This window comes from Pan paniscus, chromosome 9, assembly GCF_029289425.2.
Source record: "Pan paniscus chromosome 9, NHGRI_mPanPan1-v2.0_pri, whole genome shotgun sequence".
In the NCBI taxonomy this organism is placed as follows: Eukaryota; Metazoa; Chordata; class Mammalia; order Primates; family Hominidae; genus Pan; species Pan paniscus.
In genome coordinates, this window is record NC_073258.2 from 61,980,116 (window position 1) to 62,262,503 (window position 282,388).

General features: G+C 49.7%; 8 protein-coding genes, 3 long non-coding RNA genes and 1 other non-coding gene across 23 annotated transcripts; 6 read left to right on the forward strand and 6 right to left on the reverse strand.

Annotated features, from left to right (window-relative positions):
• The first annotated feature begins 31,055 nt into the window (after positions 1–31,055).
• CCDC86 (coiled-coil domain containing 86) lies at positions 31,056–40,282 on the forward strand. Its single transcript, XM_003826330.4, has 4 exons — positions 31,056–32,085; positions 37,127–37,256; positions 39,143–39,217; positions 39,409–40,282. Exons 1-4 carry the CDS (start codon positions 31,328–31,330, stop codon positions 39,526–39,528), a joined length of 1,083 nt encoding a protein of 360 aa, XP_003826378.3. The 5' UTR covers positions 31,056–31,327; the 3' UTR covers positions 39,529–40,282.
• Positions 40,283–40,435: 153 nt separating this feature from the next.
• PTGDR2 (prostaglandin D2 receptor 2) lies at positions 40,436–79,748 on the reverse strand. 2 transcript variants are annotated; one of them, XM_034932708.3, is made up of 3 exons: positions 78,700–79,748; positions 77,544–77,609; positions 40,436–42,916 (listed from the first exon to the last, which is right to left on the reverse strand). In XM_034932708.3, exon 3 carries the CDS (start codon positions 42,908–42,910, stop codon positions 41,720–41,722), a length of 1,191 nt encoding a protein of 396 aa, XP_034788599.1. In that variant the 5' UTR covers positions 42,911–42,916; positions 77,544–77,609; positions 78,700–79,748; the 3' UTR covers positions 40,436–41,719. The 2 variants fall into 2 exon arrangements, with proteins under 2 accessions (XP_034788599.1, XP_008950013.1); XM_008951765.4 differs by lacking the exons at positions 77,544–77,609; positions 78,700–79,748 and adding an exon at positions 45,055–51,983.
• Positions 56,593–65,359, forward strand: ZP1 (zona pellucida glycoprotein 1). Its single transcript, XM_003826328.4, has 12 exons — positions 56,593–56,933; positions 58,322–58,443; positions 58,714–59,077; positions 59,494–59,637; positions 60,119–60,306; positions 60,379–60,476; positions 62,325–62,452; positions 62,538–62,727; positions 62,797–62,938; positions 64,138–64,219; positions 64,334–64,453; positions 64,719–65,359. Exons 1-12 carry the CDS (start codon positions 56,738–56,740, stop codon positions 64,859–64,861), a joined length of 1,917 nt encoding a protein of 638 aa, XP_003826376.3. The 5' UTR covers positions 56,593–56,737; the 3' UTR covers positions 64,862–65,359.
• A 166-nt stretch (positions 79,749–79,914) lies between the features above and the next one.
• Positions 79,915–95,818, reverse strand: PRPF19 (pre-mRNA processing factor 19). Of its 3 annotated transcripts, XM_034932706.3 has the most exons (17): positions 95,556–95,763; positions 94,558–94,645; positions 92,900–93,049; positions 92,647–92,723; positions 91,928–92,069; positions 91,771–91,844; positions 91,591–91,653; positions 90,687–90,728; positions 90,483–90,557; positions 90,042–90,117; positions 89,770–89,879; positions 88,336–88,491; positions 88,049–88,118; positions 87,728–87,813; positions 87,292–87,462; positions 87,037–87,142; positions 79,915–80,449 (listed from the first exon to the last, which is right to left on the reverse strand). In XM_034932706.3, the coding sequence occupies exons 5-17, from the start codon at positions 92,058–92,060 to the stop codon at positions 80,352–80,354; spliced, it is 1,260 nt and encodes a 419-aa protein (XP_034788597.1). In that variant the 5' UTR covers positions 92,061–92,069; positions 92,647–92,723; positions 92,900–93,049; positions 94,558–94,645; positions 95,556–95,763; the 3' UTR covers positions 79,915–80,351. The 3 variants fall into 3 exon arrangements, with proteins under 3 accessions (XP_034788597.1, XP_003826373.1, XP_034788598.1); XM_003826325.5 differs by lacking the exon at positions 94,558–94,645 and having other exon boundaries at positions 95,556–95,818; XM_034932707.3 differs by lacking the exons at positions 94,558–94,645; positions 95,556–95,763 and adding an exon at positions 94,361–94,494.
• A 6,526-nt stretch (positions 95,819–102,344) lies between these two features.
• LOC117974929 (uncharacterized) lies at positions 102,345–114,646 on the reverse strand. Its single transcript, XR_004665102.3, has 3 exons — positions 114,367–114,646; positions 103,067–108,312; positions 102,345–102,649 (listed from the first exon to the last, which is right to left on the reverse strand). It is a non-coding gene; the product is annotated as an uncharacterized LOC117974929 (long non-coding RNA).
• On the forward strand, positions 103,069–112,594 carry TMEM109 (transmembrane protein 109). The gene is made up of 4 exons (XM_003826326.5): positions 103,069–103,440; positions 108,839–109,083; positions 110,038–110,140; positions 110,926–112,594. The coding sequence occupies exons 2-4, from the start codon at positions 108,847–108,849 to the stop codon at positions 111,315–111,317; spliced, it is 732 nt and encodes a 243-aa protein (XP_003826374.1). The 5' UTR covers positions 103,069–103,440; positions 108,839–108,846; the 3' UTR covers positions 111,318–112,594.
• On the forward strand, positions 113,610–126,297 carry TMEM132A (transmembrane protein 132A). 4 transcript variants are annotated; one of them, XM_034932709.3, is made up of 13 exons: positions 113,622–113,881; positions 115,076–115,225; positions 115,720–115,862; positions 116,345–116,559; positions 116,782–117,000; positions 117,770–118,101; positions 119,647–119,796; positions 120,823–121,021; positions 121,121–121,264; positions 122,680–122,882; positions 123,626–123,902; positions 124,390–124,581; positions 125,002–126,297. In XM_034932709.3, exons 2-13 carry the CDS (start codon positions 115,137–115,139, stop codon positions 126,043–126,045), a joined length of 3,207 nt encoding a protein of 1,068 aa, XP_034788600.3. In that variant the 5' UTR covers positions 113,622–113,881; positions 115,076–115,136; the 3' UTR covers positions 126,046–126,297. The 4 variants fall into 4 exon arrangements, with proteins under 4 accessions (XP_034788602.3, XP_034788603.3, XP_034788600.3 ...); XM_034932710.3 differs by having other exon boundaries at positions 120,826–121,021; XM_034932711.4 differs by lacking the exons at positions 115,076–115,225; positions 115,720–115,862 and having other exon boundaries at positions 113,610–113,881.
• SLC15A3 (solute carrier family 15 member 3) lies at positions 126,222–141,400 on the reverse strand. Its single transcript, XM_014346823.5, has 8 exons — positions 140,052–141,400; positions 135,638–135,927; positions 132,801–132,948; positions 131,173–131,283; positions 130,260–130,428; positions 128,618–128,776; positions 127,008–127,163; positions 126,222–126,511 (listed from the first exon to the last, which is right to left on the reverse strand). Exons 1-8 carry the CDS (start codon positions 140,607–140,609, stop codon positions 126,357–126,359), a joined length of 1,746 nt encoding a protein of 581 aa, XP_014202309.3. The 5' UTR covers positions 140,610–141,400; the 3' UTR covers positions 126,222–126,356.
• A 19,333-nt stretch (positions 141,401–160,733) lies between these two features.
• CD6 (CD6 molecule) lies at positions 160,734–209,469 on the forward strand. 6 transcript variants are annotated; one of them, XM_063608490.1, is made up of 13 exons: positions 160,734–160,969; positions 195,683–195,751; positions 196,669–197,019; positions 197,642–197,953; positions 198,680–198,982; positions 200,176–200,241; positions 202,519–202,659; positions 203,021–203,116; positions 204,806–204,928; positions 206,573–206,644; positions 206,853–207,107; positions 207,383–207,487; positions 208,347–209,469. In XM_063608490.1, the coding sequence occupies exons 1-13, from the start codon at positions 160,921–160,923 to the stop codon at positions 208,409–208,411; spliced, it is 2,007 nt and encodes a 668-aa protein (XP_063464560.1). In that variant the 5' UTR covers positions 160,734–160,920; the 3' UTR covers positions 208,412–209,469. The 6 variants fall into 6 exon arrangements, with proteins under 6 accessions (XP_063464560.1, XP_063464561.1, XP_034788608.3 ...); XM_063608491.1 differs by having other exon boundaries at positions 160,747–160,969; positions 207,386–207,487; positions 208,347–209,466; XM_034932717.4 differs by lacking the exon at positions 160,734–160,969 and having other exon boundaries at positions 195,526–195,751; positions 208,347–209,458.
• LOC112441229 (U6 spliceosomal RNA) lies at positions 174,185–174,291 on the reverse strand. Its single transcript, XR_003029176.2, has one exon. It is a non-coding gene; the product is annotated as a U6 spliceosomal RNA (small nuclear RNA).
• LOC129393366 (uncharacterized) lies at positions 194,037–195,642 on the reverse strand. The gene is made up of 3 exons (XR_008620186.1): positions 195,520–195,642; positions 194,915–195,033; positions 194,037–194,054 (listed from the first exon to the last, which is right to left on the reverse strand). It is a non-coding gene; the product is annotated as an uncharacterized LOC129393366 (long non-coding RNA).
• A 34,528-nt stretch (positions 209,470–243,997) lies between the features above and the next one.
• Positions 243,998–256,680, forward strand: LOC134731165 (uncharacterized). Its single transcript, XR_010113300.1, has 4 exons — positions 243,998–244,591; positions 244,764–244,872; positions 250,790–250,954; positions 256,514–256,680. It is a non-coding gene; the product is annotated as an uncharacterized LOC134731165 (long non-coding RNA).
• Positions 256,681–282,388: the final 25,708 nt, after the last annotated feature.

The following is a 282,388-nucleotide window of genomic DNA, read 5'->3' on the forward strand; positions in this document are numbered from 1 at the left end:
CCTTGAAGATCTCTTAAATTTCCCAAATAGTTTAATAACACAACACAGACCAACTGCGGGAACACCACATTCCCTCTCCCACATAGACTCACTCCGGGCATCAGCTCACGGAGAGGAAGCTGGTGGGAATGCCCTAGCTATTTAAACCTTACTTTTTTCTACCCCAACCTCTTGGGCAGGGCAGGAGGTAAGGGGGACAGAGCGTGACGGTTGAACCTCCTCAGAGGTTCCACATCTTGTCTGGGGTCTGCTTGAAATTGACGTGACTGGGTTGCTGGGCAAGGCAGAGACTAGTAGGGATGCAGCAGCAGTGGGGCCAGCTCAGAGGTCCCACGTGGATCAGAACCATCTGGGAAGCCTTTAAAATCCCCAGCCCCCTCCCAACCTGCCCCTACCTCCAACAGCTCCCATTTATTTAGTCTAGAGCAGTGGTTCTAATTGGCAACGTCTGGAGACATTTTTCGCTGTAATGACGGGGATGGGGATGCTACTGGCATCTTGGGTAGAGGGCGAGGTCGCTGCTAGACATCCTATATGCTAAGGGCAGCCCTACAACAGAGAAGCAGCCAGCCCCAAATGCCAGTACTGCTGAGGCTGGGGAACCCTGTGCTAGGATGAGGCCCCAGAGTCCAGATTGTGCTGTAGGCCATAGGGAGCCATTGGTTTGTGTCCTGGGAAGAGCTGTCTAGGACCACAGTATAGAAAGTCTGGATAATTTCCCACCTGGATGGGAGCCAGCAATTGCCCCACTGGTTCATCAGCTCCAGTGCAAACCACTGTGCAAACCACACTCCAGGCTCCAGTATTTGAGGAACTTCTTGCCCGTTTAATCCTGCCCTTCACCTTTCCCACAGTGAGTCCCCTGCCCTGCTCTGGCCAGCAGTTCTCGCCCTCAGAGAGGTCAAGTGCCTTGCCTAAGGTGGCACAGCAGGTGAGTGGTAGAGCTGGGTCAGGGCTGTAAGGGACTTGCCCAGGTGAGGGGGCTCACACAGGGCCACACAAAGGACCTGTCTGCATGAAGCCTCCCTGGCCATCAAAGCCAAGCCAGTCCACACGAGGTGAGGAGCCAGCCCGGCTACAAAAGGATGCAGGAAGGTGAGGGACGGAGGGCAGAGAGGGCCGAGAAAAAACTAGTGACAGAGGGAGGTGTGGTCATGGGAAGCAAGAGAAGCCATGGGGGTGAGGATGATTCCAAGATGAGAGAAGACAGCCCAAGAGTGTGTGCGAGTGTCTGTGCCTGTACACATGAGTGGCGTGTGCATGGGTGTGTGCCTGTGTATGCGTGGGAGGTGTGTGTGTCCCGCTGCATCATCACCCTCTTTATTCAGAGCAATGTTGTCAGGCACCTATCAAATAAAGTAACTTCCCCGCCTTCTCAGGATGATTTCACACGGAAACCATGGGCTGAGGCACGTGACGCTCCACCATGGAATTAAAAGGGCACCACAGGCAAATAAAACCTTCCATGTCTCTACCTTTCTTAACTGAGCGAAACCTGGCTGTGAACCCCACCCGCCTGCTTTTCTCAGTCATTGTTGCGTTCTGCCCGGCTCCAATGGGTTCTACGGAAACTCCAGGGCTTTGTCCTTATAATAGTGGGGAGGAGGAAGGACCACATCCATGGTGGGCTCTGTTGCCCTTTTGGCTACACAGTGCTGCTGACCACCCTGGGTATGCCCCTCACACCCTCGGGGTGGGGTGGGCTGGGCCTGCCAGTGAGCCCCTCCCCACTGCCCTGGAGTCCGGTTGCAGAGTGATCCATCCCTGCGCGCCACCATTTGTGAACCCGCACCCACCACCCCTCAGGTTTCCAGGCCCCCCACCTCCCCTAGAAAGGGCCAGTCTGTATTTCCTAGCCAAGCTCCCATCTGTCTTCTCTTCTCCCTCAGCCCCCTTCAGACAACTCCATTTTATTTTTTTGATGGGCCAAATCTTCCCCAGAATACCTACCTTGGAAACATAAGTAGGGCAGCCCTTGAGACTCAAAGATGACATTACCTCCCCAGTTGTCTCCCCACTCACTCAGACAAGAAAAACCTAGACCTCAGACCTTGACAGATTTCTCTGTTCTCTCCAGGAAGGGGAGGCAGTGAGCCTAGAGGCTGGAGCACAAAGGTGAAAAAAAGCACAGCTGATTTTTCTCCTGGCCTCTGCCCCTCCAACGAGCAGGAAAGGCGGATGTTTCTTTGCCGCAGAGACTTCCTGGCACCTGCTCCTGACTCCAGGGCAATGCTCGGGGAAACTCCCTTTGCGAAGGGGGCAGGCCCTGTCTGTGAGCTGATTATGGCCTGTTACTTTTGTGCTAGAGGAGGAAACAAATGCCTGAGCCCAAGGGGGCTGTGCGAGGTCTCTGGCCCATGGGTGCGGCAGGGCAACACCGTCCTCCCACTCCCAACCCCACATGCTCTGCCCCTCGGTGAGCCACAGCCTCTGCCTGCCTGCCCCCACCACCCACCAGGCCTTCCCAGGACACGGCTTCCTTGGATATCCACGTGGCTGCCTCCACTCACTTTCTTCCCCAGGCCCTCATTGCCACCAAAAATCCTGCAAGACTCCACCAAGAGGAGCTCCCAGAGAACAACAGATCCCCTACCCCCCATCTGTGGGAGAATGTGGCTTCAGGGGCTCTGAAGAGAGGAAGGGAAGGAAGAAGGGAGCCAGGGCTCCTCGGCAGCCTCATTTATCTCGGAGTCTGACTCCCCTGTGAGTCCAGAGAGCCGTACGCGATGCAGCCAACCCACCTGCCCCAGAGGCATGGCTGCTTTCTGGGTGGGGCAAAGAGAAAAGCCTGGAAGAGCATGTGTAGTATCCATGTGTACCTTCAGTAGTGGCCTCTGCAGCCAGTAGAGAACCCCACCAGCCTCCTCTCCTTTTCAGAAATCTCTTGCTCCAGCCACACCCAAAACCTGGCATCCACCCCGCACCGCCACCTCCAAATGTCCTGGGTCTCCACTCCCCTCTGTCTGGTTCTTCTGCTTGGAAATCTCGAAGCCCCCATCCCACCCCATCCCCCTCCTCATCCTTCCTTCTTATCCCCAATACACACCTTGTTGTGTGTGTGGTGCCTTGTTGTGGCCTGGCTGTCATGTGTGCTGTCCAGGTTTTTGTTGTTAGTTTGTTTTGAGATGGAGTCTCACTCTGTCCCCCAGGCTGGAGTGCAATGGCGCAATCTCGGCTCACTGCAACTTCCACCTCCTAGGTCAAGTGATTCTCCCTCCTCAGTCTCCCGAGTAGCTGAGATTACAGGCATGAGCCACCACGCCCAGCTTTTTTACCATCCAGTTTTAAGGCTTTTACACTCACAGCCCTTCAGGGCTCAGGTTAGTGGCATAAATGAGTTATAAAGTGGGTGCAAGACAACAGTGAGTGGCCATCAACTAGAAAGGGCTTGTCCCTTAGTTCCAAAAAATAAAAAAATAAATGGGCAAGACCCCCAGGCTGGAGTGCAGTGGCATGATCTAGGCTCGCTACAACCTCCACCTCCCAGCCTCCTGCCTTGGCCTCCCAAAATGCCGAGATTGCAGCCTCTGCCCGGCCGCCACCCCGTCTGGGAAGTGAGGAGCATCTCTGCCTGGCCGCCCATCTTCTGGGATGTGAGGAGCCCCTCTGCCTGGCTGCCCAGTCTGGAAAGTGAGGAGTGTCTCTACCCGGCCGCCATCCCATCTAGGAAGTGAGGAGCGCCTCTTCCCTGCCGCCATCCCATCTAGGAAGTGAGGAGCGCCTCTGCCTGGCCGCCCATCATCTGAGATGTGGGGAGCGCCTCTGCCCCGCCGCCCCATCTGGGATGTGAGGAGCGCCTCTGCCCGGCCGCGACCCCGTCTGGGAGGTGAGGAGCGCCTCTGCCCGGCCGCGACCCTGTCTGGGAGGTGAGGAGCGTCTCTGCCCGGCCGCCCCGTCTGAGACGTGAGGAGACCCTCTGCCTGGCAACCGCCCCATCTGAGAAGTGAGGAGCCCCTCCGCCCGGCAGCCACCCCGTCTGGGAAGTGAGGAGCGTCTCCGCCCGGCAGCCACCCCGTCCGGGAGAGAGGTGGGGGGTCAGCCCCCCACCCGGCCAGCCGCCCCATCCGGGAGGGAGGTGGGGGGGGTCAGACCCCCACCTGGCCAGCCGCCCCGTCCGGGAGGTGAGGGGCGCCTCTGCCCGGCCACCCCTACTGGGAAGTGAGGAGCCCCTCTGCCCGGCCAGCCGCCCTGTCCGGGAGGGAGGTGGGGGGGTCGGCCCCCCGCCTGGCCAGCCACCCCGTCCGGGAGGTGAGGGGCACCTCTGCCCGACGGCCCCTACTGGGAAGTGGGGAGCCCCTCTGCCCGGCCACCACCCCGTCTGGGAGGTGTGCCCAACAGCTCGTTGAGAACAGGCCATGATGACAATGGCGGTTTTGTGGAATGGAAAGGGGGGAAAGGTGGGGGAAAGATTGAGAAATCGGATGGTTGCTGTGTCTGTGTAGAAAGAAGTAGACATGGGAGACTTTTCATTTTGTTCTGTACTAAGAAAAATTCTTCTGCCTTGGGATCCTGTTGATCTGTGACCTTACCCCCAACCCTGTGCTCTCTGAAACATGTGCTGTGTCCACTCAGGGTTAAATGGATTAAGGGCGGTGCAAGATGTGCTTTGTTAAACAGATGCTTGAAGGCAGCATGCTCGTTGAGAGTCATCACCACTCCCTAATCTCAAGTACCCAGGGACACAAACACTGTGGAAGGCCGCAGGGTCCTCTGCCTAGGAAAACCAGAGACCTTGGTTCACTTGTTTGTCTGCTGACCTTCCCTCCACTATTGTCCTATGGCTCTGCCAAATCCCCCTCTGCGAGAAACACCCAAGAATGATCAATAAAAAAATAATAATAATAAATAAATAAATAAATAAATAAATAAATGGGCAAGACCCAAGAAGCAGAAAGGTCAAATTCCAAGGACCACAGACAATTGCCCTTTGGTGTATGCATATCTTCCCTACTGAACCACAAGCTCCTTCAGCACAGTGACATCTTCTATTGTCTTTTATAATAAAACACAAATTAAGGGCTTGGCCAGTTAAACTGAATTCAGATTTTCTCCACCACGCCTTTGCACATAATCTTGGAGAAACAACATGTTGGGTGGAACTGGCAATGGCCACAGCTCTCACCAAATCTCTGTCATGGTCTGGGTATGAATTAGAATCCCTAAAGAATGGCAAAGTATTGTTGACCACGTAACTGAATTTCCAAATTAACATCTTAATTCTCCTTGAAACTCTCTCCTTCCTGGCTTCCTCCATACCAGTGCTCTTGGAACACTCCAGCCATCTCGCTGGCCTCTCTGGTCACTGGGCATCCCCATCTGAGCATGCACCAAGACATGGGGTAGAGATTTACCCTTCTCTATTTTTACTGTAGCATGGGCCAGGGGGGTGCCTTTAGTTAGGGGGTGCATAGAATTGATAGAAATTAAGAAGGTAGGGGCCAGATGTGGTGGAGCACACCTATAGTGCCAGCTATTCTGGAGGCTGAGGTGAGAGGACTGCTTGAGCCCAGGAGGTGGAGGCTGCAGTGCACTATGATCACACCTGTGAATAGCCACTGCACTCCAGCTAGGCAACATAATGAGACCCTGGCTGAAAAAAAAGGGGAGGGGAGGATGATGCAATTTATATGCATCATCCACCTCCAGTCCTGGGCATAGGGAGGATGGAGAAGTAGGGAGAGTGATCCTGGAGGGACACCTGGAGAATGTGCAGCACAGACCCTAACATGGTGACTGTAATAGTCTGTTCTCACGCTGTTAATAAAGACATATGAGAGACTGGGTAATTTATAAAGAAAAAGAGGTTTAATATAAAGAAAAAGACTCACAGTTCCACATGGTTGGAGAGGCCTCACAATTGTGGTGGAAGGCAAAGGAGGAGCAAAGGCACGTCTTACATGGTGGCAGGCAAGAGTGAAGTCCATTACAAAAGGGGGAAAAGCCCCTTATAAAACCATCAGATCTCATGAGAACTCACTATCACGAGAATAGGAAGAGGGAAACCTCCCCCACCCCATGATTCAATTATCTCCAACTGCTCCCTCCCATGACACATGAGGATTATGGGAACTACAATTCAATATGAGATATGGGTGGGGACACCCATATCTCATAACAGTGACCCAACCATAACATAACCCAAACCATAACAGTGACCTAGATGGCAGTACACTAGCTGCTCAAATCACCTGCAAATTCTTCCCTCTGCCTCTGTGAAGACCAGCCTCTCCATTCATGCTCCATCTAGCTGTCTCCTATCATCAGCTACCTTCACAGCATTAACACCACCCTGTGCATCAATGCCCTGAGCTCCAACTTAAAGAGTCCTAGACTGTCCCAGCCAGCAGGTACTTCAGGCATCAGCTGAAGTTACTGTAGTCTACTTCCTCTTTATGCAACCAAGGAAGCTGAGGCTGATGGAAATGACCAGCCTGAGAATTAGAAGGTGACTAAAAGGAAGAACTGGAACTATCCCTCAGGCTGCATGCATGTCACCCCAAGCATCTGTGGGTACACAGTGACCAAGAAGCACTGCAGCTGTGTCAGCACCTGGAAAGGCAGAAAAATTAGGCAAGAGTCTTTAATGTTTAGCGGCAAAACTTTTTTTTTTTTCCTGAGATGGAGTCTTGCTCTGTCACCCAGGCTGGAGTGCAGTGGCATGATCTTGGCTCACTGCAACCTCTGCCTCCCAGGTTCAAGCAATTCTCCTGCCTCAGCCTCCCGAGTAGCTGGGATTACAGGTGCCCACCACCTCGCCCAGATAATTTTTGTAGTGGCAGAACTTTTTAAAAGCAAAATCTTACGGTAGATAATGCAAGTAATGGTGGTATTTTATTACATATTTTGCAATTCAACTTAATAGCATTTATCTGTTACAAAGAAAATCAATGAGAGCAATGAGGCAGTTTCAATTAGCACAAAATTTGAAACCAAGGAGTGTAGTAACTGCATCCACTCATCCTCTTCTGAATTTGATCTGATTGCATAGTGTCAACAAAGGCCTAAATCAAAAAGACAAGTAGTTGCAAATGATAATAGTTTTTATGTCTGACAATCTTGCAGTGCTATTCCATAAAACATAGTTGGCAGGAGAAATTTTAAGTCAAAGACAGCAGATATGGGATGAACAAACATCCCAAGTAAACACATTAATGGATTCCAATAGTCAAATCCAGAACACAATGTACCTTTGAGTATGCTTGATTTCAATAGTTTGTTCAAATAGTCAAAATCTATATTTTAAAAGTGGAATTCTCATCAAATATTGTCCAAAAAAATAAATGAGTAGAAGCGAGACGGCCAGTCAAGTGTTTTGCCCTGCCGTTTGCCCACTGTGTGTGGCCTTGGGGATGGAGGGGGAGATGTTCGGGAGGTACAATGGGAAGGGAAACTTCTCCTCTCTGGCTATAAGTTCCCACATCTACAAAATGAATAAGCTGAAAGAAAATGAAAATATAACATATACAAATCTGTGGGATGCAGCTAAAGCAGTTCTTTGAGGGACATTGATAGTCTTAGATGTTTTTATTTGAAAACATGAGTAGTCTCAAATCAATAAAATAACTTTCCAACTCCTTCCCTTAGAAGACCAGAACAGTCACAGCATCATACAAGCATAACTCCTAACAGGTGGATGCAATCTACCAGTCATTCTAGCCCATCACTCTCATTTTACAGATGGAGAAACTGAGACCTGGGGAAGGCAGCAACTGGCCTGATATCACACAAGATGTTAGTGGCAGAGCCAGGACTTGAACCTCAGACCTGTTATTGTTTCTCTTGGAGGTCAAAGACTGGGGCTTATCTCCCTGCGTTTATTCCTAGGATGGCACAGGTAGGAGATCCCAAAAACTTGTTATTCTTTGTGAAGCTTGGTCAATGAAGAACCTTTAGGTCCCCCCAAACACTCGTCCATGTCCTTACACTGAACATGCGGCACTCACATGGCAGTTTCTCCTGGCAGTGCTCAGCTGTGTCCTGACACCCTTCTGGATCCTCCATCCCATTGATTAATCATCTTTGGGGACTAATTTCCTTAGACTATGTCCTTGGTTAGCCAACCTTTTCCTTTCGAAGCTGAATGGGGTCAGTTTCTGTTATTTGTGTTAATTATGCTAGACTGGGAGACTAGTGTGGATTTTTCTAACTTTGTAATCCTGGCACGTAATATGTGTTGGAATAAAACATCTATATGGGCGTGGTGGTGCACACCTGTAGTCCCAGTTACCCAGGAGGCTGTGGCGGGAGGATTCCTTCCTTGAGCCTAGGAGTTCAAGTCCAGCCTGGGCAACATAACAAGACTCACCTCTTAAAAAAAAAAATCTGCTAACTTTGCCCTCCTCTCGGCTTATGTCTGGGGAGGACCCTTAAGGAAAGAGCAGCCACATGGCTGGGGCTGGGCTCAGGCTCCTGCTCCCCAACTTGAATGGGCAGAAAGGAAACAGCAGGAATTTATCCAGCACCTACAGTGGACTGGCCATGACAATACCACCCCCTTTACACAGAAGAGGAAGCTGAGGATCAGAAAGTCGAACAGCTTGTCATAAGGAAGCACACTTACTGGAATTCCAGTGCAGCTGTCGTGCAGCACAATCCGTGGGTAACTCAAGTGAGACCCCGAGCCTTGCTGAACATGTGGATTATATGGTAATATTGGCAGAGCCTACGCAGGACCTCAGAAGTATTAGACACAGAAGTCAAACATGTTTGGACAATGGATGCTATTTTTCTGTTTAAATTTTTTAAAATTATAGTAGAAATGTATAGTTGATCCCAACCATGAGACTAAGAATGTCAGAATCAGAAATGACTTTGGGGATCATGATCGGGTCTAATGCTTCCATTTCACAAATGAGGAAGTGGGGGCCCGAGATAGGAAAGGACTTGCCAAGGTCACACAGTACCGTTAATAGAAGCAGCCGGGTCTCCTCCATCTCCAGACAGTCCTCCATCTACTGGCAGTCTCCTGCCAACTCCTGCTGAATGGTCGGGAATGTTCCCAGTTCCTTCTGCCAACTCTAACACCTGTAGGGGTCTCTATCCCCACAATAGCATCACCCACCAGCTTTTCCTGATGGTTGCTCTACCCCACTGTCATGGCCCAAACAGGTGACAGAGAAGTCTAGAAAAATAACTCCTCCAAAAATATCCAGAAAGAGTTAAGGGAGTAGTGAGAAAGTGGCAACAGGGCTGACCTGCCAGGAGGAGCAGGGCTTTTGCAATGGGCTCCATGAAGCCACGAGCCTGAGGCTCGGGGTGCCTTCCCAGCATGCCAGCCCCACCAATCCCCTGCTGAGGTTCAGACATGGCCCTGGACAGATGTCAGGATTGGCAGATACCCACTTATAAAAGAAACACAAAGGCCTTTCAGAGAGGTGTACCCATATTTCCACAGAGGACAGGTGGGCATCTCAGACGGCCTCATCTCGAGGAGTCATCTCAAGCCGTTTGAGACAGGTCTATAGGACCCAAGGGGTTAGCACAGTTTTAAGCCTCAAGAGGGCCCTAGTCCATTATTCCTGCAGCTGATTTGTGTCTGGCAGGAAAGAAAAAGCTAACATGGATGCAGCCACCTCCGCGCGCTGGGAACTGCACGGGCACTTTGCATGTAGTATCCCATTTAATCTCACAAGATCCCATGGAATAGGGATTCCTCTGCCCCCTTTTTGAGATGAGCAAATGAAAGCTCAGGGAGGTTAACAAACCTGCTTGGGTGTGGGGTTGCATCATCAGCACAGAGGGCTACGCAGCCAGGAGACCTCACAGGCACCACTGAAACCCACCAGGGCCTGAAGGATGGGAGGGTTTGGATGGGCCAGTATCCTGCAAACTGGCCTGATCGAAAGGGTCACCTGGGGTGTTTTAAAGGTGAATATTCCCAGGCCCCTGCCCTAGAGAGTCTGATTCAGAAGGCCGAACATGAGGCCCAAGTAACTGTATTTTCAGCAAGTGCTCAGGTGATTCTTATGATCAAGCAAGATTGGGAAACACCAGGTAGAGAAAGAAGGAAAAGGAATGGGTTGCAGGGCATAGACACGCCTTGTGCAAAGGCTCAGCAATGGCCTCAGTGAAGCATGTTTGGAGGGCAGTGAGAGGCACAGGTTGAGGCAGAGAAGGAGTGACATCAGGAGAGGTGAAGATGTGTCCAGGCTGCTGGACAGAGAGCCCCATGACCAGGTGAAGGCCAAGAGCTTCAGGCCTTAGGAGGAGGCCTTAGGATCCCAGGGACCCAGCTCTCTGTTCCTGGGTTCGCTTGGAATTGGAGGCATGTTTTCGGTTTTTTGTTTTTGTGTTGCTTTTTATTTTTCTTTTAATATCTCTCACTTTTGCTTAGGGAGGCAGTGGGATGAACACTGGACAGGAGTCAGAAGCCATGGGTTCCAATATAGGCCCTACTATTTACAGCCTGTCTGACCTGAGCCAACTGGAGGGTTGCTCCCGGGCCTCGTCACACAGGAGGCTTAGTAATTAAGCACAGGACCATGTGTGAAGACTCTAGGTAAGTGGTAACAAGCCATACAGACAGGTGTAGGCTGTGGAGTTGGTGGTGTTATTAACTAGCCTGGCGGACTGGAAGGGAATGGCCTGGGAGATAAGTGGGGATGTATCGTAAAGCAGGAAAAAAACCCAGGTTTTCTAGCCAGCTGTCTTGGATTTAGATCCCAGCTCCACTATTTATTAACCGTGTGATCCAAGCAAGTTACTTAACCTCTCTGGTCCTCAGTTTGCATAAGAGTGAAATGGAGATTGGGCTTACCACATTATAAATGCATGCTGGTAAGCATGAGGTTGTAGTGGTTGTCACCAGGTCCAAACTTCTTCCCTTACCTCTGTCTCATTAACTCCCTTTTACCTCCATTCCCCACAGCCTTCCAGCCCCAGGTAACAACTTCAGCACGTTTTAATGCATGTTGTGTTACAGGATATTAGTGTACACATATTTAACTTCTGTGTACGGTATTGTTTTGTCTCATTTTGGTTCTTTTTTTCCCCCTCTCAGCCCTGTGTCTAAGAGTCATCACGTTGCTCTCTGTGGACATCCTGACCTTTGCTTTTAGCTGCTAAGAATTACACACAATTCATGTTTTACCAATCACTCCTCCTGGTGACGTAGCTTCACTTTTCAGATGGGAAAACTGAGACCCAGGAAATGGGGATCTGCCTGTGAATGTTCTTCCTCATCCTGGGACCCCGGTTGTGTGTGCTGCAGGTGTCTGAAATGTCAAAAGCAAGACCCAGGCTCCAGCTCCCTCCAGGAGACATGAGGCAGCCCAGCCCACAGCCCACCTGCCTTCTGAAGCCAGCTGACAGGGCAGCAGCAATCAGTGAGGCTCCCTCCTTCTGAAACCTCAGGGGTGCCATGGCAGAGCCCAGAGGAGCCATCCTGGCAGGCTGAGACCCGGGGCAATGCCCACCCCAGCAGAGAGAAGCTCTTTTTCCGGGGACAGCCAACCATCTTGGGAGTAAGTGGACCACCCAGTCTCCACAGACCTGTGCCTTTCCCAGGGCAGATCCCAAACAGCCACTGCCAATCCCAACAGTGATGCAGTCAGTAGAATTTATGGGGCCAAGGGTACATACCAGTGGAGGGATTGTGGAGCAGCAGGGAGGCAAGACAGGTCTGCTGGGGTTTTCCTTCCTGGCCTCCAGCCCTGAAAATTAGCAGCAAAGGGCTGGGGCTGCCACTGCCCTGGAAAGTACTACTTGAATCCAGGATACGAGAACAAACCTATGTCCCCCTTGCCAGGCCCCAGGAGCTGGGTACCATCCCTCTAAGGCCACTCTGGGGTGAACCGGGAGCTTTCCTTTTCTGATGCCGCACCCCTGCACCAAGGCTCTCCTCATTGTAGCTGAGCGGGTCTTGGTCAGTGGTGAGACCAGCACGTGTGGGCAGAAGTCTGTGCCTGTCTCCCGCTGATGTCAATGTGGGCAGCTGAGCAGAGAGTATGGGCCCAGCCAGGCACTGGAATCCTAGATCCTCCGTTCTCTGCATGTGTGGCTCTGGGTCCCAGTTTCGAAAATGAGGTCTCTTTTACCTTGCCATTGAGCACGAAACGATGGGAGGAGCGGAGCTTGCTGGGAGAAGCTAGTCCTCTTGGGTGACAGAGAGGTGGAGTGTTGAGGGTGAGGTCAAAGTGCTGCTCTCAGGATCAGAGAAGCCTATTTGAGACGAATGATCGCAAACTTCTGGGCTTCAGCCTAGGCTGAGTCAACCCTGTGCCCTGGAAGGACAGGCTTGCATGTGCGGTATGGAGGCTTAGGGAACATAGGCAGAGGCAGGCTCTGATCCCACTCTGAGACCCCAGCTTCGTCCCTAGAATGCCATGAGCAGGGTGCTGCTCCATGCATGGGTGTGGTGAGAGCTAAATGACTCGGTGCACAGAGCAAGCTCGGTGCACTCAGGGCCAGCACCTTGGAGGTAACCAATGTGTTGGGCTTGATGCCTGAGATGGCCCTCACCCAAGCTTTCTAGGGTTCTGCAATCCTGCGGTGCCCCTGGGATGAGGAGGCCTGGTTCTGCGCCTGCGCCTCACTGGCTGGGGAAGTTGGCAAGGTTCTTATTCTCTCCAGGCCTCTGTTTTCTTGGCTGCCAAGGAAGGAGGTGGATGGGGAGTTTGTCTTGGATCCTTTTTGGCAGAGACATGTGCACAGAGATCTGCCCAGCCACTCAAGTCCTGGGAGACACAGCCCCGCCCTGGAAGCTCAAGGCTTTAGATCTGCGCCCTCCCACCTCCACCCCCAGTCCCTGTAGATCATTATCAGCTGCTGGCGGCTGGCGGCTGGCAGGTGGGGGGGGGGCGGGCCACATCCTGGCTGCCTCCTCGAGCTCCACCGAGTTCCCCACCACTTACTTGTACCCGCTGGCAGGAGGAGTGCTCCTGAGGACCCTGGAGATCCCACTTGGTGGTGGTCCAGAGACAGGGAGGGCTGCAAAGACCAGGACTGCAGATCCTCCCTGCACCCTTGGGAGGGAGTTTGAGTCTGTGAAGTGGGAGTGAAGCTGCAGGGTGTGGAACTGTTCTGAGCTCCAGGGGACGTTCCAGGCCCACCCCACATGGGATTGGATGGCCCAGGGGAGGCACTGGGCTGTTGAGGCGGCCAGCTAAAGAGCTGAAGCTGGCTCACAGCGTGTGGAGGGGGGAGTCGTGGCAAAGGGCCTCTGCCCCAATATATGCAGCCGAGGAAGGAGAAAGGTGGTGTCCCTGGGGACTTACCCCGAGGGTAACACTCAAGTCAAGGCGCTCAGCCACTACAATGAAACAAAAGCCCCTGGGACTTGATTTCTAGATCCAGATCTATCACTTAGCAGCCCTGTGACTTAGGCAGGTTGCCTCCTTCTCTCAGCCTTAGTTTCTCCATCTTCAAAATGAGAGACTGGTCCCTCCCACCTCCAAGCATGGGCCAGAGACCAGCATCTTTGGCATCACCTGGGAGCTTATTAGAAATGCAGAGTCTCAGGCCAGCTCCAGTGGCTCAAGCCTGCAATCCCAGAGCTTTGGGAGGCTGAGAGGAGGATCTCTTGAGGCAAGGAGTTTGAGAACACCTGAGCAACATAGCACGACCTCGTCTCTACTAAAAATAAAAAATGTTGATATGCAACAAGATATAAAAAAGGAAAAAAAATTCAAAAAGGAAAACTAGCTGGGTATGGTGGTGCGTACCTGCAGTCCCAGCTACTCAGGAGGCTGAGGCAGGAGGTTCACTTGAGCCCAGGAGTTGGAGGCTGCAGTGAGCTATGATGGTGCCACTGCATTCCAGCCTGGGCCAGAGAGCAAGACCCTGTCTCTTAAAAAAAATAAATGCAGGCCAGGCACGGTGACTCACGCCTGTAATCCCAGAACTTTGGGAGGCCGAGGCGGGCAGGATCACGAGGTCAAGAGATCAAGACCATCCTGGCCAACATGGAGAAACTCCATCTCTACTAAAAATACAAAAATTAGCTGGGCATGGTGACACAGACCTGCAGTCTCAGCTACTTAGGAGGCTGAGGCAGGAGAATCGCTTGAACCTGGGAGGCAGAGGTTGCAATGAGACGAGATTGTGCCACTGCACTCCAGCCTGGTGAAAGAGCAAGAGCGAGACTCCATCTCAAAAAAAAAATTAAAAATAAAAATAAATAAATAAATAAATAAATGCAGAATTTGAGCCCCACCGTACACGGGCTGAGTCGGTCTGCAGCTTAACAAGATCCCTAGGCTGCTCATGTCCTCTGTCAAGTTTGAAAAGTACTGGACCAGGTACCTAGGAATCTTTCGGGCATTCCCGGCTAATTTTTGTATTTTTAGTAGAGACGGGGTTTCACCACGTTGGCCAGGCTGGTCTTAAACTCCTGACCTCAGGTGATCTGCCTGCCTTGGCCTCCCAACGTGCTGGGATTACAGGCATGAGCCACCATGCCCGACAGGTACCTAGGAATCTTTAGTGGTCCCCTTCTAAAATCCTATCTCACCAACCTATGCAGAGCCCAGTGGGGAGGACTAGATGCCTGTCTCTGTTCCCATAAGCCCCATTACTCCCTGTTGTCAGGCCTCTGAGCCCAAGCTAAGCCATCATTTTCCCTGTGACCTGCATGTATACATCCAGATGGCCTGAAGCAACTGAAGATCCACAAAAGAAGTGAAAATAGCCTTAACTGATGACATTCCACCATTGTGATTTGTTCCTGCCCCACCCTAACTGATACAATATATTCTCCCCTGCCCTTAAGAAGGTACTTTGTTCACCTATCCCAAACCTGTAAGAACTAATGATAATTCCACCACCCTTTACTGACTCCTTTTTCAGACTCAGCCCGCCTGCACCTGGGTGAAATAAACAGCTTTGTTGATCACACAAAGCCTGTTTGATGGACTCTCTTCACACGGACGCGCGTGACACTTGGTACATGGCCCACTGTGCCAAGCCATAAATGCTCATGGCAAACCTTCCCTGCATGAGGGTTTCCAGGAGGCAGGTGCCTCTGGGCTCCCTGAGACCATCAATCTCCCTGCCTCTCTGTGCAGTTCTTAGTTTCAGGAGCAACCACCCTGGTCATCTCAGCAAACTGCACAGTTCCCCAGGTGAGTTGCATAGACATTTCTTCTGCCTCTGGGCACAGCTTATCCTGGAAGACCTTATATGAAAGCGGATGCTTGTGGGGCCTTTCCACAGGATGGTGGGCGAGTAGGGAGTGGGCCTTTGTCCGCAATCCTACTCACTGGCAGGTCTGAGCTCCTGACCATCCTCCTGTCCTATAGAAGGTTCCTGTATCTAATTTGAGTCTGTTTCTAGTCTCCTCTCCTTTACCACAGCTCCTCCGTGCCTTTAATACAGCCTGGACCTCAGCAAGTCGCCCCTAATCGGATAGGTTGGATGCAGACCCAAATGGCATTAAACTTGCCGGACCTCCTGGTTCGACCTCCAGAAAGGGGACTCCATCCCCACCAGAGCCATCTGTTTTGAACCTAGGAAACTAGAATCCTAGGGCTGCTGTAACCAATTACCACACACCAGGTAGCTTAAAACAACAGAAACATGGCCGGGCCTGGTAGCTCATGCCTGTAATCCCAGCACTTTGGGAGGCCAAGGCAGGCGGATCACTTGAGGTCAGGAGTTCGAGACCAGCCTGGCCAACGTGGTGAAACCCCGCCTCTACTAAAAATACAAAAATTAGCCAGGCGTGGTGGCAGTTGCCTGTAATCCCAGCTACTCGGGAGACTGAGGCAGGAAAATTGCTTGAGCCAGGAGGCAGAGGTTGCAGTAAGCTTAGATCGTGCCACTGCACTCCAGCCTGGGCAAGAGTGAGACTCCATCTCAAGGAAAAAAAAAAAAAAAAAAGAAAGAAAACAGAAACCTGTAGTCTATGATTCTGGAGGCTGGAAGCCCAAGGTCAAGGTGCTGGCAGGATCGAGTTCTCTCTGAAGGCTCTTGGGGATAATGCTTTCTGGCCTTGTCCCAGCTTCCAGTGGTTGCTGGCAACTCTTGGTGTTCCTTGGCTCGTAGACACATCCTGCCAGTCTCTGCCTCTGTCATCAGGGGCTGTTCTCCCTGTGTCCCTTCCCTTCTTCTAAGGACACCAGTCATAATCCATTATGACCTCATCTTAACTCGATTACATCTGCAAAGACCCTGTTTCCAAATAGATCCTGTTCACAGGTACCAGGGTTAAGACTTCAACGTATCTTTTGGGGGGATACAATTCAACCCACAAAAGATGGCAAATAGCTTTTCTATCGATGCGGCCCTGGTGGGTTCTGAGGATTGATGGATGTTGTCTGCCATGGACTTTGCAGGAAGAAGTGGCCACACATGTTGCTGTCTGTGCCCCTGCAACAAATCCATCTCCTGGCTATTAAGGCTGACATAGCCTCTGTGGCCCATGGGCTCCAGCAGGTGGAGCAGAGATGCTGTCACCTTGGTCACTGGTTCCTGGCTCCTAGGGCAAGTCAGTGGTTCCTCCAGGATCAAAAGCCTGCAAAGGAAGCCCGCAACACAGAGGGCATGTGAGCCAGCACTCTCCCCTTCCCGCTGGGTAGTAACTCGGGCTCCGGTCTCCTTAGCAGGTGAAGGTCAGCACAGGGCCAAACCTGGTCAGCTCACTGTGTGCCAGCCTCGGGGTGTGTGCCTTCGTGGTTGAGCTGGCTGCCAGCAACAACTATACCCAGATCAGTGTCTCAGGCCCAGAGAATCAGCATCCACTCTTTGGGCACCATTTAATCCTAGAAACCACCACCAAGAGATATTTTCTTATCCTCTATTGTCAAAGTTAAAATGGGGAGTGGGATTTTTTTTTTCTTTAAATACAGACAGAGCCTCGCTAACTTGCTCATGCTGTCCTCAAACTCCTGGGCTCCAGCCATCCTCCTGCCTAAGCCTCCTGAGTGGCTGGGACTCCAGGCAGGTACCATGACACCCAGCTTTTGGGAGTAGGGTTTAAGTGTTTAGCAATTAGCTCCAGAGCCCCTGAGGCAGAACTCCACCAGGATCTGACGGCCCCAGGTACTTCCCTCTGGACTAGTTTTTCCTGTGTTAATGCTGATGTGGTGGCTCTTTAGGAGGCCAAGGTGGGAGGATCGCTTGAACCCAGGAGTTTGAGACTAGCCTGAGAAACATGGTGAGGCCCACTCTCAACCAAAAATATTTTTTTAAAAAAAATTAGCCAGGTATGTTGGTGCAGGCCTGCAATCCCAGCTACTTGGGAGGCTGAAGTGGGAGGATTGCTTGAGCCCATGAGTTCAAGGCTGCAGTGAGTTATAATCATGCCACTGCACTCCAGCCTGGGTAACAGAGTGAGCCCCTGTTTCTTAAAAAAAATAATAATAATTTGCTTGGAGGAAGATATTCCAGCTGCTTGCCTCCTACCAAGGACGTTCCCCTCTAAGAGCATAGAGGTCAAGGGGGCATTAGGAGGACTGCCAACATAATAATACCTAAGATTTATCAGTGAGTCCTGCCTTCTGGCTGTGGCCATTGAGGTCACATCTTTTCAAAGACATGTGATTATGTCATGAGATTGCTACCGATGCTGCGGGAAGGAAGGGCAGTGGTGAGGCTTCTGGATCCTGGCTGACAACTATAGCCTTACATGCGCTGGGAGACGGTGGTTTCAGCAGCTCCCTCCATCAAGGGGCTTCCACAAGCTCCTTCCCCCGACCCTCATGACAGGCCTGAGGGGGCAGGGAAGAGACTGACCACGTGTCACAGATGAGGAAACTGAGGCCCAGAGAACTAAGGTGACCTGGCTGAGATCACATCCATCCCCAGAATCCAGGTACGACTCCTGGGCAACCTTCTCCCCAGGGAAGACCAGAGCTACAAGAAGGACTCAGCCCAAAGCACAAGGTCTGGGGGCTCAGGCTACTGCCATGTAGTCTGTGGAGGGCTGTGGGCAGAGAGGAAAGCCTGGATCACCAGAGAAAGCACAGAAGGAAAACCTAAAAGGATCACAGGGTCACACGGGCTTCTTCTGGGCTGACTAAAGGCGAGTGGCCTTGGCCCTTCCTTCTTCTCCCGACTCCAGTATCTGAACCCAGCTCAGGAACTTCCCACGGCCACAGCAGCCACTCCCAGGATCCACCCACCAGGCCCCACAGCCCCCAGCCACAGCATGCACTCAAGGCATCTGCTGATCCTGGGAGCTGAGCTCCTCCCAGCATCTGACCTCTGGGGCTCTGCGATCTTCCCCTTCTCCTGGCTGCAGGGCTGGCCCTCCCTTTGTAACACCCAGCCCCAGAGGTCACTACCCCCATCCTCATACACACCCCAGCATGGAGATGGGTCTGCTCTTTCTAAGAAACATCCCTCAATGTCGCCATTTTGCTATCAACAAAAAGTTGACATGTGGCTTGGGTCACATCCACCAGGATTTAGTGACTAAAGTTGCATATCTTGTCCGTGTGTGTGCACAGCAGGGACCCTAGGTGTCTCACGTCTGTATGTGTGGATGGACAAGTGGGCAAGAGTATCCACCTGTTCCCCCACTTAATGGATTTGTTACTTGAAACCCTGCTGCTAAATGAGAAGCTGTTAAATAAAAATATTTTCATGAATGCAGCCAGGCACAGTGGCTCACGCTTGTAATCCCAGCACTTTGGGAGACCGAGGCAGGCAGATCACTTAAAGTCAGGAATTCGAGACCAGCCTGGCCTACATGGTGAAACCTCGTCTCTACTAAAAATACACAAGTTAGCCAGGCATGGTGGCGCACGCCTGTAATTCCAGCTACTCAGAAGGCTGAGGCACGTGAATTGCTTGAACCTGGGAGGCAGAGGTTGCAGTGAGCCAAGATCGCGCCACTGCATTCCAGCCTAGGTGATAAAGTGAGACTTTGTCTAAAAAAGAAATATATTTTCATGAATGCAAATGGGAAAAATGTATTCCATCCCAACCCAAGGTACCCAAGCAATTCTCGGAAAAATTTTCAATGCAGACAAGTATACAGGTAGTAAGCAATCTGAATGTATTCGGGAGTCCCCCCTGACATGAGGTTCCACTTTCTGTGATTTCAGTTATCCGTGGTCCACCACAATCCAGAAATAGCTGGCCGGATGCAGTGGCTCATGCCTGTAATCCCAGCACTTTGGGAGGCCAAGGCAGGTGGATCACCTGAGGTCAGGAATTCAAGACCAGCCTGGCTAATATGGCGAAACACCATCTTTACTAAAAATACAAAAATTAGCCAGGCATGGTGGCACATGCCTGTAATCCCAGTTACTTGGGAGGTTGAGGCATGAGAATCGCTTGAACCTGGGAGGCAGAGGCTACAGTGAGCCGAGATCATGCCACTGCACTCCAGCCTGGGCAACAGAGCGAGATTCTGTCTCCAAAAAAAAAAAAAAAATGTTGAGTACACTGTATTTGGAGCGACCACATTTATATAACTTTTTTTTTTTTTTTTGAGATAGAGTCTCCCTCTGTCGCCCAGGCTAGAGTGCGGTGGTGTGATCTCAGCTTACTGCAACCTCCGCTTCCCAGGTTCAGGTGATTCTCCTAACTCAGACTCCCAAGGAGCTGGAATTACAGGCTCGTGCCACCACGCCTGGCTTTTTAAATTATTTTTAGTAGAGATGGGGTTTTGCTACGTTGGCCAGGTTGGTCTCAAACTCCTGAACTCAAGTGATCCGCCCACCTCGGCCTCCCAAAGTGATATAACTTTTATTATAGTATATTTTAATTCCATTATTTTTCATCTCTTACTGAGCCTAACTTATAAATTAAACTTTATCATAAGTATGTACATGTTGGAAAGAACATAGTCTATGTATAGATGAGAAAACTGAGTCCCAGAAGATATGATGGCCAAGAGTGCCAACTCAGGGGCCAGAGAGTCTGGGTTTGACTCTCGGCTCTTTCCTTCCCTAGCTGTGTGATATTAGGCAAGTTACTTAACCTCTCTGGACCTCCACTTCCTCAAATGTAAAATGGGGCTAATGCTAATTCCCACCTCATAGGGTTGTGGTGAAGACTCTATGAGTTAATATATGTAATATGTAAAGCTCTACCTTAGAATAGAGACTGCTTCTAGAAGACACCTGAAAGTGCTGCCTTATTGAATACCTTGCCCAAGGCCTCACATTAGCAAATCGTATAGCACTGATTCAGAAGGAAATGACACAACCCAGACACCTCGCCCTGGAGGAGCAAGAGGACTATCGAGCCACTGACAAACATTCAGAGCAGCGCTCCCTGGTTCCCACCTCTGTCACATGACAGCCTATGGCAGAATGCATATCCCAGTAACTGGGAGACTCCAAAACAGTCACCATATGTCCCCGTGGCATAGACCTAGTTTGCAACCAGTGTCGCATCTAAACAGATGTTCCTGTTTGGAGGATAAATTACATCCCTGTAAACCCTGGGAGAGTGGCTCTCTACACGCAGGCAGCTCCAGAGACTTGCAACATACGGCCACCAGGTGGCGGCGTAGCATCGAGCACTGAACTTGAGCACCTGCTCTGGGCAAAGAATTCATGAATGCCCTGGCCAGGCAGATACCAGTCTCAGATATTTGCGGGCACCTGCTGAGGCTACTGGTACCAGCAGGATCAGCTCCACTCAAGGCTGCATTCAGAAAGATATTTATCTGCAGAATGGAACAGAATTGGTCAAGGAGGGAACAGCCAGGAATGTCATGGTTCAGAGACACTAAGCTGGTACCTTTGGGCTTCCGTTGACACCCGCTCCTCCAGTTGTGGTTACCCTGAGCTATCCTCACTCCAGGTGCTAATCATGGCCTTTGGGGCATTTTGAGATTATTCCACATGAATTCTTAGTCTTATATCACCAACAGGATTGTGTGGCCTGGCACAAGTCCTGCTTAGAGGACGGATCAGAAACACTTGGATGCCTGGGGCAGGCTAAAAATTTGGCAGTCTTCCAAATTGGTAGTCAAATATGTCTCATTTCAACTGAGTGAGGATGGCGAGAAGCCATTTTCACATTAATACAAATCGTAACCCCCTTTCTTCATGTTCAAAGTGGAGATGTATTACACGCACCAACAGGACTCTAACTGATTTTGGAATTGTCTTTCCTGATTCTTCCCTGACTCAAAACTGGAAAGCATTGCTCACCCACTCTCCCTCATTTGTAAATAGCAGAAATTACTGCAGAAGCAATAACAAGTCTTATTCTAGATATATTTGTTGCTTGTTTTCAGGCGCTTGTGGTTACAGCGACGGTGTTTCACTTGGTTGCCCAGGCTGGTATGCAGTGATGCGATCATAGCTCACCACAGCCTCAAACTCATAGCCTCAAGCAATCCTCCAGTCTCAGCCTCCTGAGTAGCTGGGACTACAAGTGGACAACTTTTTAGGAGATATTTTTTAAGGCTTGCAGATACCTTCTTGGTAAACAGTCCTTTGCAGCGCATTAATTGGTTTCAGAATTCAGGCTGCCCAGCCATGCCCACTGCAGAGGCTGCCAGCTGGCTGATCTCAGAGACAGACTGGCCAGTGGATGCAGCAACTTGCAATGCACATTGCAGAAATACCCCCACAGAGGTAGGCTGGTGCTGGGGAGGAGTAGCTTTTCTTTCTACTTAGGGGCATTGTCTATTTTGGCAAAAGGGACACCAATTTCATTTCCACCAGCTATGTGAGAAGCTGCAGGTGGAAACCTGAGTTAACAGGCAGCAGATTTCTGATGGATCCCTGTGGTTTCAGTGTTCCTCTGATTAGTGGATCAGGAACTGTCCACCTGCCCAACCCATAATCCCCTTTAACTTGCCTCCTCCAGGAAGTCTTCTTTGACATTCTCTCACCCTTGGGGACCTCAGCTGGTGAAACCCTATCAGTTTCACCACTGGACCTAGCTTGCCTTACTGGGCTATCTGTATATAGATTCCAATCTTATGTCTCCCCAGCTAGACTCAACACAGTTTGAGGACAGCATCTACATCTTACAGTTTTTGTGGTCCCTATGATACCCAGCATATGCCAGGCAACAAAGGAAGGTTTGCTTGAATCACTTCTTCCTTGTTGACTGATACCAAATCCTTTTAGAGAGTGTCCAGGAACCAATTCCTTGAACAAGCTCCTGAGTATGGACCTGACGTGTCCCTAACACTCATACCTTTCCTAATGATTCTTTTGTGTTCTTTATTTCAAGAAAAAGTGGGAACGTTTAACTATTATTCTCCAGAAATTACCACCACAATGTGAACTTGTCCTTATCCAGAAAGTAATTTTACATTATCATAACAACTAGAACATGGTAATGTTAGCAAAATTCTCTCCAGGAATCAGTATCAAAATTTTGCCCACTTGATGTTTGTTTCATAACCATTCATCTGACAATTTTTTATTGCGACAATTATTTATTGAGCAACTACCAAGCACAGATGGTCCTCAACTTAAGATGGTTCAACTTAGGATTTTTCAACTTTATGGCGGGTTTATTGGGAGGTAACCCCATCATAAGGTGAGGAGCACCTGTACTAGTTTGGGTTTGGGGGATATAGGAACAAACAAAATAGGGGAAAAAACCTATCATAGGGAACTGATATTCTAGTCAGTGGGAAATGGACAAGTAAGATATATTAACATATTGTGACTAAAGAACACGGAAGGGCTCATTGATCCAAATGGCCTCTGATGAAGCAATGGTGCTATGATGGGCATTGTCCCTACCAATCATATTTGCCCCAGAAAAGGGTACAAAGATAACCAGAAGACTTTCCCCCTTGAGAGAGATGCCTGCTTGTTAGCAAATAATTTCTGTACCAGTTGCTATGTCACAAACCACCCCAAAACTTTCTGGTGTAAAACAGTCATGCTACCATGCTCATAGATTTTATAGCCCAGAACTTGGACAAAGCAGAGTAGGGAGAGGCGATCTCTGCTCTATGATTTCTGGAGCCTCTGCTGGGAAGAATCCAAGTTGAGAGTGGGAGCTAGAATCATCTGGAAGCATCTTCACTCATACCTGGCAGATGATACAGGCTGTCAGCCAGGACCTCAGCTGGGCTGTGAGCTAGAGCACCTTCACAGGCCTCTCCACGTGGGATGATTTGGACTTCCTCACGACATGGCAGCTGAGTTCCAAGAGTTAGCATCCTGTCCATGAAAGCCAGGTGGAAGCTCATAGCATTCTTACAATCTAGCCTCAGATGTCACACAGCAGGCTGGGTGTGCAGTGGCTCATGCCTGTAATCTTGGCACTTTGGGAGGCTGAGGCAGGAGGATGGCTTGAGGCCAGGAGTTCAAGACCAGCTTGGGTAACATAGCAGGACCATAGCAGGACCTCTGCAAAATAATAATAATTATTATTATTATTATCCAAGTGTAGCAGTGTCCACCTGTAGTCCCAGTTACTCAGGAGGCTAAGGCAGGAGGATCGCTTGAGCCCAGGATTTTGAGGCTACAGTGAGCTATGTTCACACCAGGCTGGGCAACAGAGTAAGACTCTGTCTCTGAAAATAATGTGAAGAAGTCACATGGCAACAGCCTGCCATACTTGGCTAGGGCAATTACAAAGATCCATGCAGGTTTGAAGTGCGGGGGGGATGTAGACCCCACTACTGGAGGGAAGGGGGCATCTAGGTCACATGGTAAGAAAAACATACGGGTAGGAGATACTTTTGAGGCCAACTTGGGAAAACGCAATGTCCTACACCACCTGTGTCTAATTTCCGAACAAGTGGGATATCTCGATCTACCCAGAGTCATCTTGAAAGCAGAGAGCAAAAACCACTCAAGCAAAAGATAATATCTGAGTGTTGTATAATCTTTGGTTTGGAGCAGAGAACAAAAAAGCAGCAGAATAACACTTCAATTGATCAGCCCCTGCCCTGTATAGAAGGTACTCATAATGATCTGAAATTTCTGGCTTATTTTCAAAGAATAGAAAAATTAGGCCTGGGCTAGAGAGGAGACTCATTCTTGATTTAGTCAAGTGCCTAAGACACAGAGGCAAAGCGGTATGAGTGAAACTGTACACACTTTGGAAGCAGAGTGCTAGATTTAAACCCTCACTGTGCCACTTACCAGCTGCCTGTCCCTGGGCAAGTTTCTCCACCTCTGAAAAATAGGGCAGCAATATTAATTTCCTCATGGGGTTACTGTGAGAATTAAATGGGGTAATATCTGCCAAAGCCTTCGTAGCTACTCTGGAAAGAATCTCAATCATTTAAACTGCCAGTGGAACTGATCCATTTTATGATGTTTAATTAACTGCAATAAAATGTGTTCTCATCAAGACTGCTGACCATTCTTATGTCCTGAAAGCTTACCCTAAGTGACGTACTTTTCAATTGGTAAACACGGGAATGGGCCTTTTTGGGGAAATGATCTGCTTGTTTCTATAACTGCCCTTTGAAAGGATGCACCATGGCATCGGAGATCCAGAAGAATGAGCCTTGTTGATCCAGTGGGGTCCAGGAGTTGCTCCGTCCTTGGGGGGCTCACGTTCTGTTTGCTCCATGAGAACAGAGAAGGGAGACTGTTGACTCAGGGGAGGGCTCATCTCACCAACCTGGCATTGTATGAGCCCGCTGAATCAGATTTGGGGCCGGTTTTGGTCACCACTAGAGTGTCAGAGAAACTCAGCGGTAGAGAAAGCAGAGATTTTCCCTATCACATGGCCAACAGGAACCAAGGAATCAAGAAACCAGGAACCAAGCTGATCTCATAATTTGCTCCTGGTATGCTCCTCCTTGGTCACCAAGGCAGGGTTTCCAGGGGTTGCCATTGAGATGAAGCCACCATATTGATTGGAAGGGATGACCATCACTTAGGCAGATCTCACACTGTGCAAGGCTTAGAGCTTTAGAGGAAATGAGAGAATAGGGAGAAGTGAATAGAGAGGAAGCCAAATATTAGAGGAAATGAGAGAATAGGGATAAGTGAACAAAGAGGAAGGGAGGGGAAGTGACTCACTATGAAACTGTGATTTTTCAGGTCTTAGGAACTGAGAGTCCATATGTATGGGATGTAAACATGTGTGCCTACCCATCTGTCTGTCTAAGCTCTTCTTCCATACACAGGGATGAAGCCCGCAGCTTTCACCCACTGGCAACATATGCACAGGGTCTATAGCTCTTCCATCTAAATGCAGCCCCATGAAGCTGAGATGGCTCATAGCCAGGGAATAGGGGCCAGATTCTGAGTTGAGAAGTCCTGAGTTCAAGTCCTGTGACTTAACATGTGGGTAACATTCAGCAAGTCAGGTAACCTCTCTGAGATGCCATCTCCTCACCTGTAAAATGGGGGAATTAATTCTTGCTCAGCCTTCCTCAAAGGATAATTTTCAGATTCAGGTGTTTATTATCTGTGCCCCCAAGATGCCATAAGATCCACTGAGGCAGGGACCATGATTGCCCTCTTCCCTGTTGTACCTCTTCATGACACCTGTCATAAACATTCAAAAAAGATTTGGTGTACAAACGAATGATAGTATGATGAACTCAGCCCCTGCCCTAGACAGAAGGCAAAGAAAGAAAGCTCTTCTTGCATTGCTCGTTCCTTCCCACCAGATACTGCTCCTTAAAGTGTGGTCTGTGGACCAGTAGCAGCAGCATCACCTGAGAGCTTGTCAGAAGTGCGAATTCAGTCTGGGCATGGTGGCTCACGCCTGTAATCCCAGCACTTTGGGAGGCCGAGGCAGGCGGATCACCTGAGGTCAGGAATTTGAACCCAGCCTGGCCAACACGGCGAAACCCCGTCTCTACCAAAATTACAAAAATTACCTGGCATGGTGGCACATGCCTGGAGTGCCAGCTACTTGGGAGGCTAAGGCAGGAGAATCGCTTGAACCCGGGAGGCAGAGGTTGCAGTGAGCCGAGATCACATCACTGCACTCCAGCCTGGGTGACAGAGTGAGACTCCATCTCAAAAAAAAAAAAAAAAAGAAAGAAAGAAATGCAAATTCATGAATCTTAATTTGAGGGGTCAGAGCCCAGTAATCTGTGTTTTAACACACCCTCCATGATTCCAACACTGACGTTTGAAAAGCATTGCTGTTGGACACACTGGGGTGAGGTTGGAATGGGGTATGAGATGCCATGCCCCCTTCTTGAGTTAACGATTTCTACCTGGTTCAGGTGTTCATTACCCAACCCACCCCACCTCTTCTTGGCCTGCCTTGGAGCAGGAGAAATGCTATGGAGGCTGGCAGGGGCCTGAGGAGGGAGAAGTCTTGTCTCCTCCTCCCCCTCCCCATGGTGACCTGGGGGTAGCAGGTCTGGCCCCTTCCTGTTTCAGCAGAACCTGCAGATACCGTGAGAGGATCAGGAGATAAACTCTGCTCTCCCCAGCCCTGAGCAGGGGCAGATACATGAGAGCTTTGCAAAGTGGGCCTCTCCCAGCCAGGCAGCTTCTCTGCACCCTGGCAATGCCCCGTAGGGGCAGCTGGGAGGTCTCAAGCTGGGATTTCAAGTACCACTCCATCCTCCCCCATCCCTTGACCCCTCTCCTGAGGTCTCTTCCCACCTCCTCTCAAGGGTCTGAAACTGATAATGAGCTGTTGGAAGCACGCAGCATAGATGAGCCTCTGAGATAAGCATGCACGGTAAGAACTCACACGATCACCCTGGTAGTGTTCCACGTTCTCAGTGGCACCTGATTCAAAGTACCTAGAAGCAGCTCTTCACACGTGCAAAAGAGAAAGTGGGGGTAACTACTGAAAGAGGAGAGTTGGGCTCCCAGAGAGGTAAAAACAAAATGCAACAGGGACAGAGGAAGAATCCTGCACTATCTGAAAAAGCCAACGGTTCATGTCCAAGATCAGAGCAAGGGGATGTAGGGAGCAGGAGAGCCTGACAGCCACAGGAACCAGACTGAGGGTTTCAATCAGATGTCCATGGGGTGGCTTGAATGCGATCTTGACCACACTGATACAGATCATGGAGTAGGGAGGTGACAAATCCACTCAGCCGTCCATGGGGCAGTCAACCTTAGTGCCACAAGGAGCTCTGGGCCCCACATTCTGGAAGCATTGTAGAGAACTGGTGTCTTTCCCAAAGACTTATCATGTTATGGGAGGAACAGGAGATGCTTAACCTGGATAAAAGACAATTCTGGAAAAGCTACAAGAAAACTGACTTCATATACTTGAGAGAGCTTTGAGCAAAAGACAGAGCAGCTTGGATCTTTGCGGCACAATGAAGATTAGCTGAGGCCCAGTTGCACCTCTGCCCATCTGGGTCCTGCCTTCACTCCTGCCATGCTCAGCAACATCGTCGTTGCCAATGACACCCCAGACTGAGTCAGCCCCATGTCCCAGTCCTAGGCCTGGTGGAGGTGGAGGTTTAGGGCTTAGAGTCAAGAAGCCCTGAGCTCCAGACCTCACCCTGCACCCTTTTTGTGTCACCCTGGCCCCGAAGCGCAGCCTCTCTGGGAGTGGGATTTCCTGGTCAGTAAAATGAGGATGATCACCCCAGCCCTGTAAGGTCGTAATGAGGATCCATTCATTCAACAAATACATATCAAGTACCGTGCTCCTGCTGAAAATCACTCTCCCGAACCGGAGCTCTGGGGAGCACAGGAGCACCCAGAAGAGGTCTGGCGCGTGGTAAGTGCTCAGTTAATGCTGCTGATGACCGCCAGGGGCCCTTTCCCTGCCCTTCTCTCAGAGTTGGCTTCTGGAGAAACACAGCCTGAAACACTGGGGCAAGCAGTGATTGGTCCAGGCATTGTTTCAAGCACTCTGCAAGTACACCACCACACCAGTCTCTTCTGAAAATTTCAGGAGTCTCCTCTGGGCCTCTGCACACCATGTATAATAACAATGACAAACTGAGCTCAGGTGGGAGTAGGGGGTTCTGGGCCAGAGCCCACCTGATGCTGAGGTTGACAAAGTGCCTCCAAGTGTTTGGGGGCCACCCAAAGGCCTCCTCTAAAACACATCTCCCTCTCTCTGGTGAAAACCTGAGATCACCCTCTGAAGTATTTCAGGCAAGGCTAGGTGTTGAACAGAAAGCCATGGGGACCCAGGTCCCTGAAATCTGGGGACTGTCAGACCCTCTCAACTGTAGCACCCCTTAGCTGGGGGGAGGTCAATGACTCAGAGGAGAACACCTGATCCCTATCTTCCATCCATCTGCCAGCGCTTGGTTTCCGTCAGTCAGCAGATCTCAGGTTACATAAATAAGCTGGTATTGCTGATTCGGCACATTCTGCACGATGGTGTGTGCCAGGTGGTACCCAGCACCTCCCAGCACACAGACCAGAATCAGTGTGATGAATAGGTGAGCAAGGCCCATGTGGGGGCAGCTGCAAGGCAGCTAAGCATGCCACCTCTGGAACCACAATCCTGGCTCCTGAATGTGCCACTGTCTGATTTTGGGCAAGCACCTTAGCCTTCCCATGCCTGATTCCTTGCCTGGAAAACAGGCAGATTTACTGTTAAGAGTTGTGGCTCTGGAATCAGACAGTCTAGGTGTGGGTCTTGCCTCTACCACTTATTTGCTGTGTGACCTTTACAAGTGTCTCAGCCTCTCTGTGCCTCAGTCTTTTTTTTTTTTTTTTTTTTTGAGACAGAGTCTTGCTCTGTCACCCAGGTTGGTGTGCAGTGGCACGATCTTGGTTCACTGCAACCTCTACCTCCCAGGTTCAAGCAATTCCCCTGCCTCAGCCTCCTGAGTAGCTGGGACTAGAGGCACCTGCCACCACACCCAGCTAATTTTTGTACTTTTACTAGAGATGGGGTTTCATCATGTTGGCCAGGCTGGTCTTGAACTCCTGGCCTCCAGTGATCCGCCCACCTTGGCCTCCCAAAGTACTGGGATTACTACAGGTGTGAGCCAGCGCACCCAGCCTCTCAGTTTCTTTATCTGTAAACTGGGAGTAATAACAACTGCACCTGCCTCACAGGATTGTTGGGAGAAGCATTAAGAAATGGATTTGTACTTGGAGAGTACTTGAAACAATGCCTGGACCAATCATTGCTGGCACCAATGTTTCAGGCTAGGTTTCTGCAGAAGCCAACTCTGAGAAGAGGATTAAGTACAATATTTGTCTGCTCTGAGAATGACCTCAGCAAGCATCTATAAGAAAGTGGGGAAGTGAGACAGGGATGAAGCCAAAAGAGGGTGCATGAGCAGATTACCTTTGTGGGCAATGCAAGTTCAATCCTGTTGGTGGCCTCTGGGGGCTGCAGAGAAGCCCCTCAGTATCCTACCACCTAAAGGCAAGAAAGCTGGGATGTAGAAAGCTACAATAAAAACAAAGGAGCGGCCAGGCACAGTGGCTCACGCCTGTAATCCCAACACTTCAGGAGGCCGAGGCAGGAGGATCACTTGAGCCCAGGAGTTCAAGACCATCCTGAGCAACACAGGGAGACTCCGTTTCTACAAAAAAAAAAAAAAAAAAATAGCCAGGCATGGTGGCATGAGCCTGTGGTGCCAGCTACTCAGGTGGGAGGATCCCTGGGGCCTGGGAGGTCAAGGCTGCAGTGAGCTGTGATTGTGCCACTGCACTCCAGCCTGGACAACAGAGCAAGACCCTGTCTCAAAAATAATAATAATTTTTAAAAGAAAGCAAAGGAGTGTAAGGGGACAGGGTCCCAACAGCAATCGCCACACCAGGCTCTTCTGAAAATTTCAGGAGTCTCCTCTGGGCCTCTGCACACCATGTATAATGACAATGACAAACTGAGCTCAGGTGGGAGTAGGGGGTTCTGGGCCAGAGCCCACCTGATGCTGAGGTTGACAAAGTGCCTCCAAATGTCTGGGGGCCACCCAAAGGCCTCCTCTAAAACACATCTCCCTCTCTCTGGTGAAAACCTGAGATCACCCTCTGAAGTATTTCAGGCTAGACTAGGATATGATCCAATCGGCACTGGAGAGTGATCCCTCCAGCTGGGGACAAGAGCTTAGGAGGCAGGGCAAGCCAAGGGGGACTGGAGCAGGGCAGAGGGGCATACAGTCTCCTCCAGCACTCTGGCAACACCTGCCGGGCTTGGTTCTGAGTGTCAGATCATTGGGGTCTCCAGGCAGGGGCAGGGCATTTAAGGAACTGAATGGAACTCACTCCTCTGACAGTTGGGGGGTGGAAGAGCTGGGCAAGGAGGTGTCCCGGCTGCTTCTGCTGTGGACAGCTGCATGGCAGGGGAGGAGCAGTGAGGCAGGCAAAGCCCCCCTGCAGGGGTCTCCTTGACTCAGGAACATGAGGAAGATGAGGACACTCTGACCCCCGATATTCTTGGACAATTTCCCAGGCCCTCTCACAAGCCCGCAGCTGGAGAAACAATGGTTTCTAAAAGAAACCACTGGAATGTCAGACGGGGCCCTGGGACCTTTAATGGCCAACCCCAGGCAGTTCCAAGAATTACACAACTGGGCCACTTCCAAGATGTTCTTCCTAAGAAGCATGCTGTAAGTAAATCAAAGCCCCACTCCTAGGTCTCACACGAAAGTCTCCACAGTACCACATTCCCCAACCCCACATCCCGAGAGTCTTCTCTAGGCCTTGGGAGGTCCAGAAGTCAACACCCGCTCACTGGTGAGGTCCCAAAGTGCTTAGTAAGCAAAGTACATTTACAGGTGAATAGCAAGGGAAGGGAGGGGAGGCGAAGCAGGTTCACACACGAGCAAAAACCACTGTCTGGGCTGAAAGGAAGATCGGAGATGATCCAACCCGTCTCTAGAACTGGGGCAAAAGAAGAGGGACGTGGGAGGATATGCAGCTGGTCGAGGGCCCAGGTGAGCCACAGGACAAAGGTGGCGCATCTTATTGGTACCTCAACTTCACTCACAAACGTTGAAAACGCTGAAAAGGGAGGGAGAGCCATGGATTATATACGGAAGCACAGGACGGGAGAATCAAGAGTGTGAACAATTAACACAGAAAAGACCGATCTTCCACCTCCAGGACCCCCAGGTAGCAGTCCCTCAGGTAGGTGGGAGGAGGACTCTGACAGGATCATTTGGGATGCACGAAGCTAGTGCAAAATGACCCCTATTACAAATGAGAAAACAGGCCCAAGGAGGGCAGGACTCTCCCCAACTGCACCGGAGTTGGCTGCCAAACATCCATCGGGCCTTGCCTATGGGCTCCTCGGACCTTTTTTCGACTCTGTTCTCTCCCTGAAATGGGTCCTCCCACTTTCCCTTTTCTACTTGCGCACTCTTCTTTCCCCAGGAAACTTTGCAAGAAAGGCAAAAGCGAATCCCAGGAAAAAGACTAGCTCATCAGTCACATGTTAACTGCGCCCGCGCGAATTGCGCATGCGCATGCTGAGCCCCACTCGTCCCAACCCCGGTCCCGCCTCTCCACACCTCACCAACATGGCCGCCTCAGCAACAGCCCCATCCTGTGCGTCACGGACGCGGCGACTCCTGACGTCATAGGAAGGCGCCGGTTTCGGCGGGGGCTGCACGTGCGCAGGGGTGTGGAAACTTACCGGCTGAGCCATGGATACACCGTTAAGGCGCAGCCGACGGCTGGGAGGCCTAAGGCCCGAATCCCCCGAGAGCCTCACCTCAGTTTCGCGGACGAGACGGGCCCTTGTGGAGTTCGAGTCGAACCCAGAAGAAACGAGGGAGCCCGGGTCTCCTCCGAGTGTGCAGCGGGCTGGCCTGGGGTCCCCCGAAAGGCCGCCGAAGACAAGCCCAGGATCACCCCGTCTGCAGCAGGATGCAGGCTTGGAGTCCCCCCAAGGGCAGCCAGAGCCAGGCGCAGCGTCCCCCCAGCGTCAGCAAGACCTACACCTGGAGTCGCCTCAAAGACAGCCGGAGTACAGTCCTGAATCCCCACGATGTCAGCCGAAGCCAAGTGAGGAGGCACCAAAGTGTTCTCAGGACCAGGGAGTACTGGCCTCGGAGTTGGCCCAGAGTAAGGAGGAGCTGACCCTGGGGGCCCCCCAGCATCAGCTACCGCCGGTCCCGGGATCACCAGAGCCTTACCCCGGTCAGCAAGCTCCCGGTCCGGAGCCCTCTCAGCCACTACTGGAGCTGACACCCAGGGCACCTGGCTCCCCCCGGGGTCAGCATGAGCCGAGCAAACCACCTCCAGCTGGGGAGACGGTGACAGGCGGCTTCGGGGCAAAGAAGCGAAAAGGTTCTTCATCCCAGGCCCTAGCGTCCAAGACGTTGAATAAAGAGGAGCTTCCTGTAATCCCAAAGGGGAAGCCCAAATCGGGACGAGTGTGGAAGGACCGCTCCAAGAAAAGGTGAAGTGGGGGACAGCATGGACAGGGGTGGCGTTCTCTATGGTGTTGGGACCCCGCCTTTGCCCTGCTGCAGCCTGGAGAATAGCCCCAGGGTTAGAGAGAGCTCACGTTAGTGGGGATGTTAGCAAACAGGTAATTACAATCAGAATGTGGTAAAATGCCCTGGGATCCCGGAGAGGGTGGGGCCAGGCCCTCAAAGATCAATTTCTCTGATGCCTTTCCTCCTCAGGGTCCCTATGGGCCTCTCCTGTAGCACCTCAGGTCTGTATTCGTTCAACAGACATTTACCGTTGTCTGCCCTCTCTAGTAAGGGAGGCAGAAGCAAGTAAACCAGCCATTACTTGATCAAAGCAGTGAGGTCTTCATCCAATATAGTCTATTACAGTTATTTGCCTTTAAGATAAAAAGTATTACTGAGCACTGATTATATAAGGATTTACCAGTCAACAGCCTTAATAAGGATTTACCAGTCAACAGCCTTTCAAACATGGAACAGCATGTGTCATCACGCTTAATCTGCACGTCAGCCCTGTGAAGCAGGTGGTGTTATTATTCCTGTTTTTTGTGTGAGGAAACCAAGGCTAAATGAGTGGTAGGCACAGGACCTGAGCACAGATCTGATTCCGAAGCCTGTGTGCAAAAAACCCCTTTACCCAATCCCTGTAGATCCACCTTGAATTGGATTGCGACTTTCTTAAGGGGCAGGCACGAGATCTTTCTTGTCTTTCTGTGCCAAGGGCATAGTAAATGCTCAATGAATGCTTATTTAATGAAGGAACGAAGTAGCTCATCTGAAGAAGGAAGAGTGTAGGCTGCCATGAAGGAGAGGTGTGGGGTTCAGTTCCAATTCGAGCTAATGGGAACCACAGGGGGGAGTCAGGGATGTATGCCTGTGAGGGACCATGAGGAAGGAGGGTGGTTTTAAGGAAGAAGCTGACTCTGTGCCAGGCTTCGTGCTAGGCCCTTTTCTTGTATCCTTAAAACCCTAGGCTGTGGATATTATCCCCCCACCCCTGATGAAACAGAAGAAACTGAGGCTTACAGAGTAATTTACTGCAAGTCTCCCATGGGAGAGACTTTGAGGCTAGAGTGACTGTAACTGTTGGAGAAGTGGATGATGGCACTACCCCTCTGCCCTGTCCCAGGGGGTCACAGGAGAATGGCAGGGCCGTTGATGGCCATGTGGAACTGGAGGAGGCTGGTTCAGGTGGGAAGAGGGTGATGAGCAAGTTGAGCGGGTGAAGCTTGGGGTCCTGGTACTCACGCTGCAGGTGGGGAGATGGGCTTGCTGAGCTAGAGGGGGCTGGGCCCATGCAGAGGTGGGGAGAAGGGAGGGGCCCACACAAGACACAGGATCAGCAGCTGGAGCAGAGTAGGAGGCCACAGATCACTTGACCAAGAAATCTGGAGAGAGGGTGTGTGGTTCCAGCTCCCTGCCCAACTGCAGACCCGTCCTGACTCACTGTTGCTCACTCAGAGCATGCACTCCAGCCTCCTTAATGAGGCCGGCAGGCCCACCCTCCTCTCCCCTCCATCACTAGAGCTTCCACACTGTTGTCCCCTCCATGTTCCTCCCATGTGTGACGCTCCCTCCTTCCTCAGCGCCTTCACACGTGCTGTTCCCACTGTTGGAAAGGCTCTTTCCCTGGCCAGTCCCCCACTCATGTTTCAGGGCTCAGTTCAAATGTCACCTCCTCTGAAAAGCCTCTCTGGCTTATCCAGCTAGGGTTAAGTCCCCATGCTTTATATTATCATTGTGTGCTGTACTTCTCTTTTGTAACACCTCCATTTGCACAAATGCTTATTTATTTGTGATTCTTATTGACTGCCTGTTTTCCTTTAAACCGGAGGCTCCGTGAGAGTGTAAGAGTGGGGACTTACCTATCATGACTAGATGCCCCAGAGCCCAGTGCAGGGTAGGGCACTAAGCTGAACAAGTGGATGAATTGAGGACAGAAGGTAGTTCATTCATTCATCAACCAGTTGCTCAGATCTTGGGTAAACATGGCTGTGAACAAAAAGTCTCTGCTCTCCTGAAGCAAACATTCTAAATGTGGGAAACAGATAAAGAACAAGTACACACATGATATGTCAGTAATAAAGACTTTAAAGAAAAATAAACCAGGATGGGGACCAGAGAATAACAGGGAGGGCAGGGTATTGCCACAGTGCTCAGAGATGGCCTTGCAGATAAACAGGTCTGAGCAGAGGGAGCCGGGCAGAGATCTGGGGAAACAGTATCCAGGCAACAGGAAAGGGATGTTCAGAGGTATTGAGGCGGGAGCAAGCTCCCGTTTGAGAGGCTTTCCAGAGGTCTCGCTGCTGGAATGAGGGGGAGAAGGGGAACAGTAGGAGATGAGGTCAGAGAGACAGCAGGGCCTGGTGACCCTTACAGGGACTCCCGGCTTTCCTGAGTGAGCTTGGGAGCCATGGAAGGGTGTCAAGCAAAGGAATGAAATGACCTGACTTGTGAGATCAGCCTGGCTACTGAACACAGACATAGGCGGGCAGGGGTGAAGGCAGGAAAACCCACAAGGAGGCTGTCTCAAGAGAACTAAAACAGCTTCCGAAGCTGCAGGCAGGTCGGTGGCGAGGGGCCCAGCAGGGCCACTGAATGGATGTTTGGGATCTTTGAGGGAGCAGCTTCAGTGGGTAGTAAGTGAGCCTGGAGATGGGTGGGAAGCAGCTCCTGCTGCAGGGAGGAAGACAGCCGCAGCTGGGAAAGTGTATGTGGTGAGGGAGACCTGGCTGCAGCCCTGTCTTCGTGCTCATGCCAAACGCCACTTTCTCCATAGTGCCATTGGGCATGCTGTCTGCCTTCTCTGAGGAGTAGCATTTATGGAGCACCTATTACGTGTGTGTGTCGATTAAATCTCCCACCACCCTTTGGGTTAGGAATGATTCTCATCTCCACTGGACAGGATGCTGAGACTTAGAGAGGCTACCTTGCTCCAGGTCACCCAGGTTGGACTTGGAACCCAGGCCTGAGTTTCCTCAATACCCAGGTAGAACCAATGGTCTGGAACTGCCCTGCCTCAGTACCTTAGCTGCCAGCCACATGTGGCTATGTACATTTAAATTAATTAAAATTAAATAAAATTTAAGATTCAGTTTCTCTATCAACACCAACCACATTTCTAGCGCTCAGCAGCCACCCATGACTAGTGGCTACCTTATTGGACAGTGTCAATGTGGAATGTTTCCACCATCTTAGAAAGTTCTGTTTGACAGCCCTGCTCTACAGAGATGCAGCACTGTGTCTTGTGGTTCTGTGTGTCTCTAGGCTCCCAACACCTTGTCCCTTCAGGGTTCTCGTACCCCAGCTTGGAAAGCCCAGCTTTACAGTTATGGGGGAAGTCCATGTGGCACCCCATTCTTAGTGCTTAGGAGGCCAGGCCTTCAGTGGCAAGGCCTTGGGAAGGGAGAAGGAAATCAGGGAGCTGCGGCCAGAAGTCGGCAGGGCCAAGGGACACCAAAATAGGCCTTGAATCTTTAAAAGAGAAAGACCTAATTTCAGCATGTGGAGGCCACCGAGAGACTTCTTTGCATTTTGTTTTTACTTTTTTTGAATGGAAATTTTCAAGCATACAAAGAAAGAGCAAAGCTCTCAAGTCCCCATTATCAGCATCAACACAGCTCAGCATTTTCCTAGTCTAGCTTCATCTTTGATACTTGGCTTTTTTTTCTTTTTTTCTTTTTTTTTGTTTTGAGATGGAGTTTCATTCTTGTTGCCCAGGCCGGAGTGCAATGGAGCAATCTCGGCTCACCGCAACCTCCGCCTCCTGGGTTCAAACGATTCTCCTGCCTCAGCCTCCCCAGTAGCTGGGATTACAGGTGTGTGCCACCACACCCAGCTAATTTTGTATTTTTAGTAGAGACAGGGTTTCTCCATGTTGGTCAAGCTGGTCTCGAACTCCCGACCTTAGGTGATCGGCCCACCTCAGCCTCCCAAAGTGCTGGGATTACAGGCGTGAGCCACTGCGCCCGGCTGATCTTTGGCATTTTTTTTTCCCTGAAATATTTTAAAGTACATCCTAGACATATCATCCCATTCATAAATCCTTGTAGTATGCATTTTTACAGAGATGAGCTCAGTTCTCCTGTAACTCTAAAATCATCGTTGCTCTTTTCAGATTTCCCTGAGAGCCCTGATGCCCACTTCATCTCCAGCTGGGGGAAGAGATTCTTTTTCTTTTTTCTTTTTTTTTTTTTTTTTTTTTTGAGACAGAGTCTTGCTCTGTCACCCAGGCTGGAGTGCAGTGGCGCGATCTCGGCTCACTGCAACCTCCACCTCCCAGGTTGAAGCAGTTGTACCTCAGCCTCCCAAGTAGCTGGGACTATAGGCATACACCATCACACCCAGCTAATTTTTGTATTTTTAGTAGAAACTTTAGTAGGTTTTAGTAGGCTTAGTAGGTTTTGCCATGTTTGCCTGGCTGGTCTCCAACTCCTGGACTCATGTGGTCTGCCCACCTTGGCCTCCCAAAGTGCTGGGATTACAAGCATGACCACTGCATCCGGTCTTGGCGGGGAAGATCCTGAATCATTACCCAGAACTTTAACCACTCACACTGTTCTGAAATGGAATGGGCCACCTCCCTAGGGGGTGAGCGCCCCGCCTCCAGAGGCATTCACACCCGGGCCAAATGCGCTTGGCGGAAGCAACAGAACTTTACAGCAGGGGCCGCATAGCCTGGACTCTGCAGTCGCTGACAGGATTCAAGTCCTGACTGCCACAAGGTATCTTTAGGCAGCTATTTAACCTCTCCGCGCCTTGGCCTGCTCCTCTGTAAGTGGAGAGGATAGGAGTACCCACCTCAGAGGCATGTAGCCAAGGCTTGAGAAATGGCAGCCAGCACAATCAGGGTTCCCTCCCGCCCCAAGTTTCTGCAGCCCTGGAAGGCCGCCTGTCAGGCCAGCAAGGAGGTGGTTCTGCCTGGGCTCTGGGGAAGAAGGTCCAGAGCCTCCGGCCGAGAGGAGACAGGGCATGGGTGGCGCTTGCCCCACAGACCCTGTATGCACCCACTTCTCCCCCTTTCAGATTCTCCCAGATGCTTCAGGACAAGCCCCTGCGCACATCGTGGCAGCGGAAGATGAAGGAACGGCAGGAGAGGAAGCTGGCCAAGGACTTTGCCCGTCACCTGGAGGAGGAGAAGGAGAGGCGCCGCCAGGTGAGGGGCCAGCCAGGCTGAGGCTGGGGCTCAGAGGACTAAGCTAGTGTCTGCTGGTACAGACCTGAGGCGAGGGCCTCCACGGGTGCCTGGGGGAGGCCGACTTGGTTAAAAAACGTTCTTGAATCTGAAGGCCCGAGGGAGGAAGGGCACCTGGCCAGAAGCAGATGTGCAGTCTGGGACTACAGGGCAGGGAGGCCCAGGGGACCATACAGTTTAGCCTGGGCTGCCAAAAGAGCCTCGGGGACGGGGACGGAGGGGGAGGACCAGAAGCGGGCCTTGGGGAGAAGCCCGGGAGGAAGTCCTGGGTGGTAGGGCAGTCAGTGAGATGGGGTCGAGGGCCCTTTGCTGGGACCTACTCAGTTGGGAAGGGCTTGCAGATTGGAAATCCATGTCCCCGGTATGGCTGCTGTCATTCTCCAAGAAGCAGCCCACACACCAGCAACGTGGATGGCCCCCGCACCTTTCCTCCACTTCTGTCCCCTGTCACCCATCCCAGAGCCAGGAAGCCCCTGTAAAGGGTCACAGCCTCACCCACATCTGCCAGGGACTTTTAAGCAGGGGGAAGAGGGCACTCAGCAGGCAGCATGCAGAGAAAGCGGAGTGGCATTGGTCAGCCCCTGCCCCCCAGGGCAGGGCAGTCAGTGGGAGATTCCTCCTCCACTCCTCTAATGACCCAGGCGTGTAGGAGGAGTGCCGAACGGGATTCAGACAACTCATCCATAGTCCGTGGTCCCAGGCTGGCCACTGAGAAACGGGGTGGGCCAGTCACTCAGTCATCTGTCCCCTGCTCTAAGTCACCCCAGCTCAGCTTACAGCTGACATCTGAGGAATAGTGTGTCTGCCACCATATGCTGAGGCCTTATCTCTTTTCCTGTGTGGCCCTGGCTCTCTCTTGGGCAAGACAGAGCTGCTGTCTCACTTCTCACTGTCCACTGCGGAGGTGCTCCTGCCCAGCCCCCAGCCTGGGCCTGCCCTGACCACAGGAGGCCAAGGCTCACTTCTCCTTCCTCCCCAGGGGCCTGGGCCACCCCTGCTACCCCAAGTCACCAAAGCCAGCAGAGACTCCTAACCATGCAGCAGCCTTGGAGCTGACGTCCCCACCCTGGCCTTGCTGAGGGACACAGTCAGCATGGCTAGAGAGCACTGGGCTTCCCCTCCCAAGACAGTCTCCATCTAGAGTCTCAGTGTGCCCAAGGAGCTAGGGGCTGCTCCAAGCCCTGCACGTGCATTCCCTCATTGATTTCCCAAAACTATCTTACGAGGTAGATACTGTGGTCACTGTCACTTTAAAGATGAAGAAGCTGAGGCACAGACTTAGCTAAGGTCTCCTGTTTAGGAAATAACAGGATCCAGATTGAAACCCAGCCCAGATAGCTCCAGAGCCTTTTCTGTGCAGTGCAGCCCCTGCCCAGCCCCACACCTGCGAAAATCTCAGGGACCCAGCCCTCACCCCTAGCCTGGCATTCTGCAGCAGCGGGACTCCAGGGGAAGAGGGGGAGACTGTCCAAGAGGGTGGGAATGGGGGAAGGGCCAGCACCCCTTTCTCCCTTGGCAGTTGATGAGGGTGGCACGAGGGGTCACTGTCTGCATGTGCGTGAATCTCCAGGTGGGCACCCCCCGTGTCTCAGCCCCTGTCCTCAGTTGCCTGTCCCATACCCACCTCTCAACATGCTGTCAGGAGCTTCCACCACAGCAGGCCCCTGGCACTAGACCGTGGCACAGGATTGCTGGCCCTCCACCCACACATCACCAACCTGGAGCCTGGCAGAGAGGGCCTTTCCCCTTCCTCCTGGGAATTCTGCCCACTCGCACTCTTCTGCGGCCTGAGAGACCAGGGCTGCCTGTGCTGCCTGACTCAAATCCCCTTCTCCCACACGTTCCAGGAGAAGAAACAGCGCCGGGCTGAGAACCTGAAACGCCGCCTGGAGAATGAGCGGAAGGCAGAGGTCGTCCAAGTGGTGAGTGTCTCGTTTTCCCCCTCTGCCCTTCTGCCCCACTTGGGGGTGCAAACCAGGGCCTCGACCCCTGCCTCATGTACCCCCACTCTCATGCTACGATCTCAGGCCCTTGTGGGGCAGCCTTCCTCTCCCCTGGGAATTTGGACCGAGGCTGCAGCCGCACTAATGTCCTCCCCTCATACCACCCCCAGATCCGAAACCCCGCCAAGCTCAAGCGGGCAAAGAAGAAGCAGCTGCGCTCCATTGAGAAGCGGGACACCCTGGCCCTGCTGCAGAAGCAGCCGCCCCAGCAGCCGGCAGCCAAGATCTGAGCTCAGGACAGCCCGAGGCCTTCCATGGCCAACAACCATGTCAGACAGCACCTCAGGCCGCTGCTCAGATGCCTCTGCTGGAGCCGGCACTCCAAACCCATGGCTCCAGAACAGGGACCCCCACCCCGACCGGGGCTCCTCGGCCTTTGAAGGCTTCCAGGCAGGTCTGTGTGGGACAGAAGCCCAGAGGGGGCCTGGGACCTGGCAGAGATGGGGGCAGGAAGAGATTCAGCTCCCATCCCTCCTTCCTCTCCTTCTCCAAGTGCCTTCAAACCAAGAACTGTACATTCTTCTGGTTCCTCAGTGAGCTGGTGACTGGCAGGTGACTCCCTCAGCAGTGTATGCCCTTTCTCAGCATCCTAGGTCCATCCCAGGCCTGGAGGCTGACAGTTGGGAATCCAGCTTCCCCCACACCTTCCCAAAGGCTGCTCTGAGCACCTCCACACCCCACTGCCTCTGTCCCCAGCAAACTGAATCCGGTTCCTCTCCACTTTTCAATACTGAAAGATTAAAATGGGGAGGTTGCAGGGAGCAGAGCTTTTCCCTAGCACCCCCTTTCCCAAACCAGTCTCTGCAGAAGCCCCAGAGAATCTAACTCATGCCTATCCAGTCTACAGCAAAAATATTTATTGAGTGCCTGTTGCATACAGGCGCAATCCTAGGCACCGGCAAATACAGACAATAGACCAAAGTCCCTGCCCTCGAGGAGCTTTCATTCTGATGGAGAGAAAACATAATAAACAAGCAAAATGTACCACGTGTCCAATGGGGGAAGTGCTATGAGTAAAGGGGGAAGGGATGGGAGGGAGCAGGGGTGAGGTGTCAACACAGGGTGGCTCTGCAGCTAGCTGGGCACCTCACTGTTCCCTTTGCTTAGCACCTGCTGTGGGCCAGGCCTTCAGCGACCCTGGCCTTTGGTGGCAGAAAAAACACAGGACCAAGATCTCAAGAGTTTCTCATCTGCTTCTTCCACTGACATTTCATCCACCAAGCAAAATTCATTGACACCGACTTTTCAGTCCCTGGGCTGCAGAGCTCAAACACAGCAGTCTCTGACCCCAAGTCCATAGCAGGTGGAGGAATGAGACGCGGTGCAGTGGAAGTGATAGGTCAGAGGTGCAAGTTACCCCTCCCATCCGCAAAAGGGAAATGGTAGCTGCCCAGCCCCATGTGGCCTGGAGGCGGGGCTGCACAGATCTTGGGATTACCAGTGCCCAGAGGGATCCCACAGAACACCAGGCCGACAGGGAGGCTGGTCCGCTTAGCTAAGAAATGACGTGTGCTGTGCCCATTCAAGTTCTAACGACCAAAGACTTTTAGTCATTTCCCCCGTTGGATTTGATTAGCCCCAGGTTTCCCAAGTGCTTGACCACGCCATCCCCTGCTGCTTCTGCCTTGGAAGCACTTTGGGCAGTGCTGGGTCACAAGGTAGCATCTTAAGTCCCTCGAGTAGGTCAGAGAATGTCCTTGCTCACCAGAGAGTCATTGAGCATGTGATGCCTAGGGTTAGAGTGCAGACCCTGTGGTCGTTAGCCCTGAAACTGGGCAAGTCACTTAACCTCCCTGAGCCAGAATGTGCTCAGCTGTAAAGACTGGCTAATAGAAGCTGCCCCTTAAGATTGTGGTATGAAGCGTCTAGCGCAGTAAGCATTGGCTAAATGAAGAGGGCAGGCTGGAAGAGTGCTTCTCAAACCTTTCCTCTCTCTTCTCCAAAAATACATGGATGGTTTAACATAAAACTTCCTCCCCCCTCCCCCATCATCTGGTAAAACTGAACTCCGGGGAGACGCACCCCGTGTGCCCTTCCGACTCCACTGCCCTAGAGTGGGAAGTCTATTATGAGTTTCACTTTGTGTTACTCCAGGCCTCGCCTGTGAACCTGCCGCACTGGCTTCTCGGCCTGGGAGCTTGTTAAGTGCAGACTCTTAAGTACCCGGCCCCGGCCTCCTGGATCAGACTGCACTTAACAAGACCCCTAGGTGATTCACAGGCACATCAAGGTTTGAGAAGCACTGCTTTAACTCACTGTTTCTGAAAAAGATTCAGAGTCTCCCGGGGCGCTTTAAAATGCAGGTGCCTGGGTCCCGCCCCTCGGACTTTGATCACTGCGGCTGGAGTGCGGATATCGAATTGAACCGCGGCACCCTGGTGATACTTTCGCGTGTGAGTGCCGCCCTACGTGGGCCGGGTTCTAACTCGAGGTGCTGCTCAGCGCCCGGTTCAGGGGGCCCGTCTGCGGGGACGCTGCGCAGCTGCCCAGCAGCCAGCCGAGGAGACGCGCGGGGCCCCGCGGTTCCTCCGGGCGGCTGCGGAGAGCTAAAGGGGAGGCCGAGCGGGCAGTGGAGGAGGTGCGGCGGCGGCGGCTGCTTCCCGCGCCACCCAGCTCGCTGTCGTCCACCAGCACGCTCTCCAGCACCGTGCGCAGCGAGCGCCGCAGCTTGCGCAGCATGTCGGGGCAGGTGAGCACGTAGAGCACCGGGTTGGCCACGCTGTTGAAGAAGGCCAGGCTGGTGACGAAGGGCAGCCCGCGCCACACGAGCGGCCGCAGCCCCGGGTTAGCGTGCGCCCGCGCCTCCAGCAGGCTGAACACGTGGTAGGGCCCCCAGCAGAGCGCGAAGGCGGCCACGACGGCCGCCACCAGGCGCACGAAGCGGCCTGGCCGCCGGCGGCCGCGGTGCTGCAACCGCAGGCTCACGGCCGCGTGGCTCGAGGCGATGATCGCCAGCGGCACCAGGAAGGCCAGCAGGAACTTGCTGACGGCCAGGGCCGCCTGGCGCGAGTTGCACGTGGCATCGCGGTCAGGCCCCGGGTTCAGGAGCAGCACATTGTAGTAGCACATAATGCGCCCGTCCAGCCGCGAGATGGTGTCCCGGAACACGAAATAGGGCACCGTGTTGAGCACCGCTAGTGCCCAAAGCACCAGGCAGACTTTGTGCGCCGCGGCCACGGTGCGGTGGTTCTGCGCCCACACCGGCCGCACCACCTGCAGGCAGCGGTCCAGGCTGATGGCGCTAAGCAGGAAGCCGCTGGCGAACATGTTGAGAAAGAAGATGGAGGAGTGCAGTTTGCAGAAGGTGGTGCCCAGCTCCCACGAGTGGCCCACAGCCAAGAAGTAGGTGAAGAAGGGCAGGGAAGCAGAGGCCAACAGGTCGGACAGCGCCAGGTGCAGCACCCAGGTGGTGACCACGGTCTGGCGCATGCGGCAGCCCACCACGAAGAGGATGACTCCATTCTCCACCAGGCCCAGCAGCGAGGCCAGCCCGTGCAGCAGCACGGCCGCGTGGTCGATGTAGCGGATGCTGGTGTTGCTGTGGCTCTGGAGACGGCTCATCTGCTCCAGGATGGGGCAGAGTGGCTTCAGTGTGGCGTTGGCCGACATCATGGGGCTCTGCAGTGGAGGGAAGGAGGCGCCTAAGTTGGAAGTGCAGAGGCCACGGGGGAATCAAGAGAGAGGCCCGGAGTGGGACCCTGCCCAGGAGATGCCAATGTGACCCACGAATATACTGGGCGGTGGGGGTGGGGGGAATAATATCCCAGCATTGCTGTGCTTGGGCAAGTCATTTAACCTTCCCGAGCCTTTTTCTGCCTCTGAAACTTGGATGTCAGTCATAACCGCACCTAGCTCATAGAGTTATTGGGAGAATTAAGTGAGTTTAATATATAAAAGCATTTAGAACATGGCCTGGCACAGAGCAAGCACTTTATCAGTGTCACTGTGATGATTATGGAGCAAATGGTCTAAGATCACACAGAGAAAAAGGAACAAGGTCAGGCCACACAGGACTCCTTTTTCCCATCCCCAGAGCACTGGCGGGTGAAGGAGGCCCCACAATTAGGGCAAGAGGATTCTGCTGGCCCGGGCGATGGAGATGCTGCCCCTTCCCACAGCATCCACACCGCCCCCAGATGTTGCCTCTCTACAGATCCTCCATGCAGCTCCCCGCACTCAGTGGTGGCTGGTTAGATGTGCCGACCATAAACAGTGGAACCAGCCCCTCCTCTGATGGTTGGAGAGGAAATAAGATAAGAGCCAGGAGAGCTGGGAAGGAGGAACTCCCACATGGGGCTCTGGAGGCCCAATGGGGCCAAAAGATCTCTCCCTTCTCAGGAGCAGCCACAGCAGCTCTCTCCGCCCCAGGAAACCCACCCCTGTTCATTCACTTACTCCATCATGCACTCATCCAACAAATAAGACGTGCATGCTTACATCTTCATTGAAAGCCCGAAAGACCATCTGATGTGAGGCTGGTCAAGACCAGTGAGGGCTGAGGAAATTCCATGAGGCTCCATGCAGGAGGTAGGAGGCAAGTAGCAGGGGACAGGGACTCAGGGTGTCCTGGGCACCAATGACACTCCAGGTACTATGGTAGGTCCTTCACATAGGTGCTTTCTGGCTCTAGAAAAATGGTGCTAGTACTCCATCCTATTTTACAGATGAGAAAACTGAGCCTCAAGTGGTTAAATAACTGGCCCAGAGCCACCCAGACAGCACAAACATGTGGAGGAGAAAGTTTCATGCTCAGCCTGTGCTCTTTCCTCTACCCCTACTCCAAGGAAGAGAGGATGGAGGAGGAAGAAGAAAAGCGGGAGAGGGGAGCAATGGTCTTCAGTACTCATCTTTCTAGGGAAAACACTGTTGGCCAGGATGAGAAAACCCACTCCCTTCCAGAGACCACAGTCCTTTATAGAGTGGGGTTCTGGGATATCAAACTAGAATTCTGCTGGCGGAGGAGCCCCTTGGAGCTAGAGACCTGCAGGTAGATGGAAGAGGAGCGTGTGCTTCCTGAGAATGGTCATACTTCCTAGGCTTTAGAATGTGCAGAGCAGTCACTCTTGCAATGAACCCATGAGACCCCATTTTTCAGAAGAAGAAACAACAACTTGCCCAGCGTTCCTCAGCTGCAGCAGTGGGGCTGGGACTTCACTCCCAGCAGATAGCCAAGTACCATCCCCTGTCTGCCCTGAAACATTCCCTGCAGACCAGCTGCTGCTTATCCAAGTCCTATGGGGATGATCAGAGAGCACAGTCCTGCCACACCCTTGGGCACCGCCAGATCAGTCCTTCTGACTCTATAGAGACAGCCCCCAGCCTCCCAGGATTCTCAGGAGCCCAGCAGCTAAGGTCTGGCTTTGGCAGGTTAAGAAAAAAAAAAAAAAAAAAAAAGGGACAGAGAGTGCAAGCTGTGGGAGTCCAAGACCTGGGTTTGAATCCCAGCTCCTCAGCTTCCTGGCTGCGTGACCTTGGGCCAGTTACTCTAAGCCTGCTGGTGTCATCTTCCCACCCAGACTGCTTGTGAATATTGACAGACAGTTGAGTGGTTTCCCCTCGTACCTGACATCTAGTTAATGCCTAAGAGAAGCTAGTCCTTCCCTCCTCTGAGCACCAAGTCCCCTCCATTCTTTGGTAAACTCAATCTTCTGCCATCCTAGCTGGTAACAGCCCTCTCACCTGGTAAAACTTTGCCTTCTTCTGTGGGTCTAGAGAGGGCACTAGGCTGCCCAACCCCTGGGCCACTGCCTCCTTACCTGGGCACAGAGGGAGCACAGGATTCCAGCCCTGGAGGCAGTCAGCTCCTGACAGCAGCTAGACAAGAGGCAGCGGGCAGACAGAGGTGGGAGAGGGAGGCTGAGAGAGGAAATAGCTGTCAGCCCCAGTGCATGTGTGTTTAGGGGTGGGGTTGGGGGAGGCGGGGACAGCTGGAGAGTGAGTTGCCACACAGATGTTCAAATATCATCAATTTCCATCAATGCCGGCAGCCCCTGCTCCACCCATCCCCGCTTCATGAAGGAGACTGCAGAAGTCCAGAGGGCAGTGCAAGTGCACGTGAAAAAATCAATGTGTGCAAGAGAGTGTGAGCCCAAGTGTGACTAGGGGTGTGCTTTTGAGAGTGACCAGTGTGTAGGATAAGTGCGTGAGAAGGAGAATGTCTCATCCATCTGTTCACTGTTCCTGGGCTTCCATCTCCCGACACCAGAATCCTCAGAGAAGAAACCCCTCCAGCTGTTCTGAGTTTCCCAGGCAGTGTGGGGGCCTGTCCATGAGGGACCCGAGGGCTCTAAGGCCAGGAAAGTACAGTGGGGTAGTGGGGGCAGTGGCAAGAACGCAGTCCAAGAGGTCAGTCACTTCTGTTTGCTGAGCCCTGGGGTTGTCATCTGTGAACGGGAGCAGTAACATCGGCCTTACAGGCTGTGGTAAGGGTTGAATGAGATGGATTGCACAAAGCTCGTGGCACACAGTAAGTGCTTATAAAAATCAGCTTCCTTCTCCTCTGAGGGAAAAATGAATATAGGCTCTAAGGCAAAGGTCATATAGCTTTTATTTAAAACAGGCTCAATTTTGGGAGGCCGAGGCGGATGGATCACTTGAGGTCAGGAGTTCAAGACCAGACTGGCCAATGTGGCAAAACCCCTGTCTGTACTAAAAATACAAAACTCAGCCGGGCGTGGTGGCACATGCCTGTAACCCCAGCTACTTGGGAGGCTGAGGCATGAGAATCGCTTAAACCCAGGAGGTGGAGGTTGCATTGAGCCGAGATCACACCACTGCACTCCAACCTGGGTGACAGAGTAAAAACTCCATCTCAAAAAAAAAAAATGGAAATTTAAACTAAAAAACAAAAACAAACAAACAAAAAAAACACACAGGCTCAAAGCCCTAGGATAAGAGAAGTTTGCATTTCATTGTTCCCTAACTCCTTACTCTCATTTGCTGACCAAGCTTCCTGGGGTCAGGACCATCCCTTCAACCTCAGCATCTCAGCACCTAATGGATACTCATTAAAACATTTTAAGAACTCAATATCCCTGTATCGACGCAAAGGCACCTCCCATGAGATGGACAGCACAAGCATCTTCCATTTAGGCCTAGTCTTAACGCAGAGACTAATGCATAATACGCTCTTGCTGAGAGGCTACCATCATGAGTGGAAAATGAGTAAAATGCTATGCCCTTGTGATGGGGATAATACATCTCACTGTAGCCCAATATGGCAGATCAGTAAGAGCCTTGGTGATCCAAATCATTAACAATTGGAAAATGTCCCCTCTCCTCCAGGTCAGGGAAGGCTTGATTTCCAAAGACAAATGCCTGCAGCCCTCCAGAGAACATAGGTGGATGATTCCATTCTGCATGGGGAAAGTGCCCTCTTTTCCACCCACCCCGGACGCCCAAGCCACTGAACCACAGACAAGGCCACGTGTGCCTTGTCTGCGCACAGAGAGTGTCAGGCTGTGGTTAAGCCCAGGGACTCTGGGGCCAGACCACCAGTGTCTGGATCTGGCACTGCCACTCCTCAGCTATGTGATCTTGGGCAAGTAACTTCACAGCAGTAAAATATGAACTTTAAATGGTGTTCCTTCTGCACAGTCCCACCCTCAAAGGACAGGGGTTGGAGCCCAGATTTATCTTTGGACTAAGAAAAAGAATCACCCCTTCCCCACCACCCCACCCCACAGACACATCTCAGCACCAGGGCATCAGGCTTGAGATAAGGCACAGCCCTTCCTCTGGATCTCAGCCCACCCTTGACCCTTCCACTGGTATCCTTGTACAGTGAACATCCTGCACAACCTCTCCTGGCCACCCTGCTGAGGTGCTTCTTTTCTGGCTAAAAAACCCTTACTCATCTGCCCCTTCTCAGTCCTTGTTTCCAGTCCTGTAATCACTGTAGTGACTCATGTCCAGCCCCAGTGCAAGTGTGTTTCTCTCTAAAGAAAACCCAGTGTGTGTGTTCTCTCTAAAGAAAATGTATTACTAAGTAAACAAAAAAAGCTACTAAGCTTAAAGTTACCAAAACAAGTTCCAGATGAGCAGGGCCCAGAGGCATTTTCTGAAGAAGAGCTGTGCCCTGCCTTATCCCATGGCTTGTGTCCCCCAGGACTGGGAGAAAGATGCAGCTGCACTCAGGCTCAGGCCCTAGTCCCTAAATTACAACCTCCTCCAAGGCTTGGAACTTAACATCAGAGGCAGTAAGAGCGGAAGTCGGGTCCCTCGCTGCCTCAGCATCACCTTCTGCCGTGGAGGAGATGAATCTGAGCCTGTCGCTTCCTGGCACACGGGACCTCTGCTGCGTCTCTGCTGCCCATGGGAGCTGTCCAGATTCCCAACCTAGCATTCAAGGCCTCTCAGGATCCAGTGCACCAACCACCAGTCCCTGCACCCCCTTCCTCATGTCCACAGCTACCGCATCCTTTCTTTCCCCACCTCCATGCCTAGGCACGTGCTGCTGGGAATGCCACTTCCCCTCCACGACTCATCCTGCAGGACCTCTTTCTGAGACCACCAATGTCACTAGATCCTCAGAGGATACTTACAGCATCAATGTTTAACAAATACAGCCAAGGGAGCAAAGGAATGAAGGAGGGGCAGATGGAGCCCCCAGGCATAGGCCCAGCCCAGATGGGCTTTCTTCTCCCTCTAGGTGGGTTTTTAATGTTCCTTTCTGGCCACTTTAAAGAAGTCAGTCAAACAGGAAGTGAGATGCAGGGCAGGAAGCAGGGTGAGGCCTGACCTGGGATCCTCCAGCCCCTTGCTCGGAGGCCCTCGAGCTACCCACACCCAGTAGAGGAGCAGCATGGCAGGGCCCCAAATGATACCTTGGGGAGGCCCAGGTTGAGTTCCCTGGTGCCACCATCACCCACAGGACTCCTCGCATGGCCAACAAGCCCCTCGGTGATCCAGTCCCACCCAAGCCTCCCCTGGCATTGCTGCCACTCCCTAGTGGCATCCTGTCATCAGCCAGCACTCACCACTGTCCCCTCCTGTCCTGTGCACACCAGGCTTTTTCTGTACACACCAGGCTGTTTCTGTGCACACCAGGCTGTTTCTGTGCCCTGGCTTATGCTGTTTGTGCTCTGCTCTGGAATGCCTTTTCTTCCCTTGGCCTCTCAGTGAACTCCTATTCATCCTTCAAAACCCTGGTTAGAGGTTGCCTCCTCTGGGAAGCCTTTGCTGATTCTCTCAGACAGACCCACTTGCTGTCCCTCCCTCCCACATCTCCACTTCACTTGACCTGCAGCCCCCCTTGTCTTCCCTGGTAACTCTTGTTCACACAACTGTTCACCACCCTCATGAGCCACCTGAAGACAAGAGACTTATTCCTGTTTTATCTTCTCACCTCCAAAGGCAAGCAGAGGGCCTGACACATGAGAGGGGTCCCAACAAATATTTGCTGAACAGAATGAATCTCTAAAATTGGCTTCCCTGTGCATACCTCAAAGGACCCCAGTCCCTTGTGGTGACCCATTCTGGGACCTTTTTTTTTTTTTTTTTTTTTTGAGACTGAGTCTCGCTCTGTCACACAGGCTGGAGTGCAGTGGCCCTATCTTGGCTCACTGCAACCTCCGCCTCCCGGGTTGAAGCGACTCTCTTGCCTCAGCCTCCCAAGTAGCTGGGACTGCAGGCGTGCACCACCGCACCCGGCTAATTTTTGTATTTTTAGTAGGAAGGGGTTTCACCATGTTAGCCTGCCTGGTCTCAAACTCCTGACATCAGGTGATCTGCCTGCCTCAGCCTCCCAAAGTCCTGGGATTACAGGCCTGAGCCACTGTGTCCGGCCCCATTCTGGAACCTTTCTTACCCATGGTCTGGTGCAATTCTCCATGGCTCTGTCTTCACCTGCAGTGGGTACAACCTTGGGGACTGATCGCTTTATAGTAGGAAGGAAGACAAGAAGGCAGAGCAGGCAGAGGCAGCCGTGGCCTGGGCTCAGGCCCACACATGTGCCAGGCAATCGTCGCAGAAACAACAGTGGTGTATTTGTTTCCTCGGGCTGTCAGAACAAACTACCACAAACGTGGCAGCTTTAAACAACAGAGACTTACTCTCTTACAGTCTGGAAGCCAGAGTCTGTAATCAGATGTCAGCACTTCCTCCGAAAGCTCTAGAAAAGGAGACTTTCTTGGCCCCTCCAGCTTCTGGTGGCTCCAGGCGTCCCTTGGCTTGGGGCTGCATCACTGCAGTCTCTACCTCCTCTTTACCCGGCCTTCCCCCTCCCTCTTTTCATGTGTCTCTCATAGAGTACTGGTCACTGGACTTAGGGCTCATCTGGATCATCCAGGGTGCTCTCATCTTGAGATTCTTAAATCGATTACATCTGCAAAGTCCTCTTATCCAAATAAGGCCACATTCACAGGTTCCAGGGGTTAGGTTGTGGACATGTCTTTTGAGGGCCACCATTCAACACATTGAAAGCAACAATAGCTTCTGGGTACGCTGGCTCATGCCTGCAATCCCAGCACTTTGGGAGGATGAGGCAGACAGATCACTTGAGATCAGGAGTTCGAGACCAGCCTAGCCAACAGGCAAAACCCCATCTCTACTAAAAATACAAAAATTAGCCAGGTGTGATGGTGCACGCCTGTAATACCAGCTATTCGGGAGGCTGAGGCAGGAGAATCGCTTGAACCCAGGAGGCGGAGGTTATGGTGAGCCGAGATCCTGCCACTCCACTCCAGCCTGGGTGACAGAGCGAGAAGCCATCTCAAAAAAAAAAAAAAAAAATGAAAACAGTAATAGCTAACACTTATGGGGCACTCACTATGTGCCAACGTAAGGCTGAACCTTGCTCATGGATGAGCTCACCAAATATTCACGCACACCCTCTGAGTTAGGTACCACTATCATCGTCATTCACCAAGGGGAAAACTGAGGCTCAGAGAGCTTAAGCAACCCTACCAAGCCTGCTCAGCTGGGGAGCAGAGGAGCTGGAGTTCAGAGCCACGTGGTCCAGCAGTAGAGCCCAGCTCTTCGCAGCTGATGAGATTCTCTGAGGTTCTTTGTTCCCTCAGGGGAAGCAGGGCTGCCTGTCTTCAGTTAAATGCGCTCCCACTGGCCTTCTGGGAGCATCTCTGTGGTGAGCATGATCCATACACACACACACAGCTGGCACTGCTCTTGGGTTACTCTGCAGGCCCCGGAGTGAGGCAGCCTGCTTCCTGCTGGTTTCCTGGCATGCATGGATCCCCTGAAAGGGGATTTTGTCTTTCCAGCCTAGAGAGGCTCCATCCTCCTCCAGTGCCTTCCCTAGGCTCTATTCACAGAGGAGACAGGGCAAGCAACTGATACTTACACGGCGCCCCACTTAGGTGGACTGTATTCTTAGTTCCATTTTATAGATTAAGAAACTCAAGTTCCAACTGGGTGCAGTGGCTCATGCCTGTAATCCCAGCACTTTGGGAGGCTGAGGCGGGCGGATCGCAAGGTCAGGAGATCGAGACCATCCTGGCTAACACGGTGAAACCCTGTCTCTACTAAAAATATAAAAAATTAGCCGGGCATGGTGGCCGGCGCCTGTAGTCCCAGCTACTCGGGAGGCTGAGGCTGGAGAATGGCGTGAACCAGGAGGCAGAGCTTGCAGTGAGCCGAGATCGCGCCACTGCACTCCAGCCTGGGCGATAGAGTGAGACTCTGTCTCAAAACAAAACAAAACAAAAAAAAAGAAAGAAAGAAAAGAAACTGAAGTTCCATTAAAAAAAAAAATTCATAGGTTAAAAACAGAAAGAAAGAAATGAACAAACAGGTTTACAAAGAGGCCAAGTGGCCAGGTGTGGAGGCTCATGCCTGTAATCCCAGCACTTTGGGAGACAGAGGCGGGCAGATTGCTTGAGCCCAGGAGTTTGAGACCAGCCTGGGCAATATAGCAAGACCCCATCTCTAAAAAAAAACCCAAAAACCAGAAGCCAAGTGGATAAAGCCAAGATTCCAAGTCAAGTCACCTCCATCTGACCCTCTCTCCTTATCAATAAAAATAATCGGGGTTGTAATGGCTATTGTGTTCAAATGATGACCATGTGCAGACCCTGTTCTGCCTGCTTCACATGGATTATCTCATTTAATCCTCAGAGCAACCCTACAATTTAGGTGCTATTATAACCCCATTTTATAGATGAGGAAAGCAAGTCACAGAGCAGGGAAGGGACTTTTCCAAGGTCTCCAGTGGGTGAGCAGAGGAGCTGGGATCCTCCCAGGCTGATGAGTCTTAGTGTCCATGAGTCTTTGCAAGAACGTAGAGTCGTAACCGAGGGCTCAGGGCGCTCGTGCTCGCTCACTCTCTCTCTCTCGGATACTCTGGTACCCTTTTCCCAAAGGTGTTCTGCCCTTGGCCCTGAGGAAGCCCCCCTTCTCTTTCCCTGCCCATTTCCAGCACCTTGGGAGACGCACTTTCCCCATGGGTCCATGACCAGTGGGGAAACACCTCTCCGTGTCTTATCTAATTGCATCCCCACCATAATCATTCTCATCCTTACTCTCCAGATAGAGGAAAAAAGCCGGTAAGTGACTTCCAAGGGCCCTTGTGCTCATAAACAGTGAGCACCAGGCAAAATCCAGGCCTCTCAAAGACTCCAGCTGATTCTCTCTCTGGCCCCTAAAAGCCCCCATTAGGAAAAGTTCTCTCTTATGATAGCAAATAAATGCAGAAGGAAGGATAGAGTTAGAGAACCACCACCCACTTGGCAACCACCACACTAGCCAGTGAACATTTGAAGAGGAGCAGGATTGATTACATAGTCTCAAAGTATCTCCCTGTAAGATACTCATGAATTACAAAGAGAAACATCATTACTTTATGGTGGAGAAACCTGGCAGACACCACCTTATCCAAGTGATCAAAGTCACATCAGCAATAACAGGACAAGCCAGCGGGGTATGCCTCGAGATACTGAGAAGGACACAACATCACTTCTGTACAAGCTGAATTGTATCCCCCCAAAATTCATATGCGAAATCCCTAACCCTCCACCCCCATCCCTCAGAATGTGACTGTATTTGGAGATAGAGCCTTTAAAGATGTGATTTAAGATTGAGCCCCTTAAGGTGGCCCTAATCCAATCTGACTGGTGTCCTTAGAAGAAGAGGAAATTTGTTTTTGTTTTTTGGGATGGAGTTTCACTCTGTCTTCCAGACTGGAGTGCAGTGGTGCCATCTTGGCTCCCTGCAACCTCCACCTCCCAGGTTCAAGTGATTCTCCCACCTCAGCCTCCTGAGGAGCTGGGATTGCAGGTGTGCACCACCACACCCAACTAATTATTTTGTATTTTTAGTAGAGATGGGGTTTCACCATGTTGGCCAGGCTGGTCTCAAACTCCTGACCTCAAGTGATCTGCCCACCTCGGCCTCCCAAAGTGCTAGGATTACAGGCGTGAGCCACCGTGCCAGCCAGAAGAAGAGGGAATTTGACCATTCAAAGAGACATCAAGGACGCACCAGCACAGGGGAAAGACCACGTGAGGACTCAGTGAGAAGACGGTTGTCTGCAGGCCAAAGATAGAGGCCTCAGGAGCAACCAGACCTGCCGCCACTTTGACCTAGCACATCCAGGCTCCAGAGCTGTGAGAAAAAGACTGTTATTTAAGCCACTCAGTCTGTATTTTGTTACAGCAGCCAAACAGACTAATACAAGGCCAAGATGCATCAACTACATCTAAGGTAACCAGGAGAAAACACCAGACAAACCCAAACTGAGGGCCATTCTGCAAAATCATCTGGCTGTACTCAAAAATGTCAAGGGTATGAAAGACAAAAGAAGATAGAAGGGCGGTCCCAGATCAGAGGAGGCCAAGAGGCACGCCAGCGAGACTCTGAGCCTGGATTGGACCCTGCGGACTCCCAAAACCACTGTACTCCTTTGCCATGAAAGTCACGGTTAGGACAGTCGGCAGATGTTGAGTAATTGTCAGAGCAGGAGCACCGTCATCTCGGACAAATACTGCCACTTTAAGCTCCAGCTCCCTTTCTAGCCTCATGCATTTCAAGGAAATCACTTCTCTTCTAACTACAACAGCCAGAAAGAGCAGACAGTAAAATACAGATAAGACAGCTCTGGCACAGAGCGGGGTGGAGGGAAGGTCTCTTTGGTAACTGCCAAACTTCACCCTCACACAATGAGCCCCAGTAAAACAGTGGGCCTTAATAAGCACATTCCTTTTCCTTCAGGGGCACTAAGATAGGGAAGCTAAAAGCAGACTCGGGGGATAGGCCTGTAGCTGCAGAAAGATATATGGGAACAGACACACAACTCTCCCTCCCAGATACGCACAGCAAAGAGAGACAGAAGCAGTCCAAGCCTCTGATAAACTCCCCCGCCCTGAATCCTTAAAAACTCTTAATCTGTAAGAGAGTGGGGCTCTGATCTAACTCGGCCAGCCGCCCCTCTCAGGTTTACTCAACATAAACCTGTCCCTGTTGCCTGTTGAACCGCCCTTTCATGTTTCTTTCCTCTTTATTTCTTACAATAATGTCTGCAGATTAGATCGTTGTGTTTATACCACTGTTGGTTTCCTGATTTTGATCATTTGACTGTAGGGGTGATTTGTTTTTTTAGGAAATGTATACTGAAGCAATTAGAGGTAAAGGGGAATCTGTCATTTCTGCAACTGACTCTTGAATGATATGGAAGAATGTGTGCGTGTGCATGCGTGCGTGTCTGCACACACGCACAGAGAGAAAGCGGGAGCTACAGCAAATGTAAAAAGTGAACAGTGAACATCTGAGGAATCTGGAGGAGGCTATATGGAAATTCTGCAAATCTGAAATAATTTCGAAATTAAAAGTTTAAAACTTCCACATCGTCCCTCAGGGAAAATCCACCCCACTCCCCGCTCCTGCCTGGCTCCTCTCCTTCCCCTCCTAGTCCTTCCCTCGCCAGCACCCTCAGCCTGCCTGGAGTCCTTGTCCTGGACCTTTGTGTGACCTGCTTCCTCCCTCCTCCTCCAGCTCTGCTCTCCCCAGATCCCCATTGCACCATCCCTGTCCTCCCCGCCTCCTCCCACCTCTGCTCAGGACCCCTTTCCTCCAAAAACACTTCCATGTCGCCCACCCTCGATGCTGTGTTGGGTGCCTCTTCCCACTGTGCTCCCAGAGGGACTCCCACCCCGCCCCACCAAGCTTTCCCAGCTGAGCTTTAATCACAGTAGAAGTGAATTATTGCCAAGCATTAAATCATTACTGCACCTGGTACCCATGACTTGTCTCTTTGTGTCTTCCTATCCACCATGTGGGCAAGGAAAGCATTATCACCCCCAGTTTACAAACAGGAAACCTGAGGCTCAGAATAGATAATGCATCTGAGTCACAGCTAAGAAAGTGGTTGGGGCACCATTAGAACCAACTTTTTTTGTTTAAACTTTTATTTTAGGTTCAGGGTTACTTATGCAGGTTTGTTATATAGGTAAATGCATGTCCAGAGGGATTGTTGTACAGATTGTTTCATCACCCAGATACTAAGCCTAGCACCCAATAGTTATTATTTCCACCCTTCTCCTTCCTCTTACCCTCTACCCTTCAATAGGCCCCAGTGTGTGCCATTCCCCTCTATGTGTCCATATGTTCTCATCATTTAGCCTTCAGTTATAAGTGAGAACATGTGGTATTGGTTTCTGTTCCTGCATTTGTTTGCTAAGGATAATATCCTCCAGCTCCATCCATGTTCTTGCAAGAGACGTGATCTCATTCTTTTTTATGGCTGCATAGTATTCCATGGTGTATGTGTACCACATTTTCCTTTTTTTTCTTTTTCTTTTTTTTTTTTTGAGACAGAGTCTCGCTCTGTCGGCCAGGCTGGAGTGCAACAGCACAATCTCGGCTCACTGCAACCTCCGTCTCCTGGGTTCAAGCGATTCTCCTGCCTCAGCCTCCTGAGTAGCTGGGACTACAGGTGCGTGCCACCACACCCAGCTAATTTTTGTATTTTTAGTAGAGACAGGGTTTCACCGTGTTAGCCAGGATGGTCTCGATCTCCTGACCTCGTGATCCGCCCGCCTCGGCCTCCCAAAGTGCTGGGATTACAGGCGTGAGCCACCGTGCTCAGCATGTACCAGATTTTCTTTATTGAGTCTACCATTGATGGGCATTTGATTCCATGTCTTGGCTATTGTGAATCATGCTGCACTGAACATATGCACGCAGGTTCAGTGTCTTTATGATAGAACAATTTATATTCCTTTGGATATATACCCAGTAATGCGATTTCTGCATCAAATGATAGTTCTGTTTTCAGCTCTTTGAGGAATCACCACACTCCCACAGTGGTCGAACCAATTTACACTCCCACCAAGAGCGTATAAGCATTCCTTTTTCTCTGCAACCTCACCAGAACCGGGCTCTTAGCTATCAAGCCTCTTGCTCTCCCCTTCCAGCAGCTGCTAATTATAATAGCTGCATTTTCTAATGTTTGCTGAGCTCAAACGCTGCTGGGCCCTAGGCTAATCACTTGCAGGAATCAGTGCCAGGACGTGGGGCTGGTGATAGTCCCTTCCTCAGAGGATGGTCAGGCGGTATAAGGAGCTAACACAAGCAAGGCCTGGCACTGTAATCATGGCAGACCACAGGCCATTCTTGTTGTTTCCAGCCACTTTTATGTCTTAGAACTGTTCTAGATTTACAGAACTGAGAAGATAGTACAGACAGTTCCCATACACCACAGGCCCAGTTTACCCCATAACTGATCTTGAGTATGATACATTTATTACAACTAATGAACAAACAAATGTGGACACATTATTATTAACTAAAATCCACTTTCTTCACTTTTACTGCCTTTTTCTGTTCCATGATCCCATCCAGATGCCACATTACATTTAGTTGTCCTTGTTATTTTTTATTAGTCATAGTCATCATCATACTGACCGGCTGAATCCTCAGGAGAGCCCTTGGAGGTGCTACTGGTCTGTTTACTCACCTGCAGTCCCCATTCCGCTGCCAGCTCTGAGGGCTGTGTCTTCCTGGTCTTGCTCTAACACCCCTAAAGCCCTGCCTGAGGAGCTGTGACTGCACTAACCAGGCCGGCAGCTCCCAGTGGTCCTGAGGCCTCAAGGCAGGAAGGAGGACCTGGAGAGCCTGTTGGGGCAGGAAGGGAATGCAGAAAGGCTGGGGTGAGAGGGAGACGGTGGAGGGCCTGAGGTCTGCAGTGCCACCTCCTAGCCCTGGATCCCTTCCCACAGCCCATCTGCAACCTCAGGTTTCTGGAAAGCTCCCTCCTCCCTTCCAAAGCCACAGCTGTGAGACAGAAAGCCAGGGTGAGGGGCCACGTGCAGCTTTCTGCCTCCCGCTGCCTTTGGAGCAGGAGTTTCACCACAGCCCCTGGTGGCCAGGTGGGTGCTCCTCCAGGTGGGCCCCCTTTGCCCTTACAGGCACCCACTTGCCACCTCCTCCATAAAAGGCCTGGGCCCAGCTCTGGTGGCGAGGGAGTAGGGGGTGTGTCTGTGGCGTTTCATGGCAGGAGGCTCAGCCACAACCTGGGGTTACCGTGTGGCCCTGCTACTGCTGGTCGCCACCCTGGGGCTGGGTAGGCGGCTCCAGCCCGACCCTGGCCTCCCAGGCCTCCGGCACAGCTACGACTGTGGGATCAAGGGAATGCAGCTGCTGGTGTTCCCCAGGCCAGGCCAGACTCTCCGCTTCAAGGTGGTGGGTGAGTGCTGGCAGAGTCCTGGCCCCTGCCTCCCTGGCCACAGGCTGCTGCCAGAAGGGAGCTGGGACCCTTCCCCTGAAGGAGCAAGAACAGAGGCCTCCCTCCAGCCTGGGGGTGTCCAGCCCCCCACCCCCTCACCACAGAAAAGGGCAAGGAGGAGAATCATCACCCAGGGCAGCTTCTCCCACGTTAGTGTGCATGGGAAACACCTGGCCACCTTGTTGAGGTACAGGTTCTGATTCAGTGGACCTGGGGCAGGGCCAAGCCTCTGCATTTCTTTTTTTTTTTTTTTTTTTTTTCTGAGGCAGTCTCACTTCTTTCAATCTGTTCTCCAGGCTTGAGTGCAGTTGGCACGATCTCAGCTCACTGCAACCTCCACCACCCAGGTTCAAGCAATTCTCCTGCCTCAGCCTCTTAGTAGCTGGGACTACAGGTGTGTGCCACCACGCCCAGCTACTTTTTGTATTTTTAGTAGAGATGGGGTTTCACGATATTGGTCAGGCTGGTCTCGAACTCCTGACCTCAGGTGATCCACCTGCCTCAGCCTCCCAAAGTGCTGGGGTTATAGGCGTGAGCCACTGCACCCAGCCTAGGCTCTGCATCTCTAACCACACTCAGTCAAAACTGAGGCTGAGGGTCCATAAACCACTTCCAGCAGCAGGACCTAGTAGGCGTGGCCTGGTGTGGGTTTAGAACTGGGGTTTGGATCTGCAGCTTCTAAACGGGATGATTTTGGACAACTGACCTGACTCATAAGCCTCTGTTTCCTCATCTGCAAGGTGGGGAAGATGAACCTGGCCGTGCTCATGGAACAAGGGCATGGGGACATGCCCACACCCAGGGAATGCCCAGGCTGTTCTGGGGCAACAAGCAGGATGGACACCTAGGGGGTGTCTCCAAGCAACTGCAGCAGCCACAGTTAACCTGGGAAATGGGTTCAGATCTTTCTACAAAGCCCAGGATTCAAATCCTCATTCTGCCCCTCATTGTGTGCACCTGAGAAAGCTCACGCACCCTCCCTTCCTCAGCTGCCTCAGCCACAGGATGTGGATAACTAAGCTTAAAAGAAGTGATGTGAAATACTCAGGCCAGTGCCTGAGACCCTGTGTATCCCTTCTCCACCTCATCTTCGTGCCTGCCTGCTGCCGTGTGCTGTGAGCAGGGAACCCTAGCTAGAAAGATCCTAAGACCCTCCCATCCCCTTACAGCTGTGGAAACTGAGAGCAGAGAGGGGAGGGGGCTTGCCCAAGACCACACAACAAACTAATAGCAAAGCTAAGGCAAGAACCCAGGTCTCCTGGCTGCTGAGTGGGAACTCCTTCCGAGACCCCAGCAACCTCTCCCTGCACCCTTCAACATCCCTGGCCCCTCCCCTTCCCCCACTGCAGATGAATTTGGGAACCGATTTGATGTCAACAACTGCTCCATCTGCTACCACTGGGTCACCTCCAGGCCGCAGGAGCCTGCAGTCTTCTCAGCCGATTACAGAGGCTGCCACGTGCTGGAGAAGGTAGGGGTTGTTCATGCTCTGGCACAGGGGCAAGCTTGTCCTAGTGTCATGTCAGGCTGAAGAGGCCCCTCATGAACCAGAAAGGAGCCAAAGCCGAAGATCTGTTGAGCTGGTGGGTGAGGGAAACTAAGTTCTGGAAGGTACTTTCTGGAATCCACCATGAATCCAGCTCCCTGCCTAACGGCCTGCTCAGCTCTCGTGGGCCCGTCCCCTGCCTGGGTATGCTAGGGGGCCTCACCTTGCTGCTCTATGATGGCCTCTCACCTGCAGGATGGGCGTTTCCACCTGAGGGTGTTCATGGAGGCTGTGCTGCCCAATGGTCGTGTGGATGTGGCACAAGACGCTACTCTGATCTGTCCCAAACCTGACCCCTCCCGGACTCCGGACTCCCAGCTGGCACCACCCGCCATGTTCTCTGTCTCAACCCCACAAACCCTTTCCTTCCTCCCCACCTCTGGCCATACCTCCCAAGGCTCTGGCCATGCCTTTCCCAGCCCACTGGACCCAGGGCACAGCTCTGTCCACCCAACCCCTGCTTTACCATCCCCTGGACCTGGACCTACCCTCGCCACCCTGGCTCAACCCCACTGGGGCACCTTGGAACACTGGGATGTGAACAAACGAGATTACATAGGTACGCAGGACATCTGAGTGTACTTACCCTCTGTCTGGGGACTTCTGGAGTACAGGGTGGCCTAACAGCCTTTTACTGGGCTCTAAGCCATTTCTTTTTTTGTTTTTTTCTTTTTTTAGAAAAAGATTATTCTTTTATTCCTTTGTAGTATTTGGAAAACAGCTTTAAACATGTATAGGTATACTAAAGCTAGAAGAGGTCTTGTAAATTTGTTTCCTAACTTTAGGCAGAAACTCATTGAAACCATTGCCAGCAACACCTGATTCTCAGAAAATATTCTCTAGAAATTTCAGTAATATTCAGTTTTGAGGGAGGACATTTACTGTGTGCTCTGGAGCAGGTTCCCAAGATTCAATTCCAGGGCCATGATTTGCAAACTGTGTGCCTTCAGCCTCATCACTCTGTCCCAACCCTAGGTACCCACCTGAGCCAGGAACGGTGCCAGGTGGCCTCAGGGCACCTCCCCTGCATCGTGAGAAGAACTTCAAAAGAAGCCTGTCAGCAGGCTGGCTGCTGCTATGACAACACCAGAGAGGTTCCCTGTTACTATGGCAACACAGGTACAACCTCCCACCCCAGCAAGATCCTGGTCCCTTGGATTCTGAAGCGGAAGGAGAGCTGTCTCCTCCAGCTGGTGGAAACTGCTTCCTATCCTCCTCCTGGAGAGCCCAACTCCCAGAGCAGATGGCAGAGGAGACCTTTAGATGGGGCGGTCACATGTCCCAGCTGGCCTTATAACAACTGTCCCAGGGAACTATTAATAGATCTACCTTACACACATCTGGACTTTCAGATCTGAAACACCCTGGTTTGGATGACAGATTATATGGTGAACCTACTTTTAGAGTGTAGTTCAACTCATTTGTCACATGGATGAGAAAATCAGTCCATAAAGGGTTTGCTGGGGCCAACACCAGCCTAAGTGGAGAGTAAGCGTCCATTCTCCCAGACCGGCACTTAAAGCCTGGCTGTCACCCAGCCATCCCGTCTCTGTGCTGGATGGACACCAAACCCCAAGGCCCTCATCTGCCTTTGTCCCAGCTACTGTCCAGTGCTTCAGAGATGGCTACTTCGTCCTCGTGGTGTCCCAAGAAATGGCCTTGACACACAGGATCACACTGGCCAACATCCACCTGGCCTATGCCCCCACCAGCTGCTCCCCAACACAGCACATGGAAGCTTTCGTGGTCTTCTACTTCCCTCTCACCCACTGTGGAACCACAATGCAGGTAGGAGCCGGGACCACAGGCTGGGGCCTGGTCCCCCACCAGAAAGCCTCACCCAGCTGTCTCTTCCCACAGGTGGCTGGCGACCAGCTCATCTATGAGAACTGGCTAGTGTCTGGCATCCACATCCAAAAGGGGCCACAGGGTTCCATCACGCGGGACAGCACCTTCCAGTAAGGGCAGCCCTCCTCCTACAGGCATGGCTGTGTGCTAGGGTGTCAGGGGGCACAGGCGAGCTCAGTACAGGCTTCGGAGCCATCTCAGCTCAAACCCAGGCTCTGCTGTTACCTGGCTATGTGATCTTAGGCAAGGGGCCCACCTCTTCCCAGCCTCCCCTGCTGGGCAGGGGAAATGTCCCTCTCTCAGGGCAGACGTGAGTGTTAAGTGGAGCCCTTCCATGCCTGGCCTGCAGGGCTTGGCTAGAAGCCCAGGGCCAGTCCTGAGAGAGCTGGAGTCCTGAGAGAGCCCTGTCTTGGTCTCTCCAAGAACCAAGCTCAAAGCAACTGAAAGCGTCCCCTTCCAGGTCCCAGGAGGAGGCTGAGGCTACGGCTGTTGCCCCTCCTAATGTCAGGTTAAGAAGCCACAGATGAAGCTGAAGATACCTCTCTGAGGATGCGGTGGGAGAGGAACTGGGTGGGGGAGGAACCCCTCATTGTTAGGGGCCTCCTGGACCTGCTGACTCAAGAGGCAAAACCAACCCAGGTGCCCAGGATACCAGTGGGGGTGACCCGAGGGAATCTGTCTGTCACGCCTGGCTCTGAACCTGTGTGACCAGGGGCAAAGCACCTAACCTTCACCCTGTGGGACGGAGCCAATGGGTTGTAGAAATCTTGTGCTTGACACTGCGTGGTTGCTGGGCATCTCCTTCCCCTTCCCGCCCTGCCGTGAGGGTTGGGGAGCAGGGGACTGTGTCACAGTTCAAATGTATTTGGCTTTAAAGCTCTAAGTAGCACAGAGGTGGTAGCTCATGCCTATGATACCAGCGCTTTGGGAGGCCTAGGTGGGAGAACTGCTGGAAGTTCAAGACTAGCCTGGGCAACACAGCGAGATCCCATTTCTATTTTTTATTTTAATTTTAAAAAACCCATAAGTTCTTATGGCCAAGTGGTGGAGGACAAGTCTGTGTCATGCCTTTAGACTCTCTGATGTAAGAGCTCTGGGAGTCAGCCAGAGGTCAACAGAGTGCCTAGGGATTCTCGGAGGGAGGCAGAAGTCAGGGGGAATCAGCTGTAGCCGGCAGGACTAGGCCAGAGAGCTCCTCAGACACAAGGCCTTCAGAACAGGGGTGAGCCACTTATACCTACTCAGCATCTCCTTGGTGCCAGGCCTCTGGGGTGCTAGGAGGGTGTTGGCCCCACCAGAGTGTGGAGGAGTGGCCACCATGGCCCTTAGGCTAGTGAGGAAGATGCTAGACACTGTGGCCTTTAGGCTGTGGCAAACCAGCTGCAACTACAAGGACAATGAAGACACAGGTGCATTATCTTGTGATCTCACTCAGTCTCAGTGCCCTCAAAGGGAGGCAGTCACAGCCATTTTACAAATGAGGACACTGAGGCTTAGGTTAGAAGACTTGCTTGTGGTCCCAAAGCCTGTAAATGCTAAGAAGACTCAAACCCAGGTCTGTCGGGAGGCAGAGCACCTAGGCTCATTCACCAGCCTCAACTGTCAGGCTCCAGGGGCCTCGAACGGCACAGCAGGCAGCTGTGGGTAGCCAGGGCAGACCCAACAAGGTGCCAGCCCCCCGAGGGCCCATCTCTATCCTGCTGTATTCTCCCACCAGGTGCAGGGCCTGGCATAACAGGCTTGAGCCATCCCAGGGAGACCAGGTGGGCAGAGGATGGGGCAGGGTGAGCTTCCTGAGCCTGCCTTGGAAATGCTGAGTATTGCTTAAGTAGCATCCATCTGCCCTGCTGGACAGTACCCTATTTGTTGCACCCACAGAGTTGGTGCCTAGTTTATTACGTAAACAGGATGCTCTGATTCTGTGTCTTCTCCCCCACCCTCTTGCACGTGGACTTCAGGCTTCATGTGCGCTGTGTCTTCAACGCCAGTGACTTCCTGCCCATTCAGGCATCCATTTTCCCACCCCCATCGCCTGCTCCTATGACCCAGCCCGGCCCCCTGCGGCTTGAGCTGCGGATTGCCAAAGGTATGCTATGCTATCCCTGCTCTCTTCTGGCCCCCACTTCCCTGATGCACAGCCCGCCCTGGCTCATGAGTCACTCTGCCTGCAGACGAGACCTTCAGCTCGTACTATGGGGAGGATGACTATCCCATCGTGAGGCTGCTCCGAGAACCAGTCCATGTGGAGGTCCGGCTTCTGCAGAGGACAGACCCCAACCTGGTCCTGCTGCTGCACCAGTGCTGGGGCGCTCCCAGTGCCAACCCCTTCCAGCAGCCCCAGTGGCCCATCCTGTCAGACGGGTGAGTGCCCCCACACTCCCCCCACCTGCTCTGCCTCCTGTAAACAGCCTCTCTGACTTCTCTTCTCAGATGCCCTTTCAAGGGCGACAGCTACAGAACCCAAATGGTAGCCTTGGACGGGGCCACACCTTTCCAGTCGCACTACCAGCGATTCACTGTTGCTACCTTCGCCCTCCTGGACTCAGGCTCCCAGAGAGCCCTCAGAGGACTGGTAAGAAGCCCCAGCTGCCGCATGCCTGGTCCCATCTGTTAAGTGGGAGGAGCTGGTTGCCAAATCCCTCTGGCACCCTGTGAACTTATATGGACAAAGTTCTGGGATGGGGCTTGGCGTCTACCAGGTGTCATGGAAAGCAGCGGGCTTCGGGTCAGCAAGAAGGTAACCCATAACCACCACCAGGAGGAAGGAAAATGATGCCTGTGCTGCAATCAGCCCTAAATCTGAACTCTAGTCATGGTGTTCTAGGGTGGCCTCGCCTCACTTCTGATTCCAGAAATGATAATGTGTTCCATGTAATTCTTTGAATTTTCTTTAACTCAGCAACTTCTCCAGAAGGTAAAGGTAGATAAACTCAGGGTATATTTAGGTTTCCTATGTAATATACAGATGGCCTCAGAGGTGACAGATGCACTTGTCCCATTGAACAACGTATCTTTCACATCACATACCCAAATCTCTAGATTCTTAAATCACTGCCTGTTATTATGTCAGATGTAGACTGATTTCACTTGGAAGCACTGGTTAGTGTGGCTTCGTTCTCATCTCTGCTGTGTGCTGCCTCCTGATCCAAGAGACACTGACCTGCCTAGATGAGGGGTGCCCATGAGTGGGGCCTCCAGGGTGCTGGGTTGGGTCAGCTCCTCCTGCTTCTGGTCCCGTAGGGCACTGCCCCTGCCCTTCTGTATCTGGAAGCGGTGGTAATCTGCCCTCCTCTCTGCCCCCAGTCACTGGTCTCCAGGGGTCACAAAGGGAGGGCAAACATCTATTATCCGGCTGCCTGGCCAAGTCCCACCTCCTTGGAATTTGCTGTCTCCCTCAGTAGGGCAGGTGGAAGGGAGAGAGCCAGCCCTCCCAGGGGCTGTGCAGCCAGAGGCAGCATTGGTGAAGCAGGCCCGCCAAGGACTGGGGCATTACGAAGTGCGGTGGTCCCCGCCTGCAGGGCACTCCACTGCAGACTTGGACCTTGGGGAGCGAGGAAGGTGTGGATTTCAAATCTGGAAGGAACACATTCAGCTCTGCACTCCCTCAGCATGGGCAGCAGTCGTCATCTTGGTCAAGCAGCTCAGATTTCTCCCTGCCTGGCCAGCAGCAGCCTTGACTTGGCCCAGCTCGGGGATCCCATGTCCTTCCCTTTGTGCTTCCTGCCCGGTGGCACTGAGCCAGCCACTTTGATGTTCTTCTCCTTCCACCAGGTTTACTTGTTCTGCAGCACCTCTGCCTGCCACACCTCAGGGCTGGAGACTTGCTCCACTGCATGCAGCACTGGCACTACAAGTGAGTCTGGGTTGCGAGTGGTATTTGTTCCTTCATACATCTTCAGGCCTGTGCCTGGCCTCTGGGCCACAGGGGCAGGAGACCAGCCCAAGATTTCATTCTTCCCCTGGGCAGGACAGCGACGATCCTCAGGTCACCGTAATGACACTGCCAGGCCCCAGGACATCGTGAGCTCTCCGGGGCCAGTGGGCTTTGAGGATTCTTATGGGCAGGAGCCCACACTTGGGCCCACAGGTAGGAGGGCTTCTGGGTGGGCCCCTCAGGCCTTACCCACTCTCAGCCCCCAAGATTGTGCTGACAAAACAGGGATGCTCCAGCCATAGCTGAGGGCAAGAGATGGTGTCACTGCAGTCAGTGGGGAACTAAGTGAAGACAGACACAGTCCACCTCATCTGCAGAAAGGCAGCTTCAGCTCTGCCCAGTGTGATACAAAGTTCTGGGGTGGAGGGGAGGGTTGGAGGGGCCTCACCCAGCCCTGCCAATCCCGTCTCTCTGACAGACTCCAATGGGAACTCCAGCCTGAGACCTCTCCTTTGGGTGGTCCTTTCGCTGCCAGCTGTTGCCCTGGTCCTTGGGTTTGGTGTCTTTGTGGGCCTGAGACAGACCTGGGCCCAGAAGCTCTGGGAAAGCAACAGACAGTGAATGGGCCCAATAAACAATCATTTCAAACCTACTGAAACCAGGTGTGGAGAAGTTATTTGTGACGACTAGAACAGAACCATTTCTTATGTGAGAAACTTCCTCCAAGTCAGCTCTGTCCTTCCAGAACTGTGACGTTGATTACAAATACTTCATATATGCCACACCCTGCACAGAGGCCAATGTCCCCCAAGGCTCAACTCGGGAGCCTCTGCCTCTCCACAAGGAACGGTGGCATTTCAGGCAGAGCAAACAGGACAAAGATACTGGAGGTTAAGACATTGACAGTCAAAGAACAGCAACAGCTGGGAACTGGGCCCCTGGCAGGAATGAATGGCTTGTGAAGGCTTGTCACCTCCTCACAGACACAGGAGTTCTGACAAGGGCATCCTCAAAGCACCCTGAGCAGCTGCTGTCATGGATAAGGGTTACTCTAAGACTGAGTTGAAGGAGCACTTCACAGACCCCCTGAGCCTGCCAGCCTACCGCTAAAGGCTGCATTTCTGACCACAGCCTCCCATCCCTTCCCCTGGCCTCCCAAGACTATCCATGTGGGAAGGGCTGGCACAGGAGGAATGGCAGCCTGCTGGCCCTGACACTGGTTGCGATGGTGGGCATGGCCACCAGACAGGTCTGTGCCAGTGCTGGCTATGCCGCTGAGCCCAGTTTGCCCATGTATGGCATGGGCCTTCATCTCTCACTTGGCAGCAAAGCCCTTTCCAGACATGTCAATCCTCTAGGTGGAGAAGGGGACAGGATGCTAGGGTTTGGCCTCAATGGGACAGGGAGAAGAATCTGGTAGGGAAGCCTGAACTTGGTTTCAGACACCTTTCCGGACTTCAGGTAGAGCACGAGCTTAGAGAGCTGTTACAAGGGGAGCTGAGGTACTCAAGTCATGCCTGTGGCCTTAATACTGCATGTACCCCCTACTCACCCAGCTCTGGCCTACTCAGCCTTTCCTGTCTTCAGAATACTGGACAAGAATGTGGACCCCAGAGCTGGCTTCTTACTAGCTGTGTGATATTCAGTAAGTTACTCAACTTCCCTGGGCCTCAGATTTCTCATCTGTAAAATGAGGTTAATGTCTATTCCCATAGAAGTATTGGGTAAAATGAGTTAACAGATAAGAATGCTTAGAATAGTACATAACGGCCAACAGTAACTGGGTGCTATTAACTACTGACTAGAATTGCATTTCCTCTTGCCCCAAGCCTAATGCTTACTTAGTTTTTGCTGTCAATGTTTTGGTTTGGTTTTGTATGTATAAGTTTACAGGCCAATACAAAGAGGGGCTAGGGGAAACTGCTGTCTTTTGACTCTTCTAGCTAGAGGGAGAACATAAAAGGCAGGAAGGTCCAAACATTTGCCATGGAAGCTAAGTGACTTCCCTTCTCTGGGCCTGTCTTCCCATCTATGGCTAGCAATGGCCAGTCTTGCCCTGCCCAACTTCCTGGCTTGTACAGGGAGACACAGGATATGTCCTGCAGGGTCAGCGTGATATAGGTGAGGATTCTTAGCTTGGCTGGTTGGAGAAGCCAGGTTGACTTGGTCTTAGGGGCCTGGGTTCTGGTTCCTTCCAGCATTAACTCCTCCTCCTTCCCCTCCCTCCATCATACAAGCTCATGTAAGGATTTCAAACTTCCAGAAGCACCAATTGGAATAATGCTGTGTAACTGAATTTGCTTTAACACAAGGGTAGATGTCTTGTGTCATTTCCTATCATTTCAAATAGAGGTAGTCTCTAAACTGCGGTTGAACTATGATATTTGATCTGTTGATAGAGACCAAGTGGGTTAAGGATGACGAGTGTTGAACACAATTACTTAAGCATATAGTTCTTTGTATACTATTTTCTTGAAAGACAGTCTTAGAACTGCTGGGTCAAGACCACACCTCTTAAGACTGTGGGGCTCGGGACTGTCTGAGTGTCTCCCCACCCAATCCCACTGTGCAGGCTTGCCACCACAGGCCAGTAACACTCTAAATCTTTGCCTATCTGAGCATCATAAGGCAAATGGCATTGGCCGTTTTGAAGGGGCTCTTTTTGATTAGAAGTCAAGCATCTTTCTAGCCATTGGTATCGCATAAGTTACCCTTCATGTCTTTTATCTACTCTCCACTATTTCTCTCCTCATCTGTAAAGAGCTTTCACAAATCAAGGGGCCAGTATCCTCATTTTATAAATTTTCCATCTAATTGGCCATTGGCTTTTCTCTGCCGGGTTCTTTTATCTTAGAAAGGATTATGTAACAATGAATTTTTCCCTCTCATATTTGTATTTTTGAGTATGGCAAAGACTTTCCCCTATCCTATATAATCATCCAAGTATCCACTTGCTTTATTGTGATATTCCAGTAACAATGCAATTGTGTATCTCCTACTTCCAAGTGTATATAGGTACATGATTTTGGCAACTGATAAATTGTGCATAGATTTTGTCAACAATTCCATGTCAAAGGAGTCTGTTTACTGAAACAAATATACAAACTATATGAACAATGAAGTTCACTGCAGTGCTAGCTTTCTCTCGGGGGAAGCAATCTAAACTTTGGCTTTCCTAAATAACAAAATTTAGTCTAAATTTTGCCCAATTTAAAGCTTTCTTCCTCCCTTCTTACTGCCTCCTGATGTGAGCAGGCCCCTGCTGGACCTTGAGAACAATTCATCAGACCCGATGGGGACAATAACCACTGTCTCTGACCTGTGGCAGGAAGCAGAGCTGCTCAGGGCCCGTCAGGTTTTGTCTCTTCCTGCCCCTTTGGGGAGGTGGGGATGGGGATGGGGGCAGAGGCTGTGGCTATATCTATATAAGACCTAAGGGAATCCCCTGTCTTTCCATTCCCCAGGCCCCCACCAGCTTCCATATACTTACATTATACATTGAGAGCAAATTAACTTCATGGTGCTTTGTTTTTAATAAAGGGGACAGAATACTTCACCGCCTGTTAGTTCAGCTGAATTCAACTCCCTGTCTGGACACTTATGTGAGAACATTTCATGGAAAAGTGCCACTTCTGTTCCAGCAGTAGGAACACTAGATACTCGGATCAACCTAAAGTAAACAACTAAAATACCAGATTATAAATATTTTAAAATATTCTTAGACTAGTGTTGAATTAACATGGGGAATGAGGCATGCAGATAGGCCAAAAATAAAAATTAAACACTCTGGGAAGTAAAATCAGCTTCTATTCTGGGAAGTTCTACAGGACTCTGGAGACCTCGGCCTTCTGCTTTGATGAGTCCAGGGAACTGTAGATCAAGCCCGGAGCCTACAAAGGCAACAAGTCCAGATGCAGGGCCTCCTCTAAAGCTGGAACTTCAGAGGTCCCAGTCCTCAGTGCAAGAGTGAAGGAGAAACAAGCCTCTGGCAAGAGTGGGCAGCAAGGAATCCTGCCTATTTTTATCATGGGGCTAGATGTATTGAAAAAAAAAATCACCTTGAGAATGAAAAGTGTAATTCCCTCTTCTCTGGTGTGTGCAGTCAAATCCTCAGACTGAAGGAGAGAAGAGAAAGAACCCCTCAGGTTCAATCTAGGAACAAACCTCAAGGGCTGAATTTAATTTAAAGTGATCCCCAGGCTTCAGGAAGAAGCAAATGCAGGTCCTGTCTGAAAGATGATTTCAGCCAAAGCCTCAGAGAATTATGACAGATCAAGTTGCAAACAAGATGAACACCTCACAGCAAGTCACAAGATAACAATACACAGTGAAAAGTCAGGGCACAAAGTGAGAAGATAGTTGCAATACATTCTTGACAAAGGATTACTACCCAAAAATATGTTTAAAACTGCTACAAATCAAGAAAAAGGTAACACAAATAGAAAAATAGGCAAACGACACTAAGGCATTTCACAAGAGGAAAAACTCAAATGGTCTGTAAGTGGCTGAAAAGATGCTCAACTTCAACAGTAATCATGAATGTGAAAAATTAAACTTCAAGATAATATTATACACCCACCAGAGTGGCAAAAATTAAAAAGCCAGAAAATAAGCATTGGTGAGGGTATGAGGACAGGAACATTCTACCAATGTTAATTAGAATATAAACTGGTATACCTATGTTGAAAAATTGTCATTCCCTAATATATAAGTCCTCTCCTAACTATCCCAGAAAAAACCTTGCACCAGAATGTTCACAGAAACACTATAATAGCAAAATAAAAATAAAAAACTAGAAACAACCCATATGTCCATCATGAACACTAGAACATATAAATACACTCCGGTATATTCCTACAATCAAATTCTACGATGAATGAGAGGTAAGAGTTAACCTGTTTGTCCCTGGCAGACTGGCCTCCCAGGAAAGGAGTTGGCCCCTTACAAGGTTCCATGGAATCTGGCCATTGCTAAGTGCCTAAGACACTGATCAATTACAAGGTTTGGACCCCAGCCCTTTAATCATATCAGAGGAAGGGCTGATGCTTCTCCAGCCATGAACACACTGCAGTAAATCCTGCTGCTGGCTGACCACATCAAATAACTGCAACAGCAAAACTAAGACCCTAGAGCCTTGATCACAGCAGGAAGAGGAGCTGTGCTTCCTAATCATGCAGCTTAAAAGCCCCATAGCCCAATGGCCAGGATCCCTCTCCCAGCGTGCACTGTCCTAGAATGAATGGGCCACACAGGACCGGCACATCTGCTGCTGCTCCTACCTTCAATAAATGCTGTCACAGTACCTGCTGTGAGTTCTGTTTGGCCATTTTCCTTTGTTTTCCCAGTAGTGAATGAACTAGGGCCATGTGTGTAAATACAGGTAAATCTCAAGGACGATGCTGAGAAGATGAAATCAAAGAAACTAGATTGAATGACTTCATTTATATAAAGCTCAAAAATCAGTCCCCAAAACCCCAATGTAGTAGTAAAATTGTATAGAAAAACAAACGAATGATCAGCACCAATTTCAGGGTAGTGGTTTTCTCTGCAGGGGCAGGGAGCGATGCATTCATTGAGGAACACACTGATGGCCCCTAATGCTTTCTTCAGCTGGCTGGTGGACACAAAGATGTTTACTATTCTTTAAACTGTACAGGTACATTTTTAGACACTTTGGGTGAATATTTCAGAAAACTTTTAACCTCCTGGCCTGCCTTACTACAATCTGCTGGGCCTGTCTCCAACCACAGTGCTGCTCCTCCTTCCCCAGCTGCCTGTTCCCTCAAACCTGCTTTCTCACTCCTTCTCCCGGCAGTGGGGCTGCCAGTGCCTTTGCTCACACCAGACACCCCTACTCTGTTCCTCTGTCCTATGTCCACCTAAGGAACTTCCACTTCAAAACGCGGCTGTGCCACCTCCCCTAGGTCCACCTGACATCCTTAACAGTTGCACATCCTGTCCTCTGTGCTGGCAGCTCTATCAGAACTCTAGCATCATGTCTGTATTGCTCTGTTGACTCCTGTCTCCGTGCCTGGATTATGTTCCAGCCGCTTTGTATCAACAGAGCCTTAGGTTTACTAATGCAGCAGAGAAGGCAGTCAGACCATGCCTTTATTCGATAGGTGTCAAGTGTCAGGGACCACCATGACCTTGGCGACATGTGTCAATACAGTTAAATCTCAAGGACAATGCCAGTGCAGGCAGAGCACGGAAGATGCACGGTAGTCAACATTTACTGAGTGCCTCATCTCTACATGAAACAGTTCACTTAATTCTCAAGAGCCCTGGAACAAAAGGCAACAGAAACTTCTGCAGACTTAAACGTCCCTGTCTGACAGCTTTGAAGAGAGTAGTGGTTCTCCCAGCACGGAGTTTGAGATATGAGAACGGACAGACTGCCTCCTCAAGTGGGTCCCTGACCCCCGAGTAGCCTAACTGGGAGACACCTCCCAGTAGGGGCCAACTGACACCTCATACGACCGGGTGCCCCTCTGAGACGAAGCTTCCAGAGGAAGGATCAGGCAGCAACATTTGCCATTCTGCAATATTTGCTGTTCTGCAGCCTCTGCTGTGATACCCAGGCAAACAGGGTCTGGAGTGGACCTCCAGCAAACTCCAACAGACCTGCAGCTGAGAGTCCTGACTGTTAGAAGGAAAACTAACAAACAGAAAGGACATCCACACCAAAACTCCATCTGTACGTCACCATCATCAAAGACCAAAGGTAGATAAAACCACAAAGATGGGGATAAACCAGAGCAGAAAAGCTGAAAATTATAAAAATCAGAGCTCCTCTTCCCCTCCCAAGGAACGCAGCTCCTCGCCAGCAACGGAACAAAGCTGGATAGAGAATGACTTTGACGAGTTGAGAGAAGGCGGCTTCAGACGATCGGTAATAACAAACTTCTCCGAGCTAAAGGAGGATGTTCGAGCCCATCGCAAAGAAGCTAAAACCTTGAGAAAAGATTAGACGAATGGCTAACTAGAATAAATAGTGTAGAGAAGTCCTTAAATGACCTGATGGAGCTAAAAACCATGGCACAAGAACTACATGACGCATGCACAAGCTTCAGTAGCTGATTTGATCAAGTGAAAGAAAGGGTATCAGTGATGGAAGATCAAATGAATGAAATGAAGCAAGAAGAGAAGTTTAGAGAAAAAAGAGTAAAAAGAAACAAACAAAGCCTCCAAGAAATATAGGACTATATGAAAAGACCAAATCTACGTCTGATTGGTGTACCTGAAAATGACGGGGAGAATGGAACCAAGTTGGAAAACACTCTTCAGGATATTATCCAGGAGAACTTCCCCAGCCTAGCAAGGCAGGCCAACACTCAAATTCAGGAAATACAGAGAACACCACAAAGATACTCCTCAAGAAGAGCAACTCCAAGACACATAATTGTCAGATTCACCAAAGTTGAAATGAAGGAGAAAATATTAAGGGCAGCCAGAGAGAAAGGTCGGTTTACCCACAAAGGGAAGCCCATCAGACTAAGAGCAGGTCTCTCGGCAGAAACTCTACAAGCCAGAAGAGAGTGGGGGCCAATATTCAACATTCTTAAAGAAAAGAATTTACAACCCAGAATTTCATATCCAGCCAAACTAAGCTTCATAAGTGAAGGAGAAATAAAATCCTTTACAGACAAACAAATGCTGAGAGATTTTGTCACCACCAGGCCTGCCTTACAAGAGCTCCTGAAGGAAGCAATAAACATGGAAAGGAACAACCGGTACAAGCCACTGCAAAAACATGTCAAATTGTAAAGACCATTGATGCTAGGAAGAAACTGCATCAACTAACGAGCAAAATAACCAGCTAAGATCATAATGACAGGATCAAATTCACACATAAAAATATTAACCTTAAATGTAAATGGGCTAAATGCTCCCATTAAAAGACACAGACTGGCAAATTGGATAAAGAGTCAAGACCCATCAGTGTGCTGTATTCAGGAAACCCATCTCACGTGCAGAGACACACATAGGCTCAACATAAAGGGATGGAGGAAGATCTACCAAGCAAATGGAAAGCAAAAAAAAAGCAGGAGTTGCAATCCTAGTTTCTGATAAAACAGACTTTAAACCAACAAAGATCAAAAGAGACAAAGAAGGCCATTACATAATGGTAAAGGGATCAATTCAACAAGAAGAGCTAACTATCCTAAATATATATGCACCCAATACAGGAGCATCCAGATTCATAAAGCAAGCCCTTAGAGATCTACAAAGAGATTTAGACTCCCACACAATAATAATGGGAGACTTTAACACCCCACTGTCAACATTAGACAGATCAATGAGACAGAAAGTTAACAAGGATATCCAGGACTTGAACTCAGCTCTGCACCAAGCAGACCTAATAGACATCTACCAAACTCTCCACCCCAAATCAACAGAACACACATTCTTCTCAGCACCACATCGCACTTATTCCAAAATTGACCACATAGTTGGAAGTAAAGCACTCCTCAGCAAATGTAAAAGAACAGAAATTGTAACAAACTGTCTCTCAGACCACAGTGCAATCAAACTAGAACTCAGGATTAAGAAACTCACTCAAAATCGCTCAGCTACATGGAAACTGAACAACCTGCTCCTGAATGACTACTGGGTACATAACAAAATGAAGGCAGAAAGAAAGATGTTCTTTGAAACCAATGAGAACAAAGACACAACATACCAGAATCTCTGGGACACATTTAAAGCAGTACATAGAAGGAAATTTATAGCACTAAATGCCCACAAGAGAAAGCAGGAAAGATCTAAAATTGACACCCTAACATCACAATTAAAAGAACTAGAGAAGCAAGAGCAAACACATTCAAAAGCTAGCAGAAGGCAAGAAATAACTAAGATCAGAGCAGAACTGAAGGAGAGAGAAACACGAAAAACCCTTCAAAAAATCAATGAATCCAGGAATTGATAGACTGCTAGCAAGACTAATAAAGAAGAAAAGATAGAAGAATCAAATAGATGCAATAAAAAATGATAAATGGGATATCAACACCGATCCCACAGAAATACAAACTACCATCAGAGAACACTATAAACACCTCCACGCAAATAAACTAGAAAATCTAGAAGAAATGGATAAACTCCTCAACACATACACCCTCCCAAGACTAAACCAGGAAGAAGTTGAATCCCTGAATAGACCAACAATAGGCTCTGAAATTGAGGCAACAATAGCCTACCATCCAGAAAAAGTCCAGGACCAGACGGATTCACAGCCGAATTCTATCAGAGGTACAAAGAGGAGCTGGTACCATTCCTTCTGAAACTATTCCAATCAATAGAAAAAGAGGGACTCCTCCCTAACTCATTTTATGAGGCCAGCGTCATCCTGATACCAAAGCCTGGCAGAAATACAACAAAAAAGGAGAATTTTAGACCAATATCCCCAATGAACATCGATGCAAAAATCCTCAATAAAATACTGGCAAACTGAATCCAGCAGCACATCAAAAAGCTTATCCACCACAATCAAGTTGGCTTCATCACTGGGATGCAAGGCTGGTTCAACATATGCAAATCAATAAACATAATCCATCACATAAACAGAACCAATGACAAAAACCACATGATAAATCTCAATAGATGCAGAAAAGGCCTTCGACAAAATTCAACAGCCCTTCATGCTAAAAACTTTCAATCGACTAGGTATTTCTTTTGTTTTGTTTTGTTTTGTTTTGTTTTTTTGAGAAGGAGTCTTGCTCTGTCGCCCAGGCTGGAGTGCAGTGGCACGATTTCTGCTCACTGCAAGCTCTGCCTCCCGGGTTCATGCCATTCTCCTGCCTCAGCCTCCCGAGTAGCTGGGACTACAGGCGCCCGCCACCACGCCCAGCTAATTTTTTGTATTTTTAGTAGAGATGGGGTTTCACTGTGTTAGCCAGGATGGTCTCGATGTCCTAACCTTGTGATCCGCCTGCCTCAGCCTCCCAAAGTGCTGGGATTACAGGCGTAAGCCACCGCGCCCAGCCCTAGACTAGGTATTGATGGGATGTATCTCAAAATAATAAGAGTTATTTATGACAAACCCACAGCCAATATCATACTGAATGGGCAAAAACTGGAAGCATTCCCTTTGAAAACTGGCACAAGACAGGGATGCCCTCTCTTACCACTCCTATTCAACACAGTGTTGGAAGTTCTGGCCAGGACAATCAGGCAAGAGAAAGAAATATAGCGTATTCAATTAGGAAAAGAGGAAGTCAAATTGTCCCTGTTTGCAGATGACATGATTGTATATTTAGAAAACCCCATCGTCTCTGCCCAAAATCTCCTTAAGCTGATAAGCAACTTCAGCAAAGTCTCAGGATACAAAATCAATGTGCAAAAATCACAAGCATTCCTATATACCAGTAACAGGCCAAATCATGAGTGAACTCCCATTCAGAATTGCTTCAAAGAGAATAAAATACCTAGGAATCCAACTTACAAGGGATGTGAAGGACCTCTTCAAGAACTACAAACCACTGCTCAACAAAATAAAAGAGGACACAAACAAATGGAAGAACATTCTATGCTCATGGATAGGAAGAATCAATATCATGAAAATGGCCATACTGCCCAAGGTAATTTATAGATTCAATGCCATCCCCATCAAGCTACCAATGACTTTCTTCACAGAACTGGAAAAAACTACTTTAAAGTTCATATGGAACCAAAAAAGAGCCCACATTGCCAAGACAATCCTAAGCCAAAAGAACAAAGCTGGAGGCATCATGCTACCTGACTTCAAACTACACTACAAGGCGACAGTAACCAAAACAGCATGGTACTGGTACCAAAACAGAGATATGGACCAATGGAACAGAACAGAGCCCTCAGAAATAATACCACACATCTACAACCATCTGATCTTTGACAAACCTGATAAAAACAAGAAATGGGGAAAGGATTACCTATTTAATAAATGGTGCTGGGAAAACTAGCTAGCCATATGTAGAAAGCTGAAACTGGATCCCTTCCTTAAACCTTATACAAAAATTAATTCAAGATGGATTAAAGACTTAAATGTTAGACCTAAAACCATAAAAACCCTAGAAGAAAACCTAGGCAATACCATTCAGGACCTAGGCATGGGCAAGGACTTCATGACTAAAACACCAAAAGCAATGGCAACAAAAGCCAAAATTGACAAATGAGATCTAAATAAACTAAAGAGCTTCAGCACAGCAACAGAAACTACCATCAGAGTGAACAGGCAACCTACAGAATGGGAGAAAATTTTTACAATCTACCCATCTGACAAAGGGCTAATATTCAGAATCTACAAAGAACTTAAACAAATTTATAAGAAAAAAATCAAACGACCCCATCAGAAAGTGGGCAAAGGATATGAACAGACACTTCTCAAAAGAAGATATTTATGCAGCCAACAGACATGAAAAAATGCTCATCACTGGCCATCAGAGAAATGAAAATCAAAACCACAGTGAGATACCATCTCACACCGGTTAGAATGGCGATCATTAAAAAGTCAGGAAACAACAGGTGCTGGAGAGGATGTGGAGAAATAGGAACACTTTTACACTGTTGGTGGGACTGTAAACTAGTTCAACCATTGTGGAAGACAGTGTGGTGATTCCTCAAGGATCTACAGCTAGAAATACCATTTGACCCAGCCATCCCATTACTGGGTATATACCCAAAGTATTATAAATCATGCTTCTATAAAGACACATGCACACATATGTTTATTGTGGCACTATTCACAATAGCAAAGACTTGGAACCAACCCAAATGTCCATCAGTGATAGACTGGATTAAGAAAATGTGGCACATATACACCATGGAATACTACACAGCCATAAAAAAGAATGAGTTCATGTCCTTTATAGGGACATGGATGAAGCTGGAAACCATCATTCTGAGCAAACTATCGCATGGACAGAAAACCAAACACCGCATGTTCTCACTTACAGGTAGGAATTGAACAATGAGAACACTTAGACACAGGGTGGGGAACATCACACACCAGGGCCTGTCCTGGGGTGGGCGGAGGTGGGAGGCATAGCATGAGGAGATATACCTAATGTAAATGACGAAGTAACGGGTGCGGCACACCAACATGGCACATGCATACATATGTAACAAACCTGCACATTGTGCACATGTACCCTAGAAGTTAAAGTATAATAATTTAAAAAAACACTAAGAAATTTAACACACACACAAAAAAAATGCCACACAGAAGACCTGTCAGACCAATCAATGTTTAGATTCTATTAGAAATGCTATTTAAAAAAATAAATAAATAAAACTAAAAATAAAAATTCTCAAGAGCCCTACGAAGTAGGCACCAGGAACTGACTTTTCAGATGAAGAAACTGAGACATAAAGATGCACATCACAGAAAGGTGCAGAGCTGGGATTCAAACCTGGGCTGCTGGCTCCAGAGCCTGCATTTAACTATGATATTACCTCCTGCAAAGCTGAGCAGTGGGTCATTAGCTGCCCATGCCTATCTTAATCAGCTTGGTCTCTGAAGCCACAAGGCTTAAAAACCCTAGCTGCGTTATTTACTGGGTGGCCTAAACAAGGCACTTCTCTGAGCTTGTCTTCTCATCATAGACTGGGGACACCACCACCTGTCTGGCAGGGTCATTCTGTGGTACTCACTGTGAGGAGCTCCATCACAGTACCAACGTTACTGGGGAGACTGCTGTGACTACACTGCCCCCAGGTGACCTCCTTGGTTAGTGCTCCAAGCTCAGGAACAATATAGATGCTTCCTCACTTTCAATAGCGGAGGCTAAGCAGGGTTTGATCACCAAAGGCTCAAGTGCACAAAAGATGCAGTAATCACTGATAATATCACCGAACAATTTCCCTATGGACACCTGGGACTACTGACTGCTGCTGGGTCCTAAATACAAAACTCACTAGCTAGACAATAGGGGTGAGTCCTTTAGAATCCACCAACCCCCAACCAAGATCTACTTCCAGAAGGTTCACCTACAAGGCAGCTGGGCCAACATCTGGTGAGCTGTGGCAGGAGGTGATAGCTCTTCATTCATTTTGGCTGATATAACTAACATTCTGTCAAGCCCTCTGTGCTTACTTATCAAAGAAAGAGACAGACGTTGCCTGGGCATTGGACTGAGCCCCAAGGTTGAATCTCTCAATCTGCCACTTGGCAGCAGTGTGACATGAGCTGAAGAGATGAATGATAGCAACGGATACCCGGTTCTGCTCTTAACATTCTAAGTAGGAAAGACAAATGCGCAAACACCTTCGAGGTAACACAGAGCTATGCTAAAGGCATGAACCATGGGCTCCAAGAAAGCTCACTCACCTGGCAGGGCAGCAATGGGCTCCAGAGGCTTCCTGAAGGACTTGGTCTATCTCTGGGGAGGGCAGACTCCAGGGAGAGGGAGCAGGAGAGTGGTAATAGTTAATAGTAGCAGCATTTATGATGTGCAGTTCCTATTCTAAGCACTTGTCACATTCACTTAATCCTTACTATATCTCTAGTAAGTACACTATCCCCATCTTTTGGATGAAGAAACTCAAACAGAAAAAAGTTAAATAATCTGTCCAAGGTCTTGCAGCTACTAAGTGCCAGAACTGGGATTCAAAGCCAGAGAGTCCAGTGCCAGGACTATGCTCCCACCTTCTGCTCCGTTCTGCAAAGGAAGAGCGGTATGAAGTCCTATGCAGGGACCAAGAATCTGCTGAGTTGCTGGACAGCAAAGAGCAAGGTTGTTTTCTTTTTTCTGAGACAGAGTCTCGCTCTGTCACTAGGCTGGAGTGCAGTGGCGCAGTCTCGGCTCACCGCAACCTCTGCCTCCCGGGTTCAAGCGATTCTTCTGCCTCAGCCTCCCAAGCAGCTGGGACTACAGGCATGCACCATCACACCCAGCTAATTTTTTGTATCTTTAGTAGAGATGGGGTTTCACCATGTTGGCCAGGATGGTCTCCATCTCCTGACCTCAGGCAATCCACCCACCTCGGCCTCCCAAAGTGCTGGGATTACAGGCGTGAGCCACCACACCCAGCCAAGGGCAAGGTTGTTTTAAGAATTAAATGAGTGGCTGGGCATGGTGGCTCACGCCTATAATCTCAGGACTTTCGGAGGCTGAGGCTGGCGGATGACCTGAGGTCGGGAGTTCGACCTCAACCCTCTCCCACTCGAGTGACCCATTCTACCATCTGCAAACCATAGCTGTTGTTAGCCCACCTTTTAACTAGGCAGTTGTCCTAACTTTTTTTTAAAGTATGTCCTGCCTTGGGAGAACTGTATGATTGGTCTTTTTTTTTTTTCTTCCCCAAGACGGAGTCTTGCTCTGTCCCCCAGGCTGGAGTGCAGTGGCACAATCCCAGCTCACTGCAACCTCCACCTCCTGGGTTCAAGCAATTCTCCTGTCTCAGCCTCCCGAGTAGCTGGGATTACAGGAATCTGCCACCATGCTCAGCTAATTTTTGTATTCTTAGTAGAGATGGGGTTTCACCTTCTCGGCCAGGCCGGTCTCGAACTCTTGATCTCATGATCCGCCCGCCTTGTCCTCTGGAAGTGCTGAGATTACAGGCGTGAGCCACCGCACCTGGCCCAGGTCTTTTCTTAATAATAAACACTGGTGTAAGTTAAATGGTTTATATTCAACTTGTATAAGTTAAGTGGTTTCTTTACTGTGGGGTTTTTCAGCTTTCCCTAGCTAGTAGGCATCCTGACCCTCCCAGGCAGATACGGCATGCCCGAGCTTCCCTGACAACAGAACACTGCCCCAGCAAAACATGCCTGGAGGTCTCCTGTTACGTCCACAATATGGCCTACCATACTTTGCCCCCAAAGCTCCCCTCCTGGTAACACCCCATTTCTCAGCTCCCCTTCTCAGCACTATTTTTTGTCTATAATCACTGACTCCCACACTTCCTCACCTCATATCCTCTTACCCCACTCCAGGGAGGCAGCCAGCCCCGACCTTCCACTGGGATGGCCCTTGTCAGGGGACTGTCAATCACCCCAGACTGTACACCATGGTTCCCCCCACTTTGCCACCATGACCTCCTTCCTGTTCCTCCATATACCTCGCTCAGTCCAGCCCTAGAACCTGCTCTCTGCCTGCCAACACTCCTCCCCTCTCAGGTCCCTCTCATTCCAGCTTCAGCTTCATCACCACCACTTCAGAGACCTTTCCTGACCTGCAATCTAAAGCAGTCACGTGACCCTACAGGAATTCCCTATAAGGCACATTCATTATCAGATCTTTGTCCCAAAACCAGTCCTACCACAGCTTTTCAATCACCAGAGTCAATAAAAAAATCTCCTTTTTGACTTATGCCAGCTGAGGACAGGCTTTCTAGCACCTACAACTAAAGAACCCTGATGGAGATGCTCAGACCTCCCCACCAGCAAGATCCAGCTAATCTTCCCTGCAGGTCTCCCTCCCTTCCAGGCTTGTGTAGGAAACCAAGTCTACAAGGCAAGTGGCAGGACTAGTGACTTGAGGCCTTCAGACACAAGGTCAAGAACCGCAGGGACATGGCAAATTTCATCTGCAGATTTGTTTTTATTTCTGCTGTGCAATTAAAAAAAAAAAAAAGGGTAAGAGCTGTGAAAGGAAAGGAAGATGGGCTTCCCGGAAGCCAGTGTCCCAGTGTGTGCTCCCTCCCCTTGACCTTCCCGGTCCCAGGTGCTCCTGGTGCAGACAGACACGGGGAGGTGGTTATGGTTATTGTTTTCTTTTTTTAATGAAACTAGATCACTGCTTACAAAACCCTGCACGAGCCCTCCTGCCCATCCCCTTCACAGTTCCCTTGGCTCAGCCTCTCCTGTCTCACAGGAACTGCAACAAAATGGGTGTGGAACAGCCACCACCACGTCCATTGAACGACAGGAAGGGAGAGGCCCTGGGCTCCGACCCTGGGCCTTAAGAGGGTGACAGTTCTTCCTTCCACATCCGTTCCCATGGGGCCTGGAGTTGCATGGATGAGGGTGGTCCATGCCACCATGGTTCTCAGGCCACCACTCAGACCAGAGTGAAATGATGTGAATGTCCCACCCCACAGAGCCCCCTCCCCCCATAGATTCCCCCCACCCCCCCAACCCTAATTCTACCCCTCTACTGAGATGAGGCCCAGCTTCCATCAGAAGGGCCAGGGCCTACAGGCTGTAGAACTTGAGGCTTCTGTCCATGCCTGTTGAAGCGATGAACTTGGCGTGATGCCCGAAGGCCACCCCTGTGGTCAGGCCGCTATGCTCTGAGGAGAAAGATAAGAGGCAACTGTGAGAAGGCTTTTCCTCCTTTAGTCTGAACACTGATCCCTAATAACAGATTCCCAAACAACCAGGCCTTCTCTAATTAGTATTTATCACACCACAGGCTCCTGTTTGTTTTCCCTAGGCTGACCTGCACACTACCCCCAGTGCCTCCCTCAGTGCCTGGCATTTTTCACTGGTGGGATGAATGAATAAAGCAATGCCAGTCCCCCCTTCTCACCTGAGCTTTCTGGGCAACTGCAGTTCGGCTAGGTTTAGTTGAAAAACCTCAGAGCTCAGCTTGTTTATGCCTAGTGCTCACTACTTGCTCGTAAGTGGAACAGTCCATCGGCATTTTCTAGCTCACAGGGTTCCAACCCCAGGGCACTCAGGCCCCTAACACAGAGCAGGACCAGATAAGAGGCAGATGAGGCTGGGCAACATTCCTCATGGGACTCCAGAAATTCATGAACATCTGGCCAAATTCCTTCTAGATTTAGGATCACACCTGGAGTCAACCAACTCCCCATTAAAAAGCTCACGCTGTATTTTCAGCTACCTAACTCGGCTCCAAATCAAAACACCAGGTACAGTACAGGGTGAAAACCGGTGAGCCATATTGTTAGGATGGACACCTTTGTTATACAAACACACTGAGCAGGGCTCAGGAGAATACGGGGCAAGAAGAAATATCTTGTATCCTGCTCACAACCTGCTAATGAGGACGAGAATTTCATCAACACACACAGCAGTAGCTCCCATTCATGTAGCATCTTAAGTGAGCATCAGGCACCCTGTTACCAGCATATTAGCATGCCACCTCCACAACACCAGCTGTCACACCCTGCAAAGCTGTGCCAATATTCCCATTTTCTAGATGAAGGAGCTCAAGATCTGAAAGGGAAAGTCACGTACCCAGGGCCACATAACTGTTAGGTTAGAAACCCTGTTACCCATTCTCTCAGCATCTCATGCTTTTCTTCTCTAGCACTTATAATTGCAATTAAATGTGTACATGTGAAATTAATCTACATTTGCCTTACTAACCTGACTATAAATTACATCAGTGCCCAAATCGGGTCTGTTTTATTCACTGCTCTATCCCACCACAGACTAAGACCCAATGCTGAGTAAGAACAACTGCAAATCCTGACTACGTGCCAGACACCGTTCTGACCTATGTATTCACAGACGGTCCCCGATTTACCATGGTTCAACTTGCAATATTTTCAGCTTATGATGCACTTATCAGGATATGGCTCCATCGTATATCAAGGAGCACCTGTATGTATTTTCATCTAAACCTCAACAACCCCACTGAGTCTATAGTTACCATTCCCACTTTTCTGAGGCTCCAGAGAGGTTAAGTAATATTGGATCTCAGAAAACAATACCCCAAAGTATGGTGGTTTGGCACGCTGAGGGCTTTGAACCAAGGTCTCTCTGACCATGTCCTGCCCTCCTGTCTCTTGCCCCTCTTTCTCTATCTAAGGGCAGATCATCTGAAAGGAACATCATGAATCCCCTTCCTGGGAATCTCAACCAGGGAAAATGAACTGGTCTCACAAGAGAGAAGACTAGATGCCAGTCTTTGTCACAGACTGTCATGCATTATTTATCTAAGGTCTGCTCTGAGACAACTTTTATTACCTGAGAGACTCTGTAGTGCACTTCCTCCCCATCCCCCCACATAACTTGTGTCACCACTACCCCCTAGAAGCCTTAGGCCCCTACTCCCTTCTGCAGTTCAGGATGCCATAGAGTCATGTGTCACATAATGACATGTCAGCGACGGACCACACAAACACTGGTCCCATAAGATTACAGTGGAGCTGAAAAATTCCTATCACCAAGTGATGTCATAACCATCATCATGTCACAATGCAATGCATTATTCACGTTTGTGGGGATACAGGTATAAACAAATCTACTACACTGCCAGTTGTATAAAAGTATAACATAGCTAGGCGCGGTGGCTCACGCCTGTAATCCCAGCACTTTGGGAGGCCGAGGTGGGCAGATCACGAGGTCAGGAGTTTGAGATCAGCCTGGCCAACATAGTGAAACCTCATCTCTACTACAAATACAAGTACAAAAAAAAAAAATTAGCCAGATGTGGTGGCACACGCCTGAAGTCCCAGCTACTCGGGAGGCTGAGGCAGGAGAATCACTTGAACCCAGGAGGCGGAGCTTGCAGTGAGCCAAGACCATGCCATTACACTCCAGCCTGGGTGACAGAGCAAGACTCAATCTCAAAAAAAAAAAAAGTATAACACAATTAGGTACAGTACGTTACTGGTTTATGTACAGACATATCTCAGGGACATCGCTGGTTCAGCTCCAGGCTACCAATAAAGCAAATATTGCAATAAGGCAAGGCACACAAATTTTTTTGGTTTCTCAGTACATATAAAAGTTATGTTGGCCAGGCATGGTGGCTCATGCCTGTAATCCCAGCACTTTGGGAGGCCGAGGCAGGTGGATCGCTTGAGTTCAGGAATTCAAGACCAGCCTGGCCAACATGGGGAAACCCCGTCTCTACTAAAAATACAAAAATTAGCCAGGTGTGATGGTGCCCACCTGTGCTAGAACCTGGGAGGTGGAGGTTGCATTGAGCCAAGATCGTGCCACTGCACTCCAGCCTAGGCGACAGAGCAAGACTCCATCTCAAAAAAAAATGTTATGTTTACACTATACTGTAGTCTATTAAGTGTGTAATAACATTATGTCTAGTAAACAATGTACATACCTTAATCAAAAATACTTTATCGCTAAAACATGCTAACAACCATCAGACACTTCAGTGAGTTGTAATCTTTTTCCAAGACCCACCAGCAGGGTCTTGCCTTGATGTCGATGGCTGCTAACTGACAAGGGTGGTGTTTGCTGAAGGCTGAAGTGGCTGTGACAATTTCTTAAAATAAGACAACAAAGAAGTTTGCCACATCATTTGATTCTTCCTTTGACAAAAGATTTCTCTGTGATGGATACTGTTTGATAGCATTTTACCCACAGTAGAACTTTCAGAACTGGAATCAATCCTCTCAAATTCTGCACCTGCTTTATCAATTAAGTTTATGTAATATTCTAAATCCTTCATTATCATTTCAACAATGTTCACGGCATCTTCGCCAGTAGAAGATTCCATCAAGAAACCACTTTCTTTGGTCATCCCTAAGAGCTCCTCATCCATTAAAGTTTTAACATGAGATTGCAGCAATTCAGTCCCATCTTTAGACTCCCCTTTGGATTCTAATTCTTACCATTTCCTCCACATCTGCAGTTACTCCCTCCACGGAAGTCCTCAATCCCTCAAAGTCATCCATGAGGGCTGAAGGGTTGGAATCAATTTCTTCCAAACTCCTCTTTATGTTCATAGTTTAACCTCCTCCCATGAATCACAAATGTTCTTAAGGGCGTGTAGAATGGTGAATCCTTTCCAGGTTTTCAATTTACTTTGTCCAGATCCATCAAAGGAATCACTATCCAGGGCAGCTATAGCTTTATAAAATGTATTTCTTAAGTAATAAGACTTGAAAGTCAAAATTACTCCTTGATCCATAAGCCGAAGATTGGATGTTAGTAGGCATGAAACATCTCCATCTGAGCTTTAGGGTAATGAGGTGCACTGTAATATTTTGAAAGGAATCTATTTTTCTGAACAGTACCTCTTAATGGGGGGCTTAAAAAATATTCAGTAAACCATGCTGTAAACAGATGTGTTGTCATCCAGACTTTGTTGTTCTATTTACAGAGCACAGGCAGAGTAGATTTAGCCCCACCTTCTTAAGGGCCCTACAATTTTCAGAATGCTAAATGAGCTTTGGCTTCAATGTAAAATCACCAGCTGCATTAGTCCCTAACGAGGGAATCACTCTGATCTTTGCATCTTGGAAACCAGGCATTGACTTCTCTCTAGCTGTGCAAGTTCCAGATGTCACTTTCTTCCAATAGAAGGCTATTCCGTCTACATTGAAAATCTGTTGTTGAGTGTAGCCACCGTCAATGATCTTAGCTAGGTCTTCCAGATAACTTGCTGCAGCTTCTACAACAGCATCTGCTGCTTCACCTTGTACTTTTCTGTTATGGAGATGGCTTCTTTCCTTAAACGTCATGAACCAACCTCTGCTAGCTTCAAACTTTTCTTTTGTAGCTTCCTCACCTGTCTCAGCCTTCACAGAATTCAAGAGTTAGGATCTTGGTCTGGATTACGGTTTGGCTTAAAAGAATGTTGTGGCTGGTTTGATATTCTATCCAGACCACTGAAACTTTCTCCATATCAGCAATAAGGATGTTCTGCTTTCTTATCATTTGTGCGTTCACTGGAGTAGCACTTTTAATTTCCTTCAAGAATTTTCCTTTGCTTTCATAACTTGACTAATATTTGGTGTTGAGGCCTAGCTTTTGGCCTATTTGGCTTTTCACATGCCTTCTTCACTAAGCTCAATCATTTCTAGCTTTGGATTTTAAGTAACAGACATGGGACACTTTCTTTCACTTGGACACCGAGGCCATAATACGGTTAACTGACCTAGTTTCAATATTGTTGTGTCTAAGGAAATAGGGAGGTCTGAGAGGGAGAGAGATGGGGAACGGCTGGTGGGTGGAGTGGTCAGAACACACACAGCATTTCATTTATCAAATAAATTCAGTAACTTTTATGGGCACATTTCATGGTGCCGCCCCCCCAACAATTACAATAGCAACATCAAAGATCACTAACGGACACAATAAATCATGAAGAAGTTTGAAATACTGTAAGAATCATCAAAATTTGACACACAGACACAAAGTGAACACATGTTGTTGGAAAAATGGTACTGACAGACTTGCTTGGGGCAAGGTTGCCAAAAACCTTCAATTTATAAAAAGCAAAGTATCCATAAAATACAATAAAGCTGAGTGCAATAAGACAAGGTATGCCTATACTATACTTTTTTTGGTATTAAATATACTCTTCCCACTTATAAAAAAAAGTTAACTGTAAAACAGCACCAAGCAGGCCCTTTCAGGAGGTATCCGAGAAGAAGGCATTATCATCATAGGAGATGACAGGTTTATGCATGTTGGTGCCCCCGAAGACCTTCCGGTGGGAAAAGATGTGGAGGTAGAAGACAGTGATGTTGGTGCTATGGTTAGGCTTTGTGCCCCCACCCAAATCTCATCTTGAATTGTAGTGCCCATAATCCCCACATGTTGTGGGAGGGAGCCAGTGGGAAGTAACTGAATCATGGGGGTGGTTACCCCCATGCTGTTCTCATGATAGTGAGTTCTCACGAGATCTGATGGTTTTATGAGGAGCTTTAGCCCCTTTGCTCAGCATTTGTCTCTCCTGTTGCCATGTAAAGAAAGACATGTTTGCTTTCCCTTCTGCTATGACTGTAAGTTTCCTGAGGCCTCCCGAGTCACTGTGAGTCAATTAAACCTCTTTCCCTTATCAATTACCCAGGCAGTTCTTCATAGCAGTGTGAGAACGGACTAATACAGTTGGTGATCCTGATCCTGTGTAGGCCTAGGGTAATGTGTGCTTGTGTCTTAGTTTTTAACAAGAAAAGTTTAAAAAGTAAAAAATAAAAATTAAAAAATTAGAAAAAAGCTTATAGAACAAGGATGTAAAGAGAGACAATATTTTTGTACAGCTGTACAATGTGTTTTTGTTTTAAGTTAAATGTTATTACAAAAGAATCCATTTTTTTAAGTTTATAAAGTAAAAGTCAGTTAAGGCTTATCACTGAAGAAAAAGTTTTTTATGAATTTAGTAAAACCTAAGTGTACTGTGTTTATAAAGTCTACAGCAGCGTACAGTAATGTCCTAGGCCTTCACATTCACTCACAACTCACTCACTGAAAGCAACTTCCAGTCCTGCAAGCTCCATTCATGGCAAGCACTATACCAGTGTACCATTTTTTAAAAATCTCTTATACCTTATTTTTACTGAACCTTTTCTATGTTTAGACTTGTTTAGATACACAAATACTTACCATTGTGTTATAATTGTATTCACTACATTTAATATGCTGTACCAGTTTGTAGCCTACGAGCAATAATAGACTATACTAAGGTTATAGCAATAGTCTTGGTGTGTAGTAGGCTACACCATTTAGATATATGTAAGTTCACTCTACAATGGTCGCACATGACGATATCACCTAACAAGACATTTCTCAGAACATATCCCCATTATTAAGTGATATATAAACTGTATAAGCTTCAATCATCTGACCCTTCTGCAGGTCTAATATAATGTGGGCCTCCCGTGCATATGCACGTAATTAAAATGGCTCTCCTCCTGTCACTGTCTAATGTTCATTTATTTTAGATTCAGTTATCAAAACTTCAGAGGGACTTTTCTCTCCCTTTAGTAACCTGCCCAATGCCACAGGGCATGGAAGTGGCAGAACAAGCACTAGCATCTACTGCCATGCAGTCTGACTCAGTTGCTTCCTTAGTCATAAAGCTCTGCCTCAGGTAGTAACAGAAAGCTGCTTAGGTAAATTCATGCAAGCCCTAGAAATTCCTAACCCAGTGAGGCTTCCCTCCGGGCCTGGGCACCTAGAGAGATCCCAGGAGCCCAGGACCAGCCTCTACCTGTAAAGTGAAGAATCTCCGTCCATTGTTTGCAGATGTAGATCTGGACATCCGTGCCCCCAAGGGCCAGGTAGGTACCACTCTGGTCAAAGATCAGTGACTTTACCTGCCAGAAATAGAAAGAGAGAAGGTCACACAAGGGGAACAGAAACTATGGGGCAGTTGCGGATAAGCAGAAGCAATTAGATTAATTCAATAAATAATTGACAAACAAGGAGACACAATGGAAAGCTGGGCGGAGGGGGAAGGGCACACCTCAAAGTTGTTATCCAGCTGCAAAGTCTTAAAGTTCTTAAGCTTGCGCAGATCCCAGAGCTTGACAGAGGAGTCATCAGCCGCTGTAGCCAGGTAGTAACCATTCTCAGAGAAGGCGATGCTAGTGATGGGGCCCGAGTGGCCAGGGAAGTTGGCCACATTAGTACGTTCCTACAGTGGCGGTGGGTAGTAAAATACATCACCCACAGATCATGAGAGGAAGAAAATGGGGCTCACCAAACTCCTGAGATGTCCCTCACGTCCTTCCAGGAAGGACAGCCAGCGGGACCCCCCAGACCACACCATCATATCACACACGCACAGCCAGTGTCTCTCCACCTTCAGGGCCAGGTGCCACAAGCACCTAATTAGCACTGCATTGTCACAAACACTCCCTCTGGCCCTGGGCCTCAGATGGAGGCCTACCATGTCCTACCTTCAAGTCCCAGATCTTGATCTGAGAGTCCATGGTTCCTGTTCCAAAGATGAGTCCGTCAGGGTGGAACTGTGCACAGGTGAGAGCTGTGGAGGAGGGAAGATAGACCTGTGGTCAGAGCCCACCAGGGAGAGAGACTAAGAGCAGCAAAGGTAGGTTCCTTGTTCTTCACATTCCTCAGTGAACCCAGCACAAAGCCCGCACTAGGCAGGTGCTCATGGTAAATATATCTTTAGAACAAATAAACAAATGACTAAATAAAATGTAAAAATAAATAATAAACAGCAAACAAAAAAGCTGAGTGCCTATGAGGCAACTTACAGCAGCCAGAGGTCTCATCTGTCACCTTGGTGAGCACACGCCCTGTCTGGATGTCAGAGAAAGCCCAGTACTGGGGAAAAAAAAAGAGACAATGGAGTCAGTGAGAAAGTGGGTCCCAGGTTCTGGTGGCCCTTCAGCAAGACAGAGCCCCTGGTTTGGCAAACCCTGGCAAACATTCTCCTTTGAGGTTCTGGGGAACCAGCTGGGGTGGGAAGATGTTCCTGCCACCCAGGATGTTCAAGCTTGGGGACCAGCAGGCCTCTCCAGGGCACTGGCTGGGACCACACCTGATCATCGGAGGAGCTCAGGAGATAGTCGCCAGTGGCGTGAAGGCTGAGGCCTGTCACAGCACTCTCATGGGCCCGAACCACCTGTACACAAGAGGCATTGGGGACCGACCAAATCCTGATAGTGGCATCGGGGGAAGCAGAAAACACCAGGTCCTACAAGGAAAACAAAGACAGAATATCAGAGTCAGAAAAGAGATACAGACCAAAACAATCTTATAAAACGGGGCTGGGGATGCCCACAACTGCCAACAATTGCTTCTCCTTTCAGCTCTGCCCTCCCTGGAACCACCTACCCACCCAATGGTGCCCAAGACAGCCAATGGTAAACGCTATTAAAGTGCTAACTCATACAGCATCAGGGCTTGTGGAGGCGTCCTCGCCATCTAGTGGTAAAAAGGCTAACTGCAACAGAGAGCAATTTTCCCATTTCCAGGACCAAAGGAAAAATGTAGCTAGTACAATTGAGGGACTGAATTTTTTATTCTATTTCATTGAAATTTAAATAGCCACATGCAGCTAATTGCTACTGTACTGTATGGCACAGGTCTGAGCAGTACTGGGACTGGAAGGGGCTGCATGGCTGTATTTCAGTGCATTCCACTTTTATGGATTTCCAGGGTAAGTTAATTTTCCAAAAGATTTGGGGCAGGGAGAGAATTTCGCGTCACTCACCAATTTTTTGTTTAGTTAGGATATTAAAAGCCATAAGGTAAAAATAACTACCATCTTTTTTTATCAATACAATTTCATGAGACCTAACTATTAATACCCCATAAGCAAGAAAACAGTGCTCTCAATTTGAACAAATTTAGTCATGAAAAATTCACCATGTTATTCTTATATTTCTCATTTCCCTAAGGTCCAAGGGAAATCTTGACTGGGAAGCACCAAACCAACCACTGTCCTGCAGCCCCAAACCCAAACTGTCTTAGGCTTAAAATTCGAATCCCATAATATCATTAATCTGGTCCCATGAGTTACCTTTACCCTGTAAACCAGCGGTTCTGTTTACAACCTACACCACTTTCAACAGTCAACATGATTTTTACCCATCTTGGAGGATCATGGGAAAGCAGATATATCTGTCTTCTTCGTAAGTGTTAGTTGAGATTGTGTTGAGCTTTGTTTTCTGTAGTTTATATTAGGAACACTATAAGATTTTTTCTTTCCCTAATATGAAATATTTCAATGAATATGCTTGTCAAACTACACATTTCCGTTCTCTCGCTGGCTGGAAGATCACTGCTTTAGAAGGTCTCATGCAGAGTGAAGGGCAATCTCCACAACTCCAAAGTGAGCCCCTCCAAGTGCCCACTCAGGAGTCAGAGTCAGAGCTCTTTCCCAGCCCCACTTCACAGAGACAGCAGCGGGGTGAGGGACAAACAACAGCCAAGGAAAGAAGAACCAAGGGTGGCGAGGAGAACCCCTTACCTGGGAAGGGTGAAACACCACGCTGGTGACCTTCTTGGTATGGCCTTTGAGGGTAGCCAGGATTTGTTCAGAACTTTTGTCAAACACGACGACATTTTTATCCGCCCCACCTGGAGAAGACCCAAAAAGACCAAACAATGAGCCAGGCCCACCCAGGCCCTTTTGCTCAAGGAAATGCTTTTGTTCCCATGCCCATGAAGAGGACAAGGAGCATGCGCCTTCCCTGCTGCCCCTCCCCACTTTGGCCTGCCGGGCTAGGCCCAGACTCTCACCAGTGAGGATCTTGTTGGTGTCGGACGGGCAGAGGTCCAGGGCCAGGATCCCAGGAATGCTGGCACTGTGCAACCCCTTTGCAGAGAGACACACCAAACCCTGTCACGGCCAAATCACAGCAGGCCACAAAGCCACAGACCTCCCCTACTGCCATCTCCAGTCACCCATGTTCTCAGGGGAGCAAGAGTTACTTCTATTCCTTATCTATACCTCTTGGCTATCTGCCTGGTACGGTAACTCCCTCACTGCATCACTAGGAAACCCACAGCTGGGCAGGAAGAGGAGCCCTGACAACTCAGCAGCCCAGGCGAGAAACAGCACCAGGAACAGCGCCAGGAACCTGGAACAGCTCTGCACTCAGCACTCCCCATGCTGGCCCGCCCACCCCAGAAACAAAACGGGAGGGCTGTCTCCAGGACAGTGGAGACCCAGACACTCACCACGTGGGATGCCACCTGCCGGTATTTGCTGAGCTCTTCTGGCTTCACCAGCTCCTCAGGCACAGTCTTCCCTCTCTGAGAAAATGAAAAGCCCCCAAAGAAGAGCAGCAATGAATCCAAGATTCAGCCACCCTCTCTCTCCTAAGGAGTCAACCACCTCCCACCAGGCCAGCTCTTTCTCCAGGCTTCAGAAAGAGAACTCACCTTCTTGCGCTCCGTGGTTAGCACAGTGGCTTTGTCTTGAAGCTGGGGAAGAACAGGCTCAATGTGAGACAAATCATCTTGCAAGGAGAAAAGTACATTAGATGCTGGTCACACCTGTGCTTTCAAAAGCAGCACCAAGAACTTGCTATCTGCCAACTTCTACATTACAGGCTTAAAGGCATTCTCTCTTCTTACTTCCATCCCAGCTTTATGACGGGGGTGTTGACGACCTTATTTTACAGCTGAGGAAACTGAGCCTCAGAGAAGTGAAGTCAATTGCCCAAGGTCGCAGAGGTGATAAACAGCAGAGCAAGAATAGAAGCTAGGACTGTAGAGCTCCCATAGGTCTACACGCCACTAAGCCAAGGGCTCAGACACATGCTGACAATTTGCACTGCTCAGAAAGACACTAAGAAGCCCTGCAAATGAGAATCCCACTGGACTTGCAATCAGGAAGCCCAGCTCTGCCTCTCAGATGTGTCTTTCATCTGCAAAATAAGGATTATAATTCCTATCCTATTGCCCTTATAGAAAAAAAACAAGAAAATATATAAAAGTAGTTTACTATCTGCAAAGAATCTCAATAACAATAAGAGCTAAAAGGTGCACTTATCAGTAATGAAATCTTTTAAATTCCCACAGCCTGCCTATACAGTGGATATGATCATATTCTCAGTTTAGAAGCTAGGGAAATGAGACACGTAAGGGTTGGCTAAATAAGCCAAGGTCATAAAGCTTACAAGTAGTGGCATCAAAATACAAACCCAGGCAATCTGGTCCCAGGGTCCATGCTCTGCACCACTCAACTCCCAAAAGCACAGTGATTTTAGTCACGATGGACTCCAGACAGATGGTGAAAAGTAAGGGCCCATCAGCACTCCCACCAGGTGAGAGCAGGACTTACCTTCTGAATGATCTCTGGGGTCATTCCCACCAGCTCACCCAAATCCATTGGCTCACCCGCACCCTGAAGAGAAAAAAGGTGAGGGTGAGGGGCACAGAGCACCAAAGACACCTGCATAAGGACAGTTCTGTGGGCCACTGTACACAAATGGGCTGCTGGTAAGGGAAGGGGGACACTTACCACAACACTTGGTTGGGAACTTGGCACAGCCTGGGGCACAATGAGGCCAGCCTGTGGTTTCAGGGTAGCCAGAGCTGAGAGAAAAGACGATGTTAGAAATGGGATATTACAAAGCAGAACCAGCCCAGGGTGGGGGATGGCAGGGGAGAGGCTGCACCTTCTCGGGCAGCAGTGACTTCCTTGGTGAGACGGGCAATGACACGGCAGGCGGCATCGTGCTGGTACAGAGCGTGTGACAGCTCTTGGCGGGTTGTCTGCAGCTGCTGGCGCAGAGTGAAGCTGTGCAGCATGACTGCATCCTGGGAGAGGCAAATATCATTGTAAGGTGAAGTGGGGGGTGCAGGGAGTACCCAGTGGAGTCAGCCCTTGGGGAGGGGATGCTGCCTCCTATCCCAGAGCCTAGACCAGTATCAGTGACCCAAACAATATCCGAGCAAACACGAATGTGCCGGCAGACACTCTTGAGCTCCTACCCCAAGCCAACCACTGGGCACACAGACAGGAGTGGGAGCCAGCTCTTTCCCATCCCCACCTTCCCTAACTTACTGGCAAATCCCAGCTGTCATGCCGTCCCCTCTCTAAAAGAGAATAACAACACTGCTGCTGCTGCTATTTATTGATCGCCCTCGTTGTGTCAGGCACTGTGCCAGACAGTCCTGCAGGATGTATTCAATCATTCAATTCATAACTCTAGAGCACCTACTATGTACCAGGCGCTGCTCTCAGTGCTGGGGATACAACGAAGAATAAAACAAATCCCTGATGTCACTAAGTTTACCCTCTAAATAATGCTCCATCCTTCCTACCCCCAAGTCCTAACCCAGCAATGCATTCTCTTCAAGTGGGGAAGATGCTGATTCTCTTGCAGGAACTCACCCACTCATCCTGCAAGGCTTTCAGAATGGCCGGGATGCTGGTGGCTGAGGGAGGCTTGGGCCGGATTGGGTGAGCAACTGCCGAAAGGAAAAGCAGGTATGAAGAACATAACCCAGGGGCCTCCCCCGCCATCACATCTTTTCCTTTTAGCCATAAACAGCCCACCATCTCTTCCTCCAGTGCACTGGCACCACCTCCCATCCTCTCAGGCTTTGAGCTAAGATGGCCCTGGACTAAGGCAGCCAATAGGCACCTTTGATGTCGATGAGCTGCTCCTCGGAGAGAGGCTGGTTGTTGATGGGGTCGGTACCATTCTCCGCAATGTACTTCTCGATGAGCCGCCGCTCATAAACATGATTAGAGACAGGGGATACACATGGGTGCTCCGGCACTTCGTTAGAGACTGTAGAGAAAAGGCTGGTAGTGAGCTTGGAGTGAAGGCAATCTTGGGCCTAGAGGATTCCTCATCTGCTATTAGCCCCAACAAGACTAGGCATCCTCACACTCAACTAGCAGAAAGCAAGACATTTGACCCTAAGCCAGTTCTGTACTGGCCCCAGAATGCTTTCCAGCTATGGAACTACCTTTTCCTTCAGTCTCCTGACTGAGGAGATAGTCTCCTGACTATCTGACAATCATATAGTCAACAAATAATTATTAACAACTACTATGTGCCAAGCACCTAGAGAATAGCAGTCCATTATCACCACCTCATATCTGAACAATGATTGTGTACTCTATGAATACAGTTTATTCCACGACATGGAGATACACATGAAGCCATTCAAATCCCTGCCATCCATCTTAGTCTATAGCTCCAGACGGATTATCAAAGAAATTATAAAGTCTGAGAATACAGGAATAACAAACTCAGTTTCTCCTATTCTCTGACAAAACAAAATACTTCTGTGACCTCAGATGTGACCATCTGGGTGTCCTCCAATTCAATTCTGACACCAGGTACCTGGAGATAGTGTCAGATCATACAGGTTGAGGTCTCAGTCCCACCAGACTCCCCCGCCCCTTCAGATGCCAATCGCAAGCCCCAGGTTGTTTGACCTGTTCTTCTGATCTACCAGCTGTAAATCAGGGTTCCCATGACCCCCTTTTTGGGTTCAATTAATTTGCAACAGTGACTCAAACAATTGTGGGAAACACTTATGTTTACCAGTTTATTGTAAAGGAAATTACAAAGGATACAGATGAAGAGGTGCATAGGATGAGGTATGGGAGAAGTACAGAGCTTCCCATGCCTTCCCTGGGCACCCCACCCTCCAGGAACCCCCACATGTTCTGCTATACAGAAGCTCTTTGAATCCTGTCCTTTTGTATTTTTATGAAAACTTCATTACAAATGCATGATTCAATAAATCACTGGTCACTAGTGACGACTTCAGTTCCTCTCATTTCCCCAGGTAAATGGGGGGTAGGACTGAAAATCCCAACCTTCTAATACCCTTTAGTCTTCCTAGGTGACCAGTCCCCATCCTGAAGCTATTGAGTCTACCAGCTACCAGTCAACTGATTAGCATACAGACAGACACTTATCACCTGGAAGATTCCAAGGAGCAAAGTGGCAATCGCTACAATAAAAATATTTAAAAATATTTACATGGCACATTTGCATGGCACATTTCTATGTGCCAAGCACAATTCTAGGCATACAGTACAGTAATTCATCTTCACAACAACCCGCAATAGAGGTATCATTTACACTCTTGCCTGCGTAGACTGTGCACCCCTTGAGGATAAGGATTACAGCTGGTCTCTCACTTCCAGTACAATGCAGATGCCCCCAGGGCACTCGGTAAACATCTAACAAATGAGTGAACCATGCCAGGAAGGATGGTGCTGGGGAACGTAAAAGAGAGCTTCCCGAAGATTGGAAGGAAACAATAAATGTGAAGGTACTTTGCGAGCTGTAATTTCTTCAAAGTGAGGGATTCCTTTTCCATCATTTCCCTTCCTTCTTCCCCCTCTTTGGATCAATGTACAGGTTCTGAGAAGAGAAGGAAGTGAATAGCAAAAGGGAGGGGAAACGAGTAATCTGATGAAACAACGAAAAGGGAAAGGAAAATGTCTGTACGTCATGATAAAATATCAAAGGGAAAGATAGTGGAAGGTATGAAAAAAGCATGGATTCAGGGTCCAAGCTCCGTGTCACCTAACTACGTCACCCAGCTCTGCCACTGACTAGCTACGCATCCTTAGATAAGCCCCGCTCTTCCTGCGCCTCGCATCCTCATCTGCAAAACCAGGATCTTTATTTCTCCTTTAGGGAATTCTTGTGAGGATAAAATGAGATCATAGACTTGGAAGCGCGTTGTAAACCAATAAGGGCTTATAAATGTGCGCTGTTTTTATTAGTCATACAGTGTAAGGCTGGGAGCCAGATACCTGGCTGCCAGCCTTGCCTCTACCTCTAACTCATCATGTGACCTTTGCAAATTGCAAAAGCTCCGACTATCCGAGCGAGGCCTCGCAAAACATCCACTGCAATGCTCTCGATTTTGCAGATGGGGAAACCGAGGCCCAGAGCCTTGAGCCAATTCATAAAGCCAATGGGAGGCGGACCCTGGACAAGACCTCGAGTTTCCTGACTCCTACATTAAGGCTGCTTCCCTTGCACCAGCTCTCTCTGTCCAGACCTGTTTCCACTCTGTAGAATGAGGCGACCGGCCTCAGTAATGTCTGCAACAATAAACCTCAGGCACTATGTAAACTGCGGAGCACTGCGCAAATGCACCCCGCTCCGATGGGAGGGCTCCGGTGCTGACAGGCCGCCGCTCGGCCTCCGGAGCGCCCCATTCCCGCCTCCACCCCGGCCCGGGCGCCGCAGCGGACCGCACACGCTCCCGCGCCGCTCTCTGGCCTCCTGCGACCCGCGCTTGGCCGCAGCCAACACTCACTGGAGCAGATTAGGGACATGGCGCCGTCACCGCGCTCCGAGGCGCCACACGCCGGGCTCCGGGACTAGCTTCTGAGCCTCCGCGAGCCACTTCCGGTCCCCCGTTGCTGCCGGGACTGCTCCGCGGCGAGCTGGGAGCCGCCAGCCAAGCGATGCTAGCGTAGCGCTTCACGTGGGAATGGGGACAGCCGCGCGCCACAGCCTTCAGCACCTAACGGAAATTGCCCTTTCCCAGAATGCAGCCGGGCAGGAAAGGGCCCGCCACGAACACTCGGTTATTTCCGGATTGACTCGGCTCGTTCCGTAAAGCGCCGGAGGATTGGCGGGGGCGTCGGGAGAGAGGAGGCTCGAAACTACATTTCCCATGACGCAGTGAGAATTTAAAACCAAAACAATTGGACAGCACTTGTTTTGACAACTGTGCGGCACTGTGCCACGGGACCCTGGTCTTTGAAACCTTGGCGTGCGCGAGAATTTCCCAGTGAGTTTGTTAAAATGCAGATTCCTCGGGTCTGCGTAGACAGACTGTGCCCCACGCTTTTCTAAGTCAGTTGTTTCTCGGGCTACCCTTTAAGAGACACTGCTGGATGGCCTGGTGAAGAAAATACAGAAACAGATGGGTACAAGAACTAAGAAAACGGCTAAGAAAGTGTTTTGGTCCTGACTACTACCATTTCGCTCTGTGATTTGGGGCAATTCACATTGGCTTCCCTGCCCTTTCTTCTTTGTCAAAAGACAAAATCACAACAAATTTAGTTTAAAGATTTTTTTTTTCTTAAGAGACGGACTCCGGCAATGTTGCCCAGGCTGGAAGGCAGTGGCTATTCACAGGTGCGGTCATAGCAATCATGGCTATCACAGGTGCATCCTGGAACTCCTGGCCTCAAGTGATCCTTCTGCCTCAGCCTCCGGAGTAGCTGGGACTTAAGGTGCGATTCTATAGAATTGGGCAGTGCCTCATACTATAAAATATAATGGTTGTTCCAATGAGCTGAACAGGAGAACTTGGTTTTATAGACAGAAAAGGACTGAGGAAAACAGGAACAGAGAACAAAAAGCGGATTGGTCATTTTGTAATTTCAAAATTACTTTTCTTGTAAAGGTTAAAGTGGAGGGGACTTATCATGCCACCTAAAACTTGCCTGTTTGGGAATTTAGCTCCCCCCTACACACACACACACACACACACACTCAGAAGGTCGTAAAGATCTTTGTTTCAGCTTATTGGCGTGGAGCTTCAGCAGGACTAACTCTTTTTAGCTTGGTCTGTTAGGCCTAGCAGAAGAGCTCAGTCCAAACCAATGGCCTCCTATAAATTTCTTATTTTGTATTTTGGATTTTGTATTTTCTATTTCTCTTCCAGCTCAGATAGTGTATGATTCTTTGTGGATATCTGTAAGATAAGATACTCTCAGGAATCATGCAAAAGACGTGGTGTGGACTGTAAGGTATCAAGACAAAAGGGCAGGATGAACAGGATGTGAGTGAGAGGGACTTTGACAGGTGGGCAGTATTCAGAGGAGAAGGAGAACGAAAGGCATTCCGGAAGAAGAAACAACGTAAGCAAAAGCTTGGAGAGAAAAATAAAAGTTACAGGTACAAAAGGCAATATGGCATAGTGGCCAAGAGCATGGACTCTGAAGTCAGACTGTGTGCTCAAATCCTAGCACCACTCAGGTGATTGGCAGTATGAACTTCTCTATGCCTTAGTTTCCTCATCTGTAAAACAGAGGGAGTGATGACAAGGGTAGAACTAACTCACTGAACTCTTATGAAGAGTTAATATTGCAAAAGGGCATCTCATCTCTGTCTTGCACCAACAAAGTAGCTTCCCACTTGTTCCTTGCTTCCAGCCTGGCCTCCTCCTCCTAATCTACTTTCCACAGCAGACAGTGATCCACTTTGAACGAAATATCTATTCATGTTATTCCCCAGGCATTTCATTCATCCAACAAATATTGATTGGGTGCTTCCTATGTGCCAAGCCCTATTCTAAAAACTGGAGATAGAAAAGGTCAACAAGAAAGACACAGTTTCTGCTGTCTTGGAGCTTACACTCTACCGTGGGTGGTGGGAGCACAGAGACAATCAACACTTAAGAAGAAAATTCCAGAGTAGTAAGTGCTATGAATACAACAAATCAGAGCAAGGTAGACAGAGGTGCTGGGGATTGGAGGAACGGCTACTTGAGGCAGGGCACTTAGAGAGTGCATCACTGAGGAGCTGATTTTTTTGCTGAGAACTGAATGAGGGTATGGAGCAAAAAAGTTTCCCCTCTGCCCTCTAAAGATTTGCTGAAATTAACTGACAATCGACAGAATAACAGGAGAAAAGGCATACAAGTGTATTAGTGTGTGAGTGTGCACAGGAGTAATACAAAATATGAGGCTCAAAGAAGGAACAGGTGGCTGATGCTTACTTAAATGGCACCCAGGAAAGACGGAGATGGGGGAAATGTAGGCAATTTTGAGGGCTAGCAAATAATTTTTAGGGAGGGCTAGCAAATAATTTTTAGGGGAAATGAATGAGCCCCAAGAACAGACAATGTCTTGGGACAAAGTTCTTATGAGCTCCGGAGGAGGTGGCAACAAATTGTGGGAAGGTGAGGGGCAGAACTCCATTGTGAACAAAGGTTGTCTTATTATGCACATAAGGTCTCTCAGGTAATCTGTTAGAGCTCCCATCAGAAGAATAGATTAAAAGTCTCTCTAGGTGCAGTGGTGAGTTGGTGACTTTTAGTTTTTATTCTTCTCCAGTGGTTAATCTTTCCTGGTTATTTGATGAGTTTCCTGTGGAGGGAGATTTGAGACAATTGCATTTCTTCTGAAAGAAATTTTCTCAGTCAGATAAGGGAACTTCTAGAGAGAGCTTCTCCCTGTACTTAGGGTGGGGATCAGGGGGCAAGAGAAGGTTAGAAAGTCCTTGGTTCTAAGGCAGCTTCTAAGACCTTCCCATTTCTTTTCATTCAAAAGTGCTCAGCATGCTGTAACCTCAGGACCAATCCAAACTGGGCCTACTCTTTTGATAACAGAATGTCATGTTCTCTTGTAGGTATGACAGAGCCAAAACTCCAAGTCATGTCAGTAGGGCATGCCCAATAGAAAATGCTTTGACATCTAACAACACCCAGAACCAATGATTCCTCCCTGTGGTACCAAGAAGACCTAGACATGATCGGAACCTAAATGCTGGAACTCTTTCGGGAGCAAAGGGTCTGTTGACCAGAAAGATCCAGGGCTAAAATCCACCTCAACATACCTGTGTAGTCAAATTTGACACCCTCCAATCAGACCCTGCCAAGCTGGGTCTTATACGTTTCCTTGCCATCTGTATTAGTCTGTTTTCACGCTGCTGATAAAGACATACCTGAGACTGGACAATTTACAAAAGAGGTTTAATTGGACTTACAGTTCCACGTGGCTGGGGAAACCTCACAATCATGGCAGAAGGCAAGGAGGAGCAAGTCACATCTTACATGGATGGCAGCAGGCAAAAACAAAGAGCTTGTACAGGGAAACTCCTGTTTCTCAAAACCATCAGACCTCATGAGACTTATTCACTATCACAAGAACAGCACAAGAAAGACCTGCCCCTATGATTCAATTATCTCCCACTGGGTCCCTCCCACAACATGTGAGAATTCAAGATGAGATTTGGGTGGGGACACAGCCAAACCATATCACCCTCTGACCCCTTAAATCTTGCCCCAGACCCCAAATTAGGAGACAGATGTGAGCCATGCCTCCAGTCTCCTTGCTGGGTGGCCCTGCAATAAAGCCTTTCTGTTCTCAAAAGCTGGTACCATACTATTGGCTTCTATGTGCATCAGGCAGTGAGCCTATTTGCTCAGAAACAATACTAAAGCACCATACTTTGGGGTATCATTCTCTGAGCCCCAACCAGGGGTCATTCCTGAGGCCATGAATGAGGGGGAGAGTTTCTGGCTGAGGAAACTTGCCCGTAAGTCTTGCACCATCTGGCCCATGCTGACCATCACAGTCTCACTTTATCTTCTTTCCAGCCACATTGGCCTTTCAGTTCCTCAAACATACCCGTGCTGGCTGGTTTCAGAACTTCTGCCTGGATCACTGTCCTCTCCCCCCTCCCTCTTCCCCCTCCTGTCTCAAACCCTCCAATGTAAACTTCAGTCTCACCTTAAATGTCACTTCCTCTGGAGCCCTTTTCATGGTCCCTGGTTTAAATTTAGTCCATACAGCAAACTGTGATTGTCCTCCAAACCACTTCAAAGAACTGTAATCATTTATCTATTTATAAGTATCTGATGTCTGGGTTCTTCACTAGACTGTAAACTTCATGATGGCAGGAACCATAATTGTTCTGGTTACTCTTGCTCTCAAGAGTGTAAGAGTGCCACATCGTGCCTGGCACGTAGCAGGAACTTTATGATGATTGGTGGTTGGAAGACAGGTTGCCTGACAGGCCAGTCATCTCAACTACTGTACTTGGATGTGTGGTTGGAAATAAAATGGATCCGTTTAGGAGAGGCCTTGAACTCAAGGTGGTAAAACTTGGGTGGTGATTGGGCTGGCAGCACAACAGCATGTGTTTGCATTTGAGCTATGGAGTGATAACCATACTTTCAGAAGTTTCCTCTGGAAGACACTTACTGGATGGGTTGGAGTGGGACAGACTAGAAGGAGGGAGACTCAGTAATTAATTGTTGAACCAATCTTTATTGAGTACCCATAGCGTGTCAGCCTGGCATGATACTAGGTGTTGGTAGTATCACAATGAGCAAAACCAGAGGTGTCCCTCTACTGGGGAGTTTATGGCTATGATAGCAGGATGCAGGAAAAAGGAAGTCCCGTCAAGGCTTTTCCGTTTCATAAGCCAGCCCACAGGGAATAGAAAAAATTCAGGGCACTTGGTTTCAGAGAAACAGGGAGAGTTAAGGGAAAAGAGATATATGCATTGGTGCTGGTGGGTCCCTGAGGAAGGAACTCTATGTCTTGTTCCCCCCAGACCAAAGCTGCTGTTGCTGCCTGGGGAGCATGGGGACACACTGGCCAAAGACCCAGAAGAAGCTTAATTTCCCAGGTATCTTCAGTAGCAATCTGTGTGGATAAGTGACAGAAGATTAGTCAGGGAGAAGTTGCCAGCTTAAACAACTGACACTGATAATTAGATGAATTTTCTTTTTTTCTTTTTTTTTACATGGAGTCTCACTCACTGTCACCCGGCTGGAAAGCAGTGGCGTGATCTTGGCTCACTGCAACCTCTGCCTTCTGGATTTAAGTGATTCTCCTGCCTCAGCCTCCTGAGTAGGGATTACAGCACACACCACCACACCCGGCTAGTTTTGTTTGGTATTTTTAGAGAGACAGGGTTTCATCATTTTGGCCAGGCTGGACTTGAACTCTTTCACCTCAAGTGATCCCTCTGCCTCAGTCTCCCAAAGTGCTGGGATTACAGGCGTGAGCCACTGCCCCCGGCCAGGATTAGATAAATTTTCTCCCCCAACTTTGGCCCTATATTCATTTTCCAAAAGGTGTCTACGACCTGAAAATCAAGGATGGGAAGAACCCTGAACTGTCTGAGACTGTTTCTACTACCCACATGGAAAAGAGAGTTGAAAAGAAATTAATTTGTCATAGAAAAAAAAAAAAGGTTAAATTTCTTTCCCAGGAAAGTCTGTGACCTGAGATTATTAATCTTACACATCAGAAAGGATCGCACAAGCAAATGTAAAATTGAAACTGTTAGAAAAGCTGGAAGGTGAGGTTTAGGATGCTACCAGAGCCTGTCCTGGAAGAAGGACTCTTAGCTGAGGGGCAGGAAGTGACAAGAGCTCAGATGAAGATGGATGTGTCTGAGGAACATCTGATGGAAAGAAACAACTGGGTGAGGTGACAGATTGGGAGCCTACAGAGTGTGTACTCTGGGAGGAAGGCAGAACTGGAAGGCTGAATGGTTGGGGGTGGGAGGGAAGAGTTACGTTTTAGAGGGCTGAGTTTGAGAAACAAGTTTTAACATCAAAAGGAAGCTCTCCTATGACAGCTCTTGATGGTGATAAAAACATTCAGTCAGCAACCTGGATTTTTTTTTTTTTTTTAATGTTCATGCTTGTTGCTTCCTTGAAACTTCACACCTACTGTGAAGTGGTATTTTTAGGTCCTTTATAGTTCTTGAACGTCAAGCAATGAAGGCCCAGAGAAATGAAGCTGTGTGCTCAGGATCACACGACAGGCAAGAGATCACCTCATTCTGAAGCCCTGTTCATTCTCCTTCACGGTGCTGCTGAAGCAGGATATTGCCCTGACCCTTCACAGGACTCACAACAGGGGTGCCCCCTTTACTCAGCCCGCTGCTCTCAACTCCTCATGGGAGGGAGTACGCAAGTGAACAAGGCGGGAACTGGAGTGCACAAGCGCTGGAACAAGCCAGCCGTTTTTCAGCACCAGTGGGATCACACTCCACTCACTCAAGATTCACCGCGTTCCACCCCTCATAGGAGGGAGCATGCAGGTGAGTGGGTGCAGGAGCCAGAGCGTGCGCTTTTGGGCACCGGCAGGAGCGAACTCCGTGCAGGCCCCGGGGCAGTGTCCAGGCAGAGTGCCTGAGGCTCCTGAAGCCCGAGAGGGCATGTTACAGTGCTCTTTTGGCTCTGTAGTCCGTGGACAGCTTAAGTGTTAACAGCTCCCTGGGCCCGCGGTTGCCCTCCACCAGCAAGGGCAGAGGGCCAGCGTGACAGCTTTTGTATCCGCACTCGTGGCTCCCGAGCTCTTGTCCAGCGTCCAAGAAAAATAAAGTTGCACGAACAAATTAAAGGACAAATGCCTGGGATTTTATTGCTGATCAAAGTGGATTCCAGAGGGAAGGTGAGCTGAAAAGAGGGGGATGGGACAGGCCGGTATGTAGTCTTCCCTTGAAGTCCAGCTATCTCCAGCCAGATTCGTCTCAGAAGTTACGCCTTAAGCTGTCCCTCTGAAGACAAGCTGCTTCTCTCTGACATCCAGCCATGGTCGTCCCCTCATCCAGCTGCTTCTCCTCTCTGCCAGATGAGTCTGGGGTCTTTCTAGGCACAGGATGAGGCAGGGCAGAGCCATGGGTGGCTTAGGAAAAGGCAACATTGAACTGGAAAAACATGGATAGAAGTTCTCACTTTGGGCCATGGTTTCAGGCTTTTTGGCTTGAGGGTGGGGTTTCACCAGGGACCCGCTCTTTTCTACCTAGCATTTATCTGCCTCCTGTCCCTATGCACTGCCTTTGTGGCAGAAAAAGGAGAGTGGGAGTTGGTTCCTCTCTTTCTCCAAAATTCTGAGCTAACATTTGGGAGCCGTCTACAGTATTCAGGTATGAATTTTCTCTCTGGGGGAGCGCATTCGTTTTCCTAGAGCAGTGTGCTTTTAATTGCTCCTTTAATACCTTTCTCTTTAGTGCCTTTTTAGCGCGAAAAGTGTATGGGAAGACTAGGTGCTCGTTAGCGGCTCGGTTAGAACTACATTGCCCACAATGCCCCAGGGAACATTTGTAGCTCGAGAACTACATTACCCAAAATGCCGAGTGGTGGCAAGAGGAGGATTAGCTTCCACTCCGATTTCAAAGATCCAGTTTACCCACTCTACAGCCCAGATATAGTCACTTATTTCCCCTTTCCAGCCAGAGACTTCCGTTCCCTGCTGGAACTTCCGATCCCATTCTTCTCTCGGTGGGAATGCTTGTGGGGGTAAAAAGAAACGCAATAGATAAAGCGGGGCGCATGCGCTCCCGGCACAGGCTTCGATTGTGAGGAAGGCCGGCTAGTCTCCGAGCTCATCCCGCCTTGCGCATGCGGAGAAGGTAAACCAACGCCCCGAGTTGAGGCGCGGGTTTGGTGGCGCGTTTCAGCGAAGTCGCACGTGAAGGATAGCAGTGGCCTGAGAAAGGTGAGTGCGGGCCGAGGTCGGAATGCGGGGCAGCGCACGGGAAGGGGAGACAGCAGCCGCTGCAGGCGGTACCAGGCGGAGCCGCGAGGCCTGGGGAGTCCGAGTGGGGAGGGGTCCGCGCGCCCAGCGGGCGAAACAAACCGGGGACCCGGATCCTCGTTGCTATGCAACCGGGGGCGTCGTTTCCAGGCAACCCGGGAGGCGCACGTTTCCGGGGAGAAGAGGGTTGCGGCGAGGTTCCGAGGTCCGGCAGAGGTGGAGCGGCTCCCGGGCATGGGGACCAGGCCAGCGCCAAGCCCGAGCCCCCGAACCCCGGCCCACGGCCCAGCCTCCTGCAGCCTCGGCTCGAGCCCTTCGGGGGGCCCCAAACTCATGGGTCGCGCCACGTTCCTTGCCAGCGACGCTACCCCTCAGCGCTTGGCAGGGGACGCGCCGTTCGAAATAGCACATGCCACTGACACCCTGTCTCCGGGAGGCTGCGCCCTGGTTAGGGCGCGGAGCGGCAGGGAAGCTGCCCCTTTGCCGTCGCCCTGCCCCCAAACAGTTGCTGGGCAGCAGCTGTCAGGGGTTTAGTGGGAGCTGCCCCCAACCTGCCAGGGCGCTGACTTCATTCTCTGCAGTGTTTAGGACCTTCCTTTAGACTCAGCTGTGCTTCTCGTGTGGCTGCTGTATATTTGGATCTACTATTAAAATAACCTCCCTCCTCACCTCTCCATGGCTTTCTCGTTCGACCCTCACGGTTTCTTGGCAGGTTGCTAATATTCATTTAATAAACATTTATTAGTCATCTTTCCTACTAGGCGCTGGGGATTCCAACATGTCAAGTCTAACCGGGAGTCGCTCGGTCTACTGGGGAAGGCAGGTTGATAAACTGCTAAATTATGCTACGATATATAGTCAGTGGTAATGTGTGTGCTGCAACATTTCTATAGATGTTTAGTTTACAAAGCGCTTGCTGCAGAAATATCTTAACTCCTTACAGCAACTCTTCACCTGGCTTCACTCCCTTTTACGTTTGTGGAGACTGCAACTCAGGCAGGTTAAGTAACAGGCGTAAGGTAGTAGCTTCTAGTCCGTGGCACACTTGAGCCTGGGACGGAAGTCAGGGGTCCTTTGTACACTGCTGCACTTTTGAAGCTTTGCTTAGACTTTTCCCTGAGCTGCTGGCTATGCATCCGAAATTCCTGGGGAGTTTTGCAAAACAAAGGGCTGAGTCCCTCTCTGGAAGAGTCTGAGTGAGTAGCCCTGGGTGGGGCAGACGTCCTTGTTTAACAGGCTGCACAGGCAGTTCCGATGGGCAGCCAAAGTTGAGAACCGCCGCTCCTTAGGGGCAGCTATAAGCAGCGGCGGGACAGTCAGAGCCGGTAGAGGGCACTTTTTGCCGCCCCTCCTGCCACCTGGCGATTCATAGCATGAAATGAAACTAACAAAAGGAAAGAGAAGAGGAGGAAGGAGCCTTGATTGGGAAGGGGGGGGGCGCGAAATGCCCCATCCTACCCTTGTAGCAAACCACAGCTAAACATAAGCAGTGGCGCCTTCTCACTAACACAATAAGTAAAGCTGTTTCCCCAGCCAGGCTGGGCTCTCCAGACCCACCTGAGCAATATTGCAGCTGCCGAACAGAAGTGGCAGCTTTTGTCTCCCACCTTTTGCTGTCCTCTCATACCTCTTGGTACAAAACCATGGCCTGTAAGCCCAGAAGGCAGATGGTCTCCTGGTATGTGTTCCCTCGGAGGAGTCTGGATGTCCTTCCACTTTGAGCTTGTTGGTGAACTTCAGCTCCATGAGGGCAGGGACTATGTCCACTATCAAGGCAGCATGCGGGTATGGGACAAGCAAAAAGGCAAGATTGAGATCCTGGGTACTGGAGTCAAGTCCCAGCTCTGCTGTGTGATCTTGGATAAGTCACTCACCCTCTCTAAGCCATACTTTTCTGAGTAAGATGAAGAGGGTAATAATACCTTAAAAGATTGTTGTTAGAGTTAAATGAAGTGATGAAACAATAAGCACTCTGTGAATTATAAAGCACCACACAAAAATTATTATAACATATGTATATGTATAGATATGTATAACATTTGTATTATTATGAGTTGTTAATTGAGTGCCTATTATTTGTCTGAGGCCAGGCATTGCAGAAGGTGAAGAAGTTTTAAGACATGCTTCCTCCTCTCAGAGGCTGAGACTGTTTCCATGCCTTTAGTAAAACTATTTGATTAGGCCAAAGTGAGGAGGCCTAATAGCAGTGAGTCCATACTGCCTGAGATTCACCTGGAAAAAAATGAGAAGGAATCCTATTAAAGAAAACAATTTGAAAAAGCAGACCAGCCAGCCAATCTCTGCACTCATTATCTCTAAAGGATACACTACACAATCCTGTTAGGTTTGGTATCTGGTGCACTTCAGAACATCAGTCTGCATGACGATGCCAGCCTCACTGCAGAGGGCTTATTTCAAGGTCTCCTAACTCCCCTTAACTGGGGCAGACAGCCACTGGAGAGTTGGGGCTGGCACAGAACAAGGCAGGCTGCTGTGGGAGGAGCAGCTTATGGCACCCTGACCTCCTAGGGCTGAGGAAACGATATTTGATCCCTCCTGGTGGAGGTCCTTGGATAAAGGATCCAACCCAAGATAGCAACGCTGCTCTTTTAAGTCCCCAACATGGTTATGACCCAGATAGCTCAGGAACTCACCTGTGCTTTCCTCATCTGTGACCACTGGCAGGCAGGAACCATCTGGTTCTTGATTTGTGCCAAAGACAGTAGAAGGCTTTCCCAGCCTGAGGGCCTTCTACATGAATTGCATGTTTTTCAGCCTTGCTTGACCCTCCAGGCTTCTGGAAGGGCTTAGAGCAGCTGTTTCTGGACCAAAAAGTACCCTAAATGTAGTATTTTTAGAACCCTTTCCTAGACTCTCCTCCTTCCCTCTAAGCAAGACTAGGACATCATTCTCTTCCTTCTCCATCCCTCATGGCTCTGGATTTATTGTCAACTCCCTGAGTGCCTGTGTAACTGCAAAAAGTTCAAAAACCTGACTGCTCCTACCTCAGGGGCATGGCTTAGCCTCTGATCATCAGGTCTGAATCATGAAAACTCCTGGAGCTACAGGTTCATTTCTGAACCTGGAGGGGAACAGGGAATTTGCTGGCGCTGTCTGACATTTCTCAAGCACAGTGGCAAGTAGAAGTTGAACTTGTGTACTTTTTCTTGGCTGATCCTTACCTGCTTCAATGAGTTGGCACTTGTTGGGTCTTAACTTGTCTGTGGCATTGTGTTACAAGACCAGAGCACAAAGCACAAAGTTGTTAGGTAATTTTCACCAGTAATTCACTGAGATGATTGGTAGATGCCAAGTTTATTTTAACTCATGAATAATCTGTTGTGTGACTTTTTTTTTTAAGCGTCTTGCTCTCTTGCCCAGGATAGGATACAGTGGCATGATCATAGCTCACTGCAGCCGTGACCTCCTGGGCTCAAGTGATCCTCCCCCCTCAGCCTCCCAAATAGCTGGGAGTACAGGCACGCACCACCACACCTGACTAATTTATTTATTTATATTTATTTTGTAGAGACAGGGTCTCCTATGTTGCCCAGGCTGCTCCCAAACTCCTGGGCTCAAGCAATCCTCCCACCTCGGCCTCCCAAAGTGTTGGGATTACAGGAATGAGCCACTGTGCCTGGCCTGTATGACTTTCTAAATCACTTCTGAGACTTAGTTGGAGACAGTACAGCAGAGTTGTTGTGTGTGAGGGGTCCAATGTCAGAAGTACCTGCATTCAAATGCTGATTTCCCCAGTTAATACTTAACCTGCCTCAATTACTTCAGTAAAATGGGGGATAATAGCAACACCTACCCGATGGGCTGTTGTGACAGTTAAATGAGCGAGGTGGTGCATGGCAAGACCTAGCTGAATGTTAGCTTTTTATTAATAGTATTTCTTTAAAGGTTGTTCATTATACCCTTGCTCACTGTCCTCGTCCATTTTCTGCTTGCTATAACAGAATACCACTGCCTGCGTAGTTTATAATGAACAGAAATTCATTAGGGTCACATTTCCAGAGGCTGGGAAGTCTAAGGGCATGGCGCTGGCATCTGGCAAGGGTCATCCTATGGCAGAAGGCAGAACCCAGCACATGAGACAGAGACAGGAAATCAGGCCAAAGTCATCCTTTTTATCAGGAGCTGCATTCCTGGGATAACTAATCCACTCCCAAGATAACGGCATTAATCCATTCATGAGGGCTGAACCCTCATAACCTAATCACCTCTTAAAGGTCCCACCTTTTAATACCATCATCATGGCAATTAAATTTCTTTCTTTTTTTTTTTTTTTGGTGGAGAAGGGGTCAAACTATTTTGCTGAGGGGAATGGGGTGTCAAAGAAGTACTTAGGACCATGAGATCCAACATCCTTGGCTGGACTGGGAGCTCCCAGGCTCTGCAGGAGGTGCAAGAACAGTTAAATTTCAACATGAGTTTTGCTCTTCAAACCATAGCACCTCCATTAGGGGTAGGGAGGTGAGGTCACTCTGTATCAGTGGTTCTCAACTTCATGCAGTGGAACTGCCTAGGGAGCTTTTGCAGATCCAAGGCTAGGCCACACCCAGACAATGATATCAGAACCTCTGGGCTGGGGACACAGACATCAGTACTTGGGAAGCTTCCAGGTGATTCCAGTGAGCAGCCATGGTTGAGACCCACAGTATAACTTGACTCCTAATGAAGATGGGTGGAAGCAGAAGCTTGGGTTCAAATCCTGGCCTTTCTGTGTAGCCCAGTGACCATGGGAAAATGCTTAACTTCTGAGTCGCAGTTTCTTCTCGTCTGTACCAGTAGGGGCAAGGAGGATAAAAGCCACCTCACATGATGGTCCTGCAGAGAAGGTGACATATGTGCAGTTATTCTTGTTTGAGCACATAACTGAGCACTTTCTTTATACCATTATATGGCAGTAATCCTACTTGTGTGCTATTTTTAAGTTGTTTTTTATACCAGCTGTATCTTAAGTAGATTATAAGCTCCTTGGGACTTATAGAGTCTTATAATACTTTTATGCCTATAGCACCTAAGATACAGGGACAGGCCTTCAGATTTTTAGAACTGGCACAAACCTTAGAGAGATCTTCTCGCCAACTCTAAAGTGTTGAATAATACTTGCTGGTTAATTAATATGCAAGTGGTAAAGAATGTGAAAGAGGAACCTGTGAGTCAGATGGTTGTGCCCAGCTTCAGTTGGAAGTCCCAGTCCTTCCTCTCCCAGCTAACAGCACTTTCTTTCCAGGGTTAGTTTGGTGCTTGCTTGGGGTAGGGGTGGAGAAGGATGTTGGGATAATCAGAGCTGAGAGGGTGAGTGTGTCTACCATGGCACTCAGCTCACACTGTGCTTCTCTCCTGGCAGACCCAGTCATGGCAGCCTCCAGCATCAGTTCACCATGGGGAAAGCATGTGTTCAAAGCCATCCTGATGGTCCTAGTGGCCCTTATCCTCCTCCACTCAGCATTGGCCCAGTCCCATCGAGACTTTGCACCACCAGGCCAACAGAAGAGAGAAGCCCCAGTTGATGTCTTGACCCAGATAGGTCGATCTGTGCGAGGGACACTGGATGCCTGGATTGGGCCAGAGACCATGCACCTGGTGTCAGAGGTAAGGAAGGTAGTCCCTGTGTGACTACACACATTAAGGAAAAATAAAAGAAGAAAGGTTGGTAATGGCCACCTCATCTTAGTTCCACATCCTCTCTGGTGCAGAGAGCCCCAAATTCCACAAAAAGAAGCCACACAGCACTTGTCTTTGAATTCCTCGTTATTTGATTCCTGTCCTAGGGCCTTTTAGCTCCACCCCTATCCTTTCCTGGCTCCTGCCCTTTCCTTGCCAGAAAGGCTGGGAAATGAGCCATCTTTATAAGCCCATGTTACTGGGTGACTGTAGAGTCTCACTTTGGTCTAAATCTGACCTAGAATCTCGAAATGGCAAAATATCAAGTCCTGAATCCATTCCTTCACCTGCAGAAGTGGGTTGAGCTTATTGGGAGCCTAAGGCAGGGTTATCTTTTTTACCTGGTGGCATCCCAAGCATGGTATCACATACTTTTGATAGGCTGGACTGAAGGGCTGAGACAATCATTTATTAAATCCATAATATAGTATAGTTGATAGACTCCTTTTTCACTGGAACATCCTATCCCTTTACAGATGTTCTCCACGCACCTTCATGACTCCCTGGACAGCTAGCAGGCCTCCAGTTTTATAGGGTGACTACTAAAAGTATTTGATTGTCTCCGTCATTCACACACAAGTACACCTACTACTCCCTCCAAAGTATCCCAGCAAAGCAGTTAAATTATGTCCCAGATGCCCTAGTTTCCAGTTCAGGAAGGAGAGACAGCCTGTTGGCCATCCCTGTAGACTAGAAGGTGGATGTGGAAGGGACCCCTCAGCCAGGCCCAAGGCCCCTACCCTCTGACCCAGGCCTGTCACCACTGGGTGAGAAACAGGTCTGAGACATTCCTGCAGTTCTTGCCTGGACAGTGGTGATCAGGCGTGAAGGCGAGGACCGTTGTTCATTATGAACTCATCTCGCTCCGTGCTCTTTCCACAGTCTTCGTCCCAAGTGTTGTGGGCCATCTCATCAGCCATTTCTGTGGCCTTCTTTGCTCTGTCTGGGATCGCCGCACAGCTGCTGAATGCCTTGGGACTAGCTGGTGAGTGTTCGAGCGCTGGGTAGTCAGCCAGAGCTTTGCCTGTACTTTCCTACTTGTGGGAGTTCATCTTTGTCAGGGTCTAGCCTTTTCCCCAAGCTGCTTAACCCTTCCCAGGATTCTGCAGAGACATGGCCAAAGAGCAAGCCAAGAACTACCATGGCCAGGTGTGGTGGCTCCCGCCTGTAATCCCAGCACTTTGGGAGGTCAAGGCAGGAGGGTCACTTGAGGCCAGAAGTTTGAGACCAGCCTGGGCAATATAATGAGACCTCGTCTCTATAAAAAATTAGCGAAGCATGGTGGCGTGTGTCTGTTGTCCCAGCTACTTGGGAGCTGAGGTGGGAGGATCGCTTGAGCCCAGGAGGTAGAGGTTGCAGTGAGCCGGGATCACGCCACTGCACTCCAGCCTCGGCGATGGAGCAAAACCCTGTCCCACACAGACCCCCTAAAAAAGAACTTCCGCCACCACGTGCCAGTTGTTCACTTCCTATCAGGCATCGTGCTGAGCTGTAGTATCTCATTTAATTGCCAGCCACAGTACAGGGAGGCAGTAGAATTGTTCCCATTTAGTAAATGAAACTGCAGCTCAACAGAAGCAAGTAATCTACTCCAGGCCTCACAGCCAGCAAGAAACAGAGCTGAGATTCCAACCCATATCACTCTGAGTCTGCGAGAACAGCTTATTCCTTTGCAATGTGCCTAGCACCTCCCACCCTTTTAGCTCTTGCCCCGCTCTCCCCTCACCACTTCTCCAGGTTGGCTGACTCTGTGACTCTCTTGGCTTCCAGGTGATTACCTCGCCCAGGGCCTGAAGCTCAGCCCTGGCCAGGTCCAGACCTTCCTGCTGTGGGGAGCAGGGGCCCTGGTCGTCTACTGGCTGCTGTCTCTGCTCCTCGGCTTGGTCTTGGCCTTGCTGGGGCGGATCCTGTGGGGCCTGAAGCTTGTCATCTTCCTGGCCGGCTTCGTGGCCCTGATGAGGTCGGTGCCCGACCCTTCCACCCGGGCCCTGCTACTCCTGGGCTTGCTGATCCTCTACGCCCTGCTGAGCCGGCTCACTGGCTCCCGAGCCTCTGGGGCCCAACTCGAGGCCAAGGTGCGAGGGCTGGAACGCCAGGTGGAGGAGCTGCGCTGGCGCCAGAGGCGAGCGGCCAAGGGGGCCCGCAGTGTGGAGGAGGAGTGAGCCGGATGCCCCACACACCGCCAGTGTCATACCAAAGAGCTGAGCTGCTTCGGGGCCATGCAGCCCTCCTGCCAGCCCCCTGCCCTTTTCTTGCCCTGTCTCTGAACCTTCAGAACATTGATCCTTGCCGCAGCCCCACTAGCCAAGAGAAACAGAGAAAGACCATTCCTCCTGCCTGTCCTTGCGGCCCTGTCTTCTGAGGTTCTCTGTCTGGGGTTGGCTCTCTTAACCCTTTCTCTGCTCCCAGCCTGCCTCACCAGGGAAGGTTGGAGGGGCCTCCCTCTGGCTTCTGCATCTGTGCCAGCAAACATCACTGCCGTTGGTCTCTCATGACTTAACTGGCTTCCCTCTGCTGCTGCCTTGGCTTCCTCCTAATGCTCGTGCTCTCCTGTCCTTCTGAAGTTGCTCCTTGGCCAAATCTCCAGCTCCCTTCTTGTTTTCCTCATCCTCCTACCCTGTACTCCCACCAAACCATGGTCCTTTAAGGCACGCTCCTGTCCTCCTCATTGCCCAGCAGTAGGGAGGGGCAGGGGTAAGGGGACCTGAGGATAAAGGGTGGGGAAACAGGGTCCCCTGAGGCCTGTGGGGGCTGCAGGGGAGGAGGATGTACCTTGTGTCTCTTTCAAGTGCCTTAATCCGAGCCAGCAGGGCCTTCTGCTTGCCTGCTGCCATACTGTATGTAGGAAAGTGCTCTGTGGCTGCTTTGTGGCAAGAAAAGAGCAGTCACTCTCAGAATCTTGATTCCCCATCAGCCAAAGCAAAAGATGGCTGCTGCTTTGTAGGCATGTGCCTGCAAGTGGGACCTTGCTGGGCATTATATGCCCTGTGGGGGTTTCAGAGACCCTGAAAGAGGAGGGAGGACCTGCCTCCTTGTCTGCACAACTGCATGCACTTCTCTCCCCATCGCTCCACAACCTGAAACCAAGAAGGAGTTGCTGACCAGCGCCCACCCCGGCAGCCCGGGAGGAACACAGGCAGCTCCTTTCCCTTCACGTGGTCTGCAGAGAGCAGGGTGAGCTGCCAGCTGCCCCTCTCCACCAGGGTACCCTGTCTTGGTGGTTAGGGCCACTTTTCCTTTGAGGCTGTAGTGGAGGTGGATGTCCTTCTCTGCCAGGCTTGGCACATGATGTGAAGAATAAATGCCCAATTCTTACTGTTCAGGTTTGATGTGGAATCACAGCTGCAGTGATATATATTTTTTATCAGTGCTTGGTTGGTTTTAAATAAAGTGCACGCTATTTTATTATCTTGTTCTGAATAAAATGTATTTACTCCAAGTCTGGATTGCTTCCATGTCTCCTCTACTGCTAAACCCATTTCTGTAGTGCAGCTCCGCCTCCCAATTTCTCCCTGTGGGGGCAGTGTGAAGCTGGCAGAGGGGAGAGCTGAAAAGGCAGGCTGGTACCAGGTACCCTTCCCTCCAGGAGCACAAGGAATTAGGAAAGCGTGCCCCCATTACAAAACGTAGGAACGACCGGCACTGCTGGAAATGCGTGTGCTTGCTGGGCAGAGGGGTCACCCCTTCCCTGCAGTGTGCTGAGGTGGGTGGGCAGCCTGGAGAAGACTTGCCTGCCCTCCCTTTCACCACCCACCTGAGGACTTTCCTGTGCCAAGGTTTCCAGTCGGCGCACAGGCTGGACCAATTTTGCGGAGGGCCTCAGACATAATTTTTTCTTTGTAAGCTGCCCAGGGCATGAGAGTGTGCAGCTGGGGCCCCTGCTCTGGGCCTCTCCCCAAACTGCCTGGTAGGCAACACTGGGTCAGGACCCTTGAGGCTGGCCTTCCCTCGGGAATGTTGGGCAACCCTCAACCCTCCTAAGCTCTGCAGGACGCTCCCCAGGTGGAGCTGGTCAAGAGACTAGAGCTGCCTGCACCTAGAGCCCTTCCTCCACGGCGGTGGCCTATCTCTGTCAGGGCAGGCTCAGGTGGTTGGCATCTGGCCCCGTTTGACCCCCTCCCTCCTTTCCTGTCCCTGCAGCTCCCGTCCCATGTGTCCCTGAATTCTGGTTCTGATTCAGGTGTCAGATGCCTTCACAAGTGAGCTGCTTGTGGGGGTGGGTGAGGCAGAGAAAGTGGCTTTTTCTTCCCTGATCAGAAGCTTCCGTGAGGGAGCCACACAGAACTCACCGAGTCCCTCCTGGCAGAGGCGGCCGTCCTCTGTTGCTTCCAGAGACGTGGCCCTCTTCCCGACCTCGGTCGCCTGAGCGCGCAGGGGTTGGGGATCCGTAGGGCACTAGGACCCGGCGGGGCGGAGGGGGCAGCCCATGTGCTGCGATTCGCTCCCTCCCACCCCACTGCTCCCGCTCCATTGTCTGGGAATTGCAGCCGCGGGGCGGGCGGCGGCGGCGGCGGCGGCCGGGACCCAGCGGGCCAGGTGGGGCCGGCGTGGAGTGGGTGCGGGAGATGCCGTGCGGGACTGGGGCCACCTGAGCCGCCCGCCTCGTCCCCGCCTTCTGTGGGAAGGATGTGCGCGCGGATGGCCGGTCGCACGGCAGCGGGCCCTCGGGGGCCCTACGGCCCCTGGCTCTGCCTCCTGGTGGCCCTCGCCCTGGACGTCGTGAGAGGTCAGCGGGAGGGGAGGGCCGGGGCGAGGGGCGACCGGGCCCGGCCGAGTGGGAGCGAGTGATGCCCGGGAGCCACCAACCTTTGGGTTCTCGGACTGAACCCTGAGCGGGGTCGCCCCGCAGCGCCCTGAAGGTCGGAGAGTTCTTGCCCTCGGGAACCTGCCCCCAGCCACTCGCCCCTAAGGCTTCCTTCACCTTGCACGACCCGGCAACTCCTTCCTGACCCGGGGCAGCCCGGCGCAGGGGCTTCCCCGTCCCGCACCTTCTGCGAGGGACCCCTCAGCCCGGGCATCGAACCCGGCGGCCCCGGTCCCGGGCGCACTAGCGTCATCCCCACTCCCTCACTGTGGTCTGTAGCGCTGCACCCTCCTAGCCTCCTTCCGCCGCCACCAACCCACCCCCCTCGGGAGTGGAAAGCAGCCCCTTTGCCTGGGACCTGCAACAGACGCAAGCCCTCCCTCCCCCTTCCCCCAGGGCTCCCTGACCTTGGCGTCTCCAGGGATGGCCGCATCCTTGCCTTCCAGAACCTTTGAGAGGATTCCTGTCACTGCGGGCAGCAACTTCCCTGTGCTTCGGGGTGGGGGTCGGACTCCCTTGGCCTGGGCTAGCAGGGCTGTGGCTGCAAGGCAAAGGATGCCACAGAAGACAGAGGGACAGTGAAACATTCTCTGCCCTCCCCACCGAAAGAGCCGAGCGCTGGGTGATGGGAGTCCGTGGGAGTCAGGCTAAGAGCATCTTGTAATTATGGAGGCAATGGAGTAGGAGGCGAACCTGAAGCCAGTGGCTGCCCCAGAGAGCAGTGGTCACTTGTTACGCTTGGGGCAGGGGGCAGGGAGAGCCTCTCAGTCATATGCTCCTTGGTGGGGAGGGCCAGGAAGGAGGTTGAAACCAATTCCCCCACCCCCACCCACAGTCCAGCTGGGGGGCTGAGAGGGAGCTAGCTGTGGGGTTGCTTTCAGCCACCTGCTCCCCATCCCGAGGGAAGCCATGGGAGTCCTAATAGAGAGAGGAGGAAAACCTTGTCAAATCCATTATGCAGCAGCAATAATGCCTGCTCCCTCCAGACAGCACTCCACAGTTTACACAGCCCTGTCCTGTCCACAGTGCCACCTAATGCTCCTGCCCCTTTTACAAGTGAGGAAACAGGCTTCAAAATGTTAATGCCTGACCCAAGTTTCATCAATTTAAATTCAGGTCTCCAGGATCCCAGGAAATCCTCTCTAGGGAGCGCTTCCTAGTTTGGGGGAATTCCAGGATGAGCAAGACAGGGTCCCTTGTTGATAGGAAGATTACTAATTCAGAGGAGGCACCCAGGGTTGCAAAAGACAGGAGACTGGTGGGAAGGTGAGTAACCAAGGAGGGCTTCCTTCAGAAGGAGGCAGTATTCACTCATGGCCCTGAATGAGGAGGGAGGTGCCACCGGGCAGAGCAGAGGAGAGGAGGTGTGCTCCAGGGCATGAAGCCTGCAGGGTGCACCGTGGCAGTGGAGAGTGGAGAGAGAAGTGGCAGGTGGAGACGCCGGATGGTCTAGTGGCTAATACCTGGGATCAACCCCCAGCTCCTTCACTCTCCAGCTGTGGAACCACAGGCAAATACCTTAACCTCTAGGCCTCATTTTCTACATCCACAAAATGGGATTCATCATAATAGAACCTGGTTCACAGAATTATTACAAAGACTCAAAGAGTTCATACACATAGAGTATTTAAATTCTCACCTGCATATAGCATTCACAAAATGCTAATTATTATTATTAGTGCTCATAGTTAGAGCAAACCAATATGGCTTAGTGCTCCTTTGTCCTTCTGATGATTGACTATTTTGACTGTCTTCCCCAGGCTCCTGGTCCCCACCCCACCCCCAGGGCAAGCAAGTGCCTTCACAGACCTCTTCAGCACCTTCCGCGCCCGCCCATCCCACACTTGCACTCGATACCAGTCGGTTCAGGGAAGAAGGGAGCAAGCTTGGAAAGACGGTGCAGGTTGCCATGGCAATGATGGGGGAGGAGGGGTGGATGCCCAGCAGAGCCTGGCCAAGGATTCAGGGCAGAGAAAGCTCACTTCATTACCATCTTTTACTACACTGGCCCAGTCTGCTGACGGTTGCACCCCAGAAGTGCCTTGGTATCAGAGGCGAGTAGATGGAGGGCAGGAGTTGGGGAAAAGGAGACATTGAGAAGGCTGTTGGCGAGAAGAAGGCCAAGGTCTGTGGAAAGTAGAAGGAATAGCTGGGAAGCATCCAGTCCTGGACTCAGATTCGAATCCTGGCTTTGCTACATACTACCTGTGTGAGGCTCTTTAAGCCTCAGTGACCTCATCTGTGAAATGGTGGTGAGAGGGGAAGGGACATTTACAGCCCTTTTCTCCCTCCCTTGCCCACAACTACTGTGCCCCAGCATGGCACCCGGGTCAGCCCCTGCCAGCTCTGGAGCTGTCATCATCTCTCCCTCTTATGCCTCTTCAGTGGACTGTGGCCAGGCTCCCCTGGACCCTGTCTACCTGCCGGCAGCCCTGGAGCTCCTAGACGCCCCTGAGCACTTCCGTGTGCAGCAGGTGGGCCACTACCCACCTGCCAACTCCTCTCTGAGCTCCCGATCTGAGACCTTTCTGCTCCTACAGCCCTGGCCCAGGGCCCAGCCACTTCTCCGGGCCTCCTACCCACCTTTTGCCACTCAGCAGGTAAGGAGGGGGCACCGGGGACTCTCAGGCTAACAGGACTCAGAGCCTGAGGTCTGCTGGGTACGGCTTGGGAGCCTTCCCCAGCCCCGGCTGTGCTCCCCATATTCCAGAGGGGGAAACTGAGGCCCATAAAGGTTCTCTTCTGCCAAGCTGGGATCCCATCTTCCTAGATCTTCCCCTCCCAAGCTCCTCTTTTGTTAAGCCCTCTCATTCTCCCTCCAGGTGGTCCCCCCTCGAGTCACTGAGCCCCACCAACGGCCAGTCCCATGGGACGTGCGGGCCGTTTCAGTGGAAGCGGCTGTGACTCCAGCAGAGCCCCACGCCCGGGTTCTCTTCCACCTCAAAGGGCAGGATTGGCCACCAGGGTCTGGCAGCCTGCCCTGTGCCCGGCTCCATGCCACACACCCTGCAGGCACTGCTCACCAAGCCTGCCGCTTCCAGGTGAGTAGACAGGCCCCACCTAGGCTGGTCCTGCTGCAGCTGCGTCAGCCAGGTGGTGGGCCCGCGGCAGAGAGGAAACCCCCACTCCTGGGAAGCACGGGGGTTGTGGACCACCCGACTCCATTTCTGCCCCCACTAGCTTTCAGTGCTGTGAAAAGGTTATTTAGGGCCCCAGAGGGAGTTCAGTCCTTGGTGTGTGACTTTGAGTAAGTAACTTAATCTCTCTGAGATTCAGTTTCCTCATCTGAAGAACGGGGTGTTAAGAATTCCTACCCCATCTGGAGTTGGAGTAAGGAACAAGTGAGATGAATGTAAGGATAGCTTACGGCAGAGTAATCAATCAGCCAGTGTGTTTGCATTATTAGTAGTGTTACTTTTATAATTGCTATTTCCACTATTTTGGAGTCTAGCACAGGAATCCATGGGAGAGGCGTCTCTTGAGCTTTAGGATTCTGAGAAGAAGACTGGATTCTAGGCAGGATAGTCCTGGGCTTGGTTAGGGTAAGACCCTGGGATTGGCTTACTTTGTAATGAGACCTATCCCAAGGGCTGAAGAGTGGTCTGCGGACATGCTCTGAAACCTAGACCTGGTTTGAAGCCCCAGCCAGATTGCTGGTTTGCTGTGACACTCAGGCTGTGTCTCTGGCCCATGCTGGGCCTCCCTTTCATGAGCCCCTCCAGCTCTGGGTTTCCTGCCATGGGTGCTGAGAATCCTGTTCCTCGCCCTGCACCCACCCCCATGCCAATTACTGCTGTCGTGTCTTCACAGCCATCCCTGGGCGCCTGCGTGGTGGAGCTGGAGCTTCCCTCGCACTGGTTCTCACAGGCCTCCACCACACGGGCCGAGCTGGCCTACACGCTTGAGCCTGCAGCTGAGGGCCCTGGGGGCTGTGGCTCCGGCGAGGAGAACGACCCTGGGGAGCAGGCCCTCCCAGTGGGGGGCGTGGAGCTGCGCCCAGCAGACCCCCCGCAGTACCAGGAGGTACCTCTGGACGAGGCTGTGACTCTGCGGGTGCCTGACATGCCAGTGCGGCCCGGCCAGCTCTTTAGTGCTACCCTCCTGCTTCGGCACAACTTCACAGCCAGCCTCCTGACCCTGCGGTGAGCACCAGGCCACGGGGATGGGTGAGGGTGGGAACCTCTGTGGGAAGACTAGGGACAGGTACCTGCTCCTCTTGGGGTCCTTGCTGGAATCCTTGACCTCTGCAAAACATGTGTTCACCAAACTCCTTCCAGGTAAAAAGCCATGACTGTGCTGGTAGGAGCCCACCATGGGCACAGCCCTGGAATTAGAGTCAGAAGTAGGAAGCTGCCCCTTCCCCTGGCACCTCCCTGAGATTCCTTTGTCCAATGGGGCTAACGGTCCACCTTCAGGGCAGCTGCAAGTCTCCAGGGAGGGGAACCCGCAAAGGGCTTAGAGACTGCAGTACCTAAGTGTGAGCTCTTGCTCCAGTGCTCCAGAGAGGGATATTTGCCCCAATCACGTTCACCTACATGCTGTCCCTCCTTGCCACCCTCGCCGTAGGACTCTAGCCTTTGGACAGAGCCTGCTCTTCCCCATAGGAAGGCCCTGATTCTTCGTGTCCTTTTCTGTAATAAGTTCCCCCAAAGCAGCCCCCACCCACCTACCCAGTTCACCCGGCAAGGGCTTGCAGAGTATGACTTGCTTCTGGAGTCCAGCGCAGGAATCCATGGGAGAGACATCTCTTAGGCTTTAAGATTCTGAGAAGCCTGAGTTCTAGGCAGGATAGTCCTGGGCTTGGTTAGGGTGAGGCACTGGGACTTGCTCACTTTGTAATGAGATCTTTCCTGAGGATCGAAGAGCGGTCTGTGGACATGCTTTGAAACCCAGACCTAGTTTCAAGCCCTGCCTGGGTTTGTGCATGTCCCGTCTCTGTGTCTCCCCATCTCCTACGCCCTCCTATGCTCACTCTTATTAAGCAGATCTTTCCTAGACACTTACAGCCTGCCAAGCCCTGTATCTTCACTCTGCAGATCCAAACACGAGCAAGGGCCAGTCCCTATCTGGCAGAAAGGGGCCCCCAGTGGTAGGGAAGGGAGCTGGATGGGCATGAATTGGATTAGAAGGCATGTGGGTGTGTAAGCACCGAGGGAGGTTTAAAGTGCGGTGGGAGCTCAGGTGAGTGGGTGCAGTAAGGGGGAAATTCATCCCACCACTGGAAAAGCTTTCTAAAGGAAATGGTCTGTGAGTTGTCGGAGGCTTAAAGCATCAGCAGGTAAAGTAAGAAAGGGCAGAGCAGGCTGAAGGCACAGACTGGGCAAAGGCTTGGAGTCACGAATGGGTGCCGTGTGTGTGGGAAACTTGTGTGTAGCTGAAGCAGAGAGTGCATGGAGAGATGTCACAACTGAAGTTAAGGCTGGACCAGACCCTGGAGGGCCCCCGAATGCCAGGCTAAGCTTTGACCTTATGGGCAGTGGGGAGGCATAAGTGGTCTTTGGGTGGGGGAGAGCTGTAAGGTGTGAGCTGCACTGAGGTGGGGTCCTTCTGGGTTGGAGGATGGTGAAGAGGAGATTCAGACTGGAGCCAGGGAGGTCAGATGGCTTTGGCCCCTTGTCTTTCCCCTTCAATCCAGCCCACAGTTCAGCATCCACCTTGCCAAACTGAGCCTATACTCTCTTCCCCAGGATCAAGGTGAAGAAGGGGCTGCATGTGACAGCCGCCCGCCCAGCCCAGCCCACACTCTGGACTGCCAAGCTGGACCGCTTCAAGGGCTCCAAGCATCACACCACCCTCATCACCTGCCACCGTGCTGGGCTCACAGAGCCAGATTCCAGGTGGGCAGTTTCCCTCCACCCAGGGGGCAAAGGAGGGAGGACTGGTTATAGAGTGCAGTTGAGCAGATTTGGAGGCTGCCATGCTGCCTCTAGATCCCCAGGTGAGCAGACCCAAGGACAGATTTTTTCAAGGAAGCAGCACAAAGCAGGCATAATCCATTCCTTCATTCATTCATTCGGCCACTATCTTCCCAGCCCCAGCCATGTGCCAGGCATAGCAAGTGTCTGTGAGTCTTATTCTAAGAGATGCCAACCAATCCTGTGCCCCAGGTAGAGCCCTCATAGCCACTACTCCATCCCCCTGCTTCCACCAAATGATCCTTTCTCTGGGCCATTCACATTCCCCCAAAAAGCCCAGCTGCAGTTCTGCAGTTGTGAACTCTTCTTATTCATGCCCTGAGCCTGGGTCAAGGCCATGGACTCAGTAGCCCCAGTTCAAATTCTGGTTCTGATGCTTCTGGGATGGGCAAAACCTTGGGCAAGCCAGTTAACATTCCCCTACCCAAGCCTCAGTTTCTTCACTTGTGAAATAGGAATAATAATGCATCCCTTAGCATTTTTGAAAATAAAATACAGTGCTGCATATCAGGCACCCAGGACGGTTCCCAGCACATAGGTTTTTGTTTGATCAAAGGAAGCTTATCATTCAGAGGGTCAAGTGTCTGGTCCTGGGACCTGGAAGTGAATCTCCCGCATGCCACCTCAGTGGCTGTGGAAAGCGGAAGTCTGGGGGAAGCGGGTCCGGGCAGGCAGGGGAGTGAGCCACCTTGCCAGGTGGGAGGTGGTTAAATGGCTTCATGGATCTTAGAGAGGCCAAGAGTGGGTCAGAGTTTGGGGTCTGGAGCGAGGATGCTTGGGTTTAGATCCCAGCCCTGCTACTTTTTGCTGTGTGGTCTTAAGTGAGCTACGTAACCTCTGTGCCTCAGTTTCCTCCTGTGTAAAATGGGGATAATCATGAATGCAGGAAGTGCTGAGGCCATGCCTGGCAGCTAGCAAGCATTTGGCTTCTCTGTCCCCTTTGGCCAGCAGTCCCCTTGAACTGTCTGAGTTCCTATGGGTGGACTTTGTGGTGGAGAATAGCACTGGTGGGGGCGTAGCGGTCACTCGCCCCGTCACGTGGCAGCTGGAGTACCCAGGCCAGGCCCCTGAAGCAGAGAAGGACAAAATGGTGTGGGAAATCCTGGTGTCTGAGCGGGACATCAGAGCCCTTATCCCACTGGCCAAGGTAAGGAGACCTCCATCTCTGCCCGGGAAGGCTGGAGGCCAAGTCCCAGGAGCCCCATGAGCTGAGGGGCCTGGGGCTGAGCCCCTCCTCCACCCCCAGGCTGAGGAGCTGGTGAATACAGCACCACTGACTGGAGTGCCCCAGCATGTCCCCGTGCGCCTTGTCACTGTGGACGGCGGGGGGGCCTTGGTGGAGGTGACAGAGCATGTCGGCTGCGAGTCTGCCAACACACAGGTCCTGCAGGTGAGTGGCAGGTGCCCAGCTCATGTGAGTCTGCATTTGTGTGGGCACAGTTACGCACGCACACCTTTCCTCCTTCCTCATGTGGGTCCCCAAGAGAACAGCTTCTTCTTGAGACGAGAAACCTCATGGGAGGAACCACAGCTTCAACTTCTTTTGTTCCAGCCACCTCTCTCCCGAGTCAAGTAACCCTAACAGCCCCCCGACCTTAGACACTTTCACGCTCATTATTGCACTGGCAAGTGCGCTGGCCTGAGAGAGTCGAGAGCACATACTCTGGGATCAGAAAGTTTTAGTCTGAAACACATCTTTGTTGTCAACCAGCTTTGTGATCATGGGCTGGTCTCTTAACCTCTCTGAGCCTCGTTACCTAAACTTTAAAATGGGAACATATCTTCGGGTTGTTGTAAGAATTAAAAGCACTTTAAGACAGTATTTAGCAGATAGCAGGGGCTGAAACAATGGCAGTTATTGCTGTTATAATATGATGTAATAATTATACAATGGTAAAAATTATTATTATTATTATTACTGGTGATTGTGAAGCGAAATAAAAGGGAGGGTGGTAGAGCAACTTCCTCTATCTTGAAGTTCTAAGAGGGGAAGCATGGAGTCTGCATGTATGCAAATCCCAGCCACCTGAAGGGAGAAGGTGCCTTTCCCCACTTGTGGTCCTTTGCTCAAATGTGTGTGGTTCCTGCTGGAGGGCCTTGGTGGGAGATCTGCTTTGTCCCACCTCTGCCTACCTGGCTGTAGCTGGTTGCCAGGTGGCTCCAAGAGCAATGTCAAAGGCCAGCATGAATAAGGAGCCAAAGTTTTGGGTTCACACCCCTGCTCTGCCAGGAGGAAGACTGGTATGCAATGGCCAGTTCCCCTGACTGAGCCCCAGGGAACCTCAAGGAATGGCCCCTACAGTAAAATCTTAAACAAAGAACAGGGCTTAACCAACAATCCTGCTGCAACATGCATTCCAGTGACACACAGAGCTGAACTCAGTGGGAGCCCGTCCTACGGCCTGAGGTCAGGGCTGCTCTCTTCTGGCCCATGCCTTTTTTTTTTTTTTTAAATCTATTTATTTTGAAACAGAGTCTCACTCTGTCCCCAGGCTGGAGTGCAATGGTACAGTCCGGCTCACTGCAGTCTCAGCTACCCAGGCTCAAGGGATCCTCCCACCTCAGCCTCCCCAGTAGCTAGGACTACAGGCATGTGCCACCACACCCAGCTGATTTATTGTATTTTTTGTAGAGAGGGAGTTTTGCCATGTTGCCCAGGCTGGTCTCAAACTCCTGGACTCAAGCGATCCACCCACCTCGGCCTCTCAGAGTGCTGGGACTACAGGCATGAGCCACCCACCGGGCCCAGCCTCACACCTGTCTTTAGTGGCTTAGCCCGCCCGCCTGCCCTCTGCCCTTCCATAGGTGTCTGAGGCCTGTGATGCCGTGTTCGTGGCTGGCAAGGAGAGCCGGGGCGCCCGTGGGGTGCGAGTGGACTTCTGGTGGCGCCGGCTCCGCGCCTCGCTGCGGCTGACCGTGTGGGCCCCGCTGCTACCGCTGCGTATCGAGCTCACCGACACCACCCTCGAGCAGGTCCGCGGCTGGAGGGTACCTGGCCCTGCTGAAGGGTGAGTGGAGGCCTGAGGAAGCTGGCAGGCCTTGGCGAGTCACACTGGGACGGAGAGGGCGCAGGGGACACAGCCATGGGCCCAAGTCGGGGTCAGAAAAACTGCCCTGTTGCTTGCAGTTCCTTCTGCCCACCTCCACCCTGGGCCGCCCAGCCAATGATCGCTTTCTGTGAAATTGCTGACCTCCGCATCCCTCTCCTCCTTCCCTGCCTCACTTCTCCGGTAGCACCCTCCACTTCCTAATCTACATCAGTACTGGTTAATGTTGCCTGTCCATCCTTTCCACGCTCCTCCCCCGAGAATGTCAGCCCCTTGAAGCCGCGGTCTGTCTATGCTGGTCGTACCCTCAGAGCCTAAGATGACACAGAGCTCAGGAAATGAACACCCTCGAAGGGGGCTCCCCAAAACCCAGGGAGAGGTGGCCCACGCCTCTGGAATCTAGCTTCCAGGCCCTTCAGAGAGTGAGCGCCCCCAGGGTCCCCGTAAGAGAGCGTCTCCCCTGCGGTCCACTTGGGAGCAAGAGCAGTGATCAAGGCACAGCGCCAGTCGGGAGTGGGCTGGGGCGGCTCGCCTGCAGGTGGAAGGGCCTGACCCCAAGAGGGGCGGATGTCTGCGTTTGAGAAACAGGAGCTGCTGGTGATTAGGAGCCGCCGGGGACGAGCTGCGGGTCTCCAGCAGCTGGGCCCTGGGCAGGCTGGGGCCGCTCAGCGCTGACGGCCAGTCCCGGCCTCCCCGCCCTGCAGGCCTGCGGAACCCGCTGCAGAGGCGTCAGATGAGGCCGAGCGGCGCGCCCGCGGCTGCCACCTGCAGTACCAGCGGGCCGGTGTGCGCTTCCTCGCCCCCTTCGCGGCCCACCCGCTGGACGGCGGCCGCCGCCTCACGCACCTGCTTGGCCCCGACTGGCTGCTAGACGTGTCCCACCTCGTGGCGCCACACGCCCGCGTGCTGGACTCGCGTGTAGCCTCTCTGGAGGGTGGCCGTGTCCTGGTGGGCCGGGAGCCCGGTGTCACCTCCATTGAGGTAAGCAGCTGGGGACCAGGAGAGTAGACCCCCTGAGAAGGGTGGAGGGGCCCCCAAAATGTTCGTGGGTGGGAGTGAAGAGTGTGCCAGGAGCCCAGAGTGTGTGGGGGAGTTGTGCGGTCTAGGTCTGAGTGCAGTGGGATTGGGGATAGGCTCAGAATGGGGTGGCTGCATAAGGGGGGAAGCCCTCTAGCTATGAAGGGCTGAGGTGTGGGTAGTGTGGGGACCGGTTCTTGAGGGAAAAGGGAACTGCCCCCTAGGTGTGGGATTGGGGTCCAGGTATGCACCGGGGTGCAAAGAGTAGAGGGATAGTAGCCCATGAGGCTGCTGGGAGTACCCGGTTCCCTCTGGGTGGGGGCTGTCCGTGGCGAAGACCTCCCCCACCTCCGGAGGGCAGCCCGTGAGGGTGCTGGGAGCACCCGGTTCCCTCTGGGTGGGGGCTGTCTGTATGGAAGGCCCCCCACCTCCAGCTCCTTTCCACCCTCAGGTGCGTTCCCCACTGTCTGACTCCATCCTGGGGGAGCAGGCGCTGGCTGTGACAGACGACAAGGTCTCAGTGCTGGAGCTGAGGGTGCAGCCAGTGATGGGCATCTCGCTGACCTTGAGCCGGGGCACTGCCCACCCCGGGGAGGTCACAGCCACGTGCTGGGCACAGTCAGCCCTTCCCGCCCCAAAGCAGGTGACAGTTGGGGGGTCAGGGGGATGAGGTCAACATCTCCAGATGGGGGCTCATGGTAGAGGGGAATGGGAGGAAGGGACCCTGGTACCTCGACCCCTTAGGGTTTTCAGAGTGAGGACTGACTCTGTGAGGTAGTGAGCTCTCTGCAGCTGGAGGTGATCAAGCAGTGGCTGGAGTATGGCAGTGGGAGGTTGGTTAGATGGCTCTAACTGAGGACCCTCCCAATAACTCAGACCCTAGGGCTGAGTGGCAGACAGGTGATTGACACGCGTCCCCTCTCTCCCTGTGTTTTGTCTATCTGCCTGTGTCTCTGTTTTCTCTCTGGTCTCTCCTCCATGTGGCCTGTCTCTGTGGGAGTGGTTTCTCTGTGCATGCGTGCGTGCCCTCGCATGTCTCTGCCTGTGTCTGTGTGCCCCACAGGAGGTGGCCCTCTCCCTATGGCTGTCCTTCTCTGATCACACTGTGGCCCCAGCTGAGCTCTACGACCGCCGTGACCTGGGACTGTCCGTCTCAGCCGAGGAGCCTGGTGCCATCCTGCCAGCTGAGGAGCAGGGTGCCCAGCTCGGGGTGGTGGTGAGTGGGGCAGGCGCCGAGGGGCTGCCGCTGCATGTGGCTCTGCACCCGCCCGAGCCCTGCCGCCGGGGCCGCCACCGTGTGCCTCTGGCCTCTGGCACCGCCTGGCTGGGGCTGCCCCCTGCCTCCACTCCAGCCCCTGCTCTCCCATCCAGCCCTGCTTGGAGCCCACCAGCCACAGAAGCCACCATGGGTGGTGAACAGCAGGTGGCAGGCAGTGTCGGGGGCAACATAGGTGTGAGGGGCAAGTTTGAGCGGGCAGAGGAGGAGGCCAGGAAGGAGGAGACCGAAGCCAGGGAGGAGGAGGAGGAAGAGGAGGAGGAGATGGTCCCTGCCCCTCAGCATGTCACCGAGCTAGAGCTGGGCATGTACGCCCTGCTGGGAATCTTCTGTGTGGCCATCTTCATCTTCTTGGTCAATGGTGTGGTCTTCGTCCTGCGCTATCAGCGCAAAGAACCTCCCGACAGTGCCACTGACCCCACCTCCCCCCAGCCCCACAACTGGGTCTGGCTGGGCACTGACCAGGAGGAACTGAGCCGCCAGCTGGACCGGCAGTCCCCTGGCCTGCCCAAGGGGGAGGGGAGCTGCCCCTGTGAGAGTGGGGGAGGAGGGGAGGCCCCTACCTTGGGCCCTGGCCCTCCTGGGGGCACCACCAGCTCCTCAAGCACCCTGGCCCGAAAGGAGGCTGGGGGGCGGCGGAAGCGAGTAGAGTTTGTGACATTTGCGCCAGCCCCTCCAGCCCAGCCACCTGAGGAGCCTGTAGGGGCCCCTGCTGTGCAGTCCATCCTTGTGGCAGGCGAGGAGGACATCCGCTGGGTGTGTGAGGACATGGGGCTGAAGGACCCTGAGGAGCTTCGCAACTACATGGAGAGGATCCGGGGCAGCTCCTGACCCTCCACAGCCACCTGGTCAGCCACCAGCTGGGGCAACGAGGGTGGAGGTCCCACTGAGCCTCTCGCCTGCCCCCGCCACCCGTCTGGTGCTTGTTGATCCAAGTCCCCTGCCTGGTCCCCCACAAAGACTCCCATCCAGGCCCCCTCTGCCCTGCCCCTTGTCATGGACCATGGTCGTGAGGAAGGGCTCATGCCCCTTATTTATGGGAACCATTTCATTCTAACAGAATAAACCGAGAAGGAAACCAGAGCTGGGACTGCTGCCATCTGTCCGGTAGAGTGAAGCAAGGGGGCTGGAATAGGGCCTGTTCAGCCCCTGTCCCTGCTGAAACAGCTGTGGGAGGCTGGGCCCTGGGACGCCCTCTCATAGCGTCCAGCGATCCAGACAAATAGGAGAGCCGTGACGGCCTGAATGCCAGCCAGCAGGAAGAAGTAGAGGTCCATCCGGCAATTGTTGATGTTCCCTGGGGAAAGGAGGGGTTAGATTTGGGTCAGGACAGGGATCCTCTGTCTTGCGCCCTGTGCCTGCCGTGTCCTAGCCCTGGGGCTGGCAACTGAGGCCATGTGGGCAGTGATGGGATCTGAAGACACTGGACAGATACCCGCTAATGCTTGACTTCCTGAAGATCTCCAGGGGTGTCTACAATTCCTCTTCAGCTATTCAGAAGGGGGCATGAAATATAAACACCATGAGAAAGGTAACCCTTCAGCCAGAGATGGCAGAGTTCCAGAAGCAGAAAGGAGCCTTGGAGGTCCACTAAGTTCAACACTTGGGGAAAGAAAGGCCCAAGGAGGGAGGCCACGCTGTGGGTGACTGGCCAAGCCCGGGCTAGAACCCCATTCTCCCAAGTCTAGCCCTCTACTTGCTGCTGCCCAGAGTCAAAGCACTTTAGCAGTTGCCACCTCCTTTCCAAGCCTCCCTCCATCCATGTCCCACTCCTGGGGAGGCCCCATACTCACCAAAGTCCTTGGGGCAGTGCAGCCAGCCCCCGGGCAAGGACAGCAGTGCCACTAGGCTGGAGCCCAACAGTGAGCCCACCCCCGACAGGCAGAAGAAGATGCCCATGATGGCGCCCTGCATGGAGCGCGGGGCCTCTGAGTAGGCAAACTCCAGGCCTGCAGAGGGGGAGCAGAGACGATCTCAGGGGCTGGTGCAGGTGCAGAGAACAGGCCCAGGCCCCTGCTTGCTGCCCCTGACCCTGCCCCCACCAAGCCACCCTCCAGGCTTCCCCTGGATGCCTGTCCACTCAGTGGCAATGACAGCACCCATGCATCAATGCCGACTTCCCCTCTGCCCTGCTCACCTGCCTCCTGGCTGAACCCCTGCACCGGGGTACTCCATGTGCTGCCCCAATAGCTCTGTCTCCCCTCCTCCCCTTCCTGCCAGGTCTATCATTTCAGTGACAGCACCATCTTTACCTCCTCTCTCTCCCCACCCTCTCTGCCCACCTTCAACGTCATCGTCAAATTGTTTTGATACAACCTCTGAAATCTATTCTAAATATATGTCCTTCTCTCTATTCCCTCTGCCCTGGGTCCAACCCCAGCCCTGGTCACTTTCTGCAAATGCCTCTTAAACTCCCCTGACTCCTGTCCTCCTCACACAGCCAGGAGCATCTGTCTAAAGCACCTCGGATGGGGTCCTTTCCCAGCCAAAACCCCCTGGAGAGGAGGGGCGCTGTTGCCTTCAGGAGAAATCCCAAGGTGCAGGCTCAGCGCACAAAGCCCTTCGACACTTTGGCTCCCTGCACCTCCAATGCCTCTCCAGCCCTATCCCCCACGCTTCCCGAAGGCTTGGGTCTTTGCTTATGCTGTTCCCTCTGCCTGTAAGACCCCTCCTCCTACCCACTCACCTGCCCGCCTCCTCTCCATGCTTAAGGGCTCCCACTGCACTCTGCCCTGACTTCCACAGCACTCCACTGGCTCACTGTTTGCCTGACTCTCTCCCCATCTGAGTGAGCTCCCAGGGTCAGTCTTTTCTTTATGTCTGACCTAGCCTAGCCCTGGGCCCGCAGCTGAGGAAGCCCTTGCTTTTTTGCTGACTGAAGGGCCTGCCCCAGCTTTGCAGCTCTAGCTCCCAGCCCGGGGAAGGGGGTTGGGAGGGTGGGGAGCGAAGGACATAGAAATCCATTACTATGACCCAGAGTACTGTGTGCTATGATAGAGAGATGAACACGGGGTGGGAAGGGAGGATCCCTTCTGCCCAAGGACCTTGGTATTTAGGCTCAGAATTGAAGGGGATATTGGAGTTCACCTTCAGTCTAAGGTAGAGGGAACAGCAACTTCAAAGACACAGAGGGTGGAGAACCTGGCACCAGGGGAATACGTGGAGAGCTGGTGTGGGAAGTTTCTTGCTCGCCTCCAAATCCCCAGTGCCTGTCACATAGGGGCTGACTTGAACCAGGTGCTAATAATAGACCCCCATTGGGTGAATGAGCCCTGGTCAGAAAACACTGCCTTCCTCCATGCAGATGGGCCCTGGAGGCTGCATCCCTGGGGTACCTGACTTTGAGGTGCCACCGGCCAGAGCCCATCACTGGTGCAGGAGCAGGGGAGGGGATCCAGGGTACCTGGGATGCTGGCAAAGATCTCACTGATCCCAATGAGCAGGTACTGAGGGATCTGCCACCAGATGGACAGTGGTGCCGCGTTGTACAGGACCTCCCCAATCTGCTGGGACACAGTCTCGTTGTGGTGGATGTAGTGTAAGCGCTCCATCTCCAGGACTCCTGGTGGAGGAGCAGAGGGGGATTATAGTCAGGCCCACCCCAGGCAGCTTAGCCCACAGAAGAGCTTGTACATGGTGGGGATGGGGTACTCATGAAGCAGCCAAAGATTGAGCAGCAGGCAAGGAAAAGAATACTGGACTGGGGGGTGGAGGAGGGGGCCAAGATGTGACCAACTCCTCCCTTTTGGTCTTGGCTGCTAGAAGCTCCAAGCTGAGTTTTGCACTCAATAACAGTAACAACTCTCATTAATGGAGAACCTGTTATGTGCTAGGCATTTACTATGCATCCTTGCTGGTGAAGAAAGTGAAATAACTAGCACTTTCAAGTGCTTAACTAGAAAGTTAAGCAACTAGCCCACAGTCACATAGCTGATAAGTAGTCAGGGCTGGATTTGAGCTCTGGTATGTCTGGTTTCAAAGCTGGCCTACTTTCCATGATATCACATGACTTCTCTACTGCAACGTCAAGTATTGCTGTAGTGTTTCTAACCTGGCTTTCAAGTTTAACTATGTTATCTCCTCCTCCTGTGTTGCTTGGGAGATAGCTGTGCTCTAGTGGAATGAACATTGGACATGGAGTTGGGGGACCTGGGTTCCCAGCCTGGCTAGCTGTGTGACCTTGAGCAAATCACTTAACCTCTCTAGACTCAGTTCCCTTACTCAAGAAGCAGGAATAACATTCCCAGGATTATTGTGAGGATAAAATAGGACAAACTGCTTTAAGGATATAGCTGGAATAAAATCTAGTTGGGTTTTCACACTTTCAACACAATACCGTTTATGGAGCTTTCATTTCTCCAGCTCATACTTGTGATCCAGGCACACTATTGAGTGCTTTACAGACTTCATCTGCTGTAATCCTCACAACAGCCCCCATCAGACTGAGTTCCACAAGGGCAGAGCCCTGCTCAGGGTCCGAATGACACCTGTCCCCATTTTAAAGACATATCTCAGAGACTCTAAGGAACTTCAGGGTCATAAAGTTACTAAGTAAAAAGGGTTCAGGTTTGTGCAACAGTGTGAAAGACTTCTTTAGCTGATCCCCCCCCCACTGCCCCCACCAACCCCCACTTTGTAACAAATGGCTTCAGATCCTTTTGAAATGGAAGAAGGAAGATAATTTTTTTTTAAGTCTTCATTTGCCACTAAGTGGAAAATTCATTCAACACATTTATGGAGGGCCCACGTGCATGTTCATAGCAGTGAATAAAAAAGAAAAACTATCTCTGCCTTCAAGGAGCTTATAATTCACTGGGGAAAATATTTGTTCCTCTCTCGGCCTGAGTTTCCTCTTCTGTCAAAATGAGGGGCAGCTGGATTAGATAGGAGGGTCTCTTTCAGCTTGCACCTCTGGGAAGCCAACACTGACGCCCACTGGGAGAGGCTGAACTTGGTCCAGGCTACCACTTCAGCATCAGCCCATGGTGGAAGCAGACTTCCCCAAGCCCAAAGTTCAGCCCCCTGCCCCACACCCCTCTGCACACCTGCCACAATGACGGAGGTAAAACCAAAGAACATCCCCAGCGCCATCTTCTGCAGAGCAGAGGGAAGCAGCTTGCACCGCAGCAGTAAAGGGTCGATCAAGCGGTCCTTCAGAGGGACCAGAATCAGCACCACCACAACATTGGCCAGGAGGAGCCAGGCTTCCGGGATCTGGGCAGGAGGAAGTCAGAAGAGGCAGGCTAGCAGAGTGCAAGGAGCCTGGCTGCAGTCAGGAGACCTGGACTCTAGACTGGCCCTGGGTGACCCTGGGGTCCAGCTCCTTTCCCTCTCTGGAGTTCACGCTCCTCAGCTGTGTAACCAGGGAGTGGGATTATATAGAGATGGCAAATAGGTTCCTCTTGTATTCTAACTTTTATCAATTGGTAGTGGCTGATTATGGAACATTTATGGGCTCAGCATAAAAAAAGTCATGATTGACTAGTGATGTCTGCCATGGGCAAGGAAATGGACTACAATGGCAAATTTCTCATATATCTGCCAGCTCTGCAGATCATTCATTTCATGAGTCTGAAATGCCAAGGAACTGGTTTAGAAAGTTCTGGGAAAGGCAGAGATCTAGGTATCTAAGGGTCCCAGAGAAAGAGGGGACAAGGAAGAGTTGAAAAGGGACCTAAGTATGCTTGATCTGAGGGTGCAAATTAGGCAGCGAGACCTGCTTTAGAGCAGCAGCATGGGGGTGTGCAGCTGGCCTGAATTCCTTCAAGCAGTTGAGCATCTTGGCAGGATCCCTGCGCTGTGACACAAGTCCTCCCACCCTCCAGGTGCTTTTCCTGTATCCTGAGGTTGCCTTGCAGGCAGGAAAGGGGAGTGTGAAGGCAGTTTCATTTCCTCCTCTTCTCAGAGGAAGGCGCTACCTGGCTGAACTGGGTGCCGAACACATGCTTTATCTCTCACCGTGTAGCTGCTGCCCTGGGCTCTCAGGGCCACGGAGATGTTGGCCGGGTTGGCTGGGAAAATGTTTGGGATGTGGAGGTGAAGACCCTGCAGGACATAAGTGGACTGCATCTGCCAAGAGAGACGGGGGTGAGGCTGGAACAGAACTGGCCATGCCCCCTCCCAACTCCTAGGTGGCATTCCTCAGCGCCGTACCACAGGGCAGCTGGGCAGCTGTCCCCTCTCCCAGTCTCAGGGAGATAGTCACCTTCCCACCCTCCTTTCTCCTAGGTAGCTGGGCTGGGCAGGGAGCTTCCTGTGCTCTGCTCTCAGGCCTGTAGGCAGTGCGTGCAGCCTTATCCCAGAGCCCAGGCACAGCTGGTCTGACTAGTATTTGTGTCCCCAGGGCCCAGCACAGGGTAAGCATGGATAAATGTTTGCTGAAATGGGAAAGATAATGGCTGCCCCCACAGGGAGTTCTCATCTGACACTGAAGCCAAGCTGAGTCCACAGGTTGACACAAGCACTGCATAGACATGGACTTGCCAGAATGGCTCTGGACACAGCTGCAGGAGCAGGGCCCAGGGGCCACCTCCAATACCACGCACTGCCCCTTTAGTTGCTATATAATGGAGTAGGATCCAGGAGACTCCCACAGGAAGGGCTGGGGCAGGGGAGAGCATGTGGACTGCTCAGGGCAGCAGCCATTTACCAACTGGTATGGAAGGAAGTCAGTATCTGATTGGTATGACTGAGAATCAGCCATGGACACCCTCCCACCACATGCCGCCATCTCATCATAGAAATACTGTGTGCCCCTAAGTAGCAGGCTGGGAGCTCCAACAAATGTTCCTGTGAAGGGGGTATGGAAGGCAATGACCTTATGGCCTGGGGGCTAGCATTAAGGTGCTGCCCACCCTCCTATCACACACACACACACACACACACAAACACATCACTAACCTCCCCACTGAGGAGTAATATGGTGAGTGGAAGACAATAGTTCTCAACTCTGAGTATCTGTATCATCTGAAAAGTTTCTTAAACTAGAAACTTCCCCAGCAATTCTGATTCAATAGCCTGTGGTTGGACTTGGAATCTCTTTTTAAAACAGCATATTTTTAAAAGCTCTGCCGGTGATTCTGAAGCACAGCCAGGCTGGGGAACCACTGTTGCAAAGTACTCACTTTTGTGAGCTTGCGCCTGACCTGCCTGCCGTGGGGCCTTGGGCAACTGACACACCCTCTCTAGGCCTCAGCTACCAAGTCGGACAATCTGAATGCAGCAGAGCTGGAAAAGCCTCTCGTTTAAGCCACCCATTGTACACATGAGGAAACAGGCCCAGAGAGATGAGGTGACTTATTCAAGGACCTAGCCTGGCACAAAGCCATCCCAGTAATTCAACTCCCGCAGGAGGTATAGCAGGAGGAAGCTGTCTCCAGAGTTCCTCTTGCCGTACCACCGAGGGAGTTGGATTGCTGAGACGGCTTTGTGCCAGGCCCCATGCTAGCTGGTACGGGGCAGCACCTCACTTTATTCCCAGGCTTTCCCCCTTTCCACATGCCCTGGGCCTCTGTGATGAGAAATGAGGCCATTCAGATGGTGAGTGGGGAGCCAGGCCCCCAGAGAAAAAGGGCAGGTATGCTCACCTGGAAGTAGACCATCCAGTAGGGCACCAGGGTCACCATGACGGGCAAGATCTTCACCAGCACCTGGAAGTTGGTGATGTCCTCTTGCGGGGAAGCCCCTGGCTGGGGAGACCTCTGGTCGGCCAGCACGCGGGCACGTTGACGGTCTCTGTGAGACCCCAGAGGCAGCAGATAAAACAACAGTCAAGGCTGGGCTTGGTGGCTTATGCCTGTAATCCCAGCACTTTGGGAGGCTGAGGTGGGTGGATCACCTGAGGTCAGGAGTTCAAGACCAGCCTGGCCAAGATGGTGAAACTCCGTCTCTACTAAAAATACAAAAATTAGCCAGGCTGTTTTGGCGTGCACCTGTAGTCCCAGCTATTTGGGAGGCTGAGACAGGAGAATTGCTTGAACCTGGGAGACGGACGTTGCAGTGAGCCAAGACTGTGCCACTGCACTCCAGCCTGGGCAACAGAGCCAGACTCCCTCTCAAAAAACAAGCAAACAAACAAACGCAGCAGCCATAATCTTCCCCACCACCTCAGCCAACGTTTTCACTTCTACCATCACCCCCTAATTTAATCCTCCTCCCAGTATCAGCACGTCTCTGAAATCAGTACCCTCATCTCCTCCACCCCGCTGTTAGCACCACCTTCGCCATCATCACCACCATCGCCAAGGCCAGCATCCTTACTATCATCACCTTTAGTAAGGTGACTGCTGTCAGCAAAATCGTCCTCTCCACGGAGTTTCCATTCACATCACCATCACTCTTTTTCAATGTTGGCACCACTACTGCCAATATTATTCTATCCTCTCTTTTGCTGCAAAAGTGCCTAGCCAAGACTCATTCCGCTCTAGAGCTGTGGCCCCTCTGAGTCCTGAGGGAAGTAAGACCAGAGACTGTGGAAAACAGTCTGAAGGGATTTTTTGGCTCGTAGCATCAATTTGCCACGGGAACCAGGGGAGTCCCAGTCCAAGCCTGACTCAGAGAGAGACGCTGTCACAGATTTGATACACCAAAATTCCCCCCTCCTTGCTGTCTCAAGTCCATCCTCCTCAACAGTCAACATGGCAACCCTCTCCCTCCATGACAAGGCATAGACAGTGGAGAGGTGGGGGTAGAGGGAATATCAGTAGGCGACAAGGTTGATCAATCACTGCTGTAGCCTTTACCCTTTGCCCTTTGTCCTGAGAGCTTTCTGACCTCTTTTTGTCCAAGAGCCTTGCACTGTCCTTTGAGATTCCAAAAGGGACAATATTAGTGTAGTCATCTCCAAAGACAGTCACTGTCAACTCCACCCTTCCCAGCGTGTGCTGCCATTTTGCCACCAACAGGCGGAGTTTACTTTCCCTGCCATTGTTTCCCTGCTGGCCTTGTGACAGCTTTGACCTGTTAGAATGAAGCAGAAGTGGTGGTCTGGGACTTCAACACCTCTTAAGGACCTTAAGAAGACTCATAACTTCTGCTTTCTTCCTCCCCGGAACATTCATTCTTGGAATGCTCCCTCCTCTTGGAACCCTCACACGATGCTGTGAGAAGTTCAAGCCACATGGTAAGACCACACGAATGGGAACCAAGGTGCTCTGGTCCACACAGTCCCATCTGAGCTCCCAGCCAACAGCCCACATTGACTGCCAGCCATGTAAGTGAGCAGACTCAGAAGTTCTAGCCCTTTCCAGGTCCCAAATGACTGCAACCCCAGTGCCATCATGAGAAGCAGAACGGCCCGACTGAGCCCAGTCAGTCAGAACTGGGAGAGGAGATAAAAAGGTCATTTAAATCACTAAGCTCTGGTGTGGTTTGTTAGGCAGCGATAGATAATGAAAACCACCACACTTCTCGGCTCCTGACAACTTACAAACCTCTAGCAATATGCCAGACTGGGGAAAGCATGTTCTTCACCTTTTTCATTTAGATCCTATTGACAGGAGCTGTAACTGGCTGCAAGGTCTGGAGACAGATTTGCTTGGCATAAGTAGACAGTTAATTTAGGAAGGCGAGGGGCAAAAGGAAGCCATGGGACCGATGCAAGGTCATTCAGAACCTTCCTCCTTTGGATGTCAGCTAATGAGGAGGGAGCGAGTTTGGCCGATTTCCTAAGACGCTGTGATGGTTAGTAACAGGGTAATGTGGAATTACTTACATTGTATCCTAACAGCCTTCATTGGAAACATCATCCCCATCATCCTCTCCTTTAATGCCACTGTCATCCGCATTGCCAATGTTTGTGTCTTCAGTGTAGATACCAACACCATCATCCTTATCCTTACTACCATCTTCACTGTCAAGACCCTGATCATCCTCACACTTCCTTTTTTTTCATTTTTCTTTTTTTATTTTTTTCCTGTTCTGTCACCCAGGCTGGAGTGCAGTGGCACCATCATGGCTCACTCCAGCCTCAACCTCCTGGACTCGATTGATCCTTCTATGTCAGCCTCCCAAGTAGCTGAGACCACAGGCACAGGCCACCACACCCCACTAATTTTTGTATTTTTTTGTAGAGATGAGGTTTCACCATGTTGCCCAGGCTGGTCTCGAACTCCCAGGCTCAAGCAAGCCACCAGCTTCAGCCTCCCAAAGTGCTGGAATTAGAGGGATAGCCACCGCCCCCAGCCCCATCCTCACACATTCTGTACGTAGATGGCAACCAATAATACCACCACCACCACCACCACTACCTTGACCTCCATCCTCAGTCACAGCGGGCAGCTCTGGCCCACTGGAGAGCAGATCATCATAAAAAGCTATCACTGTAGCTGAACCAGAATGTCTGCAACCTGGACCATGCCTCCCTGGGAGCGATCCAGCGCTTCTCCAGGCTTGGAGGCTCCCTGCACCCAGAGCCCCTCCTTACCTGGCCGAGTGTCGTTGCCACAGCTGGGGGCAGCAGTTTTGGAGAGCGAGCTTAAGCATAGAGGACACTTGGCTGCCCGTCGGGGGCTTGGTGATGAAGACGGGGGTGGCAAAGAGGAAGATGAAAAATGCCAGGCCCACACAGCCCACAGGGATGCTGTAGCCCAGCAGGAAGCTGATGTTCTGCTGAATAAACGCCACCACCAGCAGCGACAGCACAGCACCCAGGTTGATGCTCCAATAAAACCAGTTGAAGAAGCGGCGGGTGGCGTCGCGGCCGAGATCCATCACCTGCCATTCAGGAAGGGGTGACAGTGAGGGCCAAAGGGGTCCGGGGCACTCTCTATACCCATACCCCTCCCTCCTACAGAGACACTTCTTGGGTCAGTGGGTGGTGGGCGTTCCGACACTTTCCCAGTCTCTGATCACTAAACAGACGCTCAGTAAATATTTGCTGAATGAATGAATGAATCCTTCTCTTGGGAGTCACTTGCTAAAGATCAGGACATTTGGCCCAGCTGCTTTTGCATACCCATGACACACACTGCTTTTTTATTGTCACAGAGGAACACATACAACAGATGTCTCAGATGCCACTTGTTCATTTCTGGTTGATTTATCCCTTTGTTTTTCACTGAGCAACCTACACTATTCATTTTTTTTTTTTTTTTGAGACAGAGTCTTGCTGTGTTGCCCAGGCTGGAGTGCAGTGGCACAATCTCGGCTCACTGCAAGCTCCACCTTCCGGGTTCATGCCATTCTCCTGCCTCAGCCTCCTGAGTAGCTGGGACTACAGGCACCTGCCACCACACCTGGCTAATTTTTTGTATTTTTAGTACAGATGGGGTTTCACCTTGTTAGCCAGGATGGTCTTGATCTCCTGACCTCGTGATCCACTCGCCTCGGCCTCCCAAAGTTCTGGGATTACAGGCGTGAGCCATCGCGCCCGGCCTATTCATTACTTTTATAATCAGAAAAAAGCCAATAAGATCTCAGTTTTATTGCACATTATTAAAAATGTTGTATGCATGTTACCGAAAGAATAGAAGTCTGAGTGAGAATTTCCTCTGCAGTTCGGAGAGGCAAGCAGAGAAGCCTACTGTGACCCATCCTTTCACCCCACTTTTGTCCCTCTGATATACAGCAGAGGTGGTCCCAGGCACAGCCCCAAGAGTGAGTTCTGGCCTGGTGAAAAAAACATTTTTTTTCAGGCCTCCCAGCAAGGGCAGATGGGCTGAAAATCTTTACCCAGAATTTGGATCAATCAGCAACAGCCAGGCCCCAGGCCCCTTCTGGTCTGTTGGCTCCAGTCAGCTGCACTAGCTGCTTCCAAATCTCCCAGGCCCAGGTCCCAGATTCTGACTCAGCAGGTCTGGGGCAGGACCTGGGCATCTGCATTTTAAAAAAAAGCAGTGAGGACTAGGGGCCATTTCAATGGAGAGAATAAATACTTCTCTACATTGCTAAACCAGTCACCCTTTCCATGCCCCTGCAAATCTCAGGATCCATTACTGCCTTTCAAGTAGAGATTTATATTTCCACTAGCTAGGGCGATTTTGTCAAACTTTACTTTCTGTAGTTGCATTGGAGAAAAGACAAGTATTTATTTTTCCTTTTTCAAATGTAAAATTATAGTCCACACAGATGCACTTAAACCCGCATTCCATTGGAGATTCTGCGGGGTCCTCCTGGAAGTGGGGAGGGAGGGGCATACCAGCTCACTGATAATTCTCGCTCTAGACTTTCAAGCAGAAAATTGAATAGGTCCCATTAGAAGCAGCCACTTCCATTTATTAATTGGAAGTAAATGAATATGACTATTGTAACTCTAAGGGGGAAGACCAGGCAGCCTATTCAGGATATAAATGAGTTCTTTTAGAATGAGCAGACGCTTTGTCGAGAGTGATGGATGGCCCTTTCTGAAATCAGCAAGTATGTGAAACACGCAGCTCCTGGGGTATAGCTGTTGCCAGATGGTGTCAGTCCCACCCACCCCCACATCCCCATCTGACTGCCCCCCTGAATTCTGCAGCCGCTTCCTGCCTGTTGTGAAGTACCCACTCTTGTTAACCCATATGCTGTCTACACTGCAGCCGGAGCCATTTTTGAAGAGCTCAAATCCAGTGATGTCCATTCCTGCCTCAAATCATTTTGGTGTTTCTGCACTGTCCTAGGGATCAGGTCCCAACTTCATGAGGCCTTGTGGCCTGCCTTTGCTCCACCCAAAGTTCGTGCCCAGCCAAGGGGAGAACGTACAGGAGCTTCTGTCACTGTTGATGCCATGGGAGGCTCGCTCAGTGGTCTGGCCTCCAGAAGATCAGTTTTGCCACAGGGGATACTAGATGGGTGAGGCTCTCTGGAGGTCAATAGGGTCAATGACACAGGTTAAGGGTACTGGGTTGGGGGTGCTAGTGGGATGTCAATGAAATAATAGGATTAAAGGAAGATGAGAGATTCCCATTGACAAATATTGGGGGTCTCTAGGTCTGAAAGAATGTCAACAAGAAGTAAGAAATGGTCAGGGCTGGCCGGTCGCAGTGGCTCACGCCTGTAATCCCAGCACTTTGGGAGGCTGAGGCAGGTGGATCACCTGAGGTCAGGAGTCAATACCAGCCTGGCCAACATGGCGAAACCACATCTCTCCTAAAAAAATACAAAAACTAGCCAGCGTGGTAGCGGGCACCTATAATCCCAGCTACTTGGGAGGCTGAGGCAGGGAGGATTGCTTGAGCCCGGGAGGCGGAGGTTGCAGTGATCTGAGATCGCACCTCTGCACTCCAGCGCAGGCAACAGAGCGATACTCCGTCAAAAGAAAGAAAGGAAGAAAGAAAGAAAGAAAGAAAGAAAGGAAGGAAGGAAGGAAGGAAGGGGAAAGAAAGAAAGAAAGAAAGAAAGAAAGAAAGAGAAAGAAAGAAAGAAAGAAAGAAAGAAAGAAAGAAAGAAAGAAAGAAAGAAAGAAAGAAAGAGAAAGAAAGAAAGAAAAGAAATGGCCAGGGCTGGCCTGGGGGCATGAAGTCATCATCAAAGGATCCTAAACAAGCTGGACAAGTGACTCCTTGTCAAGGACACTGGAAACTGCTAGGTGCTGAACTGTGGGTGCCAATTGGATGAAACGATCCTTTTGAAAAATGTCCCCTTTATGAGTATAATATGTGCAATCAAAGAACATTTGATAAACTGAGACAAGAAGAAAGTGCAATTAGTCCAGTGGCCTGATCATACCACTGTGACAATCTTTCTCCAGTTTCCTTTCGTTGATACCTCGTCTTTCCACATGGCTGCAGTCCTATCTGTATGCAGTCCTGCCTCCTGCTTTTGCTCATTTACACCATATGTGGTTATTTTAATAATATTACATTTTAGTCTAAATTATTGTCTAATATCCCACTGGGAACAGCTATCAAAATATAGCCGTGTTGTTGGGCATTTACTCATTCATTTAGCAGATACTTATTAAATTTCTTCTACGTGCCATGCTCTGTTCAAGGGGGAACGGAGAAAGGCTCAGAGGTTGAGCTAAGGGAGAAGACCAGGCAGCCCATTCAGGATATAAATGAGTTCTTGCCCATGTGGCTCCAGCTAGTGAAGGGCAGAGCTGGGATCTGAGCAAGTCGGCCTGACAGCCTCTAGCACTGCTGGTAGGAAGAAGCTGGCTTGCTCCTGCCCTGCCCGCACATCCCCATAACACACAGAAAGGAGGTTCATGGTGGGACCTGGAGTCCAGCTGCCTTTACTCAGCTCCTCGACCCTCCATGTCACCTTGGGCAAGTTGATTAATGCCATGAAACCTCTCAGTGTCTTTCTCTGTAAAATGGGCATAATAATTCCTACTTCCTGGGTGGTGAAGAGTATTAAATCAGTTAAACAGTGAAAGTGCTTAGCATAGGGCCTGCAAGTAGCTCAAAAAAGACCAACCTGCCGGGCGTGGTGGCTCATGCCTGTAATCCCAGCACTTTGGGAGGCCTAGGCGGGTGGATCACCTGAGGTCAGGAGTTCAAGACCAACATGGTGAAACCCCACCTCTACTAAAAAACAAAAACAAACAAACAAAAAATTACAAAAATTAGTTGGGCGTGGTGGCAGGCCCCTGTAATCCCAGCTACTCTGGAGGCTGAGGCGGGATAATCGCTTGAACCCGGGAGGCTGAGGTTGCAGTGAGCTGAGATCGCGCCATTGCACTGCAGCCTGGGCGACAGAGTGAAACTCCGTCTCAAAAAATAAAACAAACAAAAAAACAACCATGGTTATTCCCACTGCGGTTGCCATCGGTTTTGCAAGGGCTAGCCCCCCTCTTCTTTCAAATCAGGAAACTAGCGCAGACAGGGGACCTGGTTTGTCCCAGGTCACGCTGGGGGCCAGCCCTCCTTCCCTCCACACCCGCCGGAGTCTGCCGGGGCAGGCCTCCTGCCACTCACCTGGTCGGCACCGAAGGAGGTGAGGTTGCTCCGGACGGAGCTGGCGGCCAGGCCGAGTAGCAGCAGGCCCGCGTAAAGGACGGGAGCGCAGTAGGGGCTCGGCGAGGAGCGCGGGCAGCCGGCCGAGGGGCAGGCAGGTCCCAGCGGCGACGCGGGCATCTCTCCGCAGAAGGACCTGCGGCCGTCGGGGAAGGCGGTGGCGGGCAGCAGGCCCGAGGCGGCCAGGTAGAGCAGCAGGCTGAGCGCGACCGCGCGGTAGCGGCCCAGGTACACGTCGGCCAGCCAGCCGCCCACGGGCGCCAGCAGGTAGGAGGCGCCCAGGAATACCAGCGCGGCGCGCGTCGCCTGCTCGCCGGTCCAGTTGAAGTTGGTGCTGTTGAGGTAGAGCACGAGGTTGGCGGTGACGCCGAAGAAGGCGGCGCGCTCCAGCATCTCCACCAGCAGCACGGCCGCGCCCGCCGCCCGCCGCCACCGTCGAGGGCCCCGCGCGCCGCGAGGCAGCAGCGGCTGGCGCTCCCCGGGCACGCGGGGCTGCTCCCGGGCGCGCGGCGCGGGCATCCTGGCTCCGGGCTGGGCCCCCCGCGGCTCTTCTCTCCTCTCCTCTCCCCGCCTCAGAGCCCTGCACTCCTGCCCCCGGGCCTCGGCCCTCTCCCCCACCCAACTGGCTGGCCCTCCTTTCTCACCGCTTTGGCCCACCCTTCCCTCCTGTCCCCTCTCCCTTTCTTGCCCTACCCTTCCTGTCCCTCCGCTCACTACCCGGACTCTACCACCTCCTCCCTAATTCTCAACTCCCCTCTCCCTTCCCCCGCCCCTAAGGCTTCCTCCCGGCGCCTCTCCTGCAGCTGTTTCTCCCTAACTCTCCCCTCTCCTCCCTCCACCTTGACCCTTCCTCCCACTCCTCTTGTTCACACTGCGACCCTCCCTGCTTCACTTCGCTGCCCCTCCGCCTCCCTTTCCCCTCCCCATTTGTCGCCCCTTCCTGTTGTCCCCTCTCCTTATGACTCCTGGCCTGCCCTGGGCGTGGGGTGGGGGCTCCCTCTGCCCCAGTCACCCCGCTGCCCCTTGCCGTCTTCTCCACCTCCTCCCTGTCCCCCTCACCCCCACTGCCTACACTCCCCTCTCAGTCCCCTGCAGCCCTCCCCCCAGGCTCAGCCTCTGTCCCTCTCTCGGCTTCTTGAGAAACTCTGGGCTCCCCTCGCTTCCCCTTTCACAGGCCCTATCCGCAGTCCCCTGCCTGCATCACATGGCGCAATTGGGTGTTTAGGAGAAGTGAAAGCCTGGGTCACAGGGCTCCTGCCCGGTCAGCTTTCTAAAAACCTCCCTCCTTCTCTACCTCTGCCTCCTACCCCAAACCCCCGCTGCTGGCCTTTTTAGAGCCAAAAAATTCCAGGAGGAATTTTTTCTTTCAGTTTCATTTCTCGCCAGGATTCCACTTTTGCTTTACCCTCTTCCAATCAAACTCCACGCCTCCACCCGAGGCGCCACGGGTAGAAAGAAGTGGAAAGGCTACCTGCATCATTTGGTCACACTCAGCCACTTCACAGATGCAGAGACAGACCCAGTGGGGCTAGGGCAGGAAGGTGGAGAAAGACTGGTTCCTGGTAACTGAACTAGGGGTGAAGCCCTGCCCCGGGCTCCTGAGTGGCAGGGAAATTCACAGCGCAATTCGGATTGCACAGAGGCTGCTGTGAGGAAGGAAGTGGGGCACTTTCAACAAGCCTGCGGGCCATAGAGGACCACAAGTGAGTCGGGATTGAGAGGGACACCGACCTCAGACTAAATCAGAGTCAGCCTCAGAACTCCTAAGCACCAGCCCCACCCTGACCTAGGAGCCCGGGGAATCTGGCCTCTGCTCTCCTCTGATCTCATCTCAGCCCCATGTTCACTCAAGTCCAGCCAGCCGGCCTCCCAGGTTCCCCTTCCATGCTAAGCTCCTCCCTGCCTCAGGGCCTTTGTCTTTGCTGACCCCTCTGCCATAACTGCTCTCCCTCCATATCCTTGCATGGCTGGCTGCTTCTCTTTATTGAGGTTTCAGCATATATGTCTCCTTTGTAGGGACCTTCCCTGATTTTCCCATCTAAGTAGTTTCCTACTGGATTCTCAGCATCCCCCATCACATTGTCTTATTTTAATGTCTTCAGAGCACATATTACTTGTTCAGTTAGCACCAGTAGAATAGGCCCTCCATCAGATCAGAAACCTTTTCTAACTCTTCACTGTTTTATTCTCAATGGCTTCCCAGTACTTGGCAAATAGTAGGTGCTCAATAAGTATTGCCTGAATCAATGAATGGAAAGAGTGTCCCAAGGCAAAATTTGTAATAATAATAATATCAGGAAAGCTAAAGCTAAATAAACTGAGTCTCACAAAAGCTACAGATACCAGCAAAAAAAGCGCTATAGATACCAGCAAAAAAGCGAGGGATTTTTTGTTGTTGTTTGTTTGTATGTTTGTTTTGAGACGAAGTCTTGCTCTGTTGCCCAGGCTGCCGTGCAGTGGCACAATCTCGGCTCACTGCAACCTCCACTTCCTGAGTTCAAGCAATTCTCCTGCCTCAGCCTTCTGAGTAGCTGGGATTACAAGCGCGTGCCATCACGCCTGGCTAATTTTTGTATTTTCAGTAGAGATGGGATTTCACCATGTTGGTCAGGCTAGTCTCAAACTCCTGACCTCATGATCCACCTGCTTCGGCCTCCCAAAGTCCTGGGATTACAGTTGTGAGCCACTGTAAGTTTTTAACATGTTAGAGAAGCCAGGCCAAGAGGATGGTGAGAAAGCAGAGCCCTCCATCCCAGGACTTCCTGCAGTCACTGCAGTCAGGACCATGTGCTCTCGTGAGGTGGGCAGAGCCTGGAGGAGAGAAGAGGAGGCTTCAATGGAGCTGCACCATCCCTCGACTTGGAGGAAGCTTAGGTCATCAGCTGTGACGGTATGGTGACGAAGTTCAGATCACATCAGATCCAGCTCCTTCCTCTCTTGGCAAGATCACTAGGCTGGCAGATGAGCTCAGACTCAGCCCAGAGAGCTGAGTCTTACCCAGAGAGCTGAGAGAGTGCTGGCCTGCCATCAGTGATGTTCAGCGGGTGGTAGATGAAGGGAAAGGCTTCTAAAAGCAGTGTGGCCTGCAGAGAAAAACCCAGGAGAGGAAAGTAGCAAAGAAAAGAGGAGTGCAGCATCTTTTTTTTTTTTTTTTTTTTTTTTTTTTTGAGACAGAGTCACACTCTGTTGGCCAGCCTGGAGTGCAGTGGCACGATCTCGGCTCACTGCAACCTCTGCCTCCCAGGCTCAAGCAATTCTCCTGCCTCAGCCTCCTGAGTAGCTGGGATTACAGGCATGCGCCACCACGCCCGGCTAATTTTTGTGTTTTTTAGTGGAGATGGGGTTTCACCATGTCAGCCAGGCTGGTCTCAAATGCCTGACCTCAGGTAATCCATCTGCCTTAGCCTTCAAAAGTGCTGGGATTACAGGTGTGAGCTACCGCACCCAGCCCAGCGTCTTTCTTACTGCCCAGCCTCCATCTCCAAGGTAACAGGGGGCCAGGTGCTGGGCTGGTTCACTGGGGAAAGTCCTGGGGACACATTTAGCTGGGGAGAAGGTAGGGGTGACTTGCCTCTTGCAGATAGGGGAAGTAATGTTCCAAAAGCGGACATGACTGTCACCCAGGGCACGAGTCACAACACTGATGACCAGTGGGAGGGAGCTGGAGAGCAGAATCTTAGAACTGAGGAGCCCCAGAGCTGGTGGGCCATGGCCGTGACCCACAGGTCTATGTGGTTTGGCTCTGATAGTGTTTAGTTACATGGTGTTTAGTTTTTGTTGTAGCTTCTGTTATTGTTTCTCTTTTTATTTTTTATTTATTATTTTTTTTTGAGATGGAGTCTCACTGTGTCACCCAGGCTGGAGGCTGGAGTGCAGTGGGGTGACCTCGGCTCACTGCAACCTCCGAATCCTGGGTTCAAGAGATTCTCGTGCCTCAGCCTCCCGAGTAGCTGGGACTACAGGTGCCCGCCACCGTGCCCAGCTAATTTTTGTATTTTTAGTAGAGAAGGGGTTTCGCCATGGTGGCCAGGCTGGCCTCAAACTCCTGACCTCAAGTGATCCACCTACCTCGGCCTCCCAGAGTGCTGGGATTATAGGCATGAGCCACCGTGCCCGGCCATATTGTTTTTTAATTTTAAAACATTTTTGAAGTTTTAGTTATCTCCTTAAAAATTCAGAAGTATTGGCCGGGCACGGTGGCTCACGCCTGTAATCCCAGCACTTTGGGAGGCCGAGGTGGGTGGATCGCCTGAGGTCGGGAATTTGAGACCAGCCTGACCAACATGGAGAAACCCCATCTCTACTAAAAACACAAAATTAGCCGGGCGTGGTGGCACAGGCCTGTAATCCCAGCTACTCAGGAGGCTAAGGCAAGAGAATCGCTTGAACCCAGGAGGCGGAGGTTGCAGTGAGCCCAGATCGCACCATTGCACTCCAGCCTGGACGACAAGAGCAAAACTCTATCTCAAAAAAAAAAAAAAACAATCAGAAGTATTAGCATGAAGATCCGGACTTTTGGCTACTCCTGAAATTGCAGAGGATCTGGCATCTCTGGGCCTGCATGCTCACAGAGAGCCAAGGGCAGCAATGCTGTCTGGTGTGGTGACATGCTGAAGTGTCCCTGCAGATGCCTTGGTTGGAGGCTGGTGAAAATGAGCCTTTTAACCTGTGCATCTAACACAGCTACTGTTGAGTGTGAGAAGCACAGGGGCTGCGTCATCAGCGAGCGTTCTTAGAGAGATCACAATGAGGATGTTAGGTGAAGTGGCTTCTCGAGTCTCCTAGATTCTCCTGATGGCACTCTGCCAGGGCAGGGTGAGAGACGTCAGATTTTAGGAAGTTCAAAAGTAGGACTTGACTAACCACTTAGGCCCCCAGCTCTACCTTTTAAAACCCAGCACAATTACTTTATGTGGTTGAAAAAAATGAAGCAATGAAACCTTGATCCAACTTTCACTCTCCAGGTACAATTTCTTAGTAATGCACTGGCACCATCCTGCTGTGTTGCCCACAGGTTTTATAGTTCACAGGTGAGCATCAAATACACACAGCCTCATCAAGAATGTGCAAGGAGGACCAAGAGGTGGCCCCTGCAGTTGGGGCAAGGTTATCCCCCAGATCTAGCCAAGGTCTGCCTCACACCTTCAGAACAATTTAGATTTCTCTTATACCTGGCCAACCTACTCTCTACACCTGTAGGGTGATCCTGGGCTTGACAATAGGTGAAAATTAAAAAATTGAGCCACCTGGATAAAAGCATAATAGCCACAGATTGAGGAGAGGCAAAGTAGAGGGAAGGACAGTGACAGTCTGGGGAATTTTTGGACTGCTATGCAGGCATTCATCCACAGCAGCTTCTTATGCTGCAGTGACCAATCCCAACATCCTGCTCACTCCAGGGTGGTCAGTCCCAGCATGCCCTGGTGTGTAGCAGGTGCACCAGGAATTGCAGGTAACCTACTGCTGAATTGTCCACACATCATTCCCATTCCCAATGGAGACAAGTGGCTGCCCATGGAATATCATTTACTTGTGGCAGGACAAGGTTGAGAACTGATGTTTGGCCCCATCCCCATGACTACAAGGACAGCCCGGTGCCTTGAAAGGAGTAGGACAGAGCAGACACCTTTCCAAGCCGATAGGGCCAGAATGAATCAGCAGCACATTCCCAGGGCCACAGCTTAGGATGAGACATAGACTGTGGACTGGCTTGTGGAAGGCCATGGCCCCCAGTGGGGAGGATGACAGTAGAGGATACACCCTCATATTGTCTTCCCTGTCCCTTAGCACCCAGGAGGAGTGAGGCCATCCACAGACTGGGATCTGGAGGGGGAGGCAACATTTTGCCAAAGATAGTTTTTTCTTCTTACATCATTTTATTAAGTGTTCATTCTCACCCACCTTTTAGAAAACGGATTGCAGTCATGCCTGCCCCCTGTTGCAGATATCCCCAAGGGTCCTGCCCCTAAGTTCTATTGATGTTGCCTGGTCATTCTGTTTTGTGTCCACCCATCTCTCTCTCACCCCCACAACACTGCCCCTGTTTGGGCAGCCAGCATTCCCTTCCTGAACCACTGCAGTAGGACCTTTCGGTTCACGTTCAGCACTGAAGCCAGCGTGCTTGAAACCCTGAAAGGGCACCCTCTGGTTCTGGATTCTCCAGGACAAAGTCTCAACTTCTTTGTCCAACTTTGCAGGCCCTCCAGGATTAACCCCTTCCGGACCAACTCCCAAGTTCATCTCTGACTGCTCTCTCTCCATGTCTCCTGCTCCCACCCTGCCTTCAGCCATGGTCAGCTTCCAGCCACCTTTCATCTGGAACTTGGCACATGCTGCTCCTCTAGCCTAGAACTTTCTATGACTCATGAATACTGATCCCTCAGGACTTGACCCAGATGTCACCTCTTCTGAGTAGTCTCCCCTGATTTTTCAGGGCTGGGATCCTGGGTTAGTCTGTTCTTGCATGGCTGTAAAGAAATACTTGAGGCTGAGTAATTATAAAGAAAAGAGGTGCTGGGCGTGGTGGCTCATGCCTGTGATCTCAGCACTTTGGGAGGCCGAAGCGGGTAGATCACTAGGTCAGGAGTTCACAACCAGCCTGGCCAACATGGTGAAACCCCATCTCTACTAAAAATACAAAAACTAGCCGGGTGTGGTGGCGGGCACCTGTAATCCCAGCTACTCAGGAGACTGAGGCAGGAGAACTGCTTGAACCTGGGAGGTGGAAGTTACAGTGAGCCAAGATTGTGCTACTGCACTCCAGCCTGGGAGACAGAGCAAAACTCTGTCTCAAAAAAAAAAAAAAAAAAAAAGAAGAAGAAAAAGAAAAGAGGTTTAATTGGCTCATGGTTCTGCAGGCTGCATAAGAAGCATAGTGCCAGCATCTGCTTCTGGTGAGGCCTCAGGAAGCTTGCAATCATGATGGAAGGCAAAGGGGAGCCAGCATGTCACATGGCGACAAAGAGAACAAGAGAGAGAAGGGGGAGACCCCAGAGTCTTTTAAACAACCAGATCTCCCATAAACTAACAGAGCAAGAACTCCCTATTACCATAAGGGATGGGGATGGTGATAAGCCATTCGTAAGGATCTGCCACAATGATCCAATCACCTCCTGTCAGACCCCACCTCCAAAACTAGGGATTACATTTCAGCATGAGATTGGGGGGACAAACATCCAGCCTATATCAGTTCTCCCTCATCATCCCTCGCGGCAACTCATGTCACACGAGCCTGCTTACTTGCCTGTTTCTCCCACTGGACTAGTGACTTTTTGAAGACAGGGCTCGTGTTTTCTTCCTCTCTGTTTCAGTGCCTGGCACCGTGCCTGGTACCTAGAAGTCACATCCTCTCCAAGGGAATACTCTGGAGTTGGGTCACCAGAGAAAGGGCCCTGGTTTGACCTCTTAAGAGCTGTGTGATCTTCAGCAATAACTTAACCTCTTCAGTTTCTTTATCTGAGAAATGGAGGAGAAAAATTATACTTAACGTAGAGGGGTTTTGGTGAGTATCAAAAAGAGATAATAACCCAGCATGGTGGCTGGCATAGAGTAAGGGCTCAAGAAATGTCTGTACCTGCCAGGCGTGGTAGCTCATGCCTATAACCCCAGAGCTTTGGGAGATGAAGGCGAGAGGATCGCTTGAGCCCAGGAGATCGAGATTGGCCTGGGCAACTTGGCAACACTCCAACTCAGGCCTGGTGCGGTGCGGTGGCTCACGCCTGTAATCCCAGCACTTTGGGAGGCCGAGGAGGGTGGATCACCTGAGGTCAGGAGTTCGAGACCAGTCTGACAAATATGGTGAAACCCTGTCTCTACTAAAAATACAAAAATTAGCCGGGTGTGGTGGCGTGTATCTGTAATCCCAGCTACTGGGGAGGCTGAGACAGGAGAATCGCTTGAATCCAGGAGGTGGAGGTTGCAGTGAGCTGAGATTGTGCCACTGCACTCCAGCCTGGGTGACAGAATGAGACTCCATCTCAAAAAATAAGATAAAATAAAAACTCCATCTCTATAAAAAATTTAAAAATTAGCCAGGCAGGAGGCTGAGGTGGGAGGATCTCTTGAGCCTAGGTGGTCAAGGCTGCATTGAGCCATGATTGTGCCATTGCATTTCAGCCCGGGTGACACAGCAAGACCCTGGAGACAGACAGACAGAGAGAGAGAAAGAGAGAGAGACAGAGAGAGAGGAAATATCTGCACCGTTATTAACTAATAAATTGAGTAAATATTGAGAATGTTCACAATGTGCTGAGTGCTATTCAAGGTGCTGAGGACACAACAGTGAATGAAACAGACAAACATCTCTGCCCTTGGGATGGGAAAGAGACAACAAGCAAATAAATATGGGATAGAATAGATTTAATGTCACACGTAATAAAGGCGATAATGAAAAAAAGTTAGAGACAGGGATGACAGCAGTTGCTTTTCGGATAGTGTATACTATAATACTAATTTACTGTAAGTCAGAATTTCTCAACATCGACACCACTGGCACTCTGGACTAGATACTTCTTTGCTGTGGGGAGCTGTCCTGTGAACTGTAGCGTGTTCAACAGCGTTCCTGGCCTCTATTCACAGATGCTTGCTGCACTCCATCCCCCACAGTTGTGACAACCGAAAAATATCTTAGACATTACCAAACATCCCCTGGGGGCAAAATTATTCCTCGCTGAAAACTGCTGCTACAAATAAATGTCTGCTGAATGGTGCCTCCCCCATGAAAGTATATGTCCACATCCTAATCCCTGAAACCTGTGAATATTACCTCGTAGGGTGAAATATTTGCTCAAATTAAAGATCTTGAAGAAGGGAGCTTATTCTTGACTATTGAGATGGACCCTAACAGCTGTCAGAAATGCCCTATGAAGTGACACAAGAGGTTTGGGAAAAAATTAAAATATCAAGTGCCCGAACAAGAGAAAGGCAGAGTGAGATTGGATAGACCCTCATAGAAGAGAAGCCACAAGCCAAGGGATGCCAGGGAACTCCCACTGCCACCAGGAGGTAAAAGAGGGCAGGAACAGATTCTCCCCTAGTGACTCTTGAGGGAAAGCAGCCCTGTCAACACCTTCATTTTAGACTTCCAGCCTCCAGAATTGTGAGAGAAGACATTTCTGATGTTTTAAACCACCGTGTCTGTAGTAATTTGTTACAGCAGCCTAGAAAACTAATACAGAAGGGATGCATCATCAGTGCGGGTGGTTTCACCATCAAGAGCTATAATCCAAGATTCCCATGGGGTGTGGGGGCACCAAGGGGAAACTTCCCTTTTGCCCTCTGAAGTTTCACTGAAAAATCTCAGAGAAGAGGCAGATAAATAGGAGAAAAAGCATACAGATGTATTTAATGTGTGTACATGGGAGCCTACAGAGTGAATACCCAAAGAGACGAGGGAACTTGTCCACTTTGATGCTTAGGTTCAGCAAAGTGTGGACAGCCGTGTAGATACAGAATTGAACAAAAAGCGTATGATCTAATGCTCTACCGACTGAGCTATCCAGGCTCCCTAAGGGTATGATCTAATGCTAACGGACTGAGTGGGGAAACCTAGCAAGGCCCGTCTGTCTAGATTCTTCTTGGCCTCTCTGTGCTGCATTCCTTCCTTCTGGGTGTAGGACAGGACTCTCGCTGGAATGGGAGTCTTATGACCTACATACAGTCAAACAAGGCCTGTCTGGCTAGATTCTTCTAGGTATCCTGGGTTCTAGATTCTTCTTGGTATCCCGGGTTCTAGATTCTTTTTGGCCTCTCTGTGCTGCATTCCTTCCTTCTGGGGGTAGGACGGGGCTCTCTCTGGAATGGGAGTCTTACAACCTACATAGAGTCAAACAAAGCCAAAACCAAGAAAATTTCTTTATGGCCAGTTTTTATACAGAAAGGTGGAGGGAAACTTAGAGTAGAGTAATATAATTAGGTTTTATGGCTGACTTTGGGGGAAAAGGGTTCTGTTTCTACCTGCCTTGGAGAAGAGGGATTCCAGTTTCTATGGCTAATCTTGGGGGAGCATGGGACTGAGAGACTTGAGGGCAGAAGGTTAGAGAAAAATGGTTGCTTCTGAGGCTACTGTGGAGGACTTTATTTGGGGTATCATTTTCTAAGCCTCAACAGGGAATTTAGGAAAGAGCCATTGACATGGATGCATTCTATGTGCAGATCACATGAAGCTAGAAGGGTTAGTCCAATTGGGCAATGGGTTCTGGACCACTGACAGGGGAGCTCTATATGAATGAAGTGGATAGATCTGAATATCAGGTCCCCCTCTTGGGAACCTAAGACCCAACTGGAAAGGGCCAGAATGATGTGGCTTAGCAGCATCAAGACAAAAAAAATAGCCCTGGGATTTTTTCAACAACAGTAAGTTCAGGATGAGTCAACCTTTAGGCCACCCTAGGCTACAGCATGACAGTGGTTGTCAAGGTAGTGTGACTATAGGTGACTTTTTTTCTTTTCCTAATTTTCCAGAATTCCTCTAATGTAGTTCGGAGGCTTTGATTGTTATAATAAAGGTTAAATTTGGTATCAGGGACCTCACTCTGCTAGACCCCAGACTGATTAGTTCCTTCATAGAGTGTTGGGTTCAGTGGACACCACACTTCAATGGAAACTGATCAGGCACCTTGGAATCCTATACATAAGGGGGAACAGAGAGCTGGGCTGCCCCTTGAAGAGAGCTTACGTGTCTCAAGTAATGCTTAGGAGAAGAACTAGGTCGGATATTCAAGATGCTAAGTTTCAGCTCTGAGCACCATGGTTCTTCTCTCCCTTCTCAAAGTGAGGTTCATGAACCCCTAAGGATCCCTGAAACCCTTTCAGTGGTCCACGAGTTCAAAATTATTTGCATATAAACATAAAGATACAATTTGCCTTTTTCACTGACATAATTTGCCTGGAGCAAAAGCAATGATGAGTAAAACCACTTGTGCCTTCACATGAATCAAAGCCTTGGCGCCAGGCTGGACACGGTGGCACACGCCTGTAATCCCAACACTTTGGGAGGCTGTGGCAGGCAGTTCACTTGAGGCCAGGAGTTTGAGATCAGTCTGGCCAACATGGCTAAACTCTGTCTCTACTAAATATACAAAAATTAGCCAGGCATGGTGGCACATGCCTGTAATCCCAGCTTCTCAGAAAGCTGAGGCAGGAGAATCATTAAAACCTGGGAGGTGGAGGTTTCAGTGAGCCAAGATCACGCCACTGCACTCCAGACTGGGCTACAGAGTGACACCTTGCCAAAGAAAAAAAAAAAATAGCAGTGGCATCAAGCTGCAGTAGTAGCTGTTGGAGTTTTTCATTGATGCATTCAGAGGATGCGTTCTTTTATTTAAGAATGTCCTCAATGAAGCAGTTAAAATTATTAATATTATTAAAGCACAATCTTTATTCTATGTGACAAATAAGAAGTAAGCAAAAAGCACGCCTGCTGAATACTACAGTATGAAGGTAGCTCTGGGAAAAAAAGCACTTGTGCTATTTTTGGATTTGCCAGCTGAACTAGACGTTTTCCCCCATGGAACACCATTTTTACTTGAAACTATGGTTATTCAGACTTAAAAATTTGGCAGACAATTGTTTGAAAATGAACAAAGTGAGCCTGTCACTTGAAAGAAAAAGACAGTATTTGTTGCCATTGATGAAATCAGAGCTTTTAAGTAAAAATTCAAATGTTAGAAAACCCATGTCATGATCTTGACATCTTTCCGATACTCAAAGTTCTCTGATGGGATCAGAGATGATATCAATGAATGTGATTTTTGATACTGTGTAACGAAATATGTCAACATTTGGAAGATCTGAATAACTTCTGCATCTGTGAACCAGTATGTTCTATAATAACTGAGGCATGTTATTACAAAATCATGCCTGGATAAGAGATCCATTCAAAGTACAAGATAGAACAATGGATTTTAAAAATGGACTGTAGAACAGTATGTTCCACAATGACTGAGACATATTTTTACAAAATCATGCATGGATAAGAGATCCATTCAAAGTACAAGATAGAACAATGGACTTGAAAAATATATAAAAGGTCTTTGATACGATTTCAGATTTCACATTGGAGCTAACCTTTGGAAACTATCACTTGCCAACTTTTCAATATCAGAAAAGAATATCTACAATTATTTTTAAAATCCTATTAAAATACTCCTCCTTTTATCTACTCCATATTGTGAGACCAGATTTTTTCCCATATACTTCAATCTAAATAACATATCTCCACAAATTAAATGAAGAAGCAGATATGAAAATCCAGGTGGCTTCTACAAAGCTGGATGTTCAAGACATTTGCAAAAATATAAAACAATAATATCCCAATAATTTTATTTTTTTTTTTAGACGGAGCCTCGCTCTGTCACCCAGGCTAGAGTGCACTGGCACCATCTTGGCTCACCGCAACTTCTGCAGCCTGGGTTCAAGCCATTCTCCTGCCTCAGCCTCCCAAGTAGGTGGGATTACAGGCACCCACCACCACACCTGGCTAATTTTTGTATTTTTAGTAGGGAAGGGGTTTCACCATATTGGCCAGGCTGGTCTTGAACTCCTGACCTCAGGTGATTGGCTCCCCTCGACCTCCCAAATTGTTGGGATTACAGGAGCGAGCCACCATGCCCGGCCCCCAATAATTTTGTGGGGTTTGGGATATACAGTAATTTTTCACAGAAAGTGTTATTTATATTGACATGTAATGAGTTTGCTGTTTATATTTTAAAATGTATTAAATAAATATTTTAAATGTCTCAGTTTTTTGTTTAAACTTTTTTAATTTTTAATTTTTATGGGTATATAGTAGGTGTGTGTATGTATATATACGTTTATGGAGTATGTGAGTTTTTTTTGTTTTTTTTTTGTTTTTTTTGAGACAGAGTCTCACTGTCACCCAGGCTGGAGTGCAGTGGCACTATTTCGGCTCACTGCAACCTCCACCTCCCAGGTTCAAGTGATTCTTCTGCCTCAGCCTCCCAAGTAGCTGGAATTACAGGTGCGCACTATTACGCCTGGATAATTTTTTTTTGTATTTTTAGTAGAGATGGGGTTTCACCATGTCGGTCAGGCTTGTCTTGAACCCCTGAGCTTGGGCAATCCACCCGCCTCGGCCTCCCAAAGTGCTGGGATTACAGGCATGAGCCACTGCCCCCGGCCTACATGAGATATTTTGATACAAGTATATAATGTGTAATAATCACATCAGGGTAAATGGTGTGTCCATCACCTCAAGCATTTATCCTTTCTTTGTGTTAGAAACTATCCAATTATAAGCTTTTAGCTGTTTTTAAATGTACAATAAATTATTGTAGACTGTAATTATCCTGTTGTGCTATCAAATACTAAATCTTATTCATTCTATATATTTTTGTACCCATTAACCATCCCCACTCCCCCATCCCCACTACCCTTCCCAGCCTCTGGTACCCATGATTGTACTCTCCATCTCCCGGAGTTCTCAGTTTTAACTTTTAATACGATAAATATCAGTAGATATTACCCACATGAACAAAAGTTCTATGAGGTCCTCCATAATTTTTAAGAATATAAAGGGGTCTTCTGACCAAAAAATTTGAGAACTGCTGCCCTCTGTATGCTAAAAGGTAAGAAATAAGCTCCAAAAAGATTTTGGTGGCTGCCACATTGGGAAAGATTTTAAGGGTCCCAAGGTCTGGGGCATGTTGGGACATTATCTCTAGGGTAAAGAACAAGCCTTTGTAACTTGCATCCCCCATCAGTAAGAACAAGGCACAGCACAGGGTGGGTACTTCTGGATTTTAAAGCATCCTGGGGAATTCTGTCGGACCATTTATCATGTGACTTGAGGGGCTGCTAGTGCCGAGGGAGGCCCAGCACGAGAGAAGGCGCTGTGGCAGGTCCAGGCAATGGTGCAAGCTGCTGTGCCGCCCTACGACAATCGTGTTCAGTCATATCAGAGATGCCACATGGATAAGGATGCCATATGGAGTCTCTGGAAGGCTCCAAAAAAGAGAATTTTGCAGCACAAACCTCTAGGGTGCTGAACCAAAGCCATGGCTCCTGCAGCAGAGAAATGCTTGTCACTTGAAAATCATATCCTAGGGTGCTACTGGGCCCTGATAGAGACGTGTGCCTGAAGATGGGTCACCAACAACTAAGGGACCACAAGACCCCATCACACACCAGGCTATAAGATCTGGGGAGAGGGGCAGCAGCTGTACAATTGCTTCAAACCCAAACAGAACCAGAAGGTACAAGTAAGTTACATGGACAGATGGCACCTGCCTCTTTTGCATCCATATTTCTCTCTCTCTCTCTTTTTTTCCTGAGACTGAGTCTCGTTCTGTCGCCCAGGTTGGAGTGCAGTGGTGTGATCTCGGCTCACTGCAACCTCTGCCTCCCGGGTTCAAGCAATTCTCTGCCTCAGCCTCCCAAGTAGCTGGGATTACAGGTGCCTGCCACCACACCTGGCTAATTTTTTTTTTTTTTTTTTGTATTTTTAGTAGAGACGGGGTTTCACCATCTTGCCCAGGCTGATCTCGAACTCCTGGCCTCATGATCCACCCACCTTGGCCTCCCAAAGTGCTGGGATGACAGGTGTGAACCCCCACGCCCGGCCCCATATTTCTCTTTTAACTCACATCTATGGCCTTGAGAAAGCTCTTTCTGATAGAAGTGGAAAACTTCAGACCTGGTTCACAAATGGGGCAGCACAATCGGTTGTTACTAGCCAGAAATGGACAGAAGCTATACTATAACCTCACTCAGAGGTGGCTCTGAAGAACAATGGTAAAGGGAAATACTGGCAGTAGGCAGAGATGGGATAGTACCTTTGGTCATTCGTGGACTGTATATGGAAACAAGTGGAGGTATAGATATACATGGACTCCTGGGCAGGGGCCTGGAAGGAACAAGACTGGAAAATCAGAGGCAAGGATATCTGGGGTAGAGGCATGTGGATGGACACGATGTATGTTAATGTCCAGTAGAGAAGCTCTACCACAGGGAGGCCTACGACTATCAAGAGGACATTAGCCAGCTTCTCTCCATTGGCCACATCAGTGCTGGTGCAATGGGTGGTAGGAATGGAGACCACACATGGACAGATAGTTATGAGAACCATTTCAGAAGTCTGAGATCGAGTACTAGTTGTCCATAGTGTGGCCAAATCAATGAGGCATCCTTTTATTGACTTTCCTTCTTTTCCTATTTCTCTTCTCTTTGTTCCTCAACCTGTTCCCTCGGATCACATTCCCAAATAACCTGTCGCAAACAAGCCCTTTTTCCAGGCTCCATTTGAGGGGGAAGAGGCTAAGTTAAGCTACTACCCATTTACAATTGTAACCCCTGTTCACACTCCTAGCCTCTCTTACACGGCTCTGTTTCTTTTTTTCCATATAACCTATTTATTATGTCTATTGTTGATTATGTTTCTCTCCCACTAAAATATAAGCTCTGTAAAAACAGGGATATTTGTCTGTTTTGGTCCGTGTAGTGTCCCCAGCACCTAGAACACAGATAAAGTTGTGTTGAATGAGTGACTAAGTGATTAGAGCTAATGTATGTACATTTAGATGCTAAATATTTAGAACATGGTAGAAAATTCTGGGCCTCAGGAAACACAAGGTTTGGCTGTAGCTGGTTTGGAGACTGTGGTCAGGACTGAGAAATTTCAGGATTCAAGAGACTAAGGAGTGGGTTTGGCTTGGCCCAGGAGCAGGGCTGGTCCAAAATTTAGAGTCTCGTAGAACCAGAGCCTTTCCTGCCCGTGGTGCCATGTTTCAGCCAAAGCCTTTATGCTTGTACCACAACCCACCCCTGTGGTTAAGAGCCCAGGGTCTTCATCCAAACAGACCTGAGTTCAGAGCCTACCCCTACTACTTCTTAGTTGTGGGATCTTGAGCAAACTACCTCTCTAACTTCAGTGTCATTATCTGCAAGGCTGTGCTAAGGACACATTCTACTTGGTTGAGTTGTAATGAGAACTGAGGGTTAAGGTTCCATATAAAGTGTCTGGCACAATAGGAAGTGCTCACTAAGTACCCGTCAGCATTAAACTTTCCCATGTGCCACATGGTGAGGGTGGCGGCCTTTCAGTTCTAGGTCCTCTCTTCCTTCTGGTGGGAGAGTCGGGCTTCCCTCAGTAATGTTGCTTATTCCAATTTGTTGGGTGAAGGTCAGAAGAGAGATACAGTCTGGGTGAAAAACTCCTGAGTTCTCCACAGGGTGCAGAGCCACTGGGTGTCCCTTGCAAATTGAGTTCACAAGGTCCTGCTCCAAGAGTTCTAAATAAAAATGAGCTCATTGATTTGGACACCCAGCTGGGTGCACCTTTCAGCTTCATTTTTGAAACTTCGAGTCTGTGAAACATGGGCTGCCTGGGGTGTATCATGTCAATCCAGCCCCAGCAACACTCACATCATGCTGTCTTGCCTCTACTTACCCTGTGCCCTGTCAAGAGCACCCTTCCCGCCACCCTACACCTGAGCTACCTGCTGAAATCTACCAACCCTTCTGTTTGTCCTATTCTCCCTTTCATTTCTTTGTTTTCGTTTCCTGCCCTCTTTGGCTTTACAGCAGGCTTCTCTCCCCAACAAGTTCCATTTTATTGTTCAACTAGTTTAACATGCATGTTTAATTGAACAAGGTCAAACGCTAGTCAATATTTTGCCCTCCCACCAAATAATAGACCTTTCCCACTCTGATCACTCCTTACCAATTTGTTATTGTTTTATGGTTCTTTAGTTTTATCTCATTTTTTTTTCTTTTTTAATTTTTTTTTTTTTTTTTTTTTTTGAGACAGAGTCTCGCTCTGTCGCCCAGGCTGGAGTGCAGTGGTGCAGTCTTGGCTCGCTGCAACCTCCACCTCCCAGTTTCAAGTGATTCTCCTGCCTCAGCCTCCTGCATAGCTGGGACTACAGATGCAAGCCACCACGCCTGGCTAATTTTTGTATTTTTAGTAGAGATGGGGTTTAGCCGTTTTGGCCAAGCTGTTCTCAAACTCATGACCTCAAGTGATCCAACCACTTCAGCCTCCCAAAGTGCTGGGATTACAGGCATGAGCCACCATGTCCAGCCTATTTCATTTTTTTCTAACTCCACAAAGTGGACATTTTTGTAATTATTTTATGCTATCAGTGCTTATTAAATCCACTTCTGTGTTTACATATTTCTTTGCTCACCATTCTTACTTGAATCTTAGACTTTTTTTTCTGAGATTATTTTTCTTGTTTTTGAAGAACATCCTTTAGAATTCCCTTAGGTGAGAGTCTGTTAGCTATAAATGCTCTCAATTTTCATCTGAAAATGTGTCTTTTAAACCTTATACTTGAAAGATAGTCAAGGTTGACAGTTATTTTTTTATTAGTACTTTGAGATGTTGTTCCATCGCCTTCTGGCTTTAGTTATTGGTATTGACATATTAGCTGCCCATCTACTTCATCATTCATCCATCTTCTGTCTAGTGATCAGCAGTTTTGCTACCAAAAATGTTTGGTGTAGATTTCTTTTTATTTATCATGCTTGGGTTGGAGGAGCTTCCAGAATCTGAGGATTGTGTGTTTCATCAAGTCTAGAAATTTTCCATTTTCTTCTAGAACTCTAATTAGACATATTTAAATCCTTGTTCCTTGTCTATGTCTCTTAGCCTCTTTCATATTTTCCACCACTTTGTCCTCCTGTGCTCCATCCTGGGTAAATTCTTCAAATCTATTGTTCACCCCAGTAGCTGTCTCTTCAGCCATATTAATCTGCTGTTTATTTTTATGTATGTATTTATTTATTTATTTTTGAGACAGAGTCTCACTCTCACCCAGGCTGGAGTGCAGTGGCACAATCTCGACTCACTGCAATCTCTGCCTCCTGGGTTCAAGCAATTCTTGTGCTACAGCCTCCTGAGTAGCTGGGATTACAGGCATGTGCCACCTCACCTGGCTAATTTTTGTATTTTTAATAGAGACAGGGTTTCACTGTGTTAGCCAGGCTAGTCTTGAACTCCTGGCCTCAAGCCATCAGACTGCCTTAGCTTCCCAAAGTGCTGAGCCTTAATCTACTGTTTAATCTGTACACTGGGCTTCTATTTTCAAAAATTATGTTTTTACATAACTGCTTGCTTTTTTTCCCTCAATCTTCCTGGTCACTTTAAATAGTCTTTTGTTCCTTATCTATACTTTCAATTACCAACTTTTAATTCTTGAAGCATATGAAACATCCTTATTTTATATTATATATACTGCAATTCCAACATCTGAGATGTGTTCGAAGGTCTGCATTTTTAGTTTATTGCTTGGTGCTCCTCTCACCTAAAGCACCTTGTGTCCTGTGTTTTATGATTTTTCTGTTTTACAAACATGTGAACTCATGTTCCATGGGAGTTTTTCTGTGGGATTTCTTTGAGTCATGAATATAGGATGAGTTACTCCAGAGACAATTTTTATCATTTGTTTCTGCCACGTGCCTAAGGAGCTATTATTTACCTTACTTTAAATTCTTATCTTATCTTTTTGTTTGTTTGTTTTTTGTGTGGTTGTTTTTGCCACAAAGTCACCATGAGTTTCACCTCCAGGCCTATTAGTGGGTAGACTTGTGGTGAGGGGCATTCAGGGTTGATATTTATTTTTCTCCCACTCAGAGTCCATACTGAGTTGGGCAAGCTCTGTGTCAGCTCGCTTTAAGGAATTTTTCTCTCCGAGTTCTCCACTGTGGATGTTGTATTTCAGTGCTCTTTGTTTAAGGCAGAAATTTTGGATTTTGTTTTTCACTTCAATTTTGTTTCTCAGCTTTAACTTTTGTCCATGTTCATAAGACTGAAGCTCTTGGTCAACTGGATCAACAGATACTTCTCTGCTGGCTGTGATCTCTTTGGATTTTTGTTGTCTTTATATATTAACATATACAAGGTCTCACTCTGTTGCCCAGGCTGGAGTACAGCAGTGCAATCTTGGCTTATTAAAGCCTTGACCTCCTGGGCTCAAGCGATCCTCCCACCTCAGCCTCCTGAGTAGCTGAGACCGCAGGTGTGTGCCACCAAACCTGGCTAATTTTTTGCACCTTTTGCAGAGAGAGGGTTTCACCATGTTGCCCAGGCTTATTGTCGTTTTTGATCTCTGATGATTTTCTTCATTTCTCACCACCTCAGCTACACATTTTAAAAGATGGTTTACAATATTTTTGTGGTGTTTTGTATTAGGAGAATTCTTCAGCATCTGCTGTCTACCATATTGTCAGAAATGGAGTCTAGCCATCCTTCCCGGCCCATTTCAAACGGGTTCCTCTTAGGACCAGGAGACCTCACATTATGTGTGTCCTACCTTGGCCTGTGGTTTGGTCACTTGTGTGTGTGTGAACTTCATCCTCCTTGATGGCAGGAATATGGTTTCCTCTCTTTCGCTTCCGCAGAGTCCTGTCCAGAGTTCTGCACACCAAGACTGTGTAAATGAATGGAATTGCATCTGGGAGCTCGAGGCACCCATGCAAACCTGTGCTGCCAGTGACTTCCACCAGAGGGCAGCGGCAGCAGGTGCCGGCGCTGGGGCAGGACTGGGAGGAGTCTCACTCTGGGGGCGCCTGGTTCCCCGTGGCTCTAATACTTGCCGCATCAAATGCATACACTCACCTTTAGGACCGAACCCAATGGAGGAGGACCGCTCCCCATTCCACATGTTGGGGAAATGAAGACAAGCAAGGATGCAGGAAGTGGAGGGCCAGGAGAGGTGGACCTGGGATGGGACCAATTGAGGCAGGGCCAGGATTTGGAACCAAACCCCTTCTGGATTTGACCACTTCCAGGGCCCTGCTTGGACAACCAAATTATCTATTCCTTTTCTCATTCAAGAAACATTTATTCACCTCCTACCATATGCTCCACAGGGAGTACCATGGGAATTAAACACGCTTGGCCCCTGCCTTCTTCCTATAGCGTCAGTCTGCTGCAGTGCAATGGGGCAACTCGGGGTTTCTCAGGCAGCCCTGGGCTTCCTTCCTTCAGCCCTTTGCTCCTGCTATTCCTTCTGGCCCAGAGGCCTCCCATGATTGCTGTTTGTCAAAATCCTGCTCAGCCTTGTAGACCCAGCTCCCATGCCTGACTCCCACGGAGGCATGCCCAGTCTGGTACCTGGAGATGGGATAGCTGGCCCCACTGTGCCATCTGAGGGGGCGGCTCCCACAAGGCCTTGGCACCCTTCCCTGTGGAAGGACTTGTGGGATGGCCATCTCTCAGGCCCTTCCCAATTTATATTTCTCTGAGGGGAGACTTAGGCTCTTATCTCCAAAAGTGCATCAAGACCACACCCTCCTTCCCAACCACCATTGCACCTAAGGTTAAGATAAAACTCAGGATTGAATCCAAGAGAGCCAAATTACACGGACCGGGACAGGCAATGGGTCATTCACTCCCTCTTCCAATATGTACTGATTGAGCAGCTACTACGTTATCAATTTTTTCTTCTGGGCCACCAGAAATGAGGCATGGCTCCTCCACTTCCCTTCTTCTTAGAAGACCCTCGGAGAAGTGTGTCTGCATGGATGCGTGTGCATGCATGTGTCTGGCTCCGTGACTCTTGGGGTGCAGCCTGGATGGGTGGGCTCCCAGCACAGGCAGCTGGGGCTCTCCCCACCAGCCCCTGTAACAGCAGCCCAGCTTCCTGCAGACCAAAACCACAAGCAGAACAAGCAGGCGTGAGACACTCACAGGTTGGGTTTGATCGCATGCGTGTCGGAGAGGAGAGAGCAGAGAGAGACACAGGAACAAGAACAGCAAAGGGCAGAGCAGACCTGCGCCAGGGGCGCACAACGGCCGTGTCCACCTCCCGGCCCCAAGATGGTGCTTCCCACAGGCAGCCACGCGTAGCAGCCAGAGACAGCTCCAGACATGTGGCTCTTCTTCGAGATCACTGGATTGCTGACGGCAGCCCTCTCAGGTAGGCCCCCTTCCCTCATCTCCTGCCACTGGTGCTGGAGGAGCCGGGTCCGGCCCTCTCAGTCCCCTTTCTGGTTGTTTCCTTGTGGTCACTTTTCTAGGATCTTTTAGCCAAGACTACACTCAGGTACCAGGGAGGTCCAGCATCTGGGGCTAGGAGAGGACACAGGAGCCCCTCGAGGGGCCGGGGCTGTGCCTGGAAGCCTCCTGGAGTGATAGAATGTGGGAAGCATGCTTTGTGCCTTACCAATGGGTCCCTAGGGTGTGAGGAGGGAGGTGCCTCTCCCATCCTTAAGCTCAGGAACTCCCCCATTTCCTATTTCTTGCCAACTCTTAAGAAGGAACCGTTCACCTTCCAGAGAGGCAGGACCACTGATGGTGGTACTTTCAACGCCAAAGCTGAGGCTTGGGGTCCAGCAGGTGTAGGCCAATCACAGGACAGCACTGCCTGAAACAGGACTCAGGGGAGCCAGGGAGAGTTCTGGACAGCCAGGCGCTGATGGCCTCAGCACAACCAGCTGGGGTAGTCTAGGGCATAAGCAAGCATGAAGGCCACCCCCAAGTCTCAAGCTGCCCCCAAGTGTCAAGGCACCTGGCCACCTGGGCCAGGGAATCAGATGGCGTCAAGGTTTGGGGCACTAGACTGTGCTCCCCAGATACTTGCTGGCCCCTGTTGAGTGCAGGGTCCAAGCTGGCCAGAGCGGGGCAGGGGCCAGGAGATGCAGGAGATCCTGACCCCATCGAGCTCTCACATTTTGGGATTTGGGGAGACTGGTGTGGAAACAGAATTCAGGCCAGGGGAGTCTGGGTCCACCCTGCAGCCAGAGAGCCAAGTGCTTTCATTTTGTGATGGAGGAGACCCAGGAAGACCCAGTCAGGAGGGGGCATCGAGCTGGCTTGGAGGACTGGGTACATGTCGCGAGACTCTGGGCAGGGAGTGCTCTCCTCTCTGCCTTGATCTCCAGGCATGTGTTCCAAGCCTGTGGCCTTATACTGGTTCAGGGAAAGCCATTCGGCTCTGGGAACTGGAGTTTGTGTGCCTTCAGCTCTGTGCATGTAGCTTTGCCCTGCTAACTCTACCAGGAGTTTCTGGAGCAGAAGCTCTGGAATTTCGGCTGCCTTCTGCCCCTGAGCGGAAACAGACTGTCCGAGAGTGGCCCCCTTTCCTCTTCCCCATGAAGCCCAGCCACAGGCTCAGGAGTAAAGTCGGGTCCAAAAGATTTTCCCCAACCCAGGGCTTCAGACCAGCTCCTTCTCAGCTTCCCAGCAGGAATGAGGGCCAGGGGCTGAGCTAGGCATTGGTGCCCTTGGCGTCCGAGCCTTGGCAGCTGGCCCAGCAGCCAGCCAGGAGAACTGGCTTTGAATGGTGCCCACAGGAGATGTGGGAACCCAGAGACCTGGGCAGAGCTCAGGGAGGTCAAACAAAGTAGTCCTGGAGCCTCCAAGTTCCTTCGATTCAGTCTGTCCCACCCTGGCAGCTCTTGCCCGACCTGCTCCTTCCCAGTACTGTCATCCACTTTATGGTTTTGAAACTGTGTTGATATTTACTTGACTCACTTGTTGTTATCAATGCAAGCTCAGTTTTGAAAGGAAAGTTTACATCACTATTATAAGTGGAAAATCAATATCATTTGCCATAAGTGAAAGGTAAAGGGAAACATAAAAACAAATGGTGGCAAAACCCAATTTCTATTACGCTTTAGCAAAAAGTGAAAAGATCGTGAAGACCCAGAGCTCATCCCCTCTGTGAAAGGGGTGATGAGGAGGGGAGAGGAGATGGCCTCCTAGCTCTAGCAGCTATTTTCTTCTTGACTTTGCAGAAGGACTGAAAACACCGTGGGCAGGGAATAATTTCCTCACTCTGCGATTTCAGAGCATTAAACGCGGCTTCTGTAAACTCTCCTGAGGGTTGCCAGGGGTGTATGTCCTACTGCTGAAAAATATGGCCTCTCCAGGCAGGAGGAAGACTGCACCTTCAAGCAGCCCCTTGCCCCTCTCCGGGGCTGATGCAAGGGACACTGAGCTGCTACACTCCAGGCCTCCCTGAGCTTTTCTTCCTCTGTGTCCAGCTCAGCAGACCCAAACGCTAGCAGAACCTGACCTCAGAGGGCAAGGTTGACCCACATCTGCTTGTGGGGAGTTTGTGTTGGGCCGACCATATTGGGGAAAGGAGACTAGGACCTCCAAGGAGAAAAAGAAGGAGAAAGAAAAATGATGGCAAAGAGGGAGGAAATGGAGCTGGGATAATGAAGTGCGTGTGGAAGTTTCAGGCCTTTACCCCAAGAACTATTTCAGGGTGGGGCTGCCTGGCTCTGCCCTGGGACCACAGGCAGGTGGAATCCTGCCCTCCTTTGCCCTGGCAGACCTGGCTGAAACCTTGCTGTGCTCAGGCAGACCTCCCCTCTCCTTCTTCCCCCTTTTATTTTTTAAGACAGAGTCTCGCTCTGTTGCCAGGCTTGAGTAGCTGGGATGACAGGCACGCGCCACGACGCCCAGCTAATTTTTGTATTTTTAGTAGAGACGTGGTTTCGCCACGTTGGCCAGGATGGTCTCAATCTCCAGACCTGACCTCGTGATCCACCCACCTCAGCCTCCCAAAGTGCTGGGATTACAGGAGTGAGCCACCGTGCCCAGCCTCCTTCTTCCCTTTTTAACCCTAGCACGAGGCCCTATCTCCTGGGCCTCTGCCCAGGTGGCCCGGGTTCTGGGCCTGGCTTGGTTTGTGTTGCTGATTTCTGTTGCTTAGAGATTCAAGCCTCCAGTTCTCCACCTCAGTTTCCTGATCAGCCAACTAAGGATGAAGGAACAGAGAGAATGAATTAGGAGCCCTTGACAGGGGAGGTTGGGGTGGCGTCATGAGACCCCAGGTTCTGCCCTGGTCCTGTCTCTAATTCACCATTGACTGTGCTTCTTTTCTTCTCAGCCGTGTTTTCTCGTCAGTGGAAGGGGGGTGCTCTGTTCAGACAATCTATAAGAAAGCTTTTGTCCAGATCTGACACTATGACGCAGTAACAAAGCCCCCGGCCTTTCCCGCCAGGGCAGTGCTGAGCTCCGTGACTCTAATGCCAGCTGTGCTCTGGCTGGCGAGGTCCTCGAGGGCTGCCTTTGTGTATGAAAAGGCTGTTTGTGGCTACTTTTGAAAAAAATAGTAATTCTTTAATTAACAATTTTTTAATAATTTGTTTTTTCTTAACTTGTGAGTTCAACATACTAATCATATTTTATAAGCCCTGTAATTTTGATTAATGATTTTCGATGGGCCTTTAATATTTGAGCAAATGAAGTTGAACAGACCTAGCATCCTTAAATAATAAATACCCTTACAAATGTAGCTAATCAAACTCCCTTGGTTCTGTGCTGTTGCATAGGGTAGCCCCTACAATCACGCATTTAAAATGTGATAGTCCAAACTGAGATGTGTAAAGTGTAAAATATACAACAGGTTTTGAAGATGAGTTTCAAGAAAGAATGTAAAATATTTCAACAAATTTTATGTGATTTATATGTCGAACTTATAATATTTTTGATATGATGGGCTAAATGAATTCTATTATCACAATTAAGTTTACATATTCCTTTTTACTTTTTAAAAATGGGGTTTCTGGTCTGGTGTGGTAGTTCACACCTGTAATCCCAGCACTTTGGGAGGCCAAGGCAGGAAGATCGCTTGAACCTAGGAGTTCAAGACCAGCCGGGGAAACATGGCAAAACCCCGTATCTCCAAAAAATACAAAAATTAGCCTGAAGTGGTGGTACAAGCCTGTTGTCCCAGCTACTTGGAAGGCTGAGGTAGGAGGATGGTTTGAGCCCGGGAGTTTGAGGCTGCAATGAATGAGCCATTATTGTGCCACTGCACTCCAGTCTGGGCGATGAAGGAGACCCTGTCTCAATAAAAAAGTAGGGGGAGGGTTGTCCTGGAATATTTAAAATTACATGCGTAACTTGCATCATATTTATATTGGATAACACTGCTTTTGATATTCTAAGCACATTTATAAATATGATGAATTCCATATTTTACAGAGCATGAAACAAAATGTTCCCAAGAATTTTAGAAAACGCTTTTAGAACTAAAAAACTAGCATAAGTGAAGTGAATATTAAGTTATTTTTAAAATTTTTATAGATATGAGGGTAGAAGTGCAGTTTTGTTACACGGATATATTACGTAGTGGTGAAGTCTGGGATTGTAGTGTACCCAGCACTGGAGTGTTGTACATTGTACCCAATAAGTAATTTTCATTCCTCACTCCCCTCCCATCTTCCCACCTTTTGGAATCTCTGATGTCTGTTACTCCATTCTGTATGTCCGTGTGTACACTTTGTTTGGCTCCTACTTATAAGTGAAAATGTGGTGTTTGACTTTCTGTTTCTGAGTTATTAAAGCGAATATCAAGTTCTCTTAAATATTCTAATGTTTACAGATATTGTCAAATTCTCTTAAATTTTCTACTTCAAAATTGAACCGAAGTCAATTACCTGCTCACATTCATGAGGAACTCAACAGCCAAATGTTTTTAAATATCACAAATATAGGACTTTATGCAACTCACGGAGGTTGACCCAACTTACATTTAACACCAATGGCTATATACTTTGAGTGTTTGTTTATTTAATCATCTCTATTTTCTAAATTCTAATCTTCCTGGGTTTAAAAGCCACTTACCAAGGAGGAAACAATGGCGCCATTGCAGGTAACTTGGGTTATGCCAAGCAGGTTGAAGTTTTTCCATCTCAGTGGACTGAGTTGAGGTCGGTGTTTTTGTTGTTTTGCCAAAACATAAGATATGGTTCCCCTGTGTTGCTGATGGATGCACTTGTGCCCTTTTTGATAGTCCGTGCCCTCTAACTGGGCTGGCTCCTTGACCTATGAACTCTGAATCCAAGTTATACAAACCTAATCCCCTACATCTGCCGTGCATCTGGCCTTATTGTTTGATTGGACTGAATTAAACACACGTTTACTTTTCTATTCTGACCTCTTTTCCCATTCTTCCTGCCTGGCAAGACTTCATCTCATAGATACATAAATAATTTATGACAGGCTTCTGCATCTTTCTCCCGGCTTAGCTTGGCTCTCTGGCCACAGGTCAATGACTGATGACAGTTAGCGTGGCCTTCACCGTATTGGGGCCATGGAACGGGGTAGCTCCTAGGGTGCTGGAGCTCGAACTTTACAGAGGGATCTAGAATGAGTGAGAAATGCTGCCCATGGCCCTCCTCATTCAGACCACATTTATTAAGGCTTTATTTATTATATTTATAGAACACTCAAGAATTAAATTCGGTACCCAGCTGTTAGATTCTGAGTTAAGGAATCAGACTTCTCCCTGGGGCAAGGAGGAATAAACAGGTGGCCCCAACTGTCCTTTAGGACAGGAGCTTGGAGTGTAGACCTCCCAGGTGCGTGGCCATCCTCTCCCTGCCTGGACCACAGATGGGACACCATGAGCTTTAACATCCATGCCATGTGCTCAGGCCTGCCCTGAGCAGCCCCTGGTAGGGCTGGGATCCCCAGGCTGTATCTACTTCCTCGGCTAGCAAGACCCCCAGGCCCTCCATCCTGTCCTCGGCACTGGCCCCTCTCCAGACTCAGAGCATGGTAAGTTATCCAGTGTAGCTCTTCCCGGAGCACTTTATTCCAGCCCACCTTCCCAGTGTTGGCCAAAGTGTCATCCACCTGACAATTTACTTAACGTAATTTCCCTCCTTTTTCTTTCTTTCTTTTCTTTTTTTTTTAGATGGAGTCTCGCTCTGTCGCCCAGGCTAGAATGCAGTGGTGCAGCTCACTGCAGCTTCAAACTCCTGGGCTCAAGGGATCCTCCCACCTCAGCCTCCCAAATAGCTGGGATTACAGGCGCCTGACACCATGCCTGGCTACTCTTTCTTAATTGATGTTTTAAAATGCAAATACATTTATTTTGGGAAGAAACTTTATATATCACTCCCTTAAATGGAAAGCCATTCATTATAAATCACCATCATGATTATAATGGTGAAAATAAACATAATGGAAATAAAACAATGTTACTAAATTCTAGCCAGATGCATTTGCTGCTTTCCCTTTCCTCAAAAGGGAGGGCTGTAGATGTCAGAGAGACTTTAACCCCATGGGAGATTTCCTCCTCCAAGTCTGTAATTAGAAAGGCTGAAAGGGAAACAAAGAGTATGCATAACTTCCTCATCATGTAATATAGTGGTATATAATGCCAAGTCAATGACCACCTAAATCAATTTTGCATAGTTTTGTGTATGTGCCCTAGACTTTGAAAACACTGATCCAGAGAAAGGACAAAGGGGGTGGGCATGGTGTCCCCTGACAAGACTGAGCCTGGGGACGCTGACTGCTCTGCAGCCTGGGGTTACGTCCTACACATGAGACCCCCATTTCAGGGGCTCCCCAGTACCCTGAGAAGTCCCTGGATTTTCCCAGTGAGCCCTGAGGTTGGGGGGCACCCGAGTTCACCTCCCTTGATTCCGCTCTGGGAATCTAGGCCCCTGCAGCCTGGGGAGGAGAAGGAACCTTGAGGAGGGGTGAGGTGGGTGTGGACTTTGAGAACTAGCTCTGGTCCTAACTTGCTGGGGAATCTTGGTCAAGTTCCTTCCTTTCTCTGGCCCTAGTTTCCTTTCTGGAAAACTGGGTAAATTGAACACTAAGGACCCAGCCTAAACATGCTTGTACTTTATGTATGTTCCTTGAGGCTTTACAGGTTATGGAGCAGGGCATCTGGCTGTATGCAGCAGAGACCCAGCCACTAGACACTTAGCCCTAGGAAGGGCACTGTATCAACCCCAGCCGGCATCCTGTCGTATAGAATCATGGACCCCAGAGTCAGGCAGACGCGGGTTCTGAATTGCATCTCTGCATGGCCCCAGGGTGGTTTCTTTGCCTGCATGCTAGAGATAAAAATCCCCAACTAACCAAAGTGTACAAGTTAATGTAGATGATGCATCTGAAAATAGCCAAACAAAATGCAGTGCTCAGAAATGTTAGCTTATAAATGCTCTACAGCAAGACCAAAGATAATCCCTTGCCTATGTGAATACAGGACTCGGTGGTTAACATAGTGCTGTTTGCACAATGAGCTCCATCACCCACATGGCGACCTCATTTTATAGATGAGGAAACTGAGGTTTAGCGAGTCTAAGAGACTTGTCAGGACCTGAGCTTGGGTCTCCCAGCCAGCAGGCTGGTGCTTTTTCCATTGTGTGGGAGTTGCCTGGCTTGTTTCCAGCCAGCTGTCCTGTGGGCTCTATTCTAGCATAGGGTTTCTCCCCTAAATGCAAACTCCTAGCCTTGCAGCCTCACCACTGAATCTAGGAACAGCCCTGAGGGACCTCTGAGGTCCTAGGGACCCTGGAAGTCTTCTTAGCAACAGATGGGGTCAAGTGTGGCTGCCTCCCTCATCATGGCACGCCCTCATGGGGTTTGCCTGGGGGTTGCCCTGCACCTTGGGGCCAGGAGGAAGGCAAAATTAAAGAGGCACCATGAGCCAGGGGAGAGCTTGCTGGGCAGCAGGCTCCATATTTTGTTTTGTTTTCTTTTTTTTTTTTTTTCTTTTTGAGACGGAGTCTCAGTCTGTTACCCAAGCTGGAGTGCAATGCTGCGATCTCAGCTCACTGCAACCTCCGCCTCCCAGGTTCAAGCGATTCTCCTGCCTCAGCCTCCCGAGTAAGGGGACCACAGGCACCCACCACCATGCCCAGCTAATTTTTTTGTATTTTTAGTAGAGACGGGGTTTCACCATTTTGGCAAGGCTGGTCTTGAATTCCTGACCTCAGGTGATCCACCCGCCCGCCTCAGCCTCCCAAAGTGCTGGGATTACAGGCGTGAGCCACTGTGCCCGGCCTAGGCTCCATATTTTCATATTCATTCAGTACCTGCTGAGTACCAGGCCCTGTGCTGGCACTGCCATAGGACATGAAGGTTTGCCCTTGAACAGTTTATAGTGTTGTGGTAAGACACACCAGCACCACCTTGGGATAGGTGTGGCAACAGGCACAATCCAGTGACAGCTGCAACCACCACCCATTACCAGGGACTTAATGTTCTCCAAGCACCAGCTATGCATATGCTGTTCCACCCTGACAACACCAGGACAATCACCCCTTTTTTATGGGTGGAGAAACTGAGGCTCAGAAAGTTATGTATTTTGTCCCAGGTTGGTGGCTAATGCTGAATTTAAATCCATGTCATGATATGTCACCACTGGGGGAAGCTGACTGATGGGTACACAGGATTTCTCTTCACTATTTTGGCAACTTCTTATGAGTCCATAGTTTGAAAATAAGATATGAGTCCATAGTTTGAAAATAAGAAGTTAAGGGGGAAAAAAGGATTTCAGCCCTTTCTGGTGGCTCACACCTGTAATTCAGCACGTTGGGAGGCCGAAGTCCAAGAGTTCCAGACCAGCATAGGCAACATAGTGTGACCCCCACGTTTACAAAAAATTAAAAAGTTAGCCGGATGTGAGATTCATGCCTGTAGTCCCAGCTACTCGGGAGGCTGAGGCAGAGAATGACTTGAGCCCAGGAGGTTGAGGCTGCAGTGAGCCATGTTCTCACCACTGCACTCCAGCCTGGACAACAGAGCAAGACCTTGTCTCAAAAAAGAAAAAAAAAGTATTTCAGAAAGAAGGACCCATTTGAAGGCCGGGTGCAGTGGCTCACGCCTGTAATCCCAATACTTTGGGAGGTCAAGTAGGGCGGATCACTTGAGGTCAGGAGTCCGAGACCAGCCTGGCCAATATGGCGAAACCCCGTCCCTAGTAAAGAAATACAAAAATTAGCCGGGTGTGGTTCGGGGGATGGGGGGCACCTGTAATCCCAGCTACCCGCAAGGCTGAGGGAAGAGAATCGCTTGAAACCGGGAGGCGGAAGTTACAGTGACCCAAGATCGCACCACTGCACTTCAGCCTGTGCAACAGAGTGAGACTCTGTTTCAAAATAATTAATTAATTAATTAAATTGAAAGAAAGACCCATTTGAGCAGAAACCTGGAGGTGGGACAGCCTACGAGGGCCCGGCTGAGGGGAGGTGCTGACCAGCCAGTCTGGCTGGTCCTGTTGGTCATGTTGGGTAGGCAGGACTGAAATTCCCAAAGGAGCTGAGGTCCAGGCTCTTTTCTGCCTCCTGACCCAGACTGGTGTGCCATGAGGATTCGATGAGCGCCAAGCACAGGGACTGGCCCACGGAAGGTGCGCCACAAAATGTACATTTACAAGTGTTAGGCAGGCAGTACAAGGATCGCGTCCTCCAGTGCAGCACTCTGCAAATATGTAAACCTGCCTTCTCCTCGTCACAGCCCTAAGGAGGTATGCGCTACTATTTAATACTTCCATTTTACTGAGTAAGTGACAGGCTCAGAGAGATAAAGTGACTTTTCCTAGATCGCACCACTAATAGATGACAGATACTTGGTTTGACCTCATGACTCCAAATCCGTTGCTTTTTCCCAGCCCGGGAATTGGGTAGGGTTTGGGCCGGGGACCCCTCCCCACCTCAAGACTCCTGCAGGAAAGGTCCGCCCTTCCCCCAGGGACTTTTCACCTCACCCATCATCAGCTGGGCTGTCATGGAACTTTATGGAGCCTGAGCTCTCCTCCTTCAGGCTGAGTGGCCATGCCCAGCCTTCGTTTCCCCGGCTGTAAAGCAGGGCCAACGGGAGCTCAGAGCTGTGTAGGGCTCCCCAGATGTTGGCGGTGACATGCTTGGAGAAATGCCAGGCTCCTTAGGGTGTTAGGAGAGACCTGTGGCCACAGCTGCTGCTCCGACTGGGGCCGGGCAGGCGCTCCCAGGGACAACAGAGGGAGGCAGAGGGAAGCCCAGGTTCCCACCCTCCATTTTGTAGGCTCCTGCAGCCCGAACGCCTTCTGCCTGAAAATGGCGGCTGAGAGAGGCCAGGAGGCAGGATGCAGGGCTGAGGAGGAAGCTCCGGGGCTGGGTCTCTGGTCCCTGGGAGATGCTGAGAGATAGGGAGATGGCCCTGTCATAGGAATGTGGTCCCCTGTTTTCCCTTGTATGGAAGGGTGCCCCTGGGTCTCCACCGTGTGCTAGGGGGTGGGGGCACACTCAAAAGTCCGGCCAATAAGTGTCCAGGCCACCCCCAATCTCCATCAGGACCCTGAGCTGGGCTGAGGTCTCCAGGAGGTGCCAGCAGATGCCAGGGTGGCGGGGGGAGGGTTCTGTGCATGGGGCTGGGGACAGCAGATGCCCGGGTGGGGGGCGGTCTATGCATGGGGCTGGGGACAGCAGATGCCCGGGTTGGCGGGGGGGGGGTCTGTGCATGGGGCTGGGGACCAGGGTCATGTGGGGACACAGGCTGTAAGAGTGACGAGGGGCCTTGGGGCTAGGGGCTTCTTGGGGGTCCCATCTGAGGACCTCACTTCTGACTTGGAGTCATGTACTGAGCCCTGTGGCAGGGAGAAGGCAGAAATGAAGTCACTGTGTCCTCGGAGTCAGATGCAAAGCCAAGCGTGACTCTGTTCATTTTACAGAAGGACAGACTGAAGCCCAAGAGCTTAAGTAACGCCGCCAGTGGCTGACAGAGCTGGGAGCAGAGTCACTTCTGGTCACTGGGGTTTGGAGGGAGGATGTTTATCTGCACTTCAGTACCCTTTTTGCTAGGGTGTTCACCTCTTTCAGGAGGGGTGCCTGGGAGCAGGCGGGCGCGGGGAGACAGAGCTGAGGAAGCCCCCCAGGCCTGGAGGAGGCCCGTTCCCCACTCCACTTGGCGTGCTCTCGTTTTGCCTCCCTCCCTCCTTCAACCAAACTAAAGGATGCACAGTTGCCAAATGGATTCAGCTCCTTGGAGAAGTATGTTGCTTTGCCAGGATGGGATTCTAGAAGTATGACAATGTCTGAGCTGGAAGAAATCCCAGCGAGCTGCCAGCCATCTCCTGTTTGTCAGAGGAGGAAAGCGAGGTGCGAAGTGGGGAACGACATGCCCCAGGGTCTTGGAGCAGGGCTGAGAAGCCCAGTCTGCAGGGACTCTTTCCAGGGCCTCTTCCCACGCTGCCCAGCAGGGCATGGCGGGGCCTGTGTGAACCAGGCACAGGCTTAACTAACTCCCCACCCCCACCCCTAGAGAGAATGCGGGGGACTGCTATGGCCCAGTGTGGCCTGACATGGTCTGACATGAACACAGGTGACCCTGGGCAGTGACATGCTGGCTTCATGTAGCTACTCTGCCCAGACCCTCCAACGGCTCCTCCAGTCCTCAGGCTCTGCCTCCTCTTTGTTTTTTTACTTAACTTTTTTTTTTTTTTTTTGACAGAGTCTCACTCTTGTTGCCCAGGTTGGAGTGCAGTGTTGTGATCTCGGCTCACTGCAACTTCCACCTCCCAGGTTCAAGCGATTCTCGTGCCTCAGCCTCCCGAGTAGCTGGGACTACAGTCCCGCACCACCACGCTAGTTTTTGTATTTTTAGTAGAGACGGGGTTTCACCATGTTGGTCAGGCTGGTCTTTAACTCCTGACCTCAAGCGATCCTCCTGCCTCAGCTTCCCAAAGTGCTGGGATTACAGACGCGAGCCACTGCACCTGGCCTGTTTTTTCACTTAACTTTTAATTTCAGGCTAATTTCAGACTTACTGAGAAGTTGCAAGAACAATACAAAGAATTTCCCCATGCTCTTCCCTCAGACTCTCCAACTGCTAACAATTTTCCACATTTGCTTTATTATTTCCTCTCAATGTGTCTGTTTTTCTATTGCTTTCCCCCTAAACTGTTTGAGAGAAGGTTGTAATATCCCTTTCTCCTAAATACCCCAATGTGTGTTTTTTTTGTTTTTGTTTTTTTTTTACATATGGACATTTTCTTACATAACCACAGTGTACTTATCAAAACCAGATAATTAATGCTGATACAATTCTATTGGATAATTGACAGAATTTATTCAGATTTTGCCAATGGTTCCAATAATATCTTCTAAGACAAAAGAAAATTTTGTTAAGTATGCTGCGTTTAATTCTCGTCTCTCTATTCTCCTTGAATCTGGAATGATTTCTCAGATTTTCTTTCTCTTTCATGTCATTGATCTTTTTGAAGCATAGAGCAGTTATTCTGTAAAATGGCCCTCATCTGGGTTGTCTGATGGTTCTTCATGGTTCCATTTAAGTCGTGCCTGTTTGGCAGGAATATCACAGAAGCACGTTTTGTCCTTCCCAGTGAATCATATCAGGAGGCATGTGGGCTCTCCACGTCCCCTCTCCGGTGGTCTAACTTGCTTGGCTAAGGTGTTGTCTGCTAGATTTCTCTGCTGTAAAGATAATTTCCTCCTTTGTAATTAACATGTATCTTGTGGGTAGATTCTTTGAGAATATGTAAATATCTTACTCTTCCTCAAACCTTTGCCCACTAGTTGTAACATTATTGTTGATTCTTGCTGGAATCAGTTATTATAAGGATGGTTACCTGGTGGTGATATTATAATTCCGCCATTCCTTCTTCATTAATAGTTGCTGACTCGGCTCTCTTTGCTGCCTCAGTGGGAGGGAGGCGGGTGGCTCAGTGCATGGCAGGCTGGTACTAATGAGGCCAAGGTTTGAGCTCCCTTTCCACTGTGCCTCTGGTGGCTGCTGTCTTGCCCCGCCTCGGATATTGGAGTCTGGGTCAGCACCTCTCCACCTTAGGGCTAGTTCTCCCTCCATCTTTACAATTTTGCCATTCATTTGTTGAGCTACTATTATGTGTTAGGCACTTTTTTTCAGCCACTGAGGATACAGGACAAAGTCCCGGTCTTCAAGAAGCTTCTATTCTAATAGGGAAAATAGACCAAAAACGTAAACACATTTTTAAAATAGTATCATTTCAGAGAGGGATATGTGCACCAAGGGAAATCAGGCAAAGTAAGGGGACTAAGAGCGGTTGCACTGGAGACACAGGCAGAACCTCGGAGGGGATATAGACCTGAGTGATGAGATGAGCTGGGAATGCTGAGATCAGGGAGAGGACATTCCCATCAGGGGGAGGAGCAGGGGCGGAGGCCCTGAGGCAGGAATGAGATTGATTTCAGACTGATGGAGGAGTGAAGGAGATGGAGTTGGAGAGGCTGGCAGGGCTTGAGGGCATAGATCATAGGGTTTGGAATTAATCCAAGGGAAATGGGAGCTCATCAGAGAGTTTTAGGTGTAGAAGGATGTGATTTCATTTGCCCTTCATGCATATACAATTACTTAAGAATTTTGTACATCAACTCCTTTTTTTCTTTTTTTAAACAAAGATATAGAATGCTTCACGAATTCATGTGTCATACCTGTACAGGGGTCATTCTAATCTTCTCTGTATTATTCCAGTTTTCGTATATGTACCGCCGAAGCTTGCACCCACTCCTTTTTTTTTTTTTTTTTTTTTTGAGACTGAGTTTCGCTCTTGTGGCTCAGGCTGGAGTGCAATGTTGCCATCTTGGCTCACTGCAACCTCTGCCTCCTGGGTTCAAGTGATTCTCCTGCCTCAGCCTCCCAAGTAGCTGGGATTACAGGCATGCACCACCATTGCCTGGCTAATCTTTGTATTTTTAGTAGACACGGGGTTTCGCCATGTTAGCCAGGCTGGTCTCAAACTCCTGGCCTCAGGTGATCTGCCCGTCTCAGCCTCCCAGAGTGCTGGGGTTACAGGTATAAGCCACCGCACCCGGCCACCCTCTCCTTTTATAAACTTAAGTTTATTTGAACTTAGAAATCTTCTATCACTATCACGTATCTCAAACCAATACTACTTAAGTAAATAGAATATATATATATAAACAAAGAAAACACTGAAACCAAAAGTGTCATTAAATAGCCTGCCATCCAAGCATGAGCTGTCTCTCCATTCATTAAAAAGTGTTAGGTGGCCAGGCACAGTGGCTGATGCCTGTCATGCCAGCACTTTGGGAGGCCAAGACAGGCAGGTTGCTTGAGCCCAGGAGTTCAAGAGCATCCTGGGCAACATTGCAAGTCCCCATCTCTGCAAAAATAAAATTTAACAAAAAGTGTTAGGTGTTAAAGACTCAGTAGCAGCACAATGAGACTTTCTCCTTAATGCGGTCGGACAGAAAAATTGGAAAAGGAATAATTTGTTTACTGCATGATTCAGTTCCATTTAATCTTATATGTTAAATTGTCTTTCTGACTCAGACCTGATTTGAGAAGCATTTTGCTAACTGGTGGAAGGATTTGACAGGCCCAGCCCACCCATTTAACCATGGAGAAACTGAGGCCTTGGAACGGGGCAAGGACTTACCCAAGGTCCTGGTAATAGCTGCTCTCCATTCTACTCACCCTTGGTATCACTCCCACCCAATGCTAGCTGAAAATTCAGATGTGATGTAAACATTAGTCATCCTTATTGTAAAAACGTTATAACAACCACATTAGAAGGAATGCAAAGAGAGAAAAGAGGTCTCAGCCAGCACCTTCACACAACCCGGCTGTTCGTTCTTGAAGGAGGAAGTTTTTGAGTCTGTGGAGCGTCATGGGCCTTCAGTCTCACCAGCAGGAAGGTGGGTGGCTGATGGGTGCCGGGCTGGTGTTGATCCACACTTGTCAGGTGGCTCTGAGACCAGCCTTGACTCCAGGCTCCACCACTTCCGCCATGACCTTGGGCAAGTTCCCAAAGCTCTCTGAGGTAAAATGGGTGTGGCCATGTCACTCTTCAGCTTTTGCGCTCTAGGTAGATGCTAAAGCCTTCCCTGAAGATCTCTATGGAACTTTTAGTCACCTGTGTCTGTGGGGGCTGCCTCAGCCCTAAACATGTCAACATAGCGTTGAAATTCAGTTCCGAGAAACACTTGTGGGTTTGTAGACTCTATGGCATCTGGAAGTGAAAGAGGGACACATCTCTCCCTCTTACGGGTTCCTTCCCCCACTCTCAATGCCCTAGAAGCTCTTCTCAGCTCCCACCTTCTGCCCTGGAGGCAGCTTTTATTGCAGGTACACCTGTGGTTTAGTTTACTAGAATTGCTGCAACAAACTGAGTGGCCAGGGCAACAGAAATGTATTGTCTCTCCCTGGCGCCGTGGCGCACACCTGTAATCCCTGCACTTTGGGAGGCTGAGGCGGGCAGATCACCTGAGGTCAGGAGTTCAAGACCAGCCTGGCCAACGTGGTGAAACCCCGTCTCTACTAAAAATACAAAAATTAGTTGGGTGAGGTGGCACGCGCCTGTAATCCCGGCTACTCAGGAGGCTCAGGCAAGGGAATCGCTTGAACCTGGGAGGCAGAGGTTGCGGTGAGCCGAGATGGCACCACTGCGCTCCAGCCTGGGCAACAGTGCGAGACTCCATCTCAAAAAAACAAAAACAAAAACAAAAAAACCAGAAATGTATTGTCTCACAGTTCTGGAGGCTCAAAGTCCAAGATCAAAGAGTCAGTGGGACTGGTTCCTTCTGAGAAGCTGTTCTCTTCTGAGCTTCTGGTGGCTTGCTGGCAATCTTGGGCATTTCTTGACTTATAGAAACATTGCCCCAATCTCCGCCTTATCTTAAAATGGTGTTCTCCTTATGTGCATGTGCCTGTGTCCAAATTTCCCCCTTCTGTGAGGACAACAGTCATATTGAATTGGGGCCTGCCCTGATGGCCTCATGCTAACTTGATTGCCCCTATAAAGACCCTATTTCCAAATAAGCTCACATTCTGGGGTACTGGAAATTAGGACTGTTTTAAGAGGAGGGGAACAATTCAACAACTCATAGCAATGTATGTAGTGTGTATAGGGTGTGTGTGTAGGGTGTGTGTGTGTACATGTATGTATGTGTGTGTGGTGTGTGTGTATGGTGGGGGGGGTATGGAGAAAGAGATGGGTCACTGCCCTACTTAATCTCTCCTCCTAGCCCACTCATCCTCTGGAGAGATGCAAGTTAGATATCTCAGGTTATTTGGCAAAGGCCTTGAAAGAGGTATCTTTCCATCGATTTCTTACCCCTGAGAACTCCTACTCATCCTCTAAAACCCTTCCCAATTGTCCCCTGTTCCTTGGAGTCAGTTATTCCCTTCTAACTCTGTTTTTTTTCCAGAGTGCTTAGTTCCAAGCCCAAGGATAGCATTTATAACTGATCGTAATCAACCACGAGTGCATCTGTATCCTCCACCAGGGCATGGGGCCTGGCCCAGAGCCTAGCTGAGAGAATGGAATGAATGAGTGGCATCTCCCTGACCAAGGGTTAAGATAGATGGGAACTCAGAAGGACTTTGAGCCGCCTCAGAAGCATCCTGTAAGTGACTTGTGGAGAGGAGTAGGGGACAGCCGTGTGGGCTGAGAGCTGAGAGTGTGAGATCAGATTAGAGAGACTGGAAGTCTGGCTCCGCCTCTTAGTAACTGTGGCCTTGGGCAAGTCATTTTCTCATCTGGAACACTGAGCCTTCACAGGCTCCTCATGGAGATGAATAAGACGGTGCGTGCTGTATACATAAAGCTGGGGCACACGGTGGGCATTCAGATGTTACCTTCCTTCCAAGGAACCCATATTTTTTTCCTGAATTTGAATTCCTGAATCCACTGGCACTCTGAGCCACGTAGATCCACATGGCCATTGGCCGCTGTCAGCCCCCAGCTGTTAAGGACGCAAGGTGGCCACAAAGCATTAGTCTGAACATCCCTGGTGCCTCCCCCAGGTTCTTTTTGAATCTGGATTTATTTAAAGAGAGGAGGTGAGTGGTAGGTGAGGAGGGGGCTGTTGTTAGGACATGGATGGGCACAGGACATGTGTCTGGTGAGCGTAGCTGCCAGGGCCGGTCCCTGACACCCCAAGGAGACTTTCTGGTCCCAGCCAGCCTACACTCCCACCTGCTCGGGAGAGGCTGTGTTTCCTTCCAAGGATGGATGCTGATGATGTCTGATGGCTTCTGGATGTCTGATCTCAAGGGGGCCTTCTCTTAGGGGGCTTTAGGCCACCCTGGAAAGGTCTCAGCATCACCTCTTGGAGCGGGGAGGATTTTCACCCCTTGCCCACACACAAGCTAAAACTGCTTCTGCTGCAGCTCTGGGAGACCTAGAACCAGGGCCCCTCCTGAGAGCCAGTGGGTGGGGGCAGGCCCCCTGGAAAATCGCTGAGAGCTCAGCAGTTTCAGCCTTCACTCCCCTCCTCACTCCCCTCCTCCAGCCTGCAGAAACCTAGCCCAGCCTTTGCACAGAGGGTCATGCTCTGGGGAATTCTATTCTTGAATTTAATACCTTGAGTGTCTAGCCTGGCCCACCAGCTTCTGTCCCACCTCCAGGTGTTTGCTCGAGCTGTGCCCTCTCCCTAGAATGCCTTCTTAACTCTTGCTACTTGTTGAGGGCGCCTGAAGAGTAGAAAGAGTGAATCTGGGAAACAAATTCAAATTTGGATTTGAATTCTGGCTCTGTCAATGCTAGGCTATGTGACCGTGGGCTAGGAACTTAATTTCTCTGAGCTTCTTTGTCTGTAAAATGGGTTTCATAATAGCATCTCCTCACAAGGTAGCCATGAGGCAACGTCTGTAAAGCACTCAGCACAGAGAAGGCACTCGGCACAGAGGAAGTCCTCGGGAAATGTGGATCTGCTTCCCTTGCCTCAGCGAAATGCTCCTTGACTTTGAAGTCCTGGCCCAAAGGGCACCTCCCCAGCAATACCTTCCTGGACTCACGCACCAGCCCCACCACTTGCAGAGCAGCCCTGTCCCTCCTCCATGTTCCTCAAGCATGTCTCCTGCCTCTGCACCTACCTCAGAGAGACAAGATTCGAGTCAGCTCTTAACATCTGGCCTCCAGGCTGGACCACGGGCTCTATTACCTTTACTTTCCACGGCAGAGCGCAGCATGGCTCAATAAATGCTGTGGGAGGTGAAGTGAGTTCTAGTGACTTCCGTTAATAATAAGAGTAACTAGAATTTGTTGAGCATTCACAGCACACCCTGAGGTGTTTATCAGAGCCCAGGATACCCTCTTTCTGGGTTCAAATCCCTGCTCTGCCTCTTAGGGGCTCTATTGTCCCAGAAAGTTCCTTGTCTCTTGAATCCTACATTTCCCCGCCTGAACGATAGTGATAATAACAGTGCTTACTTCTGAGCATTGTTAAGGAGATTCAAGAATTTAAAACTATAAAAACCCATGGCTTTCTTACCCAGAGAAGGGCAGAAAAATTGTTGGCAGGGTGCATTGATATGACTCGGACAATTTACAAAGGTTTTTCATATATGCTTTTATTTTAAATTTTTTTTTATTTTGTTTTATTTTATTTTACTAAAATTGTATTTAGTAAAAATAGTTCAGAATTTAGAAAATACAAAAACAGAAAAATTTAAAAATTTATCAATAGCTACCTTCAAAGATAACTGTTGTTACTAGCCTCTTGTAGAATCTTCCAGACATTTCGTTACAGAGGAATATTGCAAACATACGGAAATGCATTGAGAATGAGATTTGTTTATTTGTTTATTTGCTTTTGAGATGGTGTCTCGCACTGTCACCCAGGCTGGAGTGCAGTGGTGCAATCTCGGCTCACTGCAACCTTTGCCTCCTGGGTTCAAGTGATTCTCCTGTCTCAGCCTCCCGAGTAGCTGGGACTACAGGCACACACCACCACACCCGGCTAATTTTTGTATTTCAGTAGAGATGGGGTTTCACCATGTTGGTCACGCTGGTCTTGAACTCCTGATCTCAAGTGATCCACTTGCCTCGGCCTTCCAAAGTGCTGGGATTACAGGCGTGAGCCACCGCGCCTGGCCTGAGAATGTTTTAATGAACCCAATGCGTCCTCACCACCCAGACTTAGAAAATGTTTACACTTTTGCCGTATTTGCTCAGATCTATATTAATAAGAAAGAAAACCATACAGATACTGTTGAAATAATTCTTATCCTTTCCTCCCTAGAACACACACTCCAAAGTGTGGTGTGTGTACCCTTTTCTCCCACATTTTTATACTCCTATTACACAAAAAATGTCTCCATACACAATGGATGGTATTGAGACATGTACTATATTTTATATAAATTGTACCCTACTGGACATATTGTTCTGAAACTTATTATACTTTTCTCCTTGTTTTCAAAATCTAACCAAGTAGATAGATATGCATCTAGTTCATTCCTGCAATGGAATAATCCAGCCTATGATACAATACAGTCTGTTTATTTCCAGCTGATGGATGGTTACAGTACTTCTAATTTTCTTCTGTTACAAACAGTTCTGCAGAAAGTATCCCTGCACACATCTGCATGTGAACAATTTTTTCTATAATTTATACAAAAGGGTATAGCTTTCAGATCAAGGTATGAGCCTCTTGAAATCTATGAGGTATCATCAGCCATTTCCTTTTCTTTCTTTCTTTTCTTTTCTTTTCTTTTCCTTTTTTTTTTTTTTTTTTTTGAGACGGAGTTTCTTGTTGTCCAGGCTGGAGTGCAATGGCTAAATCTCGGCTCACTGCAACCTCCACCTCCTGGGTTCAAGCGATTCTCCTGCCTCAGCCTCTCAAGTAGCTAGGATTGCAGGCATGCGCCACCACGCCTGGCTAATTGTTTTGTATTTTTAGTAGAGACAGGGCTTCTCCATGTTGGTCAGGCTGATCTTGAACTCCCAACCTCAGGTGATACGCCCGCCTCGGCCTCCCAAAGTGGTGGGATTACAGGCGTGAGCCCCGCATTTGGCCTCATCAGCCATTTTTCTATGCACTATATCCATAAGGCTATGATCATCCTGAATATGTTGTTTTTCATCTGTTTTTTCCATCTACGATACATATATGCACACATATACATCTTTCACGTATTTGCAGGTATAGTCATTGATTCCACAAGATCTTGGGCATTTGCCATGGGCCAGATATTGGGGGTTTTTTTGGTAATCTTTCCTTAGCCCTGTGAGGTTTTTGTTTCGTTTTCATTTTAGAGGTGGAATCTCACCCTGTTGCCCAGGCTGGAGTGCAGTGATGATCATAGCTCACTGCAACCTCGAACTCCTGGGCTCAAGTGATCCTCCTGCTTCAGCCTTCTCAGTAGCTAGAATTACAAGCATGTATCCAGCTAATTTATTTATTTATTTATTCATATATATGTATATATATGTGTATATATATAGGTATTTATATCTATAGAGAGAGAGAGAGAGAGAGACAAAAGATCTCACTCTGTTGCCCAGACTGGAGTGCAGTGGCACCATCTTGGTTCACTGCAGCCTCAAACTCCTCGGCCCAAGTGATCCAACCTCAGCCTCTCGACTAGCTGGGACCACAGGTGCACACCACCATGCCCAGCTAATTTTTTGAATTTTGGTAGAGACAAGGTTTTGCCTTGTTGCTTAAGCTGGTCTCAAATTCCTGTGCTCAAGCAATCCACCCACCTTGGCCTCCCAAAGTGCTAGGATTACAGCGTAAGCCACAGCACCCAGCCTCATTTTTTTATTTTTAAATTTATTTTGTAGAGATAGGGTCTCACTGTGTTGCCCAGGCTGTTCTCAAACTCCTGGCCTCAAGCAATCCTCCTGCCTCAGCCACTGAAAGTGCTGGGATTACAAATGTGAACCGCTGTGCCCAGCTTGTGAGGCTTTTTTTTTTTTTTTTTATAACTATGAGGTGAGGGAGGCAAGTGGGGCATATGAAGAGATTCGCCCAGGGTCACACTATAGTCAGGAGGAAGCTGGGTTTCTAACCCAGGCATGTTTAATTTCAATCCAGTGTTCTTTCTGATGCCTATGATGTGGTAGATGTTTTTTTCCCAACCAAGACCTACTGAATGGGAATTCTAAAAGAGGGACCTGAGGGCCGGGCGCCATGGCTCACACCTGTAATCCCAGCACTTTGGGAGGCCAAGGCGAGCAGACTACCTGATGTCAGGAGTTCAAGACCAGCCTGGCCAACATGGTGAAACCCCATCTCTACTAAAAATACAAAAATTAGCCGAGCATGGTGGCGTGCACCTGTAATCCCAGCTATTAGGGGGACTGAGGCAGGAGAATCACTAGAACTTGGGAGGCAGAGGTTGCAGTGAACCAAGATCGTGCCACTACACTCCAGCCTCGGCGACAGTGTGAGACTCTGTCTCCAAAAATAAAAAAAAATAAAAAAATTAAAATTAAAACAAATAAATAAATAAAAGAAGCACCTGAACATTCTTCTCCTCCTCTCAGTGGTCTAAAGTCTGGCGGGGGATCAAGAAGATGGGGCTGGTGACATGCCAGTGTTTCTGGCCTGCTGTGCTCTCTTGGAGCCAAATCCCTACTCTTACCCCTTGGGATTTTACTGAGCTGCTTGCAACCCTCCATGGGACCTTCTCATTTTACCACCTGGTAGCTGGAAAGAAGGCACGGTCTGGCACGGGAGCCTGAGCCAGCCTTGGAGCCAGGACCCCAGGAGCATTTTCTTTTAGAGGAACTCCTGTTACCACAGCAACTACAGCCCACATCTCCTCCCTAGGAACACTGGATGTTTGCAGAGCCGGGGAAGGGTGCAGCCAAGTTGAGAGTCTGCAGCAGCTCAGATAAGGTTCACAAGAAAGGCGAGGAGTGAGGAGGAGAGAATGCAGCCTTCAGAGAACCAGAATCACCCCCTTGCAGAAAAGAAGGCTAAGGAGCTGTCAGAGTCATCTTTCTGCCTGGTATGGAATGTAGAATCAATAGCCAGCTGCCGTCCCATAGCTACCAAGGGCCAAACGAGAGAAAAGGGATGAAAGCCTCAGGTTGGAGGATAATAACAACAACAGCTACCATATACCACGTCCTAAGCGTTTTATGAAGATCACCCACCCGTGCACTCTTCTTCTGTTTGGCTCATTTATCATGCCCAGTGCCAGGTTAAAGATGAAACCTAGCTGGGCTCAGTGACTTTCCCTAGGTCACACAGCCAGTAATCAGCAGAGATGGGTTTAGATCACTGTTCTATCTGTCCCCAGAGTCCCTGTCTAAGTCATGAAAGACGAATTTCCCGAGAATGGAGGCTGTTACCCAGATGAATTGGTGCCTGGGATCTCCTGCTCCCTCGATCATCCCGCTCACACTCATCTCCCTCATATCATACCTGCCCCAGTTCCCAGCATATGCAACAAGTTCAGCAGATGTTCATGGAACTGAATGCAGGCTGGCAACAGACTCATTTCTCAGCTTTCAGGAGAACATGGCTCACGCCCTCTCACTTTCTTGGGAGAGGAGGGGGAGTCCCAGCAATTGAACGTACCTCAAAGCCTGTTAGGTCATGTTGATCTTATCTTTTAAGTTTTTTAAAGAGGCGAGTAGGAAACGTTGTCTTTTACTTCCCCTTGGATTTGGTGACAGAGAGGAGGGGAGATGAAACCTGGGCATGCATGGAAGGTATCACGCAGGCGAACATCATCTGTCCTGTGACATGGGGGCAAAAGAAAGGTAAAAAGGCTGAATTTCTGGCTGGGTGCGGTGGCTCATGCCTGTAATCCCAGCACTTTGGGAGGCTGAGGCAGGGGGATTGCTTGAGCTTAGGAGTTTGCGACCAGCCTGGGCAACACGGTGAAACCCCGTCTCTAGTAAAATACAAAAAATTAGCCAGGCGTGGTGGCACGCACCTGTAGTCCCAGCTACTCAGGAGGCTGAGGCAGGAGAATTGCTTGAACCTGGGAGGCGGAGGTTGCAGTAAGCCGAGATCGTGCCACTGCAGTCCAGCCTGGGCAACAGAGTGAGACTCATCCCCTCCCCAACACCCCCGCCAAAAAAAAAAAGCTGAATTTCTTTGACCTGAGTGACTGCAGTCCTCTGGGGCTGGGACTCTTTGAGCCTTAACTTCCATCCGTCTCTGTCAGTTGAGTAAATTGTTTTATTTGTGTCCCCAAGCCCTGCTGTGGTATAACTGGGGAGTGTGAAAACAAACCAAAATCCTGTAACATAATACCAAATAATACTCACTCTCTTTCTCTTTCTCTCTCAAGAAAATGAAAGCACATGAGCCAAGTTCTCCTGAAAGCTGAGAAATGCGTTTATTACCGATCTATGTTCCGTTTCATTAACACTTGCTGAACTTGTTCCACGTGCTAGGAACTGGGACAGGTATTCGGGAGATAAGTGTACGTGTAAAATAATACCAAAGCACCAAACTGCTGACTTTCCTTTGGGCGCCAGGAGAGAGAAGTCACTCTAGCCTTCCTGGCCTTGGAGAGCCAAGTGGGTATAAGCTGGTCTAGTCACTGCAGTCAGTCACCTCTGCAGGCTAGGACAGCACTGTGTGACTGAGCCCATGACAGCTTCAGTTTCTTGACAAAGTAAACTCAGCCCAACCGGGTGTCACAGGCTCTTCAAGTCCAAGTCCCCTCAAAGGTTGAACACATTTATCCCCTCCCAATTGAATTATATTACTTGTATGAGCCAGCGCATGCGTCTTTTTTTTTCTTTTTCTTTCTTTCTTTTTTTTTGAAATGAAGTCTTGCTCTGTCACCCAGCCTAGAATGCAGTGCTGCAATCTCGGCACACTGCAACTTCCCCCTCCCGGATTCAAGCGATTCTCCTACCTCAGCCTCCCGAGTAGCTGGGACTACAGGCATGCACTACCACATCCAGCTAATTTTTGTATTTTTAGTAGAGACTGGATTTCGCCATGTTGGCCAGGCTGATCTCGAACTCCCGACCTCAGCTAGTCCACCCGCCTCAGCCTCTCAAAGTGCTGGGATTACAGATGTGAGCCACCAGGCCCAGCTGGCATCTTTCTAATTTTAATGGAATTACAGGCGTTCCCTTCTTTCTAGTTGTTTTATTAATTGCTCACCATTAACAATACCAAGGGCATTTCTAAAAAGAAAATAGTTAGGACAGTTCCAGCACCCTCTCACTCAGAGCTTCCTCCCCTAAATTCATTGGCCCTCCTCTTCCAATTGGCCGATGCATCCTCAGGCCCTAGACAGTGCTGGAGTGAGCCCCATATTTGAGAGCAAGTGGGGAAGGGGTAGGGGCAGTGCGAGGTGAGACTATTAAGTCTCATCTTTTCCCTGCTGTGAGGTCTGTGGGATGACACATACCACCCAGGACCCCCTGCCCTGGAGAAGGAAGGTTTCCTAGTTGTTGCTTATCTTTGGAGTCTGGGATCTTTTGGGAAATGAGTCCCTGGATCTTGGGTTCTGAGTTGTGTCACCATTGCGGGGGAAGGGTGGGTTATCATTTCTAAACTCAGTGCTGGTTGACACTTGCAGAGGAGAAAGGAGTTTGGAAAGCCTCCAGGGTTGTCAAAACTTCCTGCCTCTCGCCCTTGGCATGATCACCAAAGCAGAAATCAGGATGTTGGATTCCAACCCGGGGGAGTGGTGTGGTTACGAATGTGGCCTCTGCAAGCAGACAGCCTGGGTTCAATTCCCAGCTTGGCCATTTTCTAGCTGTGTAATCTTAGGCAAGATACTAAACCTCCCTGTGCCTCAGTTTCCCCATCTCGTGGTCTTGCTTTGACAATTAAATCATACTGAATAAATGTCAGCCATTACTGCTGAGCTGTGCCAGATTTGTGACGGGTGCTCGACGTGCCTTGGGGCCTCCCCTTTCCCTATCAGAGCAGTGGGAAGCATCACAACATCCTTCCCTTATCCCCCTGCACTCTGGACCCCAGATGCCCGAGATAAGTAGCTGCTCCCATCAGTGTGGGTTGGGAGTAGAAAACTAGGAGTCCATCTGGCTGCTTCTCAAACCTGCAAACCAGGAATCCCAGTCCAGCTTCCCAGCCACTGGGCAAGGGGCAGGTGAGTGTTTCTGGACAGCTCCCTGAACCAGTCCTGCTCCACTTGAATACCAGGAGTCTGAGCCAGGGCCTCGGGAGGCGGGCCCACCAGGGTTCACGTAGCATTTGTCATCACTGCTCGGGACAAAAGGCCAGTCTTCATACACAAGATGCACGGTGGTCTGCAGGTTAGCAGGGAGCACGCCTCTCCCAACGTTCGGGGACACTAGTCACAAGGGCCTGGTGCCAGTCTTGCAGAGAGGCACACCGTGCCCTGTCCTGGCAGTGCTCCAGAGCAGCAGCTGGACTATCCGGGAGACCACTGCGCTGCACTGGGAGCCTGACCTCCCCATGGGCCTTGGGGATACTCTTCCTTTGGGCCGCAGATTTTGCAATATTTCTGACAAAATACTTGCTGACAAAAAGCCTTCTGAGAGAAGCATTATTAACTCCAGTTCATGGATGACAGTCTAAGGCTCAGACTGGCAAAGTGACTGGCCAAAGGTCACTCCACTAATAAGGAACAGAGCTGGACTCCAGCCCAAGCCTTTGAACTCAAGGCCTTGTAAGGTACATAGGTATCTTCCCCCCATACAGCACTGTCTGATGTCAATATGTGAGTCACATTTATAATTTTAAATTTTTGGCTGGGCATGGTGGCTCATGCCTGTAATCCCAGCACTTTGGGAGGCCAAAGCAGGTGGATCACCTGAGGTCAGAAGTTCAAGACCAGCCTGGCCAACATGGTGAAACCCCATCTCTACTAAAAGTATAAAAAAAGTAGCCAGGCATGGTGGTGCGTGCCTATAGTCCCAGCTACTCAGGGGGCTGAGGCAGGAGAATCGCTTGAACCTGGGAGATGGAGGTTGCGGTGAGCCCAAGATCATACCACTGCCCTCCAGCCTGGGTGATAGGGCGAGACTCCGTCTCAAAAAATAAATAAATAAATAAAATAAAATAAAATAAAAATAATAAATAAATAAATTTTTAGCAGCTGCATTTTTTCAAAAAAGTAAAAAGAAACAGATGAAATTACTTTAATAATATATGTGATTTAACTGAATATATCCAAAATATCATTTCTACACGACATCAATAAAAAAATTCTTAATAAGATAGTTTACATTCTTTATTCTTACCAAGTCTTTGACACACAACCTGTACTTCACACTTAAAGCATGTCTCAACTTGGACACTCAAGTTTCACCAGAAACATTCAATCTGTATTTAGATTTCATACTAGTTACAATTGAAAAAGGAGAATCACATATCTAATTTACTCTGGCCATTTGAAAAGGTTTTCCAATGATTGAATTGATTATGCCTTTAAAATTAAATGGAAAACATTTTGTAAATTAAATAGAAATGAATTGAATTAAATAAAATGAAATTTTGAGTTTCTCATTGGCACGAACCCATTTCAAGTGCTCAGTAGCCACAAGTGGCTGGTGGCTATTGTACTGGACAACACAGCACCATACGATTTTCCCTCCGAGCGGGGCTGAGTGATCTCTAAGCCCTTCAAATGTATGCTCCTCCCCTGCGTTTATACAGATGAGTGCTTTGTGTACCATGGGCCCACTTCCATGATGATAAATGGACGGTGTAGGACAGATTTCCCATCTATATTGACAGCATACTGAAAACAGTACGCTGTAGTAGTTAAAAGGGTGATTTCTAGAGCCAGACTGTCCAGGTTCAAATTTTGCTTTGATTACTGACCAGCTGGGTGGCCTTGGGTGATTTACTTAAGCTCTCTATGTCCCAGTTTTCTCAGTGATGACACTGGGATGATGATATTAATAGTATGCACCTCACAGGGTAGTTGTAAGGATTTGCTAGTACATGTAATGCACACAGATAACAGCTATCGTCTATGGGGCATAGAGTAAGTGCTCAAGAGATGTTGCCTTTCATTACATATTTTATCTAATTATAATCAAAGAATGTAAGGACTGGACAAGATCAAAATCTCATCAATCTGTCATTATGCAAGTGACAAAACGGGGCCAGAAAGTGAAAGAACTCATTCAAGGTCATGTAGCAAGTTAATGATGGAAATCAACTGTCAGCTCCTGACGCCTAACCCAGTGACCCTCTCCACTGTGCCCCCAACAATGCTGACATTGCTGAGAAGAGACACCCTGACCTGCCAGCCACATGAGCTCTTCAGTTCTTCCCTGGGAATGAGTATGGCTTTAGCTGGTGTGGCCACACTGTCTGCCCAGGTGCTCTCTGCAGGCTCATTGGAGCAGGGTGACTGGGTAGTCAGTATTAAAGCTCATTGTATTAGTACTTCAAGCTAGCCCACATGTCCCCCCAGGAAAAAAGCCCTGTGTATTTATTTGGGGACTTTTAATTTTTATTTGATATAGAACATTTGAAAAAATTAGAACAACACAAGGCAGAAAAAAAAAAAAAAAAAAGGAAAACAGGCCAGGCACAGTGGCTTATGCCTGTAATCCCAGCATTTTGGGAGGCCAAGGCAGGCGGATCACCTGAGGTCAGGAGTTCGAGACCAGCCTGGCCAACATCGTGAAACCCAGTCTCTACTAATATATATAAATTAGGCGGGCATGGTGGCACATGCCTGTAGTCCCACCTATTCGGGAGGCTGAGGCAGGAGAATTGCTTGAACTCAGGAGGCGGAGGTTGCAGTGAGTTGAGATGGCACCACTGCACTCCAGCCTGGGTGACAGAGCAAGATAGAAAGGAAAGAAAGAAAGAGCAAGAAGGAAGGAAGGAAGGAAAACTTATTAATACCATGTGGGCATGTATTTTCTTTTCCTATAGTAGAGATTAAATTTAATTTACTGATATTCTTTTAGCATCTCTCCTGGGCAAGGCACTGCGCAAGGTCCTGGATATATGGGGGTGATGCTTAGAATCTAGTGAGCCGATGGTTGTCAGTTCATGACCAGGATAGCTATGTAATTAAATGTGGCTGGGCCCACATGAAAAAAAAATGTCAGGATGCAGTGAGAGGACAGAATGGGAGATTGTACTCGGGCTCTCTCTGGGTCCTGGAAAACCTTCAGAAGCTTAAAACATGGCGGGGGGTGAGGACAGGGACTGAAGGGGAGAGCACAACCATACTTATAACATAACCCTGTATTCTGCTTCTGCCACTTAACATTGTGGCATAAACTTATCCCCACATCATTAAATACTCCCTGTAAATTTTTTTTTGGAAAATATTTTTAATGTGCTGTATTTTTCTAACCAACCCCCCAATCACTTTTAGACAATCCAGTTGTCTCCGGTTTGAATTTTTTTTTGGTGGGTTTTTATTTGTTTGTTTTTATTATGCTATCAGAAACAGCACAGGGTCGGGCTCTGTGGCTCACACCTGTAATCCCAGCACTTTGGGAGCCTGAGGTGGGCGGATCACTTGAAGCCAGGCGTTCGAGATCAGCATGGCCAACATAGTGAAACCCCATCTCTACTAAAAATATAAATAAAAAAATTAGCCAGGCATGGTGGCAGGCGCCTGTAACCCCAGCTACTCAGTAGCTGCGGCAGGAGAATCGCTTGAATCAGGAGGGTGGAGGTGGCAGTGAACCGAGATCGCATCACTGCACTCCAGCCTGGGCAACAGAGGGAGAGTGAGACTCTATGGCAAAATAAAAATAAAAATAAAAATAAAAATAAATATAAAAAACCAGCACATCACAGCATTCTGGGGCTCCAGTGGATGGAAAAGGGAATCTAGAACCATCTAGTTCCAAAGCATGGACTTTAGTCTCCAGGCAGTATGGTACTTGAGATAGTTTTCTTTAGGATAGCTTCCCAGATGTGGAATTACTGGATTGAAAGAGCTTGGTTTGCTGTTGTTGTTAAGGCTGTTGGCATCTGTGTTTGCAAACACTTTCTGTTGGTTTTTTTTTTAAACTATACTTCTAGCAGGTGACACATGCACCTGGCTGCACCACTTGTAGATTTCACCTCCATGTTTCCATCGTCCCTTTCCACCCTGCCTCTGGCTCTGTACAGCATCTCTTCATCCATCATCCACTCAACGAGCATTCAGGATGCAACCGTGTTTTCCTCAGCACCTCTGACAGTGCCGGAGGACAGAAAGTAACCTCAGGTGTAGCTGGTGTTGACCTGACACTGGTCACTGGGCACGGCCAGGGCAGCATTCTGGAGAGTGCCTTGTTTCCCCACCAGGCTTGCTCTGACACTGGGCTGGCCAGCGGGAGGCTCAGCTTTCCCTCGATGTCTATGCCTCCTTTCTCCACAAGTCCCTCACCTCTCAGATGCCCGTGGGACATCTCAGGAGCCTGGGTGACACAACAGGAGTATCAGTGTCCCGTTCCATTTTCTCAAATTCCAGGCAACAAGGCTCTTTCGTGCCTTCATTCTTCCTGTGCTTACAGTCTCCTCCGCAGCCCGTTCCACTGGAGTCTTCTTCCCACTACCCCATTAGAGGTTCTGTCCCACTCGGGGACTTCTGCATGGGACTGGCCTGAAAAAGCCGCCTCCTTCCTGGGCTGGGGTCGGCACTCCCAACCTCTTTCTTCTCCTATTCTGAAACCAGCCGCTCCCCTCCATCCCTTCCCAGTCTTGTTCCATCACTTTCCAGAATTTGGGACACAACTAGAGATGATTCTCAGGGGCACACAGTATAACTTCAGGTGGTAAATGAACTTAGCATTAAATAACACTGAATCACGTGGCAATAAAAGTTTAAATAATTATTATTTTTCAATGTTTTGTCATTCCTTCTGATTCTATCAGATAGTCTGATGATGATGCGTCTTTTTTTTTTTTTTCTTTTGAGACGGAGTCTTGCTCTGTCGCCCAGGCTAGAGTGTAGTAGTGGCGTGATCTCAGCTCACTGCAACCTCTGCCTCCTGGGTTCAAGCGATTCTCTGCCTCAGCCTCCCGAGTAGCTGGAACTACAGGCGCCTGCCACCACGCCTGGCTAACTTTTGTATTTTTAGTAGAGACAGGGTTTCACCATATTGGCCAGGCTGGTCTCGAACTCCAGACCTTGTGATCCACCCACCTTGGCCTCCCAAAGTGCTGGGATTACAGGCGTGAGCCACCGTGCCTGGCCGATGATGTGTCTTTTAACATCTCTAACATGGCTTTATTTTTAGTATGCTTGTTTTTACAATTACCTTCTATTTTAAGCAAGTCATATAAATCGTCCCTTTAGGTTTTAATATCTTCTTATTTTTTTCATATCAACATACATACCTAATTTTACATACATAGAATCATATCATACAAGATTTTTAAAGTACAGCCTTTTACCTTCATTGCTTGCTTTTCCTCCCCCTATCTTCCATGGCTGTGACTGTGTCCCACGACCAGCTGCATAGTTTGCAGGGCCCAGTGCAAAACGGAGATGCAGGGTCTTTGGTTCAACAAATGATGAGGAATTTCAAGATGGCAACAGCAGAGGATTCAAGCAAAGGCCGGGTCCTTCTAAGCACGGGGCCCTGTGCACAGTCCACCAGCCTGTGGAGCTGGCCCTGCTTGGCCCCTTCCCCTGAAGCCCACTCTTAATTTTTCCATTTTGATTATCTGCTGTGTGTTCTCCCACACTTATCTTCATGTTCCTGTAATCATACCAGTTCACAGAGGGGGTTTTTTGGCCTTGCTTCACAAAAAATGTATCATATTATATTCTCTGCATCTTGCTTTTCCTACTCAAGACAGCTTGGAAATCCTGCCAACCCATCTGGGTCTATTTCATTCTTTATAAAGGCTGCATAAGATGCCATGCTGTAAATGGACCGTAATTGATTCAGCCGTTTCCCCTGTGAATGGGCATTCACTCTGTTTCTAACTTTTTGCCATTCAAAAATCTGCAGTGGACTGGGTGCGGTGGCTCACACCTGTATGCCCAGCAGTTTGGGAGGCCGAGGCAGGCAGATCACTTGAGGTCAGGTGTTCAAGACCCAACCTGGCCAATATGGAGAAACCCCATCTCTACCAAAAATATAAAAAAATTTAGCAGGGTGTGGTGGTGGGTGCCTGTAATCCCAGCAACTTGGGAGGCTGAGGCAGGAGAATTGCTTGAACCCAGGAGGTGAAGGTTGCAATGAGCCGAGATCACGCCACTGCACTCCAGCCTGGGTGACAGAGCAAGACACTGTTTCAAAAAAAAAAAAAAAAATCTGCAGTGAACATTTTTATGATCAGGTGTCTTTAATGATGTAAAAAAGCAAATTCACAGGAAAGGGTAAAAGTTTGCTCTTACTCTGTTTTGTGTTACTATAACAAAGTACCACAGAGTGAGTAATTTAAAACAAGAAGAAATTTATTTCTCATAGTTCTGCAGGCTGGGAAGCCCAAGATCTAGGGGCCACATCTGATGAGGGCCTTCTCTCTGCGTCATAACACAATGGAAGGCGTCACATGGCCAGAGAGTGCACGAGAGACAGAGCGAGGGACGGTGGAACTCTCACTTTTACAACAAAACCACTTCTGCAATAACCAACACACCCCTGCGATAACAGCATTAATCCGTTCATGAAGGCAGACTCCTCATGACCTAATCAACTCTTTTCTTTTCTTTTCTTTTCTTTTTTTTTTTTGAGACACAGTCTCGCTCTGTTGGCCAGGCTGGAGGGCAGTGGCACAATCTCAGCTCACTGCAACCTCCACCTCCCAGGCTCAAGCAATTCTCCTGCCTCAGCCTCCTGAGTAGCTAGGATTACAGGCATGTGCCACCACACCCGACTAATTTTTGTATTTGTAGTAGAGACAGGGTTTCACCATGTTGGCCAGGCTGGTCTCGGACTCCTGACCTCAGGTAATCCACACGCCTCGGCCTCCCAAAGTGTTGGGCTTACAGGCGTGAGCCACCACGCCCAGCCGTAATCAATTCTTAAACATCCAACTTCTCAACACAGGTCATTGGGGGATTAAATTTCCAACACATGAACTTTGGAACACATTCAAACCATAGCAGGCTCCTTTTCAAATAAATTTATTGCAGCAAAAAAGTGAACCAATTTAAAGAAAAGTGTGAGGCACAGGGCCAGGCAAAAGTGGTAACAATGGGCCGGGTGCGGTGGCTCACGCCTGTAATCCCAACAATTTGGGAGGCTGAGGTGGGCAGATCACTTGAGCTCAGGAATTTGAGACCAGCCTGGGCAACATGGGAAAACCCCGTCTCTACAAAAAATATACAAAAATTAGCCAGCATCGTGGCAAGCACCTGTAGTCCTAGCTACTCGGGAAACTGAGGCACGAGAATCGCTTGAACCCAGGAGGTGGAGGTTGCAGTGAGCCGAGATTGTGCCACTGCACTCCAGCCTGGGCGACAGAGCGAGACACTGTCTCAAAACAAAAAAGGTGATAATGATGTCTGAGAAACGCTGATCTTGCATTCGGCCCTCTGTGAAATGAGGCCTGGATGGAAAGACGGTTCCAGGTAATTTCTGCTTTTGTTCCTGTAGCACAGAAGTCAGAGAACAGAGAAGCCAGATTCCCTTCTTGGGATAGGGGATGGGAGAATGCTTGACACAAAAATAAAGCCCTCGAGGTTATCCGCTTTCAACCAGCTGCCTTGGAGCTGGCAGCTGCTGCTCACTCATTCATTCAGTCAATCAACAAACACTGCCTTGGACACCGTGAGGGACACAGGGCTGACCCAGCCGTGGGCCCTGCCCTCTAGGGTTTTCTGATCTAGGAGAACACATTTTTGTCTTTATGCATGAGAAAGTGGTTTTCCAGACCCAGAGAGAGAGATGATACAGAGCACACACATCACATTCACACACACAGTCGTAATCACATATGCACACAGTCCCTCACACACACTCATATGCACACACCTCACAGTCATACACACTGCAGCCATCATTCAATCCCCCTCCCCCACCCCATGTAGTAACATTGAAAACTACGCAGGAGCACTGGGACGGTTGCTGTGGGAACCGGGATTCTGAAATCCTAACTTGTGGGCATCTGAATTCTTGCGCTGAACATTCTAATTTATCAGCCACAGAGTTTATGCTCTGAATTTGGAGTCATTTCTCCTCCAGGGGCTCAGGCTGGGCAGACAGCCAGGGAGTTAGCGAGGACGGCAATTAGAGGGCTGAAGACTTTCTGCCTGATGATGAAGAGGCCCACACGGTTTCCTGGAGAGGGCTGTCTGCCAGGGTGTGCACGCGCACATGCACAAGCTCAGGCTCAGGGGGTATGTCCGTGGAATCTGCTCAGGTGAAGCTCCAGGAATGTGTAGTGGTCATGTCCGAGTCTTCAGCCTCTGTATCAGTCAGGCCAGGCTAGGCAAGGCTGTAGCAACAAGGACACCCCCAAATCTTCATGGTTTAACATGATAAGGGCTTACTCCTTACTCACACAAAATCCAAGCTGGATCAACATCCCCTTCCCTCTTGCAGTTCCTCCGCAACCCAGGGCCTCTAATATCCCTCAACAGGGAAGACGTAAATGGAAATGGCTCACTGCCTCTTCCCTGCTTTGGCTCAAAAGCAGGCAGACGTCTTCTGCCTAGGCTTCAACCAGCCCAACCTAAGTGCAAGAGAAACCAGGAAATGCAGAGGAGTTCATAGGCAACCACAACAGTCCCTGCCCCAGAGCCTCCCTTTGTGCTTTGCAAGCCCAAACATCCCAGCCCAGAGGGGAGGCAAGTCCTTGGAGACAGTTTAAATCTGGGCTCTGCAGCTTGCTCACTGGGTGGCCTCAGGCCCACGCATCAGTCGGGGTCCCACCAGGAAACCTAGAATAGGAATTTAAAGGGGACTTATTTACAGAAGAACTGTTTACAAAGGGTAATGCAGTAAGTAGAATCTAAGAGCAACTTCTGGCCAAAGGAGACACAACCAGGGAGTGGTCAGTGAGTCCGAGTAGGAGACAGTCAAGGAGAGGTCACCTTGAATAAGCAATGTCCTTCACATGAGGGACACAGCCTACCCGAGGGACCACACAGGGAGGGCCAGAGGAATAAGTGTCACATCTTCGCTCTCCTCACTTCTGCCTAGCTCTGCTAAGGCTCCCCATTGGCTGAATCTGACAGAAGCCATAAGGCCCAGGAAGACAGGGGTTAATCCAAACAGATCAGCCTCCCAGGGCAGAATGGATAGTAGCTCTGGTGGAATAAATGGACCCTATCTGGCAGGGACAACTGATTTTTGCTTTTGGAGCCTCCTTTTCCTAATCTGTAAAATAAGAATGCTAACACCTGCCTCATTGCATTGTTGAAAGTAAATGGAATAGGCCAGATGCAGTGGCTCATGCCTGTAATCCCAGCACTTTGGGAGGCTGAGGCAGGCAGATCACCTGAGGTCAGGAGTTCGAGACCAGCCTGACCAACATGGAGAAACCCCGTCTCTACTAAAAATACAAAATTAGCCAGGCGTGGTGGCGCATACCTGTAATCCCAGCTACTCAGGAGGCTGAGACAGGAGAATCGCTTGAATCCGGGAGGTGGAGGTTGCGGTGAGCCGAGATCAAGCCATTGCACTGAAGCCTGGGCAACAAGAGCGAAACTCTGTCTCAAAAAAAAAAAAAGAAAGAAAGAAAGAAAGTAAATGGAACAATATATGCAAATATGCAAATACCTGTCCTTCATGAATGCTAGTTTCTTAGTGTCTGAAGGCACTTTGCAATCCAGTGGTTCCCAGTCCAGGATGTGCCAATTATTCTAAAGTCTGGTATGAAATTCTCAAACAAATTCTACAAACAAAATTTTCTTTTTCTAAATCACTCCCACTTTCGAGCTTTTTCTATATGTCAAGTATTTCATAGGCTGTCTCATTTCAGTCTCACAATATTTTCCTAAGAATCATAGCTGAAAAATTGGGACTGGCACAGAAAGATTAAGTCACCCATTCATGGTCACGAAGCCACTTTGTGTGTCTGGCCCCAGTGCCCACTGCCTTTCCTCCCTGTTCTACTCCGATTTCTGAAGATGTGTGTGCAATGAATAGGTAAAGCAGAGGATCCTGAAATGCCAATGTTTGAGAACTTTCCCTACCTTGAAGGGAGGCCAATGCACCCAAAGTTGAGGACCACGTCTTTTCCAAAGGCCTCATGTAGCCACCACAGGCTCCAGGAAGTGCCCCCTGCTCATCAGGGTTCCTCTGTGGTCTCCAGGCCTGAGCTCACTCACCCACCATGCTGCTGCTGGTTCATTTCAGGTCATCCATCTCCAGCCCCACCTGACCAGCTCAACACCAGCAGTGCAGAGAGTGAGCTCTGGGAGCCAGGTGAGCAAACATTCCCTCTGGGGGTCCATGATCAGCTTTCTGTAGGTGGTCCCCCAGGGTAATAAAGAAGGGAAATGGACATTTAGGATACCAGGGAGGCTCCCTGACTTCAGACAACACTTCTTCCTGACCCATCACCTGAAGTTCCACTATCAATTCGCTTTGAGATCGTAGAACTACCATTTTTGAGAGGACACTGATAAGTCACATACAGGTGGGCAGGTATGCCTGGAGCATTTTAAGGGGATTTGTTGAGAACAGGCTAGAGTTCTTGGTGGGGGAGGCAGGGTCCTTCATTTACTCAGCAGACGTTTATTAAGGACCTACTGTAGGCAAAGATGCATGCTAGCACTGGGGGTACAATCCTGGGCTAAAAGGGGCAAGTGGTTCCCATAGAAGGGGTTCTGGGGAAGTGAGGACCACCATCAGCTGAAGCAGCCCATCATCAACCCCATGGCCAGCCCCTTCACAATCCTCCAAGGTTCCCTAGTCACTGTGACAGCCTCTAGGACAGTACCCTCAGAGGAGCAGAGGGGCCTTCAGGGGAAGCATGCTCCCACCGGACCAGGGCCCCTGAACTCACAACTCTGCCTTTCTTTCACAAACGGGTGCCCCTGGAGACAGGAGCAAGTGAGGAGGGTTTCTGGGGGGCTGGACCCCTAGTTGTCTGTCACCCATCTTAACCTCTAGAGTCACTCCCAAGCCCCACCTTCGGCTGACTCTAAGGAGAACCACAGGGTCAGGCCTCAAGGTGGTCTCAGGGATGAGCCAGCCCGGCTCCATTTTGCAGACTGGAAAGCTGAGACCCCTAGCCAGGCAGGGCGTTGTCAAAGTTCACGCACAGAGTCAGTGGCAGAGCCTGGGCAACCCCCTGCCCAGGCCCCACCGGTCTCAGCTCTCTGGTCTGACACTTCCAGGGGAGCGGCTTCCGGTCCGTCTGACAAACGGGAGCAGCAGCTGCAGCGGGACGGTGGAGGTCCGGCTCGAGGCGTCCTGGGAGCCCGCGTGCGGGGCGCTCTGGGACAGCCGCGCCGCCGAGGCCGTGTGCCGAGCACTGGGCTGCGGCGGGGCGGAGGCCGCCTCTCAGCTCGCCCCGCCGACCCCCGAGCTGCCGCCCCCGCCGGCAGCCGGGAACACCAGCGCAGCAGCTAATGCCACTCTGGCCGGGGCGCCCGCCCTCCTGTGCAGCGGCGCCGAGTGGCGGCTCTGCGAGGTGGTGGAGCACGCGTGCCGCAGCGACGGGAGGCGGGCCCGTGTCACCTGTGCAGGTACGAGCGCACCCCCTACACGGGCCCCCACCTGCCCCACTCCCCAGGCCTTCAGCCACTGCCCCTGGCTCCAGACCCTGGACGCAAGCCTCGCCTCCAGACCTCCACCCCCACCGCCTACCAGTGCAAACGCACCGGGTTCCCACACCGGAGGACGACCTCGAGTCATTTCCAGATCTGAGCGTTTCCTCGGATCTGGCCTCCAGACTCCACCCCCACACTTGGTTCCTAGTCCCACCCCTGGGTTCCCAAAGCTAACCCGGTCTCTAACCCCACTTACTGGGCCCGCCGCTTCCCTGTCCCCGCCCGCTCTGGGTCTCTCCTCCCCTTTCGCCATATACATAAACATGCCAGGTTCACAGGGTCCCTTAGCGCTGTGGCTCCCAGGCTCCCAAACCTGCCCTCCAGGCCCCGCCCACCAGGTCTCTGGTCCCTCCCACCAGCCTGCGGCTCTACCTAACCCATCTGCAGTCCTGGGGGAATTCCCAGTCTTGCCTACCGGGCTACAGCCCTCTCACTGGGTCCACAACACGCTCACAACTCTCCGGCCAGTCCAACCATCACCCCAACCCTCCCTTCCTGGCCGGCTGCCCCAGCGTCCACAACCCCCTCCCACCCCTAGAGAACCGCGCGCTGCGCCTGGTGGACGGTGGCGGCGCCTGCGCCGGCCGCGTGGAGATGCTGGAGCATGGCGAGTGGGGATCAGTGTGCGATGACACTTGGGACCTGGAGGACGCCCACGTAGTGTGCAGGCAACTGGGCTGCGGCTGGGGAGTCCAGGCCCTGCCCGGCTTGCACTTCACGCCCGGCCGCGGGCCTATCCACCGGGACCAGGTGAACTGCTCAGGGGCCGAAGCTTACCTGTGGGACTGCCCGGGGCTGCCAGGACAGCACTACTGCGGCCACAAAGAGGACGCGGGCGTGGTGTGCTCAGGTCAGTGGGCGGAGTCGCTGAAGCCCGGTCACTACCAACACTCACCATAGGCCTACTGGGCGCCAAGCCTGGAGTTAGTGCCGGAGAGGTGGTCCCTGCCCTTGAGATGTCACAGTTCAGGAGGGGAGATGAGACTGAGACAAACATAATTCAGGAGAGAAAGTGGTAAATGCCCCCAAGAAAGGCAGTCAGGTGGAGTCTAGAGGCAGCAGGCCATGCGGAGCTGTAGGCTAAGGCTGACCACCTCCTGGAAGAGGTGACATTAAAAGTGAGACTCTTCCCGAGTGGGAGTTGGCCACCTGCATTCAAGCAGCAAGGGGAGACTGAAGGGAGGGAGGCCTCTGAGGAGGCTGTTGGTCTGTCCAGGTGGGGCCAGAAGGTTCTGGACCAGCCAGTGCCTCTCTTTGATAAGCAGGAGATGGGGGAGGTGGGGGTGTTAAAATGTAGATTCTGATTCAGTAGGTCTGAGGCAGAGCTCCAGAGTCTGCGTTTCTAACAAGATCCCAGGCAATGCCGATGCTGCTGCTCCACAGACCACACTTATCACAGCAGGGTTGGCCAGAGCAGATGGGGCAGGTGACAGGGGGACACAGACACAGGAGGGAGAAGACACAAGATCTGGAGACCAAATGGCTGCATTGGTGCCTGCACTGGTGGGTCTGGGCTGGCGGGAATTTCTGCCCAAAGGATTCTGACCTGACTCTGTCCCCTGCCCCTTCCCTGCAGAGCACCAGTCCTGGCGCCTGACAGGGGGCGCTGGCCGCTGCGAGGGGCAGGTGGAGGTACACTTCCGAGGGGTCTGGAACACAGTGTGTGACAGTGAGTGGTACCCATCGGAGGCCAAGGTGCTCTGCCAGTCCTTGGGCTGTGGAACCGCGGTTGAGAGGCCCAAGGGGCTGCCCCACTCCTTGTCCGGCAGGATGTACTACTCATGCAACGGGGAGGAGCTCACCCTCTCCAACTGCTCCTGGCGGTTCAACAACTCCAACCTCTGCAGCCAGTCGCTGGCAGCCAGGGTCCTCTGCTCAGGTACCCCATCCTACTCCACCCCCCAGATTTGAGCCAGAATTCTACCTGAATCCATGTCCTAAAAACTTACAGTCCAAGGACCACAATAGGCACCAGATCGGCAATGGCACATATGGCATAAGAAGGACTATTGTCCTTACGGTGCCCAGGCAGACAGTGCTAATTCATCGAGGTATTTTCAGATGCTCCACTCAGCCCCAGAATGATGAATCATATGTGAAGACATTATATGCTAAGCAATGATTCCTCTTGACTGGGATTGACTCAAGAGTTGAAACCAATTTGCCATCCCAGGCCTGGTGATGACAGTAAAAATAATATTAGCAGGCCCTAGTAATAATATCGGTGACAGCTTCTGGAACCCTGATCATATGCTAGGCATTGTTGAGCACTAAGTAGCTCTTATTTCAGCTGAGCCTCATACCCACTCTATGAGTTGGGTTCTACCATATCTCGCCAAATCTAAGATGGCATTGTTTATAAGTCACACCATTATTATTTTATGTACCATAAAGAAGAACAAACACTGCCAAAATAAACCACCAAACGTAATGACCGAGGCCATGATCCCAACTTCAGACGTGTTAAAGTTTGAAAAAATGTGAGTGCTAGATAGATCTGAAGAAACATATTTGCATTCTTACAGCGTTCAGACACCAGGTTACAAATTCCAGCTCTGCCATTTACGAGCAAGGAGGCTTCCGACAGTCCGTTAACCTCCATGTGTGGATGCTGATACTAGGCACTTCGCAGGATAGCTGGGAAACCTGATAGTATCTGCTGAGGGACTTCTAAGCTCATTTCTTTGTGAGCCTACCTGCCCAATGGGAATGCAGATTATGATAATGAAGATAATGTCCGCTCTTCATCTCCCTAGGCTGATTAAGAACACACTGAAACTGAATGGAAAACGGATTTGTGGTCTGTAGCAGCTTACACAGAAAGAAGGGATAATTCTATTAGCCCTTTATTCTAACCCAAGAGCCTTCCCAGCATTTAACCCATGAGTTCCTCCTTACTGTGGGGGGTGGGGTAGGGGAGGGAGGTAAGTTTCCTTAGCCACGTGTCCCTGATGGGAGCACAACCCTAGTTCTGGGTCACTTGTCTGTCCCATTCAGTTTCTAACCCAAGGCCTGGCACACAGTAGGTGCTCAGTAACATGCAATGAGTGACTGGGCGGTGCTTTCTGACAGATTCCCGGAGTTTGCACAATCTGTCCACTCCCGAAGTCCCTGCAAGTGTTCAGACAGTCACTATAGGTAAGTGTTGCTGGGTACTACACGGTTTCTCAGAAGCTTGGACATCTGTGTGTGTGTGTGTGTGTGTGTGTGTGTGTGTGTTCCTGTGCACACCTGTGTTGGGGTGGAGGATGGTTTGGTCCTCATCCTCCACCTCCAGCCAATGGACTTGCCTCCCCAGGGCTCTCTGGGTGGCATTTCTGCTCCTTCTACACCCCCTCCTTGCCAAGTCAGCCCGTAGATCACTGAGTCCTGATACTTCCTGGACAGAAGTCCATTCCCCCACTTTCCTGTGAGATGCTGGAGGGCAGAAGGAAAGAGCTGGAGAGAGCTGATACCACCTCAAGCAGGGGTCAGGGTCGGGGCGGCAGGGGGAGGGTGATCTTGGCCCAGCTGGGTAGTGGGAATGCGGGCACACAGCCCTGTGTTCATAACAGGCCAGACACTGGGCCTAGTGCTTTATAGCCATTATTTCCCAACCCTTTAATCCTCTTGGTAGCCAAATGGGAGAGGTCTTATTATAACCCTTACATCAAGAAAGGAGCTGAGGCTCCGAGGCTGAAGTCACAGCTGGAGATTGCTGGCCAGAACTGACAACCAAGGCTCTGAATTCCAGATCCATTCTTGGTCTACCCACCAGCTGCGTGTAGCTTGGCTGGCATCAGAGCAGACTCCCAGGACTCAACTCCCAGCTGTGCCTCTTGCTAGCTGTGCCCTGTTGGGCAACTCGTAACCTCTCTGAGCCTCAGACACCTCAATTATAAAATGGGGGTGGTAAGCATATAGTACTTTCTCCTAGCATTGCTGTGAGGCTCCAGTGAATTAATTTTTGTAAAGCACTTAGAACAGAGCCTCAAAGACAGTAAGAACTGTCCGAAAGTCTGCTGTTGCTATGAGCATTTAGTTCAGGCATTGAGCCCCTTTGCAGTACTGGGATACCCACAGGACTCCCTTGCTCTGCCTCCTAGCTCTCTGTCATCTTCTCTCAGACACCCAGAAGCAGTGAACAGGGGTTTGGGGAGAGGGCACAGAGGCCCTAGCCATAGATGACAGCACAGAGAGGAAATGAAATACACAAATGCACAGGCTGCCGGGCGAGCTCCTGCCAGGCCCCGCAGGCAACCTGCACACGCTTTCTCTCCCTGAGGTTGGAGTGGGGATCCACGCCATTCTGGAAGGGCAAAGAGTGAAGCACAAAGAGAGATCCAGGGACCACACTCCGGCCCTTGGTCCATCAGCCCCTCCCTCGGCCACGGCCCTCTGGACCCACATTCACGGGTCTCCCCATGGCCGCAACACCCAGCCTCACTCTCACATCTGCTTCCTGCTGCCAGATCCAGCTCCCATCCTGGCCCAAACTTCCCCATTTGCAGACAGAGAGGGGAGAGGAGAAAATGAAGACAGGGAGAGGGTTCTCTCCCAGGGGAAGCAGACTCTGCCCCCAGCAAAGAGGTCTGGATGATCTCATCTCCCTCCCCGTTGCTGTCACTACTAGTCTTCTAGCCCTGTGGTCTGCTCACTCCAGGAACCCTCCTCACTGACCCCTGTATCCATTCTTGTGCTTCGCATTCTTTTAAGCAGAGGGGAGGCTGAGGGAGGGGGAAGGCAAGAAGTCACCCCAGAGTGGGGCTGCAGAGGTGGGAGACCCTGAATCCCAGACCCCACTCCCGTCCTCATGGAGGGGATGTCTGGTGGGAAGGAGGGGAGACTCAGGCACAGCTCTCCTGATGGTCTGTTCACTGCCAGAGGTGGCTCAGAGTCACTGTCTCTGGGAAGTTAGCGTTGATCTTCCCTCACCGAGAATGAAGTGCCTTTTGTAGGGCCTCATGCCCCCAGTGTCGCTGTTCAAACCTCCATCACAGCAGGTGCCTCATCATACTGGATTGGGTTACTTATTGATCTCTCCACTAGACAAAGCCCCTCAAGGCCTGTGATACTGTTGTCTTATGTGTAGCCCCAGGGTCTAGGGCCAGGCACACAGCGGGTACTCAATAGTTGTCTATTGAACAAAGACTACATACTGAAGAGCTAGCAGACAGATAGATCTCTGCAGCCTGGTGGCCAGAGTTCTATTTCAGACAGTAATTCATTTAATCAATTGCTCATGCATTCAATATGCATTTATTGAGCGCCTAATATACACCACACACTTAAAAGCAATGAGAAAATTGGAAAAAGGAAGCAAGGATGAAGCTAACATAAAAAGGGAAGCAGGTCAGCTTTACAGAGAATGGAAAGATAAGAAGAAGGGTGAGTGCCCATTCCTCTTTCTTCCTGAATTGGAATTCTTGTTTCCAGAATCTTCTGTGACAGTGAAAATAGAGAACAAGGAATCTCGGGAGCTAATGCTCCTCATCCCCTCCATCGTTCTGGGAATTCTCCTCCTTGGCTCCCTCATCTTCATAGCCTTCATCCTCTTGAGAATTAAAGGAAAATATGGTAAGTGCAAGGTTCTGGGAGCCATGGCCATCCCAGGGGGATGTGAGCCTTGGCAGAACCCCAGCAGCAGTGGCGTGGTCCAGCAATGACCACCCGGCCCTGGCCCTGGGGAGATCCCCAAGGTGGAAAGGATTTTCCCAGCATGCCCAGCAGTCATGGACGCACCAGCGGGGAGAACCAGACTGTGCATGTGTGTGTGTACCTGTGTGTGTGTGTGTGTGCGCGCGCGCGCGCGCGCACGTGTGCCTGCAAGTGTTGGGGGAATGACGAGGGTGGTGTGTCGATGAGAACAGAACTGAACCAGGTAGACTGGGAGAGGGCAAAAAAATGACTTGTAGAATTTCTGCCTCCCGTCCCTCAGCCCTCCCCGTAATGGTGAACCACCAGCACCTACCCACCACCATCCCGGCAGGGAGCAATAGCTATCAACCGGTCCCCATCACCATCCCCAAAGAAGGTAGGATGTCCCCCATCCTGGGTGTGGGAGGGCTGGGGAAGACAAGAAGGGTGAGCTTTCTGGAAGGTCAGCACCACTTAGGTCCAAGACGTACACACAGCTGGAGATGAGATCTGGGCCAGCCCACTCCCGGCCCTGGGACCTTGAGCAGGCTCAAGTTGTCCCTGGACATTGAAGGGCAGATGACCTTCCAGTTCAGTCACACTAGGACTCTAGAGTTTTGAGTTCTGGACAAATACAGGCTAAGCACGTTTTAGATCTTGGTTCTCAGAGGAAAGCTCTGTTCCGCTTTGCTCTGCTCGTTGGCTAGAAGGCTTGTGATATCATCATCCCTATCAGTGTCCTGCCCAATTGGCCTTGCGAAGCCCCATCAAGATTCTCCTAGAATGTGGTTTTATTTCATAGTTCATATTTTCTAAACAAAAAAACAAACTGGGGCTGGGTACAGTGGCTCACGCCTGTAATCCCAGCACTTTGGGAGCCTGAGGTGGGCAGATCACTTGAGGTCAGGAGTTGGAGACCAGCCTGGCCAACATGGTGAAACCCCGTCTCTACAAAAAATGCAAAAATTAGCCGGGTGTGGTGGCGTGCACCTGTAATCCCAGCTACTTGGGAAGCTGAGGCAGGAGAATCGCTTGAACCTGGGAGGCAGAGGTTGCAGTGAGCCGAGATCACACCACTGCACTCCAGCCTGGGCGACAGAGCAAGACTCTGTCTCAAAAAAAAAAAAAGGGTCAGTCATTCATCCTTTATGATATATGGATTTATACCTCTTGCAGAGGAATTTGAGCTTAATCACCTTGCATTATGAATATATTCAATCACCTTTATCGGAAAGAGTTCAATGACATAAAAACTAATACAAAACTCAGCCAAATATTATAAATATCCTTTGCACAGAGAGTCCATCTATATGAAAAGAGAATGTGAATACAGCATCTAGCATAAGGCTTAGCACAAGGCAGCTGCTCACTGAATAGCACAGTCTGGAGGTTTAGAGCCAGACTGCCGGCTCTGGGCCAGGTAAGAACCTGTCTGTGCCTCAGTTCCCTCCAAGGCAAAATGGGGATAATAATGTACCCACTTCACAGAGTTATCATGAGGGTTAAATGAGGTAATACTTGTAAGTGTTAGAATAGTGCCTCACATATAGTAAGTGCTGTGTTAAGCGTTTGCTAAATAAATGTTTAGTTCTCCATATTGGAAATGAACGAAGGCAGCCTAGAAACTTCAGACTGGGTGGCTTGTACAAGATGGGCTACCCAGGCTGGGCACACTGGTGGATGCCTGTAGTCCCCGCATTTTGGGAGGCCGAGGGGGATGGATCGCTTGAGCCCAGGAGTTTGAGACCAGCCTGGGCAACATGGTGAAAACCTGTCTCTACAAAAAATTCAAAAATTAGCTGGGCGTGATGGTGCATGCCTGTGGTCCCAGCTACTCGGGAGGCTGAGGTGGGAGGATCGCCTGAGCCCAGGAGGTCAATGCTGCAGTGAGCTGTGATGGCACCACTGTACTCCAGCCTGGACAACAGAGTGAGACCCTGTCCCAGAAAAGAAAGAAAAAAAAAGGGGGCTACTTGGTGTTCCCCTGCTATTCTGCCTGTCACCTCTGCCGTTCATACTCTACCATCTCTCCCTACGCCTTTCCGCCCACCACTTTGCCATGCCCTCGACTCTGTTCTCTCCCCAGTTTTCATGCTGCCCATCCAGGTCCAGGCCCCGCCCCCTGAGGACTCAGACTCTGGCTCGGACTCAGACTATGAGCACTATGACTTCAGCGCCCAGCCTCCTGTGGCCCTGACCACCTTCTACAGTGAGTGCCTGGCCGGGCTCCCGAGGGCCCACCTACCTGAATCTGGGAGGGAGCCCCGAGGGGACCGTCAGGTCAGTAGTCCCACCTAGTAACCCCTGCATGATGCGGACAGAATCCCCCTGGTTACCCACTGGATTGACTGTAAATGGTCCTACACTGACGTTTGCACCGTGCTTTGTGACCCTGGGGTCATCTCGATGTCTCAGGACATCTCCACTCTGACCTCTGTCTCTCCCATGTTTGTCTCTGGGCATGTAAGGTCTGAAGACCAGGCCTTTGACATTCACCTGAAGATGGCTCTCTGTGTGAGAGCGGGGGAGTGCGGATGAGAGACACAGTTGGCAGGGGTTCTCGCATGCCATATCCCTCCGTGTCCCATCCTGCCCTGTCTGACCCCATCAGCCCCACTCACTTCCTCACCTCCACGCTCTTGCCAGCTTGTGCCTCATAGCCAGCTCTTTTCATTGCCATCTGGGGATAGGAAGAGGAAAGATAACGCTGAAGGCAGTTCCCTGGCAATGCTGGGAGGTTGGAATAGATCAGAGCGTCCCACACCTTATTGTGGAATCACTTGGGAGCTTGTCAAAAATTCCTGAGCCCCTCCCCACACCTAATGTTATCAGTCAGGATGAGAATTTGGCTGTGTGTGACAGAAAGCTCCAAATGACAGTGTCTTGAGAGGTTGGCAGGGGCCCAGGCCCCTTCTTTCTTGCTGCTGTGCAGTCCCTAAGATCTTGCCTTCATCTACATGGTCCAGAATGGCTCACCTCCATGTCCACATTCCAGGCAAGGGCAAGGGAACGATGGGATGCTGGAGATGGCCACAGATTCCCGCTCACAACCCAGCACCCAGGACGAAAACCCACTAGCTACAAGAGAGGCAGGGAAACGAAGGCTCTGTCCTGGGCAGCTGTGTCCAGATAAAAGCCAGAATGGATATTGGGGAACAGACAGCCGTCCCTGCCCCGCCTGCTAACCCAGGGCTTCTGGGGGGTGGGACACGGATGATTCCACTTCTTCTGGCCTGTGGACCAGTGTTTGGGCGCCACAGGGATGAAGTGTCTGTCGAACCTGAGATTCCGAGCCCAGGCATATAAGATGCAAGACTGAGAGTCCACAGTGCTATAACATTGAAATTAAAAGTCAGTGGTACCCGGTTCAAAAGAGCTGACTCCAAGATCCCAGATACTCATATCCTCAAGACTCTATAAATCTCTGATTCTGAAACGTGAAGGTGCCACAGAGCCTGTGATGCAGTGATTCCGGACCATCTGGGTTTCACTCTAGGAAGGCTTCTTGAAGGAGCAAACATCTGTCCTTCTCCTGCCCAGAGCTGCCAGGTCACAAGGACAGAACCAAGACTCTTGATACCTCTCTAAGTAGCAGGAGGGACAGCTGGGGCTGGGGGCTGGGGGGTTGTAGGGCACTAGAGTTTCTGGCCCCAGGCTAGATTAAGGCGAAGGCTCTGCTGGATTGGGATATGAACCTGGAATTTGATGGGAAATGCTAAGCCCTCTCTGCCTCCGGAGTTGTCCTCCCACCCTATTCAGCCTACCCAGGCCCCGGGAAATCCAGCCTCTTCTCCAGGCTCCTAAATGATGAGTTTGAGCCTTCACCCCTCCCCACCGCCGCCTCTGCTTGCAGATTCCCAGCGGCATCGGGTCACAGATGAGGAGGTCCAGCAAAGCAGGTTCCAGATGCCACCCTTGGAGGAAGGTGAGTCAGGATGGGGAGGGGTGTGAATGGCAGTCCCACTTCCAGAGAGTAACTCAGCTCAGCTTGAGACCTTCCAGCAGGAACCTCCCTCAATGAGTCTTTCCTGACTTTCACAAATCCTATAGGCAGTAAGTGCTTTCTGAAGTCTGACTTAAAGCCCTCTTGCTGCGCTGCTTCTTTCATCACCATTCTCCCTTTCCTGCCTTAGGACTTGAAGAGTTGCATGCCTCCCACATCCCAACTGCCAACCCTGGACACTGCATTACAGACCCGCCATCCCTGGGCCCTCAGTATCACCCGAGGAGCAGCAGTGAGTCGAGCACCTCTTCGGGGGAGGATTACTGCAATAGTCCCAAAAGCAAGCCGCCTCCATGGAACCCCCAGGTGTTTTCTTCAGAGAGGAGTTCCTTCCTGGAGCAGCCCCCAAACTTGGAGCTGGCCGGCACCCAGCCAGCCTTTTCAGGTAAGCTGTGCCTCCCCCGAACCCCCATCCCATAGCCAGCCTGGCTGGAGGAGGCATAAAGCTGGGAGCCCTGAGTCAGGCTGCGGTCAGGATTCTACCCAGTTCCGCAGCCATTCGCTGTGTGCCCTTGGACACATCTCCCATCTCTGGGCCTTCACTTTGTCATTTGCCAAGCTAGGGACTTGGCTCTCGTGAGTCACGTGGGCCCCCCAGCTCTGGCAACTTGAGAAGTGGCTGTGTGCTGGCAGAGGGTGACTGGTTCTGGGGGTTTCCAGCAGGGCCCCCGGCTGATGACGGCTCCAGCACCTCATCCGGGGAGTGGTACCAGAACTTCCAGCCACCACCCCAGCCCCCTTCGGAGGAGCAGTTTGGCTGTCCAGGTGCCAATGTCTGGGGAAGGGATGTGGGAGGGGGACAGAGAGGGACTGGGGAGCAAATGAGTGGGGAACTATTGGATGCCTTCGCTCAAGGGGAAAAGGAGAAAGGAAGGGTAAAAGAAGAGGGGGAAAGTCACCTTTTAAAAAACAAAGCAAGGCCAGGCATGGTAGCTCAAGCCTGTAACCCCAGCACAAGGCAGGAGGATTGCTTGAGGCCAGGAATTTACGACTAGCCCCGGGAACATAGCAAGACCAGTCTCTACAAAACTAAAAACTAAATATTAGCCGAGGGTAGTAGCACGTGCCTATAGTCCCAGCTCCTCAGGAGGCTGAGGTGGGAGGATCGTGTGAGCCCAGGAGATCCAGGCTGCAGTGAGCTATGATCGTATCACTGTGGATCATGCCCCTGCAGGGTCAGAGCAAGACCCTCTTTCTACAAGAAAACAAACACAAGCACAACAAGAATATGAAGAGGTGGGGAAAATGGATGTGGACGGGATGGAGAAATAAACAGGTTGCTTTGATAAGAAGTGAGCTCCCTGTTAGTGGAGGCATTCAAGCAGAAGCAGCTGGTTGGCTCCTTGGGGGAGACTGTGGTAGCAGAGGGGCCCCCAGCATTCAGTCGTCCACCGTGTCGTGCAGTGTGCCATTGTGGAGACCATAGCCCTGAACCAGACAGACGAGCACTGTCCTCAGTGCTGATGTTCCAGCCAGGGACACGGCCGGAAGCAAGATGATCAGATGGCTTCATGCAGCATCCCATGGGGATAGTGATGTGGAGCCAGAACCACTCAGCTCCGTCCCGTGGGGCAGCAGGGGCAATGACTGGGTCTCCCACTAATCTGGGCCTCTCTGCCCACAGGGTCCCCCAGCCCTCAGCCTGACTCCACCGACAACGATGACTACGATGACATAGGCGCAGCCTAGGCCGGGGCCAGCCGAGGCTCCTGGGGTGCCTCTGACCCTCTGGCTTCCTGCTCTACCTACTCCCTTTCCCCTTCCCCACCCTCTCAGCTCACCTCCCCATGGAGCTGAGAGGCCTCCCTTGGATAGATGGAAGGAAACGTTACACCTTGTACCCCTCGGTCTCCATCCATCAAGCCAAACCTGCTGCCACAGCCCTCCCCCGGCCCCACATAGCAGCCCCAGGGAGGATGCTGCCTCCAAGAGGTGTGAGCCCTCTGTCTCAGGGATGAACAAGCAGAGTCTGGGCTACCTCTCGACAGCTGGTGGAGGGGAGTTGAGGAGCTGGACTGGATGACTCTGGAGGCCCCTTCCAAACCTCAAGTGTCCGGCACTTTGATTGCCTGAGTTTCTGACACTTCAGGGCCCAGAGGTCCTGCGAGGGGCAGAACTGGACCCCCATGCCAGTGCTGCTGCAGGAGGGCCCACATACTAGGGTCTGCTGAGCTGTTGTCACTGATCGGTGGGCGCTGGGGGGATGGGGTAACACACCAGCTGTCCCAGGCTTTGCTCCGGGCGGTAACTGCACTTGGGCAGGGAATATAGCCTTCCTGGGCACAACTAGCTGACAATGACAGGTTGACTGTGTACCCCCAACCAAGGAGCTGGGGCCCAAGGCCAGTCCTGCCCCAGAGACACTCCAAGTCCGCCAGGGGCACAGACCAGTTCTGCAGTGACTGTCCCTGGACAATGGGTCTTTATTCTGAGCTTCCTATGGTTTACAAAGAGGGCCCCAGCCCAGCCCCACCACAGATCCCAGAGATAGGGGCCCAGTCTCCATGGGGGCAGGAGCATAGAGATGTTTTCCAGGAAGGGGCTCAGAAGCTGCACTAGGCCCCGAGTTCCCATGTGTCTCCTTGAATTGATGAGGATGCTCCTGGGAGGGATGCATGACTATGCGGTGTTGCACCCGGGGCTGCAAACGTCTCCGTGCAGCCCCCAGAGAGAGGCCCACGGGCTCCGACCAGGCTTTGTTGTCCTGCTCTGAGTATCCTGAGATTAAACTGAATTGCTGAATGAAACCAGGGCGTGGAATGACAATTTCTTAAACCTCATAGAACCCAGGCTGCATGTGTGTGTGCACGTGTGTGTGGCATGTATGTGCGTGTGTGTGTGTGTGTGTGTGTGTGGCATATGTTGGATACAAATGAGACAAAGAGTTGAGCTCAAATCCTTTATTTGGGAAGTAATCCCAGGGAGCAGCAGTAAGAAAATGAGGAAGAAAGAGGGGGAAGGAAGGAAGACAATGTTCATGAACAGGTTGCTATTATGGGCAGCCAGAGCTCAATGGTGCTGGGGACCTCTGGGAGACACACCTCAGAATTGTCCCACCAAGGGGGCAGGGAGCTGGGATATTGACCCACCCTCTCTGCCTGTCATTGGTTGAGGAGACATTAACCCCCAGCCCCAGCACTACCGAGCGGCCTGTGAGTGAGCTGGGCACACGCTGTGTCGGGAGAAGCCACAGGCAGAGGGTCAGAGGCACATGCTATAAGGAGCCATCTTCCATGGGAATGGTCCAGGAAAAGCACCAACAGCAACTGCTCCATGTTCAGAGTGTGTGTGTGTGTGTGCATGTGTGTGTGTGCGTGTCGGGGAGAAGTCAGGTTGTGGCAATGGTGGGGGCAACTCTATCTGTTTAGGAGGAAATGCTAGGGAACTGGAAAACCCACGGTGGCTCAGCACCATAAAAAACACTGGGGAGGCCGGGCACCGTGGCTCACGCCTGTAATCTCAGCATTTTGGGAGGCCAAGGCAGGAGGATCACTTTAGCCCAGAAGTTCGAGACCAGCCTGGGCAACATAGTGAGACCCCGTCTCTACCAAAAAAAAAATTGAAAATCATCCAGGTATGGTGGTGCACACCTGTAGTCCCAGCTACTTGGGAGGCTGAAGCAGGGAGGTCGCTTGAGCCCAGGAATTTGAGGCTGCAGTGAGCCATGAATGATCACATCACTGCACTCCAGCCTGGGTGAGAGTGAGACTCTATCTCAAAAACATTTTTTTAACACTGGGGATAGGAAAACAGAACCTGACAGACTGAGAGGCAGGGTCTATGAGAACTCAACCTCACTGCCTCCCTGGGCTGCTCCACAGCAGCCCTGGGCTCAGCGGCAGGGGTTACTGCACTGAATGAGTTCCCGCCTGAGCCCCCAAATCTTCAAAGGTAGTATAATTCCAGGGAGTTTTATGCTTAGAGTTGCCTGGAAAAGGACTGCACCACCCCAGAAGGAGGTGGGGATGAGGCTGGTGGCGCTGGAGGGGACTGGAGCGGATCCGCACTGAGGAATCGGCATTGCCTCCAGTCCTCTGCCCATTCAGGGCTATGACTTTAGCCCTGCTGCCATGGCCAGTGCCCAGCTCTGCCTGCGGGGTGAGGGTTGGGGCTCAGGTTTTCTCCGAGCCGTCCCGGGAGGCGCGGATCATGAAGGAGGTGGGGCTGTGGGGTGGGCGGGGCCTGCTTTCCATTCACCTGTCCCAGAGGTGGAGAGAAAGCCGCGCTCCCCAGGGCAACCGTCACAGGATGTGGTTGGCAGTGTTGGGCCCCCTCCTCGGGCCCTCTGAACCCTCCCCACGGTGGCGGGGGATTCCTAGGGGAGGAGCCACTTCTGGGGTAGGTGGGGCAGACTCAGCGGCAGGGGGCTTGTGAAAGCCTGTGTTCAACTCCCCACTCCACCCCTCCTGGCAGTGTGGCCTCAGGCAAATCACTCAAAATCTCTGAGCCTTTGTTTGCTGTAAGTTGGTCTGTAGAATGTGTGGCCAGTAGTGGGTAACTCACAGGTGGTGGTGAGGGTTAGAGGGTTGGTAGTAAATGCCCCCGTCATTGGTAGATTAATCACTGCAGGTGAGAGCGCTCCTTAAAAGGAGAAAGGGGAAGCCAGGAGGCACTCAGCAGTGCCTGGGGTCTTCAGTGCGTTAGCGCTGGGGGCAGGGCGGGGCAAGGGTTGGGGGAACATGGAGAATGTCTTGTCCCACTCTCATTTTACAGGTGAGGACACTGAGACCTAGGGTGGGAAAGGACCTGTCCAAGGTCACTGAGAGTTAGTAACAGAGTCACAATTCAATCCTTCCCCACCCCGTGCCCGCCCCAGCTCACACAGGGAGATGGCAATGCCTTCTGAGTCACCCCCATTTCTCCAACCTCCCCGGAGCTGCCTCTCTCACCCCAGCTCTCCCACCCAGGGCCCCCCACAGTCTCTGAGAAATTGGGAAGCTCTGCCCCAGCCCTGGGCAGTCTGGAGAAACAGCACCACACACAGTAGGAGGGCTGATCCCAGCTGGCCCCTGTCTCTATGTCTCCCAGGGACTCAGACCTGGGACCTGCGCCTTATTGAGCCGACATGGGCCAGGCCTGTGCTGAGACTGGGAAAGCTGAGATGAATGACAACCAGGCTCTGACCTGAAGGAGCACCAGCCTGGCAGGGAAGTCACAAACATAAGCAGGTGGCTTCCCCTCCACTCCTGGGAGACCTCATTATAATACGCCTCAAGGATCTGGGACAGGAAACACAAAGAGGCTCAATGGACTTGGCAGTGGAACCCAGTGGTTTCAGAAACATTGACGTGGGGGGAAAGGCTGTGTCCCAGAACGGAAGCACCCAGCAATTTGACTGACAGCTCTGCAAGCTCAGGCAGAGAGTGATGCACAGGGAATTCCTGGGAAGCTGATGCCTGATCTGGGTTGTAGAGGATGAATAGGAGTGAACCACTGACGTGGAGAGGGAAAAGCATTCCAGGCCAAGGGAATGACACGAGCGAAGACACAGCAAGAAACTGCATGGCTCGCGAGGTCAAGGGAGGTCCAGCTTGAGAGGAGATGAGGCTGGGGATGGTCAAGTCTCACACCAACCCCATTTCATGGGTGAGAAAATTGAGGCCCAGAGAGGTTAAGTAAAAAGCCAAGGTCACACAGCTAAATAATGACAGTGCTGGGACTTAAATACAGCCTAGCTTCAGAGTCTGAGTGTTAATCATGGCTCTTCCAGTGTCCCTGTGCCACCACAGCCACACGGCTGGGCATTATTACCAGAGCCCCAGCCTAGAATCTGGAGACACCGGCCTATCTGCCCACCAACAGCACAGGCACCGGCTGCATTCTGGGATACGGGGTTTGGGAATGTAGAATCATCACTACCAGGCACCCTTATAGAGCCAGCTCTGTGCTGAGCTCTGGGAGGCACAGAAAGGAATGGAGCCTGGCCCTTGCCGTTGGGGAGTTTACAGGACCTGGGGCAGAGAGAGACCAGTAACTGCCGTTCATCACCATGGTGATGATGACGGTGGGTAGCATTTACTATGTGCCAGGTATGTGTTGTTTCATACAATCCTCATAAGGGCACTCTGAGAAGGTATTATTCTCCCTAATTCGTAAATAGGGCAACTGAAGCCCCGAGAGGTTAGGTGACTAGCCAGAAGCCACACAGCTTGGCAGGTAGCACAACTTTTCCACCTCACTGCAAAGCCCCAGTGTGAAAACACCACGCCGCACAGCGAGGGCTCATGATAAGCATGTTTAACCCACATGAACTTAAGTGTGTGCTCAGCAGCAAAAAGAAAGACAAGGGGCAACCCAGCCCATTATTTCCCTTGGTTCAACAAACACCCAGGAGGAGACAGACAGGAGCTGTGGAGCCTCCGTTCCCTCAGATCCTGGAAGCCGTTCATCCTGTGGGTACCTTGCCATTCTGGGTGAGATTTTAGCTGTTGGGGATTCATTTTTCATACATGGTGGGCCTGAAACAAAGCCCACCATTTCAACGAGCTGCTCTAATGCTGCAGGGAAAACACCTGGTTTGGAGCCAGAGCAGGGCAGACTCACATGCAGGTGTCTTCCTAAGGGAGTGTTCTTTCCTTTCCCTCACTCCCTCCCTCCCTGTCTGCCCTCCTCCCTCCCTTTCTCCCTCCTTCCCTCCTTCCCTACCCTCCCTCCTTCCCTACCCTCCCTCCCTCCATCCCTTCCTTCCTTCTTCTTTCCTTCCTTCCTCCCTTCCTTCTCTTTCTCTCTCTTTTCTTTTTTTTCTCTTTTCTTTTTTTTGGGGGATGGAGTCTTTCTCTGTCACCCAGGCTGGAGTGCAGTGGCAGAGTCTCATCTCACTGCAACCTCCACCTCCCAGGTTCAAGCAATTCTCCTGCCTCTGCCTCCCGAGTAGCTGGGATTACAGGCACACATCACCATGCCCAGCTAATTTTTGTATTTTTAGTGGAGATGGGGTTTCGTCATGTTGGCCAGGCTAGTCTTGAACTCCTGACCTCAAGTGATCGTCCTGCCTCAGCCTCCGAAAGTGCTGGGATTATAGGCATGAGCCACTGGGCCCGGCCCTTTCTTTTTTTAAAATGGGAAATACCTTAACATTATTAAAACTCCAACAACATGAATTCATACCATTAAAATCTTGCCCCCTCCACCCTGCCCCTTCCTCCCCACCCGGCCCACCCAAGGTAAACACAATTGTGTCTCTGATGTAGAAAGAAGCAGATGTGAACCCCTCTTGCTGCCTACCCCTTCTTATACAGAAATGACGTCCGGGCACCCTCTTGGGCTCCTTGCTTCTTTTTACTTCTCTGGTATCCCAGAGAACATTCCTAAGGGAAGAGTGATGCTACCCATATTTGAGTTTCTCCCACATGCTGTCCAAGCAGATAACTTTTGCCTCATGTAGGGCTCCACCACACCACTACAGAGGCTGTGTGGACAGAGAGGAAGAAGCCACTAACTGCCAGGGTTTAGTGGGAAAAGCATGACAAAAGAGGGAACAATCAAGTCAGCCATTGAAGGTTGTGTAGGAGTTTGCTGGATGGACGAGTGAAGGATGTTCTCAGTAGCAACACGTGCAAGTATGGTGCATGCCGCCTGAAGGCCAGGGGAAAAGGGGGTGCGCAGGTGGGAAAGACCATGGGGAGCATCTCCAAGGGTCTTGTGTAACTTGACCCTTGTCATTGTCTTAGACCTGCTGGGAGTTGCGAGCAGTTTCTAAGGCAGGGAAGTGATCCGATGAGACGGATGCTCTAGAAAGGTTGCCGCTATGAAGCGGAGGGAGGTTTGATGGGGCTGGGGCCTGGAGGAAGGGAGGCCAGCTGGGGGGTGGTCAGCACTGGGAGATGGAGAAGAGGGAACGAGTTGGAGAAGGATTCAGGACTTGGAGAGTGATCACAGACATGGGAGATGATTTTCCAACACAGCAGCCTCCAGCCATGATGACAATATGACGGTGACATTAATGATAGCTTCGATTCCTGAGGGCACACTCAGAACCTGTGTGTCGGGCACTATTCTGAGCACACTGCAGTTACTGACTCATGTATGCTCTCAACAGCCCCATGAAGAACCAGCATCATCCCCATCTTATGACTGAGGAAACAGGCTCAAGAATGTTCAGAGTTTTTCCCAGGGCTATCAGCTGGACATGGTGTGGCCGGGCCCTGGCTGCCACTGCCCCTGCCCTCCTCCTTTCCATGTGAAGGTACAATCCACACCAAAGGCTCACTTCTGTGCCTCCCAATGCCCAGCTGGAGCCACACACAGCTCTTCAGGCCCCACAATTAATTGGCATCCTCCAGACATCTGAGAGAGCCCAAGGGGACCAGGTCAGGAGCATGCTCTCGCAGGATTATCCCACCAGGGCCCACATGGATGTGGCTCCCAGGCTCCGAGGCTGCTCCCAGGGAGCACAGGTACGGGCTTTCCTTCCTTGGCAGGGCATCACCTGCGGGTCCCTAACCTTGTCCCCTGGAAACCTCACCTCCGACGTACACCTGTCCATCCCCCACCCCTCCCTATCGCCCCATCTGCGGTTTCCACTTCCGCCCCTCTCAAAGACCCTCTTGATGGTTCTGGTGAACGAACAGAGCGGCTGGAGCCCGTGTGGCCACCTGGCGTGGACCTCTCTTGGCCGCCGTCCCCGGCCCCCCGTCCTCGCGTCGTGAGGATGGGATGGAGTCTCCAGAGTGGGGAGGTGCAGGGGAGCCCCAGGGAAGGGATGGGTTGAAAGAAGCTTCAGTGGAAAGTTCATCTCCCACCACATCCTTCAGCTGTTTACCAGTTTGACGGAGTTCTGGCATCCTGACATGAAAAGAGGCTCACCTCTCACCAACATCATCGAGGAAGGACCGAAATAGCAACAAAGGGAGACAAAGGAGGGGGGCGGGGGGTGGGGAGAGAGAGAGTCATGAGACAGAGAGGAAAAGAGGAAGACAGAGGGAGGGAGCGGTGTGTCTGAGCAGACAGTGGAAGGCAGGAGCAGCCAGACAAAGCCTTTGTCTTCCCTGGCCCCGAACCCCGCACTTGCTGGACCCCTTACATTGTGGCCTCACTTAATTCTCAAAACCTCCCAGAGCCTTAAGGTCTCCTAACGTCTGTTACCTTCCCTGTGAGAAAAGTGAAGCCCAGAGAAGTCATGGGACTAGTTCAAGGTCACCCAGCTAGGACCAGGGGAGCCAGGTTCACAGCTAGTCAGTGCAGCTACCACGGGGCAAGCAGGAGGGCGGAGAGGAGAGAAGATGGAAAGGTGATAGGCTGGAGGGGGAGAGGGTGGGTGGGAGGCCGGGAGACCATGACACGTTTTGTCCTGGGGAAGGATCCCCCACCCCCTCCGCAGAGGACCCGGGCCCTATCCTGGCTGAGGGCAGGTGCCCCCTCCCTGGCTCCCTTCCCCTAGCTCCTCCCACTTCCCCAGCCACCCACCAAGTGCAGAAGGAGGGGGAGGGGAGGGAGTGGTCCCCAGGGCCATGGGCTCTGGCTGAGATTCATTTTCCTTCAAGCCCCCTGCTCACAAAGAGTCCCTCTACCTGCGAGGTCTCCTGCCTCCCCTCCCTATGCTGAGCCCGACCAGGCCCACAATCACTGCCTCCTCTTCATTCTTCCACACAGTGGGGAGATAAAATGATCCTCATCCAGACACTCACAGACACATTCCCCTCCATGGCCTCCAGGTCACACACACGGCTCTCCCTAGAAACACCAGCACTGGGTCCATGGGGCTCCGCTTCCTTCCCATGGCCTCCCCTCTGGGGTGATCTTCCCTCCCTCCAGGCCTCACTCTCTGCCCTGGTTTCAAGGCAGGTGAAGGCTGTTTCTTATCTGAGGATGAGATACTAAAATAACTGGAGTCAGTAGCCCCCCTCAACTTTTCTGCATAGCCAAGACACAGCAATACCCTTCATCGCATCACTCCGATAGTCACCCTCTTTTCCCCCTTCTGTGGCCGGTGCCGTGACTTCCTGCAGTCTGCTCTGTGTTTGCTGCCCTTGCCTGCAGCCCTCCCACCTTCTTGGCAACCTGAAGACTAGGTGGGTGCATCCTGCGTGCAGCAGGAGAGACTCGGTACATGCTAGAGATGTACAGCCCCAGACGCATGTCTGTCCCTGCAGGACCCTCTCAGCTCATGCCCACGCTCACCCTCTGGCAAGAACAACCCATCCTGTAAGAGAGCCCTTCTGTGGTCCAGGGCCAGGCAAGGCCACCCACCGCAGCCTTTCGTCCCCAGGCCACCTACCCTGGGGATAGCTAGTGTAGGGCTGGAAGTAGCCAAGTCCTCCGCTAACGTCAAAGCCCCTCTGGCTGTGGGGACCCCTCTGAAGTACATGGGTGATGGCAGTAGCATTAACCCTGGAGCTCTGCCCAGTAAAAACCCCAAGATCCCCTCCCTCCCTTCCTGTTCCAGGAAACTCACCTCTTCTGCCCATACTCAAGTCTTCCTACTGCTTTGTCAAGCTCTCTTCTCCTTTCCTGATTTTATGGCTTGTTCTTTCTTTCTCTTTTTTTTTTCTGAGCCAGGGTCTTGCCCTGTTGCCCAGACTGGAGTGCAGTGATATGATCATAGCTCACTGCAGCCTTGACCTCCCAAGCTCAATCAATCCTCCTACCCCAGCCTCCCAAGTACGTGGGACTACAGGCACACGCCACCACTCCTGGCTAATTCTTTCTTTCCATTCTTTCTTTTCTTCCTTTATCTCGCTCTCTTTCTCTCTCTCTTTTTCTCTTTCTCCTTCCTTCCTTCCCTCCTCTCCTCTCTCTCTTTTTCTTTCTTTTGACACGAGGTCTCACCATGTTACTCTCAAACGCCTAGGCACAAGCAATCCTCCCACCTCAGCCTCCCATAGTGCTGGGATTACAGGCATGAGTCACTGTGCCCGGCCTGCCTGTTCTTTCACTGAGACATGTTTGAGATTTGCATGCACCTTGCACCCACCCAAAAACACACTTTCCTCCCAGCCCCTCACTAGTATCTGGCAGAGAGCCCAGAACCCTGACTCTGCCCCCGAGAGTGAGCTCCCTGCACACAGGCTGGCACAGCCTTGTGTCACCACTTTATTGACTGTTCTTAACTCAGTGACCCAAGGCCTGACCATCCCAGTGGGATGAAGCCCCAGGGGCAGAAGGAAGTTGATTTAAGGCAACATTTCTCAAAACTGTAATCCATGTACATCTTCACAGTTTTTGCTTTATCTGTAGACCATTTGTTCTTTGGGTCACTTGATAGTTTTTCTTTAAGTGGACTCACTTATTTAAAACTTAAATTTATTTAAAAAGGAATTTTTAGACATCTTAAAAAATATCTGGCAGGTACTTTTCAAAAATGCCAATGTCATAGAATACAAAGACTCAAGAACTGTTTCAGATGAAAAGAGTCAAAGAGGCATCCTGAGTGAAGGCAAGGCATGACCTGACGTTTTCTTTTGCCATAAAGGACATTACAAGGACAGGCAGTGAAACAGGAAGGAGGTCTAGTGACTACAGGGTTATATCAGTGTTAGTTCCCTGATTTTGAAAAGTGTACTATACTTATGTAACAAAATAGTCTTGCTTTTAGGAAATACACACTGGAGTACTGACACATTTAGAGGTAAAAGAGGCCTGGTGCGGTGGCTCACGCCTGTAATCCCAGCACTTTGGGAGGCCGAGGCAGGCGGATCACCTGAGGTCAGGAGTTCAAGACCAGCCTGGCCAACATGGTGAAACCCCATCTCTACTAAAAATGCAAAAAATTAGCCGGGCGTGGTGGTGGGTGCCTGTAATCCCAGCACTTCGGGAGGCTGAGACAGGAGAATCACTTGAACCCGGGAGGCAGAGGTTGCAGTGAGCCGAGACCACGCCATTGCACTCCAGCCTGGGTGACAAGAATGAAACTCTATCACAAAAAAGGAAAAAAAAAGAGGGATGCCAACTGAACGCAAGGCATGGCCTGGGGTTTTCTTTTGCCGTAAAGGACATTACCAGGACTGGCAGTGAAAGAACAGCATGCTTTTAAATAATTCAGAAAAAAAGTGTGTGTGTGTGTGTGTGTGTGTGTGTGTGTGTGTAGGTAGGTAGGTAGGTAGGTAGTTTGGTGGGGAAGGTAGGGGGAGACACAGAGAGAGAGAGAGGGAGAAAATATTAACACTAAGGGAATCTGGGTGAAAGGCATCCAGGAACTCTACTATGCTCGCAACTTTTCCGTATGTCTGAAATTGAATTAAAATTTAAAACAAACTCAAGGGAAGCTACATTGCCATTATAAATGGAAAACCAGTATCACTTGGTATACGTTGAAGATAATTGTAAAATAAAGTAATGCTGTTACTTTTGCTGGACACATTCGTCCACTAGAGTCTGAGTCTAGGACCCGCCTGTTCTTGGTTCTGTGTCGAGACGGGCAACGATGAGAGGGGTTAAAGACATCGTCGAACCAACCCGAGACACTCTCCTTGCTGTCATGAGAAGGACTGGTGCAGAGCTGAAAAGGGCATCATTTTCTCACTGTGTGATTCGGTGATCTTCAGAGTCCTGTCCTATGGCTTCAAGTTCAGGAACATTTGTTTCGTGAAAGTTTAACTGACACTGTCAGGGCCAGTTCCAACATGCAGCCCTGGCTCCGAGAGAGAAAACACGGTCCCTGCCCTCAGGAAGCTCAACAGCGTGGGCAGTCATGGGTCCTGGGATGGAAGAGCTCACTTCTCTGGATCCCAAAGTTCCTGGAGTCCCAGGAATCCAGAGGGGTGATTCAGGGCCAGCAGGTACCCCAAGAGCAGACACCCAGCAGTAGTGGCTCAGAACTGGCGAAGACAAAAGAACATCATCAGTGTGCGAGAAGTGAGGTGGCAGGAACCGGGCCCACAGCCTTTCAAGGGGCAGCCTGATGCCCTCATCCGTTTAGTGTTTGTTCTGATTCTTCCTGCTACCCGCTTCCCATTCTGCTTCCTTCTGACCGCCAAGGCGCCTTTCTATCCATCTTTCTTTAGGGCATATTTCATTTTCTTAATTAACTTTTTATTTTAGAATCATTTTAGACTTACAGAAAAATTGCCGAGTCATTTTGTACACCCCATACTCAGTTTCTCCCATTGTTAACATCTTACATTAGCATGGTAAATTCATCACAATTAAGGAACCCATATTGATACATGATTATTCACCGAAGTCCACATATTATTTGGATTGCTTCAGGGTTTCTGTTTGGCTTGGTTTGGTTTGGTTTGGTTGGTTGGTTGTTGTTGTTTTTTGATTGCTTGTTTGTTTGTTTGAGATGGAGTTTCACTCTTGTTGCCCAGGCTGGAGTGCAGTGGCACGATCTCGGCTCACTGCAACCTCCGCTTCCCAGCTTCAAGTGATTCTCCTGCCTCAGTCTCCCAAGTGGCTGGGATTACAGGCATGCGCCACCACACCCGGCTAATTTTTGTATTTTTAGTAGAGATGGGGTTTCACCACGTTGGCCAGGCTGGTCTCGAACTCCTAACCTCAGGTGATCTGCCTGCCTTGGCCTCCCAAAGTGCTGGGATTACAGGCATGAGCCACCGCACCCGGCTGGTTGGTTGTTTTGTTTTGTTTTGTTTTGTTTTGTTTAAGAGACAAAGTCTCGCTCTGATTCCCAGGCTGGAGTGCAGTGGCACAATCATAGCTCACTGCAGCCCCTACTTCCCAGGTTCAAGAACTCCTCCCACCTCAGCCTCCCAAGTAGTGGGACTACAGGCACGCACCACTACACCCAGCTAATTTTTTATGTTTTGTAGAGATGAGGGTCTTCCTATGTTGCCCAGGCTGGTCTTGAACTCCTGGGCTCTAGCAGCCCTCCCACCTCAGCCTCCCAAAGTGTTGGGATTACAGGCATGAGCCACTGTGCCCAGCCAGCCCAGATTGCTTTAGTTTTTATCTAATATCCTTTTTGTTTCCAGGATCCCACCCAACATACCATATCCCATTTAATCATCCTGTCTCCCTAAGCTCCTCTTGGTTGTGACAGTTTCTCAGACTCTGTTTTTGATAACCACGACAGTTTTGAGAAGTGTTTTCTCAGGTGTTTTGTAAAATGATCCTCAACTGCAATTTGTCTGTTTTTCTCATGCTTAAATCTGGGTGGCAGGTTTGAGGGAGAAAGACTGCAAAAGTCAAGTGCTATTCTCATCACATCATTTCAAAGGACCTGCCATCAACATGACTTGTCACTGTGGACATCGGCCCTGATGGCCTGGCTGAGGCTGTGTTGGTCAGTTTTCTCCACTGTGCAGATACTCTTTTCCACACTGTCCCCTCTGGAAGGAGGTCACTATGCACAGCTCACACACTTAAGGAATGGGGGGTTGGGGAGGAGGGAGAAAGCAGAAAAGAAAGAAATGAGGAATTATGCCCAACCTCTTTAAGGGCAAAGCAGCTACAAAAATTATTTGCAAGTTTTCTTCATATTTGTCTACTTTCATTCATTTATCTATTTACTCACTCTGTCACCCAGGCTGGAGTCCAGTGGCGCCATCTCAGCTCACTGCAACCTCCTCCTCCTGGGTTCAAGCGATTCTCCTGCCTCAGCTTCCCTAGTAGCTGGGACTACAGGCCCACACCACCATGCCCAGCTAATTTTTGTATTTTTAGTACAGACGGGGTTTCACCACACTGGCCAGGCTGGTCTTGAACTCCTGGGCTCAAGTGATCCACCTGCCTCGGCCTCCCAAAGTGCTGGGATTACAGGAGTGAGCCACTGCACCCAGCCTACTTTTCTTTATTTATTCTATCTTCTATGTATATCAGTATGGGCTCACGGATATTTACTTTGGATTAGAGTCCAGTACTATTTTGTGACTCAAGCTATTCCAGGTGTGGCCATTGGGAGTTCGTTCCACGGGCTCCTGTGACAGTTTCACAGACCCCTATCATTGTGGGTTCCATTGATCACATCTTGATTTTCTGGCACTACAAGATGCTCCAGGCTTTACAAAGAAAGGAAATTCTGACACATGCTACAACGTGGATGAACCTTGAAGACATCGTGCAAGGTGAAATAAGCCAGTCCCAAAAAGACAAATAATATATGGCTCCACTTATAGGAGGTGCTTAGAATAATTAAATTCACAGAGACAGAAAGTAGAAGGGTGGTTGCCAGGGGCTGGAGAGCAAGGCTTGGGGTATTCGTGTTTAATGAATACAGAGTTTCAGTTTTGCCAGATGAGAAGAGTTCTGGAGATGGAGGGTGGTGATGGTTATGCAACATGATGTATGTATTTAATACCACTGAATAGTACACTTAAAAATGGTTACGATGGGCCAGGCATGGTGGCTCATACCTGCAATCCCAACACTTTGAGACGCCAAGAGAGGAGGATCACTTGAGCCCAGGAGTTTGAGACCAGCCTGGGCAACATAGCAAGACCCCTGTCTCTACAGAATAATAAATAAGTTAACTGGGCATGGTGGCACACACCTGTAGTTCTAGGTGCTTGGGAGCCAAAGTGGGAGGATCACTGGAGCCCAAGAGTTTGAGGTCACAGTGAGCTATGATCACACTACTGCATGCTAGCCTGGGCAACAGAGCAAGATCCTGTCTCAAAAAAAAAAAAAAAAAGGTAAACATGAGTTCATACTAATGCCACCAAATCTCAACCATTACACATGGATTATTCTAGATTTTTCTTGTTGATCCACAACCTCCCACTCCAACAGTGAGAAACTGACTCCCATTACTTGCCAACCATTTCCTTAATTGTTTAATTCCATATGTCACTTTTCTATCTTACTTGTTTCCTGCTTTCTCCCCAAGATTATAAGCTGCTCAAAGGCAAGGCCTGGGCTTGGTTTTGTTCTTTCTGCCCCTACTCCTGCAACCTAATATCCAGCAGAATGTCTTTAAAACAATAGACTTAATATTTTATGAGTATCTACATGGGTAGACACTCTGCTCATCTCTAGGGGTGCAAAGGTGGGTAAGACATGGCGCTAGCTGCCTGGTGGATCCCAGTGCCAACAAATATTTATTGAACACTGAATGCAATGGAATGACAAGTCATGTACATCCCCCACAGAGAACTACAAGGAAGGAGAGGCAGACTGGAATGCCAGCGCTGTGCAAGCAGGGATGTGTGCTTGCTGTGGTCACTGATGTATCCCCAGCACGCAGAAGAGGGCCTGGCACATAATACATGCTTAATAAATGCTTGAGGAAGGCGAGTAGCAGGTCTCCACTTTTGCATCAGTGCCTTTCAGACCGCTTGCAGTTTTGTTCCTCAGACATAAACTCCCCTAAATGTCCCCATCTATGTGGAATCTGAACCACCCACGTCTGCAGGTGAATGAGCGCTGGGGCTACCACTGCCTGCACCCACCCTCCTAGATGCCTTTGCTTGTGCAGTTATTTTGACACCTGGTAAAGTATTACTCTACAAAGATGAATGGAACATGGAGACATAAAGGGCCAATTCCAGTGAGAGGATTAGACCTCATTAATCTAATACTGTTAGGGCAAAGTAGAAACATCTGGCCCACTCGCTCTGGGAAACTCTCAGGAAAATCCCTGAAACTGTCTGCCTTGCCACCCTGTGGCATGATTTTTCCCTGTTGCGGGGAAGGATGGCATGAAGAGTCCCTGATTGGCTTCGTGTCAGGTCCAGCAGGCATAGGCGCCCTTCAAGAAATTGATTCCACAGCTTTTACGCAGTATAGGAAGGTCTCCAGTTAATTGTCTCTCTTTGTTTAAGAAGTAGGCTTGCTGTTCCTTTGGCGTATGTTTCTATAAATAGGTTATGCTGCAACCAGCACATCTGTTTTTAAAAGGTTTTTAAAAAGTTGTAAATGGGCTGGGCAAGATGGCTCATGCTGGTAATCCCAGCACTTCGGGAGGCTAAGGCAGGAGCATCACTTGAACCCAGGAGTTTGAGACCAGCCTGGGCAACAAAGCAAGAGACTCCATCTCTACAACAAATTTGTAAAACCTAGCCTGGCATGGTGGCACATGCCTGTAATCCCAGCTGCTTAGGGGTCTGAGCTGGGAGGATCACTTGAGCCTGGGAGGTCCAGGCTGCAGTGAGCCATGTTCATACCACTGCACTCCAGCGCGGGTGACACAGCGAGACCCTGTCTCAATAACAACAACAACAAAGTTGTAAGTGAATGTCACTGTCATCCCTCATTTCTGCCCCAGTCTGAAACACTGAAAGAGCTCAGCCTTGCCCCTCTCAGGCCCCCTGCCCCCAGCATCAGCTCCCTCTACCCCACCCCCACCCAGGCATCACGCCCTGAGTCAGACACAGGTTTTCTGAAGGTCCCAGACATGACCCTGGGTTGTCCTTCCCCAGTCAGTGAGTCCTAGGCTGTAGGAGCCCAGACCTTGCCTGTGGAGGTGGGAGACCCCACTCTCCAGTGTAAAGCCCTGCCTGAGCTGTGAGTGACAGCTCTGAACCCAAACTCCCTCGGTACATCGCTTTTTAATTAAGTAAGATGAAAAGACAAGACATAATTAGAAAGCAAGCCTTTGGGGCACGGCAGTGGGAATCATAATATGTTATTCCAAAGGCAGAAAGAAACCATTTCTGTATGATCTGTTTAGAACGAATGTTACTCCTTCTCTCGTTTCTGTTTTCATTCAATTTGCAAACATTTATTCCATTCCTACTCCAAAGGCGCCTCTTCCTCCCCTTCCACACACTTGCACTGTGCCAGGCATTTTCCATACATCATTGCACTGAATCCTAGCAACCGTCTGTGGTCGTTACTGTTACTATCCCTGTAGCTTAGGCAACAAACGGCTAGCGGCAGAACCAGAACTCACACCCAGACCCGAGGAGTCGGAGGCCCGGGCTCTGCCACTACACACTGTGGTCCCCGGGGCCTAGGCTGGGCTGGGCACCAGGGGCTGCAGGTTTTTCTCTGGGGATGTTCTCACACTGGCCTTGGCCCCTAGAGGAGGGAGGAGAGAATGGATCCCTCTCATACATCAATTCAAGGACAACTGATTTTTCTCTAAGAGGAAGACACCCACACGAAAACCGGAAGGCAGCCTTGAGTGTCGTGTGATAAGTTTATCGGCGCCATCTCGCCAGCCACCCCCTCCCCAGGGTCTCGATCAATGGGACACAGTGCGCCTCCAGTCTGAGAGGCTTCCTTGGGTGGGTGGTGGGACTGCAAGGTGGCCCTTTGGCAGAGTCTACAAGAGCTAAATTAGGTCGCCAAGTGGCCCATTACCCACATAATCTAGCCCTACCTTCCAGAACAACTGAGAAATGCCTCGGTGGGCAGAGCCTCAAGTCCACCAGATAACAGGCCCCAACTTGACCTCTTGTCATCAGAAATCACTGCCAAGTTTCCAAGCCAGGGAAAGAGCAACATTCGTGAGGCCTGTTCCACGCACCCACCTATGATCCTCTCGCTGGAGGCAGAGGTGAACCCCAGCATATGCCTGCGAAGTACAGGAACGTTCCCCTGCTTTGGAGAGGAGGAAACTGATGCTCACAGGGCTTCAGCCATAAGCCCACAGGTCACACGGCCAGTGCCAGAGCTGAGACACGAGTCCCGCCTCTTGAGCTCAAAGTTTAGGTCTCAGACTGGCAGCCTGGGGACCCAATTTAACCTACGGATGTGCTTTTTGAGGCCAGCTCAGTGTTTTAGAATTTCCTTTGGAATGAATTGCGAACATTTGAAACTCAGGAGACTTCATATAGAACTCCAGATTTTTGATTTCTTCTGAAAAATTGGAAATTCTGGTCACTCTGGACCTGAAATCTTAACAGTAAGCTATAATCAGCTGGACTGGAGCCAGGAGAGGCTGCCCTCCCAGATGGGTTTGGGATCCTGTTGGTACTGGGTTTGTCACCCCTGCCCCACTGCTCATGGCCTCTCCCTCCCCAAAAGCCAGCTCAGGGATACTTAGCCCTTGAGGAGGCAGAGCCCGGCTGGTATCCTGGCCAACTATGCTGGGGGAGACCTTGAATGCCCAGCTCTCCCCCTGGCAAAGACCACACTGCACAGCCCATTGGAGTGGGTTGGGGGTGCTGCACAGTGTCCTCCCAGGCATCTGGAGTGCCAGGGCCTGCAGGTGTGGCCTGTCCCTGGTTGGCCTGTAACTCACCTGGCACTGCCCACTGCACCCTACAAGGCCTACACAAGGTCTCGCTGTGTCACCCAGGCTGGAGTGCAAGTGGCGTGATCTCGGCTCACCGCAACCTCCGCCTCCCAGGTTCAAGCGATTCTCCTGCCTCAGCCTCCCGAGTAGCTGGGATTACAGGCATGCGCCACCACGCCCGGCTAGAGATGGGCTTTCTCCATATTGGTCAGGCTGGTCTCGTATTCCCTACCTCAGGTGATCCGCCCGTTTCGGCCTCCCAAAGTACTGGGATTACAGGCATGAGCCACCACGCCCGGCCGAGATGAGCTTTTCATAGACGAGGACGGAGGGTGTGAAAGGCCAACGCGCTGGCCCGATCCTGCCCCAAGCTTGGCACCGGGTGAGCCTGGCTGAGCACAGCGCTGCTTCCAGCTCCTCTGTGCCTGGCCTTCCCTGAGGCTTCTGTGGGGTCTGGGAAGTTTGTGGGCTTGGAATGGGCCAGAATTGGCCTCTAGGGACGTTGCTGCATATCTGTAAATGGACAGATTGGTCTGTACAAACCTTTGTCTGTTCATCACAAACACTGCCATCAACCGATGCTGAGAAAAGCCCATTCGAAATCACCACTGACAACCCATGCAGGTGCACGAAATCCTGCTGTTAGCACCTCACCCCTTTGCGTTAAAAGGGGTTGTCTTCTCAGGGCTCATTTTTAAAGGCAGGCACTCCTGGGAAGTATCAGCCGTTAATACCCAAGTATGAATTGCTTTCCCAGACTTAAATTTTCAGAAAACTCAGAGATCACTTAGTCCAAACAGCACATTTTTTTTTCTAATTTATCCACAGTCAGGAGCAGAGCAGGAGACACAAGGAGCCTTTCCTGAGTCTGTGGTCTAGGGCAGTGGGTGGCAAACTCTTCTAGTAAATGGTCAGATAATAAATATGTCAGGATTCGCTGGCCACACAGTCTCTGTTGCAACAGCTCAATTCTGCTATTAACTCTCTTAAAAGCAGCCAGAGACAGCACAAAAAGGAATGAATGCGGCTGGGTTCCCATCAAACTACCCATGGATGCTAAGATTTGCATTTCATATAATTTGTATGTCTCACAAAATATTATTCTCTTTCCTTTTTTCCAACCATTTAAACATGTGAAAGCCACACTTGCCTCGTGGGCAGGACAAAACCAGGCATCGGGCCAGCTCTGGCTTGAGGGCCATAGTTAGCTTACCTCTGGTCTGGTGGAATGGTTTCAAGAAAGCTGCACTGCAGGCTCTCACACATTTCAAAGCTGTTTTCTAAAATGGTTTGCGTTAATTTGGACGAAGCAGGATGTGATTCATATATCATATCCAGTGTCATACTTTCAAAACTGACATTTTAAAACTTATGTCATCCTTTTAAATAAACCTAGTGGAATACAATGTTGATACCCACCATCATCCATTTTAAAAATATATGAGTACGCCTTTCTTGAGCAGCTAGTGCCATTACACCATCCCTTTTTCTCCTTGGATTCTTATTCCACCCTTTCCACATAATCTTTTTTTTCTTTTTCTTTCTTTTTTTTTTTTTTTTCTTTGAGACAGAGTTTCTCTCTTGTTGCCCAGGCTGGAGTGCAATGGCACAATCTCGGTTCACCACAACCTCCGCCTCCCGGGTTCAAGGGTTTCTCCTGCCTCAGCCTCCCGAGTAGCTAGGATTACAGGCATGCGCCACCACGCCCGGCTGATTTTGTATTATTAGTAGAGACAGGGTTTCTCCATGTTGGTCAGGCTGGTCTCGAGCTCCTGACCTCAGGTGATCCACCCACTTCAGCCTCCCAAAGTGCTGGGATTATAGGTGTGAGCCATCACGCCCGGCCTCACATATTCTTATCCTAATATGTTTTCATGCTTTGAAGTCCTACAGTAATCATCCTTTGATTCTTTTTTTTTTTTTTTTTTTTTTTTTTTTGAGACAGTCTTGCTCTGTCCACCAGGCTGGAGTGCAATGGCGCAATCTCAGCTCACTGCAAACTCTGCCTCCCAGGTTCACGCGATTCTCCTGCCTCAGCCTCCAGAGTAGCTGGGATTACAGGTGCGCACCACCACGTCTGGCTACTTTTTTTGTATTTTTTAGTAGAGACAGGGTTTCACCATGTTGGTCAGGCTGGTCTGGAACTCCTGACCTCAGGTGATCCGCCTGCCCCAGCCTTCCAAAGTGCTGGGATTACAGGCATGAGCCACCGCGCCCGATGCCCTTTGATTCTTTGAAACAAAATGTATATAAATTAAAATGCTAAAACTTTATCAATTCCTGTGATCATAAGGCTCTGACAACATTTTCCTCTAGATTATGTTGTCATTATGATTATTATTCACACATAAAGCAAAATAATATGGGTACTACAAATTTTGATGCTATTTATTATATCAATATAAAGGATGATTAGCCAGAGAAAGCTAAATGTTATTGGAAAGGTATCTGAATGGGTGTTTAGGTTTTTCCCTCTCACTTAGTTAACATACCCAGAGATGGATATTATTTGTTTCTAGAACAAGACAGGAATTAGCATCCTGTTTTCATTTTTATAGATATGACCACTGAGTCCATGGAGCTAGAAGGAATTTGTTAGAGTGAATTTTCCCAACTCTGTCCAAGTTGGAGGCCAAAAATGTCACAATGTAATCTAGAGTCAAATTATTTTTTACTTTTTAAAATGATGTTGAAGGCCAGGTGGGGTGGCTCACGTATGTAATCCAAGCACTTTGGAAGGCCGAGGCAGGTGGATTACCTGAGGTCAGGAGTTCGAGACCAGCCTGGCCAACATGGTGAAACACTGTCTCTACTAAAAATACAAAAATTAGCTGGGCGTGGTGATGCGTGCCTGTAATCCCAGCTACTTGGGAGGCTGAGGCAGAAGAATCGCTTGAACCCGGGAGGCGGAGGTTGCAGTGAGCCGAGATTGTGTCACTGCACTCCAGCCTGGGCAACAGACCAAGATTCTGTCTCAAAATAAATAATAAATAAAAATAATGAAAATAATAAAATGATGTTAAAGATAAATATTAAAGCCATCTGACCTGCAAAATTATTTATTACCTGTCTTGGTTCCAACGCCGACACCTCAAACTGTCCCTTTATTGGTGCCCAGAAGTTTTTTTACCCACTAGGATCCAGGATGGGTTAGGTCTGCATCATTTTAAGTCAAGCAGAACAGCAATTAAGAAAGGCAGCTGGGAAAGACAAACTGATGGGACGCATTGGTGAGGAGGAAGGAAGTCTAGGAGGAAGCTGACTTGGAAATCCACTCCCCTTAAGACTACCCATACCCTTTTCTGTCTGAAGATCACCAGCCTAGAACAGAGCTGAAGAAAGACAGATACTCTGTGTTGGAAATGGCAAAAGCTCTCTGCAAGAACAACTCCATCCGAACCCTGCCCTACGACACTCAACCAAGCTCTAGCAAAGCTTCTGGCAGCCTCAGGCCACACCCCTGGGACAACCCACCGCCGCTTTGCACTCCTGTGTGGAAAAGCTCAGGACTGCCAAAAGAATTCACCATTTGTTCCAGCCAACACGTGAGGATGGACATTTATTTAAAAACTTCCAGTTGTACATCCTTGCTCTCTCCATTTGGGTCCTATGTGTGCCTCCTACAGCCCAGAAGTGTCTTTCTCAAGACTTGAGAACCATTTCTTTGAAATGATATCATCAGCAAGGATAGGGCCTGTCCCAGCCTCTGAGGGAGGGCAGGAGCCTAACTTTGATAAAGGCCAGTTAATCTACACAGCTGGCCTCATCACGCTAATTTTTCACTTCTCTGATTGTTTGAGCCCCGGTTCGCTCCTCTCTACTCCCTCATTCTCCCTTAAAAACAGAGGGCACCGAGGGAACCCAGTCAGAGGGCACCCAAGACAGGTGCGGTGGCTCACACCTATAATCCTGGCACTTTGGGAGGCCAAGGTGGGAGGATCCCTTGAGCTCAGGAGTTCAAGACCAACCTGGCAACACAGGGAGACTTCCATCTCGACAATTTTTTTTTAATTAGCTAGGTGTGGTGGTGTGCACCTACGGTCCCAGCTACTTGGGAGGCTGAGGCAAGAGGACTGTTTAGCCCTAGGAGGTTGAGGCTGCAATGAGCTGTGATTGCACCACTGCACTCCAGCCTGGGTGAGAGAGCAAGACCCTGTCTCAAAAACCAGAAGGAAAAACAAATCACCCAGTTACCTCTGCACAAATCAAAGTTGAGCTCAGCTTACACTAGAGCCTCTTCCCTACTATAGAAGCTATCGCTGAATAGATCTGTGTTTACCACCTTTAACAAGGGCTGATTTTGTTTATCTTTGATCAGGTAATATCCTCTCCCTGGCAGATCGATGATCAATTACAGTGGGACCTTCAATCCAGATGGGGCTGGAGGATCCTTTCTCATGGTGATCGCTACACTGATCACAGAGGCCACCAGACCAAGAGGACACAGAGCTGCCCATCCAGACAAGATAAAACAGAAGCTGCCACTGCTCCCACCGGAGCCTCTCCCCTTCCTCAATGCACTCTTCACTGAGGATTTATTTGCTGGTGCTGTGGGGAGCCCAGGTCAGATGCCCTGGCAGGACAGACTAAATTCCTTCTAAATTGAAGAAAGTGCCTCCTGTTGTGGAAGGAAAGGAATAAGACCTTGGCTGGGACCAGTGGCTCACGTCTGTAATCCAAGCACTTTGGGAGGCTGAGGCAGGCTGGTCACTTGAGGCCAGGAGTTCGAGCAGCCTGGCCAACATGATGAAACCCTGTCTCTACCAAAAATATAAAAATTAGCCCAGCGTGGTGATGGGTGCCTGTAGTCCCAGCTAGTCAAGAGGCTGAGGCAGGAGAATCACTTGAACCTGGGAGGTGGAGGTTGCAGTGAGCTGAGATCGTGCCACTGCACTCCAGCTTTGGCAACAGAGTAAGACTCTGTCTCAAAAATAAAACAAAATAAAAATTTTTTTGAAAAAGAAAAAGAAACAAGACCTTGACATTTTGGACTGTTAAGTTTTCTCCATAAGGCCCACTTAAGACACAGATCACATTATATAGCAAAAGTGGAAGGGGACAGGGCAGCAGACTTTCCCAAGGCCACTGAAGCTAGTCAGAAGCCACTGTCCCTCTCCCACTTCAAACAGCCCTGATGGCTGTAAACACTGCGTGGCCTGACACGTGGCCAGCAGAGGGTGACCCCAAGTCCCCTGACAGCACCGATCAGTTCGCCTGGGCAGACCCTAAGAGCCAGCAGCCCAAAAATAGTTCTGGGCGTGGGAAGTCAACGTGAAGCTGTATATGGTGAAAATACAGGTTGAGGCTCTTTTGAAACAGAGAAGTGCCCCTTGCTATGGAGATATAAAGCTGTCTTGTGGTAGATTCTGGAAATCCCAAGGCTTAGAGCCCTTCACAGGGCATGGCAGGGCTGAGGGGAATGCGGGGAACGTTGGATGACAATGCTGGGGGCATGGATTCTTGGCCCCTAAGGAGCCCTGGCTGTGCCTCCTGCAACTCCTTCCAGGCCTCTGGAGTGACAGGGCATAATTCAGGTGCCAGGGCTCAGGCTCCAGGGGCCCTGGACAGGGTGTGGTGGCAGCAGCCTCTGAGCTAAGAAAGTCGATCATTCTAGAGCTCTAACCATTCTATTTAAAGCTCAAGACAAAGAGAAGGCGGGAAGGGAAATGCTCAAGGCAAACAACCTCCAAGCAGCACCCAGAGACCACGCCTGGGGAGGAGGGGCCCAGGCTGCTGCCAGAGGGCTCAGAAACGGCTGCTGTACAGAGAGAGCTCTGCACTGCATGGGGCTGAGTGATGCTGAGTGTGAGAAATGGAAAACATCCTCAAAGGCTATCAAAGGGAGATGGGTTCGTCGGTTAGACACACCCACAGCGGGATGCTCTGCAGAGAATGACGCAGAGCTCAGTTTATTGGCTTGGAGAGGCGACCCCAGCCCATTATTATTGAGTTAAAAAATAAATTTAAAAACTGCATTGATAGTAAGATACCATTTATGTAAAGTACTCTCTCTCTCTCACACACACACACATACACACACACCCCTGGTATCAGAAAAGTCAGGAAACAGTATCAGGGCCAGCTTCACGTGCAGGGCCCCAAGCTTGGTTTAACACTCTGCTGTCACCATCTTACTTTGTAATTCTGTAGCTGGTCCTGCATGGAATAAGCTCGCTTTAAAAAAAATCAACTTTGATGAGAGATAATGTACGTACAATAAAATACACCCATTTTAAGTGGACAGTTGGATGAGTTTTGACAAATACCCATGCAACGACTTAAATTAAGATATAGAACCTCTCCTCACCCGATCAAGTGCCTCCCGCCCTGTGCGACCACACTCCCTGCCCCAACCCCACACAACCACTGTCACTGACACAGTCCCTATAGCTTACCGTTGTCATTTCCAGAATACGATAAAAATGAAATTGCACGCTGCGCACTCGTTTCCGCCTTCTTCCCTCACAGTCATGGTCTGGGAGTCCACACTGTGTTAGCAGTGGTTTGCTCCTTTTGTATTGCGGAGAAATGTGGATACACATGTAGATGTACATATATCGCCATTCATCTCTTTCTCCATTAGTGGACATCAGAGTGGTTTCCAGTTTGGGGCTGTTAACGAGCAGTGCTGACGTGAGCTTATGTGTACAAGCTGCGTAGCAACACATGCTTTCACTTCTCTTGGGCAAATACCTAGGAGGGCAATTATCGTGTTGTACGGTAGGTGTATGTTTAATTGCCTAAGAAACTGCCAAACTATTTTCCAAAATGTTTGGACCATGTTTAGATAAACAGCACAGGACATTTTTGAATACTATTGCAATATGTTTTTCTGCAACTTCCAGTGCAACAAACACATTTCAGAGTATCCAGAAATTCGGGAAACAAGGGTTAAATAGTGATTATTTATTGTACTTTGTTCAGGTTAACAATTGGACCCATTGCTTCAAATGTAGAGGTACTACGCCTGAAAAAGTGTCTAGCAGTTAAAGAAAAACATATTGAGCCCAGAATTTGGAGGTATAACAAATATAATGTTTTAAAATAAGTGTATCCTATGTTTCCTGAATTTTGGGCCACCCTGAGCCTGGAAAAACGATCAGAAGGGTCATCTCAATATGTTACGCATGTTATAATGATAGCTGTGGTTTACTTGCCAGCTATAAAAGCTACATTTATTTGTTGTAGAAGATTTAGAAAATACAAATAAGAATAAAAATATAGTTCCTATTCATCATAATGCTATTTTCTCCTGTGTGTTTTGCTAGGTGCTTGTGTGTATTTAATATTAATCATATTTTTTATCTCACACTAACTTCCTAAAATATCTCCTTATTTACAAAAGCAGTACTCCCTCATAGCAAAATTTTAAAAACAAAATATTAATAATTTAAAATTAAAAATTGAAATAAGAGCCTCCTACCCAAAGTTAACAACCTGCTCTGCATCCTTCCAGACATTTTTTACACGGGTTCGGTCCTTTATATGTATATATGTGTATGAGCATTGCATTATAAAACATTTTATATAACATTGCGTTATAAAAACATGTATAAAAGATATGTTTTTGAACACATATTTTAAAAGTTATATCATTTCATATCATATTTTTAACTAGTAACAGGCATTAAATATTCTTAGAAAAAAGTTTTGAATATCTACATACTATTCCATTGTATAAGTGTGCCTTAATTTATTAAACTATTACTCAAATGTTAAAGCTCTTGGTCGAGTCTATTTGTGTGTGTGTGTATGTGTGTGTAGTAATACTGTGATAAGCATTTTTTGTCATAAAATTTGGCCACATCTCTAATTCAATGCATAGGATAGAGTCCTAGAATTTCTAGATCAAATTATATATCATATTAATAATCTTAAACAACTGTTATCAAATTGTGTCCAAAACGTTTTAACCAGTTTACCCTTCAACTGGTCAAAATTCAGTTCAACCGTTCTAAAATTTTTTAACTTTTAGAGTGAATAATCATGTCTCATTGTTGAACTAATTGACATGCTCATGATTATTACGGAGCTTAGCATTTTTTTTCATATGCTTATTGGCCATTTCTACCTTTCCTTTTGTAAATTGCTTACACTTTAATCTATTTTTTCATTAGGTTCAATCTTTTTCTTATGGAAATATAAAAGTATTTAATATATTTTTTAAATTCCCAGCATTTATAACAGTGCATCAACCATTATAAGCACTTAAGAAATGTTAAATGAAGGAATATATACAAGGGATAGTAATCATTTTTTCTATATGTTGCAAATATGTGTTCTTAGCAAACAAATAGCTTCAAATTTTGCTCACGCTTTTTTAAAATTTAAAATAGAATTCAAAATGCTATTTCTATTTTTCTTCTGTAGCTCCTTTATATTCTATGTCTGGTAAGTCTTTCCCTCATTCTTAAATCAGATAAACCTTGGCCTATATTATCTTCTCTTTCTATTTTTATAAAATACTTAAATCTTATTATCTGCAAGGGCAAACTCTGTTTCATCATTCCCATTTTTCAAAAAATTCTCAGTAATTGTCTCCAGCTTATCCTTTAGGTAAACTTTAAAATTACTTAAATCCCCCCACTACACACATACAAATACCATTTGGGTTTAGGGAGAACTGCCTTCAACCTATAAGTTACGATACTTGGGGCCTCTGTCCCTCATTCCCCTGGGATCTTTGTTGGAGTCAGTTGGAAGGGATGCCAAGGTCAGGAAGCCAATATGATATGATGCCCACAGCACCCCAGAGCTCTGCACCAGCCTCCAGGTTGCCAGGCATGCTCAAAGATGATTCATTAATTAGTAAGTATTTTTAAAAGACAGTCATCACATCCATGAGATCGGGGTCAAATAGGCACTCCCTTGTGCTTCAGGTTGGAATGTCAACTGAGAGACAGCTTTTAAAAGCACCTGGAAAATGCGTACCGAGGGCTTTAACAATGCCTGCGCTTTTGACCAGGAGACCCACATTTAGAAACTGCCAAGAAAACAGTGTAGACAAACATACGCACAAAGATGTCCTCTACTATATAAGGAAAAACTAGAATGAGATGTCTAACATCTAGGAAACCCATCTGGTAAATGCCGGTATCTAGATCTAAGAGAATTTCATGCAGTTTTCAGAAGGGATTCTTCTTACAAAATCCCAGCAAGATGTACAGCAAACAAGCCTAGGGCTGCCCACGATGCTCTGAATGGTAGATTTGGATGGGATTCTTTTTTTTCTTTCTAGTTTTTAAAATAGTTTTCCAAGTTTTGTGCCATAAACATGTATTTCCTTGATAATTTTTTTGAAACCTATTTTAAATGAGCAATTAACATGTTTAAAAATTAATATAGGCCAGGTGCGGTGGCTCACGCCTGTAATCCCAGCACTTTGGGAGGCCGAGGCAGGCGGATCATGAGGTCAGGAGATCGAGACCATCCTGGCTAAAACGGTGAAACCCCGTCTCTACTAGAAATACAAAAAAAAAATTGGCCGGGCGTGGTGGTGGGCGCCTGTAGTCCCAGCTACTCGGGAGCCTGAGGCAGGAGAATGGTGTGAACCTGGGAGGCGGAGCTTGCAGTGAGCCGAGATGGCACTACTGCACTCCAGCCTGGGCGACTGAGCGAGACTCCGTCTCAAAAAAAAAAAACATTAATGTAACTTTTTATTATAACAAATCCACACTCATAGAAAGGAAAAAAGAAAAAAAAAGGCTAAACACTGCACAAAATCTCTAAAGAAGGTAAAAATAATCTGGAATCCTACCACCTGGAGATAACCACCTCTATACATACACATACCTATATGTAGACACACATACAGAGACACATGCATGTTATTTGCAAATTGCTTCTTTTCCTCATCAATATGTCATGGACATCCTTCCACAGCAATAAAAGTCCATCGACCTCGTTCTTTCTTAATGATCCATGTGAAAATATTTCCACCCATACATCTTGTCTTATGGACGTACCATTATTTATTTAACCAATGCTCTATTGATGCACCTCGAAGTTGTTTGCAACATTTCACTTAATCATTAACATACCAATAAATGATCTGGACTGCGGGGGTCAGCCTCTGCTGTAGTGTTAATATTCTACTGTGAATTCACTATTCAGGTCAGGGCATCAGTTTCGTCCTTTGTAAGACAAGGACATGGTGATTCCTGAGGTGCCTCCAGCTGTAGTATTCTCTGATTTCCTGCAGTGGCAGCTGGTTTCTCAAGAATATGAAGTGCTCGATGTAATTTAGAGCAAACTGCACAGCTAAGAATAGGGATCCTCTCTAAAATGATACTGTGGAAGCCCTCAAATTACCGCCAGACTTCAACAGTACATATTTCCCGATCTGCAGGGTGACTGGAAGGTGGCTTCTGATGCCAACTTGGGCTACAATCATGCTGGAATGCAGCTCTGTCTTCAGTCAGGCCAGTAGCATTCAAAGAAGCACAACTGTGCAGCCATCTGCCTTTCTCCCAGTGGTCGAGTTCTCTTTTTCTACAGACTGCTCTCAGAGTTCTGCCCGTTTTCTTTACCTGCACTTTTCCTTGAACCTCAAACATACATACATATTAGGATGCCTTGAGCTCAGTGTTTGCTCTGCAGCAAATCTCTCAATAATCCACCTGCTATCAGCATCACACCCCTGACAAATGCTCCTAATGGGCCTCTTCCCAGCAAAGAGCTTTTGATGTTGCATAGCAAGCACGAGAGTGAGATTCAACCAGGCCGACTGGCTTTATCCAACCACAGTAACAACAAACCTTAACTAGGCACCTACTACGTGCCAGGCACACTTCAGTTTGCACATCACTTCATTTCTGAAGACTGGCCAGTTTCTGAAGGCAGTTAGGAAAAACCCTCGTTGAGAATTCCAGCTTTAAAAAGTGCCTCTGACTCTAGAAACCAGGTTTAGAAAAGCCAGTCCTCTGATGCATAAACCCCCGCTACAACAGTAATCGCACCTAGCAGCTTGTATCATTCACAAGCATTCACTTGCTTTGGCCCTGAAGAGCTGCTTTTACTGACTTGTGCTTTGGGGCAGACCTTCAGGAATTGAGGGATTTTGTAGGAAACAGCATGATGAAACTTGCTGTTTGTTGCTCATAAAGATGATGAGAATGTCTTTTGAGACAGTAGAGAGGGTCCTCAAGCCTCTGGGTTTGCCTCTTTGCCTTGGCCACCAGGAAGCTCAGAATCAAACCAGTGTCCCACCACCTACAACATGAACAGACCTTTTGATATGATGCATCATGTGGATAACTTTCGCATCAATTCATCTTTTCACCCGTGCTTTCCTATCACCCAGAGTTCTCTGGGTTATTTTTCATCCTGCTCCGTTTTTGTGTACTGTTGCCTCATACTTATGGTGAATGGGAAGGGAAATAAATGTTACAAGTCAGAGACAGGACAAAAGACTGGCCCCCTAGCTCCCAGCCCTTTCCCCAACCTTTGATGATTGGGCCACCTGAAGAGGGGGAGTCACTTTGATGGGCTGATCCGAGTCATCCCCAGTCACTGCAATTTCAGAACAAAGTGCACCGTGGGCCCTTTCCACATCTTCTTCAACCACCTCACCTTTTGTTCTTACCCATCAAAACAGATCTGATCTCTTCCCTGCCCACCAGGTAAAAGTGACAAGGTCAGTAACTCAAAGTCACCCTTGAAGGGCCATCTCCTATGGATCCAGAACTCTGAATTAGTAGCCCCTCAGTTTCCAAGGTGACTGAAAGGAAGCCTGAATTTAAAACCAAAACCCAAAACGTTTTCTACCATCTAAAGCCCCCACACTGCTGCAAAGCACAGGCAAGAAGTTGACATCAAGTGCACGTCTGCACCAAACTGCACAATCATCACCTTCCTTCTGGTCATTAAGCTTCGGTGCTCATCGCCTTGCTGCCTGGCCCACCCTCCCTCCGGGTCCATCCACTCTGGTGCTGCTGTGAACCCTGCCTCCTCCAGGAAGCCTTCCCTGACCCATCCATTCAGGCCTCCATTCTGTTTCCACCTATTGCTAGCTCAGCACAGTTCAGCAGGTAACTGCTTCCAATCCTGCCCTGTCCCCCCACCCCTCCCTCCTGGCTGCTGCCCTCGGCTAAAGCCACGTGGATGCCTGTTCTTGAAACACCAGCCCGGTTTCAAATGAGATCACAGAAAGCTACCTGCTTGGCTACACACATTTCCTTTTTAACGAAAGTTTAGCCAAAGCTGTTATTAAGACCTGACCTTAGGCAAGAAGTGATGGTAAATTCCCCATGCTGCAGCATCTTGTAAATGGTTCAAATTAGGATAAACCCCAACACCCAGCCCAGCATCACAAAACAACAGTTCAAAAGAAACGCCCCTCCATACAATGTGTCTCAATGTTTGCTGCGCTTGTACCCCCCGACCTTGAGTTTTAGTTACCTCGTCTCCTGTCAATTTCTTATCCAGTGGAATGTAGGTAATCACGGTGCCCAGCTCACATTACTAAGTAGTTGTTTCTTTCCCTGCTCTGTGTTTCAGTTTCCTCATCTCACTGGGTTGTTTTGAGTCTACGTGAGCTAAGGCATGAAAAGTGCTTAGAATGGGGCCAGCAATCTTCAAATGCCGGGGATTAATAGTGATACAATTATCAAATCATTGTGACAATCTTAGCACAGTGCCTGGCATTCAGTAGGCACTTGATAAACCCTAGCTGCTGATGCTGTGTGCTCCTTACTAACTTCTAAGATTTCAAAGCCCTTTACATGTATTTTTCACACATGGACATAGCACGTTCAACTGAATTCTGTGTTCTTTGTACAACTACACAGTTTCACCACTGTGGGAAGAGGACACTTTTCTTATTTTGTAATGAAACAATGATTTGGGTGGCACATCATAAGTTTAGTTTGCTTTTCTTTGTTTTCCTTTTAAAAATTTAATTTAATTTAATTTAATTTTGAAACAGGGCATCACTCTGTCTCCCAGGCTGGAGTCTAGTGGTGTGATCATGGCTCACTACAACCTCTGCCTCCTGGGTTAAGGTGATCCTCCCATCCTCAGCTTCCCGAGGAGCTGGAACTACAGGCACGCACCACCATGCCTGGCTGTTTTTTGTACTTTTTTGTATAAGTGGGGTTTTGTCATGTTGCCCAGGCTGATCTGGAACTCCGGGGCTCAAGCAATCTGCCTGCCTCGGCCTCCCAAAGTGCTGGGATTACAGGTGTGAGCCACTGCACCAGGCCTGTTTTCCCTGTTAAAGTAAATGGATTGATTGATTATCTCCCCCTTGGCTCCTCCTCATTTTAAAATGGCATGAATGAAACAACGTCCACCACAGAAGTCCACAGCCTACAGCCCCACTCTTTGTCTGCCACTAACCACTGTGTCCTGGCCCTGGCTCCCTCTGCTCCAGCTCCAAGTGACTCTGTTCCCCTCCCATTTCCTTCCCCTTCCAGTTTCCTCTGTGGCCTCACAGGGTTGTGTCTCGTGCCAGCTCACCCGTCTTTTCTGGGCTGCTCCATCAACCCCTGCTCCCCAAAGTCTGTCATTTTTAATGGCTGTTTAATCTGAGTGGCTTTTCAGTCCTTTCCTTAGTTATGATTTCAATGGCATATGGGTTTTCTACCCAACAGATAAGTTCACGGTGGACATTTTAAGTGCACAACTCTTTCCCCTTTAAATTGTCTCCTTAAAGTTAGGACATTTAAAACAAGAAACGTCATCACATTTTTTTTCCTGGTTTAAATGTAATATACAATGAAAGGAGACTGGAGTATGCTATCCGCAAATATGCCACTTTGGCATAAAGATTAATTTGAGCTGAAATCAATAAGCTCTCTGCCCTCCCCCTTTCTGAAAGTAGGGATCTGTGACTCATGCCTGTAATCCCAGCACTTTGGGAGGCTGAGGCGAGAGGATCACTTAAGTCTAGGAGTTCAAGACTAGTCAAGGCAACACAGGGAGACCCCATCTATACAAAAAGTTAAAAAAATTAGCCGAGCCTGATGGTGCACGCCTGTGGTCCCAGCTACTCAAGAGGTTGAAGTGGGAGGATCGTTTGAGCCCAGGAGTTGGAGAGGTGGAGGTTGAGTGAGCTGTGGTCACACCCTGCACTCCAGCCTGGGCGACAGAGCGAGACCTTCTCTAAAAAAAAAAGAAAAGTTTTCTTTGTAAAAGTAACATCAAATTCCATTTGTGAAGGTATCTCTTTCTCATACCAAGAAGAGGAGGACAACTCTTAATCACAGGTGATGTGGACCACTTTTATTAGGCAGCTTGAGTTTGCATAACAAATCTTACTCAATAACCCTTATTAAATAACCCTAACCTTCCATTAGCTCCCCCCATATATTTACCTTCCAACAATTTACTGCCCTTAGAAGTCATAACCTCCTTTTTTCTTAGTCTAGTTGCTTCTCCAAGATTTACTGCCTTTTGTTAAAATAGTATATAACCCCTTCTTTGGGTTTTCACTTCTTGCCTGTGAAACCCTCACTTGCATGTGAAATATTTTCTCCTGTTCGATCGTCTTTTATCAGTTTGATTCTCAGGCCCAAGTCACTGAACCTAAGAGGGTAGAGGAAAAGTCATTGTTGTTGCTGTTATTTTATCTCTTCTACATAGTCGTATGTGACATTTTAGAAAATCCACAAATGTCTAAAGGAAAACTTTAATCACTCATAAATAGCCTACCTACCCCTGAGACAATGAAGCTCCCATCGAGGCACCTTTTATTCTAGCCTCCCACCCCCTTCTGCACAGACACAGAGGAAGTGTGAGCTGATAGAACAGCACAGAGAGCAGGGGCCTGGAGGTGCAAAGACCCTGGCTACTTCACCTCCGAGCCATGCAACCTTGGGCAATCATTGAACCTTCCTCAGCCTTGTTTCCTCATCTGTGAAATGGGGAGAAGATGAGGATCTGCCTCACAAGGTTGCTGGAGGACTCTAAGACACAGCAAGGGCTGGCTACACAACTGGCATGTGGTCAGTGCCCACTGGGTCATAACTACTTAAATATAAACTGTCAGTACAGAAATATCAGTAATCGATATTTTATAAAATAGAATTATAATATATTTAAACATGACATATTTAACATTTTATACATTAAAAATGTAAAGTTATAAATTACAAATTAAAATATATAGGCCAAGGTGAGAGGATCCCTTGAAGCTAGGAGTTTGAGACCAGCCTGAGCAAAAAAAAAAAAAAAGGAAAAAAATAATAAAATATATGATGTATCAGTGATTACACTGTAAACTACACAGGCAGCTTTGCTAGCTGCACTTTATACGCTATCAATAGCGTTTCCCATCATGACAAGCTGCTACATCATTTTTAATGGCTGCCGAGGCCTCATTTCACAGTGTCTTTGATTTTTAACAGGACCAGCTGCTAATTTGGGTGCCACAACAGCACAGCTAGGATAGGAGAATCATTGAGATTCCCTGTTCCAAAAAAGCCATCTCCAGCCCACACTCCCTTCGGCTTCATTAATGCCTCTGTAGAAGTGGCTTCCTGAGCACTTGGCCTTTGATTTGTAATCACCAGCTAACACCAACAAACCAGCTCTGGAGGAATCAAACAGGGAGCATTTCAACTCCAAGTGCCTGGACAGAACTGTTGCATTCTCTCCCAGGCCCTGCAGGCACTTGCACTTGCCATTTTCTGGGGCTTGGGAAGGAATCCAGAAAAGTGAGAGGCTTTTATACTCCGAGCAGGTCACACTGAAACCACCGGATCCCTGGAGCCTGGGCTCGAATCCCAGGGAGCTTTCCCTTCTCCTTCGGGCACTTGAAACATACTTAGCAGGTACGAGGGCAGGTGTCCCACCCCATTCCACAGGTTTGGACACACAAGTTCAGAAAGGAGGAGAGCCTGGGCCAGTGTCACATGGACAGCAACAGGGCCTGGGTCCCTCCAGGTCTGGCTGAGTCCCTGTCCAGTGCCCTCCCCCACCCATGTTCCTTCCCAGGAAAGATGAGCATCCTCTTGAGACAGGAGCTCAGAGCAGCTGATGGCTGGAGGTCAAGGGTACAGGACTCCCCGTCACACTCACACTTCCCTTCCTGACCAGGGACCCACCCGGAGGCTAGACAGCCCAACACCAGCACAGGCCAACCTGTACCCCATGCTGGGCTGTTCATCGTCTTGGGGTAGCTCCGGGCAGGTCCTCGTCTGCAGTTCCCACCCAGCCCTGCCTCTCTGTAGCAGGCCTTCCAAACCAAGGGGGACAAGGCAAGCTCTGACCTTGCCATCCCGCCACAACCACAGTGAGCATGGACCCACAGATGGGAGCTCCCGCCTTGCCCCTATCTCCCAACCATGGCCTGAACTCTGCACCCTGGAGCAGTCCTGCCCTGGGGGCTGGAGACCTGGGGCAGCAGGTGGAGAAAGTGGATGTCCTAGCACTGCTATGAGCAATCAGTCCCCAGAACAGCCTGCGCTGTCTTCCCAACACTGTGGAAGAGAGAACGGAGAGCAGAAAACACAGTCTATATGCCTGGGAGCGGCTTGTTTCTGGGTCTAGTCTCTCAGCATCTGGGAGCTTTCTTTAATTAACACTGAAGAGCAGTGTTCAGTGCATTCCTGGCTCTCCTACCTGGGGGAATCGGGTTAAGCCCAAACCACACATCATGGTCCTCTTTCCCGCTGCAGGAAGTGAGCCCCTGTCTCTTGAGAGACAGTGAGCCACTATTCAATTTAAATTGATTTCCTGGCCTCAGCAGCCTCAGAAAGTTCTTCGTGGCTGGTGGCTGCCCCTCTGTGGGAAAGCTGCCATAGCAAAAGGATAGGAATTCTCAAAAGCAAATGGGGCCAGGTGTGGTGGCGCATGCCTATAATCCCAGCCCTTTGGGAGGCTAAGGCAGGTGGATTGCTTGAGCCCAGGAGTTTGAGATCAGCCTGAGCAACATGATGAAACCCCGTCTCCATTTTAAAAATACAAAAATTAGCCAGGCGTGGTGGTGTGCACCTGTAGTCCCAGCTACCTGGGAGGCTGAGGTGGGAGGATCCCTTGAGCCTGGGAGGCCGAGGTTGCAGTGAGCAGAGATCGTGCCACTGCACTCCACTCTGGGTAACAGAGCAACAAGACCTTCTCTCAAAACAAAACAAAAACAAAAACAAAAACAAAAACAAAACAAACCAACCAAAAAAAAGCAAATGGGAAAAAAAAATGGGTGCTCAGACTTGTAGCTGAAGCCAAGGGTTATCAGGGACCATGGGTGGGTTTGGAATTGAGTTGACGGGGTTCGAGTCTGGCTCTGAAACTTTGTGGCAGGTTAAACAGCAAGGAATTTCAGCTTTCGAGTGGGGACAGTAATAATCCTCAGAACTCAGTTTGTCCAGCTGCAAAACGGCACAATAATAGGAAGGGAACCTGGTGGCAAAACTAAAAACAACCAAAATGTCCAGCAACTGGTGAATGGAAAAACAAAAACAGTATATCCATGCAATTAAATACCCAGCAGGGGAAAAGAACACACATGCCTACCTGCTACAGCATGGATGGACCTCAAAGACAGTATGTGGATGGACCTCAAAGACAGTATGCGAAGTAAAAAAAGCCCCACACGAAAGACCACATATTGCATAATTCCATTTATCTGAAGGCAAAACTACAAAGACATGAAGTAGATTGGTGGTCACCTTAGTCTGGGGTAGAAGTGAAGAGTGACTGTAGATGGGTACCAGGGGATCTTTTTACAGTGATAGAAACATTATAAAATTGGGCAGGGCGAAGTGGCTCACGCCTGTAATCCCAGCTCGTTGGGAGGCTAAGGTGGGTGGATCACCTGAGGTCAGGAGTTCGAGACCAGCCTGGCCAACATAGTGAAACCCCATCTCTACTAAAAATACAAAAATCAGCCAGGCGTGGTGGCACTCGCCTGTGATCCCAGCTACTCAGGAGGCTGAGGCATGAGAATCGCTTGAACCCAGGAGACAGAGGTTGCAGTGAGCCACGATTGTACCACTGCACTCCAGCCCAGGCAACAGAGCTGACTCTGTCTCAAAAAAACAAGAAAAAAAATTATAAAATTGGACTGTGGTTGCACAGCTTCATAACGTTACTAAACAGAATTAAACTTTTAGTTTCAACCGAAACAAGTGAAGTCACCTGCAGTCCCATCTACTTGGGAGGCCAAGGTGAGAAGATCACTTGAGATCAGAAGTCTGAGTCCAGCCTGGGCAACACAGTGTGGCCCCATTTCTTTTTAAAAAGTGAATTTTACAGTATATAAATAATACTTCAACAAAGCTGTTTTTAAAAAGTGGCTGGCACATAGTGTAAGGATCAGTTCAGTTACCATATAGGAGAGTGTTTTTGAAAATTGTCGTGTGCTATGGAGAGGCCAGCCCTAGTGATTCATAAGGCTATAGTGGAGAGTGGGTGTGACCACACTACCAGAACTGGAATTAACACGGAACTCCAGAACTTACTAGCTGGGACCGTGGGCAAGTTCCCTAACGACTCTGGGCCTCTGCCTCTTCATCTCTACCATGGAGATGGTAACAGTTTCAGCCTCATGGGGCTGACGTGAAGATTAAATGAGTTAACATGAGCAAGCCGCTGAGGACAGCCTTGCACATGGTCACGCACTGAGTAAACGGCAGCTCTTGTTCTCATCCTCATCCTCACTCTTCTATCCCAGCAGCGCAGTGGGGGCCCCCAAGATCAAGAGCAGGGCTAGAGACACGTTCTGTTCATCACAGTGTCCCTTCTGAGGTTCACGCCATTCGTCACAGTTCCTTGGGCTTCGGATTAGATGTGGTCATCTGTCCTGAACCTCCTCACGGCCCCACAGGCCCAGAGCTGGGCTCAGCCCATCATGGGGCTGCTTCCTGTTCCCCAAACACTGGCCACAATGTGAGGTCAGCCCAAAGGCGTAGGTGAGGAAGAGTGGGGTCCCTGGGACAGGAAGACAGGGTGACAGGAGTGGGCCAGCTCCAAGGTCAGGGAGAAGCCACAGGCTGAGCATCTCAGAGCCCCCACTGCCTAGTACAAAGAAGCATAAGAAGGCTGGCTCTCTCTCATTGAGCCCTATATCGTCCCCTGCATTAGAGCCAAGAAAACTCAGCCTCCAAGACACGGAACATATGTTCCTGGGTCAGAAGCAGCAGTCAAACCTGGTCTATTTATGCCGAAGCCCAAGTGCAGGTGCCCAGAGGAGGTATGTTAAGGTGGGAGGTATGTTAAGGTAGGGCAGGATGCTGGGGATAAATGAGGAAGGGAGGGAATGGGGGCTCAGCTCTACCTCCGCCCCCACCACACATACACTGGGCTTACCTCTCCTCTCAACAAACACACTCTAGATAACACTTCTTCCAAGGGCATTTGTGAAAATGCAGATTCCTGGGCCCCGCTCCGAACCAACTGAGTGGAACCTCTGGCCTAGAAACAGGAAACCTGCATTTTTTAAGTGTCCCCCCGGTAATTCTTAAGCAATTTTAAGCCGGGCGCAGTGGCTCATGCCTGTAATCCCAGCACTTTGGGAGGCCGAGGCAGGTGGATAGCTTGAGCCCAAGAGTTCGAGACCACCCTGGCCAACATAGTGAGAACCCCCCCCATCTCTATTTAAACAAAAAAAAAAAAAAAGAAATTTGAGAACAACTGCCCCCAAATAAGGTGGGAAAATAGCTGCAAAAATAGAAAAAGTTCCATCAGAAGAGATCATCAGTTTATCCTGTCAAAGAATCACAAAAAATGAGAAGGCCCCAGCCTGCCACAAAGGCTTTTGGCATTTATCATTGTGAACAAATGGGGATTTTTAAATTTTGAGATCTCAAAGTGTGTTGATGAGCAAAAGCCTCACACTGAATTCTCACAGCAACGTGGTGGCCTCACACCTGTCCCCATATACAGAGGGAGAAACTGAGGCCTGGAGAAGGGAAGGCCCAGAGCCGCCTACATGAAGCTGGTCACTACACCATTGCCTGCAAGTTCAGGTCGATGCAGACCTCAGAGCTCCATCCTGAAGCCCTCAAAGGTGCTTTTCTTCATCTAGTCAATGCTCCACTGCACCTAGCCATGACCAAAGTGTAAATCCCAAACCGGGGGCCACCCGGTGACACTCATTTGTCAGCAGGTGCTGCCCCAAGTGACCAGCCAGATGGATTGATGACTGTGACCTTATGCCTGCAGGGCCCTTAATGGTTTACAAAGGGCTTTTCCAGCACTGCCCGATTTGCTCACAATGATAATTAGTCATCACAGTAACAAATGGGTCTGCAAATGAGGATCAGACCCAGATAGGGGGCTGAGCTCTGGCGCACTGCCTGGAACCCTGGTGCTCAACCCTACTGGAGCTGCAGAAACTGCTGAGGTCTGTGCCTACCCCAGAATCCTGACTTAGCCTGGAGTGCTGCCTGCACAAAAGGATTTCTTATTTGAAGCTCCCCAGGGGATGCTGAACAGCCCCAAAGGAAGCCAGGCTGGATTTCAGGCTCCTCTGCCATGGAGCTGCAGCTTGGTTAGGGTCCGGGTGCTTCTCCCTGGATTACCTGGAGAACACCCATCGCCCCGTGTCCCTGGCAGGCTCACCGGCTCAGCCTTCCTTGACCCCCAGCCCCCTGGCTGTACCTTACCAGCCCCTGCAGTTTCTGGGAAACAGGTCTTACCCAGATCCCAGAGTGCGCCTCAGCCCACCTGTCACCTTCCCACTCTAGAAACTCAACTCCAAACCCACCTCCTCCATGAAACAAGCGAGGAGTCACAAACATCCCCAGTGCCACCCCTCTGAGTTCCACAGGTCTGGCTCGGGCACCAGCATCTCAAGCATGTGGGCCGAGGCCCGGCTTCCTGCCCTGGGAGCTGGTCAGGCCATCGCTCATCCTCAGGGAGGTGTCAGTGCTGGTAGAGGCTGCAGATTGCCTCAAATGTTTTAGAATGTGACGTTTCCCCCAGGGGCCCAAGGTTAATCGATTCCAAGCACTCAACAGCACTAAGAGTGCATTCTGTCAGTGCATCCTCAAACCAAGGCTATGAAGCAGCTGTTGTTACTACCTCCATTTCACAGGCATGGAAAATGACGCTCAGAGAGGTTAAGTAACTCAGGCGGGTAAGTGGCAGGGCCAGGATTCGAACTCAAGTCAGACGGACACCACAGTCCACGCTCCTTTTTACAGCCACACTGCTCCACCCACCTTGCCGTCCTTCTCACAAGAAGACACAGGAGGAAAGAGTCTCAGATCAGGAGTTGGAGCTGCACAGCCGTGCACTAGGCGTGTTGCCTCAGGAGGCCAGGAAAACGGCTGAGTCCCGCCTATGGTTTGGGCTGAGGCCCATAGTGTGGCCTGTGATTTATCCCCCAAGCAGGACACTTTGAAGAGTAAAAGAGGCTTTTAAGCTATTAATAATGATGATAGGACAGTGTTGGTCAGGACTATCCCAGGCAAGCAGGATATGGGGTCACCCAACATGGAGTTGAAGTTAGCTAAACTCTCGGAACCTCGATCTCCTTATATTTAAAGTGAAGATATCATGAACACCCACTAAAATAATTTGTGAGACCACACTAAACTATAAAACCTTACATCCAAATGTAGGTGTTTTGTTTTGTTTTTTAATTTACAACAACAAACAAGACTGGGTGAACTCATTCATGGTCTAACTTGACCTTGGGCAAGTTATTTTCTTTTTTTTTTTTTTTTTTGAGACGGAGTCTCGCTCTGTCACCCAGGCTGGAGTGTAGTAGCGCGATCTCGGCTCACTGCAAGCTCCGCCTCCCGGGTTCACGCCATTCTCCTGCCTCAGCCTCCCAAGTAGCTGGGACTATAGGCGCCCGCCACCACCATGCCTGGCTAATTTTTTTTGCATTTTTAGTAGAGACGGGGTTTCACCGTGTTAGCCAGGATGGTCTCGATCTCCTGACCTCGTGATCTGCCCGCCTCGGCCTCCCAAAGTGCTGGGATTACAGGCGTGAGCCACTGCGCCCAGCCGGGCAAGTTACTTTCATGCTCAGGACCTCAGCAAAGTAACTGGTGGTGTGATGAAGCGGTCTGCCCGCATTCGAGTTGTAAACTGACAGCAGATGGGCCACATTTTCCCTATATGACAAGTTTTGTTCAGTCAGTAGAGTGTTGACGTTCTTGAATTTGAATGCCACGGCCCTGCCACACCCTGTTGGCTTGTACCTGGCCTGGCCTGATCACAGGGTATAGACATCTGCCTGACCCCTGTAGGTGCCTAGGTTTGCAGCCCCTGGAATAGACACATTCGAAAGCCCCTTCTCATCCTGACATCCTAGGAGTCTTCCTAGCAGTGATAAATATCCTGACTGAAGGTGTATAGGTAGATTAGTTGCAACGAATGTTCCACATTAACCTCTTAGATGAGTAACGTTCAACATTAATCAAAACACAAGAAAATCTCCTACGCAATACCAAAGTCTTAATTCAACAGTCAGTCAGGAGAAATAGAGTTGCAGAATCAAAGGGTCGTCACAGACGGGTGCAGTGGCTCATGCCTGCAATCCGAGCACTTTGGGAGGCTGAGGCGGGAGGATTGCTTCAGCCAAGGAGTTCGAGGCCAGCCTGGGCAACATAGTGAGACCCTTTCTTCTAATAAAAGAAAAAAGAAAGAAAGAAAGAATAAAAGACACTCAGTCGGGGTTTTGGTTTTCCACAAGTTGAGGTTGCCAACCTCATCAGATTAACCTCGAACCCTGACAACTAAGGAAAGAGAGTGGAGGAAGCAAAGAGCCTCTGCCACCTGTGTGAGCCTCAGATTCCTCCTCCATAAACCCGAGAGACTGATGTGTACCTGGCTGCATTGAGAGGGCTTCGTGAGCTCCACCGGGCACAGAGTCCAGAAGGCAGAAATGCTCAGTAAACAGAGCCCTACCATCCACTCTGCTCTCGTCCACCGCAGTAGGCAGCCTTAAAATGGGGTCACTCTGCATAAAGAACAAATACTTGTCAGCAGCTCCACCCTGCCATCTTTCTTGTGCTCAGCTTCTTGGAGAGGCAATGTGGTACGCTTTGAAGGAGCACTACATTTGGAGTTTTGATGACTTGCATTTGAATCTTGGCTGTGCCTTTCGTGGCAGTGCATCCTCCGATGACCTCCTTGACCTTTCTGGGTCTGTTTGTACATCTGCTAAAAGGGGATCATGATGACCTCTGCCCTGCCCACCTCACAGATCCTCATCCTATCCATTGATAACCCCACCTGTGAGATCCTGTAGTAGCTGATGTACATGTTAACCGTCATTATCAGTTGAGAAACTTCTCAACTAGGACCAAGCCCTTCACATCTACTCCTGTTTCTGCCACTGAAGCAAATTTAAAAATAATATATATATATATATATATATATATATATATATCACCTTGGACCTTTTATTTTCTAGCAAAGACTATCCATAGTTATTATCTACACAGGGTGGCTGGTCCCAGGGGTGTGATTCCCATTTGGGGTAATAAGTAAATGCTCTTCGTAGCAACTGCATATGAGGTGAACAAATACAGCATGCCAATAGCAGGACCCTATCGACAGATGAAGCCAGGATTCCAGCACTTACTCCCAGAGCCAGTTCTTCATTATTCAAGATACAAGATCAAGGCTGGGTCCAGGTTCTGTTGAGCCTGAAGCCTATACAATTTGGGGGTCCCTCTTTAAAAAATATGATAATACACAAATAAAATTAGATAAAGGGTGCCTGTAATCCTAGCACTTTGGGAGGCCAAGGCGGGTGAATCACTTGAGGTCAGGAGTTTTAGACCAGCCTGGCCAACATGGTGAAATCCTGTCTCTACTAAAAATACAAAAATAAGCCAGACATGGTGGTAGACGCCTATAATTCCAGCTATTCAGGAGGCTGAGGCACAAGAATCTCTTGAACCCGGGAGGCGGAGGTTGCAATGAGCCAAGACCATATCACTGCACTCCAGCCTGGGCGACAGAGCTAGACTCCATCTCAAAAAAAAAAAAAAAAGATAAATGGCCTTGGGAGGGTCCTAAGACTGACCTTCTCCAGCCTTGTGGTCAGTCTGTCTGGACCTGTCTGCACATCATCCCTTTAATTATTTCCCAAAAGCTCTACATCACAAACGCATTATTGAAGATGAAGAAACGGGGCTCAGAGAGGTAGAGAAATTTGTCCAACCCAGTTGTCCAGGAAAGACCAGGCACAGTGGACTCCAAATCCCATATTCTTCCAGCCACAACATGCATTTCTTGAATAAATGCTAAAAGATGTGGTGGGTAATTGGTATTGATGAATGGAACACAAATTTGGGGCAAGTTTCAGGTTCACCCTATCCACACCCTACCCGACTCCCACCAGAACTCCTGAATATCACAAACATCCTTCCAGGACCCCACACACAAAAAGTCCCAGGTCATAACCATATTAGAGTAATGGAAAATGAGAAAATGGAAAAAACCTCCATCATTCCCAGCAAAGACTCAACAGGGCCCTCATGAAGCTCCACCTTGTTCCCACTGAGGCAGCTTCCGGCAAGTGCCTGTTTGTACAACCAGCGAGAAACACAGCTCTTGCTGATCTTAATTCTTACCCCCACTCGTTCAGTTCTCTTATGATGACAGGCACCTCAATTCAGTTTCGCAGCATCCCAAAACGTGCCGGAGTAGGCTGGGTGAGACTCTCGGGGCTCAAAGTCTATCATTACATCTTGGTTGCGACCACAGAGGGTTTTTTTTTTCTTTTACACACCAGCTCAAGGGCAGAAGAATTAGTCAGGGCACAGATCTTCCGGATCGCTACTGTATGGGGACCATAACATCACTGTAAGGCCCCTGTGCTGAGCCACAAACCCCACTTGGAACAAAGAAAACTCCCAGGTACTTTACCAGACACCAATTGCGCCATCCTGTTTGGGACACAGTCATTTGGCACTCCAGGTTCTCAACCCATAGTAATAACGCCTCATGCTTTTGAAACTGAAAAATGCATCCAAAAAAATCTCAGTGACACATCATGACTCATGTCCCATCCCCACCCCCACTCCCACCTCCCTCCCGCCCCAACCCAGGGAGGGGGGCTCGTCCTTTTCATTCACCCCTGATGTGAAACCAGGTTGGTCAGTGCCTGTCAATTTCACTTCCTGTTTCCTTGCTTCCATCAGAAAGCAGAGCTGTGAGGAGGGATAGATATTATGCTGTGGTGCAGCCAGACAAGCCCCACCTTGTTGTGCCTCCAGAAGAAGCACATTCTTGGCCTGGGTGGTAACAATAACATCTGGATGGAAATATCAAGTGGTATCAGGCTTCCAGACCACCACTCATGAAAGGTGCATCCACTCAGTAAGCCTCTATGGAGGCCTCTTCTGGGCCAAGTGTTTGTTCGAAGTTGTGTATGGACAGAAAGATATTCCTCCTCTCAAGGTGCCCACAGTCCAGTGCATACTGAGAAGCCAACAGATAATCAATGCAGTGAGATGGCTGTGGGGATTGGGGTGTTACAGAATTGGGGTGGGGTGGGGACAGCCTGCTTTCAAGGAGTCTAGGCAGGCATCTCAGAGGTGACAGCCAAGACTAGATGGAGGACAATAATAAGGATGATGACGATGATGACACTGATGAACAATATGTCCAGCGTTTTCTAACACTTTGCATTTGTTAACTCACGTATTCTTCCCAGTCACCCTTATTCCCACTTTACAGAGGAGGGAACTGAGGCATCAGGATGGTGAGTAACTGGCCCAAAGTCACATAGCTGTTACAAGCACTATATGAGGACAAGCTGACCTGCCAAAGACAGCGTAGGGATCAGGACGGAGAAAGTCACAGAGAGGAAAGGGCATGGCATTTATGGAGAGCTGCCAACATCTTGGGGCCACACAGCAAAGGGCAAAAGTGGTCCCAACATGTGGGTGTGTGGCCCACAGACACGCTTTGTTGATGGCCCATATAGTGTTTTAAGATATATATATAAACCAACGCTTGAAAATTAGGCTATTTCATATAAAAACCCAGATTCCCAAAATTATGTTGAACAATCAGGATCTGGAAACATGGAGGCCATATTCTTCCATGGCAATTATCAGAGTTGGGTTGGTTCTCTTTAGATGGGGTGTAGCCTTCACCCTGTTTCCCTACAGCCACTTCCACTGCCTGATGTCCCCTTCATCCAGTCCCATTAATCCACCAACGTGACCTGCCTGGTGTGTGTGAGACAGGGCAGAGTCAGGGCACAGAGCTACAGAACTTGGACTGAAGCGTTTCCAGTAAGAGGAGGGCAGTGGTGATGCAGCCAGACTCCTGCTGCGTGGAGATGAGTCCAGCAGCTCCCTGGAAGAGGGACTGCATGGAGCATAAGACTGCAGCAGGGAAGAGGAGGAGAGGATAAAGTACTGTTCATGCAGGATCAGAACCGGGGCAAGTGTGAAGAGGCCCCTCTACTGAACTTCTATGGAGGTTGATTTTACCGGAAATCTTTTCTCTATTTTCTCCCTGGGGCTCAGGATATAAGCTATACTTAGCAAGCAGTACTTTTTCATATGGAAGACTAAGATTCGCAGAGACCCTGCCAAGGCAACTTACATAGAGCCAAAGGAGAAAAATTAGGCAGATGCTCTCGGGGGAGTTAATTTTAAGGCATTACAGCATTTAATACACAGATTCCACTTCAGTGTTAAACCAAACCAGTCGCAGAGGCTTAAAAAACAGTGGCCAGGTCAACCACTTCACTTTACCCCCAGCCCCCAAAACCTCTCCTGCCCACCATGTTTTCAACTTGAAGCCACACTGAACCATGGAGCACTGTTAGGAAGGCTGGAGGTGGGCAGAGGGGACAGCCCGAGATCATGTGCCACGAGAAGCTTCCCTCCAGTTGGGGAGATGGGGCCAAGCCCCATGGACCACGAGTGAGAAAGACACATCATGTTTCCATTTCACGTGTGCCATTCACGTGCTTAGTTCTGGGATGCTGCAGAGAAGCAGCAGTTACAGACCTGCTGATGGTGTGGTCAGGAAAGAAGCAGGAAAAGGGTGGGGTGCGGTGGTGGCTCACGCCTGTAATCCCAGCACTTTGGGAGGCCGAGGCAGGCGGGTCACCTGAGGTCAGGAGTTCAAGACCACCTGGCCAACATGGTGAAACCCTGTCTCTACAAAAATAAAAAATTAGCTAGGCATGATGGCGGGCGCCTGTAGTCCCAGCTACTCGGGAGGCTGAGTCAAGAGAATTGGTTGAATCCGGGAGGCGAAGGTTGCAGTGAGCCGAGATCACGCCACTGCACTCTAGCCTGGGCAACTGATCGAGACTCTGTCTCAAAAAAAAAAAAAAAAAAAGCAGGAAAGTAATTTGACAACTAGGAGATCTATGAAAACACTTCACTCAGCTGTGGAAAGGTCTTGGGTGTTAGGGTCACATTTGACAATTCTGCCTGTTTGCTGTGTGGCACTGATGCCTGGCTGAGCTTCTCTGTGTCTGTCTCCTCATCTTTTAAATGAGAGCGCTTTGTACACTGGGAAGTGACCTGTGGATGTGAGAGGCCCTGTTGCTATGTGTCCTCTTCATCATTGCTTGCCTATTTTACTATTTTTTTTTTTGAGACGGAGTCTCGTTCTATTGCCCAAGCTAGAGTACAGTGGCGTGATCTCTGCTCACTGCAACATTCGCCTCCCAGGTTCAAGTGATTCTCCAGCCTCAGCCTCCTGAGTAGCTGGGACTATAGGCACGTGCCACCACATCCAGTCAATTTTTGTAGTTTTAGTAGAGACAGGGTTTTACCATGTTGGCTAGGCTGGCCTCAAACTCCTGACTTCAGGTGATCTGCCTGCCTCGGCCTCCCAAAGTGCTGGGATTACAGGTGTGAGCCACCGCCCCTGGCCACTTGCCTGTTTTTCAATCCAGGGCTGGTCCCCCGGCTGGAAGTCTGCAGAGAGGGTCAAGCCCTCCATCTTTCCTTCTCTCCCTTCCCAAAGTTTCCCAGCTCTGCTGCTATCCCAGGACCCTTTCTTAGGCTATAAAATCCACACGAAGGTGCTATTCAAAAAGATTCCCGCATTTCCTACTTTGAAAGGGCACCCTAAGGAGTGACTAACAGTGATATTTCAGGAGGCACTGGGTGGTCGTGTCTTGAGCGCTCAGATTCTACCCCATGAGCATCTACATTCAATCAAGCCAGAGACCAAGATAAAAGCTAAAAAACCCAACCAAGTTTCCAGGTTTTCATAGTGGTTGGCTCCATGTAGACTGGAATTAGCAAACAGGTTTCAATCCATGTACCAGATCTGATGGTATGAAACACTGATTATGGCCGGACACTGTGGCTCATACCTGTAATCCCAGTACTTTGGGAGGCCAAGGCAGGAGAACTGCTTGAGCCCAGGAGTTTGAGACCAACCTGGGCAACATAGCGAGACCCCGTCTCTACAAAAAAAAAATAATAATAATAATAATTAGCTGGACATGGTGGTGTGTGCCTGGGGTGCCAACTACTCGGGAGGATGAGGTGGGAAGATCACTTGAGCCTGGAAGGTTCAGACTGCAGTGAGCTATTATTGTGCCACTGCACTCCAGCCGGAGCAACAGAGTGAGAACTTGTCTCGAAAAAAAAAAAAAAAAAGAAAGCAAGAAAGAAAAGAAAAAGAAAAAGAAACACCGATTATGCAGAGAATCAGTCTGAGCCGCATCTGAACTCAGCAGACACGCATACTATGATGGAGTAGAGATGCTGTCGGGAGCACACAGAGCAGTCATATGCGTGTTGCATATTTGTTACTGTGTAGACAAAACACCTAGGCCAGGGTTGTCCAAGCTTTTGGCTTCCGTGGGCCACACTGGGAGAATTATCTTGGGCCACACATGAAATACACTGACACGGCAGGGCGTGGTGGCTCATGCTTGTAATCCCAGCACTTTGGGAGGCCGAAGCGGGCGGATCACCTGAGGTCAGGAGTTCAACACCAGCCTGGCCAACATGCAGCCTGGCCGTCTCAACTGAAAATACAAAAAGTAGCTGGGCGTGATGGCTGGCGCCTGTAATCCCAGCTACTCGGGAGGCTGAGGCTGGAGAATCCCTTGAACCCGGGAGGCAGAGTTTGCAGTGAGCTGAGATCACGCCACTGCACTCCAGTCTGGCGACAAGAGTGAGATTCCATCTCAAAACAAAACAAAACAAAAAGAAAAGAAAAAAGAAATATACTGACACTAACGATGGCTGATAAGCTAAAAAATTCACACACAAAAAAATCTCATAATGTTTTAAGAAAGTTTACAAATTTGTGTTGGGCCGCACTCAAAGCCGTCCTCGGATGCGGTTTGGACAAACTTGACCTAGACATTCTGCCTCTCTTCACTTGGGCCCCCCCCAGGTGTCTGGCCTGCGTAGACCAGCCCCAGTGCACGCAGCTGGAAGGTGCAGTGTCTGTCGGAGGCACCCGTTTCCCCACCAAGGGCCTCATGTTCGCATGCCCACTCCACGTTCACTCCATCATCCATCTCACTCCGTTTTCTATTGAAAGCACCCTGTCACCTTTCACGTTTCCAACTCAGGAAACAGCAACCACGGAACAGAAGAAAAATCAAGATCCCATTTGCCTTGATGGATTCATTTCGATACAACTTCACTCAAGAGCTCGCCGCTTCCTGATTTCACATTTCACCATCAAAGACGAGGGCCGGGGCAGAGCTGGGGGATGTGGCCCAATCGGCAACATGCGTGGCTGAGCAACAGGTTTCTGCCAGGAGAGGCAACTCTGGGACCGCAGCTTCGGGATCCATCGGCCCATCCCAACAGCTAACAGAGGCAGAACATTCTGGAACATCGCCCACCTGTCCCATCCTACAGGCTCCCAAGCCAACTGTGGCAAAGGTGAACCAAAGCCCTGAGAGAACTCGAAGTGAGACAAAGCCAGGCTCTCTGTGCTGAGGGAAGCAAGGCCCAGAGAGGGCAGTGGTGTGGCCACTGTCACACAGCGGGGCTCTGGGTCCAGTCCCTCTCTCTGATTTGGGCACCTCCCCCCTGCAGCAAGCATTGATGATTTCAGATTACACGATATAGGAATGTCTCCATCCCTTTCCCCAAGGTGAGGAAAGGGCTCATATCAGTTAGTTGCTCAAGCAACCCCAGAAGCAGGATTATAACAAGGTGGTGCTCTGCCACGGGGCTGACAGAGAGGACAGGCCCTGGCCAGAGCAGGGGTGGGGCAGGGACTGCGGACCAGAGGTCCTCCCCAGAGCTTTTCATGAGCAACTACTAGGCCCTCGATAGAGAAGCCCAGCATGACTGAGAGGCAGTCTATGAATATGGTGACAATGCCACACTGTGAGGATAGAACCCAGCCCCGGCTAAAGCCCACTGAAAGTAAGAGCAATAATGCAATTCATTCATTCATTCATTCATTCGACAAAGTCCATGCCAGGCTCTGTGGCTACAATCCTGAAAAAGACATAGTATCTACGTCTTCAGGTTGCTTAAGTAAAATCATTAGCACTAAACAAAATGTGGTATTCATACAATAAAGCACAACACAGCAACTAAAAAGCAGGAACTCCTGCTACACTCAAACACGGATGAATTTCATGGGTATAATGAGGAGCTGAAGAGGCCAGGCACAGAAGAGTCCATACGCTGCAATTCAAAACACTACTTACGGAAAGCTGGAGAACAGACCCATAGTGAGAGACATCAGAACAGTGCTTAGCTCTTGGTGGGAGGGGGCGGCTGATAGGAGAGGCTCTAGGGAACCTTAATGGGGGATGAAAATGTTCTAGATCTTGAGCTGGGTGGAGGTTACACGGTGTATGTGTGTGTGGGTGTGTGGGCGTGTGTGTGCATGCAATATATATAAAAAAAGTTTTACATTTTTAAAAATCATTAACAGTGTTTACACTTCTTTTTCAGAGCTAACCTTACATATGCTTGATCAAATGACGAAAAGCTTCAGCCAGAAACAGTTTTGCCTGGGTTCTGAATCTTCCCTGAGCTCTTAAATTCTACCCAGTGAGCATCTAGGTTAAAACCTGGATAAAACCTGGATAAAAGATTTAAAAACTCCACCAAGTTTCCAAGTTTTTGTACTGCTTGGCTCTGTGTAGATCCGAGTTAACAAACAGGTTTCAATCCACATACCAGATCTGATGGTATGAAGCACTGATTATGGCTGGGCACAGTGGCTCATGCCTATAATCCCAACACTTTGGGAGGCCCAGGCAGGAGGATAGCTTGAAATAGGAGACTGGGGCCCTTGCAAACCCACTGAACTTCCTGGTGGTCACAGCGGACAGTCAGCCTGGGGAATAAGTCTCTCTGTGAAAAATGCAATGAACACAAGGCCCCTTTCCATGGCCTGTGCTTGGAACCAGCAAAGGAGTCGGCCATTCTGCATCCTGAGCACAGACAGAGGAGCTGTGGGTGACAGATGGTGCCTGCCAGGAGCAGGGATGCATGAGTCTCAGGTCAATGACAGATGTGGCTGGAGCCCAGTGTGGAGGCCCCAGGCTCCAGCATGACCTAGTTTTCGAGATTGATGGGGCTGGCGTTGATGGCCTCCCGTGCACTTTCCTCTGTTCAGTGGGGGGCAGAGAGAACCCAAAATAGCAACGCCCTCCCCCAGCCCACACTTAGACAACAGGTGACTAAGAAAGGAAGGCAGGAGGGGAGGTGGGGAGGGGAATGGCAGGCGGGCCAAGTTGGGTGGGCTCCGGGGCAGATATGTCTGCCTCTCTTCTCTGGGGCACAACTGAGGGGCAGAGAAAGGCCAGGCAGTGACAGTGACTTCACATGCGCTGCTGCCAACGACCCCCATCCCTCCCAATCCACCGTGGTAACACCAATATGTTCCCAGCTTGGATCTCTCTCTCTCTCTCTTTCTCCCCACCCACGTTGGGCCCCAGACTCATACCCAGCCCTGTCTGCTCAGCATCTCCACTTGGGTGTCCGAGAGCATCTCAAGTGTCATATGGCCAAAAGCAAACTCCTGACCATCCCTATCTCAAGACAGGGCTTCTCCATCCTTCCAGGTGCTCTGGCCAAAAACTGTGGTGTCACCTGTGACTCCTCTTTCTCTCACATCCCAGCTGCAATCCAGCCAGAAATCCTATGGGTTCTGCCTTCGAGATGTAGTCAGACTCTGGCCACTTCCCACCACCTCCACTGCGACCGCCCTGATCCTGGCCACCATCCTCTCTGCCTCCTCACCTGCCTTCCTGCTTCCTGCCCTCATTCCCTTCCGGGTGTTCTCCCTGCTGGATGTGGAGTGATCCCATGTAAAAGGCCCCCATGACATCTCCCACCTCACAGCCTACTGCTCTACCTGCTCACACCACTTGGGTCACGCTGGCCATCGGTCACGCTGGCCATCGGACACACTGGACAGCCTCAGGGCCTTTGCTGGTCCTGGGCTGGAAGGCTCTTCCCCTGGAGAGCCCTCAACTCCCTTCCTCGCCTTGGGTGGGGCCTTCCTTGACAGCCCTATTTAAATTGCCACCCCTCCCTCCCCCTTCCCCCTTCTCTTCTCCTGTTTTAGTCTCTTCTATAGCATTTATTGCCACTGGACACACAATATATTTTTACTTATTTATTTTGTTCATTGTCAGTTGCCCCAGGTTAGACTGTAAGGAGCATGAGGGCAGGAAGGTTTGGGGTCTGTTTTGTTCTTGCCATGTCTCCCAACACCAAGGACAGTGCCTGGTGCATAGCAGGCACCTAGTAAGTTATTGAATAAGTGAATGAATCAGGATCAGTGATCTCCCTCTGGAACCACAGGCTTGACAGCAAAGCTCTCCCCCTTTCTTCTGGCCCCTCAGTGCCCCCCTCAGGGCAGAACTCCAGGTACCCAGTGTGTCTCCAGCAGGTCCCTGTGTCCCCTTAGTGGTGGGAACAAGAGATCCATCAGTTCCAATGCCTCAAGATGCCTCTTGCCTCTTTCATCATCTGTCTCCCTCACATCTGCCCTGCCTTTGACAATGTACAAATAGCTTTGAAGCCCTGTAAGGTTTCAGCATCCTTGTTGCGTAGGCTGGGAGAGCCAGGCAACAGCCCAAAGACACACAGCTTAGAAGAGAGGAGAACGCCCATCCTGACAGCAAGCTTGGTCATTGCTCAAATTCACCCTGTCCCTACCACCTGCTTCCTCCAGGCCAGCACTGCAAGCCAATCGTGATGACAACGACGGTGCTGGATGGAGGACAGACAAAATCAGTGAGGCTCTTGCAACAGGGGAAAATGAGTCCACCAGCAACAAGAAGACTGGGACTGGGGAGGGGGTGCAGAAGGGATTAAAGGGTTCAAGGGGGCCTGGGAGGACAGAAGGGGATTCTCTTTGGGTTCCCCTCAACCAACCTAAAGCAGATTCTGCTGAAAACACAGGAGGCAATAATACCCTTAGCTTTTTAAGTGCATGTCCCCATGACCCCATAGCCCTACACCTAGAGGTTTATTGCAAAGCCATCAGGGAAAGAGTGTACACAGAACAGTGAGGGTTAGCTATACGGGGTGCTTGGCAGAGCAGTGCTGGTGACAGGAGGACAATGGAAACCTTCTCAGTGTCCCCAGATAGGGGAATGGGATTTATACGCCATGACTCCCTTGAAAACAATGAATGTGCACCTACATTTCCTAACTTGGAAAGCCGGCAATGACATTGAGCCTAAAATTCTGTGTTGTATGGGCCCATTCGTGTGTGTGTTTTTTTTTTTAAATGTATGTGTTAGCAAAGAAAAGTGTCTAGGGCCAGGCGTGGTGGCTCACACCTGTAATCCCAGCACTTTGGGAGGCCGAGGTGGGTGGATCACAAGGTCAGGGGATTGAGACCATCCTGGCTAACATGGTGAAACCCCGTCTCTACTAAAAAATACAAAAAATTAGCTGGGTGTGGTGGCGGGCACCTGTAGTCCCAGCTACTAGGGAGGCTGAGGCAGGAGAATGGCATGAACCCGAGAGGCGGAGCTTGCAGTGAGCCAAGATCGCACCATTGCACTCCAGCCTGGGCAACAGAGCAACACTCCATCTCAAAGAAAAAAAAAAGTGTCTAGGAGGAAGTATATCAGATGCAGTAATGGTGACTGCTGCTAGTGAGCCTAGAGGGAGCTCACTCTCTTTTTCATTCTTTTCTGTATTCTATTGCTGTGGGATAATTAAGGAATCAGAGAGACTGAGGGGTTGAGGAAGAATTATGTAATTATTTAGGTGCACCAAACCAGTCGGATTAACATCCAAAGGACTGAGCCCCAAACAAAGAGTCCGGTTACCTTTTAAGCATTTTGTTGGGCGGGGGCGGGGGGGGGATCTGTGCAGAGGGAAGCATATTACAGAAGTGAGAAACAAAGACAGTTATTCAATTGAGACATGCATTACATCATTTCTTACTTTTTAAGGAACAACATGTTTTACGACTTGAGATTATCTGTCAAGTGACCTTGAAGCTGCACAGCTAGAGAAACAGTCTTCACAATGCCTGGGAAAGGGAGAGATAAGTCTCACTAGCCACAGAAAGAAAAACAGGCAGTTAATTTTAAAGGACTCCAGCCCTTTCTCTTCCTCAAGGGGAACTGGGTTTTCTTACATACAGCTGAGTTTTTGATTACACAGGTTTTAATTTCTTTTCATTCCTGTTCCACTATGAATAATTTTACGACTAGCATATATCAATATTTTTAGTAAATAAAACAGTAAAGGTGCATGCATTTTAGAAAAACAAATTAAATGCTCCAGAGACTTCCCCGAGGGGCCAGGCCCACCAGGGCCCTCTCTCCAGCCAGACCCAGCACCTGCCCATTGAAGGCAGCCTCTAAGCCTCCGAAGCTGAGGGCCTGACACCTCCAGCCAAGCCTCTGTGTGTGACTGAGGGGGGAGAAACAGAGAGAAAAGAACCACTTCCTGCAGAGCTGGTGGTGGTGGCGGCTCTGGGGGAGGAAAGACACCCACCCGAGGTGAGGACTAGAGGCTCCTTCAGCAAATGTGAACGTGACTCAGGGGGCCACCCTGACTGACAGGGCAGTGTGGCCCTCGCGGTGACCAGGGCTCAGCCACACTGTCGCTGCCATTGACCAAAAGCCGGTGATCACAGGCAGAAGAGGCCTGTGGGTGGGACATGCCCAGTGGGCCTTGTGGGGATGGAGCCGGTCCTGCTTTAGGGGACAGGGTCTGAAGCAAGAGCCAGCAGGTGGCCTCGACCCATGGATTCCCCTGCAGGTCTCCAGGGCCACACCCATGGCAGGGCCTCCAGATAGGATCCCACCGCTCTTTAAGGAATGTTTGGGCAGGTCCCCAACAGCCTGGAGGAAACCCCTTACCAAACCCCTTACAGCCACCAGCAAAGGAAAGCCATGCTTCCAGGTAGAATCCGGATCCATGAGGTGGACTGTGTTCTATCCACTTTGTACTCAGGGTGCCCAGCCCAGGCCAGGTGCTTAGTACTCGCTTATTAAGCGAAGGGATGAATGAATGAATGAGCCATCCACAAAGATGACCTATGTTACTACTTTGGAAAGAAATGTCTTCGTCGTGAGCTGGGCTTCTCAGCGGGTGGAGGTGCAGCTGTGTTCCAAAAAAAGAAGCTATTTTTAAAGAGAGAGAAGAGGGAAGGACTGAGCCGGGAATGCCTGAGGCCTGGTTACTAGACAAGCCAGAGGACTCCTCCTCATCATGCAGAGGAAGGGGGAGTCAGCTTCTGGGAAGAAGTGGGGCCCGCCTGGGGCAGTCTCACCAGAAGGAGGTGATGACAATATTGCTGGGCTTCAGTCTCCTGCCTTTAGAGGGTGAGGGCCAGTCCACAGGAGTTCAGATCATAAGGCCCAAGTCCCATTCTCTGCCAGCTCCCCACCTGCCAGATGAGGACACCAGTCAAGGACTTCTGTTAGACTGAGTCACTTGGGAGACTTAGCTCTCTTGGGGCACAGCTTGGTCCCCTGTGCATGTGGCCAGATGCCAGGGGGCTGGGCACTTCTGGGAGATGGGCCTCTCAGTGAATCAAGATGGCTTCACAATGAGCGTGAGTGTGAGGCCATTGTGCCCCTCCTCCCTGATCTTCTGCCACGACCCTGGAGTCCACTTCAGTCACCACTGCCAAACCATCACCTTCCACCACACAAACTCGGACTGTGGTCACACCCAGACCACCAGGATGGACACACAGAGCTGAAGACCCAACCCTTGGCAGACACCATAAAACAGCCCAGCTGGCTCCAGTGGGCGGGAACCCTGATAGGAAGGCATGGAAGCCATCTGCTCCGGTGTCCTCTTTCTGCAGGCCCGGAGAGAGGAGACTTGCTCAGGTTCAGGTCAGAATCCAATCCGGGATCCGAAGCCAGGGCCCCAGGCCTCATGTACGGTGCACCACGGGGAGTTTTGGTGATAAAAGTCAGGGCTTCCCAAGAGGCCTGAATCAGCAGGAAGTGGTAGCAGCTTGCTCTACTGGGGCACAGTCCCCACTCCCCACCCACCAGACCCTCCATCGACCCTCATGCTCCCCATCTGGGAGTTGGGGCGGCCAGGGTTGCGATTGTCCCTGACAGAGAAGAATTGCGCCCCAAATTCCAGAGGCCAGGAGGGAAACAGGATAAACCACAAGGCACCCACAGCGCCTTCAGGAGTCCTCCTGCCTCTAATTTGCTGTGTGACCTTGGGGAAGTCCCTTCCCCTCTCTGGGACTCATTTTCCTGATCCGCACGATAGAGTTTGGTCTCCAAGGTTTCATCTGATCCTGAGAAGCTCTGAGTCCAAGCCTGGACACATTCTTACCGTGTCAGAGGCAAACACTCAGCCAAACTAGCTGGTTACTAAAAATAGAAAGGCCGGGCGCAGTGGCTCACGCCTGTAATCCCAGCACTTTGGGAGGCCGAGGAGGGTGGTTCACTTGAGGCCAGGAGTTTAAGACCAGCCTGTCCAACATGGTGAAACCCTATCTCTACTAAAAATACAAAAATTAGCCAGGTGTAGTGGCGCATACCTGTAATCCCAGCTACTCGGGAGGCTGAGGCAGGAGAATCACTTGAACCCAGGAAGCAGAGATTGCAGTGAACCATGATCGTGCTACTGGACTCCAGCCTGGGTGACGGAGCAAGATTCTGTCTCAAAGAAAAATAAAAATACAAAATAAAAATAGCCACTAAAATAAGGTGTGGGGTGGGCTAGGAATTTTTAGATACAGGCACCATTGTTATTTTTATTTTTACTAAATTTATTTCCCTTTTTTCATATTTTGATTTCACTAAAAATAGTGAAAAAAGTTTCCACGCCCAAAGCATTCTCAACAATGTTTTTGGCCAGATTGACAGCTGCAGCTCCCTCCAGCCATTTATTAGTGGCTTTTTCTTTTTAAAAAATCTACTTCTGCCCATGAATCTGCAACACATTAACTGAACATTTGGGTCAAAATTTCTCGTACATGCTACATCTTCCCTCTGGATGAAAAACTCCTGGGGAATGGGGATTATGTCTTCCATAGCTTTCTCCCCTCGTGTCCAGCCTGGCTTTAGGCCTGATAATGACTGCTGTCATCATTGTTGCTGTTATTGTTGATTTTCATTATAGAGCCTGAAGGAAACTTCAAATCGAATCCAACCTCCTCTCTTTACCAATGGGGAAATTGAACCCAAGAGAATAAACTGTATTTAGTCTAATATCAGATCCTTGGTGGAAAGGCTCAATATTGTAAACATGTTGATTCTACTTCAAATCAATCCAGAAATTCACTGAACTTGAAATCTGATGGGACTGGGGAGAGTTGGGGAGATCTGACAAATTTATTTGAAAATGAAGAAGGATAGCTAAGAAGTGTTAGAAGCAGACGAGTAATGTCCTTTCCCATAATAAGATTATAGTTCAATCTAAAGATTTACACAATTTAAAACTGGGTATACCATTTTAGGAACAGATTAATTAATGGAAAAGAAGAAAGAATTCAGAAAAGGAAATTCATCTCATTTATTTTAAAATTCAATGATGTAGTGCTAATCCTAAGCAGTGGAAGGAAACCTGGAATTTTCAAAAAGTGATGTTGAAGCAGCTGTTCTCTTTTTGGGGAAAACAAACTGAAAAATAAAAAACTTTAGAGTTAATTTTAAATAATTAAAACAAGTCACATCTCACACCTACTCAAAAATAAAGTACAATTGGATTAAAGATTTGTGTAATAAAAAAAAAGACACTAGAAGAAAATATATGGGAAAAATTTTTTATAACTTGAATGTGGAAAATGTCTTTCTTTGCATAGTATAAAAACTAAAAATCCTGAAGAGAAAGAATTTGGACCCCATGAAAATTTAAAATGTATGAATAGTGGAAGATATCATAAAAAATAAATAGTAGAAAACAAATGACAGTCTGGGAGAAAATATTTGCAACACATGCAACAGACTAAGGATTAATATCCATTATATATAAAGAGTACCTACAAATCCACCAGGAAAGGACTGACAACCCCCACCAAAACAGGTAAAGAATATGAATAGATAACCAATGAAGAAACACAAATGTTTTGTGGATGCAAAACATATTTAAAAAGTGTTCAATCTCTCTACTAATTAAAGCAATAAAAATTTAAAACTCATGATATTTTATACCTACCATATTAGTAAAAGTCAAAAAATATTGGTAACATTCAGAATTGAGGACGTGGCAGGTAATCAAAGCTTTTCTTTGTTGACAGTAATAATGTCAATGGTTCAGCTTTCTTAAAAGAACAACTTGGGCATTATCTTTCAATATTTTTAAATGTTCATATCCATGCAGCAGCATCATATCTGAAAATCGATCCTACAAGATACTAAACACAGGTGCCTAAAGACATGTTTGCTGTGCTCTCCTTGTAACAGGCAGACAAATTGTTGATGAATGATAAAGAAGGATAAAATAAATCATGGTAGTCCCAGCTACTCGGGAGGCTGAGGTGGGAGGATTGCTTGAGGCCAGGAGTTTGAGCCCAGCTTGGGCAACATAGCAAGACCCCCATCTCAAAAAAAAATTATTGCACATTCATGTTATGGATGGCTGTGCAGATATTAAAGAGAATGACATAAATCTGCCTGTATCGACATGGAAAGTCACGCACAATTTATTGGAAAGTGGAAAAAAAGAAATAATTATATAGTAATCAGTATAATATTATCCCATTTCCATTTTGTAAAACAAATAAATAAATAAAGGTTCAGACCAAATTTTTAGTGGTGGTTACAGCTGAGGAGTGGGGTCGGTGGGAGTGATAGGAAGATGGAATGTTGCTATTTAAAAATGTATGTTGGTCAAATTGAAAAAAATAAAAGATATCCTTCACATATTTCAATAATGAAAAAAGCAAGAAATAAGATAAAATAAAATAAATGTACGTTGGTGCTCTTTGAATGTGTTTCGATGATATCTGCAGTTTTGCACATACATATACTGTGTGTGTGTGTGTGCACACGCCTATATAATTAACAAAGAAACATATCCTCACTGGCCCTGTGCAAAGCTGTTACAATATTTATTTTAGGAATGAGGAAACAGTCCTGAGTTCTATCACTTGCCCAAGAAACTCACATGCTGTGAGTGACTACAAAGGAATTCCAGTCCCAGCCTGAACTGAAAGCCAGGGAGGACCCTTCCCTGCCAACTCGCCTGCCCTAAGCACAGAGTGTGGCTGTGCGAATTACAGACTTGGTGGATGATGGCTGTGGGGAGTTAGAGGTAGCAAGTGATCATGCATTGTTTCTCCAAATGCTGTATTTAATAATATTTCAGATCATCAAAACTACTGTAGTCAACTGGGGAAGTATAGAATTGTTAAGAAGCAGGAAAAAAAATACCAACCCCCCAGAGACAATTACCATTAGTATTTTGGAATATTTCTTCCAATATTTTAATTGCGTTTATAAACATGGTTCATATTACATTGTAGGTGTGATTTTGCATCTCTCTTTGAAAACAACACTGTATCAGATTCATTTTCTTTTGTCATTAAAGTCTTCATAAACAACAAAATTTAAAAACAGATCAATATTTTAAATAGCAGTAGTTTACTTACTATCTAATTTCATCCTGCTTACCTACCACCCACCCAAACCCAACCAGCAGAGCACCCAACTGTCCCATCTAAGATAAAATATACTCGGTACATATTCTGCACCAAGCAGAGAGGTGACTAAGACACGCTGTACCTCATAGCACACAGCAAAATTAACTCTGGGTGGATTAAAGAGCTAAAGGAAAAAAAAATCACAGAAAGACTTGAAAAAAGTTGATGAGAGTATTTATCAAACCTCTGTGTGGGGGAGGACTTTCTAACCCTAAAGCTATGGGAGAAACCACAAAAAAAAAGATCACTAGATTTGGCTACCTAACATTTTGATACCCTGTAAACAACCTGAACGAAAAAGGTCAAATAGCAAGTGGGGTAAAATCTTCGCAACAAACGTAAAAAAGATTAGTAGCCATCATAAATAAAGAGCTCATACAAATCAATATAAATCACCCACTGAGACCCAAATGCCTAACTGGGGAAAGGCTTAGGAGTGTGCTATCCAATATAGTAGCCACTAGCCACATGTGGCTATTTAAATTTAAATTAATTTAGGATTTAAATTAAAATCTTAGGTAAATTAAATTAAAATCTTAAGTTTAAATTAAAACCTTAGGTAAATTAAGTCTAAATTTAAATAAAATTAAATTTAAATTTTACTCAGTTATCTAGCCATATTTCAAGTACTCAATGGACACATTTGGCTGGTTGCTGCTGGACAGGCAGATATAGGCCACGTGGACCCTATTAAACAGGAAGATACAGGCCATTTCTATCATCGCAGAAAGCTTGATTGGAAAGCACTGCTTTAGACAGTGCGCAAAAGAAGACTCACCAGTGACCAATAAACACATTTAGAAATTCAGCTTCATTAGAAATAAAAGGAATGCAAACTAAAACAAGGTCACATATTCATCTAGTTAGGAGTAAACAGGGTATTGCTAATTGAAGAGTAAAGAGTTACGGACCATCTGGAAAATAATTTGGCAATATAAGTTAAGAACTGTAAAAACCCTCAACCCAGCAATTCAGTTCCTGGGAATATGTGCAGCCTAAAGAAATTGTCAGAAATACACAAACCGTTTTGTGCAGAAACGTATTGATTCCTAAATTATTTATTATTTCAGAGAGCCGCAGCCTGAAAGCCCAACCTCAGGGAAGTGATTACACCCATCAAGACCGACCACTCAATGGACGGACAAACCATCAGTAAACATTATGTTTTGCCAAGAGGAACTAATGACTTGGGAAATACTTACAAAAATAAATTTAAAAAACACCACATTCGAAACTGAAAGGTTAGGATAACATCAACTATAAAAATATGAAGACTATGCACAAGAAACTGCCAATTGCCAGAATAAATATCACTAGGTGATAGGATTCTGAATATTCTTTATGCTGTTCAGTAATTCCTGAATTTTTAACAATGGTCATTTTCTGGTTTTATACAAAACTAGAAAGGTCACTAAAAATTCACAGGAGAGATAACCTAGTGATTAAGAGCAGGGATCTAAGCTGGCTGAGCCTTCGACGCCAATCCCCTGTTGCTCCCTGGCTCTCAGACCTCAGATGAGGTCAGCTCGGCTTCCTTGTCTGCAAAATTAATAACAACAGCTGCTTCATAAGGTTTCTCAAGAACTGAGCAAGATGGTGCCTGCACAGTGCTGGGTAGAGTCTGTGCACATGAGCCCAGAACATACGTGAGGGCTGCTGTTTGTATTAACATGGGACATGCTTATGTTACTCTGTTGTCACGTGACAAACCAGGACCCAGAATCTTCTATAGAACATGCTCTCAACTGGAAAAAATATGCTAAAAATATGCTTTTTTTTTTTTTTTTAAGCCAGAGTCTTGCTCTATTGCCCAGGCTGGAGTGCAGTGGTGTGATCTTGGCTCACTGCAGCCTCTGCCTCCCGGGTTCAAGTGATTCTCCTGCCTCAGCCTCCAGAGTAGCTGGGACTACAGGCGCATGCCACTGCGACCGGCTAATTTTTGTGTCTTTAGTAGAGACGGGGTTTCACCATGCTGGCCAAGATGGTCTCGATCTCCTGACCTTGTGATTCACCCACCTCGGCCTCCCGAAGTGCTAGGATTACAGGCATGAGCCACTGCGCCCAAACAGCATGTGCTTTTTCAAAAGTCCACAAAGATCAGGAGCTACTCCAAACTGCTGATGGCAGTCACCTTGGGGAGATGGGAATAAATTTCCTCTCTTTGCTTAAAGAAGCATGAAAATATCTTTCTGTGCTTTCCAAATTGTCTCCAATGAGCATGCTATCTTCACAATGAAGGGGGGAAAAAGCTTTATAAAGATAGAGAAAAGCTGAAATAAATAAAGGTTTAACTGGTTGTGCTGAGGAGGTCATCAGCTGGCACACAACTGAGGCACACAGCCTCTGCAGCTGGTGGTTGCTGGGGAGACCTCTGCCTTGTGGGATTCTGAGCTGATTTAATATTTTTTCTTTCTTGAGACAGAGTCTCTCTCTGTCACCCAGGCTGGAGTGCAATGGCGTGATCTCGGCTCACTGCAACCTCCATCTCCTGGGTTCAAGCGATTCTCCTGCCTCAGCCTCCTGAGTAGTTGGGACTACAGGCACATGCCACCACACCTGGCTAGTTTTTGTATTTTTAGTAGAGACGTGGTTTCATTATGTTGACCAGGCTGGTCTCGAACTCCTGACCAACAGCCAGGTGAACTGCCCGCCTTGGCCTCCCAAAGTGCTGGGATTACAGGCACAAGCCATCATGTCCAGCCAGATTTAATTTTTTCTACATATTTTATGTATTTCCAAACTGTACAAGAGGTAATAAATAAGTATTATTTTTCCTAACCAGAAAAAAAGACGTAGTTAAGAAAACTAAAGAAAACCTGGCCCTCTGCGTTGGGACTGGTGAGAGGGACGAAGGTAGATGGAAACAAGAACTGAGGGGCAGGGTGGGGGTGAGTGTTAGCACAGGGGCCCACCCTGCTGAGCCTGCGGGTGGGGCTGCAAAGCAAAGGCCTCCGAGCCTCCCCCTGCTCCACTCTGAGCCTTGTCTCCTCATCCACGCACAAGCCCAGGCCCAGCACAGCCGCAGACACGCCAAGGTGATGGGGGGCAGACTACCTGGACTGAGAAAGGGTTCTTTTTTATTTTCTAACCTTCCAATAAAACATCTGTGAATTTTTTCACTGTCAGATCAAATAGGAAAGGAACTTGCGTTTTGCAGTGCGTAGAGCTGATAACAGATCTATTGCATTTCTGAAACGTACAGAAGTTTTTTCCTCTTGAGAACCTGGGAGTAGTCGTCCCCACCCTGTCCCCAAAGCTGGGCCTAGTCATGACAAGCACTCCAAAACCCACAGGTCCCAGGTCCCCATACACCTGGGAAACAAAAGCATCTAACATCAAAAAGGACCACGGCCATAAGGAGGAAGAAACACCTTCTCAGGGTGAGGCTCGCCCACCCCGCTCTCTGCCAGGCCAGGCTTTGCTGTGTCCAATCCCCTTTCCTCATCTCTGAACTCCTCAAATTCCTGGAAGAGACGAAGCCTGTGAGGCCTTTTTGTCCACTAAAAGTAGGGGGCCAGTGGGACTTAGTATCAGATCTGTTTGGCTGGTCATACTTCTGAGGTGCTGAATTTAGAATTTTGGTTGACATGAATGGGCTGTTCCTGGAGTCAAAGAAGCCTGTGGTGATGCAAAAAGAGATCAGGAAAATCCAAAGGAACAGGATAGTTTTGTGGGACACTCAGGGACTCCGGGGTCAGACAACAGAACCATCCACTCTGGGCCACAGCTATAATGCACGAACAAGAACCCATGCTTGTAGGATGGCAGTGTGCAGTAGGTTACACGGCTGCTGCATGAAAATTACTAGAATTAACCCTCTCTGGCCCCTTCTGTTGTTCCCACAACAACAGGGAAGGTTGAGGAATAACAGGATGAAAGGACCTGGGATCCAGAACCTTAAGTCTGGACCAGCTATGTGGGCCTGTGTCAGTCACTTGACCCTGGGGGGACTCAGCTTTCTTCTCTATATAACGGATTCATTTCAGCTCCAACTATTGAATCAAACAAGCCCCAGCACCCTACCCGAGGCTCCTCAGAACAGAGGCATCCTCACCTCATTGCAGGAGCTGGGAAGACGAAAGAAATGCTATAATCTCTAGCAGAACAAGCAACTGCACAAGGAGCTCAGCAATGAAGACACAAAGCACAAACCCCAGGTCACCAAGCCGCGGTCTCCAAAGTGGGGAGAAGTTGCATTCTCTGCAGCTAAACCTGGCAAACCAACAAAATATGAAACCACACTTCCAGGCAGAGCCGCCTTGTACTGCACCAGAGCTTCTAGAGCCTTTTTTTTTTCCTTTTCTTTTCTTTTTTTCTTTTTTTTTTTGAGACGGAGTCTCGCTCTGTTGCCACGCTGGAGTGCAGTGGCACAATCTTGGCTCACTGCAACTTCACCTCCCAGGTTCACGCCATTCTCCTGCCTCAGCCTCACGAGTAGCTGGGACTACAGGCACTCACCACCACGCCCAGCTAATTTTTGTATTTTTAGTGGAGACAGGGTTTCACCACGGCCAGGATGGTCTCGATTTCCTGACCTCACGATCTGCCTGCCTCGGCCTCCCAAAGTGTTGAGATTACAGGCATGAGCCCAGCATAGAGCCTTTTTTAGGGGCATGGGAGGCACTGAGGTGCAGACTAAAGGTGCGGGCCTTCTCCCCAGAAAAACACACAAATGACCACCCATGGTGTCAGGCAGCTGGTGGAACACTGAAGGACAAACCTGGATCCCAAGGTCAGGATGCCTGTTCCACCCGGGGCTCAGTGTGCCCCTAGACAACTTCCTATGCCAGGGGCACCCTCAGAGGAGCCAGAAACCAGACTAGAGCCCCAGTAGCTCTCAATGAAGTGCCTGGAGAGGGAGCTCTGTCCCCAGCTCTGGGGCCCACGTGTCGTTCTGGCTACCTTGAGAACTGGGAAGTAGAACCTCCTCCCCGCTCCCTGGGATTCTCAAACTCTGGCCAGAACAAAGGGAGCTCATTAGCTGGGCCCCACAGGCCTCCCTTTAGATTCACTCACAACTGGGGGGCAGTGAATAACAGGACCTCAAAAAAGGAGTTCTCTGTCCCAAGGCCTTTGAGGGTCTCTTGGGCTGAAAGATCCCATTTCCAGGGGTGGCTGCTCCGTGGCATGCCCAACTCCAGACCTCAACATAGAGAAGCCTCTCTGATCCCCGACATCAGCCCTTGTCCCCAGCATGCAGCCTCCCTCTTTGGGATCCAGATGCTGGAAGGACTTCAGCTAAGCTCTGGACCCCACAGGAGAAATCTTCATTTGAGCTTTAAGTAACCCATTTTCTCCACACATCCTGTATCAGAAATTGTCCTGGAACCTGACTGGACACGCTCTGTCTGCACTGTGTATTAGCGGGGTCTGGAGAGGAATGGGCTCTCGGGATTACAGAATTTGAGACTTCTCACTTTTCTATCCAACCCCTTTGTCAGAGGGGAAAGTCAGAAGGGAGCTTAGACTCCAGAAAAAGATGGAGGAAGAAGGAGCAGGCCATACCTCAATGCAGAGAGGGAACCGAGGAGGTCTCCCTGGGGGAGGAAGCCTTGGCAGGGCCTGGCCGAGGGTGAGAGTGGAGGCAGGGCCAGGTCCAGCTTCCTTCCGCCCCCCACACTCCTTCCCACACCCTACCCAGACCTCACCCATGGGCGTGTTGCCCAGCATCAAGCCCGGGGCTTCCTGCCCAATGCCTGTCTCATCCAGGGACCTCGGCAGCCCTGCACACTGGTCAGATAAACCTCACAGGGGCACAGAGAGCAGGCACTGAGAGTGGCCCCCTGGAGGGCAGGATCCAGCCCCCACAGAAACACACAGCCCAGTAAAGGGGCTCCCCTGCAGCCCCCTTCCTGCCGGGCAAGCCCACAGGCAGGGTGTGGCTTGTATGCCATGGGGCACGCTTTACTTTCCAGCCTGGTACACACGCGGCAGAGTGGTCTTGGTACAGAATCAAAGGAATGACACTCCGAGGTCACAGATTACCCGGCTGGTGCCATCTGCTTCTGACAGTTGGATTGCGTTTTTCACAGTTACAAATCACGTCCCTTCAGGAATATCGGGAGGGGACCTGTGTTCCTAGGCACGCACTCATCCCAAGCTGCCCTCCTTGGCAGAGCACGTGGGGAAGCGGGTGAGTAGTGAATGTTCCTGCCAGACGCTGGCCTCTGCTCTACCTACCTCACGCCATTTAATCTTCATGACAATCTGATGAGGCAGGTACTAGTGTTATTCCCATCTTTCAGAGGAGCTTGCACAGCTGGTGATTGACAGAGAAGAAAAAGGGGCTCTAGAAACCCATTTTAACCCCTGTCCCTGCCAGGGAGGCTGCCCTGAGAACCAGTCTGTCCTGGGACCCCCTGCTGACCCTCATCACCTAGTCTCCCTGCCATCCCACCCTGTCCTGCAGAGAGGTTAGGACGCAGGAGCTGTGGGTTCCCACCAGCCCAACCCTTCTTGCTGAGCATCCTGGGGAAGCCCCCTAACGTTGCTGGACCGCCATGCTCCTGTGTGTAGGGCCCTACGGCCTCAGAGTGGGGTATGTCCTAACAGAAGTTGACCTCGTAGAGGACAACGCCTGATCGAGCGGAGGGTATCCTCTCAGCGGGAGAATCAGGAGCCCTGGGTCCCTGTTGGTTCCTTAACTTGCTGTGTGATCATGGGCAGGGCGCTTCACCTCTCTGAAAGATGGGGCAAATGTCATCTTCGCTGTCTTCCTCCTCCGGTTGTTATGAAGATCAGGTCGATCTCAGTGATGAATGTGAAAGTGCCATGCTCAGTGAAGATGACTCGAGGCAGACACAGGCAGGGGTTGTTACTGACAATGGTGACCACAACCCTTGCCCTGCCCGGGAGCAGGGACCCTCCCCTGCTTTGCAGATGAAGTAAAGTGAGGCTCTAGGGAAGGCAGGTTTCCACTCCAAAAACATCAGAGACTTGTTTTGCCTTTAAATCCTTCACAGAGGGAGACTCAAATCCCAGAATACAAGTTCCCTGCAAGGGGACAGAAAGGATCTCCAGGGCCTCAGATCTCCCCTGGATTTACCAGGCAACTGGAACGAGGTATAAACAGCCAAGGACTTAGTATCCGGAGATGCAAGTGCAGGCTCTGCCTCTGTTTCTGTTTCACTCGGGATGTCGTAGTCAGTTTCCTCGTTGATTGCGCGGGGACGGGGCACCTCCCTGCTTGACAGCGCTGTCAGGGACATGAAGTGCGATGCTTCCGTGCAAATGCTTTGTAAAGTGCAGTGCTCCAAGAGAGGCATTAAGAGTGTCCAAACCATACACCACCCAGGCCACCTCGAGGCCACTCTACAATTGGGAAAGCACCTGCCTCTGTAATTGTGGCTTTGTGTGTTTCACACCCTCCTTGGTCTCCAGCTCTCTGAGAAAAAGTCCTGTTTACTCTGTGATACGCAGGTATCTGCGGGTGGCAGCAGAGCTTCAAGGTTAAAAGATGTAGACTTTGTATGACCAAATGCCTGTCGTGGTTGAATGTGGAAATAAATGGTGGTACAGTCACACAACAGAATACTATACAGCAATGAAAAAGAACAAGCTCCTATACACAATAACATGGATGAATCGTCCAAGCATAATGAGTGAAAAAAATTGAAACACAAAAGGTATAAACTTTGTGATACATTTAAAGTTCAAAGAAAAGGGCCAGGCACGGTGGCTCACACCTGTAATCCTAGCACTTTGGGAGGCTGAGGCAGATGGAGCACTTGAGGCCAGGAGTTCAAGACCAGCCTAGCCAACAAGACGAAACCCCGTCTCTACTAAAAAAATTAAAATTAGCCAGACGTGGTGGTGCACACCTGTAATCCCAGCTGCTCGGGAGGCTGATGCAGGAGACTCATTTGAACCTGGGAGGCGGAAGCTGCAGTGAGCCAAGATGGCACCACTGCACTCTGGCCTGGGTGACAGACTCTTGTTTCAAAATAATAAATAAATAAAATAAAGTTCAAAGAAAAGGCAAAGCCAATCTATGATGACAGAAGTCAGGACAGTGGATACTTGGGTAGGGAGCAGTGCGGGACAGTGGGGAGCCTCCCAGGTGCTGGTTACACCAGCACGTGCAGTGTGTGAAGTTACATTTATAACACACTGCATGTACTGTGCTGTGTGTATCCCATATATAAGTAAAAGTTGTTGTTGTTTTAAATTAAGCATCTGGGTTCCAGCCAAGCTTTACCACCTGGATGGTATATAATCTCAGGCTAATTAAACCCTCTGAGTATCTACTCACTCCTCTGCAAAATAGAATAAAAATGATATCTGCCCCAAATGCTTCCAAATGTCAATGATTCAAAATTTCCATTCACGTTTACCTTATCCAAGTACCAAACATTATTTTTACTTAATATTTTTCCTTTAAATCAACTCACTAGTTAATCTAAAAATGAAATGTATAAACCATGAATCTGGTGAGCTAGTTATCTATTTTCAGTATATAAATTAATATAAAGTAAAACAAACACATTATTAAGATAAAAATGTTCATCTGTGAGCCACCTCAAGTCATCCTCCATATCAGTGAAGGTGGTATGTATATATTAACTCTGTCACCCAGGTTGGAGTGCAGTGGCATGATCACAGCTCACTGCAGCCTCAACCTCCTGGGCTCAAGCAATCCTCCCATCTCTGCCTCCCAAGTGGCTGGGACTACAGGCACACACCACCATGCCTGGATATTTTTTTTTAAATTTTTTTATAGAGACAGGGTTTCGCCATGTTGCCCAGGCTGGTCTTTAACTCCTGGGCTCAAGTGATCCTCCTGCCTCGGCCTCCCAAAGTGCTGGGATTACAGGCACGAGCCACTACGCCTGGCCAAGGTGTCATACTCACTCTGGGGAAAAAAACTAAGATAATGTAATTACATAGAGTCCCTAGCACTGTGTAAGCCCTTAGTAAATGGTAGCTATTATCACCACCACCATCATCATCATCATCATTGACTTCATCAACATTACTGACATCATCATCACCATCATCTTCATCATTTCATCATCACCATCAGCATCATTACTGCCATTATCATCATTCTCATCATTGACATGATCATCACTATCATCATTATCACCACATATAACACCAATAAGTATTTGTTTCCAGATCATCCCACAGGGTCAACCCAACATGGCCCTGGCTTTAGAAGAGCTTACAGAATTAGGAACATATAACCCATGCTGAAGTGTTGGGGCTTGCTGGGACACATATCGAGGTGAGCGCTCCACATGGGTGTGGATGGGGTAGAAGTTGTTGAGCTATGCCCTCCCACCCTCCACACCAGACCAGAACCGACTCTCCCCAGATTGCCTTGGGGACCTGCCTCTTGCCACAGGCCAAGGCTGACTGCACCTGGACCCATCCCCACATCTCTCAGAACTTCAGTCTCCTCATCTCTGAAACAAGGCTGGTGACCTCGGCTCCTCCAAACCTCCCAGCAATGGGCAAAGGGAAGGACCCGCCATCAAAGACAAACAGAAGTCACTCGAGGAATGTCCTGGACATTCAGTAAATGATCACAAACATGTCTCACTCTTATATCAAATTTGTCCCCCAAGGTGGAGTCCTGGACACTCACTAATGATCACAAACATGTCTTATTCTTATATCAAACTTGTCCCTCAAGGTGGACCTGGACCTCTTCCACACTGACAGTCACAGGGCACCTAGAGTGCCCATCATGGAACAGAAGAATCCTGATCCCTAAAGTAGTTATAAACCTACTCAAGTGTGTCCCTCCTTAAGTAAACTCAGCCAGTCAGTATTCAGATCTACTAGAAGTAAGTTGGGATGGAGGTAACTAATTCAATTTTTACAGTGTACTTTTAGTATTTAAAATGGTCATAATCCTTGATTCAAATAATTCTAATTAAAGGAAATAAGGATATGATTGTGCAAAAATATTTATCACAGTTATTTTTAATAGCAAAAAAAAAAAAAATGAGGAGCTGGGTAAAGTGGCTCACGCCTGTAATCCCAGCACTTTGCGGGGCTGAGGCAGGAGGATCGCTTGAGCCTAGGAGTTTGAGACCAGCCTGGGCAACACAGCGAGACCCTATCTCTACAAAAAATTTGTTTTTAAAAATTAACCAAGCGTGGTAGCTCATGCCTGTAGTCCCAGCTAAGGCCGAGGAAGGAGGGTCTCTTGAGCCCAGGAAGTCAAAGTAGCAGTGAGCTGTGATCGCACCACTGCACTCCAGCCTGGGCAACAGACTGAGATACTGTCTCAAAAAAAAAACAAAAAAAAAAAGAGTAAACAACACAAATGTCCAATAATAGGGATTGGTTAAGTAAAAATCAGAACTTTTATTAGCTATTGTAGACCCATTTTTAAAAACCGTGTTATATAAGTCTATGACATGGCACGACACTCAAGATATAGTTTAAGAAAAAAAGCAGATACAAAGATATCTCTTTATATATATCTACATATAGATATCTGTGTGTATATATCTTAAGTATATTTATAAAAGATATATAATTTATATAAAATATATATACCTCGTACATATAAACATGTATATCACAAATACATGATACTAATTTTGAAACAGTAGATTATTGTAATTATAAATTGAAAAGAATAAAATATATAACATATTAACTGTGGTCATAATGAATGGTACGATTGTGAGTGGTTTTATTTTTTCTTTATATTCTATAGTTTTGCTAATTTTTCCCAAAAGCATGCATTATTTTTATTATTAAAAAATCACGTTATAAAAATGTTATATGTTTTACATAATTATACAAACAAATACCAGGACTTTTTTCTTTAAAAGATTTTCTGCAGACCCCTTTTAAAATAAAATCCTTACCCAACCTCATGCTACCATCTTGATCAAATCTCACCCCCACAATTAATTTCTGTAAATGTAGAAACTATTCAACTCATTGATATTTTTATTTTATGAAAATAAGATTGCAATATATAAATTGTTCTGAAATTTAATGTTTTCACTGAGCAAAAATATCATGGACATTTCTCTGTGTCAGGATAGGGGGATCTATGAGCCCTTTCTTGATGGCTATATTCCCAACTATTCCAGAGTGTAGCTGGTTTGGAACTTATTTGCCCTTTGCCCTATCTTTCCCGTGTTTTATTATCCGTTGGTGACTTCAGCACCCCTGTGCATACTGCCTTGCACCCTGGTGAGTATAGGAGGCTTCTCTAAAGGTAATAGTGTATACGAGATTTTTTTTTAATGTGGCTTTTGCCATTTTATCCCTTAAAAATGGCTGTATCAATTTTCCAGCTTCTGGTAACTGATATTCTTTAAATGAGACTCCAAGCTTCAACTGACAGATTGAGGAATCTGGTGGACCATCTGGTGCAGCGCCTTTATTTCACAGATAAACTGAGACCCGGGGGGAGAGACTCCACCCTAGGCACGGAGCCAGTGAGGGGCTGAGCCAGGATGCTGCCCACAGCGTCCCACTTCTGGACCCATCTAGAAGCCACTACGCTAGCAGGACTCAGAAGTCATTGTCCTCATGCTTCCCTCAGCCTGGAAAATTGATCCCACCACCAAGCTGGAAAATCACTCATCCTTTGGGTCTTCATCTAGATGTCACCCCCTCCAGGAAGCCTTCCCTGATTTTCCCAGAGGCTGGATTGGACACGCGTCCCCCTCTGTGCTCCCTCAGGCCTGGCCTTTCCATGCTGTGTCCCAGTTGCCTGTCAGGTAGCCTCCCCACTGGGCTGGAAGCTCAGGGCAGTGGTGGGGGTTGCGGGGAGCAGGGTGTGCTTGTCAGTCTGTTTCATGTGTCCCTGCTGAAAGCTTCTCTGTCAATCATTCATTTGTTCAAGAAATAGCTTTGTGGTGGGTGCTAGGTGCGGGCGAGAGAAGGCAGGAGCGCTCCTGACTGGTGTCGGGCCTTCGGGAACGCTAAGCACTGCTCTAAGAAGCTGAGGGCCACGCTGAAGCTCTGCATGCTGACCGCCATGTGAGCCTTTTCCACAAGTGCACCCGGCCAGCCTCCCAACATCCCTTCAAGGCAGGCTGTGTTCCACCCGTTTTACAGATGGGATCTGAGGCTCCAAGGGCCAAGGCTGCCACACCGAGGACACACAGTTGGGTCAGCCGGCCTCCTAGGCCCCCAAGATCTCTACTGTGACACAGCGAAACCCCTAAATGGCCACGAGAAGCACCAGCCTGAGATGAGAGAGAGGCTGCACCAGGGAAAGGGGTGCCTGTGGAAGAGGAGGCCTGGCGGTCCAGTCCAAAGCTCACTGTTGGTTATCTGTGCACCTTGGAGAATTCACATAACCTCTCTGATCCTCAATTATTTCACATGAACAACAGCCTTCATTAACACCTGTCGTACACTACTAGGAGGCCTTATTTTCTCAACCAAAGCCTATGCCTTATGGTCGAACAAGTCTAATCTTACAGTAGCAGCGGAAGAGTGAACATGAATGCTGAGTCCTCAGGGCCTTGGGCTGCGGGATGTGTGACTGGCACCCCGGGCTGTGGGCAGGCCTATAGCAGGCCTGGGTTGGGGGGCAGGTAGCAATGGAAAGGGGCTCCAGGAACACAGCCCCAGTGAGGGGAACTTGAGGAGGGCCCAGCAGAGGCGGGGTCGAATGCAGCCTGAGCCAACCAGCCCGCTCACGCCAGGGTACCACTGATCACAGACCTTCCAGAAGCCACAGGAGGCTGCCTAGTGTTGTCCGTGAGGGGCTAGGAAAGTAGGGGGTCAGTGGGAGAGCCTTATCTGTCCCTCCAGGCAAGACGGCCTCCTCCCCAGCTGCTCGACTCGCACCTGGACTTGGGGAAAGTACACACACTGAGACACCTTCCCAAGCCAGCGGGACCCTGTTCAGGCCACTTGGAATCCTCAGTCTTCTGCCCCTCCCCAAAGCCCTGACACTCACTCAACACTCAGCTCCCTCTCACACTAGCGAAAGAGGTAAACCTCCAGGCCCCACACAGAGAAAGCCCCCACCTCCGACTGGACTCGGCACGCCAGTCGAACACTTTCATGCTGGGTTCCTAGGACAAGAGAGCTGGGCCTCGGGACCATCCAATCTCCGCATTTTACACATGAGCCAACCTCGGCCCAGAGCATGACAGGGACTTGACTGCAAAGGTGCCAAAGGTGAGACTCGAATGCAGGTGCCACCAGGCCAGCGTGTCTCCACCACACTGCACGCCACATGCATGTCCAGACCTGGATCCTAGATCCTCCTTCTCCCCCTCCCCACCCCCCACCAACAGCCAAACTGGGTGGGAACAAAGCTGGGGGAGGAGAGGCACTTCCTGAGCTGGCGGGGAGGGGAGTGTTGCGAAGTCAGCTCCCTGGGTGCCCCCACCCCCACAGCCAAACAGAGGTTTCCAAGGATCCAGGTCACTGAGTCATCCACACACACTTGTAGGCCTCTTCCGCCCTTCTCATCTGGCCACCAGGCCATCCATTATCTTTGGGAATCATTCCATAGATTTCTTCCTTCATTCATTCAACAAACCCTGAGGTCCTACTATGCACCAGTCACATTCCTCAGCCTCCTTCCCCTCCTCCCTCCCACCCTCAGCTCCTCCCCTTTCCCCACATCCTAGTGCCCCTTTGCCCCAGTGAAGAGGGCACACCTGGGGGCACTGAGGAGTCACCGAGTCCAGAGGGGTGACAGACACAGGCACACCCCACCCCAGATTACCTGGTGTGGCCCAGGGCAGCACCGGCAGGCACCTCTCCGGTAGAGGCTGAGGAGGTTCTGACACCCGGCCCTGGGGGCTCAGCAACCCCTTCCCCCACCTTCAGCCTCTACTGGGCCGCGCTGCCTGGAAAACCCAGCCTGGGCTCAGCTGACTTCCTCTTGTGTCATGGAAAGTGCAGTGATGGGGACAGGAAACTCCCGCCAGGGATCTGAGGTCTGAGCGGGGACAGGGGCCCAGAGGTTTCTGGACCTGGAGGCCCGGAGGGGTGAAAGGGGCAGGGGTAACTTATGGGGGTGGGCAGCAGGGAGGGAGCCTATAGGGCAGTGTTCTCAGAGGGCAGCGACCCCCTCCACTAGGGTCGAGGCAGTGCCAAGCCCTGGGGGCCTGGAGGACAGCAACCCGAGGCCCTGAGCTACTTTCAGTTTTCCAAAACCAAACTAACAAACAAAAAGAGTAGAAGTTGTACTGTGATGAAGACTCTGAGATCAAAGCAAAGCCCAAATGTTTGGTTTGTTTTGTTTTCTTTGGGTAAGGAGGTGGGGAGTGGTGGCAAGGGTGGCAGAGTGAGGAAAACGTGGGATCATACTTCAGCGTTGACCTCCTGGGGCCGAATACTTTACCTTCTGAGCCTCAGTTTCCTCATCTGTGAAATGGAAAGCTGTGCCCACTTCCATGATAATTGGGAAGACTGAAGGAGCTGACGCCTCTGGCTAGAGGAAGGTGCTTAGTAAAACTTTCCTTGCTCTTTTGGGCTGCAATTATGTACACTGAGTGTGGGAACAGGGGCTGTAAAGGGCTGCTTACTGCACACAGCTGTGTGACCCACGAACAGCACTCATCAAGAAAAAACATCCCAGCAGAGTCTTTGGTGCTAAGAAGGGTGGAGCCATGTCTGTCTCTTTCGTCTTCACATCCCTGGGCTTAGCATGGGGCAAATATTGATAAATGAATGAGTGAATGAATGAATGAATGAAAGAGGCTGGGATTTCCAGAGTCAAGGGACCAGGAAGGATGGATGTGAGGGCAGGGGGCAGGGAACTGGGCCAGGCCTGGCCGGGAGGGGCCGGGTGAGGTTTCCCCATCCCAGGCTGAGGGCACCTCTGGCGGGAGGAAGAGGCACCTCTGAAGGCTGGATGAGGGATGGGTGTGGCCCCAGTCACAGCTACCTTGGGAATCCTCTTTCCTTGATCCTGGGGTGGGGGTCAAAGCTTCCCTCTGCTAAAGAGGTTCAAGCACGCAGCACCCTCCAGCCCTGAGTGGGCAGAAACCAGGGAGTGTCTAAGTGGGTCTAAGGGAGGAGACCACCCCTCATACTGTCTTATGCCCGATTTCTGCCTCCAAAGAAAGAAGAAGTAAAAACTCAAAGGCAGAAATGAAATCCACAAGCAGACGGCCCAGCGCCGCACCCTGGGCCTGGTAGTTAAAGATCGACCCCTGACCTAATCTGTTATGTTATCTATAGATTACAGACATTTTATAGAAAAGCACTGTGAAAATCCCTGTCCTGTTCTGTTCTGTTCTAATTACCGGTGCATGCAGCCCCCAGTCACGTACCCCCTGCTTGCTCAATCGATCATGACCCTCTCAAGCGGACTCCCTTACAGTTGTGAGCCCTTAAAAGGGACAGGAATTGCTCACTCGGGGAGCTCGGCTCTTGAGACAGGAGTCTTGCTGATGCTCCCAGCCAAATAAACCCCTTCCTTCTTTAACTCCGTGTCTGAGGGGTTTTGTATGTGGCTTGTCCTGCTATATTTCTTGGTTCCCTGACCAGGAAGCGAGGTAATTAACGGACAGTCGAGGCAGCCCCTTAGGCAGCTTAGGCCTGCCCTGTGGAGCATCCCCGCGGGGGACTCTGGCCAGCTTGAGCGACACAGATCCTGAGAGCGCTCCCAGGTAGGCAATTGCCCCAGTGGAATGCCTCGTCAGAGCAGTGCATGGCAGGCCCCTGTGGAGGATCAACGCAGTGGCTGAACACAGGGAAGGAACTGGCACTTGGAGTCCGGACAACTGAAACTTGGTAAGACTAGTCCTTGGAACTTGCCCACTCCATTTGAGTGGAAGCGTGGCCCAATCACCCATGGCGTGCCTTTATCGGCACTTTGGTTTTGGTTTTGGTTTTGACTTGGTTTGAATTGCTTGACAGGACTGGTCTTGGGAACTTGCCCACTCCATTTGAGTAGAAGCGTGTCCTGATCACCCACAGTGTGCCTGTACCAGCACTTTGGTTTTTGTTTTTGACTTGTCTTGGATTGCTTGATACTTTGGTTTTGGTTTTGACCTGGCTTGGATTTCTTGATACTCTGATTTTGGTTTTGATTCTGGCTTGGCGTAAACTGTAAAAGTGTGTGTGTGCCCTTTTTACCCGTTCTTTGTTTTGTGGTGTGAGCATGGTGTTTTGTCTCGAGGAAACATGGGTCAGACACAAAGTAAGCCTACCCCACTAGGAACTATGTTGAAAAATTTCAAAAAGGGATTTAAGGGAGACTCTGGAGTCACTATGACACCAGGAAAACTTAGAGCTTTGTGTGAGATAGACTGGCCAGCATTAGAGGTGGGTTGGCCATCGGAAGGAAGCCTGGACAGGTCCCTTGTCTCGAAGGTATGGCACAGGGTAACCTGTAAGCCAGGGCACCCAGATCAGTTCTCATATATAGATTCTTGGTTACAGCTAGTTTTGGACCCCCCACAGTGGTTAAGAGGACAGGCAGCAGCAGTACTAGTAGCAAAGGGACAGTTAGTTAAGGAAGGTTCTCGATCCCACCCGCCGAGGGAAGTCAGCACCAAAAGTCCTGTCCAACCCAACACCAGAAGAATCATGGCAAGAATTGGTACCAGCAGTATCCCCTCCTTATCAAGAGGAAGGGCTCCCCACTCCTGAGCCCACAGCACCTACAACTCCACCAGATAACCACACCCCAGACCACCCAGAGTAGACAAAAGAGGAAGTGAAGCCACGGGAGAAACTCCTCCCTTGAAAGCTTGCTTACAGCCCAAGACTGGAATCCAAATGCCCCTGAGAGAGCAGTGATATACTCGGGTAGATGAGGACGGACA

Bases quoted from the DNA above. Each gene is read 5' to 3' on its own strand.
- CCDC86 (XM_003826330.4), top strand. From the start codon at position 31,328: ATGGATACACCGTTAAGGCGCAGCCGACGGCTGGGAGGCCTAAGGCCC. The intron at 37,257-39,142 runs GTGAGGGGCCAG...CACACGTTCCAG, and splicing joins AGAAGGAGAGGCGCCGCCAG to GAGAAGAAACAGCGCCGGGC. The intron at 39,218-39,408 runs GTGAGTGTCTCG...TACCACCCCCAG, and splicing joins AGGCAGAGGTCGTCCAAGTG to ATCCGAAACCCCGCCAAGCT.
- PTGDR2 (XM_034932708.3), bottom strand. From the start codon at position 42,910: ATGATGTCGGCCAACGCCACACTGAAGCCACTCTGCCCCATCCTGGAG.
- ZP1 (XM_003826328.4), top strand. From the start codon at position 56,738: ATGGCAGGAGGCTCAGCCACAACCTGGGGTTACCGTGTGGCCCTGCTA. The intron at 59,638-60,118 runs GTACAACCTCCC...CCTTTGTCCCAG, and splicing joins CTGTTACTATGGCAACACAG to CTACTGTCCAGTGCTTCAGA. The intron at 62,939-64,137 runs GTAAGAAGCCCC...TCCTTCCACCAG, and splicing joins AGAGAGCCCTCAGAGGACTG to GTTTACTTGTTCTGCAGCAC.
- PRPF19 (XM_003826325.5), bottom strand. The intron at 90,729-91,590 runs GTAAGTCCTGCT...GTTCTTCCCCAG, and splicing joins CCCCAGAGATCATTCAGAAG to CTTCAAGACAAAGCCACTGT. The intron at 80,450-87,036 runs GTAGAGGCTGGT...CTTTCTCCTCAG, and splicing joins GGAGATTCTTCACTTTACAG to AGCATAGCGGCCTGACCACA.
- TMEM109 (XM_003826326.5), top strand. From the start codon at position 108,847: ATGGCAGCCTCCAGCATCAGTTCACCATGGGGAAAGCATGTGTTCAAA. The intron at 109,084-110,037 runs GTAAGGAAGGTA...CTCTTTCCACAG, and splicing joins CCATGCACCTGGTGTCAGAG to TCTTCGTCCCAAGTGTTGTG. The intron at 110,141-110,925 runs GTGAGTGTTCGA...CTTGGCTTCCAG, and splicing joins GAATGCCTTGGGACTAGCTG to GTGATTACCTCGCCCAGGGC.
- TMEM132A (XM_034932709.3), top strand. From the start codon at position 115,137: ATGAGCAAGACAGGGTCCCTTGTTGATAGGAAGATTACTAATTCAGAG. The intron at 115,226-115,719 runs GTGAGTAACCAA...TGTCTTCCCCAG, and splicing joins GACAGGAGACTGGTGGGAAG to GCTCCTGGTCCCCACCCCAC. The intron at 115,863-116,344 runs GTTGCCATGGCA...ATGCCTCTTCAG, and splicing joins AGCTTGGAAAGACGGTGCAG to TGGACTGTGGCCAGGCTCCC.
- SLC15A3 (XM_014346823.5), bottom strand. From the start codon at position 140,609: ATGCCCGCGCCGCGCGCCCGGGAGCAGCCCCGCGTGCCCGGGGAGCGC. The intron at 135,928-140,051 runs GTGAGTGGCAGG...CCTGAATGGCAG, and splicing joins CCTCCTTCGGTGCCGACCAG to GTGATGGATCTCGGCCGCGA. The intron at 126,512-127,007 runs GTGAGTATGGGG...TCCTTTCCCCAG, and splicing joins GCACTGCCCCAAGGACTTTG to GGAACATCAACAATTGCCGG.
- CD6 (XM_034932717.4), top strand. From the start codon at position 195,535: ATGCACCCAAAGTTGAGGACCACGTCTTTTCCAAAGGCCTCATGTAGC. The intron at 195,752-196,668 runs GTGAGCAAACAT...TGACACTTCCAG, and splicing joins GAGTGAGCTCTGGGAGCCAG to GGGAGCGGCTTCCGGTCCGT. The intron at 207,488-208,346 runs GTGCCAATGTCT...CTCTGCCCACAG, and splicing joins GGAGCAGTTTGGCTGTCCAG to GGTCCCCCAGCCCTCAGCCT.